This window comes from Bubalus kerabau, chromosome 2 (genome assembly GCF_029407905.1).
Source record: "Bubalus kerabau isolate K-KA32 ecotype Philippines breed swamp buffalo chromosome 2, PCC_UOA_SB_1v2, whole genome shotgun sequence".
In the NCBI taxonomy this organism is placed as follows: domain Eukaryota; kingdom Metazoa; phylum Chordata; class Mammalia; order Artiodactyla; family Bovidae; genus Bubalus; species Bubalus kerabau.
Genome location: NC_073625.1, coordinates 58,296,154 through 58,584,511, shown reverse-complemented (window position 1 = coordinate 58,584,511; position 288,358 = coordinate 58,296,154). Strand labels below are relative to the sequence as shown.

Genomic DNA, 288,358 nt, shown 5'->3' with positions numbered 1-288,358 from the left:
TTTATATGTATTTGTTCTAGGGCTTTGTGTTAGAAATATCACTGAATATGCTTTTCATATTTTTCCAATCAAAGTGACATTTTCACAATATAATTTTGAGGTGTTTTACAATTTAAAAATTTTTTTTTCTTTATAAATTTGGGTTTCTTTTTTGTTATCATCAATGTTTCTAATGTTAACTTTAGAACATTGCTATCTTCTCTCTTATTCATTTTTTTTGAAGCCCTTCCCCTTTCTTTCTTTTTTTTTTTTTTTTTTTTTTAGCCCTTCCCCTTTCTTGTCCTCAGAGTCTATCCTAACATTAACTAGCTTGAACCAGTCAATCACAGAGAACCTCATCTTATCTATAAAATGGAACTAAATGGGTTAATGGTTGTTAACTCTAGTATTCATTGGCACCTCGTTAAGGAGCTTTTAAAAATAATGTTTGCTTATTCATTTTTTAGGACTCCGATAGATTAGACTTTTCTTTATCATCTTTTCTTTTAGCATTTCATTCATCTTTTTCCTCTCTTTGCTTCTTTCTACCGAGTTCTAGATAATAATTTTAGCTTCTATCTCTTTGTTAACAAATGTATTTTTTAGTTCTATGTAATTTGCTTTTTACGCCATCCATTATTGCTAGGGAAATGAAAATGCAAAAGAGATCCATAAACACAACAGAAGCAAACCTAAAGAAAACACGACAAATTTACTTTGCGAGTTTGAACACATGTTGCTTGGACATCCAATGAAGATTTTCATCAAACATTTGGAAATATGGGACGATAGAAAACAAAGAAATATCAAAGGGTAATTTGGCTTCACATACTTTATGACTTTATTGACTCCTGGTTTGCGCTTGTTCTCCATGTACTAAAAGCTAGCTTAATAGTTTACAGTTATAGTAATTTAATAGCAATGATAATTTAAGATAATATAGGAAAAACTTTATCACAGTCAAGGATTGCAGACCATTTGAGAATAATTAACAAGCCTTGTTTAAAAAAAACTGGGCAGTTGTAAATAGTGAGGTCTCTATGATTAACTTTACAGGGGACACTCTCTATTAGAACACAATGTTATTCATCAGCTCTGGCCATGGACACCAATATCTGCTAGGTGGCATCTCAAAAATTATAATATCTGACTTGTGTTTTTTTTTTTTTTAATTTTATTTTATTTTTAAACTTTACATAACTGTATTAGTTTTGCCAAATATCAAAATGAATCTGCCACAGGTATACATGTGTTTTATTTTTATCCCCCAAATTTTACTATTTCATAAGTGTACATTATATTTAAAATTTATGCTGACTTTAACATTGGTCTCCATTTAGTACAGACATAGCTATTTGTTTTTCAAGCAATAATGGCTGAATCATGTTTTATTTAAGGAAGTCCTGGTGGCTCAGATGGTAAAGAATCTGCCTGCAATGCAGGAGACTCAGGTTTGACCACTGAGTCAGGAAGGTCCCCTGGGGAAGGAAATAGCCACCCACTCCAGTATTCTTGCCTGAACAATTCCACGGATAGAGAACCTGGTGGGATACAATACCTGGGGCCACTAAGAGTCAGACATGATGTGACTAACACTTTTAAGATTACTTTTCACTCCATGTTTTATTTAGTATTGCTTGGGATCTACAATGAGGCAACAACAAACCAAGAACTATTTAAGGAAAATGAGTTTGAGTCACACAAATTTCATCAGAGGAGTGAATGAAATTTTATCTAGGAAATTAAATGTTTCTCTGGTCTGCAGGGTTGACCAGACTAGTACAGAAACATATAAAGAAGGAACAGTCAATGAGAAATTTGGCAATTTTGCTGTCCAGCACAGAAAGAAAGAAGATTTAAATGTGCTAATGCTTTCAGAAGCCATCTGTGGTAGATTATATTATTGTTGAGCAAATGTCCACTGTCCTCTTTCTTTCTGCATGGAAGAAATATTCTTTCCTATGCCACTGATAGTAGGCTTACTTTCTCTGGTTCCTGCCTTCTGCCTTGAAAGGAGCATGCCTTTTGGCAACCTCTGTTCTGTCAGATTGAATCCCGAGTGAGAAGACTGGTAGGACAGAGCTGCTGCTGCTGCTGCTGCTGCTGCTGCTGCTAAATCACTTCAGTCGTGTCCGACTCTGTGCAACCCCACGGACTGCAGCCACCAGGCTCCTGCATCCATGGGATTTTCCAGGCAAGAGTACTGGAGTGGAGTGCCATTGCCTTCTCCGAGAACAGAGCTAAATCCACCCAAAGGCCTGAACCAAATTTTCTGGAGCCATCTGCATATTCAACACTGGGAAACATGTAAAATATCATGTATGAAATGAGTTGCCAGTCCAGGTTCGATGCATGATACTGGATGCTTGGGGCTGGTGCACTGGGACAACCCAGAGGGATGGAATGGGGAGGAAGGAGGGAGGAGGGTTCAGGATGGGGAACACATGTATACCTGTGGCGGATTCATTTTGATATTTGGCAAAACTAATACAGTTATGTAAAGTTTAAAAATAAAATAAAATTAAAAAAAAAAAAAAAAAAGAAGTATCCAAAAAAAAAAAAAAAAAACACTGGGAAAAATATTAAGTCTTATAAATCACTGATATTGTAGCTTATTTTTATGAGGGTTGTTGCAGGTAAGGATAATTAAAACAATAACCCAAATTATGGCTAATACAGCAAGAGAGATAACTTAGAGAATTGCAACAATAAATACATTAATATGATTAAACATTGAATGGTTGTATTTGTTTTAACTGAATAGTTTTTAAAGAATCTACTGAGATGACTAGATTACTCATGTGATTGGAGAAAAATTATGCATATTTTGTGTTAATATGAAAGTTATATAATTACATTTACTTTTTTTACTTTTTCATTTGAAATGAATAAAAATTTGGCAGTCTCATCTTCTTGGTAAACAGTTTTTCTTGCATTTCTATGTAGATTTATTCTATTTGAAAATCTTAACTGGTTTTGAGCTTGCAGGACAAGATTTGAGAAAGTAGGAAATTCTCTAAGATAACTAGTGATCAAGAGTAGATGCTTTTAATATTGGCTATTAGCCAAGGGGGAAATAGCTCATTTTTCTATGCCATGTAAATGTGAGCTATAAATAACAGCTCTGTAAACAAGGGAAAGCCTGATATCTCAGTCAAGTGTTAAGTACAATGTTTGTGTTATTACTAATATTTTCTATTTTCAAATATAGAAAACCTTTTTTATTGAGGTTTTAAGGATGATGGAGAGATTCTTGTGATTCACTAAGAAAATTCATGTATCTTAATCAGTGCCAGAAAGTGCATTAAAAACTGACAGTTTTGACAAATACTTGATTTAAAGGAAATATATCTACAGATAACAGTTTACTACCCTGTCAAGTTTAAGGTCTCTTTCCAAGACAATAGATATTATTTTGAAATCAGATAAAGTGCTCTATTTTTGTCTTTCTTTTTATGAGATATATGGAAAGCAAGGCTGTTCAGGAAACTAACAGGGCTATTAGTTAAGCAAATTATCTTTGAGTGAGGACTTTAAGATCTCTTTGCTCTATGTCAATCATCAAATTGCCCGAAGAAATTTGCAGATCTAAGAAAGAAAGCAGTTGGGAAGAATCATACAAAAGAGAGAGAGAAAAAGATTGAATGCAAGTGAAGGAAGAATGACAACTACAATAAGAATATGGGTTCAGAGGTGTGTTTAAGGTGAATTATGTGTGGACTTTTCAAAAACTGCATGGAAGGAGTTAATATTGTCACCACCCAAATTACAAATTAGCACAAAGTTAATAAACCCAAGCACTATTTAACTACTTTTCACGGACAGAGGAGCCTGGTAGGCTGCAGTCCATGGGGTCGCGGACTGAGCGACTTCAGTTTCACTTTTCACTTTGATGCATTGGAGAAGGAAATGGCAACCCACTCCAGTATTCTTGCCTGGAGAATCCCAGGGACGGGGGAGCCTGGTGGGCTGCCATCTATGGGGTCACACAGAGTCGGACATGACTGAAGTGACTTAGTAGCATAGACTGTTGCACTGAATCTCACACAAACCTGATGAAGATGATACTTTTTATCCATTGTACAAGAAAGGAAGCTCAAGCCCAGAGAGATGGATAACCGGGTGCAAACTGCATTGCCATCAAGTGTCAGAGCCCAGATTTAAAAGCAGTATGTCTAGTTGTGGAATCTGCAGTCCTAGATTATAACATGGAGGTGAAAAACATATGTAGACTTGCTAGCTCTGGAAGGCTGGACCCAACTGTAAAGGTTAGAATGTAGTGCACTGTGTCATAATCATAATCCAGATATATTTCAGAGACTATGGAAATGGACAGTTTTAATTTCCCTGTATGATTTTTTAAAAATAAAATTATTTATAAAAGTGATTCTAACATCAATGTAAACAGCATTCCAAGGTGGCACTAGTGGTAAAGAACCCATCTGCCAAGGCAGGAGACGTAAGAGACGCAGGTTTGATCCCTGGGTTGGAAAGATCCCCTAAAGAAGGAAATGACAACCTACCCCAGCATTCTTGCCTGGAGAATCCCATGGACAGAGGAGCCTGGTGGGCTAGAGTCCACGGGGCTACATAGAGTCAGACAAGACTGAAGCAACTTAGCACACATGCAAATAGCATTCTAAGGTTCTAAATGCAATAAGTTCATTATGTAGGATTCAGTTCAGTTCAGTTCAGTTCAGTCGCTCAGTTGTGTCTGAATCTTTGCGACCCCATGAATCGCAGCATGCCAGGCCTCCCTGTCCAGCACCAACTCCCGGAGTTCACTCAGACCCATGTCCATCGAGTCGGTGATGCCATCCAGCCATCTCATCTTCTGTCATCCCCTTCTCCTCCTGCCCCCAATCCCTCCCAGCATCAGAGTCTTTTCAAATGAGTCAACTCTTTGCATGAGTTGGCCAAAGTACTGGAGTTTCAGCTTTAGCATCAGTCCTTCCAAAGAACACCCAGGACTGATCTCCTTTAGAATGGACAGTTTGGATCCCCTTGCAATCCAAGGGAGACTCAAGTCTTCTTCAACACCACAGTTCAAAAGCATCAATTCTTTGGTGCTCAGCTTTCTTAACAGTCCAACTCTCACATTCCTACATGACTATTGGAAAAATCATAGCCTTTACTAGATGGACCTTTGTTGGCAAAGTAATGTCTCTGCTTTTGAATATACTATCTAGGTTGGTCATAACTTTCCTTCCAAGGAGTAAGCGTCTTAATTTCATGGCTGCAATCACCATCTGCAGTGATTTTGGAGACCAAAAAAACAAAGTCTGACACTGTTTCCACTGTTTTCCCATCTGTTTCCCATGAAGTGATGGGACCAGATTACTAACTTATTAAAACAATTGGGACATCTTTTCTCCTCATGGATTTGCTCTTATCCTAGGCTTCCCTGGTGGCTCAAATGGTAAACAATCTGCCTGCAATGCAGGAGACACAGGCTTGATCCCTGGGTCCAGAAGATCTAGCTAAAAAATAAAAATTAAAAAAAAAAAAAGAAAAGAAATGACAATCTGCTCCAGTTCTTGTCTGGAGAATTCCATGGACAGAGGAGCCTGTCAGGCTACAGTCCATGGGGTCAAGAAGAGTCAGACACTGACTAAGCAGCTAACACCTTCACTTTCATACTTTGCAAGCTAAAGAAAAAAAAAATCACACCAAGACATTTTAGGCATGACCACATTATAACTTAATTCATTTAATATATTTCATATTTTCCCAGAAGCTCTCAGAGTTCCCCAGGAGTAGTTCATAATTAAGTTGCTATTTTTTTGTTTGTTTGTTTGCTTCCAAATAAGGATGTTAAGTCAATACTTAATTCTCCATAATGGTAACACTGAGCCAGGTGATCAATCATACAAAAGAAGAGCAACATTGATTATCAGTTCTGTTGTTGCTTCTATCACTTACTCCCCAGCTGAGCTTATTACAGAAAAAACCACAGCAATGATTTTGCTGTTGTTTTAGGAAGAGCTTCTTTGTGGTTCAAATAATTTGCAGAATATAATAAAGGACACTAAACATACTAAAAAATGGGTTAACACTATCATATTTGGTTTTCCAAATTCATCTTTGAAAGGCTTTTTGGCCTGTGGTGTGTTAGACATGCATAGTACGTATACAACCTGACTTCATCTAGCTTGAGACATGTGAGCAATTAGAGTAACATGGCATATAATCTTTGACTGTTTTGTTCTTCAAGGTAAAACTAAACCATTGTTCTTTATTAAAACTGAACCATAAGTTACATTGGAAATCACAGTGACTTCCATCCACGTGTGTGTGAAACTGTACGGTGTTTGTCTTTCTGACTTATTTCACTTAGCAAAATGAGCTAAAGTTCCGTCCATGCAGTTGCAAATGGCAAGATTTATTATTATTTTTTTTAATGGCTGACCAATATTTTGTTGTATTTATGTACATTTTCTTTACCCCTCATCCCTTCATAGACACTTTGGCTATGTCCACATCTTTGTTATTGTTAATAATACTGCAATTAACATGGGGGTACATATATATTTTTCCAGTTAGTGTTTTTGTTTCCTTTAGATAAATGCACAGATGTGGAATTGTGGGCGCAGATAATATGATAGTTCTATTTTTAATTTTTTGAGGAATTTCCATACTGTTTTCCATGGTACCTGCACCAATTCACATTCCCATCAACAGAGCACAAATATGCCCTTTTCTCCACATCCCCTCTAATGCTAGCTAGTTCTCATCAATTGATAACCATTCTAACTGGTGAGAGGTAATGCCCCATTGGGCTTTTCTGGTGGCTCAGATGATAAAGAATCTTCCTACAATTCAGGAGACTGGGGTTCAATTCCTGGGTTGGGAAGATCCCCTGGAGAAGGGCATGGCAACCCACTCTAGTATTCTTGCTTGGAGAATTCCATGGATAGAGGAGCCTGGCAGACTATAGCCCATAAAGTCATAAAGAGTCAGACAAGACTGAAGCGACTTGGCATGTACACACTACTCTTGACTTCCTTCTTTCCATCCTTCTCCTTCCTTCCTCTTCCTGTTTCTTTTTTTTCTTCTTAATCTCTGTCTTCTTTTCTTCTCCCTCTCTCTTCCTCCCCTTACCTCTCTTTGTCTTTCCTCTAGAGTGAGGTTAACTTTCATAAAGCTTTCTAGCAGATATCTCTAATTCTCTTCTTGGTTAAAACATATTTGCAAGTCCATGACTAACTCAATTACTGGAAACATAAATGAACTGTAATAACTGCTTTAAATTTATCAGATTTGATAACTGCCATTGAGGTAAGGGTGACTTTGTCTAAGTCCTGTGGTGAAGGGTTGAACACCAGGACCACATTTGAGTTCTGTCAGAAGAAAAGGGAAATAAATAGCTCATGGATGTATCATGAGCTAGTATTTATTATGCATTTTACCAAGCATTTTATATGGTTACATGCTCTTTTCTTGTGTGAAGCATTAGAATAGGATAGCTGTATAAAGTTAACTATAACCATAATATCATATGATTCCCTCCTCTTATATCAATAGGTAGTTAGCATGCATACTCAGTCATGTCTAATTCTTTGAAACTGCATGAACTGTAGCCCTCCAGGCTCCTCTGTCTGTGGAATTTTCCAGGCAAGAATATCGGAGCCAATTGCCATTTCTGCTCTAGAGGAAATCCCTGGCCCAGGGATCAAACCCAAGTCTCTTGGCATCTCCTGCAATGGGAGGTGACTTCTTTACCACTGTGCCACCTTGGAAGCCCCTTCTAATATCAATAAATATTTCTTATTTAAAGCCCCCTCCCTTCAAAAAGAATAGTTTAATTTGTTTTCTGTTGTTGTTGTTGAATGGTTAATACAAATATACTCAGAATATGAGTTGGACGTTAAACATGTTTCCTATTCCTTCTGTTCATTTGATAATATAGAAAATAAACATTTACTAAATATGAGCTGAAGAATTGATGCTTTTGAACTGTGATGTTGGAGAAGACTCTTGAGAGTCCTTTGGACTGCAAGGAGATCCAACCAGTCAATCCTAAAGGAAATCAGTTCTGAATATTCATTGGAAGGACTGATGCTGAAGCTGAAGCTCCAATGCTTTGGCCACCTGATGAGAAGAACTGACTCACTGGAAAAGACCCTGACGCTGGGCAAGATTGAAGCCAGGAGAAGAAGGGGATGACAGAGGATGAGATGGTTGGATGGCATCACCAAATCGATGGACATGAGTTTCAACAAGCCCTGGGAGTTGGTGATGCACAGGGAAGCCTGGCGTGCTGCAGTCCATGGGGTTACAAAGAGACAGACACACTGAACAAATGAACTGAACTGAACTGATATATGAAAAATATTATTTTCTTTTCATTGATCAAATTAAATAATTTTCATTAGTTTGGGAGTTTTAGAGTGCCCTCAATATTTAAATTTGTATTTTTTTCTTTTTAAAATTTTAATAGAGCAAATTCAGGGTTTTAAAACATCATTTGATTACTGCACAAAGGAGACAAGGAAAAATGGCAAAACAGTCAAGATAAAGTAATCAGTTTTTATGGTTTTAATGTTTTTCCATGCCTCCAGTTCTCCAGAGTGTCACTATATTGTATATGCGCTCTACCTCAAAGGAAACTTTTACCTTTCCGTAGTGTATCTGCATGCATTTCACATTGTACCAAATAAGCATATTAGGAATATGCAATAAAAAAACATCAGAGTGTGATGCCTTTTCAGTTGATATCTGTGATTGCTGGAATATTTACTTTGATGATATTTACTAACCATATAAAATGCTTGGTAAAACACATAATAAATACTAGCTCATGATACATGCATGAGCTATTTATTCCCCTTTTCTTCTGACAGATCTCTGACAGAACTCAATATCACAAAAATATTTTGTGATTGGTTTTCAGTCATAAAAAATAAGGTGATTGAAATAGGAAACAGTAGTTATTTAAAAATAATAAACAGTCCTGTCATTCAAAAAGTACCCTTAAAAATCTTGTCCAGTTTAATTTATGTTGTTAAGCCATTTCAATTATGGGTCTTAACATGAGATGCTTAGATTTTTCTCTTAAAACTTATACATCTTTCATGGTAACGACAAGTAAATCCACATACTCATATCATGACAGTTTTGGCACAGGGAATCACTGAGTTCATTTAATCCTTTTGTATCCAGCTAGGAACAAGAAGAGGCTGCAAAATGGTGCCTTTAAGTTATAACTGTAGTGTTTTCTCACATACAGGAAACTCAGAGTGGGGAGTTCAGGATTAAAGCACAGTATCAGGATGCCATCTAGCAGCCATCACAACAGTGTCTCAGGCATAAAGAAAGGAAAGGACAAAAGGGAAGTGTGACCCTGAGGCTTGGGAAGTTCCCTTGGGACTTCCATTTTATCTCATTGGCCAAAATGTGTTACATGACAAGAAGGGGGAAAATAATTTTATTATCAATTTTTTAAAGCTGGACTCAGTGACACTACAAATAATGTCAGACTTTAGTTGGCTCAGATGGTAAAGAATCTTCCCCCAGTGCAGAAGACTGGGGTTTGATCCAAGGATCAGGAAAATCCCCTTGAGAAGGGAATGGCTCTGCAATCCAGTATTCTTGCCTCGTGAATTTCATGGACAGAGAGGCCTGGCAGGCTACAGTCCATGGGGTTGCAAGAGTCAGACATGACTGAGCAACTAACACTTTCACCTTAGTGGTAAGAAAAAGAAGAAGCTATAAGGTGGGCACTTAGTCTATAACCAGTTTAGTTCTTATAAGGAAAGAATAATAAACTGGACAAGATGAAGTTCAAAAGTAAAGGTATTTTTAAAGTAAAAGATGGCCTGAATAGGGCTGAAAAGGTTAAGTATGTGGAATCTTCCTTTTAGGTTTCACCAAATCATACCCATTTTCATACGTTTCAATATTTTTATTCTGAAAACACTCAAGGTGCATAATTGCAACCCTCTCTTTTTCATGCATTGTTCAGAGGACACAGGTGTCTGGTGCCCAAATACCATCTGTGTAATATATCACATGTCCCAACTCGACATCTGCATTTGTCCCCAACTTCCCTATTCCTACAAATTGCAGAAATATTATCTGTCACTTAGGACTCCACAGTTAATGCTGGTTCAATATTCTTTTTTGTCTCTTATATCCCATTATTTTCCAACTCCTGTGGTTTTTACCTCTAAAATTCCTACTGTACTTCATATTTCCATTCTTATGTCATTATCCTCCTGATTGAAGTTCCTCAACGATCATTACTCAACTGATTACTTTCCAAATTTGTTTACAAACATTTCACTTTCTTAACAAAAACCTGTAAATAATTACAATTCCTACAGAAATGAAAAGATCTCTCACTAACCTTTAAGGCTTCCAATAGCATCAGTCTTTTCCAATCTAGATGTGCATCATTCCTCTAGCCTGAACTTTATTCCAGCAAAACTTGATTATTTTTCATACAATGTTTATTTTTTCCAAAATCTGAACTTTTGTTCACACTATACTTCTCTGCTTAATGAAGTCTAACTACTGCTTCCATCTGCTGGCATTTTAGTCATTCGTCAAGTTCAAACTCAACGCTGCTTTCTCTGACAAAGATCTTCATGATTTATCCAAGCAACTACAGTTTCTCTCTTCTTTTGTCCTCTATGCATCTTATTGTTATTATTTTAATAGATTCAGTGTACTTAGTTTTAATAGAAGTGATTAGATATTCTTATATTCCCTGAACGAGATAGCATTTAGCAAAGTATAAGAATAATTAAATAGTTTTCTTCTGTTCAACAGAATATACAAATGAGGTCTGCCTATATACCTAGAATTGCAGATATTTTGGTGTTGTTTTGTATTGTGTATCAGAACCAAGTGTTGTAAATATTAATATCCCCCAGGTTCCTTACCAGAGTCTGACTTCCGGTTACCACTCAGTAGCAGCCAACGTGAAGAGGGACTTATTCAAATAAGATCAGACAGAAAAGATGGCATTCAGAATTGGTCCCAGGCCTCAAAAGCTGAAAGTAGTACCAAAATGATGTTAAACTTATTCCAAGAATTAAACTGGAGGCTTCTCTGATGGCTCAGCAATAAAGAATCCACGGACCAATGCATGAGATGTAGATTCTATCCCTGGGTCCCGAATATCTCCTGAAGCAGGAAATGGCAACCCACTCCAGTATTCTTGCCTGAGAAACCCTATGAACAGAGGAGCCTGGTGGGCTGCAGTCCATGGGATCACAAAGAGCCAGACACAAATTAGCAACTAAACAACAAATATTAAATTAGATAACACCTCTGAAATTACTATTAGAATATTAATGTGCTTTTAAAACTATTTTCTAGTTGTGAAAAACAGGCACAATTTTGCTTTTAGGACCTGAAAATAGCATTTGCTGTTAAACATAAACACAGAAAATTTTTTTTTTTAAATCCATATATACATATATATATATATATGCACACACATGTATATATATAGTAATCATTACAACATATTTTTGTTTCTATTTCAGCCTATAACTGGGTGGAGAAACCAACATATTAATTTTTTTTTTAATTCTCCTTTGAAGACAGTGAGGGAATAGATTGAATGTGTCATTAGAAAGCACAGAATTGGCTTGAGTTACTGTAACATTAACCAGTCACTGAGGAAGAAAAGCTGAAAGACTACATTTGAAACAAAAAAAGAAGACATTTCTATACATCTCACCAACATCACTAACTTAGAACTGTCTACACCCCCACAAAGCCAGAATAGTTATACCTATGTATGCACATGGGTGATCATTTAAATACTTCCTACTTAATGCAAGGCACGGCTTGTCTTATCTACCTAGTAATTGAATTACTATTAAGCCTTTGTTATTAAAGTCATTTGGGAGTAAAGTCTTCCATTATAGTTAGTTATTCAAGCACTTAAACTCCAGACTCATATGTTCCACCCCTACTCATCGTTTCTACAAGTACAATAGCCACTTTAACTTAGAATGTTCCAAAGTTAACCTGACATCATCATGTTCTACCCATTGCCACCCCATCTCAGTTGACAGCTTCACCTTTCTAGAAACTCAAGGTCAAAATCATTGACTCCTTTCTTACTCTCACACTCCACATTTATTTTTTTAGTAAATTGTATATGTATATACATACATATATATACATATATACAGGCTTCTCTGGTATCTCAGATTGTAAAGACTCCACCTCCAATGTAGGAGACATGGGTCTGATCCCTGGGTTGGGAAGATCCCTGAGAGATCCCATGGGAAGATCCCCTGGAGTGGCAACCCACTCTAGTATTCTTGCCTGGAGAATCCCTATGGACAGAGGAGCCTGATGGGCTATAGCCTATGGGGTCACAAAGAGTCAGACATGACTGAGTCACTAAGCACAGCACAACATATATATATATATATATATATATATATGGCTTCCCTGGTAATTTGGTCAGTAGAGAATCCACCTAATATGCAGGAGACCAGGGTTTAATTCCTGGGTTGGAGAGAACCCCTGGAGAAGAAAATCGCAACCCGCTCCAGTATCCTTGCCTGGAGAATCCAATGGACAGAGGAGCCTGGGAGGCGGTAGTCCATAGGGTCACAAGAGTTGGACAGGACTGAGAGACTAAACCAGAAGATATATATATTCAATCTTCAAAAAGTATTCTGAATCTTTCCTGGACTACTGAAATATCCTCCTAATTGATTTTATTAATTTTTCATTTACTATAATACAAATTATTCTCAAAATAAGTCATAATGACAATTTTAAAATAACAGATCAAGTTCCTTCTCTGCTAAAATCCCCCTAGATACTCCCCAGACAGGCAGAGTAACAGCAAAACTCTCCATATAAGTCTAGCCCCCTACATGTGCAAGTGCCCATGTACCTCTTTTACTTTTCCTATTCTTCCTATCTACCCATTCCTACCCAAGGACTGGTCTTGATTTCCTGGATCAAGTGGTATTGTAGAACTGCATTTGAGTATTGACTATTAAATTTTAAGACAGGCAGTTCTCTGGTGGCCTAGTGGTTCAGATTCAGGGCTTTCACTACTGTGACCCAGGTTCAGTCCTGGTCAAGGAACTGGGACCCTGCAAGTCACATTGAAAAAAGGAAAAAAAAAAAAACAAAAAAACTACTTAGAAAGTCAGAAATTCAGTCATTGCTAAAAATTAAATTAAATACTAAAATTTAATTATATTAAAATTAGGTAAAATATACTTGAAACTCATCACTTACTAAGTATTTTGCTGCATTTTACTATAATCTATATATAATATATATCATGTTATATATATTATATAATCTATATATATATTTCGGAGAAGGCAATGGCTCCCCACTCCAGTACTCTTGCCTGGAAAATCCCATGGACGGAGGGGCCTGGTAGGCTGCAGTCCATGGGGTCGCTAAGAGTCGGATACAACTGAGCAACTTCACTTTCCCTTTTCACTTTCATGTATTGGAGAAGGAAATGGCAACCCACTCCAGTGTTCTTGCCTGGAGAATCCCAGGACGGGGAAGCCTGGTGGGCTGCTGTCTGTGGGGTCACACAGAGTCGGAAACGACTGAAGCGACTTTGCAGCAGCATATATATATTTAATATAGTCTATGTACTGAAGGTCATTTATGTCTATCATAATTCTATCCATATCTATGAAACATATATAGTAGAGATATTATACCATGGTGTCTGAATTCAATGACTGCATGTTGGTAAGTTGAAAATGACCATAGCTATATTTATACCATAGGAAATCAGGAAATCTATAAGTCAGGAATCTCCTCTAAAGCTGGCTTCAAATCTTCATCATTGCCTAGAATACACTATTAATTTGCCTTTATCTCTGTCTGAAAAGTATTTCCCTTGGATATTTTCAAGGATGGCTTCCTCATACACTTCAGTTTTCTTTTCAAATATACTTGGACAGTAAGACATTCTCCAAGTACCTTAAGTCACACCTCATCTCTGATTTTTTCATTTTATTGATTTCATGATATTCTTATATTCAACGTAATTTACGATAAAATATTACTATGAAGATTTTATGTGAGTCATTCATTCTGAACTTTTCTTTAGTGCTATAGCTCCAGCATTTAGAACAAAGCTTAATATACATATGTTCAAAAGATACTTAATTTTAAAAGTATATTATTTTCTGACAGTCTGCCTTCTGATCTGTCCATTTTTCCTATAGATGATCATATTTTCTGAAAATAATTCCTATTTTAGGCAACAAAAAGCTTCAATGAATTCTGATGAAAGAATATGCGATGTTCTTTTAGCTCTAAATAAAAAATAATAGAAATTAATGACAAAATCTTGTATATTTGGAAATGAAATTTCTTGTTATTAAATATTTTTGTGTAAAACAAATTCTATTATGGATACAACATGTCAAAATCTAGAACATATGTAAAGCAATACACATCAGGAAAATCTATGCCATTCAATATTGATTTTAAAATTACATAAATAGAAACTAAATAATATTAGCTTTTATTACAAAGATTTGAGACTAAAATAAAGAAAATAGCAAAGTTAAGGGCAAAATAATAGAAAAGCAAAGACAAATTTAGAAAAGAATAAAACAAAATTTGGATCCTTGAAAAATATATGAACAAAAATTTGGCATAAATTAATAAGAAAATAACAGATAAGATGTAACAAGTAAAATGTAGAATGATAAAGATAACTTAATACCACAAAAATAATATTGAATAAAATTAATAAGCATATATTAATAAAACAAAAGATATACATATAACTATTTAAATCTGATATTTTAAAATTTTGTGACTTTTATCCAACTACTTAAAGCATTCAGCATGTTCACACTTAAGTATAATTTATATACAGTGTTCTGATTGTTGAGGTGATCAGATAAAATAGTTATAAATTGGTTCAGATCATATATCCTTTCAGAGACAAAATATGCAGAAAAATGGCCAGACTACATATTGCAATAAAACTTCAAGCCACAGCTTCTATAATAACCAGTCCAAGAAGCCAGAACAGTCTCTGAAGCAATCATCACAGGAGGCTCAGAACTGATCAATGACTGCCACTTTCTCTGTTTTTGATCCCACATCCAACTTTGGGCAGCTTCCCTAGTGGCTCAGCTGGTAAAGAATCTGCCTACAATGTGGGAGACCTGGGTTCAATCCCTGGGTTGGGAAGATTCCCTGGAGAAGGGAAAGGCTACCCACTCCAGTATTCTGGCCTGGAGAATTCCATGGATTGTATAGTCCTTGGGGTCGCAAAGAGTCAGACATGACTGAGTGACTTTCACTCTATTCACTCCAACTCAGGGTTAAATGGAAAAAGCCAAACATGTTCCCCAAACCAATCACTTAGGATTTGTTCTTATTTCTGTTTTAGTCAGTAAGTCATGTCTGACTTTTTTACAACCCCATAGACTATAGGTCACCAGGTTCCTTTGTCCATGGAATTCTCTGGCAAGAATACTGGAATGGGTAGCCATTATCTTATCCAAGGGATCTTCCTGACCCAGGGATAGAATCAGACACTCCTGCATTGAAGACAGATTCTTTTCCATATGAGCCACCAGGGGACTCCTTTTTATACATGGTATATGATAATCATATTTTTTTTAATTCAATACTTGCAAAAAATCAGTATTTAGGTAAGGTTGTACTGACTGAAAACTTCTAAATTATCATGAGTTTTACATGTAGATTGTCAATCAAGAAAGACATGTGCCTCAGAGGTGATTTTTTAGAGTACCGAATTTAACTATTTCAGTTTTCTTCCCTCTATGAATTAGCTAACAGTGACCAGGTTTCATAGTTGTGAGTTGTAAAAGTAAGCAAAGCCCAACCACATAAGAACAAACAACAGGTATACATGTGCTCCCTATCCTGAACCCTCCTCCCTCCTCCCTCCCCATACCTGTGGCGGATTCGTTTTGATGTTTGGCAAAACTAATACAGTGTTTGAGGTTTAAAAATAAAATTAAATTAAAATTAAAAAAAAAAGAACAAACAACAGGTATTTATCCAAAGCTTACAGTAGCAAGGAAGTTGGCCAGTGTCACCTCCATCTGACTGAGATTCAGGGACAGGCAGGGGACTGGGAAAGCTTTATAGAGAGAAATGGCAAGGTTTCAGATATGGTCTGATTGGAGGTTGTTGGAAGAAGGAAACTGCAAGCTGACTAGTTAGAAGCAGGCTATCTTAAGTGATTATCTGGGTCATAAATATATTTTTTGCATAGCTCTTCCAAATATTCTGTTTCTGTTAGGCCCATAACATTTATGCCCTTTATTGTGCCCATCAGAAGCTTTATGTGTGCTTAACAGAAGCAGAAGATACTAAGAATATGTGGCAAGAATACACAGTATTACTATACAAAAAAGACCTTCATGACCTAGATAATCATGATGGTGTGATCACTCACCTAGAGCCAGACACCCTGGAATGTGAAGTCAAGTGGGCCTTAGGAAGGATCACTATGAACAAAGATAGTGGAGGTGATGGAATTCCAGTGGAGCTATTTCAAATCTTAAAAGATGATGCTGTGAAAGTGCTACACTCATTATGCCAGCAAATTTGGAAAATTTAGCAGTGGCCACAGGACTGGAAAGGGTCAGTTTTCATTTCAATCCCAAAGAAAGGCAATGCCAAAGAATGCTCAAACTACCACACAATTGCATTCATCTCACAGGCTAGTAAAGTAATATTCAAAATACTCCAAGCCAGGCTTCAACAGTACATGAACCGTGAACTTCCAGATGTTCAAGCTGGGTTTAAAAAAGGCAGAGGAGCCAGAGATCAAATTGCCAACATCCATGGATCTTCAAAAAAGCAAGAGAGTTCCAGAAAAACATCTATTTCTGCTTTATTGACTATGCCGAAGCCTTTGTGTGGATCAAAATAAACTGTGGGAAATTCTGAAAGAGATGGGAATACCAGAACACCTGACCTGCCTCTTGAGAAACCTGGATGTAGATCAGGAAGCAACAGTTAGAACTGGACATGGAACAACATACTGGTTCCAAACAGGGAAAGGAGTACATCAAGGCTGTATATTGTCACCCAGCTTATTTAACTTATATACTTAGTAGATCCTGAGAAACTCTGGGCTGGATGAAGCACAAGCTGGTATCAAGATTGCTGGGAGAAATATCAATAACCTCAGATATGCAGATGACACCACCCTTATGGCAGAAACTGAAGAAGAATTAAAGAGCCTTCTGATGAAAGTAAAAGAGGAAAGGGAAAAAGTTGGCTTAAAACCCAAAATTCAGAAAACTAAGATCATGGCTTCTGGTCCCATCACTTCACGGCAAATAGGTGGGGAAACAGTGGAAACAGTAACTGACTTTATTTTCTTGGATTCCAAAATCACTGCATATGATGACTTCAGCCATGAAATTAAAAGATGCTTCCTCCTTGGAAGAAAAGCTATGACCTACCTAGACAGCATATTCAAAAGCAGAGACATTACTTGGCCAACAAAGGTCTATCTAGTCAAAGCTATGGTTTTTCTAGTAGTCATGTATGGATTTGAGAGCTGAGCTGTAAAAATCTGAGTGTCAAAGTACTGATGCTTTTGAACTGTGGTGTTGGAGAAGACTCTTGAGAGTCCCTTGGGCTGCAAGAAGATCCAACCATTCCATTGTAAAGGAAATCAGCCCTGAAGATTCATTGGAAGGACTGATGCTGAAGCTGAAGCTCCAATACTTTGGCCACCTGATGGGAAGAACTGATTCATTGGAAAAGATCCTGATGCTGGGAAAGATTGAAGGCAGGAGGAGAAGGGGATGACAGAGGATGAGATTGTTGGATGGCATCACTGACACAATGAACATGAGTTTGAATAAACTCTTGGAGTTGGTGATGAACAGGGAAGCCTGGTGTGCTGCAGTCCATGGGGTTGCAAAGAGTGGGACACTACTGAGTGACTGAACTGAACTATCTTAAGTAATTAAGGGCTTCCCAGGTTGCTCAGCAAGATTCCCAGGTGGAACTAATAGTAAAAATACCTGCCTGCCAATGCAGCAGGCTTAAGAGACATGGATTCAGTCTCTGGTTTGGGAAGATCACCTGGAGGAGGCATGTCAACTCACTCCAGTATTCTTGCCTGGAGAATCCTATGGGCAGAGGAGACTGGCTACAGTCCATAGGGTCACAAAGAGTTGGACACGACCGTAGCGACTTAACACACAGCATGCAGGTGGCTCTGTGGGAAAGAATTCAGATACAATTTAAGAGACACGGGTTTAGTCCTTGGGTTGGGAAGATCCTCTGGAGAAAGAATTGGCAACCCACTACAGTATTTTTTTACTGGAAAATTCAGTGGACAGAGGAGTTTAGGGGTCTACAGTCCATGGAGTCGCAAAAAGAGTTGATCAAGACTTAACAGCTAAAACAACAAGAAATCCTATGTGGCTTTTTTGGGGAACATATTTGGCTTTCTCCATTTGATTCTGAGTTGGAAGTGGGGTCATAAAATAAGGTAAATGGCAGTCATTGATCAATTCTGAGCCTCCTGGGATGATTGCATCAAAGATTGTGTTTTGGCTTCTTGGACTGGTTACTATAGAGGTTGTGGGTTGAAGTTTTGTTGCAATATGTATTCTGGCCATTTCTCTGTGTATTTTGTCTCTGAAAGAATACCTGACCTGAACTGATTTACATCTATTTTAACCAATCACCTCAACAATCAGAACACTGTATGCATATATATATATATATATATATATATATATATATATATACAACTTAAAAGTGAACATGCTGAGTGCTTTAACTAGCTGGATAAAAGTCAGAAAATTACTATCTCAGTGTTAACAACAAAAAAGCCTCTTATAGAAAAAAAAAAAAAAATCTCACACACACCCAGCATTCTGTGAAAACTACTCATCGCCTAGAGGATAGCCCACTCCAGGTCACATGACTGCAGTCCCTCCTAGTCTTTGACCTACTTTACACATATGCATTGTTTATATCCAGCACACCCTGCTGGGTTATATGATTTAAAACTTTGTATTGTCTTTGAGCTATATTACAATTCTGCACACCTATGACTGCTTTTCTTATTCTTTTCTGGCCAAGTTATAATAATATTTTTCTGTTTCCCTCACTGAATGAAGTAAATAAAATATTTTATGGTTTATTCATTGTTATAGCTATATGAAAGTCATAGTTTTATCTTTTTTCTCACCCGAGAAGCCTCTTGTAACACAATCCTTGACCTTCTATGAAGATTTACTGAGACTGAGTTAGAAACATGTAATAGAAAGTGAGTTTTTTTTTTGTTCACAGTGTCTCTAACCAGCCAGGCCATTTAGAATTAGGATCTATGGTTTTGAAATGCTAAGGCAAGTAGTACTCAATTCTACTAATGAAACTTAGTCTCCCTAAAACCAAGTTCCATTACTGTTTGCTATTAAGCTCTCTGTCCAAAATTTTATTCTCTTTTTTGTCCCCTATGACCTCATCCTTGTGCTAATTGAGCACTAATTAACCAGAGATGACTAAAACTGCTGTTGATAACCAAAATTGCTACTATAGATATCATAATTAAAGTACCAGCTCAGCTAGTTTCTCCAGGGCAAGGTGATACAACATGGTCCTGGCACCATGGACCACGTGGCCTGCCTAAGAATCATAAATCATAGATATCCTGACTTCTGAAATTATGATTAAGAAATATCACAGAACTGTCACAAGACAATGATTAATCCCAGCCTCTTTGCTTTTCACCTTTATAAAAAATCCCAAACTCAAAGAGCAAGCTGAAATGGGTCCAAGACTTCAGGGGATCTTCCTGACCCAGGGATCGAATGTGGGTCTCCTGCATTGCAGACTGCTTCTTTACCATCTGAGCCACCAGGGAAGCACAACATCTCTCTTATTTAGTGCCCTAAAATAAACACTGTATTTTCCTTTACCACACCTGGTGATCAGTAGATTTTCTTTGCTGGGTAGGACAAGTTGGGATCTATTACAGTTGGATTCAGTACATTGAAAGCATTGGGGTAAAGTTTAGTCATAGATGAGGTTCTCTGAGCTTTAACCATTAATTTATTTCCTAAATTTAAGTCTTGAAACCTAATTTTTAAAAGCTGCCCATAATCACAAACCACACATCACATCATGACAATGACTATCCATAAATTATTCAAATGATGATTTAATATGCTTCTAAATATTTTGGCATGAATACTAGAAAGAGATTTCTTTAGCTCAATTTACTTTTATTATTTTGCTGCTGTACTTCCAGAAATGTAGAAGCCATTTCCACAACTAAAAGACCAAAAGATTTTCAGTGTATAACATTTCATCATGATGTCTAACTTGAACCAAAGCAGTCACTGTATTTAAAAAGTTATTTCAGAAAATCTTGTACAACAGTGCAATAAAGTTTGCAGCTGTTGTTGGTAATAATTTGTTATTCTTTACTACTAAATTGAAGGTTTCCTTGCTACCCATTTACTGGCTTTATGCCTTTTTTCATGTTAATAAGAGCTAATTAGTGTTCCTTGCAATTTTTCTTTGATAAAATGGATGCATTGAATTGAATTCATCTGTAAAAGTAAGACTTTATTTTATTTTATTTTTAAACTTTACAAAATTGTATTAGTTTTGCCAAATATAGTTCTAAAGAAGTATGGCATTACATACTGTGAAAAAAATGGACTCCCCTAAAATATATGTTTTTTTTTAATTTATTTTAACTAAAAGAATGTTATATGCATCATGAGGGTCTTTTCTTTAGTTTTCTAGGGGTTTATTTTATTAGTAATTCAATAAATAATCAGAAAAAATAAACATTTTAACTCTGGCTGGTCTTGTTAAATGGGAAGTTTGACATGAGCAACAAGGGGTGGCATAGCTGAAAATAATTCAAGTTGATCTCTAAACCCCACCCTAGACATGCCCCTGTGTAGCCCAGGAAAAATCACCAATATGCTACAAAATAACCACAGAGTCTTTTCCAACTCAGGTGTGCCTGTGTCCTAGGTTCACAGTGGGTACAAACTAACCATTGGCACTTCACCGATTCTGTCACGGGCATCCTTGATGCACAGCTATGTCCTCAACTGACTTAGGCAGCCGAGAGCCCATTAGTAGTGTTAGTTGCTCAGTAGTGTCTCTTTGCAATCCCAAGGACTAGACTCCTCTGTCCATGGAATTCTCCAGGTAAGAATACTGGAGTGCATAGCCATTCCCTTCTCCAGGGGATTTTTGTGATCCAGGGATTGAACCCATGTCTTCCACATTGCAGGAAGGTTCTTTACCATCTGAGCCACCAGCGAAGCCCCAAGAGCCAATTAAGTGTTCATAAATATTCTATACATACATACATCTGACCCTAACAGACTGAATTATGGGAAAGTCATGCACAATAGAGACTGTTGTTATGTAGCTTGCAACTGTCAGTCAAAACTGTCAGTTCATGACAACCCTGTATGCAAGACAGCAAAGGAGACATAGGTGTATAGAACAGTCTTTTGGACTCTGTGGGAGAGTGAGGGGGGGATGATTTGGGAGAATGGTATTAAAACATGTATAATATCATATAAGAAACGAATCGCCAGTCCAGGTTCAATGCAGGATACAGGAAGCTTGGGGCTGGTGCACTGGGATGACCCAGAGGGATGGTATGGGGAGGGAGATGGGAGCGGGGTTCAGAATTGGGAACATGTGTACACCAGTGGCAGATTCAGGTTGATGTATGGCAAAACCAATACAATATTGTAAAGTAAATAATAAAAATAAAATAAATATTAAGGCTCTTTTCCCTAAAAAAACAAAACAAAACAAAACAAAAAAAACCTGTCAGTTCACAGTCATCTAGCTCACCTAGATGAATATGTAAAAGTCCTGTCTTAAAAAATCCTACACCTCATCATTCCAGTGTGAGTGCCTCTCCTGGCTTGGTCCACTTTTTCCTTGAGATGTTCTTTCTGTTTTTTCTTCAAAAAACTTGTTTTTGCCATGGGTAAGACAGCAGATTCTTCTTTGTGTCCTTACCAAGAACCAAAGCCCATGAGGAAATATCCTCTTCAATTCTTCCTACCTGCTGTCCCAAGAATAAGTGTGAATGGATATTTGAAATGTATCCCAAATTAGTAAAAATTTTATAAAATAGTTTTTTAGTTTGTATACTTTTACTATCCTAAGGGTATGTGATTTATTATGTAATTTTACAGGTGACTCAACTGGTAAAGAATCTACTTGCAATGTGGGAGACCTGAGTTTGAAATCTGGGTTGGGAAGATCCCCTGGAGAAGGGAAAAGTTACCCACTCCAGTATTCTGGCCTAGATAATTCCATGGACTGTATAGTTCATGGGGCTCACAGAGTTGGACATGACTGAGTGACTTTCACTTTCACAGATAAACAAAAACAGCTCAGTCATCCTTTCCTAAATCTATTCATCATTTTATGCAAAATTACAAAGATATATGATAAAGCAGTTTAATTGAGGGTGTTAGTAGAAAAATATATCAGGTGCTCATCTTACATGCTAGTAAAGTAATGCTCAAAATTCTCCAAGCCAGACTTCAGCAATACATGAACTGTGAACTTCCAGTACTTCAAGCTGGTTTTAGAAAAGGCAGAGGAACCAGAGATCAAATTGCCAACATCTGTTGGATCATCAAAAAAGCAAGAGAGTTCCAGAAAAACATCTATTTCTGCTTTATTGACTATGCCAAAGCCTTTGACTGTGTGGATCACAATACACTGTGGAAAATTCTGAAAGAGATGGGAATACCAGACTGCCTGACCTGCCTCTTGAGGAACCTGGATGCAGGTCACGAAGCAACCGTTAGAACATGGAACGTGTTCTGGACATGGAACAACAGACTGGTTCCAAATAGGAAAAGGAGTACATCCAGGCTGTATATTGTCACCCTACTTATTTAACTTATATGCAGAGTACATCATGAGAAACGCTGGGCTGGAGGAAGCACAGGCTGGAATCAAGATTGCCAGGAGAAATATCAATAACCTTAGAAATGCAGATGACACCACCCTTATGGCAGAGAGTGAAAAAGAACTAAAGAGCCTCTTGATGAAAATGAAAGAGGAGAGTGAAAAAGTTGGCTTAAAGCTCAACATTCAGAAAACTAAGATCATGGCATCTGGTCCCATCACTTCATGGCAAATAGATGGGGAAACAGTGGAAACAGTGGCTGACTTTATTTTTCTGGGCTCCAAAATCACTGCAGATGGTGATTGCAGCCATGAAATTAAGATGCTTGCTCCTTGGAAATAAAATTATGATCAACCTAGACAACATATTAAAAAGCAGAGACATTACTTTGTCAACAAAGGTCCATCTAGTCGAGGCTATGGTTTTCCAGTGATCATGTATGGATGTGAGAGTTGGACTATAAAGAAAGCTGAGTGCCGAAGAATTGATGCTTTTAAACTGTGGTGTTGGAGAAAAGTCTTGACTGCAAGGAGGTCCAACCAGTCCATCCTAAAGGAGATCAGTCCTGGGTGTTCATTGGAAAGACTGATGTTGAAGCTGAAACTCCAATACTTTGGCCACCTGATGCGAAGAGCTGACTCATTTGAAAATACCCTGATGCTGGGAAAGATTGAGGGCAGGAGGAGAAGGGGACGACAGAGGACGAGATGGTTGGATGGCATCACCAACACAACGGACATGGGTTTGGGTGGACTCTGGGAGGTTGGTGATGGAAAAGAAGGACTGGCATACGGCAGTTCATGGGGTCGCAAAGAGTCAGACACAACTGAGCAACTGAACTGACTGAATAGAATTCATTAAGTAAATTAATACAATAAAATTAAAATAATATCAATTAATTATATTATTAACTTACACCTGTAATTGTGCTTCCCTGGTGGTTCAGATGGTAAAGAATCTACCTGTAACAAGGAGACTCCAGGTTCAATCCCTACTTTGGAAAATGCCCTGGACAAGGGGATTCTTGCCTGGAGAATTCCATGGACAGAGGAGCCTGGTGGGCTCCTGGAGGAGCCCATGGGGTTGCAAAGAGTTGGATACAACATTACTTATCTTATACCTAGAATTATATCAAAGTATATATTTAAAAAATGATCATAATTTCATGCTATGTGATTTTGACAATTTTAGAAATATATTCTTGGTGTATGTCCCAAACATATCAGAGACTGAGTATACAAAAGGACAAGGGCCAGGTCATATACAAAATAAGAACTCTTGATTCTCAACACGTAGCAATCAGGCTTGGAAAATAACTCACCTACAGGAAACCAGCCTTCTGTCTATAAGTCAGATGTGTAGTAAGTAAGATCACTATCTCTAGTAATAATCTGAGAATCCAAATAAAATATCAGTAACAAGAGGCCTCAAATTGCCAGGATATTAATACCTGACAGCTTCCCTATTTTTTGTACCTCTTTCCAATGTAGGACTAACCAATAAATCCAATGTGCACCCCTAAACAATTTGGAGAAGACTCTTGCAAGTCCCTTGGACTGGAAGGAGATCCAACTCTTCCTAAAGGAGACTAGTGCTGGATGTTCATTGGAAGGACTGATGCTGAGGCTGAAACTCCAATACTTTGGCCACCTCATGCGAACTGTTGACTCATTGGAAAAGACCCTGATGCTGGGAGGGATTGGAGGCAAGAGGAGAAGGGGACGACAGAGGATGAGATGGCTGGATGGCATCACCAACTCGATGGACAAGAGTTTGGGTAAACTCTGGGAGTTGGTGATGGACAGGGAGGCCTGGCATACTTCGATTCATGGGGTCGCAAAAAGTCGGACATGACTGAGCGACTGAACTGAATCAATTACATAGGAGGTCTCTTTTTAGTCAGCCCATCTCCAGCTTCTCCATGCCAACAACCTCCAATCAGTGACACCTGCAGCCTTCTCTTTTTTCACCATAAACTCCTCTGTCTGCTTTTGCTTCTCTGCCAAAACCTTCATGGTCATGGCTGACTCATTTTCTACAGCAAACTCTGAATAAGTAGCCTTTGCTAGGTCTTCATTTATTTCCACATGTATTTTAATCTTTTCTCAAAATTTTCTCTATAGGTAAACTATAAGCCTATATATAGGAACAGTGAGACAGAGATCCAGTCTACTCTTAAAGAATCTAATGGGAGACACTGATGTATAGAACAGTCTTATGGACTCTGTGGGAGAGGGAGAGGGTGGGAAGAATTGGGAGAATGGCATTGAAACATGTAAAATATCATGTATGAAACGAGTCACCAGTCCAGGTTCGATGCACGATGCTGGATGCTTGGGGCTGGTGCACTGGGACGACCCAGAGGGAGGGTATGGGGAGGGAGGAGGGAAGAGGGTTCAGGATGGGGAACACATGTATACCTGTGGCGGACTCATTTTGATATTTGGCAAAACTAATACAATTATGTAAAGTTTAAAAAAAAAAAAAAGAATCTAATGGAATTGAGTTTACTGGGCAGTAGGAGAAGGGGACGACAGAGGATGAGATGGCTGGATGGCATCACTGAGTCGATGGACCTGAGTCTGAGTGAACTCCGGGAGTTGGTGATGGACAGGGAGGCCTGGCGTGCTGCGATTCATGGGGTCGCAAAGAGTCAGACACGACTGAGCAACTGAACTGAAATGAACTGAACTGAAACATCTTAAAGTACATTCACGTAGAAACATGAGTTAAAAGGTAAAAAAAAAAAAAAGGATCATACTTATCAGATTATTACCATGTACGAACCACAATTCTAAGTGCTTTACATTATTTTATCCACAAATAATACTTTGAGAAAGTGCCTATTATTCCCATTTTAAAGAGGAAAGAGTTGAGATATTTAAGAGATTAAATTACTCAACTAACCTCTGAAATATATCATTGTCTTAAAGTTATCAGGTAACAGAGGAAAAATTTTAACCTTGGTAATCCAATGATGTATACTTAACTAATGCATTATACTGAATCTAAATGACTCAAACTTCTGTATCCTATGAGTTTTTAAACACTCACAGAATGCACAAGCTACCATGAGCTACATTGCAGCTATAATGTAAGCTATATGATTGCTTATTTGAATAGCTGTAGTTCCTATTGCTCAGAAATACTAAATTACTATTATAAAAGTAGTTTTGAATTAATCATTAACTTTCTGTTTATAGAAATTAAAAACCAATACAATATTGTAAAGTTAAATATTAAAATAAAATAAAAAAAGAAATTAATAGAAATATGGAACTTTTAGAAAGTCATACGCTAGGTTATAGTTTATATTTTCAAACACTTGTTATGAAACATAATTTATACCATAAACTTCATAATTCTTGCTTATCAATTAAATACTGCATAATAAGCTTTATCACTCTATAATTTCAAACATCACAACAAAACTATTTTCTATATATTTATATATGGTGATGCATACCTCCAACTATCAAAAATTAACTTAAAATAGCTTTTTATTTCTTATATCACTCTTCAATCTTGAAGACCCTGAAATATTTGATGAGAGACCAGTTTTTCCCCCATTATTAAAACTAATATGGAGATCACTCAAGTCTTTGAACCAGACTTTGAATGATCTTGAATTGCTATAAATACCATAAACTGGTGGCTTAGCCAACAGAAACTTATTTCCTCATAGTTCTGGAATCTGGAAGTTGGAGATCAAGTTTCCAGCATGCTTGGTTCTGGTGAGAGCTCTCTTCCTGGCATGCAGACTGCCACCTTCTTCCTGTGTTCTCATGTGATAGAGAGCCAATTCTGGTATTTCTTCTTATAAGAGCACAGATCCTATGATAGTGGTTCCATTCTCATTACTCTATCTTACCCTAACTACATCCCAAGGGCTCCATCTCCAGATATCATCATATTGTGAGTTAGGACTTCAACAGATGAATTTGGGCTCGGGGGACAAATATTCAGTCCAAAGCAGACCTCTAAATCTTCAGGTTCTTTTTCTGTATTCAAATGCATCTTAAAATAGGGACTTAGGGATGAGCCTTAAGTTTCAGGAATTTTCCTTCTTCAGAGATATTCTCAATCATGTGTATGTGTGCATGCTTAGTCATGTCCAACTCTTTGCAACCCCATGGATGGTAGCCCTCCAGGCTCCTCTGTCCATAAGATTTTCTAGGCAAGAATACTGGGATGGGCTGTCATTTCTTCCTCTAGGAGATCTCCCTGATTCAGGGATCAAACTGGCTTCTTTTGCATCTCCTGTATTAAGCAGGAAGATTGTTTACCAAGTGTGTCACCTGGAAATAGACCCAAGACCTTGCTTGTCATTGTCAACTTTCCTCCTTTTCCCCTGAATATTCGCTCTCATACTAAAAAATCTCATCCTAAATTATTTTTTCAATTTTTCTTGATGATTTTTATTCTTTCTTCTCACAACAGCATATGTATTTTCACTATTAAAGCCAATAACCTTGTATTTTCCCTTTATACTTTCCAAAGAGACACAAAATGTTTTCTAAATTAAAAAATATAATGTCATCAGTTGTAACTATTGCATTTTGAATATCAGAAATGGATATGCATTTCTTCATTAAAACAAACATTGATTAATGAAAGCAAAATATTGCTGAAATTGATTTTGGTTGAAGAAAAAAATAGGCCCCTATTTTTTCCCAAATAAGGCCAATCCATTTTCATTTTTTTTTTTTTTTTTTAGAAATGGGCTTGCAAAATGACAATGAAATGAGAGATTGAAGCAATTATCCACACCATTCAGATCAAATAGACTTTCATTAAATAAGAGCAGATGGTATGGGTAGAAATTGTAGCTTGAAGGCTATGTTCCTCACATACCATGTATGGAAATAGATTGTTTCTTCAGTGCATTTATTTCAAAACAGTCTACACCTCATCTAATAGATGAGTTTATTTGAAATGTTAAATGGTAACTTATAGTCATAAATTACACTTCCCTAGCCATTTAAAATAATAAAAAGCTATCTACACTTATCAAGTTCACCAAATTGTAGTAAATTAGCTACTTAATGTAAATGTTTTATCTGCGGGCCTGGCATTCCAAATGGACATCCTGCAGGCTTCCACACAACCTCCACAAAGATATATCAGGAAAAATGACACACAGGCACCAAAGGATGCAAAATAAATGTATTACTCACAGAGTAAACAACAAAACAATTCCTCAAAAAAGAACCCATTGGGTTAAATCCTGAGTAAAACAAGAGTTAGGAATCGGGGGCAAGTAGCTCTGGTCTTTATTGTGGTTAGATGTTGGAGCCATCGTGAAGGTTTGAACAATTTTAATTCCCTAAAAACACCAACGGTGTTTTTAGGAGAAGACCCTTGAGAGTCCTTGGACAGCAAGGAGATCAAAACAGCCAATCTCAAAGGAAATCAACCCTAAATATTCATTGGAAGGACTGATGCTGAAGCTGAAGCTCCAGTACTTTGGTCACCTGATGCAAAGAGTTAACTCATTGGAAATGACCCTGATATTAAAAGAATCAGGGCAGGAGAAGGGGGTGACAGAGGATGAGATAGTTGAATGGCATTATCAAGTCAATGGACATGAGTTTGAGCAAACTCCGGGAGATAGTGAAGGACAGGGAAGTGTGGTATGCTGCAGTTCATGGGGTCACAAAAAGTCATACACAACTTAGTGACTGAACAACAACAAGTAACAACAAGGGCTTGCAAACAGCTAGCTTATGCAGGTGTGAGGGAAAAGAGAGGGAAGAGGGAAGGAGTTTGAAAGCTGCCAGCAATTGAGCATCAAAAAATAACGTCAGACCCTTTATTATAATTGACATGCAGCTATGGAAGTTTTCTGGAGGACATGTTGATAAATGTATAAATTATATTGATTTAAATATTTAGCAAATTCAAATGCTTTTATAATGTTCATACATTTATCTATACCAATTTGGAAATGATTCTAGCAAAATAGTTATAGACATTCACAAATATTTTTCATATTAGAGTTTATTGCAGTGTTGTAATATTGCATGACTAATGAACACGGATTAGATATCACAAGATCCGCAATAATTAACAACTTTATATTCTATAAACTATTTATCCCCAGAAATATCACATAGTGTTGTTAATCAAAAAGCCTTAATGTAAAGGTGTTAGAAAGGATCTTAGAGTAAACTACATTTGTTATTTCAGCAGATGTTTCTTGACATATCCCAATGCTCAGGTGAGCTGTGCAATAAGGGAATAGTTACAGAAACTAAGATCCAGATCCATGAATGTTTGATTTTTAAGTTCATGCTTTATTTGGTACTTCGACAGAGAAAAGTTCTGTACATTAAAAAAACAAACAAACAATGGTTGGAGAATTCACTTCAAGAGACGAAGGAAAAACATAACATTGATCACAAATTTCTACTGCAAAAAACGGGAAGTTTATGTATTAGAAGAGAATTCAATTTTATCCAATACAATATGAACTTCCCAGGGACAAAGGTTTAAGTAACAGGATTTCACTTTTTTTTTAGTTTTATATTTTTTGAATTGATTTTACAATTATAAAATTTCAAGAATAAAAAAATATACAGCATATAATACAGCTGTGAATAAGGATTTAGACATCAGCATGTATTTATGTATAAATTGTGAAAGCCACCAAAACAGATATGTCCAAAATGTAACCAAAAAATGATAAATTCAAGAAGTGCTAGTATTGCATAATATTGTTTTCTTTCTCAAAGTAAATACAGTGTCTTGTAAGTAAAGCCTTTGACTGTGTGGATCACAATAAACTGTGGAAAATTCTGAAAGAGAGGGGAATACCAGACCACCTGATTTGCCTCTTGAGAAATGTGTATGCAGGTCAGGAAGCAACAGTTATAATTGGACATGGAACAACAGACTGGTTCCAAATAGGGAAAGGAGTACATCAAGGCTGTATATTGTCACCCTGCTTATTCAATTTATATGCAGAGTACATCATGAGAAATGCTGGACTGGAAGAAACACAAGCTGGAATCAAGATTGCCAGGAGAAATATCAATAACCTCAGATATGCAAATGACACCACCCTTAGGGTATAAAGTGAAGAGGAACTAAAAAGCCTCTTGGTGAAAGTGAAAGTGAAGAGTGAAAAAGTTGGCTCAAAGTTCAACATTCAGAAAACGAAGATCATGGCATCCGGTCACATCACTTTGTGGGAAATAGATGGGGAGAGAGTGGAAACAGTGTCAGACTTCATTTTTGGGGCTCCAACATCACTGCAGATGGTGACTGCAGCCATGAAATTAAAAGACTCTTACTCCTTGGAAGGAAAGTTATGACCAACCTAGATAGCATATTCAAAAGCAGAGACATTATTTTGCCAACAAAGGTCTGTCTAGTCAAGGCTATGGTTTTTCCTGTGGTCATGTATGGATGTGAGAGTTGGACTGTGAAGAAGGCTGAGTGCCGAAGGATTGATGCTTTTGAACGGTGGTGTTGGAGAAGACTCTTGAGAGTCCCTTGGACTGCAAGGAGATCCAACCAGTCCATTCTGAAGGAGATCAGCCCTGGGATTTCTTTGGAAGGAATGATGCTAAAGCTGAAACTCCAGTACTTTGGCCACCTTATGTGAAGAGTTGACTCATTGGAAAAGACTCTGATGCTGGGAGGGATTGGGGGCAGGAGCAGGGGACGACAGAGGATGAGATGGCTGGATGGCATCACTGACTCGATGGACATGAGTTTGGGTGAACTCTGGGAGTTGGTGACGGACAGGGAGGCCTGGCGTGCTTCGATTCATGGGGTCACAAAGAGTCGGACACGACTGAGCGACTGAACTGAACTGAACTAAACTGAAGCTTTCTTTAGAAAGATATTTGACACACACACACACACACACACACACACACACACATATATATGTGCCATTTCCTTCTTTTAGGGAGTCTTCTCAACCTAGGGATTGAGCCCTGGTCCTCTGCATTGTAGGTGGATTCTTTACCATCTGAGCCACTGGGAAACATAAATACATATGTTATATAAACAACATATGTATCAGATCAGATCACATAAGTATATATATATATATATATATATATATTCCTGAATTTCATATAAATGAAAATAATAGAATACCCATTGTGTGATTTGAAATATTTGCTCAATATTATATTTTAAAGATAAATCCAAATTCAATTATTATTCTCTCATTTTCATAACTATATTAATATCCCATTGTGTGAATATAACACAATTTATGTCATCATTCTAGGATGTATGAACATAATACATAATACATTTGCAAGAGTTCTTGAGTGAATAGAAGAAACATATCTGGGCTGTAGAATATTGACATGTGTAAGTTTACCATTAATAGTAATTTATTAATTTGGTGTTCATAAAGACTTTACAGAACTTTGTTACCACAAATAATAAGAAGAAAGCATATATATATATATATATATATATATATATATATGACTTCTTTAGTTGTCCAGATGCCCTATATTTCACATACTTGTATTAATTTTATGGCATAACGGTGAGCAGAAACACATTAATCAGTAAGATCAGTTTCAGAATTCTGTAACACTGAATTTTTTTTCTATGCCTAAGCATGGATATACATCCCCCCTATCCCATTAACAGTTATAATAGGACAATTCCTAATTTATTCTATGAAATATATTTAGCATTACATTTAAAGTACATAAACTATGACTGATATTACAACTAAAAAAAACCAAACAAACAAACCCAAAAGTAATCACTTCCTAAAATATGGTACATGAAAACTACTCACTATAAATTCTATTTCTTTCCATTTATCAACATTTTGTCTTTTCTTAGACAGAAGCAGCTGGCAGTACTGTTTTCCCTGGGGTAGACAAGCAGAACACTCTCTGAAGCCACATGAAAGAAAGGTAAATGTACTTTTCCAAGTGGAAAATATGGCAAACACATATGTTATTCATGACAGCGATTAGTTCTTGAATCAACAAATATGATGAAATGTTTTCAAAGGTAGACATCTATAGAGATCAGCATACACATATAAATCCAAAAGAAAATCTTATGAGATTGAGCTGGTTAATTCAATCTAAAAGTTATCTTATCTGAAATATCTATGAATAAAGTTTGCAGAAACTAGAGTAGCTTTGTTTTCTTCTGTGTCATAGATCTTTCTCTTTGTGTGAGTAAACCAAATATACATTCAATGAAGAAATCCTTGTTTGAGAATTCAAAAGCTTTTTTTTTTTTTGTATTTTATTCTAATGAAAAGTATACAATTAGATATCTACATGAGAGAACTTATCCTTAGAGAATTTAAGAAATTTTATCAAATCACTGAAAGGAAAGTTTCAGTTAGCACTGAAACTCATGATCATTGCTGTCACAATAAAAATAAAAAATCTGCATTCATCTCACTAAGGCGGGTTACCTCAGAATTCATTGAAATGCAAGGTCTGCAGTAGATTACTTAGCTTTCATTATAAAGCATAGGGCTCTCAAATTGAATTATGTTTGATGAACTACTGCAAATAATTCCTTCTTGTGGCACATTAATTTTCCTAGCATATCTTCAGTCTAAAGAGTATTAGCATAAGATTTAACATTGTTATGCTACATATTTAAATTTTCCCACTTAATCAGATATATTTAATCAACTTTTATTTAAATATTTAATTGGAATTATTTTGGTTAGCATTTTGGATGAGCCAGAAAGGGGTTGAATTGCTACCTACTGAATTTATGCATTCACTAAATGATTATGTTCATATCCAGGGTGGCTGTTAGTCATTCACTTTCAAAAATCATTTTTACAGTGAGAATAACTTTTAAAAGTCTAAAACTGAGTGATTGAAAAAATATAGTGGTTTGTTATTCCATACAGGATATGCAGTCATAAAATTAAACTCAAGAAGAATAATCAATACATGGGAATTTTATATTTAATATAAATTCAGCATGAGCAGTGGTGAGATTAGAGAGAACACAGAATAGGTAAATAAATAGGTGAGAAAATATCCAAAAGTTTATCTCTACTTAGAAATGTTTGTGATTTTTTTTCTTCATTTGTATCTTCAGTTTCAAAAATCTCACATAGCATGAATTACATTTATGCAAAAATGTTTAAATATTTACAACTTTTACCTGTGTGATGAGTAATAACAAACTCTTCTTACGTTACACACACTCATAAGCACAGAATGATATGGAAAAAGCTAAAGTCCTCTTATAAAGGCACATGGTGTTTCTTGACTGGACAGCTGTGTATTTTTCATGGGCAGGTTCATATTTCTATGGGGTAAGGCTATAGCTGGCACTTTGGCAATAAGCTCAGACCTGAACAATATTGTTCACAATCAATGGTTACTCATTCAGAACAGGAAGTAAAAGCTCTTTTGATGAGGTGAAGAGGAGAGTGAAAAACTGGCTTAAAATTCAACATTCAAAAATCTAAGTCTCATCACATCATGGCAAATAGATGGGGAAACAATGGTAACAGTGGCCAACTTTATTTTCTTGGGCTCCAAAATCACTGCAAATGGTTACTGCAGCCATGAAATTAAGAAGTTTGCTCCTTGAAAGAAAATCCATGAAAAATATAGACAGAGAACTAAAAAGCAGAGACATCACTTTGCTGACAAAGTCCAAGTCAAAGTTTTGGTTTTCCCATTAGCCATGTACAGATGTGCGAGTTGGCCCATTAAGAAGGCTGAGTGCTAAAGAATTGATGATTTCAAAGTATGGTGCAGAAGACTCTTGAGAGTTCCTTGGACAGCAAAGAAATCAAACCAGTCAATCCTAAAGGAAATCAACCCTGAATATTCATTGGAAGGACTAATGCTGAAACTGAAGCCCCAATACTATGGCCACCTGATGCGAAGAGCTGACTCATTGGAAAAGACCCTGATGCTTGGAAAGATTGAAGATAGGAGAAGGGGAATGACAGATAATGAGATAGTAGGATGGCATCACCAACCCAATGGACATGAGTTTGAGCACGCCCCAGACAATAGTGAAGGTCAGGAAAACCTGGGGCACTTCAGTCCAAAGGGTCCCAAAGAGTCAATCACAACTTAGCTACTGAACAATGCAGTAGGTGACCTAGCTGCTTGTGAAGAGACCAAACTTTTTTTTTTTTTTTGATATTTTTCTAGATATATTAATGGAAAGATTGAACTTTCTGACAATTATTTTAGAGTTAGTAACATTTTTTATGTCACACATAACTGAGAAAGACAATTATGTATTCAATGAAAGGATCTGTAAATGTTGGATTCCAGTCCTGTTCATGTTATCTGTTCTAATGTGGACACACAGTTAAGAGAAAGAAAAATCCAGTGACAAAAGTACAGGGTTACTTGGGAAAATGACAACACAAAAGAGGAAGAGAAGTGAGGCTGGATGGCTGGCAAAGATGTAAGTTGGCAAGCCCTCCTGGGCTGATGTTTTTGTCTCAAAAGAAGCATCTGGGAATGCTCCTGAGAATTCTGCTTTACAATTTATCTTCCTGATGCAGCGCAGAAGGTAATGTTTTCTCCAGGTCTTGTCTGCCAGAACAGATGCTTCTCTATGAACAGCTGTTTTATATGCTTTCTTTTTACACAATATCAGAATGAGTTTACTTCTTCAGGTCATCTTGAGCATCATTTTTCTTTCTTTATTTTTTTAATTTTATTTTATTTTTAAACTTTACAAAACTGTATTAGTTTTAAAGTGACAATTAGGAAAACCTAATATATGTGACTTGACTACTCAGCAAGATGGGAAAATCAAATGTAGTGTCTCTAAAGCCTTCTAGATTATAGCAGGACTATACATTCTGCTGTCAAGAAAATTAACCCCTAAGAAAATTTTCTACATCAGTGGAATAACAAGTTAAATATAGCCTGGTTGTACCTAAAATTTTGATATTGATAGAAAGTTTATATTCTAAGACAAAATATGTTAAAAATTCATTGGCATTAATTTTCAGTAAAATATAATATATATATGTATAAATTTTAAATGTAATATGCAATATAGTATATACATAAATGTAGGATACTGGGATATCAGCTCAGAAGATGGACAGTTAGTTTGTATATGTAGAACTCTTCTTTTTTACTGTACCTAAATTAATAAAATTACCAAAGAAAGAGATCAAATTCTCATCTAGAGCAAAATTAGAAAAAGCTCACCAACATCCTACATATTTTGAAATATCAATGTGACATAAGGAAATTTAGGAGAAACTTATAGAGAATAAAAGTAGCCAGCAAACAATTCTCTCAGCATTAGAGCACCATGTTCTTGTTATCACACAGAAGGCATTTTGAAGAATTCAGTTATCTAAATTATTATTATTTTTTACTTTGCATTGAAGAAAAAAAAAAACCACGAATGGTATGGAATCAAGCTTAGGTGATGTCGGGACCAGATATGGTAACATGCATAAGAGTGTGCCCCTCTACTGTCAGAGAAAGGTCACTCTGTGACACCTCACAGATTCAAAGGCTGTAAGTGGTGTGGCATTAACTCTACTTCACGTAGTTCCTCAGCAAGGCAGTTGTTTAGCATGGAAGAGGAAAAGAATGGATACATGTGGACATCCCATAATGAACAAGGTTAAGTCCTACAAAATGGTGATGGAACCCACAGAGATGGGATGCTACACAGTTAGAAAGTAAGCATGTGTATTCCTGTGACGTGAATTATATTTAAGAATTATCTTTGATTAATTATTCTCCTCTTTTTTTTTTTTTTTTTTTTCCAGGCAAGTGAGAAGTTGGTTTCATATTGGACTGTGTCACCATCCAGTCTCCAACTCTGTTTCTCAGGGGTGAAGAAAATAGAACAGTGATCTAAACAATTCTACCTGCATTGCTGCTAAGTCACTTCAGTCGTGTCTGACTCTGTGCGATCCCATAGACGGCAGCCTACCAGGCTCCCCCATCCCTGGGATTCTCCAGGCAAGAACACTGGAGTGGGTTGCCATTTCCTTCTCCAATGCATGAAAGTGAAAAAATAAAGTGAAGCCACTCAGTCATGTCCAACTCCTAGCGACCCCATGGACTGCAGCCCACCAGGCCCCTCTGTCCATGGGATTTTCCAGGCAAGAGTGCTGGAGTGGGGTGCCATTGCCTTCTCCCTACCTGCATTACATTACATTTTAGCAAAGTGAAAACCTTTTTAAATTGGTTCTTTTAAAAATATGTTTATTTTTAATTGAAAGATAATTACTTTACAATATTGTGTTGGTTTCAGCCATACATCAACATGCATCAGCCATAAGTATACACATGTTCCCTCACTCTGGAAACTTCCTCCCACATCCCACCCCATCACACCCCTCATTAAAGTGCAAAACTTGATAGACTTGTTTACCTAAAAATCTTGATTTTTTTTTTTTTGTCAAAGTAAGTGGTAATTCTAAGCATATCAGTAAAAAGAAAATGGTTTGTTGTGTAAAGACTTAAAATAACATGGTGTCTAATAGTTCCAATCATATCTGAGTTTTCATTCCACTTTCAGTTTTATAGTAATAAGTTTTATGTAGTAAATAAATACTACAAATTTGCAAGATCAAAGAGCATTTGGAAGAGGATGATCAAGGATACTGTCCAGTGGTGGATCCAGAATATCCCAGAAGTCCAACAGAATCACCAAGTAGAATGCTAAGTAGAGTGCTAAGCAGAATGATACATAGAGGGAGATGAGGTGAAATAGAGAGAGAAAGAGAGATAAGAAAGGGAACCACATTCACACAATATGAGGACAGAAAAAAGTGATCAGTCTGAACAAATAAGTTCCGAAGAATAAGTAGGCAAGAGTACAGGAGGTTTCTTGTGCTGTTCCATCATGTTTATGGGAGGTCTTTATTAACGAAGCAGCTCTGCCTAGCATAAAAGGACTGTTCTAGATTTTAAGACTTGCTCTTGAACTGCAGTGTGTTCCAGTGGCCCAAGTGTATCACCAGTGAGATCCTTCTCCATCCCTTAATGTAGGTGACCAGTGCAACTTTCTTTTCAATGCTGGGAAAATAAGGTTTCAAGAACTGCATGGACCACCCAATTTCCCTTCTTTCCAGTTCAGGTAATTGAGGTATTTTTAGTAAAAATAATTTTCAGTGAATTTCTACAATGTTTGCAGTGTGCATTTGAATGAATGACAGTATTCTCTAAATGGGTAGGTAGTAAAGCCATAAAAAACCGAGTGCAGCATTTATAAGGCACTCATCCTGGGGAAAACACACGCACTAACTGGTCAGGAAATGATTGCTTCTGACCAGATAACTAAATGGGTTACATGCACCCAAACCTTGCTTTTTACAACAAAATCATAAAAATAAATAAATAAGCTTCAGAGGAGATAAATGACTTGCCAGAGAGAGGGCAGAGGAGGTTCTTCTCTAATGAGCTCTTAAGTATTCATTATAAAAGGGAGAGAGTCTTATCTCTGTAATTCCTGGAGAAGGAAAGTAGAGAAAGCAAGGCACAACATAAAGTCAGGGAACAGTTTCATTTCAGTGAGCATATTGCAGACAAGCAGTAAATTCAGTGATGAATGGCATGCAGATTTCTTTTCTTCTAGGAATCATGGTGTGTGTACATGGCCCCTCCTGGCATAATGGTCTTATTCAAACTAAGCATGTGTGTGTGCATGCTTAGTCACTCAGTTGTGTCTGACTCCTTTTGACTCTCTGGACTGTAGCCACAAGGCTTTTCTGTCCATGGGATTTTCCAGGCCAGAATAACAGAGTGGGTTGCTATTTTGTGGATTTAAAACTTCATAAGAGAAATTAAAGGTGAAGAAAACCATGACAGTACTGAAAAAAAATGTGTTTCTAATAAATTTATTTTCTTTACAGGCAACTCATTTTTTTTCTGATTTCATAATGTCATATGAAATAGTTTTTAATATTCTAAAATATCTTACTATGTATGAAGGCTCACATGATCTTTTTTCATTCTATCACTTTCATTGTTGATCTTTTACTATGATGGAGATAATTCACACATGTACTATAATTTTCAAAATAGAGAGAATGGAAGAGCTTAGTAGGCAATAAAGACAACAATAAAACCACTTTGTTAAGGACTAGATGGGCAAGATACTCTTAGTAATACATGAGCATATTTGTTTCAATGAGTATGTGGTGATAAAAGGTAATTTGACATAATAGATTTAGTTAGACAACTTCTAAGAGAATTTTAATACTATTTTTTTTATTTTTATTGTTTGCTATTCAAACAACAATTTGTTGTTATTTGCTGCTTATTTGACTGTTGCCAAGTCATGTCTGATTCTTTGTGACCCCATGGATATGGCATGAGAAGTACCATGTCCTTCACTATCTCTCAGTTTGTTCAGACTAATATCCATTGACTCAGTGATGCCATCCAACCATCTCATCCTCTGTTGCCCCCTTCTCCTCCTGCCCTCAATGTTTCCCAGCATCAAGGACTTAGGTATACATACATCCCCCTGTTCTTAATCAATGCATTATACTTGCTCCTCATGCCTAACAGAAACAGGAGCTCTTCAAAATATTTTAACTCTAGATTTAATACATGTAGTAATTAAATTTTTGCATCTAAGAGGCCCATAAAGTAATCTAACTATAATAGTGAAGTTCAGTTAAGTTCAGTTCAGTCAGTCAGTTGTGTCCAACTCTTTGCAACCCCATGAACCACAGCACGCCAGGCCTCCCTATCCATCAACAACTCCCAGAGTTTACCCAAACTCATGTCCATTGAGTCAGTGATGCCATCCAACCATCTCATCCTCTGTCATCCCTTTCTCCCCCTGCCCTCAATCATTCCCAGCATCAAGGTGTTTTCAAATGAGTCAGCTCTTTGCATCAGGTGGCCAAAGTATTGGAGTTTCAGCTTCAACATCAGTCCTTCCAATGAATACCCAGGACTGATCTCCTTTAGGATGGACTGGTTGGATCTTCTTGCAGTCCAAGGGACTCTCAAGAGTCTTCTCCAACACCACTGTTCAAAAGAATCAATTCTTTGGCATTCAGCTTTATGATCCAACTCTCACACCCACACAAGACTATTGGACAAACCATTGCTTTGACTACATAGACCTTTGTTAGTAAGGTAATGTCTCTGCTTTTTAAGATGTTGTCTAGATTGGTCATTATTTTCTTCCAAGGAGCAAACTTTTAATTTCATGGATGCACTCACCATCTGCAGTAATTTTGGAGCCCAAGAAAATATAAGTCTCTCAGTGTTTCCATTGTTTCCCCATCTATTTGCCATGAAGTGATGGGACCAGATGCCACAATCTTAGTTTTTGAATGCTGAGTTTTAAGCCAACTTTTTCACTCTCTTCTTTCATTTCATCAAGAGGCTCTTTAGTTCTTCTTCACTTTCTGCCATAAGGGTGGTGTCATCTGCATATCTGAGGTTATTGATATTTCTCCCGGCAATCTTGATTCCAGCTTATGCTTCATCCAGTCCAGCATTTCTCATGATGTACTCTGCATCTAAGTTAAATAAGCAGGGTGACAATATACAACCTTGATGTACTCCTTTTCATATTTGGAACAAGTGTGTTGTTCCATGTCCAGTTCTACTTGTTGCTTCCTGACCTGCATACAGATTTCTCAGGAGGCAGCTTAGTTGGTCTGGTATTCCCATCTCTTTAAGAATTTCCACAGTTTGTTGTGATCCACAGAGTCAAAGGATTTAGCATAGTCTATGAAGCAGAAGTAGATTTTTTTTTTTCCTGGAATTCTCTTGCTTTTTCTATGATCCAACTGATGCTGACAATTTGGTCTCTGTTAGGACTGTTATAACAAACTACCAGGATTGGATGGCTTAAACAAGAATTCTTTTTTTATTTCATTGCTCTGAAGGCTGGGAAGTTCAAAATCAAGATACAGTCAGAATTGGTATATTTTGAGAGTTTGCTACCTGGTTCATGCATGGTCATTTTCTCAGTAACTTCATGAGGTAGAAGGGACAAGGAGTCTTATGTCTTTTTTTTTTTTTTTTTTAATAAGGGCACTGATCCCAGTCTTGAGGGCCTCAACCTTATGACTTAATCTCTTCACCAAAGCCCCACCTTCTATTAATATAATAATGATATTATCATTATCATATATGACATTATAATTTCAATATAATTATTTTAAAATCCACAGAACATACACTATAGATTGTATCTTTATGTAAACTATTGACTTTATTTTATAATACTGTATCAATATTGATCAGTTTTACCAAACACATCACACTAATGTAAAATGTTAATAATAAGGAAAACTGTATGTGATAAGTGGATGTGTGGTATATAGGAACTCTGTCCTTTTCCTTCAAATTCTCTATGTGTTAAAGAAAATACAATATGAGTTGAACCTTGAGGATATAGAGAATTAGACATAATCTCTCTCCTTCCCTTAAAAAATGACAACATAATGAGGGGAATCTGCATATTCATCAGATCAGATCAGATCAGTTGCTCAGTCATGTCCAACTCTTTGAGACCCTATGAATCGCAGCACGCCAGGCCTCCCTGTCAAGCACCAACTCCCAGAGTTCACTCAGACACATGTCCATCGAGTCAGTGATGCCATCCAGCCATCTCATCCTCTGTCATTCCCCTCTCCTCCTGCCCCCAATCCCTCCCAGCATCAGATTCTTTTCCAGTGAGTCAACTCTTCTCATGAGGTGGCCAAAGTACTGGAGTTTCAGCTTTAGCATCATTCCTTCCAAAGAAATCCCAGGGCTGATCTCCTTCAGAATGGACTGGTTGGATCTCCTTGCAGTCCAAGGGACTCTCAAGAGTCTTCTCCAACACCACAGTTCAAAAGCATCAATTCTTCAGTGCTCAGTCTTCTTCACAGTCCAACTCTCACATCCATACATGACCACAGGAAAAGCCATAGCCTTGACTAGACGAACCTTTGTTGGCAAAATAATGTCTCTGCTTTTTAATATGCTATCTAGGTTGGTCATAACTTTCCTTCCAAGGAGTAAGCGTCTTCATAACTGCTCTCAAATCCATCAGAAATCTGAACCTGCAGGGCAGACAATTAACCATAAATGTAAAGAAAGACAAATGACTCTAAATTAAGACAAAAGACTCTAAAATAAATAAGAAACAAACACTTGCTTACATGAGAAAGATGCCACTGAGCATTGGCAAAAAGAATTTAGCTGTATTTTAAATAAATTGCTAAATATAATTGTGGACTGGCAAGAATATATGAAGTTCTGGAGGCTGGATACGCAAGAGGAGTTTGCACTTATGTGCAGGTTTACAAACTTCATCTTTATTAGCACTTTCAGGAAAGATTAGGGTCAGGGCAAGAGGCGGTGCTGGCTTAGGGAAGAAGTGGCAGCAAAGGAAGACAGAAAGTCAACCCTGGATTACCTTCTAACTCTCCTATGAAGGACATTCTTAGAATGCTCGGTGAAGGGCAAGTACCACAGTCACCTTTTAGGTTACTGGTGAAAATCTATTGCAACTGGATGATTAGCACTTTCAGGAAAGATTAGGGTCAGGGCAAGAGGCGGTGCTGGCTTAGGGAAGAAGCGGCAGCAAAGGAAGACAGAAAGTCAACCCTGGATTACCTTCTAACTCTCCTATGAAGGACATTCTTAGAATGCTCGGTGAAGGGCAAGTACCACAGTCACCTTTTAGGTTACTGGTGAAAATCTATTGCAACTGGATGAAAGGACCAGAAGACAAAACCCTTCTACATGCATAGGAAAGCAGGAGTAAGTCCTGGACCTTGACCTAGAGAGGGGAGAGAGCAGGATCATTGGTAATGCTCTACACCCAAGACTCTGGAAAAAAGTGCCTGCTTAAGACTGAGATTTAATCAGAATAACAGGGAAGGCTCCACTGTGCCCTTGACATCAGGCTGATGAATATTGATCATCAAGTAACCCTAGTCCTACTCTTCTTATACTCTGATGGGGCTTCCCTGGTGGCTCAGATGGTAAAGAATCTGCCTGCAATGCAGGAGACCTGGATTCAGTCTCTGAGTTGGGAAGATCCCTTGGAGAAGGGAATGGCAATGCACTCCAGTATTCTTGCCTGGAGAATTCCATGGACAGAGGAGCCTGATAGGATAGAGTCCATGAGTTTGCAAAGTTGGACATGACCTAATGACTAACACTTTCACTTTATATTCCAATAGTCATCAGAGTATGTAAAAATGAGAAAATTATGAAGGCAAAAATGAAAATAGATAATTTTCCCAAGCTGGATAATGTGAGGTGTTTTTGTTTTCAGGTGGAAATAACTTGGAGAGGCATAGGGAGCTATCATGAACTGAATTGTATTCCCACAAAATTTTATGTTGAAGTCTTCACTTCTAGTACCTCAGAATGTAACTGTATTTGGAGATAGGTACTTTACCTGTGGCGGATTCATTTTGATATTTGGCAAAACTAATGCAGTTATGTAAAGTTTAAAAATAAAATAAAATTTTAAAAAATAAAATAAAATAAAGAGGATATTAAGGAAAATGATGCTACTGGGCAGAGAGGCTTAATCCAGGCTGACTGCTATCCTTGTAAAAAGGGGAAATTAAAAGAAGGGAAAAGGGGAGAGGGATAAATTAGGAGATTGAGATTAACAAATACACACTACTTTATATAAAATAAACAGCAAGTTCCTACTATATAATATAGGGAACTGTATTCAATATCTTATAATAATCCACATTAAAGAAGAATTTGAATATATATATATATATATATATATATATATATATATATATATATATTCTAGGTAGCAAAAGGAGGCAAACAGCAAGACAAGGACAGAGGCATCAGAGGAAATCAACTGTACTGGTACTTGATTTTGGACTTCCTGCCACCAGATACATGAGAAAATAACTTTCTGTGATCTCAGTCTCCCAGTCTGTCGTATTTCATTATGGCAGGCTTTGCAAACAAATGCAAGGTCTTCTGTGACTCGTCTTTCCCTTCCATTACCAGAGTCACACGAGGCAGTGTCTGAACAGGAAGGAGCCCTGATGCTTCTCCCACAAAGTCTTCCAATAACCCCTCAGGGACGCGTTTTAGATAAAGTGGCCTGAAGAGTAGATAGGCCATAAGCCTGTACAGAGAGACAAATGAGAAATCAGTGAGTGTATTCACTCCAGCACATGAATTGATGGCATTTAAATACACGCTGTGGCATGTGGTAAGTAACATTTGCTCTGTGGCAAGCAGCCATTTTACTAACAAAAGATAAGGCCAGATTCTAAGGACAATGACCAAAAACACTGGTGCATTCCACCTCACAGAGAAATTTGCTACCTTGGTTTCCACAGATCTTATTAGCAGTCCATCTCCCTTCAGCATAGAAGTTCTGGCCTTCCAATGTCCACCCCCCCGCCCCCGCCCTGCCCCGGCCCCCAGTGTTTTTATATGGCAAGATTAAGTAAGCTTTAAGAGAAAGCTGTGACATATAAGAAGAGTTTTTGTGGGGAGGAAAATGTTATGGCCGTATGAAGTTTCTATTGCAAGCAGCGAAAAAATAGATGTGCTTTTACGATACCTAGTCACAGTTGTGAAAAAGACAAATCCTCCAAGAACCAAGGGATTATTGTCAGAGTGACAGATGGGCAAAGTTTGATTGTTGGAAAAAACTCACAGGCTCCAACATGTCAGTGCTTACTTGTCTATGGTTTCATGCTATGTGTGTGGGCAGATATTTTGTATAAAACGGTATAGTTGAGAAAAGCATATAACAAATATTATGATATTCAAACAAAATTTATTTTAAAATAGGTACATGGGACAGGTTTTTTAAGCAGATAGATCTGTTGAAAGGTTGGAAAACCATCAGATTTATTTAAAGAGATGGTATATGTTAGATCTAATTTTTTTTAAAAAGAAAATAAGTTCTCTTACATTAGTAGACATAAAAAATCCTAAGCAAGTTAAACAATAAAGACAAAGATTAATTTGGCACTGCTGCTGCTAAGTAGGTTTAATTAATTACATGTTTAATATTAAACAAGTATTAATAAAATAATGTACAGATAAGTGAAAACTTAAATAATATTACAAATTATATTGACATATAACATAAGAACTTAATGTCCAAATATCAACATAAAATCTGACCATAGATAAAAATAGACATGTGTTTAGATAAAGACCAGATTAAGAGAATGATGAAACATTTATTTTCTTATGATAGAGGTTTTAATTTCTTCATTGCTGATCATTTGTTATTTCTACAATAATTGTGTAAAAATTGTTAAGACAGTAATAAGAATTTGTTCAGAGATAAATCTTGCATGAACCTAGAAGCAAAATAATCTAATTTTCACTACAACTCTGGATTCATTGTACATTTGGCTGGTAAATTTCTCTTTGCCACTAAGACATATGGGTAGGATGAGATAAAAACAACAAGGAGCTCAAGTCTCTTACTGCAAACCACAAAATACTAATAAGTAGAGTTCTGGGACTCTGGTTGGACAGTTGATGTTGAAAGATAATTGGCAGCCAGCATTGTTTTGCTTCTGTTGATCCTTTTTCTAGAGTGAATAATTGCACTTGATTGCATGCAATGTAATTTTCATTAATATAACTGATGTTGCCTGAGATAGCGGTGCTCTAATATCACTGAGATTTCACAAAGCAAGAGTTTTGGAAAAAGACATTTTTTTTCCTGCCTCCCTTCAACCTAGTGATCTTGGTAATATGACCTGCTGAAAAGAGAAAAATGAAATAGTGGGAGTGTTAGTCACTCAGTGTGTCTGATTCTTTGCAACCCCGTGGACTGTATTCCACCAGGCTCCTTTGTCTATGGAATTCTATAGGCAAGAATAATGCAGTGGGTGGCCATTCTCTTTTCCAGGGTATCTTTCTAACCCAGGGATTGAACCTGGATCTCATGCATTGTAGGCAGATGGTTTACCATCTGAGCCACCAGGAAAGACTTAAGACTTATATATACTTTTTTTTTTTTTTTTTTTGCTATTTTTCAAATGTTCTTGTTTTCCTCTTAATCCAATTCACAATGAACATCACGATAAAAAAAAAATCTTAAAAAAGACAAGTTAAGCTTTTTTACTATAAGTACAGATTTCAGTTTTATTTTCTTTATGGTTAAAGTAAGATAAAAAACGATAAGCTATTTGATGCAATTAATATGCTTAATGCTACTGTCTTTTCTTGAGAAAATCACCATGCAGATTTTATAGGGGAAATTTCTTGGATACTATTCTTTAACAATTTATTGTCCCAACTAATCTCTAGATAAAACTGAATGAATAAATATATACATAAAATTAAATAAATAAAGTATTGTGAATGAAAGATGTTGCCTTCTGTGTCTGTAAAGAAAGGATGCTGCAGCCATCAAGCCACTGTATCTCCTGAAGGTGAGCCCTGAGGGAACTCAGGATGGAAGGAAACCAGTTGCTGATGGCCAAGCCCTCAGACATTGCAACCACTCACAACAGTGCACCCTGAGGGGTTCCAGGCTGGAAGAACACAGGACACTGGCTCTGCATAGTTAAGGTGCACGTCAAAGGAATGATTTCAGTTAGCACAGACTTTTGAATCTTCCCATACATAGAAAAGCACTGAATGCATTAACTTGAGATGTCTGTTTTTCTTTAGTTGACAGCAATTTTTCAAAGTTCTGACTACTGGGTCTTTGTGACAAAAACTTATATATATCCAGGCTTCTCCCTAACCTCTTCAAAGCTGTCTCTCGGAGTTTTCTGAGGCTACATCCTGGGCTTAATTCCTTAGGTTTTTCAGCCAACTAAAATATAAATCTGAACATTCAGGTTTTGCATTTTTTTCAGTTGACAGTATAAAAGTAAACAAGGCATATTTTGAGACTTGTAAAAATTAAATAAAATTGTAATGTCTATGATCTTGGAAATTATACTTGTTTTCTATTATGAAGACACTATTTGCTGAATTTCACTCCCCCAAAATTCATACATTGAGTCCCTAACTTCCAATATGACTATATTTGGAGATCAGGCTTCTAAGAGGTAATTCGAGTTGTGATGTCACAAACCTCTTCTGATAAGATTGGTGATTTTATAAGAAGAGGAAAAGAGATATCTTTTTCTTTCCTCAAGTAAGCATCAAGAAAGCAGCCACCAGCAATTCAGAAGAGTATTCTTACCAGAACCCAATCATTCTGGAACCATGATTTCAGATTATTAGCATTCGACATTGTGAAAAAATAAATTTCTGTAGTTTAAGCTACCTACTCCATGGAATTTTTTTATGGGAGCCAGAACAGATTAAGATGAAAGATATATATATATATTTAATTACTTTTGTCAACTATGGCACAGAGACATGTAAAATTGAGAGCCCTATTTCTGAAAAAGAGCTAGTTTAGATTCCAATAAAAATAGAATATATTAAATAGCAAGTGATGCTATAGTTTCTCAGAAATATGTGATGGTAACAATAAGTCGCTGTTTTGAAACCTACTGACTCATGTTCCTAGAACTTATTTGGGGACAAATTAATCCATTCCTTCAAAATTATATGTGTGCATGTGTGCTAAGTCGCTTCAGATTTGTCCAGCTCTTTGTCACCCCATGGACTGTAGCCTGCCAGGCTCCTCTGTCCATGGGATTCTCCAGGCTAGAATACCGAAGTGTGTTGCCATACGCTCCTACAGGGGTCTTCCCAACCTAGAGATTGAAACTGCATCTCTTATTTCTCTTGCATTGGCAGGTGGGTTCTTTATCACTAGTGCAACCTGGGAAGCCCGCAAAATTATGTGCTGGGGACAAAAAGTAACAAAGCAAACTCACAACTTGCAAAGCATTGAAAGTATATGTGAGATATTGTCTATGCTAAATTATGTACAAATGTGCATGGTGATATGTAAGAGTAGAACGAAGTCTAAGCTGTCCAGTTGTTGGAAGGATTAGCTTGTTATGTTGCTGGACATAGTTTATAGTTTCTTCATAAAAAATGGAAATTAAAATTTAAATACGTATGGATTCCACAGGGGCTCTCTATAGTGTATGATGCTTTTTTTCTTCCCCCACAATATCAAAACATCGGTAATACAGGTGATGACATTTTATCTCCTTCAGGTCTTGACCCAGGATTAACACAGAGGTTGGGAGAAACATAATTAAATGCAAGACTGAAATGTCAGTTTAGACTGAACTGTCTTTCACATTTTGGTCATAACTTTTCTTTCAAGGAGTAAGAATCTTTTAATTTTATAGCTGCAGTCACCATCTGCAGTGACTTTGGAGCCCAAAACAATAAAGTTTGTCACTGTTTCCATTGTTTCCTCATCCATTTGCCATGAAGAGATGGGACCAGAAGTCATGCTCTTAGATTTCTGAATGTTGAGTTTTAAGCCAAATTTTTCACTCTCCCCTTTCAGTTTCATCAAGAGGATCTTTAGTTCTTCTGCACTTTCTGCCATAGATTGATGTCATCTGCATATCTGAGGTTACTGATATTTCTCCCAGCAGTCTTTATCCCAGCTTGTGTTTCATTCAACCCAGAATATCTCATGATGTACTCTGCATATAAGTTAAGTAAGCAGGGTGACAGTACACAGCCTTGATGTACTCCTTTTCCTATTTGGAACCAGTCTGTTGTTCCATGTCCGGTGCTGTTGCTTCCTGACCTGTATACAGATTTCTAAAGAGGCAGATCAGGTGGTCTGGTATTCCCATCTCTTTCAGAATTTTCTACAGGTTGTGGTGATCCACACAGTGAAAGGATTTGGCATAGTCAATAAAACAGAAATAGATGTTTTTCTGGCATTATCTTGCCTTTTTGATGATCCAACAGATGTTGGCAATTTGATCTCTGGTTCCTCTGCTTTTTTCTGAAACCAGCTTGAACTTCAGGAAGTTCACAGTTCACATACTGTTTAAGCCTGAAATGGAGAATTTTGAACATTACTTTACTAGCATGTGAGATGAGTGCAATTGTGCAGTAGTTTGAGCATTCTTTGACATTGCCTTTCTTTGGGATTGGAATGAAAACTGACCTTTTCCAGTCCTGTGGCCGCTGCTGAGTTTTCCAAATTTGCAGGCATATTGAATGCAGCTCATTCACAGCATCATCTTTCAGGATTTGAAATAGCTCAACTGGAATTCCATCACCTCCACTAGCTTTGTATGTAGTGATGCTTCCTATGACCCACTTGACTTCACATTCCAGGATATCTGGCTCTAGGTGAGTGATCACAAGATCATGATTATCTGGGTCATGAAGATCTTTTTTGTACAGTTCTGCATATTCTTGCCACCTCTTTTTAATATCTTCTGCTTCTGTTAGGCCCATACCATTTCTGTCCTTTATTGAGCCAATCTTTGCATGAAATGTTCCTTTGGTATTTCTAATTTTCTTGAAGAGATCTCTAGTCTTTCCCATTCTGTTGTTTTCCTCTATTTCTTTACAATGATCACTGAGGAAAACTTTCTTATCTCTTCTTGCTATTCTTTGGAACTCTGCATTCAGATGCTTATATCTTTCTTTTTTTCCTTTGCTTTTTGCTCCTCTTGTTTACATAGCTGTTTGTAAGGACTCCTCAGACAGCCATCTTGCTTTTTTGCATTTCTTTTTCTTGGGGATGGGCTTGATACCTGTCTCCCATACAATGTCATGAACTTCCATCCATAGTTCATCAGGCACTCTGTCTATCAGATCTAGTCCTTAAAATCTATTTCTCACTTCCACTGTATAATTATAAGGGATTTGATTTAGGTCATACCTGAATGGTCTAGTGGTTTTCCTCACTTTTTTCAATTTAAGTCTGAATTTGGCAATAAAGAGTTCATGATCTAAGCCACAGTCAGCTCCCAGTCTTGTTCTTGCTGACTGTATAGAGTTTATCCATCTTTGGCTGCAAAGAATATAATCAGTCTGATTTCTATAATGACCATCTGGTGATGTCAATGTGTAGAGATTTCTCTTGTGTTGTAAGAGGGTGTTTGCTATGACCAGTGCATTCTCCTGGCAAAATTTTATTAGTTTTGCCCTGCTTCATTCTGTATTCTAAGGCCAAATTTGCCTGTTACTCCTGGTGATTTTGAATTCCTACCTTTGTATTCCAGTCCCCTATAATGAAAAAGACATCTCTTTTTGTGTTTTGATTCTAGAAGATCTTGTAAGTCTTCACAGAACCTTTCAATTTCAGCTTCTTCAGCATTACTGGTTGGGGCATAGACTTGGATCACTGTGATACTGAATGATTTGCCTTGGAAACGAACAGAGATCATTCTGTCATTTTTGAGATTGCATCCAAGTACTGCATTCCTGGGAGAATGCAATGGCACCCCACTCCAGTACTCTTGCCTGGAAAATCCCATGGATGGAGGAGCCTGGTGGTCTGCAGTCTATGGGGTCACTCAGAGTTGGACACGACTGAACGACTTCACTTTCACTTTTCACTTTCATGCATTGGGGAAGGAAATGGCAACTCACTCCAGTATTCTTGCCTGGAGAATCCCAGGGATGGGGGAGCCTGGTGGGCTGCCGTCTCAGGGGTCGCACAGAGTCGCACATGACTGAAGCGACTTAGCAGCAGCAGCACTGCATTTCTGACTCTTTTGTTGACCATGATGGCTACTGTATTTCTTCTAAGGGATTTCTGCCCACAATAGTAGATATAATGGTCATCTGAGTAAAATTCACCCATTCCAGTCCATTTTAGTTTGCTAATTCCTAGAATGTCAATGGTCACTCTTGCCATCTCCTGTTTGTCCACTTCCAATTTGCCTTGATTCATGGATCTAACATTCCATGTTGCTATGCAATATTGCTCTTTACAGCATCAGACTTTGCTTCTATCACAGTCACATCCACAAATGGGTGTTGTTTTTGCCTGGCTCCGTCTCTTCATTCTTCTGGAAAATCACTTCAGATGGTGACTGCAGCCATGAAATTAAAAGATGCTTCCTCCTTGGAAGAAAAGTCATGACCAACATAGAGATCATTTTAAAAATCATATACATTACTTTGCCAACAAAGGTCTGACTCGTCAAGGCTATGGTTTTTCCAGTAGTCCTGTATGGATGTGAGAATTTGACTCTAAAGAAAGCTGAACACCAAAGAATTGATGCTTTTGAACTGTGGTGTTGGAGAAGACTCTTGAGAGTCCCTTGGACTGCAAGGAGATCCAACCAGCCCATCCTAAAGGAAATCTGTCCTGAATATTCATTCGAAGGACAGATGTTGAAGCTGAAGGTCCAATACTTTGGCCCCCTTTGTGAAGAACTGACTCAGTTGAAAAGACCCTGATGCTGGGAAAGATTGAAGGTGGGAGGGGAAGGGGATGACAGAGGAAATGGTTGGACTCAATGGACATGAGTTTGAGTAAGCTCAAGCAGTTGATGATGGACAAGGAGGCCTGGCATACTGCAGTCCATGGGGTCACAAAGAGACAGAACAATTGAGTGGCTGAACTGAATTGAGTATCTTCTCATACCTGAAGGTAACATTGAACTTTGGCTAAAACTATTAGAAAATTATAAAACCATGTAACTTGTGAGATCTACAGGCAAGAGTTGGGAAAGGGAATTTTGATAAAATATGTGTAAAGATCCTGGTGGGAGACAAGTGATTAAGGATATAATTTTCAGATTGTCTGTTATCATATTCCACACCTTCATTAAACAGGCTCTGTTAGAAATTATATTTCAGGAAACTCTTGCATTCAGCATATAGTGAAGCAAGGATTTAATAATAGTCCCTTGTTGAACTTTGTCCCCCAATTATTTACTCATAATTTTTCCTTGTTGTCAATAATTAAATAATCAAATATAGCTTGGGGAAATATTTTATAAAAGGGCCTGACATAGACACAAATATAGATAAGTATACTACTATTATGATGATCTAGACCTTGAGTATTACCTACATAAAGTACTCTGAAAATACCAGATTCATATAAACTTTCACACTGAGGAATGGAATATTTCCTGCCATATCATTAAACTAGCATGTCACAATCATCAGCAATTCTGGCCCTTCAAATGTGAATTCCTGAGCCCCAAGGGCACTCAGGAAGGAGAAGAATACCTGTGAGATCTGGTAGCCATCAGTCTGCAGTCATTCCCTACAGTGAGAACTGAGGAACTCAAGATGTGAACAGTGACAGATACTGGCCCCATATAGCTGAGATGCCTAAGGAAGGAATGATTTCAGTGAGCTCAGACTCTTGCATCTTCCTATACATAAAAAAGTACTCTATTCCTTAACTTGAGATATCTGATTTTCTTTAATTAACAATAATCTTTTGATGTTCAGACTATGTGCCCTTTGTTTTAAATATAACCTGCTCCTCTCCTTGTCTCCTTTGAGCAGTTCTCTCAGGGTTACTTGAGATGTTGGCTCTAGGCTTAAGACCTAAAATTTTCTTTCAAATAAGACATATTGCAACTGTTAGATGCAACTATTTTCTGTGACACTGTCACAGAATTTCTTGAAAAATAAGTGCTAGAAGTATAAATAATCAAAAACTATTATCATTACATCAAGGAAATTGAATAAAGTAACTTACTTAATAATAAGTTAACAGAAGAAGGCTCATTGCTCCCAAGAAATTGGAAAGTCTTAAAAATTTTGTAGTTGTTCATGAACTATAAAGAGTTATCAATGTCTAATGGAAAATTATCATCATTGAATTTTGAATTATTATTCATCTACTTATCACATATTAACTTAAATACCTACAAATTAAAAATTAAATTATTTTCATATGACTCAGTAAAAAATAATTTAATGGAATACAAAAGGTTTGTATTCCCATTTTGTTTAATACAGGTTACAAATTTTATATACTATAAAATTATGACTGAATGCCATTAGTGTATTCTGGGTTTAGTATCTTCAAGACTTAGATTTAAAGTCAGAGTTCATAGGTAAATACTTGCTGTGTTAAATAATTTCTATGCCTCTCTGTTTCCCAACCCATAAAAGGAAGATAATAAAAACCTTTGTAAGAGGTTTGCTATAAGGAATAAAAGATAATAAAAGTGAAAATGATTTTCACAGTGTCTAACTTACATGAGGCATTCAATAATTTTTTGACATGATTTAAGAATGCACTTACAATAAGAAAATATTTTAAATATATATGTGTGCTTCACTGCTCCCTAATGAAACAACATAGCAATAGTTCCTGCTTCGTGAACACTTACATAAATCTAGACTATTAATTAAGTGACCACAGATTTAGGGACAATCAGGAGGAGCAAAGAGATGAATTTGGTCAGACAGGAATCAGTGAACATTCAGGGACCAAAACCATCAGAATGAATCTTCCTACAGTTCTCAGGAACACAAAATTTTGGATAGCGGTGGATAGGGTGATAAAAGATCTGCTGCTAATTATGATGAAAACTTAATTCAAATTGCAATTCTACTACTTATCCTAACTCTATCCCATGTCATCTCTGATTCATGTTTGAACACACTACTCATGTAACCAAACAGGGCACTCTGAGGCCTTTCTTTCCTCATATCCTCTGCCTTAGCTCCTCTCTGATGTACCTAGATAATGGTATATGAGGCACATTTCCTGAGATTTTCAGTTTACCACCAAATGGAAGAAATCAACTACTTGATGCTCATGAACACATAGCCCCTAGACCTTCTGAAACCTAAGGATTGATAATGCTAACTACCCTGTTACCTCACCACCAACCAATCAGAGAATTGAGCATGAAATGATCACATACCCTGTAAACCCCTCCTTCACCTGGCCTTTCAAAATGCTTCGCTCAAACCCTTCAGGGACTTTGAGGTTTGTTTTGAAGTTTTTTTTTTGTTGTTGTTGTTGTTGTTTTTTAGCACAAGCCACCGACTGGTGTCTTCTTGCATAGCCCTACAATAAATCTTTCTCTGCTCCAAATTCTAATATTTCAGTATTATTTGTTCCTTTTGTGCCAAACTTGTGTTAGGTAACTCTCCTACCCTTAAGAAATTTTGTATGTATATCTTTTTTACATCTGTTTGTTTCTTCTGTATGATTTCTAGAACAGATTAAGACCTCAAGCAGAAAATAATGGACATTCCAAATCTAGCTAGAGCAGAGGTCGTATCTGATGGAAATAGGTAAAAAGTTGCTCCAGAAGAAAGTTCTGGTGATCAAACACATCGAGGTCCTTGGAGTCAAGCTACAGTGAGAAATAACAGCAGTACTGACCACACCATGTAGATGTTTAGCACTGCTTCTAAGTAGATGATCTTGCTAGTTGTAGCTTGATCTTGATATGTTTAAAATTAAAAATCAATAATTTTTGAGGGACCTTGGGAATTATTCCATGGAATAAGGCCTTCAGAGATGCTGCCTCATATTGCTCTTTGATTCATGATCCTCAGGTCTATTTTGCCATAGGAAAGTGGGCATTGCTTAGAGAGAAGGGAGTTTCTTTGGAGCTTTCTTTTGTAACTTTTTTTTAGCTTAAATCCTTTCTAAAAATCATTTCTATCCATGAACTTCAGCCACAATTTCCAAACAGGTTTTCATAAATATCTTAAAGAAATACAGCAAGGAAGGTGTTGAAGGAGGTCATCAGGGAGTGTGTGACCATGACTGAATGTTGACCTGGGAGTCAGAGACCATTCATTCACTTCCCTGTTCTTGGGGTGTATGTTTGCCTGTCTCCCTGTAGCTGACATGGTTCCAAGGATGTGGCCTTGAGAGTCAGGGGTTGTTGAGACCATCTTGGCTATGTAGTGACTCATCCTCATAAAGGCCTCTCTAAGATTCTGCTGGCAGGGTCAGAGATCTACTCTCTTGCAGTCACCTAAGATAAGTCTTATGTGGAGATGTCTTGTTTATCAAAACTGTCATCCACCAATCTGGGGTGGTCTGCCTCCTTTTGTGTCTTTTTGCAGACTTCTTATGTGCACAGCTTCAGATTTCACCTGGGGATCTCCCAGGGTTATGAACCAACAGAGGTTTTACAAGGAAAAATAAATAATCTGCAAAAGACAAAATTATAGGTATTATGGAAATATCTGTATTCCTTCTCTTTCTCATTCACTCCATTCATCCACCCTTCCATCTCTATCTATAGCTTTCTATTTATCCTACCATTTACTTGGATAATGCTAAAACATCTTATAGGGGGCTTCCCACGTGGCTCAGTGGCAAAGAATCCATCTGTCAAGCAGATGAAGGTTTGATTCCTGGGTGGAGAAGATCCCCGGAGAAGGAAATGACAACCTACTTCAGTATTCATGCCTGGAAAACTCTGTGGACAGAGGATCCTGGTGGACTATAGTACATGGGGTCGCAAAAGAGTCAGACATGACTTCCCGACTAAACAATAACAAAAACACATTAAAGAGTCAGTTTTCAGTTCTGTTATTAACAAGGAACAGGAAGAAACCATACTCATTTAGAATAACACATAGAAATTAATTGTAGGTAAGAGGACAAAAATAATAAAAGTTTAAATCTGAAAGAAATAATATGGTACTTACCTTCAGAAAGTTGCTAATATCATTCTAAGAAACTTCCTTGGAGAATTTGTTAAGATCCTTACAAATTGCTTCAGATTAGTTCTCAGTGTTTTAAGAGAGACTACTGATAAACCAGATACAAAGGGAAATTCAGCCTAATGCATCTAGAAAAGAAATTTAGTTATATATATATATATATATATATATATATATAATTCAGCCACTTCTTTCATCACTTCTTTTTGTGTACAATATGAGTTTTGTTTTGTTTTGTTTATTTTTTGGTAGAGGGACATCATAGTATTAAATCCTGGAACCGGCCTCTGAAAATTGACCTCTAGATATCCTATTACTACCTTTTAACTAAAAGATAACTTTACATATTTTATATATTAATAATGCTATTTTTCAGGATTTTCAATAAGTTGAATATACATTGCAATCTATGTACACATTATATTAGAATTGGTTCATGTATCTGTAATTGATAATAATAAAGGAAGTATTGGTGATCATTTCAGATCTTGACATACCAAGTATATATTTTATTAAGTACAGATTTTTATTTCTTTGTATCAAAATTTAATTCATCAAACATAGCCTGAAGCATTTAAAAAGTTATTTCCAAAAGCATCAAATTTAACAAAAAATACAGGATTAGGGTGATGTCATTGGATCATTCAAAATTAAGGCTTTAATAACTGATTAGTTAGTAGTACCATTAAAGTCCATAATCATGGCTGATTCTAGCAGATATCTTCACTCTGCTCACCTAGAGAATTGGCTCAGACCACCAGAAAAGAATATTCAAGTAGTATGAAAAAAGGAATGGTCATGCTAAAATTATTCACAACTTATCATAACTAAATCAAATCTATCATCATCATTGGTGACAAAGAGTTATCAGCCCTGTTCTCTCTTAGCACTCTCCCAATTAGCATAATATTTATGAATCAGTTTAATTCTTAAAAGACTTAAGTATGATGAACAGATAATCAAGAGATGATTATTTCTCTCTGCCATATGTGAATAAATGAATCATGCATGGATATTTTAAATAATAATTGACTGAAATGCCTTGGCAAATGTTTCCGTCCTATTAATTTTGTCATTAAATGCGTGAAACTTGTTTGTTTGGGCCTGTTTCTTCATGATTTGCTATTTTGTGAAAATTTTTATGTTTGACAAATAGGAAAGACCTACTCTGCCCTTTATGAAATAACAGAGAAATGTTTTTATTGCCCAACCTGAAAAAAACAACTTGAAATTAATGACATTTGCACCAAGAAGCTCAATACATCATAAGTCACAGAAGTTAATTGATTCCGACAGTTTATTGTGACTGAGACTAATAATGTTTCCCAACTCCTTTTTCTCACTCAATATCTTTTTCCCCACCCCAAGATTATATGGTTATTTTCAAATTAAAATTCCTTATCTAAGCTTTGCTTGGCATTGATGCAAGACAGTATCTTTTTTCTAAGGATCAGATCTTATAGTGTAACATACTTTTTGGTTTGTTTGCCTTAATTGGAGGATAATTGCTTTCCAATATTGTGTTGGCCTCTCCCATACATCAACACAAATCAGCCACAGGTATACATATGTCTGTTTCCTCCTGAAACCCCACTCCCTGCCCCCCGTCATCTTACAGCCCACCCCATCCTTCCAGGTTGTCACAGAACACTGGCTTCAGCTCCCTGTGTCACACAGCAAATTCGCGCTTCTGATCTATTTTACATATGATAATGTATCTGTTTCCATGCTGTTTTCCCAGTTCATCCCACCCTCTCCTTCCTCCACTGTGTCCACAAGTCTGTTTTCTATGTCTGCATCTCCTTTGAAAGACATGATGTACTACTCAATATGTGAGACTATATAAGAATCATATATTCTTGGGATATTTACTTGGACTAATAGTATCTACTTCCTACTGAGTTTATTTTAAATTAATTTTTCCTCCACATAATATAGAATTGGTGGTTAAATGATTTTTCTGCTAAAAAAATATACCCAGCAGATTAGTTATTTTATTTGTATAAATGGAATAACATATGTGAAAAAGGCTGGGAGCTTGAAAACACTCTAAAATATCAATTGTTATTATTTTTGTTACACTTTCATATTGTAGGAAGAAGTCAGACTAGTTGATCTTAGTACCAATTAGTGTGAAACTTCATTTATTTTCTCAGTTGTGTTTCTAAAAAACACAATTCATTGACTTCATATCATGGGACTGTTATAAAAATAACAAGAATAAATTTTAGTCACAGTTATATGGAAGTATTTGGAAAATTGGGTTTTCCTGGTAGCTCAGCAATAAAGAACCCACATGCAATGCAGGAGACATCGCAGGAGTCACAAGTTCCATTCCTCTATCAGGAAGATCTCCTAGAGAAAGGCAGCCTACTCCAGTATTTTTGCCTGGAAAATTCCATGGACAGAGGAGCCTGGTGGGCTACAGTCCATGGGGTTCCAAACGAGTCAGACACAACTTAGCGACTAAATAACAATTTAGAAAGCATATAGCTTAACTTCTGCCAAAAAGTATGAGCCTCCAGATAAGAACTCAGGCAGGCTGACATCATACCTTCAGCCTTTAGACATGAGTAAAGGGCCCAGCTGTACCATTTCAGACTTTTTATCTACAGAACAGTCTGAGCTAATGAATAGATAATGTTTCAAGCCAATAAATGGAAATGAACATGGTAACCCACTCTAGTATTCTTGCCTGGAGAATCTCCACGGACAGAGAAGCCTGGCAGGGCTACAGTCCATAGGGTCACAGAGAGTTGGACATAACTGAGCATGCACATCACACATCAAAAGCCATTAAATGTGTGGTAATTTGTTGTGAAGCAATTGAAACCATCACAGAAGACTTATGCTTTCCCATAGTAAACTGATAACAAAAAAGTAGTTGCTCAGTTGTGTCGAACTCTCCGACCCCATAAACTGTAGCATGCCAGGTCCCTAAGTCCATGGAATTTCCCAGGCAAGAATACTGGAGTGGGTAGCCATTCACTTCTCCAGGAGATCTTCTCCACCTAGGGATTAAACCCAGGTCTCCTACACTGCAGCAGATTCTTTATTGTTTTGAGGCACTGAAGAAGAACCGGGGGCTGACGGAAGGGAACCCAATTAGTTAAAACCAATTAGCAATGCCACAGAAGAGCAGCTGGCTTGCAGTTTTGTCATTATTCTCTCAGGACACAGTTCCGCAGGGACGCTCAACCAGACTTCTAAGTGTTCACCATGTCTCTCCTCTTGGCAGCTCCAAAATCCTAATCTTTATCTTTCCAGTAGAATGCAGCTGCCCCAACCTCCTCATTGCTTGAATAACTAGCCTCCTGCCTTGTGCAGGTTCAGAGTCCAACAGGTATCTTAAGGAGAACCAACTGAGCTTTGGTATCTTTTACTAGTTTCTCATTATTCTCTCATTGTCCTGATCTTCAGACTCTTATCCTGGGTCTAGAAGTCAGCCAAAGCCCTGAAGAAAATAAAGGTTAAAGCATAAGCTTTTTGTTGTTGGATTTGTCCCTTTTTTGAATTTATCTCCTTAAATCTTCTTGGCCTTAGTAGTTCTAAGTTGCCTTGATACAAAGATTACTGTGCTTTTATCTCTTTTGTAGTGTTATTCTCAGAAGAAACATTTGTTGTGCTATCAGTGGTATAGTGGTGTAGTTTGGGATACACAAACTACATCACAACATAATGTATAATACTGTATATAAAATATATCATTTTAATAAAAATGTTAGTTTTATTGTATATTTTAAGGAGGACAATATATTTATGTCAAAATGTATATTGACTGAGTCTGAAGGAACATGATGTAGTTAATGTATAGCATTGAAAATATTTCTCTGCTTAAACAACTACCATTTTGGAGGCTGCCATTTTACAATTCAACTCAGAAGTTCAAGTTATTTTAATAGAATAACAAATTCCCTGGTGGATCAGACAATAAAGAATCCACCTGCAATGTGAGAGACCTGGTTTCAATCCTTGGGTTGGAAAGATCTCCTGGAGAAGGAAATGGCTACCCACTCCAGTTTTCTTTCCTGGATAATTCCCTTGGACAGAGGAGCCTGGTTGGCTATAGTCCATGGAGTTGCAGAGAGTCTCAGACATGACTGAAATGACTTAGCACAGCACGGTGATGAAGAAGACCCTCATGACCTCACCTCAATTCTTCATCACTTGGCAACAGAACTCTAACTTAGGACCCCCTGGTACCCCATCACAGACTGAATTTTGATTTCTTTCTTTATTTCCCTCCCTCTTTCTTTCTCCCCCTCTTTCTTTCTTTCATCTCTTTCTCTCACATGGCATTCATATAAAATATCTTTACTACAGTAAAATCATATTAGAATTAAAAAAGAAAACACAATTAAAATTGTGTTTTCATCCATCCTTTTCATTCAATGACAGACATTTGAATGCTATTCCTGATTAAATCAAGAAATGACATCACATCTTGCTTTGTAATTGTGGGTGTCAGAAACCTCACTATTTCATAAAATCCCATTATGCTATCCTTAAATTTATTAGGTGCTATGTTGCTCTTTTATACATTTATTAAAGATTTTCTTCATATTGTACACTAGTAAATTTTGCTGTCATGTTATGATCTAACTGTTATATAAAAACTACAATATCACAGAAAGTATTAGAAAATTTTAATTCATAATGAATTACAAATGCTCTTTTCAATTTTCTTATATGCAAGAGATAAATCAAAGTATGTCAAGAGGTCAGTGTATGTGTTTTATTGTTGTTATTCTTCCATCACTAAGTCATGTGTGACTCTCAGGCTTCTGTGTCCTCCACTGTCTCCTGGAATTTGCTCAAATTCATGTCCATTAAGTCAGTTATTCTATCTAACCATCTCATCCTCTGCTGCCCTCTTCTCCTGTTCCCTTCAGTCTTTCCCAGCATCAGGTTCTTTTTCAATGAGTAGGCTTTTCACAACAAGTGGCCAAAGTATTAGAGCTTCAGCTTCAGCGTCAGTCCTTCCGATGAGTATTCAGGGTTCATTTCCTTTAGGATTGATTGGCTTGATCTTATGATCCAAGGAATTCTCAGGAGTCTTCTCCAATACCACAATTCCAAAGTATCAATTTTTCAGTGCTCAACCTTCTTTGTGGTCCAACTCTCAAGTTTGTACGTGACTACTGGAAAAAACTCAGCTTTGACTATGTGGACATTTTTCAGCAAAATGATGTCTCTGCTTTTTAATATGCTGTCTAGTTTTGTCATTATTTCCATTCCAACTTGCAAGGATCTTTTATCTATTTTTTTTTAAATGATTCCTTTTTTTTAACATTTTATTTTATTTTTTTAACTTTACAATATTGTATTGGTTTTGCCATATATCAAAATGAATCCTCCACAGGTACACACGTGTTCCCCATCCTGAACCCTCTTCCCTCCTCCCTCCCCGTACCATCCCTCTGGGTCGTCCTGGTGCACCAGCCCCAAGCATCCAGTATCGTGCATCGAACCTGGACTGGAGACTCGTTTCATATATGATATTATACATGTTTTAATGCCATTCTCCCAAATCATCCCACCCTCTCCCTCTCCCACAGAGTCCAAAAGACTGTTCTATACAAAGTATTACAATAAAGAAACCTATTTAACTCTAACACAGTGTCACCCATACTTCTTTTCTACATAATCTACTTTTCACATAACTTTTACTTCACTGGCCTTTCTCCACCAGGCTGGGAGACTGTGATGTTTTAATTTCATGCCTGCAGTCACCATCCACTGTGATTTTGGAGCCCAAGAAAATAAAATCTGTCACCTGCCACTCCTTTTGCTTTTTCTCCTTCTATTTGCCATGAAGTGATGGGGCTGGATGCCATGATCTTAGTTCTTTGAATGTTGCTATATATATATATATATATATATATATATTTTTTTTTTTTTCTTTCAGAGTCTATGAGAGGTTCGAAGCCTGTCAGTATCAAGAAAATCTTTACATAGAGAGGAGGAAAGGAGGAACCAGAATGAGGGAGGAAATGCTTCTAGAAAGAAAAAGTAGAGATATTTGCTCTAAATCCAGTTATCAAAAAGAATACCACCAACCTGCAACATCTGCTTTTGCCACTTATAATTAGAAGTGTGAGGACAGGACATTACTTAGCTATTTCCTTAATGGAGAATAAAATGTTAACTTCACATTATCACCAAGGAACAGTCTTATTTAAATTTTATTTCAAAATAAGGAATAAATTATCAAAACAATAAGTGGAATAATAATAGCAATGAATACAGAATGTTAGGTGTTTATTAATTTTATGGCACTTTGCTAAACTTTGCTTGCATCAACTTAGAGAACTAACACTAAGAATTTAAAATCATTTTATAATTTATCTGATTGAAGCTTAGAAAAATTAAAGACTTGTCTAAGACCATTCAAGTTGCATTGTAGAGTTTTCGTGACTTCTGACCCCAAGAACACTAACACCCCAAGTATCTAACATGTAGTGAAGCTTCACCACAATTACCAATATTGAAACTTACTAGGATGCCCATTGAAATGTGAATATTTTGCAAGAAAATTTTAACATTGAAACACAAATGGCTTTAGAAGAATTTTAGATACTGCTTGGGTAAAAAAAAAAAAAAACAAACAACTATATAGTCTTTTAAAGTTAGTTGAAAATGCATATAGTGAGTACAAAATCAAAATAATGATCTTCCCGATGGAAGCCAATATACTGTTAAATATGTCTTTGTGTCTGGGATATTTTTACCACATTAAAGAGAGAATACCTCATCAATAATACATTGGGCTTTTTTTAAAGAAAGTATAAAACTTGCAAATTCCAAAGAGACAAAGAGAAAATAAATGAGTAGTGAAATTGGGAAGTGCTCACAGTTAACAATATCAAAGTTAGAAGCCTGCAGATGTTTCCAAAATTGAGTAAACTGAAGAGAATAAATGGTACTAGACACTGTTAACTTTGATTTTTTTCCTTTCCATTTTTTTCTTTTTCATTTAATAAAAAGTTCCCCTCAGTGATTTTCCTGCTTTCTAAGCATCACAAAAAGAAAAAACAGCAGGCTGAATCCTGATGTGACCTTGACCCTGTGGATAGAGCACCTGTTGTTCTTAAGAGCTTGTCTGTTTGAATGAGTGATTGATTATCCTACCCAGAGTCAAGGAGAGACACTTCAATGTTGGCTGAAAACATCCATGGGTCTATAGCTAGATTTGCTCACACTGGGTTGAATTCCTAATGTCAGGTTAAAATAGGCATGACATTTCTAACAGATTAGTTTGATATTTGACTACATTGATATTCATACTCTATTAAAATCAATGCAGGTTGTGTTGTTTTGTTGTTCATTGCAAATATGTAAAAGTGATTCATGATTAAAACTCCAGTAAAGTAGATTACCTATTTTTTTTCTTTAAAATCTTTAAACAGTCTTACTGAGGTATAAGTGATATATTAAAAACTGCATGTATAATTTTCATCATTTGATGACTTTAGACATATGCATACACCCATAAAACCATTACTATAAAGTGCTAGGTGTAGCCAACACCTCTAAATTTTCCTTATGACCCTTTGATGTTATTTATTTACTTTTTCATTACAGTGGTAAGAACACAACACAAGATCTACCCTCAAAACAAATTATTTAGGTACACAATACACTATTATTATAACCACAGGCACTACTTTGTTCAGTTGATCTTATTCATCTTGCATTACAGAAATTTTATAGCCATTGAACAACAACATCTCCTATCCCTCTTTCCTCCATGTCTTGGAAAACACCTTTCTGCATTCTATTTTCAGGATTCTGACTATTTTAGATCCCTCATCTAGGTGGAAATAGAAGTGTTTGTTCTTCTGTGGCTGGCATATTTCATTTACAGTAATGTCCTCCAGGTTCATCTGTTTGTCACATATGACAGGATTCCCCTCTTTTAAAAATAAAATACTGAATAACAGTGGATTTTATATATAAACCACCTTTTCTCTATCCATTTATCTGTGGGTGGTCATTTCAACTGTTTTCATGTCTTGGTTATTGTGTACAGTGCCGCAATGAACATGTGGCTGCAGATGTCTCTTCAAGATCCTGACTTTAGTTCTTTTGGATAAATATGCATAAGTTGGTAGAATGCTTTTTTTTTTTTAACTTTCTATTTTATACTGGAGTATAGATGATTAACACTGTTGTGTTAGTTTCAGGTGTACAGCAAAGTGATTCAGTTATGCATATATGTTTCTATTCTTCAAATTCTTTTCCCCTTTAGATTTCTACATAACATCGAACAGAGTTCTCTGTGCTATGGAACAAAGAACTGGCTAAAAATTTGGAAAGGAGTAGGTCAAACAGTATATTGTCACCCTACTTATTTGAATTCTATGCAGAGTACATCAAGAAAAATACTGAGTTAGATGAACCATAAGCTGGAATCAAGATTTCCAGGAGAAATATAAAAAAACCCAGATATGCAGATGACACAACCCTAATGGCAGAAAGCAAAGAGAAACTAAAGAGTCTCTTAATGAAGGTGAAGGAGGAGAGTGAAAAAGATGCTTTCAATCTCAACATTCAAAAAAGTAAGATCATGGCAACCGGTCCCATCACTTCATGGTTAATAGATGGGGAGAAAAATGGGAACAGTGACACACTTTATTTTCTTGGGTTTCAAAATCACTGGGGACTGTTTACTGAAGTCATGAAATTAAGATATGGTTGCTCCTTGGAAGAAAAGCTATGACAAAACTAGACAGCATATTAAAAAGCAGAGACATCACTTTGCTGACAAAAGTCCATATAGTCAAAGTTATGGTTTTTCCAGTAGTCATGTATGTATGTGAGGGTTGGACCATAAAGAAAGCTGAGAGCTAAAAAATTGATGCTTTTGAATTGTGGTGTTGGAGAAGACTCTTGATGATCCCTTGGTCTGTAAGGAGATCAAACCAGTCGATGCTAAAGGAAATAAACCTTGAATATTATTGGTAGGGCTAATGCTGAAGCTGAAGCTCCAGTACTGTGGCCAACTGATTTGAAAACCTGACTCATTGGAAAAGACCCTAATGCTGGGAAAGACTGAGGGTAGGAGGAAAAGGGGGCAACTGAGAAGGAGATGATTGGATGTCATCATGGACTCATTGGAAATGAGTTTGAATAAACTCTAGGAGATAATGAAAGCGAGGGAAGCTTGGTGTGCACAGTCCATGGAGTTGCAAAGAGCAGATATGCAGTAATGACTGAAAAGCAACTGTGTGCTATACAATAGGTCCATGTTTTTCATTTTAAATATAGCAGTGTAAACATGTCAATGCCAAACCCCATAACTATCCCTCCCTCTACCCTTGCACCAAGTAACCATATGCTTGTTCTCTATGTGTCTGTTTCTGTTTTGTAAATTAGTTCATTTGTATCATTTTTTTGGTTTGTTTTTAGATTTCACATATAAGCCATAGCATATGGTATTTCTCTTTAACTTACTTCATTCAGTATAGCACTTTCTAGGTATTAGCAGATTGCTTTTTATTTTTAATCATTACAAAACTATTTTAAGAATACTTAATAAGACTGGCAATACTTACAGGGAAACAAATTTTAAAAACTTCAGAAAAACATTTATAGTCAAGTTTAATCCTAAAGGTAATCTTTTTTGTTTGTTGTCATCTACAAGCCATCTTATTTTAAAGACGGTAGGTAGTTTGTTGCATATATTTGTGTTGGACAAGTATTCACTTCATGTGTTTCATGAATTTGTGGAATAATTAAATTTCAAAAATGCTGAATTTGTATCTTAGAATATTTGGCTGATTGTCGTTTTGGCTTGACCACTGAGGCAAACCTGATTTTATTACAAAATACAAAGCATATAAATAAACAGACATATATATATATATATGCATATTATAAATGTACATATTAAATTTAACATATTGTACATATATATAGAATAATATAGTATATTATAAATATAATACATTGTATAAATATTACATATACATCTATTCTAAATCAATTCAGTTCAGTCACTCAGTCGTGTCCAACTCTTTGGGGCCTCATAGACTGCAGCACACCAGGCTTCCCTGTCCCTCAAACTCATGTCCGTTGAGTGGGTGATGCCATCCAACCATTGTATCCTTTGTCATCCCCTTCTCCTGCCTTCAATCTTTCCCAGCATCAGGGTCTTTCCCAATGAGTAAGTTGTTCACATTAGGTGAGCAAAGTATTGGAGTTTCAGCTTCAGCATTAGTCCTTACAATGAATATTCAGGACTGATTTCCTTTTGTTTGACAGGTTTGATCTCCTTGCTGTCCAAGGGACTCCCAAGAGTCTTCTCCAACATCACAGTTCAAAAGCATCAATTCTTCGGTGCTTAGCTTTCTTTATAGTCCAACTCACACATCCATACATGACCACTGGAAAAACCATAGCCTTGACTAGATGGACCTTTGTTGGCAAAGTAATGTCTCTTCTTTTTAATATGCTATCTAGGTTGGTCATGGCTTTTCTTCCAAGGAGCAAGCATCTTTTAATTTCATGGCTGCAGTCACCATCTGCAGTAATTTTGGAGACCCCAAAAATAAAGTCTATCACTGTTTCCACTGTTTCCCCATCTATTTGCTATTGAGTGATAGGACCGGATGCCATGATCTTGGTTTTCTGAATGTTGAGCTTTAAGCTGGCTTTCTCACTCTCCTCTTTCGCTTTCATCAAGAGTCTCTTTAGTTCTTCTCTTTCCACCATAAGGGTGGTGTCATATGTGTATCTGAATTTATTGATATTTCTCCTGGCAATCTTGATTCCAGCTTATGCTTTTTCAAGTCCGGCATTTCTCATGATGTACTTTGCATATAAGTTAAATAAGTAGGGTGACAATATACAGCCTTGACGTACTCCTTTCCCTAGTTGGAACCAGTCTGTTGTTCCATGTCCGGTTCTAACTGTTGCTTCTTGACCTGCATACAGATTTCTCAACAGGCAGGTCAGGTGGTCTGGTATTACCAGCTCTTGATGAATTTTCCAAGTTTGTTGTGATCTATACAGTCAAAGGCTTTGGTGTAAGCAATAAGGTAGAAGTAGATGCTTTTATGGAATTATCTTGCTTTTTATATGATCCAATAGATGTTGGTAATTTGATCTCTGGTTCCTCTGCCTTTTATAAAATCAGCTTGAACATCTGAAATTTTCACAGTTCACATACTGTTGAAACTTGGCTTGGAGAATTTTGAGCATTTCTTTGCTAGTGTATGAAATGAGTCCAATTATGCAGTATTTGAACATTTTTTTGACATTGTCCTTTCTTTGGGATTGGAATGAAAACTGACCTTTTCCAGTCCTGTGGCTACTGCAGAGTTTTCCAAATTTGCTGACATATTGAATGCAGCACTTTCACAGCATCATCTTTTAGGATTTGAAATAGCTCAACAGGAATTCCATCACTCCACTATCTTTGTTTGTAGTGATGCTTCCTAAAGCCCACTTGATTTAACATTCTATGATGTTTGGCTCTAGTTTAGTGATCACAGCATCATGGTTATCTCAGTCAGAAAGATCTTTTTTGTATAGTTCTTCTGTGTATTCTTGCCACCTCTTCTTAATATCTTCTGCTTCTGTTAGGTCCACACCATTTCTGTCCTTTATTGTGCCCGTGTTTGCATGAAATGTTTCCTTGGTATCTCTAATTTTCTTGAAGAACCTCTAGTCTTTCCCATTCTATTGTTTGCCTCTGTTTCTTTGTACTGATCACTGAGGAAGTCTTTCTTATCTTTCTGTGCTAGTCTTTTCTAGTATATATTATTCCATATAATATAATACATATTTTATTACATATACACTGAAACATATTCATATATGTCACATGCAATTAATAATTCATGTTAATTTGGTGATATGTGCTTCTCATTGAAATAATGAAAATTGATTGTTTAACTGAAGCAATAAGAATTTAAATTAAAGGAAGGGTGGAAAAACGAACAAGTTAATCTTGCAAATTGGAACTTTCCCATGAATTTTTTTTTTTTTTTATTTTACTCTGTAGCTATTTCTCACACCTGCCCCTATTCAGATCACTTCCAATTCAGATGATTGAACTGAGAAAACAAGATTTAACTCTGCAGGAGAAAGTAATGTGTCTCCTCTGTTCATTCCTGCATGCTTGGCTCCCGGACAGTGCCTATTACAAGACAGGTGATCAAAAGCATATTTGTTGAATAAATTAAGTCCTATATACTTTAGATACTTATCAAAGTTACTTTTAGTTTTTTGTCTGAGGTGAAGTAGTTGAATCCTTGGGTAGATATTGCTTAGAGATAAGTTGGAAGTGGAAATGTGCCCCATAAAAATGAGTAACTGAACTGAAAATAAAGTTATTTTTCATCAGGGCACTTCTGTGTACTTTTGAAAGCATTCTTGAGGCTTTTGGTGAAAACATATGTAAAGAGATAGCAAAAGGAAGCTAAGTTGGACAGTACTATTAATATTAAGGCATTTGAAAAATCAGTTTCTGTTGAATTCTGAGGTCAGAATACATATAGACCTTGAATCTTCTGTTACAGTGAATTGAAGGTTCCCATTTTGACTTTTCAATTTGAACTAGTCATTCTATCATGCTGGCACAGCATTTCAAAGGAAGTATTACATCAATTAACTTAAGCAATCTGTGCAATTTTTATTAATATTTCCAACAAGGCTACATAAATTCTATTGCTAATGAGATAAAAGCATGCTTCAAACTTGATGCAAGACTGCTGTCTTCAAACACAAGAGAACAATACCATGCCATCACACTGCAAATCAATTCATCGACTGGGTCTTTACAAATGTGAGAGCAAGGTAGGGAATTGAAAAAGTACAGGGTGAAGTTTGGATAAAAATTTGAGCTTCTTTCTCTAAATTATTAGCTTCATAATCAATAAAATATCTTCTCTCTTCTCATATGCTGTTAATAGATTTTCTAAAATCCATATTCATTACTCTGTCATGAAGGAATAATGTTTTGAAAAAACTCTATTAATGAGAAAATAGATTTATCTCTCAGATTTAGCAACACAGCAAGCTGTCCCAGATAGAAGGGTTATCTAGGAAAAAATTTGTTGTTGTTGTTGTTTAGTTGCTAAGTCATGTCAGACTCTTGTGACCCCATGGACTGTAGCCTGCCAAGCTCCTTTCTCTATGGGATTTCCCAGCAAGAATGCAGGAGTGGGTTGCCATTTTCTTCACCAGGGGATCTTCCTGATACAGGGAAGCCCTCAACTCCTGCATTGGTAGGTGGATTCTTTACCACTCCCAGAGGTTGGCTAAAAGATATCAGGCCTGGCTGTAAGCTGATTCACACTTTAACTCCCTCTATTCACTTTCTTCCCCAGCTGAGTTTTATATTTAGTTCAAATAAAATAAGACATTCTATATCATCTAGGCCTACACTAACATATTCTTCTAATTAAAGTTAAATTATGGTTGCATATTTGCCTTTTAGAATTTCTCTTTCAAGGTCCTCCTTTGCCTATTCCATGAGAAATTTTTATCCACAAGTAACATTATTTTCAATATATTTTAAATAACTTGTTCTTTAATGTTCTGGAAATAAAAGTAATGATGTTGAACTCAGACTTAATTTAATGCTTGTTATGCTGACTGCTACCAATAATCAAATGAAGGGTTTAACCTTCTAGAATGGTCTCTGAATTTGCTTATATTAATGGAGAATCTTTTCTGAACTAGTAAATCAGAAAGTTCTTATATCAAAGAGATTGTGAAAAAGTAAAATCTCCTTTACTATTTGATTCTTGAGTTAATTAAGAAAACTGATCATTAACACAAATCACCTTAATTGGCAGGGGTGTATTCCAAGGTGATGCTAATGCTAAAGAACCTGCCTGTCTCTAGGAGACTAAGAGACTGGTATTTGACCCCTGGGTCAGGAAGATCCCCTAAGAAAGGCCCGGCAACCCACTCCAGATGCTTGCCTGGAGAATCCTATGGACAAACGAGCCTAATGGGCTACCAGTCTATAGGGTCTCAAAGAGCTGGATACGACTGAAATAACTTAACACACACATTTAATTGGGAATTTGTTGGTCTTTCATATTCCCTGGGGACTGGCTTCAGGACACTCCTCCAATATAAAAGTTTCAGGATGCTCAAGTCCCATCGTTGGCCCTTCCTATCTAGAGTTCCACACCGGTGGATCAACCAGATGTGAATCATGTAGTGCTGTACCATTTATTGAAAAAAAAAAAATGTATAAGTGAACCTGTGTAGTTTAAACTTATGTTGTTCAAGGATCAACTGCACTTAAATATACATTAAATATATATGACAAGCATTGTGTGATTTCAAACAAAATTCTCCTGAATTAATTCAATATGTATGCAATAGGCACCAATAGGCACCATGCCAGTCATGGTGCCCAGGCCTAGAACATAATGAAGAATGAGAGATTTGACTTTTACATGTAAAAAAACTAACATTCTGAGATCCTTTTAATTTTCTTGTTGATTTAACCTCTGTAAAATATCAAAATGATTTTAAAGCTAAATAGAAAAAGATGTGGATTAATATTGAAGCTCTAATATTTAGTTAGTGTTACTAAGTGAATAATACTAACTAAATATTGGTGATATTTTCAGAAATATATTAGTAAGTATTAAGTCCCAATACTGTTTTATTACTATTCTTATCATTATTATTTTAAAATAGAAGTAAAATGTGCATTTGAGTGTGTGTGCTCAGTCACTCAATCATGTCTGACTCTGCAATGCTATGGACTGTAGACCACCAGGCTCCTCTGTCCAGGGGATTTTTCCAGGCAATGGTATTGGAGTGGGTTGCCACTTCCTACTCCAATATCTGGGACAATTTAGTGATTATATGCTTCAGTTAGTTCAGTTCAGTTCATTCATGTCTGATGCTTTGCAACTGCATGAATCACAGCACAACAGGCTTCCCTGTCCATCACCAACACCCAGAGTTCACTCAAACTCATGCCTATCAAGTAGGTGATGCCATCCAGCCATCTCGTTCTCTGTCATCCCCTTCTCCTCCTTCCCCTAATCCCTTCCAGCATCAGAGTCTTTCTCAATGAGTCAACTCTTGATATGAGGTGACCAAAGTATTGGAGTTTCAGCTTTAGCATCAGTCCTTCCAAAGAACACTGAGGATTGATCTCCTTTAGAATGGACTGGCTGGATCTCCTTACACTCCAAGGGACTCTCAAGAGTCTTCTCCAATACCACAGTTCAAAAGCATCAATTCTTCAGCGCTCAGCTTTCTTCACAGTCCAACTCATCCATACATGACTACTGGAAAAACCATAGTCAAATATGATATTTGTTTATATGGATGTATAACAGCCTTAGATATTTTAAATAAATGGTAGTAATGGAAAACCAGTCAATTGATTTTCTATTTTCACTGTTGGTGGCAAATATAGTGAAGTGCAAGTAAAAATCACAAATTATTTTTTAATTACATTTTTTAAGTAGATGTATATTCACGATTAGTTATATTCTTTGTAGCCAAAGATGGAGAAGCTCTATACAGTCAGCAAAAACAAGACCAGGAGCTGACTGTGGCTCAGACCATGAACTCCTTATTGCCAAATTCAGACTTAAATTGAAGAAAGTAGGGAAAACCACTAGACCATTCATGTATGACCTAAATCAAATCCCTTCTGATTATACAGTGGAAGTGAGAAATAGATTTAAGGGACTAGATGTGATAGATAGGGTGCCTGATGAACTATGGAATGAGGTTCATGACATTGTAAAGGAGACAGGGATCAAGGCCATCCCCATGGAAAAGAAATGCAAAAAAGCAAAATGGCTGTCTGGGGAGGCCTTACAAATAGCTGTGAAAAGAAGAGAAGCAAAAAGCAAAGGAGAAAAGGAAAGATATAAACATCTGAATGCAGAGTTCCAAAGAATAGCAAGAAGGTGTAAGAAAGTCTTCTTCAGCGATCAATGCAAAGAAATAGAGGAAAACAACAGAATGGTAAAGACTAGAGATCTCTTCAAGAAAATCAGAGATACCAAAGGAACATTTCATGCAAAGATGAGCTCGATAAAGGACAGAAATGTTATGGACCTAACAGAAGCAGAAGATATTAAGAAGAGATGGCAAGAATACACAGAAGAACTGTACAAAAAAGATCTTCATGACCCAGATAATCATGATGGTGTGATCACTGACCTAGAGCCAGACATCATGGATTGTGAAGTCAAGTCGGCCTTAGAAAGCCACTTGACTAACTTTGTTCATTTGACTACGAAGAAAGCGGTGGAGGTGATGGCATTCCAGCTGAGCTATTCCAAATCCTGAAAGATGATGCTGTGCAAGTGCTACACTCAATATGCCAGCAAATTTGAAAAACTCAGCAGTGGCCACAGGACTGGAAAAGGTCAGTTTTCATTCCAATCCCAAAGAAAGGCAATGCCAAAGAATGCTCAAACTACCGTACAATTGCACTCATCTCACACGCTAGTAAAATAATGCTCAAAATTCTCCAAGCCAGGCTTCAGCAATATGTGAACTGTGAACTTCCTGATGTTCAAGCTGGTTTTCGAAAAGGCAGAGGAACCAGGGATCAAATTGCCAACATCCGCTGGATCATGGGAAAAGCAAGAGAGTTCCAGAAAAACATCTATTTCTGCTTTATTGACTATGCTAAAGCCTTTGACTGTGTGGATCAAAATCAACTGTGGAAAATTCTGAAAGAGATGGGAATACCAGACCACCTGACCTGCCTCTTGAGAAACCTATATGCAGGTCAGGAAGCAACAGTTAGAACTGAACATGGAACAGCAGACTGGTTCCAAATAGGAAAAGGAGTACATCAAGGCTGTATATTGTCACCCTGTTTATTTAACTTATATGCAGAGTACATCATGAGAAACGCTGGGCTGGAAGAAGCACAAGCTGGAATCAAGATTGCTGGGAGAAATATCAATAACCTCAGATATGCAGATGACACCACCCTTATGGCAGAAAGTGAAGAGGAACTCAAAAGCCTCTTGATGAAAGTGAAAGTGGAGAGTGAAAAAGTTGGCTTAAAGCTCAATATTCAAAAAACCAAGATCATGGCATCCGGTCCCATCACTTCATGGGAAATTGATGGGGAAACAGTGGAAACAGTGTCAGACTTTCTTTTTCTGTGCTCCAAAATCACTGCAGATGGTGATTGCAGCCATGAAATTACAAGATGCTTACTCCTTGGAAGAAAGTTATGACCAACCTAGATAGCATATTCAAAAGCAGAGACATTATTTTGCCAACAAAGGTCTGTCTAGTCAAGGCTATGGTTTTTCCTGTGGTCATATATGGATGTGAGAGTTGGACTGTGAAGAAGGCTGAGCACTTAAGAATTGATGCTTTTGAACTGTGGTATTGGAAGTCTCTTGAGAGTCCCTTGGACTGCAAGGAGATTCAACCAGTCCATTCTGAAGGAGATCAGCCCTGGGATTTCTTTGGAAGGAATGATGCTAAAGCTGAAACTCCAGTACTTTGGCCACCTGATGTGAAGAGTTGACTCATTGGAAAAGACTCTGATGCTGGGAGGGATTGGGACCAGGAGGAGAAGGGGACGGCAGAGGATGAGATGGCTGGATGGCATCACTGACTCGATGGTAGTGAGTCTCAGTGAACTCCGGGAGTTGGTGTTGGACAGGGAGATGGACTGCGATTCATGAGGTCGCAGAGAGTCGGACAAGACTGAGAGACTGATCTGATCTGATCTGATATTCAAGATTTTAATAGAAAATATATTTCCTAAAAGGTGATGCTACAAAAAGTTGCTGCTAACTTTTAACAAATGATCAGTTATTGATGTGCCAGCTAAAATATTCAGGAAAAAAAGAATGAGATACATATAGGGTAATCTCAGTCAACAGATCTTAGGACTTGCTATGAATTTTTACAACATATATTAAGAGAATTCCCCAAATGATAAATATGGTGTTCCATATGAGTAAGGGAATCTACATTGTTAAAATGTGGTGAAGGCACTTTTGTCTTCCATATATAGCTGCTTCTGTTAAGCATTTATTCTTTTTTAGATGAGATGTTGGCTTTTTTGAAGTATAGTTGACTTACATATTAAGTTAGTTTCAGGTGTACAGCACAGTGATTCAGATATATATACATATATATATGTATATGTCAGATTCTTTTCCCTTATAGGTTACTACACAATATTTGAATAGTTTCCTCTGTTATACAGTAGATCCTTGTTATCTATTTTACATATAGTAGTGTATACATGGAGAAGGCAATGGCAACCCATGTTTATCTCAACCTCCTAATTTATCCTTCCTCCTACTTTCCCCTGCGATAACCATAAATTTGTTTCCTATGTCCATACTAAGCCTGTTTCTGTTTTGTAAATAAGTTAATTTTTATCTATTTTTTTTTTTTTGGTTCTATGTATAAGTGATATCATGTGATATTTGCATTTCTCTGTCTGGCTTACTTCACTTAGTATGATTATCTCTGGAATCATTCATGTTGCTGCAAATGGCATTTTTTTTTTTTTAATCAGGGAAATATAAAGGCAATTGATCCTATATGATTACATAAGCCATTGTATGGATTGTGGTTTTTACCCTGATTAAATAGGCCTGAAGTCATTTTGAGCAGAGGAGTGACTTAATATGACAGATGTTTTAAAAAATAGTCTGACTGCTCTGAATTTCACTCTGTCTGACTCATGGGGCTCACTTCCAGGTTTAGCTCTGTGATGAGTTTAGGTCAGGGATAGAGGAGCATATGAATCTTCCACAGTCAGTGTATTTGGGAGAAGCTGTGTCAAAATCCTGCACACATACACATTACAAACACATACATTTTTAAGAGAGAGCTATGATATTAAGGTTTTTAATATATTTATAATTAACAATTTTGGTTTGGTGGGTTACTTAAATGATGCTAAAGCTGAAACTCCAGTACTTTGGCCACCTCATGCGAAGAGTTGACTCATTGGAAAAGACTCTGATGCTGGGAAGGATTGGGGGCAGGAAGAGAAGGGGACAACAGAAGATGAGATGGCTGGATGGCATCACTGACTCGATGGACGTGAGTCTCAATGAATTCTGGGAGTTGGTGATGGATAGGGAGTCCTGGCGTGCTGCGATTCATGGGGTCGCAAAAAGTCAGACACGACTGAGCGACTGATCTGATCTGAAGATAGATTTTAAAATTGAGAAGCATAAGATAAATTATTTGTTGATAAAAATAAATTCAATGCCATAAACCAATATATATAAAATCATTTATATGTATTATTTTCTCAACATTTACTTTCTCATGTCCAAGACATCTATCTTTTACATTAGAAAAAAATTCTGAAAGCATATACAGTGAAAACATTTACTTATCTCTATTTATCTACTAAATAGGAAAAAGTTTTCTCAGGTGGCTCAGTGGTAAAGAACCCAACTGCGAATGCAGGAGATGTAGGAGATGCTGGTTTGATACCTGGGTTAGGAAGATATCCTGGAGGAGGAAATGACAACCAACTCCAGTATTCTTGCCTGGAAAATCCATGGACAGAGGAGCCCAATGGGCTAAAATACATGGGGTTACAATGAGTTGAACATGACTGACTGAGCACACACAAAAAAAAGGAAAAAAAAAAAAAAAACCTTAGAGATTGCCTGGAAAATCTCATGGACTGAGGAGCCTGGTGGGCTGCAGTCCATGGGGTCGTGAAGAGTCAGACATGACTGAGCGACTTACCTTTCACTTTTCACTTTCATGCATTAGAGAAGGAAATGGCAACCCACTCCAGTATTCTTGCCTGGACAATCCCAGGGACAGGGGAGTCTGGTGGACTGCCATCTATGGGGTCACACAGAGTCAGACATGACTGAAGTGACTTAGCAGCAGCAGCAGCAGCAGTGCCAATGTGTTTAACCCTATCAAATGTGAACTGTTAGATGAAAAGTTTGACACATTGAAGATGAAGTACTTTTCAGTCATTAACAATCTCTTTCCTGTTCTTGTTCTGTAAGTGACTGTTAATTCATTGGTGAAAGAATACCAAGGTGTTGGCAGGTGATAGAGGTAATACAAAATGTCTCCTTCTTAAAAAGAAAAGTACTTTGCAAATACTAGATTGCTTCTTTCTATCACAAGATACTTAATTCTTCAAGTCTCTAATTAATTGTATTTTTGGTTTCTGAGGCAACAAAAATTGCTTTAAATTACATAAAAAGAAAATTTTATGAACTAATTATTAGAAAACTTTGTTAGTAAAAATCATGCTGTAAAACACAAAAATATCGAGGTTTCTTGAAAATACTTACAAATAGTCCTTTACTAGAATGATTAATTCATGCTGGGAAAAATTGAAAGCAGGAGAAGAGGATGAGATGACTGGATGATATCTTTGATACAATGGACATGAACTTGGGCAAATTCCAGGAGATGGTGAGGGACAGGGAAGCCTGGTGTGCTGCAGTCCATAAGGTTGCAAAGAGTTGGACATGACTAAGTGACTGATCAACAACAACAAAAGAATGACTAACCAGGCATGTCTTGCCTTCTGTAAGTCGTTGTGTCTGTCTGAAAAGAAATTGGCAATGACAAAGGTATATTGACACAATAGAATAAGGGCCATGGTATATTAAAGCTCTATAATATGGACACTGAACTGCCTTTTATTCTCATTTATGTCCTGAGACCTTTTCTATGGACAGGAACAATTTTCACTTTTTTTGGCCTGATATTTTATTTTTATTTAATTTTTACTACTTAATTTGAAAACTTTAGATTTTGATTTTAAAAGTTCAGATTTTGCTAATCAAACAAGTATCTTTGTTTATTTTTAATTTTAACTGAAGTATAATTGCGTTACAATGTTGTGTTGGTTTCTGCGGTACAACATGTTGGCTATAAGTATACATATGTCCTCTTCTTAACTTTAACTTCCCTTGCACCCCTCCACTCTACCCCTCTAGGTCATCACAGAGCACCGAGATGAATTCCCTGTGTTATGCAGCAGCTTTCCACTAAATATCTATCTTACACATGACAGTGTATATATGTCAATGCTACTCCTTTAATTTGTCCCTCCCTCTACTATGTCCACAAGTGACTCTTTAGCTCTGTGTCTTTATTCCTGCCCTGAAAATAGGTTCATCACAGTTAGGATTTGACTTTAAAATCTAAAACACAGGAGAAGATACTGAACAAAAGGGGAAAAAGATAGTGAAATGAGCAGTATCTTGTAAATACATAGAGGTGAAATGACTAAGCTTTCCATAATAAGCAAATAGAAGATAAGCATCAACTTCAGCTGATGCTGATCAGCTTCAGTTTATTTGAATATTTTAGATCATTTGCACTAGTGGAAATATTCTACTGATCATCCATATACAATGCAGCTGTAAATATATATTTTCCCCCTCAAAATGAAATGATATGAAGAACTTTGGGAAAGAATAAAATGTATGAAGCTGACCCCAAATCATCTTAAACACATATGAAAATTTTAAGTCTAAAATTTTAATGTGGATGTTCCAATATTTTGTGGGAGTAATCACATATTTGTCCTTGAACTAATTATTGTTGTGGGGTTATAAAAGACTCAGAAGTTATACTGTGATGATACTTTGTACTACTCAATATGTGATGATATTTTGGAACCTAGACATGTGTCTAAAGATATTTTTGTAGAAGTGTCATGGTTTAGTTATTTAGTTTTTTATCAAAGGTTCTTCAGTTCAGTTCACTTCGGTTGCTCAGTAGTGTTCGACTCTTTGCGACCCTATGGACTGCAGCACGCCAGGCCTCCCAACACCCAGGGCTTGCTCAAACTCATGTCCATCAAGTCAGTGATGCCATCCAAACATCTTATCCTCTGTCATCCCTGTCTCCTCTTGCCTTCATTCTTTCTCAGCATTAGGGCCTTTTCCAGTGTCAGTTCTTCGCATCAGAAGCCAAAGTATTGGAGTTTCAGCCTCAGCATCAGTCCTTCCAATGAATATCCAGGACAGATTGCCTTTAGGACTGCCTGGTTTGATCTCCTGGAGATCAAAGAGTCTTTTCCAGAACCACAGTTCAAAAGCATGAATTTTTTGGCGCTCAGGTTTCTTTATTGTCCAACTCTCACATCCATACATGACTACTGGAAAAACCATAGCTTTGACAAGATGGACCTTTGTTGGCAAACTAATGTCTCTGCTTTTTAATATGCTGTCTAGGTTGGTCATAGCTTTTCTTTCAAAGAGCAAGCATCTTTTAATCTCATGGCTGCACTTACCATCTACAGTGATTTTGGAGCCCAGGAAAATAAGGTCTGTCACTGTTTCCATTGTTGTTCCATTTATTTGCCATGGAGTGATGGGACTGGATGCAATGATCTTAGTCTTTTGAATGTTGAGTTTTAAGCCAGCTTTTTCACTCTCCTCTTTCACTTTCATCAAGAGGTTCTTTAGTTCCTCTTCACTTTCTGCCATAAGGGTAAAAAAGTTAGGGTTAAAGTTATAAGCTTAAAGGTAAAAGCTACAGGTCTCAACTCAAAAAAAAAAAAAAAAGTTTCATGTAAGTTTATATATGATGTACTCAATAACGTTTAAAATGAGTTTTATAAATGTAACATGCTAATGTTTTTAGACTTCTCTTTGCACATGTATTTTTTTTGTGCTTAGTAGTATCCAACTCTTTGCAATGCCATGGACTGTAGCCTGCCAGGCTCTTCTGTCACTGGGGACTCTCCAGGCAAGTATACTAGAGTGGGTTGCCATGCCTTCCTCCAGGGGATCTTCCTGACCCAGGGATCAAACCCAGGTCTCCTACATTGCAGGCAGATTCTTTACTAACTGAGCCATGAGGGAATCCCCAAAATACTGTAGGTAGTCTATCCCTTTGCCAGGGGATCTTCCTGACCCAGGAATTTACTGGGATCTCTTGCATTGCTGGCAGATTCTTTACAAGCTGAGCCACTAGGAAAGCCCACTAACTTACATGTATCCAAGTAATTAAAATATATGTTTACATTATGGTCTAATCTAAAATTTACTGTTTCTAGTAAAATCTTATCAAACACCTATTCAAATATTTATCTAAAGTTTTCATAGGATTTTATAATTATACAAGATGAAATAATGCTTTGCTAAATGCTATATTTCTGTTTTTGACTCAGTTTTAAAATTTTAATATGCATTATGTGACCAGTATTTTAAAAGATTATCATGTAACATACTAACTGCTCAGTTCTCATTTTACTCAATTAAAAATTAATCTGAAATAGTTTTCCTAAGATTTATAGATCAATGATTCCAGAGTAATGGATGTTAGATTTCAGTTGAATTTATCAGAGAACAATGAAAATTTTCAGCCAAAAGATTGTCTGTCTCACCTTTTTCATCCACCATTATCACAGATGAGTGCTTTTTTTCCTTTTTTTGCAGATTCTCAGTTATGTTATGTGGCTAATAGTTGAGAGAAAGTGAATAGTGTTGAGAATCTCATGTATGTGCTCAGTCACTCAGTCATGTCTGACTCTCTGCAACCCAATGGATTGTATGTAGTCCACCAGGCTCCTCTGTCCATGGGATTCTCCAGGCAAGAACATTGGAGTGGGTTGCCATTTTCTCCTCCAGGGAATCTTCCTGACCCAGGGATCAAACCCATGTCTCTTGTGTCTCCTACATTGGCAGGCAGATTCTTTACCGCTGATCCACCTGGGAAGCCCAATTCATGTATATTGGGCTTATAATCCCAGTAGCCCTGGCTATTAATATTCCCGTCACCCATGTGCTTATGGGTGAAACTCCATAAAACTGCAGAAGAAAAAGGTACACATTCACCCTGGTGTCCCTGGCAATCATCCCATGTGTAGAAATGGAAAGCACTCAATTTTTTATGTGGATGAATAAATAAATGAATAACTATGAATCTAATTAGTACTGTTAGTTTCATGAAATTCACATATATATAAGTCCATGGCTATTCCTAGAATAGTAAATTTTAAATTTAGACTGAAGTTAATAAAAGGGTTCCTTGGTGGTTCAGTGATAAAGAATCTGCCTACAATGCAGGAGGCACAGGAGATGCAGGTTTGCTTCCTAGGTCAGAAATATGCACTGGTGAAGGGCACAGCATCCCACTCCAGTATCCTTGACAGGAAAAGCCTATGAACAGAACGAAGTCCATACCGTTGCAAAAAGTCGAACAGGACTATAGTACCTGAGCATGACAGTTAATAACAATTACCTTTTTGGTTATGTTGATTTAATATAAGCAATCTTTGTGTTACTTTGTGTTACTTAATTGAGAGTAAATTTGAAATTCAGATTTAAATTCAAGAAATATTGCTGCATTAATTATACTGACGAAGCACAAGTCTAGTATTTATGAATGAGGTGTTGTAAAATGTTACTTATTACATTTAACTTATGCAAGCTTCTGCTGCTGCTGTTTATAACAGGGCCAAATAATACATGCTTGAAACTTCATATGCAAATAACTAATGCAATATTTTGGACGACATATAAGGGCAAATAAAAACTAAACAATTACAAGAAAAAAAAAAAAAAAAAGATGAAGCCTGTTTTATCCAACCATGTGAACAATGGCTATATCTGTAGTTTTTGCCTGGTAACACAATATAAATGAGACTAATGTATTCTCTACCCAAGAAATAACCAAGAGAATGGAAATAACACTGATTGTGTAAATATAGTATTTTAAATGATTAATGATTTAATTCAAATTACGGAAAAACACAGATTCTTCTGGGATTAATTAAACATGAGTCTATTTCCTGCAAAGAAAATGTTTAGCAAAAAATAATTTTAAATTTCTCAGGTTTACTATTCAACTAATTATCAGTGTTCTACATCTCCCAGGTATTCAAGTTGTTGTTGTCTAGTTGCTAAGTCATGTCCAACTCTTTTTGACCCCATGGAGTATAGCATGCCAAGCTTCCCTATCCCATCTCCTGGAGTTTGCTCAAACTCTTGTCCATTGAGGCAGTGTTGTAATTCAACCCCCTCATCCTCTATCCTACTAGTAACTCTCAGACAAATACTGGGACAGAATTAACATGAGTTATTCATTTTTTTTTTCTATCTCTCCTACTGGATTGCAGCGCATGCAGGTGAATACTAATAAGTTGCTAACTGAAAAGTTCATTTTATACAAATGGAGATGATTTCCAGTCCATGCTTTCCAAGGCTTTCAACTTCCTTCACTTACATCACACACAATTACAGTATAAAAGCTTAATCTTTGGATAAACCTGCAGCTATCGGTGTTTCACTCTTACTTCAGTTGTCAATTGTTTCAGAATAAGCTACTCCAAAATCCAGGGGCTTAGAACAGCACTACATTATCATGTCTTACAATTCTGTGGGTCTAGTAGTGACATCTCATCTGTCCTCTACATAATGTCTCCTTGGCTACAACATTCAATATGACTTTTCTCATGTGCCTAGGGTCTTAGATAGTGTAGCTGGAAGGCCATGGGGAAAGATGGACTGTTTTGATTTAGGCCATATGCTTGGAAACTTTCTCACTCACCTCTTGGCTCTTCTTTCAGTAGTTTTTCCTAGCAGCTCACACCGGGTGACAACTGGATTCCACAAAACAGGAAGTGAAGCTTGCTGTATTTTCAAATGCTTGAGCTCAGAAATCCAAATTACCACTTGTAACACATTCTTTTGGTCAAAGTTGGCCATGAGGATAATCCATAATCAACATGAGGAAAACCCAAGCTTTAGCTCTTGGAACTAGATATAGAGCATGTACACAGTCTGGGGATGTGTTGCTGGGCAAATTCTTTGGGGACTAATTTGCAAAACCCAAAACAAAAATTTTGTCTACTATTTTCTTGATGTTATGAAAATTTGAAAGTTACTTGGCTTAATTTCATTGAAAAATATTTAATAGTATCTTATTTGTGTTGTGTAGCTATGTTACCTTTTGAGAGTTTAGCATAGAATGCATATTTTTTGGATAAAATATATAAAAATAAATCATGTGTTATAATTACAGTTGTTTCTCAATATTACTTTGAATGTTTTTAAAATTAACTTTCAAATACAATCATAAAGCTTAAGAGTTATGAAGTTAATAATTTAATTTATAAAAAATCTACAAAATAAAAAGCAAAATTAAACAATTAAGAATATCTCAGTTACTTCAGTTGGTCAGAAGCATTTAAATTCCCCCATTCTTCATGTCTACTTATTCATTTTGCCTTATATTTTTATAAAGCTGTTTAAAAATAGTGTTCTTTATGATCTTATAAGCATATAAAAACACATTCACATAGCTGTCTTTGCCCATCAAACATTTTCTTTCATAATGAAATCATTTTACTAGGCTCTAATTAAATCAATGAACCATAAATATTAGGGCAACTGACCAACTGAAGAATTCTTGCTGTGTTCAGTAGAAGTAGTTCACTCCATTTTACTGGTTCATAAACCATGAAAACATCAATTTTATTCAATATTTTTCTTGGCACACTGACTGAATAAATTTCCAAGGAATGAGGCATATGGTTGAGTTATATCTGCTCTATGAGTATTCTTTCTCACATGAACATAATTTCATAAAATTGCCAAGTTTTTATTTCTAGACAAATACAAATATATGCCTATTATACATACTATCAAAGCTCTTAAATCATCATTTCTCTCAAAATAAAATCAATGGCAAAGGGAATATTAGCAAATCTCTTCTGTCTTTTGCAAATATAAGTATGTTTAGATGAATTTTTAAATAATGGTTCATAGGAGATTTAATTGTGAGTAAATTCTTGCCCCTTAGATTAGAGAGTATAACAGATACAAACCCTCAGTTCATACCTTTGAAAAAGTTGGTTCCTTCATTATATTTCCTAACCTGTCTTCCTTTAAATTCCAACACCTTTAGGTCAGGGGTGTGTGCCTTTGTTTTTGCATAATCTTTGATGATAATATTGGTTGAAGTATGATTAAGTATGGAAGGACAGCCAGTGTAAAGGTGATCAGTAGGGCAATCACTGGAATATCAATAGCTGATTATGGTTGGAATTCAGAAGGAGGGATCCTAGATTTATCTGCAGGGAAAAAAATTGTTAATTATTCTGAAATTAAAAGTACACATCTATTAAATGAAGATAGGCAGCAAATTATACAGTTTCCTTGATGGCTCAGTGGTAAAGAATCTGCCTGCCAATGCAAGAGACATGGGTTTGATCCCTGGGTCAGGAAAATCCCCTGGAGAAGGAAATGTTCCATATCCTGGCCTGGACATAGAAATCCCATGGACAGAGGAGCCTGGCAGGCTACAGTCCATGGGGTCACATAATAGTCGGACATGACTTAGTGACTAAACAATAAAAACAGAAATCCATCATGCATTTTAGATTTCTCACTTTACTCTGTATAAATATGTTTCCTGGTGAAGTTGCTTAGATTTTTAAGTTTGCCTTGCTCTGGGTGTGATATTTTTGCTAAAATTTCTCTTTAAATATCATCAGCATGAAGCTATATCCTTTATCCAATCTCTAAGAAAAATGCATGTAACATATTTTCAAAATATTTTCTGACACCTAGCAACTATGCTAACTGCTATGGAATCCATTGTGAACTTTCATCAGCCATGCTACTCCAGGCATTAAGATTTTGCACATCATCCCTGCTGCTCACCATCTTCAATGTTATTCTTTTCCTTCAAGATGTTATCTTCTCTTACTGGGATATTGTAATAGAGGCCAAGCTGATCTTCCTGTTTCCAATTCCAGAAATGTTAACTTTGCCATAAGAAAGGATTTATATATTTTAGTTAATACATTTTTTAAAGTAACCTTCTCTATTCCCAATAGTATTGCTGAAACTGAAGATAATCCCTGCATACAATTAGGGTGCTCAGCCTGGTGCTCTGTGACAACCTAGAGGGATGAAAGGGTCGGCAGGAGTGGGAGGAAGATTGAGAGGAAAGGAACATATGTACTCATAGCTGATTCACATTGTAGAGAAGAAACCAACACAACATTATAAAACAATTTTTCCTCAATTAAAAAAAAATACTTTTTAAAGAAGGAACCCAGTAGATATAAAACCATGATTTAAAGTTTTTAAAAGTATGCCTCAGACAGCAAGAGGAAGAGAGCATCAAAGTATGTTTTCTCAAAGCACATAATACTTAGGTTGGATGTAAGGGGAAAAAGAATGAATCAAAAGAACAGATTTTGAGTAGGAGCAGTGCAAATTATGAAAGGTTTTGCCTGTTCCATTAGGGATGTTCTATTCTGAAGTAGTTACGAGTTATATAGGATTATGCTTCCCTGATGCTGGGAAAGATTGAGGGCAGAAGGAGAAGAAGGCGTCAGAGTGTGAGATGCCTGGATGGCATTACCAATGCAATGGACACTAACGTGGGCCAAAGCTGGGAGGTGGTGAGGGACAGGGAAGCCTGACATGCTGCAGTCCATGGGGTCACAAAAAATCAGACATGACTGGGCGACTGAACAACAGCAACACATTCCAAATGGTAACCAAGATTAGTTTTTTGAATTAGAAACATAGTGGCGACAGCATAAAGTAGGTAGCCTTAAGTTATAAGACATAGGAAGACTAGTTAAGAGATTAACAAAATACACCAAAATAAATAATCAAAACTATGAATTCAAAAATTTTCAAGAATTACAAGAATGGCGAGATACCCGTCTGGAATATTTAGGAGTTATCAATAGACTATGATATATGATTTAAAAACAAGGATAAGTCAAAGATGAAATATTGATTTGGAACAATAAGAATTAGCATTTTTGTGGAAAATACTGGAAGCAGGAATATAAGAGAGACATTCCGTAAAGGTTGGAGAGCAAGGCAAAAACTTCAGGTTTAGATATTTTATGTTTGATATTGAAATCATCAACATGAGGAAGACAGCTGAAGCCATATGAATAAATATATTTTTCTAAAGGAAGACTTTATATTCAAAGATGACTTAAAATTTCAGGGAAAACCACTGAGATGTAATTATCAAAACGTGAGATGGAGAACAAAAAAATAGAGGAGTACTGTACATGAGGCCAAATCAGTTTCAGGATGAAGCCTGTTTTACCAACATGTCAAATATGGATGTCAGAATAGAAAAGAATCAACCACTGGAAAAATATAAAATTGTGTACTAAATTTTATATATAAAAGTCAGTATATTTTAAAGGACTAATTTGGGAAAATTTTTCAAGATAGAAGTCATTTTGTAACATTAAAAAAGTAAATGAGAATGGTTCATATTTGGTTTGAGATTAGGTAAGTAGAGCAATAATGATACTAAATATTTTCCTTGAAGTATATTTGATTTACAACATACTGTTAATTTCAGGTGTATAGCACAGAGATTCAGTTTATATATACATACATAAATATATATATGCATATATGATTCCTTAGTAATTAAATATGAATATCATTTGCTGTTAAATGAAATTATATAATGCAAATGCCATCTGAAGCTAAAAAATAGTTTTTATCTATATGAAGGAATAATATAAATATTTAAGATAACATTGTATTCAAACAGGTTTATGTAAAATGGAATCAGATCAGATCAGATCAGTCGCTCAGTCATGTCCGACTCTTTGCGACCCCATGAATCGCAGCAGGCCAGGCCTCCCTGTCCATCACCAACTCCCGGAGTTCACTCAGACTCACGTCCATCGAGTCAGTGATGCCATCCAGCCATCTCATCCTCTGTCTTCCCCTTCTCCTCCTGCCCCCGATCCCTCCCAGCATCAGAGTCTTTTCCAATGAGTCAACTCTTTGCATGAGGTGGCCAAAGTATTGGAGTTTCAGCTTTAGCATCATTCCTTCCAAAGAAATCCCAGGGCTGATCTCCTTTAGAATGGACTGGTTGGATCTCCTTGCAGTCCAAGGCACACTCAAGAGTCTTGTCCAGCACCACAGTTCAAAAGCATCAATTCTTTGGCGCTCAGCCTTCTTCACAGTCCAACTCTCACATCCATACATGACCACAGGAAAAACCATAGCCTTGACTAGATGAACCTTTGTTGGCAAAGTAATGTCTCTGCTTTTGAATATGCTATCTAGGTTGGTCATAACTTTCCTTCCAAGGAGTAAGCGTTTTTTAATTTCCCGGCTGCAGTCACCATCTGCAGTGATTTTGGAGCCCAGAAAAATAAAGTCTGACATTGTTTTCACTGTTTCCCCATCTATTTCCCATGAAGTGATGGGACCGGATGCCATGATCTTCGTTTTCCGAATGTTGAGCTTTAAGCCAACTTTTTGACTTTCCACTTTCACTTTCATCAAGAGGCTTTTGAGTTCCTCTTCACTTTCTGCCATAAGGGTGGTGTCATCTGCATACCTGAGGTTATTGATATTTCTCCTGGCAATCTTGATTCCAGTTTGTGTTTCTTCCAGGCCAGCGTTTCTCATGATGTACTCTGCATATAAGTTAAATAAACAGGGTGACAATATACAGCCTTGACATACTCCTTTTCCTATTTGGAACCAGTCTGTTGTTCCCTGTCCAGTTCTAACTGTTGCTTCCTGACCTGCATACAAATTTCTCAAGAGGCAGGTCAGGTGGTATGGTATTCCCATCTCTTTCAGAATTTTCCACAGTTTATTGTGATCCACACAGTCAAAGGCTTTGCATAGTCAATAAAGCAGAAATAGATGTTTTTCTGCAACTCTCTTGCTTTTTCTATGATCCAGTGGATGTTGGCAATTTGATCTCTGGCTCCTCTGCCTTTTCTAAAACCAGCTTGAACATCAGGAAGTTCACAGGTCACATATTGCTGAAGCCTGGCTTGGAGAATTTTGAGCATTACTTTACTAGCGTGTGAGATGAGTGCAATTGTGCGGTAGTTTGAGCATTCTTTGGCATTGCCTTTCTTTGGGATTGGAATGAAAACTGACCTTTTCCAGTCCTGTGGCCACTGCTGAGTTTTTCAAATTTGCTGGCATATTGAGTGCAGGACTTTCACAGCATCATCTTTCAGGATTTGGAATATCTCAACTGGAATTCCATCACCTACACTCGCTTTGTTCGTAGTGATGCTTTCTAAGGCCCACTTGACTTCACATTCCATGATGTCTGGCTCTAGGTCGGTGATCACACCATCGTGATTATCTGGGTCATGATGATCTTTTTTGTACAGTTCTTCTGTGTATTCTTGCCATCTCTTCTTAATATCTTCTGCTTCTGTTAGGTCCGTACCATTTCTGTCCTTTATCCAGCTCATCTTTGCATGAAATGTTCCTTTGGTATCTCTGATTTTCTTGAAGAGATCCCTAGTCTTTCCCATTCTGTTGTTTTCCTCTATTTCTTTGCATTGATCGCTGAAGAAGGCTTTCTTATCTCTTCTTGCTATTCTTTGGAACTCTGCATTCAGATGTTTATATCTTTCCTTTTCTCCTTTGCTTTTTGCTTCTCTTCTTTTCACAGCTATTTGTAAGGCCTCCCCAGACAGCCATTTTGCTTTTTTGCATTTCTTTTCTATGTTGTCAATACCTGTATTAGGAAAAAAATACTCTGGAAATTTTATACAACATACATAAGTTTTATAAAGAAAAATTTTGAAGTCTATGGCATTATTTGAATTTCTTCCAAAAAATGGTTACTTTATTCAATGATGTTATATTTCTTTTACCTTGTCTTTCTTTCACATATTCCACTAATATTTACTGACCATGCACTTTAAAATAGTCCATGTGCTATTCCATTGGGATACATTTGTAAATATGAGAGAATCTTTGCCTCACAGAGGTGGAAACTAAGAGAGCAAGTGGTGAACCCTTGTTCAGCTTAAAGGAGAGGGATTGCACTTAGCCAATTCATTTAGATTTTGTACCCATTTCAATGATCATACCTCATTATCAGAAGAATGAATTTAAAAGGACAAAGTAAAATAATAAACTGCTTCCTTTTGCTAATTAACATATTTAACATATATTAGGGAGAATATCTGAAGACTGTTTACAAATAGTGAAACCCATGGCCCAAACCAACCTGTAGCAATGCTCTCAATCTTTAATATGCATAGGTTGAAATGAAGATTCTGATTTGATGGATATATGGTGAGAACCCAAACATGAATTCCTAACTAATTCTCAGATTATCTTGAGGCTGCTGCATCACTATTTAACTGATTGACAAACTTAAGCACTTCTAAAAGTGCTGAGTCACTATTCATGTGTTATCCTAACAGAGTTACTTTTCCTTAAGACCTACTTGCTCTTGCCATGTACTTAAAAAATCTGTTTCTGAATGTCTCTGTCCAGTGACTGTGTGAGTATCTGTGATTAAGGCTTTTGTGTGTGGCTTTTAAAGTGCTCATTTACCCAGATCTCTTATAAAAGTAGGATGAATGTTCTTTGTAAACTTTCCTCACCAGAAAACTGCTATATCACCCCCTGACGTGGTTACTGTGTGAGCAAGTGCATGCAATCACTGCATTGGAATAAAAAGTCAGATCAAGAAAGTGAAATCCAGATATCGATATCTGGCAAAACTAATACAATACTGTAAAGTTTAAAAATAAAATTAAAAAAAAAAAGAAATACAAAAAAAAAAGTAATTGAAATAAATTGCTGCATAAGTTTAAAAAAAAAAAAAAAGAAAGTGAAATCCAAATTCTTTATCTTTTACATTTTGTTACTGAAACACCTGACACAGTTTTAAAGAGCACAAAGGAAATATCAAGCACACTGACATTTTACTTAAGAATTATTTCTTTCTATAAGAACCACATGTCTCTTGAAAAGATAAAGAGCAGCTAAAATTTTTACAAGCAAAGCACACTGAAATAGAGCATTATAGTGTTGATGAAATATCCCTTATCAGAACAGACTCAGAGTTCTGTAGATAGGCTGTATTGTTATAGGTAAAGCAAGTATTTTTACCTTAGGCAGCCAGAATGCCTGACTGCTTGAAATACATTGTGTGTGTGTGTGTGTGTGTGTGTGTGTGTGTGTAGGGAAATGAAAGTGTTAGTCGCTCAGTACTGTCAGACTCTTTGTGACCTCAGGGACTGCAGCACAACAGGCTTCCCTGTCATTCACTATCTCCCTGAGTTTGCTCAAGCTCATGTCCTTTGAGTCAGTGATGCCATCTTAACCATCTCATCTTAAGTCTCCCCTTTCTCCTCCTGCCCTCAATCTTCCCCAGAATCAGGGTCTCTTCTAAGGAGTCGACTCCTCAAATTGTTAAAAATCCATCCACTACTAAGATCTTTGGCAATTTTAGCTGAGATGGCAGAGGCTATCCTCCCAACAGAATACAAAACTATATATTTAGTTCTTTAAAGAACCTCCATACTGTTCTCCATAATGGTTGTATCAATTTACAATCCTGCCAACAATGTAGGTATGCTGTGCTCTGCTTACTCACTAAGTCATGTCTGACTCTTTGAGACCCGTGGACTGTGGCCTGCCAGGCTTCTCTGTCCATGGGGATTCTCCAGGCATGAATACTGGAGTGGATTGCCATGCCCTCCTCCAGGGGATCTCCCTAAACCAGGGATCAAATCCAGGTCTCCTGCACTGCAGGTGGATTCTTTTCAATCTGAGTCACCAGGGAAGCCCAATTCTGAATTAACTCCTGGTAAAAAGTTCCTAGCAGGAATGCCAAGGTTTGGGTGTGATTTTCTGCCCCAGTCCAATACAGTCCATAGTTTCCAGAATACCATTCTGGATCAGAAATGCAGTGAATCAGCTGAAACAGCAGCAGGGTCCTACCTTTCTGGGGAAGCTCATAAAGCACTTCTGGGGTCCCTGAAGCCATGTGTGTAGAAAGGTTCCCTTTTCTCCACAGGCTTTACAGCATTTTTTGTGTGTAAAATTTTTTTTTTGATGATGACCATTCCGAAGGATGTGAGATGATACCTCATTGTAGTTTTGATTTTCATTTCTCTAAATAATTTGTGATGCTGAACACCTTTTCATCTACCTTTTGCCCATTTGTATGGTTAGGGATTGGGAACTGACTTAGCGACAGATTTTCATTTATTTTTACCTTTCTTTTTTTCTTTCACTGTATAGCACAGGGAACTCTACTCAGTGCTCTGCAATGGCCTATATGGAAAAAGAATCCAAAACAAGGTGGATATATATATATCTGATTTACTTTGCCTTACAACTGAAACTAACACAGCATTGTAAATCAACTAAACTCTAATAATTTTTTTAATGGTATATAAACTTCTAGGTCTAACTCCATCTTCGGTTTTCTTTTCTTTTCTGTATAGCTTTTATCATATAAAATTAAAATAATTAACAAAGAAATTTTCTATGTATATAGCATCATATCATCTGCAAATAGTGACAGTTTTGCTTCTTTTCCAGTTTGAATTTATTTCATTTTTGTCTGATTATAAAACCTTGTATTATACCTAATCTTACAGGAAATGTCTTCAGATTTTCACCAATGAGTTTGATGTTCACTGTAGGTTTGTCATATATGGCCTTTATTATATTCAGGTATGTTCCCTCTATGTCCACTTTCTGAAGTGCTTTTATCATAAATGGATATTGAATTTTATTGAAAGTTCTTTCTGAATCTATTGAAATGATCATGTTTTAATTTTTCAATTGATTAATGTGTGTATCACATTGATCAATTTGCAGTTATTAAAAAAAATCCTTGAACTCCTGGAGTAAATCCCACTTGATCATGGTATATGATCCTTATAATGTATTGTTGGGGATTTAATATGCTAGTATTTTGTTGTATTTTTTAATCTATCAAGTAGATTTCAGTGCCTTGCCTCTGATTGCTCTTTTAAATGAAAATAAGATGTGTTTCAAATCATTGCTTCACTTCAGACCTATGATTCCAAGCACTCTTAATCATTGTCCTGAGATTATAAATGATCCAGTTTAAAACTCTTATAGTTGAGAGAAATGATGCTAAATAGAGAAAGATCTTGTATGGAAGTTCACAAGACATAGATATGTGCTTGATTTGAAGCTGTAGTTTCTGCTACAAGACTCAGTTTCCCTTTATATTTTCTTTTGGGCATAATGATATGCCCCCATAATTCCATCAGACATCCTTCTTTATCCTGTCAGGACAGAATCCACCACCCAGATAATTCCTGCTGCTGCTGCTGCTGCTGCTGTTAAATCGCTTCAGTCGCGTCCGACTCTGTGCGACCCCATGGACTGCAGCCCACCAGGCTTCTCCGTCCATGGGATTCTCCAGGCAAGAACACTGGAGTGGGCTGCCATTTCCTTCTCCAATGCATGAAAGTGGAAAGTGAAAGTGAAGTCGCTCAGTCATATCCGACTCTTAGCGACCCCAATGGACTGCAGCTCACCAGGCTCCTCCATCCATGGGATTCTCCAGGCAACAGTATTGGAGTGCATGATAATTCTAAGAATGTCTAATAACCCTTATCATCTCTGAATATTTATTGAAATAAGGAATAAATAGGGCTTCCCTGATAGCTCAGTTGGTAAAAAAAAAATCTGCCTATAATGCAGGGGAAGACCTGGGTTCAATCCCTGGGTTGGAAGATCCCCTGAAGAAGGGAAAGGCTACACATTTCAGTATTCTGGCCTGGAGAATTCCACTGACTGTATAGCCCTAGGGGTCACAAAGAGTCAGACACAACTGAGCGACTTTCACTTTCACTTCCAATGAATGAACACATCTAAATTACCAAATAGATTTGACTTTCTGCTAAATATTAGTTTAGAAAAAGATCTTTTAAAACATCAGGTAATGACTCTATTAGAACTGATGAAGAATAAAATATATCAACACACATTTGAATTGAATTTAAAAGCTTTACAATTTTAGGCTAATTATGATGTACTTCTTTAAAATAGCTTCTATAGATGTTTTAATATGCTCAAAAATTATCTTAGATGCTATACTTTTCACTTAAAATGACCTCAAGATGTTGAATATATATTCCATACAGACATATGCATCTTTTCTAATTTATACAATATTTTATAAAATAAGTTCTATTCATATTTACCCATTTGAAGCTACTTAATTTTGCTATATTTTTAGTGTGCTATAATTAACTTTATTTATTTATACCTTCAGCCCCTGCCTTAAGAGTTTTCTGCATATTGTAAGCAGAATTACATTATACACTGAATAGCAATAACTGTAATATTCAAACAAAATTTTCTAAGCCAGGGTTCAGCAATATGTGAACCGTGAAATTCCAGATATTCCAGTTGGTTTTAGAAAAGGCAGAGGAGCCAGAGATCAAATTGCCAACATCCGCTGGATCATCAAAACAGCAAGAGAGTTCCAGAAAAAAACATCTGTTTCTGCTTTATTGACTATGCCAAAGCCTTTGACTGTGTGGATCACAACAAACTGTGGGAAATTCTGAAAGAGATGGGAATACCAGACCACCTGACCTGCCACTTGAGAAATCTGTATGCAGGTCAGGAAGCAACAGTTAGAATTGGACATGGAACAACAGACTGGTTCCAAATAGGGAAAGGAATATGTCAAGGTTGTATATTGTCACCCTGCTTATTTAACTGATATGCAGGGTACACCATGAGAAACGCTGGGCTGAATGAAGTACAACCTGGAATCAAGGTTTCCGGGAGAAATATCAATAACCTCAGATATGCAGATGACACTACCCTTATGGAAGAAAGCAAAGAAGAATTAATGAGCCTCTTGATGAAAGTGAAAGAGGAGAGTGAAAAAGTTGGCTTAAAATTCAACATTCAGAAAACTAAGATCATGACATCTGGACCCATCACTTCATGGCAAATAGATGGGAAAACAGCGGAAATAGTAACAGATTTTATTTTGGCAGGGCTCCAAAATCACTGCAGATGGTGACTGCAGCCCCCAAATTAAAAGACGCTTACTCCTTGGAAGGAAAGTTATGATCAACCTAGACAGCATATTAAAAAGCAAAAACATTACCTTGCTAACAAAGGTCCGTCTAGTCAAAGCTATGGTTTTTCCAGTAGTCATGTATCAATGTGAGAGCTGGACTGTGAAGAAAGCTGAGTGCTGAAGAATTGATGTTTTTGAACTGTGGTGTTGGAGAAGACTCTCGAGAGGCCCTTAGACTGCAAGGAGATCCAACTAGTCTATCCAATCCATCCTGAATATTCATTAGAAGGATTGATGCTGAAGCTGAAACTCCAATACTTTGGCCACCTGATGAAGTGAAGAACTGACTCATTGGAAAAGACCTTGATGCTGGGAAGATTGAAGGCAGAAGGAGAAGGGGACGACAGAAGATGAGATGGTTGGATGGCATCACCGACTCAATGGACATGAGTTTAAGCAAGCTCCTGAAGGGAGGCCTGTCCAACAGGGAGGCCTGAGGTGCTGCAGTCCATGGGGTCACAAAGAGTCATACACGACTGAGTGACTGAATTGGACTGAACTGATTCAAACAGGTGAGTTCCTTTCTTGTAAATTAGAAATGGTAAAACTTGGTAAGTTTACTCTAGGCTTCATAGTCTTCCTGAAATTTTCTGAAAGCTAGTATCTAAAAAATAGTCTTTGAAAAAAGTTAGCCTCCAAAATAAGATACCTTTTACCACTTACAAATGTGTGTATTGTAAGAGAATTCAAGCACAAGATATGGAAATTTTCAAGTTAGTTATTTACATGATATTCTCATTTTTCATAGATTATGGGTCTCTGTGCATCAAATGAGACAATTCATGTGAAAATATGTAAAAATATATATTATCTCATCTATATTAATTATTGTTGCTATTATTCTTATTATGTTATTATTTTTCACCTTTACAAAATAGCAGTGATCCTATATAATAAAAATTATGTGCATTATTATTCAGTGTTTGAAGCAGTGACATGCTCAAATCATGTTTTTTATATAAGAAGCTATCACATTTCAAACTCAGTGTAACACCATGTCACTAATAGTTTATCTATTCACTGAGATCTGAAATGAAGGCTATGTGTGGCATCAACTTTTAAATCACCTCCTATTTCTTATCTTTTTAAGACAGCCAAGTAAAACAAAACAGACTTCAGAGAACAGGGATAATATTCTATTTTTCTTTAATATGTAATAAATGGCCTAAAAATAGAAGTCTTTATGAATTTAGAAAAGCTAGTGTAGTCTTGGTATGATACAAGTTACCCAGAGTAATAAAAGGATATTATGAGCAAGGTTATGACAACAAATTTAATGACTTAGATGAAATAGATCAATTTCTTGAGGAACACAAAAACTCAAGCAATAGGAAATATATTACTGAAATAGTCATAAATCTATTAAAGATTTGAATTAATAGTTAATAACTTTCCAAAAAGAAATCATTAAGCACTAAAGATTTCACTAGTAAATTGTACCAAATATTTAAGAAAAAAAATGATATTTTATATTCTTCACAACCTCTTCCATAACGGAGGGGAATAAACACAACATATTACATTTTTTTGATGCAAGAACTACTCTATACAAAAATCAGATACAAACATTACAGGAAAGGAAAAACTATACACCATCATCTCTCATAAACATAGAAACAATAATGTTAAGCTGAAAATTAGCAAATCAAATCAGGCAATACAATAACAGAATTTTATACCATGACCAAATGGGACATATTCCAGCATGCAAGGCTGGTTCAACATTCGAAAATTTGCCAAGATAACTCACCCTATCAACAAGATAAAAAATAAATCTCATAGGATCATATGAATTGATGTGGAAAAAAAAAAAAAAAGAAACACTCTTGACAAAATATAGCACCCAGTCATGTTGAATTTCTATTCAACCTAAGAACAGAGGGAGACTTTCTTAACCTCATAAAATACATCTACGAACAATCTACAGCTAACATTAAACTGAACGGTGAGAAAATTGATAGTTTTCCTCATAAGATGGGGAACAGAACTATGTTCACTCATCACTCCTGTGTATCATCGTGTTAGAAGTCCTACCTAGTGCAACAGGACAAGAAAAAGGAAGTAAAGCGTATATCTACCAAGAAGAGGTGGGAAAAAGGAAGTAAAGTGTGTATCTACCAAGAAAAGGTGGGAAAAGCTATGACTGTTTGCATATGACATAAGTATCTATGCATAAAGTCTCAAAGGATCAACCAGAAAATTCCTGGAACTGACTAGTTAGAAGAACACTGTCACAGAGTACGTAGTGCTATGGGTTGATGTGTATCTCCCAAAAGATGTACTGTAGACTTCCCTGGTGGCTCAGAGGTTAAAGCGTCTGCCTACAATGCGGGAGACCTGGGTTCAATCCCTGGGTCAGGAAGATCCTCTGGAGAAGGAAATGGCAACCCACTCCAGTACCCTTGCCTGGAAAATCCAATGGACGGAGGAGTGTGGTAGACTACAGTCCATGGGGTCGCAAAGAGTCGGGCATGACTGAGTGACTTCACTTAGACCTAACTCACATACCTATGAGAGTGACTTTGCTTGAAAAGAATTTCTGTGCAGATAATATCAAGCAAAAATGAAGCCATTAGTGTGCATTAATCCAATATGACTGGTAGCCTTTTAAAAAGGGGGGAATTTAGACAGAGACAAGTAGGAAGAGCATAATATGACAACAGAGACAGAGATTGGAGCAATGTTACTGCCGCCCAAGGAAGAGGAAGCATGGAAAGATAAAAACTGCAGTTAGGAATAAGCAACAAACAATTCTTACCAGAGGCTTATACATAGAGCATAACTCTGCTCACACTTTAAATCTGGATTTCTAGTTCCCAGAAGTGTGAGAACACGAATGTTGGTTATTTTAAACCACCAGTTTGTAGTTACTTTTCTATGCTAGCCATAGGAAATTAATACACATGGTTAAGATACAAAAGTCAATTATGTCCATTTTTTTTGTTTTGTTTTTAAATTTTATTTTATTTTTAAACTTTACATAACTGTATTAGTTTTGCCAAATATCAAAATGAATCCACTAGTACAATAAACAATTGGAATTTAGGAAACAGGTAAAATCAAAACAACTTATGATAGCACCAAAATTAAAATATTTAGGTATAAAGCAAAATAAGTACAGCATCTGAAAGTAAAAATCTATAAAATTCAGATGAAAGAAATCAATTCAGTTCAGTTCAGTCACTCAGCTGTGTCTGACTCTTTGCGACCCCATGAACAGCAGCAGGCCAGGCCAACCTGTCCATCACCAACTCCCAGAGTCCACTCAAACTCATGTCCATCAAGTCGGTGATGTCATCCAGCCATCTCATTCTCTGTCGTCCCCTTCTCCTGCCCCCAATTCCTCCCAGCATCAGAGTTTTTTCCAATGAGTCAACTCTGCGCACGAGGTGGCCAAAGTATTGGAGTATCAGCTTTAGCATCAGTACTTCCAATGAAAACCCAGGACTGATCACCTTTAGGATGGACTGGTTGGACCTCCTTGCAGTCCAAGGGACTCTCAGGAGTCTTCTCCAACACCACAGTTCAAAAGCATCCATTCTTCGGCGCTCAGCTTTCTTCACAGTTAAACTTTCACATCCATACATAACTACTGGAAAAACCATAGCCTTGACTAGACGGACCTTTGTTTGCAAAGCAATGTCTCTGCTTTTGAATATACTATCTAAGTTGGTTATAACTTTCCTTCCAAGGAGTAAGCGCCTTTTAATTTCGTGGAAATAAATCAAAGAGAACATAAACAAATAGTATAATAGTTTATGTATATAGATAAGACTAAAAATTATTAAGATGCAAGTTATTCCCAACCAAATCTCTAGATTCAGTGCTACCTCAACCAATACCATGAGGTGTCTTATTTTTAAAAAGTTTATGTGGAAAAGCAGAAAACCCAGTATAGCAAACATAATATTAATACTGCAGAAGAACAATGTCAGAGGGATGATGCTACTTGATACATGATCTTCTACAAAGGTACAGTAATCAAGGCAGAATGAGATTGGCAGAAGAAGATACACATAAATCAATTGATCAGAATAGTGAGTCAAAAATATAACCATGCAAATATAGTCAACTTATTTTTGATAAAGGCACAAAAACATCTGAATGAAAAATCTTTTCAACATACTACAATACTGAAACACTTAGGCATCCATGTATAAAAAATAATCTAGACATATACCTTACACATTTCAGATAACACAAAATACATTAGATACCTAAATGTAAAACACAAACCTAAAAGAAAATTTTATAAGGAATCATGATGGAAAATCTAGCTGGCCATGTTTTTGGTAATGAAATTTTAGATACAACACCTAAGAATGATTCAAAAAAGAAAAAATCAAATTAAGTTGGGCTTTCGTAGAGCTAAAGTTGTATTCTATGAAAGACGTTCTGATTAGAATGAAATGATGTGCCATGACTCAAAATATTTTCAAATACATGTGAAAAGGACTTTTATCCAAACAATCCTTAAAATCCGACAATGGAAAAAAAAATTAAAAACAGGCAATGGGTTACAATCAGATACATCTGTATAAACTGATGTTTAACTCAGTATAGATATAGATGTTTACATATAAGGATACTTACAGATGTTTGTATATTCATTAGGGCTTCCCTGGTGGCTCAGACGGTAAAGCGTCTGCCTGCAATGTGGGAGACTCAGGTTCGATTCCTGGGTCGGGAAGATCCCCTGGAGAAGGAAATGGCAATCCACTCCAGCACTCTTGCCTGGAAAATCTCATGGACGGAGGAACCTGATAGGCTACAGTCCATGGGGTCACAAAGGGTTGGACACGACTGAGCGACGTTAGTGTATACGCATGAAGGGCTTTCCAGGTGGTGCTAGTGGTAAAGAACACACTTGCCAATGCATAAGTCAGTTCAGTTGTTCAGTCATGTCTGACTCTTTGCGACCCCCATTGATTGCAGCACACAAGGCCTCCCTGTGCATCAACAGTTTCTGGAGCTTATTCAATCTCATGTCCGTCGAGTAGGTGATGCCATCCAACCATCTCATCCTCTGTCATTCCCTTTTCCTTATGCCTTCAATCTATCCTAGCATCAGAGTCTTTTCCAGAGTCAGTTCTTCCCATCAGGTGGACAAAGTATCAGAGTTTCAGTTTCAGCATTAGTCCTTCCAATGAATATTCAGGACTGATTTCCTTTAGGATGGACCGGTTGGATCTCCTTGCAGTCAAAGGGACTCTCAAGAGTCTTCTCCAACATCACAATTAAAAAGCATCAATTCTTTGGCGCTCAGCCTTCTATATAGTCCAACTCTCACACCCATACATGACTACGGGTAAAAACCATAGCCTTGACTAGACAGACCTTTGCTGTCAAAGTAATGTCTCTGTTTTTTAATATACTGTCTAAGTTGGGCATAACTTTCCTTCCAAGGAGTCTTTTAAATTGGGGGATGGGGGGCCCTAGAATCACCATCTGCCATGATTTTGGAGCCCAGAAAAATAGTCTGTCACTGTTTCTACATCTATTTGCCATGAAGTGATGGGACCAGATGCTACGATTTTAGTTTTCTGAACGTTGAGGTCTAAGCCAACTTTTTCATTCTCCTCTTTCACTTTCATCAAGAGGCTCTTTAGTTTCTCTTCACTTTCTGCCATAAGGGTGGTGTCATCTGCATATCTGAGGCTATTGTTATTTATCCCAGCAAACTTGATTCCAGCTTGTGCTTCATCCAGGCCAGCATTTCTCATGATGTACTCTGCATATAAGATAAACTAACAGGGTGACAATATACAGCCTTAAAGTACTCACTTTCCTATTTGGAACCAGTCTGTTGCTCCATGTCCAGTTCTAACTGTTGCTTCCTGACCTGCATACAGGTTTCTCAAGAGGCAGGTGGGGTGGTCTGGTATTCTCATCTCTTTCAGAATTCTCCAGTTTATTGGGGTCCACACAGTCAAAGGCTTTGGCATAGTCAATAAAGCAGAAATAAATGTTTTCTGGAACTCTCTTACTTTCTCAAAGATCCAGAGGATGTTGGCAATTTGATCCCTGGTTCCTCTGCCTTTTCTAAAGTCAGCTTGAACATCTGCAAGTTCACGGTTCACATATTGCTGAAGCCTGGCTTGGAAAATTTTGAGCATTACTTTACTAGCGTGTGAGATGAGTGCAATTGTGCGGTAGTTTGAGCATTCTTTGGCGTTGCCTTTCTTTGGGATTGGAATGAAAACTGACCTTTTCCAGTCCTGTGGCCACTGCTGAGTTTTCCAAATCTGCTGGCATATTGACTGCAGCACTTTCACTGCATCATCTTTCAGGATTTGAAATAGCTCAACTGGAATTCCATCACCTCCACTAGCTTTGTTCATAGTGATGCTTTCTAAGGCCCACTTGACTTCACATTCCAGGATATCTGGCTCTAGGTGAGTGATCACACCATCGTGATTATCTGGGTCATGAAGATCTTTTTTGTACAGTTCTGTGTATTTTTGCCATCTCTTCTTAATATCTTCTGCTTCTGTTAGGTCCATACCATTTCCGTCCTTTATTGAACCCATTTTGTATGAAATATTCCCTGGTATCTCTAATTTTCTTGAAAAGATCTCCAGTCTTTCCCATTCTGTTGTTTTCCTCTATTTCTTTGCAGTGATCACTGAGAAACGCTTCCTTATCTCTCCTTGCTATTCTGTGGAACTCTGCATTCAGACGTTTATATCTTTCATTTTCTCATTTGCCTTTCACGTCTCTGCTTTTCACAGCTATTTGTAAGGCCTCCTCAGACAGCCATTTTGCTTTCTTGCATTTCTTTCCCATGGGGATGGTCTTGATCCCTGTATACTCTACAATGTCATGAACCTCCGTCCATAGTTCATCAGGTACTCTGTCTATCAGAACTAGTCCATTAAATCTATTTCTCACTTCCACTGTATAGTCATAAGGGATTTGATTTAGGTCATACCTGAATGGTCTAGTGGTTTTCCCCACTTTCTTCCATTTCAGTCTGAATTTGGCCATAAGGATTTCATGATCTAAGCCACAGTCAGCTCCCAGTCTTGTTTTTGCTGACTGTATAGAGCTTCTCCATATTTGGCTGCAAAGAATATAATCAATCCGATTTTGGTGTTGGCCATCTAGTAATGTCCATGTGTAGAGTCTTCTCTATTGTTGTTGGAAGAGGGTGTTTGCTGACCAGTGCATTCTCCTGGGAAAACTCTATTAGCCTTTGCCCTGCTTCATTCTGTACTCCAAGGCCAAATTTGCCTGTTTCTCCAGGTGTTTCTTGATTTCCTACTTTTGCATTCCAGTCCCCTATAACGAAAAGGACATCTTTTTGGTTCTTAGTTCTAAAAGATTGTGTAGGTCTTCATAGAACCAATCAACTCCAGCCTCTTCAGCTTTACTGGTCAGGACACAGATTTGGATTACCATGATATTGAATGACTTGCCTTGGAAACAAACTGAGATCATTCTGCCATTTTTGAGACTGCATCCAAGCACTGGATTGGAGACTCTTTTTTGACTCTGATGGCTACTCCATTTCTTCTAATGGATTCCTGCCCACAGTAGTAGATATAATGGTCATCTGCATTAAAATCACTGATTCCAGTCCATTGTAGTTCGCTGATTCCTAGAATGTTGACATTCACTCTTGCCATCTCCTGTTTGACCACTTCCAATTTGCCTTGATTCATGGACCTAATATCCCAGGTTCCTATGCAATATTGCTCTTTACAGCATCGGGCCTTGCTTCTATCACCAGTCACATCCACAACTGGGTATTGTTTTTGCTTTGGCTCCATCCCTTCATTCTTTCTGGAGTTATTTCTCCACCGATCTCCAGTAGCATATTGGGCACCTACTGACCTGGGGAGGGATTTTCCAAGCAAGTTTGGCCATGCTCTCCTCTAGGTCATCTTTTTGACCCAGGGATCAAACCCATATCTCTTGAGTCTCCTGCATGGGCAGGATTCTTTACCACTGAACCACTTAATTAATTTTTATAAATTGGGATCCAGAAATTGTCCACAATCCATAAAACTTTAATTGAACATATACAAATATTCTCTACTTGCAGATAAATGCATTTTGTTAAAATATTGATTTTTTTAATAGACTCTTACATAATATGCACTTAGAAGAAAAATCCTTGAGTGTGCATATGTTTGTGTGTGTGTGTGTTTGGGGGATATATTTCTTAGGGAACTTTCTTGAGTATTTTGAATGGATGAGAACAATCATTTGGATATTGAGAAAATGTTTTCATTTTTCCAAATGAAAAGTGACATAGTCACTCAGCCTTGAGATGATTGACAGGTTTCACTATAAACTTTAATGAAATAGATTTGTGGAAGCTTTTTCCAATTTTCCTTAATTAAGTCACAAATTGAACCTATTATATGGCTTAATATTTCAAATATTTTCTAATTTGTTTCATATTATATCATTTGTGTCTAATTTCTCATATTTGAAATATGTAATATGGTTAAAATTTCAATTAGATTGAAATATAAAATGTGATATAAAACTGAGAATATATATGCTTATTTTTCATATTATATATTTTATTTGCAATAATTTATAAAGCATATTCATTTATGAAATGTTGACATTGCATATTGATATATTAGTATGTATCTGAGGTTATAATCTTACCTTAGTGAGAGTAAAAATTACTTTATTTTTCTCACCTTTATATTTTTAAATTCTTAATGAAAGAGGGCAGTTTTGGGTGCCTAATAGCAACTCATTTTTATTTTTAAAAGTTTAGGTTACTCTTCTAGGTTGTTAAATTTTAATAAATTATTATGTTCAGTTCTCCAATACAATATGGTATAGTCAACAATAAGTTTCAACTCATGGATTTACCAGTGAACTTTTCATTAAGAAATTGCTTGATAGAATTTACTGATATATTGTATGCTGCTGCTGCTGCTAAGTCGCTTCAGTCGTGTCCGACTCTATGAGACCCCATAGACAGCAGCCCACCAGGCTCCCCCGTCCCTGGGATTCTCCAGGCAAGAACACTGGAGTGGGTTGCCATTTCCTTCTCCAATACATGAAAGTGAAAAGTGAAACGGAAGTCACTCAGTCGTGTCCAACTCTCAGCGACCCCATGGACTACAGCCCACCAGGCTCCTCCATCCATGAGATTCTCCAGGCAAGAGTACTGGAGTGCGGTGCCAGGGCCCTCTCCAGATATATTGTACAGATGCATTAAAAAAAAAAATCTGTGAATTAAAATTAAAATCACTGACTGCAGCTCTGAGGACCACAGGTGTCACAGTATGGCTTGATTGAGAAATCTAGAAACCTTAAAACATTTGTTTGCAGAGACATGGGTCAGCAGATGATTTTCAGAATTTTAAAAAATATTTTATATGACTTTTCCTGACTGTGAATACTGGAAATAAAGCTATTTCATATTGCATTTGTTGGGAAAATATTCATATTTGAGGTGTGTGTGTGTGTATATATACATATATACATATATTAATATCATCAATAGAATTATTGAACATTGCAATGCTCAAGACTCAGGCTTAAACATTATTGCTCTGCCTCCCAAAAGTATCTCAACAGTCATCTCTAAGATAGTTAGGGAGACAGCTCATAAGACGTAAGAGTAAACTGAGTATTAGTAATAGTTTCTGTTTCTTAATTTAATGTCAATTTTTTATTAAAACAAGATGCCTGTTATTTGCTGTTTTATCTTCTTAAGATTTAAATTTACTTGCTGTAACATAATTATTTTCAGTTTTTGCATGTCAAATATTTTTTAGAAAAAAATATTACCCAACTGATTTTAATGTTTAGTTTTCCTAGAGATTAAAGATAATTTCATAAAAAAAAAAAAAAAGATAATTTCATGGATATTTTCTTCAGTAAAAATGCTTCCCAATGAAACTTTCTCATTTGATGTTTCTCAGATATCATAGTCTTACATGTTTCCATGACTGTTCTAACCACATTGTATAATGTGTCCTACTGTTCTCCACCAACATAGATATAAAGGCAAACACTGGTGAATGTTCAGCACTGGGGCACGTGGAGAGGGGTATTATTGAAACACTTTCTAGAACACAGAAAATTTTGAATCTCTTCAAATCTTACAACTCGCATGAAATTGTTTTAACTTATCATTTTTCACTCTTTGTCTTAACATAGAAATAGCAACTCCAATTTTCATCCAAACTTGATACTTAAATTGCTGTTGTTCAGTTGCTCAGTTCTGTCTGACTCTTTGTAACCCCATGGACTGCACCATGCCAAGCTTCCCTGTCCTTCACCATTTTCCAGAGCTTGCTCAACTTCCTGTCCATTGAGTTGGTGATGCCATCCAGCTATCTTGTCCTCTGTTGTCCCCTTTGCCTCCAGCCTTAAGAGTTTCCCAGCATCAGGGTCTTTTCTAATGAGTCAGATCTTCACATCATGTGGCCAAATTATTGGAGCTTCAGCTTGAGCATCAGTTTTTCCACTGAATATTCAGAATTAATTTCCTTTAGAATTGATTAGTTTGATCTTGAAGTCCAAGGGACTCTCAAGAGTCTTCTCCAACACCAGAGTTTAAAAGAATCACTCCTTTGGTGCTTAGCCTTCTTTATGGCCCAACTCTCACATCCATATAGGACTAATGGAAAAACTATAGATCTGACTATATGGACCTTTTTCTTGGCAGATACTTAAATAAGAGGCAACAATTTGATTTTGTGCCTTTCAGTATCTCTTATTAGGAATTGTATGCCATGATGTTATGTAAAGTCCACTTTCAGAAGCAAAACCTAGAGGACAAGATTACCTGCTTCCTGTCAATTATCACAAGTAAAAACAGGAAACTCTGTTGGAAAAAAGGAAGCAGATTTTGGGAGGCAGATTATGAGGAGGGTTCCAAATACCTCCCCCTCCTTGAATGTGAGCAGAATCCTTGAGTATCAAGGGTTATCATTCCTATGACTAATTTATTGCCTGATAAAATAATTTTGCAAGTATAATTAAGGTTCTTAATCAACCTAATCAGCTGAGCCTTTTACAACAGGATCTCAAGATGAGACACTGAACTAGCAGAAACTCTTCCAACACTTTTTCCCATTCTTCTCTCTCTCACTCATCTGCTTGTTTCATAGCTTGAAGAAGCAGAGTGCTGTAAGTTCTACCACTGCAAGGAAATACATTTTTCCAACAGCCACGTAACTTGGGAAGAGTACCCCAAACCTCAGATGAGACAGTACCAATTGATGCCCTAATTGCAGCCTTGTGAAACCCTTGGCAGAGGGTCTAGCCAAGCCCTTGCAAATTCTGACCTGGGCAAATTTTGGCAGTATAAATATATCTTTTTTTAAGCTGCCAATTTTGTGCTAAATTGTGAGGAAGCAATGAAAACCTAATATGCAAGTGTCTAGCACACTGAATGGAGAAGGCAATGGCACCCCACCCCAGTACTCTTGCCTGGAAAATCCCATGGATGGAGGAGCCTGGTAGGCTGCAGTCCATGGGGTCGCTAAGAGTCAGACACGAGTGAGCGACTTCACTTTCACTTTTCACTTTCCTGCATTAGAGAAGGAAATGGCAACCCACTCCAGTGTTCTTGCCTGGAGAATCCCAGGGACAGGGGAGCCAAGTGGGCTGCTGTCTATGGGGTTGAACAGAGTCGGACACAACTGAAGTGACTTAGCAGTAGTAGCAGCACACTGAGTATCTTGAAAAATATAAATTCTACTCACCTTTGTATATTTCTCTTGTTCCTCACTCTTTCCCAAAATCTATGAATAAGAGTATATTTTATAATACACTATGTTTAAAAATTCTACAGAATATATGGAAGAAGCATGAATGAAGGAATGTTTTAAATTTCAAATGAGTGGCTCAACATTGGGAGGTTTTGCTCTGTCTCCTTTATTTCAAAAGTGAAAGGTCTCCAGTTTCATCCACCTCATTAGAACTGATTCAAATGTATTCTTTTTTTTTTTTTTTTTAGTGTTTTTTTTCTTTTTTTTTTAAATTTTATTTTATTTTTAAACTTTACATAACTGTATTAGTTTTGCCAAATATCAAAATGAATCCGCCACTGGTATACATGTGTTCTTTTTAATGGCTGAATAATACTCCATTGTGTATATGTACCACAGCTAGCCTATTATACAGAGTGAAGTAAGCCAGAAAGAAAAACACCAATACAGTATACTAATGCATATATATGGAATTTAGAAAGATGGTAACAATAACCCTGTGTACAAGACAGCAAAACAGACACTGATGTATAGAACAGTCTTATGGACTCTGTGGGAGAGGGAGAAGGTGGGAAAATTTGGGAGAATGGCATTGAAACATGTAAAATATCATGTATGAAATGAGTTGCCAGTCCAGGTTCGATGCACGATACTGGATGCTTGGGGCTGGTGCACTGGGATGACCCAGAGGGATGGAAAACACATGTATACCTGTGGCGGATTCATTTTGACATTTGGCAAAACTAATACAGTTATGTAAAGTTTAAAAATAAAATAAAATTTAAAAAAAAGTGAAAGGTCTATGGTTATCTCTATATCACCTATTATTTCATAAATATTTTTGATAAATCAGTTCAACTACTAATCATTAACTAACACTCTACTATAGGTGCATTTAATATAAAAGAATATTTTTCTGGCTGGCATAATAATTGGTTGAGATATCCTTGCCTGTCTGGTATGCCTGGGCTTTCATGATCCTCTCCATGTTGCCAGACCACCGGTACTGGCTGGCTACCAGAGCACACGGAGACTCTGTCAGGCACTGAGACACCACAGCCTTCTCGATCTTGTCCTTGAGGGCTTTATCTTTCATCCAGTTTAACAGAGGTTCAAATTCTTTCTCAACTGCTTCACGACTCTCCTTACTTTTCTCACTTTCATCAAACTTCACTCCTTCTTTGGCAACATTCTGGAACCTCTTCCCGTCGAACTCGGGAAGAGCCTGAATGCAGTATTCGTCCACAGGTTCTGTGAGATAAATCACTTCATAGCCCTTTTTCAGAAGTCGCTCAACAAAGGAGGAGATTCGGCCTCTTTCCTGCTGGCCCCTGCCATGAAGTAGATTTTGTCCTGCTTCTCCTTCATTCTTTCCACATACTGGTCTAGACTAGTCATGTCACTTGGATGATGAGAAGACTGGAATTGAAGAAGTTTGGCAAGACGTGTTCGATTTGAGTGATCTTCTATCACACCAAGCTTGATGTTGGTACCAAATTCTTTCCAAAAAGTATCATTGTATTTCTCATCAGCAATCTTCTTGATCATGTCCAGAGTTTTACGGACAAGCTTCTTTCTAATCACCTTAAGCAGTTTATGTTGCTGAAGTGTCTCATGGGAAACATTCAAGGGGAGATCATCCGAGTCCACAACACCCTTGACAAAATTCAGGTACTTGGGCATCATATCATGGAAGTCGTCTGTGATGAATACTCGGCGCACATACAGCTTAATGTAATCGCTCTTCTTGGATCCATATTCATCAAACAGACCACGTGGGGCAGATGTGGGTACAAATAAAATTGACTTGAAGGTAACTTCCCCTTCAGCAGTAAAGTGGATATATGCCATGGGGTCATCGCTTTCCTTTGAAAATGATTTGTAGAAAGCTTTGTATTCATCCTCCTCTACTTTTGATGGTCTCTGCCATATGGGTTTGATATCGTTCATCAGTTCCCAATCCCAGACAGTTTTTTCAACTTTTTTAGTTTTTGGTTTCTTTTCGTCTTCCTCTTCTTCTACTGCAGCTTCATCATCAGTTTCTTCTTTATCTTCTTTTGCTGCTTCTTCTTCTTTGGCAGGTTCCTCAACCGTTTCAGTCTTGCTGTTCCATACATAAATAGGAAAGTTTATGAACTGTGAATAACCCCATTTGAAATTAACCCCAGACACCCACTGATCAGAGACATGCTTCGAAGAGTTAAGGAAGATGAAGATGACAAAACTGTTTCGGATCTTTCTGTGGTTTTGTTTGAAGCAGCAACACTGCGGTCAGGATATCTTTTACCAGACACTAAAGCATATGGAGACAGAATAGAAAGAATGCTTTGCCTCAGCTTAAACATCGACCCTGATGCAAAGGTTGAAGAAGAACCTGAGGAAACAACAGAGGACACCGCAGAAGACACAGAGCAAGATGAAGAGGAAGAGATGGATGCAGGAACAGATGAGGAAGAACAAGAAACAGCAGAGAAATCTACAGCTGAAAAAGATGAACTGTAAATTAAACTCTTCCCATTTGGATCCTGTGTGGAGAGGGAATGTGAAGTTTATTTCTTTTGGGAGAGACTTGTTTTGCATGTGTCCCCCACCCCCAAGCCCTCAGCCCCCTTCTCCTCTGCACTGTAAAATGTTGGGATTGTGGTCACAGGAAGAATTGGGTTTTTTAGTTGATTTTTTTTTTTTAACATTCCTCATGAATGTAAATTTGTACTATTTAACTGACTATTCTTGGTGTAAAATACTGTCATGTATAAAAATAAAAAAGGTCCCCCCCCAAAAAAGAGAATATTTTTATGTTAATATTCCCATGTTCTATCAACCCATTTTCTATTTTACTACAATGTCATTTTTCAACTCAGTACGCAGAACATATTCTTAATCATGCTTAAATTGAATCTAATGGTAAGAGAACAAGATGGTAAAGAATCTGCCTGCAATACAGAAGACCTGGTTCAATCCCTGGGTCAGGAAGATCCCCTGGAGAAGGGAATGGCAACCCACTCCAGTATTCCTGCATGGAAAATTCTATGGAAAAAGGAGCCCCAAGAGCCTGACCCATGGTGTCACAAAGACTTGGACATGACTGAACAAATAACACTTTCAAGATTTAGATTGCCATGAAGTATTTCAGGGACACTGTTAACATCTAATGTATCTAATACTGGGCTGGACAAAAAGTTCACTCAGGTTTTCTATAAGAGGGTACATAAAACTCAAATGAACTTTTTGTTCAGCACATCAGTTCAGTTCAGTTCAGTCACTCAGTCATGTCTGACTCTTTGCAACCCCATGAATCGCAGCACGCCAGGCCTCCCTGTCCATCACCAACTCCTGGAGTTCACTCAGACTAACATCCATTGAGTCAGTGACGCCATCCAGCCATCTCATCCTCTGTTGTTCCCTTCTCCTCCTGCCCCCAATCCTTCCCAGAATCAGAGTCTTTTCCAATGAGTCAACTCTTCACATGAGGTGGCCAAAGTACTGGAGTTTCAGCTTTAGCATCATTCCCTCCAAACAACCCAGGACTGATCTTCTTTAGAATGGACTGGTTGGTTCTCCTTGCAGTCCAAGGGACACTCAAGAGTCTTCTCCAACACCACAGTTCAAAAGCATCAATTCTTCGGCGCTCAGCCTTCTTCACAGTCCAACTCTCACATCCATACGTGACCACAGGAAAAACCATAGCCTTGACTAGATGAACCTTTGTTGGCAAAGTAATGTCTCTGCTTTTGAATATGCTGCTAGGTTGGTCATAACTTTCCTTCCAAGGAGTAAGAGTCTTTTAATTTCATGGCTGCAGTCACCATCTACAGTGATTTTGGAGCCCAGAAAAATAAAGTCTGACACTGTTTCCCCATCTATTTCCCATGAAGTGATGGGGCCAGATGCCATGATCTTCATTTCTGAATGTTGAGCTTCAAGCCAACTTTTTCACTCTCCACTTTCACTTTCATCAAGAGGCTTTTCAGTTCCTCTTCACTTTCTGCCATGAGGGTGGTGTCATCCGCATATCTGAGGTTATTGATATTTCTCCCAGCAATCTTGATTCCAGCTTGTGCTTTCTCCAGTCCAGCATTTCTCGTGATGTACTCTGCATATAAGTTAAAAAAGCAGGGTGATAAAATACAGCCTTGATGTACTCCTTTTCCTATTTGGAACCAGTCTGTTGTTCCATGTCCAGTTCTAACTGTTGCTTCCTGACCTGCATATAGGTTTCTCAAGAGGCAGGTCAGGTGGTCTGGTATTCCCATCTCTTTCAGAATTTTCCACAGTTTATTGTGATCCACACAGTCAAAGGCTTTGGCATAGTCAATAAAGCAGAAATAGATGTTTTTCTGGAACTCTCTTGCTTTTTCCATGATCCAGCAGATGTTGGCAATTTGATCCCTGGTTCCTCTGCCTTTTCTAAAACCAGCTAGAACATCAGGCAGTTCACGGTTCACATATTGCTGAAGCCTGGCTTGGAGAATTTTGAACATTACTTTACTAGCGTTTGAGATGAGTGCAATTGTGTGGTAGTTTGAGCATTCTTTGGCATTGCCTTTCTTTGGGATTGGAATGAAAACTGACCTTTTCCAGTCCTGTGGCCACTGCTGAGTTATCTAAATTTGCTGGCATATTGAGTGCAGCACTTTCACAGTATCGTCTTTCAGGATTTGAAATAGCTCAACTGGAATTCCATCACCTTCACTAGCTTTGTTCATAGTGATGCTTTCTAAGGCCCACTTGACTTCATTTTCCAGGATGTCTGGCTCTAGGTCAGTGATCACACCATCGTGATTATCTGGGTCGTGAAGCCCATACTTAGTTACAAATAAACATATTTCTTTCTTTGTAAATTAGGGGCCTCCCTGATGTCTTGGTTGTAAAGAATCTGCCTGCAATGCATGAGATGTGGGTTTGATTTCTGATTTGGAAAGATTCCCTGGAGAAGGAAATGACAACCCACTCTAGTATTTTTGCCCAGGAAATCCCATGGACAGAGGAACCTGGTGGGCTACAGTCCATAAGAGTCAGACACAACTGAAGCAACTTAGCACATGCCACAAGGTGAGCATTTTAATTTAACATAAATTAAAATGATTTAAATAAGCTAAACATAGCTACATCACCACATTATTATAGAAATGGTAAATAGTGTGTTGTATAAGCATGGTACAAACAATGGAGGTTGTTAAGTCATAGTCTAAGGTTCATCTCCTAAATTTACTTTAGTATTCAAGAGTATTATATTTTTCCTGCAATTGAATGAAAATTCCAGAAGGCTCAAGATATTTCTGATAGTTGGTAGGAAAGACAATCTCTCAGTTTCTTTCAATTTTCAAACAAAACTGAGTTGAGAAATTAGAATGCTCATCCAATTAAATTTTTCAGAACTTAATTCCTCATTATAAAGTGAGACATCCCTCACCCTGCCATTGACCAGCAAGGGCCTGGCAGTAGATGACTGTCAAGCCCTTGTTCAGTCTTTCGTCCTTGACTTTTTTCTCTCCCATAGCTATGCTGTCAGAACTCACTGTATTTATAGTAAGTTCCTCTTTGACATCTGCATTAACAAGAGGCAACTATCTGCCTGAAGGTATTTTCATGGCTTCTTCACATCCTTCCAGTTGGGCCCTTTCGTGTATGACTCCTATTCATGAGCCGTCCCTTACCCTCTCACATGGTGCTTCCTACCCTCCTTTCAACTTCAAAGTTTCAGACATTGTCACCCATTGTAAACTCCCATTTTATACTTGTAAACTCCCATTGATCTAGTTTCATCTAGCAGATCTTTTTAGGAAATGCCCAGTTTAAATTACCCAGACTAACATCACTGCCTTGGGTCTACTATGGTCCCTGGATATTGTGCCTCTTTTATAGGATATGGAGAAATTTGAATTTATTTACAGGGGCAGTACTGATTCTCTCTCAGACTGTCTCCATCTTGGAAGCCATCTTTTTCATTTGCTCCATCTGACAAATAATCAGCTTCTAACTTACATATGCTCTCAGCATTTTAATAGAAACTCCCAATTTAGCAGCATGTCACTCAGCTCAATTCTTCTGTTTCACACAGAAAGAAAAAGTGAACACAGGAGAGTTGAATGTCATTTGCACATAAGCTTAAGCCACAATAGCTGAGTTTTGTCCATGTTCAGTAACTCTAGATAAAACTGAAAGAAATATATAATGGATTTATGGATTAATGTTGTATTTTCCTTATATTATCAGTATATTATTCAAGCTATGTATAATGATTATGTACTGTGCTTAACTCAGAAACCAAAACAACATGATATTTACTTCTTCAAAGACAAGCAATTTTAAAGTGAAGGAGATTTCTGATTATAGCTTTCTTCAGTTTGGGGCTGGGTTCTCACCTCAATCTTACAAACACTACCCTCCCATGACCGAGAAGTGAGACTGGGTCATAGGAGATAGGCTTCTGACCCTCAGTTCCTTTTTAAGATTATTCATCCAAATATGAACTCAGAGGGACACGTGCTGGTGTCATGCTCTACGCTTTTGAAATAACACTAAAGTGAGAGTGCTCCCAGGCTTCAGAGGGAAGTCTTCTTCTAACTCTTCTTTTCATTTTCTGAACATGACAAATACATTTGTTAAGGATGATATTTTAAAATGCCATCAAACCTGCAGAATATAAAGGATCTTCTTCCACAGTATACAAAAAATATACAAAGAGAATGGATTTGTTTCTGTGAATTATCTCACAAAGCAGAGGGTCCCTTCAAGGCAGTGTTTGTCTGTTAAAAAAGTCACTTGTGATAACAATAAAATGCTAGAATTATTTTAATTTCTTTTTTTTATTTTTTCTCTTAATTTTATTTTATTTAACTTTACAATATTGTATTGGTTTTGCCATATATTTCTGAAACATATATTTATCATGTGACAAACATACATCCCTATAAATCTGCTTAATAAGGAAAATAAAATTTGGCATTAAATTAGCCTCATAAGTACATATCCAAGACTGAAAAACATCTTGAAATTTTTGATGAAAATCTTTTAGTTTCATGTAAAACAACAACAAAAAAAACTCTTACAGAGTGGAAATTTAGTATAAGTTAGTAGCTACTTCACTGAATGATCAGTATGAGAATAGCTTATAAGTATACCACTTGCAGTAATTTTACAAATGGAAATGTAAAAAAGATGATTTCTCTAATTTCTTATTCTACTTTTTTCTCAACAAATATGTTTTCATTGAACATCAAATTTCAACATTAGTCTAAACCACTTATACTTAGATGATTTAAAATAATTTTTAATCACTATTCTCACAGTTGTAACCTCTCCTTATAACACTGTACCAGCTCCTTGTATTGTTGTTCAGTCACTAAATTGTGTCCAGCTTTTTGTGACCCCATGGATTGCAGCATTCCAGGCTTCCTTTTCTTTCACTATCTCTCGGAGTTTGCTCAAACTTATGTCCATTGAATCAGTGATGCCATCCAACCATCTCATCCTTTACTGCACTCTTTCTCCTTGTTTCCTTCAATCTTTCCCAGCATTAACGGCTTTTCCAATGAATTGGCTCTTTGCATCAGGCGGTCAGAGTAATGGAGGTTTGGCTTCAGTGTCAGCCCTTCCAATAAGTATTCAGCATTTATTTCCTTTAAGATTGACTGATTTGATTATCTAGCTGTCCAAGGGACTCTCAAAATCTTCTTCAGCACCACAATTCAAAAGCATCAATTCTTCAGTGCTCAGATTTTTATGGTCCAACTCTCACATACATACATGACTACTGGAAAAACCATAGTTTTGACTACACCTTTGTCGGAAAAGGAATGTCGCTGGTTTTTAATAAACTGTCTAGGTTTGTCTTAGTTTTTCTTCCAAGAAACTAGCATCTTTTAATTTCATGGCTGCAGTCATCAACTGCTGTGATTTCCTAAATTCTGCTACCCAGGAGCTAATATTCCAGTGCAAGAGATAACACAGATACACAGTTAGCAAATACAATTATATGTATATTTGTAAAGATTTCTATGTGTATGCAACTACATGTAACATGATTTAGGTGTTGTTTATGACTATATCACACAGATATAGCCATGGTGCTTTGTCATTAATAATTTTTTTTGCAAAGTGCAATTCTATTGTGTATGCACTAAGAATAATACAGGTACAACAGAAACAAAAACTGAATAAGATGATGCAATGCTTGTTGTGTAAGTTTCTTGGGTTGTGCTTTTTGAACTCTAGTATTTCAGTAACAGCAATTTGCAATTAGAAGAAAATATTATTCTGTAAAGTTTTATTTTATTCCTACATTTCAGCTTATGAAAACACAGGAATTTTGGTAATTGCAGAATAAGTGTGAGAGTGGTGAGAAAGTACAACATAAAAACAATCCTTTTTTTTTTTTTGCATTAAAGTTACTTACCAATTCAGAACTAGAAAGGAAAATGGTTTACATACAGATGGTTTACATCTGTATCATAATTAAGCTTCCCAAGTCTTATCCAACACTTTAATAACAGTGCCTGAGCCAGGGTAGCTTTTTTTCAATAAATAGTTGTTGAACAAGGAATCCAAAGACTGCTAAACAAAGGAGATAGAATTCACATCTCTTTGTTAAATAGCTCAGAAATGCAGGCTGATGCTTTATGATTTTAGCTTTATGTACCTTGGGTTCTCTGTCAGCTTCTGACAATGGATGGAACATAAAAAATACTGACTTACAATAACATGTACTGGAACTCTAGGTACACTCATTCTTGGTATAAAACCACATTTTGTGCTTTTCCATGTGTAGTCTTCAAAAGACAAATGAGTTGGATGAACCTTTTAATAATTTACTCATTCAGAAAAATATTTACTTTCTATCAAATATCAGCCATATTACAAAACTATTAAGTGTATAAAGAAGGGCTTCTAAGGGTTTGATCGAGTTCGATGGCCAGGATGTCTGCCTAATGTAAGGGAGACTGAACTGGAAACTGAAGAATGAGAGGCAGCATTTAATTTTGGAAGGTATGTGAATGGGTATATGTTGGAGAAGTTATGAAAGTTTGTACAGCGAGGGTGCAAGTGTGCGTGTTCAGTCACATTGGACTCTTGCGACCCCATGAACTGTAGACTGCCAGGCTCCTCTAGGGGATTTCCCAAGCAAGAATACTAGAGTGGGTTGCCATTTCCAGGGTAAAAAGCACTGCTAACATGATACATCCAGGGAACTGAGAGGAGCTGGTTTGTTTGGAAGGAAGAATATGGCTTCAGGCAAGTATAAAGTCGAGGAAGTGCATAGTAACCAGATATGAAAGTCTTTTCAGTTTGTAGTAAAAATTATTAATCTTAAAGAAGAGAAAACCATTACATACCACAACACTTTCCTCAAGGAATGAAATATTATGTATATTCTCTGTTATAAGTCCCTCTGTCTCATGCGAATGTTGCAAAATACTTCCTTTTTCTTTTTTCTAAGGGTGATTTTTGGACAGGTGCCTTATATAAAACTATGTATAAAAGTCCTTAAGTTCTATATGTTAAGCAACTTTGATGTCATACCATGCCATGCTATTAGACTTCTTATTTTTTATGCACACAGAATTTTCTTTAAAAAGATTTTACCTTTTAATAAAAAAAAAGGTAGTGTGATAAAAAATACAATAGGAGAAAAAAGGGACACTGATGTAAAAAGAATTCTTTCAGTGAGTAATTGAAAATATACATAGGTTGCCTATTAGATGAGAATTTAATGGGATCAACAAATATTGACAAATTCTGTTTCTTCTAAAGAGTAGAGTGTGATGATTTGGGGCCCATTCTTGGGATTCTGAATTCTTGATTCCAGGTGACTTTCTTATGCCAACTTTTCAGATATAGTTTCCTTCTGAGTTTTATTCTCAAAGCCTGGAAAGGAGTGTGTTAGAAAGGACTCCCCATTGGCCCTTGAGGAACATTGATTCCTACTTGAATCCCTTTGTTACAGAAGACTTGCTAAGCATTCTGTGGGTGTCAGGGGTATCAGAAGTTGCTATTGACTCAAAACTCTTATATCTGAGTTTAGATTTGAGCTGGAGCATTTCCTTATTTTCTATAATAATTTGTTCCCTTTCAAAGTCAGAGCCACTTGAAAAACCATATGTTTGTAGCAGGTTTAAGTGCATTCCTTTCTAACACTCTCAAAAAAGCATTCTTAATTCAGTGGACAGGATCATCTAGGAAAACTGAATAAACTGATCCTCCAATTACCTATGTCATGTGACAAAGAAGGAAGTATGTTTCAGTTAGATTCCTAAGATGGGTTGCAAATACTGTTAAAGAAATAAAAACACTCTGAACTTAAATTGCCAGTATCAGGCTACACAGCCTCATACTGATTAGTTGTCATCATTCAGGCAATTATTGCTATCATGAACTAAACATACTCAAAATATCCTTTCTTTATGCATTTGCTGTATCTCTGGCTTTATAAACAAATTTCAGGGATTTTTTCTTTTCCAGTGGCAAATCTACAAATCTATGCACGCTATCTAAACAGTTGTTCAACTTTTGTGTGTGTGGTGTGTAGAGGGCCAGATAATATTTTAGAATTTGCAAGCTGAATGGTCTCTTGGAAACTATTCAAGCCTGCTGTTGTAGTGCAAGCAACCCAAGATAATTGATAAATGACTAGGCAAGGCCATTTTCCAATTAAGCTTCATTTGCAAAAATAGGCAGAAAACCAGACTTTTCCTGCAGGTTTTACTTACACTCCAAGGCATTATAACCTTGCAAAATATGATTTCAGAATTATTTCATTTAGTCTACCTCAGAAATGCATCAGTGCTATATTTGGGGCATTTGTTCATTTCACAGTTTAAAATTATGCTTAGATGTTTTTCAGTTCAGTTCAGTCATTCAGTCCTGTCTGACTCTTTGCGACCCCAAAAATCGCAGCACGCCAGGCCTACCTGTCCACCACCAACTCCCGGAGTTCACTCAGACTCAAGTCCATCCAGTCAATGATGCCATCCAGCCATCTCATCCTCTGTCTTCCCCTTCTCCTCCTGCCCCCGATGCCTCCCAGCATCAGAGTCTTTTCCAATGAGTCAACTCTTCCCATCAGGTGGCCAAAGTACTGGAGTTTCAGCTTTAGCATCATTCCTTCCAAAGAAATCCCAGGGCTGATCTCCTTCAGAATGGACTGGTTGGATCTCCTTGCAGTCCAAGGGACTCACAAGAGTCTTCTCCAACACCACACTTCAAAAGCATCAATTCTTTGGCGCTCAGCCTTCTTCACAGTCCAACTCTCACATCCATACATGACCACAGGAAAAACCATAGCCTTGACTAGACGGACCTTTGTTGGCAAAGTAGTGTCTCTGCTTTTCAATATGCTATCTAGGTTGGTCATAACTGTCCTTCCAAGGAGTAACCATCTTTTAATTTCATGGCTGCAGTCACCATCTACAGTGATTTTCGAGCCCAAAAAAATAAAGTATGATACTGTTTCCACTGTTTCCCCATCTATTTCCCATGAAGTGGTGGGACCAGATGCCATGATCTTCGTTTTCTGAATACTGAGCTTTAAGCCAACTTTTTCACTCTCCACTTTCACTTTCATCAAGAGGCTTTTTAGTTCCTCTTCACTTTCTGCCGTAAGGGTGGTGTCATCTGCATATCTGAGGTTATTGATATTTCTCCTGGCAATCTTGATTCCAGCTTGTGCTTCTTCAAGTCCAGCGTTTCTCATGATGTACTCTGCATATACGTTAAATAAGCAGGGTGATATTATACAGCCTTGACTTACTCCTTTTCCTATTTGGAACCAGTCTGTCGTTCCAAGTCCAGTTCTAACCGTTGCTTCCTGACCTGCATGCAGATTTCGCAAGAGGCAGGTCAGGTGGTCTGGCATTCTCATCTCTTTCAGAATTTTCCACAGTTTATTGTGATCCACACAGTCAAAGGCTTTGGCATAGTCAATAAAGCAGAAATGGATGTTTTTCTGGAACTGTCTTGCTTTTTCCATGATCCAGCGCATGTTGGCAATTTGATCTCTGGTTCCTCTGCCTTTTCTAAAACCAGCTTGAACATCAGGAAGTTCACAGGTCACATATTGCTGGAGCCTGGCTTTGAGAATTTTGAGCATTACTTTACTAGCATGTGAGATGAATGCAATTGTGCGGTAGTTTGAGCAATCTTTGGCACTGCCTTTCTTTGGGATTGGAATGAAAACTGACCTTTTCCAGTCCTGTGGCCACTGCTGAGTTTTCCAAATTTGCTGGCATATTGAGTGCAGCACTTTCATGCATCATCTTTCAGGATTTGAAAGAGCTCCACTGGATTTCCATCACCTCCACTAGCTTTGTTCGTAGTGATGCTTTCTAAGGCCCACTTGACTTCACATTCCAGAATGTCTGGCTCTAGATGCGTGATCACACCATCTTTATTATCTGGTTCGTGAAGATCATTCTTGTATAGTTCTTCTGTGTATTCTTGCCACCTCTTCTTAATATTTTCTGCTTCTGTTAGGTCCATACCATTTCTGTCCTTTATCGAGCCCATCTTTGCATGAAATATTCCCTTGGTATCTCTAATTTTCTTGAAGAGATCTCTAGTCTTTCCCATTCTGTTGTTTCCCTCTATTTCTTTGCATTGATATCTGAGGAAGTCTTTCTTATCTGTTCTTGCTATTCTTTGGAACTCTGCATTCAGATGCTTATACCTTTCCTTTTCTCCTTTGTTTTTCACTTCTCTTCTTTTCACGACTATTTGTAAGGCCTCCTTAGACAGCCATTTTGCTTTTTTTGCATTTCTTTTCCATGGGAATGGTCTTGATCCCTGTATACTCTACAATGTCGTGAACCTCCGTCCATAGTTCATCAGGCACTCTATCAGATCTAGGCCCTTAAATCTATTTCTCAGTTCCAGTGTATAATCGTAATGGATTTGATTTAGGTCATACCTGAATGGTCTAATAGTTTTCCCTACTTTCTTCAATTTAAGTCTGAATTTGGCAATAAGGAGTTCATGATCTGAGCCACAGTCAGTTCCTGGTCTTGTTTTTGTTGACTCTATAGAGTTTCTCCATCTTTGGCTGCAAAGAATATAATCAATCTGATTTCAGTGTTGACCATCTGGTGATGTCCATGTGTAGAGTCTTCTCTTGTGTTGTTGGAAGAGGGTGTTTGCTATGACCAGTGCTTTTTCTTGGCAAAACTCTATTCGTCTTTGCCTTGCTTCATTTCGTATTCCAAGGCCAAATTTGCCTGTTACTCCAGGTGTTTCTTGATTTCCTACTTTTGTATTCCAGTCCCCTATAATGAAAAGGACATCTTTTTTGGGTGTTAGTTCTAAAAAGTCTTGTAGGTCTTCACAGAACCATTCAACTTCAGCTTCTTCAGCATTCCTGGTTGGGGCATAGACTTGGATTACTGTGATATTGAATGGTTTGCCTTGGAAACGAACAGAGATCATTCTGTCGTTTTTGAGATCGCATCCAAGTACTGCATTTCGGACTCTTTTGTTGACCATGATGGCTACTCCATTTCTTCTGAGGGATTCCTGCTCGCAGTAGTAGATATAATGGTCATCTGAGTTAAATTCACCCATTCCAGTCCATTTTCGTTTACTTATTCCTAGAATGTCGACATTCACTCTTGCCATCTCTTGTTTGACCACTTCCTATTTGCCTTGATTCAGGGACCTGACATTCCAGGTTCCTATGCAATATTGCTCTTTACAGCATTGGACCTTGCTTCTGTCACCAGTCACATCCACAACTGGGTATTGTTTTTGCTTTGGCTCCATCCCTTCACTCTTTCTGGAATTATTTCTCCACTGGTGTTTTTACCCCACATTAAAAGAAAAAAAAAGTCTGTTTTGGAGCAAAATGTAGCCTCTATCAGGAGCTATTTGGAAAATACTGGAGTTAGGATTTCTCCAAGCATATGTCAACTTCTTCCATGGTTCATGTTTAGCTAGGGTGCTCCTATGTCTCCAAGGTTCCAACAGTCAGATGTACCCACATGAGACTGGATGAGAGAAGTGAGTTGTAAGAGAAAACAGTGGCAACTAAGGAAACCATATTACAGAGAACTTAGCAAGGCAACTGCATTTCTTAAGAGTAGTTATGACAGAGGTTTTGAAATCTATTTGGAAGCCAAATCGGTTCTTACTACAAATAGAGTCAAAACTGTGCTTCACAGGAACAATCCTCTGAGATACTTCCTCTGAAACAGGTGGAGATAAGTACAAATGAGTATTTTAAAATCTCTTGATTTCATGATAATTAGAGATCTGATATTTGTCTGAATCTAAGCAAACTATGACTATTGGAAGCACCAATAACATTCTTTGGATTTTTCCTCTGGGTTGTCAAGGTAGTGAAAGTCAAGTGGCTCAGTTGTGTCCCACTCTTTGTGACCCCATGGAATGTAGCCGACCAGGCTCCTCAGTCCATGGGATTTTCCAGGCAAGAATACTGGAGTGGGTTGCCATTTCCTTCTCCAGGGGATCTTCACAACCCAGGGATCGAACCCAGGTCTCCTGCATTGTAGGCAGACGCTTTATCATCTGAGCTACCATATGTTTAATGATAATATTGTGTAATTTTATTAGACTATTTTATGATTGTACATAGAAAAAATCTGAAATAATCCAGAAGTTTTAAGAATTAAAGGAGAGTCTATCAATGTTGCAGGATACAAAATCACTATATAAATATAAATATAATCTCTATTCTCTTGCCAAAAAAGAAAAAAAAAATAGCTCAAGACACAAGAACAAAATGTTCCATGGAAAAAGCAACTGATACATTTAGTTAGCTAGTTAGTTCAGTCGCTCAGTCGTGTCCAACTCTTTGAGACCCCATAAATCCCAGCATGCCAGGCCTCCCAGTCCATCACCAACTCCCTAGGGTTTATTCAAACTCATGTCCATTGAGTCGGTGATGCCATCCAGCCATCTCATCCTCTGTCGTCCCCTTCTCCTCCTGCCCCCGATGCCTCCCAGCATCAGAGTCTTTTCCAATGAGTCAACTCTTCGCATGAGGTGGCCAAAGTACTGGAGTTTCAGCTTTAGCATCATTCCTTCCAAAGAAATCCCAGGGCTGATCTCCTTCAGAATGGACTGGTTGGATCTCCTTGCAGTCCAAGGGACTCACAAGAGTCTTCTCCAACACCACAGTTCAAAAGCATCAATTCTTCGGCGCTCAGCTTTCTTCACAGTCCAACTCTCACATCCAACATTAAACCACATTAAATTGTAGAACTGCTCATCAAAACATAAAAGAGGTGAAGTCATATATTTTATTATGTTGCAAACATAACTTTTTCCAATTTCAAATTACTTTCATATTCTGTCAAACTAAAAAATTGTGGACAATAAGTAGGGAGAAAAACAGAGGATGTTCTTTTTACACAGAACAATTGATACTTATATGTGTGTGTGTGCATGTGAATCTAAGTTTTTAATATTTAAAATTATTTTAACAGATAAATCATTATATTGTATATTTTACTGGAAAGTTAGACACAGTTTAATCCATACAACATGTAGTATGTATTTATACATGAGAAAATTATAGTTACATTAAATGCATTATACTTAAAAGTATTTTGTGTGCTGTCATTCAGTCATGCCCCACCTTTTGCAACCCCATGGACTGTAGCCTACAAGGCTTCTCTGTCCATGGAATTTTTCAGGCAAGAGTTGCCGGGAGCCAGCATATTGCATATTGAGTGCATATTGCATATTGAGTGCAGCACTTTCCAGAGCATCATCTTTCAGGATCTGGAATAGCTCAACTGGAAGTCTGTCACTGCCGGGAGCCAGCGTGAGGAGCTCCACCCATGACAAAGGTCATGAGGAAGGCGGCTCAGCATACGCAAAGGCGGGATCGAGCCTCAGGAGTCCCCCTGGAAATTCTCAAGCATCTACCCCCCAAAATCAGAGTCTGCCTACTTTCTGCTTTGTGCTTTCACCTACACCTCTGACTTTATGGGGGGCTGTCCCCCACTACCTCTCCCTGAAAAAAGAGTTAACTTACAGCTCCAGTTAATAATTCCTGGGTGTGACAGTGTTTCAACCTACAAACTCCTTTGGAAGTCCTCTAGCCTGCCTGAATAGGATTTTCAGGCCACATGTGATTGCTCAGAGCCTCCCAACTGTGAGAGGCATGAGATGTTCTAAACTGTCTAAATACAGATTCCTTTGAGCAGTTAAAAGATTGATTAGGAATTGTATTGGTGAAGGGATTTTCACTTGTTGGGCCAATGTTTGCTGCTAAGTTTCCATATCCCTTACCTGCTGTGTCCCTGGCAGTGTATTGATTAATATAATTGGTGTAAGTAGTAGCTTTAATGTTTGTAACCTGGGACCCTTGAGTTAATTCTTTTTCTTGTTATAGCCCACCACACCTTTGCTCTGTAGGAATGCAACTTTATCTAATGCTTTTGGAGGGTGGTTCCTGACCAATCACCTTTAGAGAAAAATAAGTTTTCTGAAGAAAGGGTCTTAAAAAGTTAACAGGCCTCTAGGCCAGAAGATGATGCAGATCACCTAAGCTTTTGCATATGATAAGTTTGCAGGAAGAAAGCCTGGCTTGCTGCATGACTCTACCCCTTCCCCCATTATCCTCTATGCATAACTTAAGGTATAAAAACTACTTTGGAAAATAAAGTGTGGGCCTTGTTCACCGAAACTTGGTCTCCCCATGTCTTTCGTTCTCTCACCTTCTGGCTGAATTATTCAGCCTCTTTTCTCCACTGAATTTCCTCACTGAGCTATCCTTATTTCAGCCTCTTTTCTCCACTGAATTTCCTCACTGAGCTATCCTTATTCTATTACTCTTTATATTCTTAATTAACGTTTAATTAAGCAGTTGTTTCCTGATCCTCGCCGACGCCGTCCCCGCTTCGAATTCCCTGGATCCACCGGGGCTGGACCCCGGCAAAGAGTACTGAAGCAAGTTGCCATTTCCTACTCCAGGGGATTTTTCCAACTCATGAATTGAACTTTCATGTCTAGTGTTTCCTGCATTAGCAGGTGGATTCTTTACCACTGAGCCACCAAGGAAGTCTCCATGCTTTATTGATCTTAGCTAAAAGGATTTTTTTTAAAAGATGTTTCTTCTCTTGTTTTATTGTGATGATATGATAAATGTGATGATATATGATAAAAATCATATTTATATGATTGTGATCATTTTAAAATAAAATATTATTTTCACTATTTAACATAACTTCTAGGTTGTTTTACTTTTTATATATTTATTTTTTATAAATTTATTTATTTTAATTGGAGGCTAATTACTTTACAATACTGTATTGGTTTTGCCATACATCAACATGAATCCACCACAGGTATACACGTATTTCCCAAACTGAACCCCGCTTCCTCCCCCCTCCCTGTACCATCCCTTTGAGTCATCCCAGTGCACCAGCCCCAAGCATCCAGTATTTAACATAATTTCTAGGTTTTTTAAACATGTTTTAAAAGCAGATGAGCTATAAGAATTCAATCAGTACATTTGTATTTCTTAATATTTAATTCAGGATCATCACCATTATTTAACCCTTGATGATAATTCCTGATGAAAGAATAACTCAGTTAAGCCATAAATATTTACATTAAGTTATACGAAGACATAACAGATATTTTAGGGATTAGATCAGTTCAGTTCAGTCACTCAGTCGTGTCCGACTCTGCGACCCCATGAACCGCAGGACGCTGGGCCTCCCTGTCCATCACCAACTCCCGCTTATTGTAATAAAAGAAAAAAATGACCAATAACAAGAGAGAATTTGTTATATATGATGCATTTCTATAAAAATTTAAATATTAAATTTTAGCAAGCTTCAATATGCTTTCTTAATATTAAATTACATTTACTGCTTCTAGTGTTGTATTTAGAGTGAAGCTAGTAAGGTAACGATAACTGTAATGAAAAATCAGAACCAAAACCCAGTAATCAAGATATATAGTATTTTAATAAAATACCTTAAAAACCCCTATTAATAAAAATGTCTACAATTAACAAAATATCAACATTTTCAACAGTGTAATGATTTAAACTGCACTTATGGAATATTTCTCACTTGTTTGACCCAAATTAGGTCTTGATTTCAACAATATTGTATACACAAAGTTAGGCACCCAGTATTTAGGGCATAGTTTGACAATATGTTTAATATTACATTAAAATATCTTGATTACTGAGTTTTTCAACCACTGTGTAACTATTACATAGGGTACCTGAGCTAACTGCCTCACTAATTTCACCCAAATCTTGACTCTGAGTAATCCATTTGACCTTAAGAAATTAAATATATTTGATGCTAATAATGTGTAGCTTTTAGAATAATTTATATTTATTCTAAATCATTGTAATTTTTTTAATCTCAATCAGTTTATTGAGTTGGACACTCTCTTCCACCTGTCATTGTTTTGAATTTAATAATGAACTTATACAATATTTTAGGTGGTCATATTGTGGCAATAAAATGCTATGTTTTCATAAAATATGTATTATCTGATTCTTTGCAGAAAGTATTTGTAGAGAAAAATGAAAATCACTTATGTATATATATTTTTTTATTTTCTTTGCATAAATCCTTAAACGTAAGATTTTTTGCTCTGCAACTGAAAATTGTATAAGGCAGTTTTGGTACATATATTTAACTTTTTTACTATTTTTTTAAAAAACTAAATTTTGTTTTATATAGTGTGTTTTTGTTACTCTCTTATCCCTTATTTTTTTTCTTTGCATTAATTATTTTCTAATAAGTAGCTGAGTTGGATTTGGTCCCCCCGGCCCCAAGTGAGAATTGTGATACTAATATTTCACATAAGATGGTTTGGAAGGTATGCTTGTTAAATTAACTTTTAAGATATGCAAAAAAGACTTCCAAAACCTTTTTCTTTGTTTTTTTGTAGTCATACTTAAGGGATGAAAATATATCTATAGATTTCACCAATGCTGCTGCTGCTGCTAAGTCGCTTCAGCAGTGTCTGACTCTGTGCGACCCCATAAACGGCAGGCCACCAGGCTCCCCCGTCCTTGGGATTCTCAAGGCAAGAACACTGGAGTGGGTTGCCATTTCCTTCTCCAGTGTATGAAAGTGAAAAGTGAAAGTGAAGTGGCTCAGTCGTGTCCGACCCTCAGCGACCCCATGGACTGCAGCATGCCCTGCTTCCCTGTCCTTCATCTATTGCTAGAGTTTGCTCAAACTCAGGTCCATTGGATTGGTGACGCCATCCAACCATCTCATCCTCTGAGATCCCCTTCTGCACCTGCCTTCAATCTTTCCCAACATCAGGCTCTTTTCTAATGAGTCAACTCTTCATTTCAGGTGGCCAATGTATTGAAATTTCAGCTTCGGCATCAGTCCTTCCAATGAATATTTAGGGTTTATTTCATTTAGGTTTGATTTCCTAACTTCCCAGCACCACAGTTCAAAAGCATCAATTCTTCAGCTCTCAGCCTTCTTTATGGTCCAAATCTCACATCCATACATGATGACTTTAAAAATTTGAGCTTTGACTATACATAGCTTTGTAGGCAAAGTAATGTCTATCCTTTATAATTCACTGTCTAGTTTTGTCCTAGTTTTTCTTCCAAGGAGCAAAAGTCTTTTAATTTTATGGCTGTAGTCACTATCTGCAGTGATTTTCACACCCAAGAAAATAAAGTCTACCCTGTATTCTTTCAGCATTGTGGGATAGAGCAGTGTATGTAACACAAGAGATCACTGCTCACATGGACATAATATTGCTGTGGAAAAAGGACAATAAACAAAGGAGAACTTTAGTGAGCAAGTAAATATGATAAGTGCTGTAAGAAATAAAGATTAATTGTGTGGAGGTTATTGGTAATCTGGAGAGAATCCTGATAAGATCAAGGGCCAATAAACACACACACACGCACACACACACACACACACAACACTACTGTGACTGAAAAGTCATCAATTAGAAAGAAAATGGTAGGAGGTGGTGTGAGAGACAGAAACCTGTGCCAAACCTCATTAGCCTTTTTAGATCAGGGTCTGGTGTTTGAATTTTATTATAAATGGATTCGAAACACATTGGATGATTTTAATGTGGCTACTTTCTTTATGTTTTTTTTGAATGTTATATGAAAAGTCCTGTTTGGTGTAGTGGGTGGGTCTTCAAAAATAGGAGCCAGGGAGGATACTTTTCAATGGTTGGTGCTTGGCTTGCTGATAGATAATGGAAGCTTAAGCCATTATCTTAAGGTGGTTGAAACAGAAATAAAGAACATCCTTATCAAGGCTATATTTGTAGGAAGAAGCAAATGGAATGCATGGTAGTTAATTTTATGTATCAATTTGACTGGGTCACAAGTTGCTCAGATATGTGGTTAAACTTTATTTCTGAGCAGGTGTGTGAGTGTTTCTGATGAGTTTAGCATTTGGATCTGTAGAATGAGTAACGTGGATTCCTCTTTCCCATGTAGATGGGCATCATCAAGTTTCTTGAGGGCTTAGATAGAACCAAATATGATGTATGGGAGGATTCACTCTCTCTTTGTGTGAGTGCATGAAACGGGACAATGTTTTTCCATCTTCTTGCCACAACAATGCTGGTCCTCAGACCTTCAGTGAAGGCCTGAAACTGGAATCCTCATCGTTTGGCTTTCCAGGGCTCAGGCCTTCAAACTATGCCATTAGCTTGCCTGGATCTGCAGCTTGCATAGGGCAGATCCTGGGACTTCTCAGTCTCCATAATTGCATGAGCTAATACTTCATAAAAAATCTCTTTGCATCTGTATTATAAATGTGTCATATTCATACATATGGCATATTCATTTTCATATATGAAAGTGAATGAAAGTGTTAGTTTCTCATTCAAGTCTGACTCTTTGGGATCCCATGGACTATAGCCCCCTAGGCTCCTCTATCCATGGAATTATCCAGGCAAGAATAGTGAAGTGGGTTGCCATTCCCATCTCCAGGGAATCTTCCCAATCCAGGGATCAAATCCAGGTATCCTACATTGCAGGTAGAGTCTTTACTGCCTGAGCCAGCAGGAGAGCAAATGTATGTATGTATATATATGTATATATATGTGTGTGTGTATATATATATATATATATATATATAATTGACTCTGTTTCTATGAAGAACTCTGATAAATAAAGTATTATATATATTAGATAGATAGTTAAAAGACAGAAGAATAAAGAATACATAGAGTTTATTGGAAAATAGTAGCATCTTACTATGAGAACATATGTTTTGTGATATTTATCAAACATTCATGTGGAGATGCTCTGTAAGGTATGAAATTCTGGGCTCAGAGAAGAAGAGTCAAAGATATACATGTGTGTCATTGACAAGCAGAACGTCATATCTGTATATGACTATAAAGGACTAAGGCATGAGCCCTCAGCACGTAATATATAAGAATTGCAAAGAGAAGAGTCCAGTGAAGAGGATTTTGGATATTTGAACAGTGATGTGGAGGGAAAGCTGAGACTGTGATGGCCTGGTGTGCAAGTGAGGAAATTAAACCAAGACAGTTTGGTCACAGGTGATTAAGAGTGTTGTTGGGGTGAGTAACTTGAGCACAACAAAGTATGCGTTGAAATGTCGAAGTCATGGGTGGCGTTAACCAGCAATCATTCTTGTATAGATAACATCACTGATTCAAAGGACATGAGTTTGAGCAAACTCCAGGAACTGGTGAAGGACAGGAAAGTCTCCGTGTTGCAGTCCATGGCGTCACAAACAGTCGGACATGATTTAGCCACCAAACAACAAAGTATGAAGTTCCAGTGGATTGTGGTTTAAAAGAAGAATATGAGAATAAGAAAACTGAAGCAGTGATTATGGATATTTCTTTATAAAATACAGGAATTTCTCCTTTCCTGTGAAAATGAGAAAATATATAGAATATTGGGGTTTAGAAGTTTTAATTGTTTATATCTCTATTTTTTCTACTTGATAAACCATCACTTATTTTTAGCTGGTTGGAAAAACCTAAGAGAAAGAGATAATGAATTAGGACTTTTGTCCTTAATAAGGAATGTAAGGGATGACATTCAAAACTGAGAATTTAGAGAATATCAAGAAATGTAGATAAATAGATAGCTCATTCATAATAACAAGAAAGAGATAGAGAGTAAGGTCCTGACTGAGGGTGGTCAGTAGATCCAGTGGTAATTAAAACTGAAGTTTCTGTATCACAGTGTGCTCTTCAGACCAGTAGCAACGTAGCAGCAATGGCCAGCTCCATTCTCAGGACCACCAGCTGCAAGAAGGTTATCCCTACTTTGTTCACATAACCATCTTTATTCCAAATCCCTACTACTCTACAATAAGTTCATGTCAAATCTTGGGTGCTAACATTTTCTAACTTTTTTTTTTTTTTCTATTTTTTCTCATACCTATTTAATTCAGTAAAAGGTCAAGGGCTAAAGTTTAAGATAGACATTTTAGTATTAATAACACTTTAAAATAAAAGTTTCAACTTGTTTTTATCACAAATACTATGGTTGAATTTGATAGATTTTAAGGCAGAAGATGATATTTCAGATGTAATGGTAGAGAATGATGCTTTATCTCTTTTTTGTATCCTCCACAGGGCTTCCCTGATGGCACAGCAGGTAAAGAATTCACCTTGCCAATGTAGGAGATGCAGGAGACATGGGTTCATTCCCTAGGTCAGAAAGATCCCCTGGAGGAGAAAATGACAACCCATTCCAGTATTCTTTTCTAAAAAATCCCATGGACAGAGGAACCTGGTGGGTTATAGTCCAAAGGACTGCAAATAGTTAGACACGACTTAGCACACATGCCACAGGGCAAAATATTTATGTTTCTTACTACTTTAACACTGGTGAAAATGTATTTATTAAAAGTGAACTATTTTATGTTTGTGCCTTCAATATAATTTCTTACCTTCTGCAACACAAAAGCAACATCTATATCTTTAGAAATATACTGTTACAGAGCATGCACATAAATAGATCATTATCATTTTGTGGAGCAAGAAGTCAATGATCACTCCAAACACCTCACAGGTGAGATTATTTACCTCTTGAGGTTTTGGGGATTAGAGAACTAGCCTGCTGTGTTATCTATCCCTGTGATTGAAAAGAGATAATGAAAGAGACTTTGTAGTAGATATGCACTTTAACATAGAGATAATCTCTCAAATCATGTTTCCTCTGTGAAAACTAAAGATACTTGCTCCTAGAGACATTGTTCCAAAGAACTGTATTAAAGTCACATTTTATGTGTTCTTTATTCTAAATTAAACACTTGCAATGTGGCCTCCAAAGGAAGCAAAAGTCTCAGAATGGTTTATTGATAACAAATATAATTAATTCTGGTTAATAAATTTCAGAATTGAAGCTATTTATTTCTCCCAAGGTGAAATTTGACTTAATTCTATTGTCAGCAAGGCTTATGTGACCAGGGCAAAATCGTCAGAAGAATCTAATACAAATATATTTTTTTAAGTGAAGAATTATATATGCATCATTTTGTATTTTCAAAAATGTTAAACTTTATTCACCACCAGTGTCCCAGTGGCAAATTTAATCATGTGTCCTGTTATATGATTACATTTCACACAGATATTTTCCTGATGTCATATCAATAGTATAAATGTGATAGTAGTTTAATCATAAATTATTTTACAAACCAAAAATATAAATTTTCTTTGAGAGATAAATTTAAACTTTAGACAGAGTCTTTGAAATCTTCTGAAGTATATGGATTTAATATACAAAAATATGACTTTTTCAGTGTTAGGAGGAAGACTTTAAATTAAACCACAAAATGATTTTTGCTTAGAGGAAACACAAAAGTCATTATATATATATATATATATATATATATATATATATTTTTTTTTTTTTTTTTTTTACTTTTTCTTTCATTTATTTTAAATTTTTCCTACTTTTATTCTATATCCAAAAACACATCCTGACAACTAGAACTACAACTCAAATTAAGAAAAATGCACACAATAGCAAAATTTGTCTCTTTTGGAACATAACATCCTTTGTTCTGACTACTAACAAATTTATTAGCATTTTCTCTCCCTCTTCCTGCTGTTCTGTCATTCCACACTAACATCACAAGTTTAAAACAGGTCATGAAAGATCAGTTCCCAGGCCAGTTCACACAAAGAGAATATGTAATCTCCTTACTCTTCAGATTAACTTGAAAAAATATTGAAATAACATTTACTGACATTCAAAGTATCCACAAATCTTTTAAAAGTCACCTTGTAAATGGTGACCTCATAAAAGGTAAAGACGGAAGATGCTCTATTTTTGTCCAGGACATAACTCCAAGGCCCTGGTAAATATTGTTACAGTTTGTGGGCTATGCAGGAAGGTGAGAGGAGACAGATATTTGTTTATTTCTCCGCTAAAGTTTTGTCATAATAACTGATACTTGCAGTCCTAACAGCAATGAAATTTCAGGTCATCAGCTTCAAATGCCATAACAAACAATAGCTACAATCTGGTTTACAAAAAGGACTTTTTTCCTCCCAGGTGCATTGATAATTTGGATATCTGTACTGGTTTCTTTTGTCATAATATTCATGAAGGAAATATTATAGAAATAATCATATGTATTACATTTAGTAGCATAGTCTCATTTACTATAATAATACTAGTGGTGTTCCTTAAAATATTAAACTGTCCAGAAACATGTTGTAAAAGAAATTTGAGGGGGACAGTTTAGAAGCTAGTGAGATTCACATACACAGAGCAAGACACTTGCCCTATAACCAAAGACAAAGACTGTTTTTTTTTTTTTTTTAAATTTTATTTTATTTTTAAACTTTACATAACTGTATTAGATTTGCCAAATATCAAAATGAATCCGCCACAGGTATACATGTGTTCCCCATCCTGAACCCTCCTCCCTCCTCCCTCCCCATTCCATCCCTCTGGGTCGTCCCAGTGCACCAGCCCCAAGCATCCAGTATCGTGCATCGAACCTGGACTGGCAACTCGTTTCATACATGATATTTTACATGTTTCAATGCCATTCTCCCAAATCTTCCCACCCTCTCCCTCTCCCACAGAGTCCATAAGACTGTTCTATACATCAGTGTCTCTTCTGCTGTCTCGTACACAGGGTTATTGTTACCATCTTTCTAAATTCCATATATATGCGTTAGTATACTGTATTGGTGTTTTTCTTTCTGGCTTACTTCACTCTGTATAATAGGCTCCAGTTTCATCCACCTCATTAGAACGGATTCAAATGTATTCTTTTTAATGGCTGAATAATACTCCATTGTGTATATGTACCACTGCTTTCTTATCCATTCATCTGCTGATGGACATCTAGGTTGCTTCCATGTCCTGGCTATTATAAACAGTGCTGCGATGAACATTGGGGTACACGTGTCTCTTTCCCTTCTGGTTTCCTCAGTGTGTATGCCCAGCAGTGGGATTGCTGGATCATAAGGCAGTTCTATTTCCAGTTTTTTAAGGCATCTCCACACTGTTTTTAATGGCTATGTTGTGATTTTATGAGAGCAAAATATTGGATTTAATTACTGCAAACGCTAATATTACTGAGTTGTTCCTCTTTTTCTTTTTGTACTTATTTTTAATTGGAGTATAATTGCTTTACAGTGGTGTGTTGGTTTCTGCCATACAACAACCTGAACCAGGCATAGGTATACGTATGTCTCCTCCCTCTTGAGCCTCCCTCGAACTCCTCTAGGCTGTCACAGAGCACTGGGTTGAGCTTCTATGTTATATATCAACTTCCCACGGGTTATCTATTTTACATAAGATATATAAAACAGACTTGGGGACACAGCTGGGGAGGGAGAGCGTGGGACTAATTGAGACAGTAGCACTGAGGCGTTTTCTTAAACCTCAGTTAACATGAGGACCTCTTCCCCTTCTCTTCCCTTTCCGGCAAGGTGCAGTGATGCTACTTACAACAGTGTCAAAGTTTTACACCTAAAAATATTTCAAAATACAGCAAACTCATGATGTATTCCAAGGCTTTTACCTCAAAATCTATTTTTCTATTCCTGAGGCTTTTATCAGAATCCAGTTAAATTCTGTAATAACAGGAGACACTGCAAATTTCTGACTGTTTGACAGGTCACTTAAATCCAACTTTAAAACTTGTGCTTATAGGTTATTATGTAAAGTACATTTCTTTGCCATTGGCTGGCCAATGCACTTAGCTTTGACTTAAACCAATGTGTCAATGAACAGAATATATTATTATATCAGAGAAACTTCTCTCAAAGAATTCTATTTTCTTCTATAGTGATTTAATGAACAAAAATATTAATAACATTCTTACGAGCTTTCTGAATAGTCCTATATACTTACCTGCCACCAGGCTTCAAATTTTTCTGTTTATAGAACTTTACAAAACTCTCTCCTTTTCTATGGTTGCTGCAACAAATTATCAGAAATTCAATGACTTAAAATAATACAAATATATTGCCTTATAGTTCTATAAGGGTCTCACTATGCTAAAAGCATTTCTTTCTGGAAGCTCTGAAAGTGAATCAATTTATTTGTGTTTCCAACTTCTAGAAAACCCACATACTTCTGTGGTTACCTATTCCACCTGAAACCTAGCAATCAATGTTGCTTATCCCTGATTATTCTTCTGTAATCATGTCTTCAACCAAGTCTCTTCTTTTGCTTCCTGCTTCCACTTTTACAGACTTTTGGGATTACATTGCACCCATCTAGATAATGGGTGGAGGCCTTTTCTATTTAAGGTCAGCTGATTGATAACCTTCATTCCATCTGCAAACTTAACTTCCTTTTGCCATATAACCTGACATATTCAAGGTGTCTGTGGATTAGACTTGATATATTGGGGAATGATTATTGTTCCTATTGCTGCTTGCAAAATGATGAAATCCTTAATTGCATTTGTAGCTAGCTAAAATTAAAGCAATCAAAAGTATATCTAGAAATGTTCCTCCCTGACAAATCCTAGCAATGAATTGATGAAGAGAAAAAACAATAATAATTCATGTACATGTTCTGTCACAATCAATGGAAAAAAATCGGGAAACCAATACTCTGAATATGTCTCTCATTAAGCAGATTGAACCTCCTTATATTGTTACTTATATCTTTTAGACATGGTTAAAGAAAATGTTCCTTGATATATTGATATTAATTTGATTAAGATTGGACCTTACACATATGTTGAATAAATCTTACCAAATTTTAATATAGTCAGTTGCACAATACTTCTTTCTATGCTGTGTTTCATATTTGAGTTCCTTGAAATAAGAGCTATAACTTATCCATCTCCATGTTTATCATGGGCTATATTATGTAGCACACTACAGATGTCTATCAAATGGATGAGTGGATGAATGATCGCCAACCAATAAAGCTATTTCCATATCATTTGATCCAATAACAAGTTTTTAAAAGCTTCAATCAAGATTTATCTTATCATCAGATACAATTTCCATTTTATTCCCCCATCTTTTTCAAATAACAATTCAAATCATTGACTTTAGAGTAATTTAAGAAACATTAAGTCAGTCATCTTTAATTTTTATTCCAAGTTTTACTTTAAGTGGAGAAAGAAAAAACTAAAAATGAGGAAAAAAAAAAAAGCTATTGCTGATTTTGAGGGCAATTGCTAAGTAATCACTTCATGTTCTCAATCATTTAGCATATAATTTTAAAATCAAAAGGCCAGAGTCACATCTAGGATTACAAAAGATGAGTGGGGGCTGATATATTCTAAAACAGAACTGAGATGTGTCTAGGGCCAAGCCAGCTGCATTCTTCATTATACCATATCCTACTGACAAGGGAGACATTAATAAACTTCTTTGTTATAGAGTCTGAAATTTATAGGTCAGGCTGGAGAAGTGTCACTGGGTTGGGCATTAGATTTCAGCAAGAACTCATTACCAAGGCAATAACTTATTTTTGGAAAGGGATGTGTCCAGTAACTTTTTCAAATTCAAAAACAAACCTCCAAACGGGGAGTTATCTCTAGCTGCCACTCTTAGCAGGCTTCTTCCCTTTTTTTTTTTTTTTTTTTTTAAATGGTGAAAAAAAGAAAGTGTTAGAGGCTCAGTCATGTCTGATTCTTTGTGATTCCATGGACTGGAGCCCACCAGGCCCTTCCGTCCATGGGATTTTCCAGGCAACAATACTGGAGTGGGTAGCTATTCCCTTCTCTGGAGGATCTTCCCCACCCATGCATTGAACCCAGGTCTCCTGCTTTGCAGGCAAATTCTTTACTGTCTGATCCACCAGGGAAGCCTGGGACAAAATGGGAAGAGGGACAAAATGAAGAAACTTTTTCTTAGCAGACAGACCTCAGAGATTAGAGGCCTTTGTGTTAAATCCTAATTCATCTACTGGTTGCAAACATCTGCTTGTCCTACTAAAGTGCTTCTCTAATTACAGTTTTTCCTTATTGAGATGTTGGGGTGCTCTTCTCTGGCAGTTAGAAGATAGGAAATTAACATAACATAGGCAAATAACATAACCCATAAATTCCTAACATGCATTCAGATAAAAGTGCAATAATATATAAAGTGTTTTAACTTTTTTCCTTCATTATAAGCTTTGTTCAAAGCCCTAGCAGTTAAATTCACTGTGTTCCAAAGACTCAGTTACAGTTGCCAGGAGATCGTTTTATCTCCTGGATAGAGGATTGAGAAAGCAAAGCTGTAATTGAACTGGCAAATTCTAAGCAAGGAATGTCTAAAGCAGGCAGAGCCTTTCCTCTTCCTTTCTTCTCTCTCTTTCTCCTTTATATTTTTTTAGTGTAATTACTTTACAATGTTGTGTTAGTTTCTGCTGTACAGCTAAGTGACTCAACTCTATGTATGCATGTATCACCTCCCTCTTGAGCCTCCCACCCACTCCCTCATTCCACCCAATCCCCCATTCCAACCCTCTAGGTCACCACAGACCACCGAGCTGAGCTCCCTGTGTTATACAGCAACTTCCCATATGGAAGTTTATATATGTTAATGTTAACATATAGTATATGGTATTAAATGTAAAATAAAATTGGAGAAAGTGTCATGAAGACTGAACTCCTTCTAAAAATGATACTAAAATTTTATATATGGAAAGTAGCACATGGCACAACTACAGTAAGATTCCCCATACACAAACTTTCAATTGCTAACTTTCAAAGATGTGAACATGTATCTGGTTCCAGAAAGATCCTGTGCCATCAAGGTCAGGCCTGAATGAAATCGCAGCTTACCCTCTGTCTCCTATTGCTAATGACCCTTCAGCTCTACCATCTCGCACCTCCTATCCCTCCTCCAGTCAGTAATTCTTCTTGCCTGTTCACATGATGCCAGCCCCTGTATGCCAGCTATCATACTGTATGTTTCAAGGTACTATACCGTAAGTTTGAAAATGTTTTCTTTATTTTTTGTGTTTGTTTTTTATGTATTACTTGTGTGAAAAGTATTACAAACCTATTACCTTATGGTACTAAATAGTTTATTGTGTTAGTTGGGTATCTAGGCTAACTTTATCGGACTTAAAAGCAAATTGAACTTAGGAACTTGCCCTCAGAACAGAACTTGTTTGTACTAGAGGACTTACTGTACCAGTTTACAGTATGCCATAAAAATTTAAGGAAGACGTACTAAAAAAATATATATTTCAAAGAATTTTCAAAAAGATGGGAAAGTAGTTTTCCAGTAACATCAGATTATAGTATTTAGTCTGACATACATAGTCTGGATATACATGATTTAACTTCATTAAAATATTTATGACTTCCCTGGTGGCTCAGACGGTAAACTGTCTGCCTACATTGTGGGAAACTCAGGTTTGATCCCTGGGTCGGGAAGATCCTCTAGGGAAGGAAATGTCAACCCTTCTAGTACTCTTGCCTGGAAAATTCCATGGACAGAGGAGCATGGTAGGTTACAGTCCATGGGATCGCAAAGAGTCGGACACGACTTTACTTTCACTTTCACATGGTTTGGACATACATGGTTTAACTTCATCAAAATATTTGTTGAAACAATAGGTTTCATTGGTTTTATTTATAATAAAAATTGATTTTTAATATGAAGTTAATTTAAAGTTTTATGATTTTACAATTTGAGAGCTTTTTTATATTTGTATATGTATAATCAAGTTATTCTTTTTGAAATTTTTAAAAATCTTTTATTAAAATAATATTCTATTGATGTGATACCCTGAAAACTTCATGCACAGAACAATGTTTTATATATATTTATCACAGGGTGAGTGACCATGCACAATTACATGTATGTATAGTCATTCTCATTGTGGCAAATTTATCATTGTTCCAGGGTAACATATAAACCTGTACACATAGTTATAAATGATATTTCCTACTGTATCTATATTATTATAAAATATATGTTTTTTTTTTTTTTTTTTTTTTAATTTTTAATTTTATTTTATTTTTAAATTTTACATAACTGTATTAGATTTGCCAAATATCAAAATGAATCCGCCACAGGTTTACATGTGTTCCCCATCCTGAACCCTCCTCCCTCCTCCCTCCCCATTCCATCCCTCTGGGTCGTCCCAGTGCACCAGCCCCAAGCATCCAGTATCGTGCATCGAACCTGGACTGGCAACTCATTTCATACATGATATTTTACATGTTTCAATGCCATTCTCCCAAATCTTCCCACCCTCTCCCTCTCCCACAGAGTCCATAAGACTGTTCTATACATCAGTGTCTCTTTTGCTGTCTCGTACACAGGGTTATTGTTACAAAAAATATATGTTTTGATTACAGTGATAGCATAATAAAATTGTTAGAGAGCTAATGTAAAATATAGCTTATTTTAAGTATACTGATGATTGTCATTAATATATTTGGAAATGGGTATAACCTGACCAAGACAAAATCATTACAAATAATGCTACAAGACTTGTGTTAAAATATGCAATGGCATCAGGCCCCATCACTTCATGGCAAATAAATGGGGAAACAATGGAAACAGTGACCGACTTTATTTTGGGGGGCTCCAAAATCACTAAAGGTGGTGACTGCAGCTGTGAAATTAAAAGACGCTTGCTCCTTGGAAGAAAAGATATGACCAACTTAGACAGCATATTAGAAAGCAGAGACATTGCTTCACCAACAAAGGTCCATCTACTCAAAGCTTTGGTTTTTACAGTAGTCATGTGACAGTTGCACACAAAGAGAGCTGAGCACCAAAGAATTGCTGGTTTTGAGCTGTGGTTTTGGAGAAGACTCTTGAGAGTCCCTTGGACTGCTAAGAGATCCAACCAGTCCATCCTAAAGGAAATCGATCCTGAATGCTCATTGGCAGGATGGATGTTGAAGCTGAAACTCCAAAACTTTGGCCACCTGATGCAGAGAACTGACTCATTTGCAAAGACCTTGATGCTGGGAATGATTGAAGGCAGGAGGAGAAGGGAATGACAGAGGGTGAGATGGTTGGATGGCATCACCAATTCAATGGACATGAGTTTGAGTAAGTTTTGGGAATTGGTGATGGACAGGGAGGCCTGGCATGCTGCAGTCAATGGGGTCACAAAGAGTCAGATATGACTGAACTGAATGCAGTTAAAAAAATGTATATGCCTATGAACTGGTTTGTCTTTTTGGTATGTATTTATAGCTTCTGTTCAGACAGATGAATAGCCTACAAAAATAGTAATTACATGATCTCCTTATGGCTTTAGTGTACTACAGCCCCATTCTCCATTCTCTGCACAACAGCCAGTGTGAAAACACTGAGGGGAAAACAATGTTCGTTTCATACAAACTTGACATGACAGGACCAGCCAGAAGCAGACAACATAGATTCTTTAAATGCCGAATTTAAGTATGAATGTGAATTTCTCCTAGATCTTATGTTCTAATCAGATATAAGATTACATATCTTAGTGTGTCTTTGCTATTCTATGTAAACACAGAATCAGAGTCAAGAGTGGTTAAAGCTCAGAAATATGAGTAGGATGACTTGTGAGAAATATGGTTGAGCAAAAGGAAGAATCAAGGCTTGGAATTGGTGCCAATCATCTGGAGTTAGCCTTCAGTTAGCAGATCATTAGAAGTGCTTTAAACCAGAATATGACATGGTGAAGATCAGTGTATCAGCAGTGAAGGAGACGAATGCGAAGAGACTGAATGATAGCAGAAACTGACCCATAGTGGTTGACCAGAGATGGAGAGGAGGTGGTGGATGTCAGAACAATTTAAGAAGCAGAATGTGTCCACTTATACAAACATAGTGTATTGGAGGAAATAGGAAGGGAGGGTCTACAGAAACCAGCAATTCCTGTCCTTGGCAAAGTGATGGTTTGTGCAACCCACACCTTATGGGGAATGTTTAAGAGGAGAAAAATATTTCCTCACTCATTCATTATTCAAAATCATTTTACCCTGAGCATTTTCAAAAGTGATTCCATGTTCATAATCTAAGTCGTAGTAGAGATAAATGGGAGGTGCTATTATGTATCACCTGGTACAAGAGCTCATCCAGTTATTGTTCTAATTACATGAATGAGCAGTTTAATGTACCATAAAATCCCAGCACAGAGAGAGAAACATCACCAATCTGTGATTCAAATAGGATTTTTAGAATGGCTTTACCTATGGCTTTTAAATTAAAAACCTAATGTGCTTTCATCTTCAATTAAGCACAATTGCCAAGTATAATTGACCATAGTAATGTAACTAGTAATTGGAGGACATTCCAACACACACATGCTGTACACATTTTGAAGTAGGTTCATATTACTTCATGCAGCTTTAGGCCTAGGAAGAGCTTCATGAAAGATTTAGTTCAATTCTCTTTCTGAGAGCAGGAGAGAGAACTGTAAAATACAGTTAGATGATAAGGAAGTATAAGGTAAAAGTAAGGGGGAAGGTCAAGACTGATATTACATGTATCAAGGTCGGGTTAAGCATTGTCCATTGACTTTGTTTCTGGAATTCACACTAATTGACAAGCATTCCCATTTAATTTTTCCCCCTCAATTCCAAGAAATCAATTAATAATTTTTCATTCTGTTGTCTAGCTGGGAGCCATTAGTATCTAACTACAAGCTAAATTTAGAAAAGGCAAAAGGAACCAGAGATCAAATTGTTAACACCCGCTGGATCATAGAAAAAGCAAGGTAATTCCAGAAAAACATGTACGTCTGCTTCATTGACTACAATAAAGCCTTTGACTGTGTGGATCACAAAAAACTATAGAAAATTCTTAAAGAGGTTGGAATATAAGATCACCTTACCTGCCTCCTAATAAACTGGTATGCAGGCAACAAAGCAGCAGTTAGAACTGGACATGGAGCAATGGATGGGTTCAAAGTTGGGAAAATAGTATGCAAGGCTGTATTTGTCACCCTGCTTATTTAACTTATATGCAGAGAATATCAGGCAAAATGCTGGGTAGGATGAAACCCAAGATGGAATCAAGAGTGTCAGGAGAAATATCAATAACCTCAAGTATGCAGATGACACCACCTTAATGACAGAAAGTGAAGAGGAACTAAGGTGAAAGAGGAGACTGAAAAAGCTGGCTTAAAATACCATTCACAAAGCAAAGATCATGGCATCCAATCCGATCACGTTATGGCAAATTCATGGAAGAAAAATGAAAACAGTAAAAAATTTTATTTTCTTGGGCTCCAAAGTCACTATGGATGGTGACTTTTAGCCACAAAATTAAAAGATGTTTGCTTCTTGGAAGAAAAGCCATGACAAACCTGGACAGCGTATTAAAAAAATCAGAGACATCACTTTGCCAGCAAAAATTATGGTTTTTCCAGCAGTCATGTATTGATATTAGAGTTGGACCTTAAGAAGGATGAGTGCTAAAGAACTGATGATTTGGAACTGTGATGATGGAGAAGACTTTTGAGAGTCCCTTGGACAGCAAGGAGATCAAACCAGTCAATCCTAAAGGAAATAAATCTTGAATATTCATTGGAAAGTCTATTTCTGAAGCTGAAGCTCCAATACTTTGACCACGTGATGGGAAGAGCTGACTCATTAGAAAAGACCCTGATGCTGGGAAAGATTGAAGGAAAGAGGAGAAAAGGATGGCAGAGGATGAGATGGTTGGACTGGATCACTGTCTCAATGGAAATGAGTCTGAACAAACTCCAGGAAACAGTGAGGGACAGGCAAGCCTGGCAGGCCACAGTTCATGGGGTCGCAAAGTTTTGGACATGATTTAGGGACAGAACAACAACAAAAACAGCAACAGGATATGTCGCCATCCCATTATTAAAATGTGAAGGTTCAGACACAAAAGAGTAAATGTGATATATAAACTTTGAAAGTTCAGGTGAGAGAGATTCTTGTCACTATACTAAATTGTATGGAAGGTAAAGCTGAAAACCAAGGTGTACCCTTTAGACAGGAGGAACGTGGGAGGTAAAAATATGGCTAAATTTTACCATACCCAATTACTATCAATTTTAAAGGCTATTTTTGATAATTAGTGTTAGTCGCTCAGTTGTGTCTGACTCTGCAATTCCATGGACTGTAGCCACCCAGGCTCCTCTGTCTACAGGATTCTCCAGGCAAGAATACTGGAGTGGATTGCCAATCTTGTCTCTAGAGGATCTTCCAGACCTAGGGATCCAACCCAGGTCTCCTATGTTGCACACAGATTCTTTACTCTTTGAGCTATAGGGAAGACTATTATTTATGTTTAAGGCTGCTTTTATTTTTACACTGCTTTAGGTCATCCCACATGTCATCACTTGTCCTATGTTGGCATAACTCATCTACATATGTTTTCCAATTTCACTATGGGTTTATGATTTATGGATTATTCTAGTATTTCATTTTTTAATTTCTAAACTTACAGTAACAGTAAAAGTAAATGTTGCTCAGTCGTTTCCAACTCTTTATGACCCCATGGACTGTAGCCTACCAGGTTCCTCCGTCCATGGGATTTTCCAGGTAAGAATACTGGAGCAGGTTACCATTTTCTTCTCCAGGAGATCTTCCCAAGCCAGGGATCAAACCCAGGTCTCCCGCATTATAGGAAGACGCTTTACCGTCTGAGCCACCAGGGAAGTCAGACTTACAGAGATAGTCTATTATTCTCTTAGTTATTTCTCAGTTTATGGACAAAGAATATATATCAGCATTTTGAAACTGCTTTTTTATATGAATGTTTTATTAGTTACTGAGAAATGGCTGTTATTGTCGATTTGTCTCTTTTCCATGTTACTCTGTAAATTATTCAGTTATACATATTAAATTGTATTAAATTCTGACAGACTTGCTATATCATCTTGACAATTGATTTTATTATCAACATGAAATATTTCATTTATCTTGTAATGCATTTTGGCTTACTTTTTTTATCTGGTATTAATATAGCAATAGATTAATGTTTGCATGGAATATTCCTCTTCTTTGTTTGCCTTGCAAGCATTCTCTAAGTTTATGTTTTGATGCTTCTCTTGTAATTAATTTAGTAATTTTTTTTTATTCTGAGAGTCTTTTTTATTGGTACATGCAGTCTTTTCCAATTAATTATTGACATGAGTAGATTTAAATCTGTTATTTTAATATGTGCGATTTTTATCTTGTGATATATATTTCTATTTTTGCTTGCTTATCTTGTATTGTTTCCTGTGTTTCTGATTTATTCCCTCTATTTGTTTGTATCTTACACCCTTTATTTTGCAATGCTTTTATAGTAATGGTTTCATTAGAGATTACAACATATTAAAGTATCTCAGAGTCGCATTGATTGCAACCTTTTACTCTCTTTGCAAGCAGTGCACTGACCCTTCATTTCCGCCTCCACAAGAATATTCTATTGCTTCTGAGTTTTAATTAAGTCTATATTTTAAATCCCACATGGGTCCCTATTATTTTATAAAGTCAACATTTGTTTAAATTAGACACATTTACCTTTCATTTTCCTCCTGCATAAAAACATATTTCAATATTTCCTTCAGGGTAGTTACAAACTCTCTGTCTTTCTGTCTATCTTTTTACTCCTCTTTCTCTTAGCTACCTTCTTTTTCCTCTCTCTTTTGCTTTCACATACAATTCTTTTTCTACCATAACAAAAAGAGATTGTTACTGTCAGTATGTTTTTCCAGTATATAGAAGATTTATATCATTATCTTCCTGTCTTTATTTATATCCCACCTTTAGAATTATCTTTTTCCCCCCCTGTTTCTGACTTCTACAATATATCTTTGTGGCTTTTATTTTCTGCAGAAATAACAATAATACATTAATTTTTAAAATACACTCTACACATTCTATGGCTTTCTTGCATATTTTGTTTTTATATCTTTTAACTTCAATACCTCCAATCTTTGATTTCTTCTTCTTCCTCAGTCATATTCTCATAGGCATTTTGTTTCAACCGTGATATTATTCAAACTATATTCCCGAGGTCTCAGCCATTTTTGACCTTGGTTCTGCTTACCATAGAGATACTCATAGTGACACATAAACTCAACACCAAAGTAATCCATCATGCTTGCATCTTTCAGCCTTCTTATATTTACTTTACCAACCAAAAGTAAGTCAAATGAGTATAAGTCAAAATTTATCTTACATGTCTTTTCATGGGATTATTCACTGAACTCCTAAGGATTGTTGTTCAGTCACTAAGTCTCATCTGACTCTTTGACTCCCATGGACTACACCCTGCTGGGCTTTCCTGCCCTTCACCATCATCTCCTGGAGTTTGCTCAGACTCATGTCCATTGAGTGATGTCATGCAACCACCATGTTTCCTTTTGCCTTCAATCTTTCCCAGATCAGGGTTTTTTACCAATGAGTGTGCTCTTCACATCAGGTGGCAAAGTATTAGAGCTACAGCTTCAACATTCATCCTTGTAGTGGTTATTCAGGGCTGATTTCCTTTAGGATAGGATGGTGTGATCTTCTTGCTGTCCAAGGGACTCTCAAGAGTCTTCTCCAACACCACAGTTCAAAAGCATCAATTCTTTGGTACTCAGCCTTATTTATGATCAACTTTCACATCCATCCATGACTACTGGAAGAATCATAGCTTTGACTACATTGACCTTTGTCAGCAAAGTGATGTCAGCTTTTTAAGACGCTGTCTAGGTTTGTCAAAGTTTGTGTTCCAAGGAGCAAGCATCTTTTAATTTTATTGCTGGAGGTACAATCTGCAGTGGTTTTTGAGCACAAGAAAATAAAATCTGTCACTGTTTCCACTTTTTCCTCATCTTTTTGCCAGAAAATGATGGGACCAGATGTCATGATCTTAGTTTTTTGAATGTGGAGTTTTAAGCCAGCTTTTTCACTCTCCTGTTTCACCTTCTGCAAGAGGCTCTTTAGTTCTTAACTTTCTGCCATAAGGTATCACTTGCACATCTGAAATTGTTGATATTTCTCCTGACAATCTTGATCCCAGTATGTGAGTCATCCAGTCCTGCATATTGCACAATACACTCTGCATATAAGTTAAATAAGCAAAGTGACAATATACAGCCTTGACATACTCCTTTTTCAATTTTGAACCAGTCCATTGTTTCATGTCTGGTTCTGTTGGTTCTTGACCTGCATACAGGTTTCTCAGGAGGCAGATAAAGTGGTCTGGTATTCCCATCTCTTTAATAATTTTCCACAGCTTGTTATAATCCACACAGTCAAAGGTTCTAGCATGGTCAATGGCGCCAAGGTAGATTTCTTTTTCTGGAATTCTCTGGCTTTTTCTGTAATCCAACCAATGTTGGCAATTTGATCTCTGGTGCCTCTGCCTTTTCTAAATCCAGCTTGCACATCTGGAATGTCACAGTTCACATACTGCTGAAACCCAGCTTGAAGGATTTTGAGCATTACCCTGCTAGCATGTGAAGAGGATGAGTAACTACTGGTGTTCAGTCGCTAATTTGTGTCTAACTTTTTTTTACTAACCCATGGACTCTAGCCCGCCAGCCTCCTCTGTCCATGGGATTTCCCAGACAAGAATAGTGACATGGGTTGCCATTTCCTTAATTCCTTCCAGATTCCTTGCAGCTAGAATAATTTCATTTTAAGCTCATATGGTTTTGTCTGTATGTACCTGGTTCATTGGAAGGACTGATGTTGAAGCTCCAATACTTGGAACACCTGATGTGAAGAGCCAACTCATTGGAAAAGACACTGATGATGGGAAAGACTGAGGCCAAGAGAGAAGGGGCATCAGAGGATGAGATGATTGGATGGTATCATGGACTCAGTGGACATGAGTTTGAGCAAGCTCTGGGAGACTGTGAAGGACAGGAAGCCTAGCATGCAGCAGTCCATGTAGTAGTAAAGAGTTTGACAGGACTTAATGACTGAACGAGGAAAACCCTGAACACATACACAGGGGAATAAAACATCTCAGTGTTTTAACACAAGAAATGTTATCGTTTCACTCATTTGTAGTACATTTCACTGCAGATTGTATATCTCATACAGTAGCATGTCTCCAAGTAATAACCTCATTTTAACCATCTTCAAGATTTCAATGCCTTCCCTGTTGCCTCATTTCTTCTACTTTCATCTTATGACTCATCTCCTTTACTTGCTGGAGAAAAATTTTTCTACCTTTAAAGACCTATGTAGTTATATTAGACACTCCTGGAAAATTCAAGATACTCTCCTTATTTCAAGTGAGACATTAAATATTTTAATTTTTATCTGCAAAGTCTCTTGATAGCAGTACTTAGTGTTTGATTGAATAACTTGTAAACAGATATCTTTAAATTTCTACCTACCATAATCAATAACACTAACATGAACCAGAAACACATACTTCATTCATCTATATGTATATTACCCTAAGCATTCCTAATGAAAACATAGAGATGCTTTGGTTTAAAGGTAAACAGAAGCTTAAATTATAAGCATAAACACATCTATTTAAGGAGTAAATTTAAACGTTAATGTGAAAGCTGTTTATGAGATTTTATAGTTGTGAACTCTATGATGGAAAAGTTAGGACATTGCTTTTCTTTTTAAATCAGTATTTAGGTTTAATCTTTGATTTATTTTCCAGTGGAAGCCAAGGATCTGTGAATTTGAGTTCCACTGGAAGACATTGCTACAAGACAGGCTTAATGAGTCCAGACAAACCTTAGTGATAGTGCTAGTTCCTGATCTTAGAAAATAGAGCATGCAGGTAGGCCAATGGAGAAATCCTTTAGGTTATCATTGACAGTTGCTCCTCAGTAATGTGCAAATTTTCCATCTTCCCTGATATGCTGCTTTTCAGATCAAGGAGGCTTGTAGACTACTTGAATACAATTGGGGTGCAGGCACATAAGCAGGCTTTTTCAGGTAAGACCAATTATTGAGTAAGATGTGATATTGAGTTAGTAGATGAAGACAGCATTTTATGGGAAAAGAAGTCAGAGAAGATGCAGGCATTAGTGTCAAGCCAAGAGATAGCCTGACATTGTCAGTGAGCTGAAGGAAAAAAAGTAAAATTAGAGCACATCCCATAAACTAGGAAGTTTTGAAATCTAAGGCTACAAAAGGAAGCAGGAGTCATGTAATAAATTGCCTTGTTTGGACAAGTTTTAAACAGTCGAGTAGTGAATAACTTGATTAGATTTATGTTGTGGAGGCAGCAAATCAATAAAAAGGTACTTGTAGTAATCGAAAAAAAAAATGATGGTTGTCTGAGCTAGAAAACTGGAAGAAGGAATGGAAACTGAAGATTCCAAGATTTAAGAGCTTCTAAAGACAACATTATATACTGGAGAACAACAGAGACTAAATTCAGGAAGAGCAGGTTTCAAACATCATCTTTATCATTTAATGGTTTATGTACTTTGGCCAAAATGTTTCATCTCTGTAGCTGTCAATTTGCATTGGTAAACTGAAGACAATAGCAATACTTATTTCTCAAATTCTTGCAAAAATTCATTGTAATACTATATGCAAAATTCTTGCACAGTGCCTGATATAAATCAAAGTTAGTTTTTACTAGAATTCACTGAACATGGCCATTGATTAGATGTTGCTATTTTAAAAAGAAGAACGAAGCACTCTTAACTAGTATTTGATGAAAATTCTAATTATATTTCATCATCAATTGTTCTATTGAAATGTTTCTTTATAAGATTTTGTTTGTGTTTTAATTGAGTATTGTACGTCAGTTCATTTCAGTCACTCAGTAGTGTCCAAATTTTGTGACCCCATGCATTGAATCACGCCAGGCTTCTCTGTCCATTACAAACTCCCAAAGCTCGAGTCAGTGATGACATCCAACTACCTCATCCTCTGTCATCCCCTTCTCCTCCTGCCTTCAATCTTTCCCAGCATCAGGGTCTTTTGCAATGAGTCAGTTCTTTGCAACAGGTGGCCAAAGTATTGGAGTTTCAGCTTCAGCATCAGTCCTTCCAATGAATATTCAGGACTGATTTCCTTTAGGATGGACAAGTTGGATCTCCTTGCAGCCCAACAGACTCTCAAGAGTCTTCTCCAACACCACAGTTCAAAAGCATCAATTGTTCAGCTCTCAGCTTTCTTTATAGCCCAAATGATAGCTTACAGGGAACAATGTCAGATGCATGATCTCCAAAGTAGAAGACTAAGCTTTGAGACCAGGGACCAGGCTTGATTTCTCAAGAGCTTTTTTGTAACACAGTTTTACTAAAGTATTAAAAGGGACATAGAAAGCTTCTGACATATACATCAGAAGGGGGACAGAGAGTGCCCACCTCAGTGGTTTAAGCAAGAGAGTTATATACTTTTTTAATTGATTATTGCAATAAGTCAAAAGAATTTCTCAAGGTTGTAAAGATCTTACTAGACCCAATCCCACAATTTATATTTTAAGATGAGAGGATTACAACTACAATAGAAAGATCTTACCAGACCCACTTCCATAATATACATTTTAAAATAGCAGGATTAGTCAGAAGGTTTTCAAGAAGGAAAAACTGTCCTCAAGCAGGATACACAGTTGTTGTATAATCCTTACTAAGACTAAACAATGTAGAAAAAAAAAAAGTTTGTTCTTCCCTTCTTGAAAATTCCAGACCTCTATCTCCTCTTCCAGAATCCCAGACATCACTTTCTCCTCCTCAGGGACCCTAGACTTCTTATCAACCTGCCTAAGAATTGACTCTCTCACATCCGTACATGACTACTGGAAAAACTACAGCTTTGTCTAAGTGAAACTTTTCGGAAAAGTAATGTCTCAGATTTTTAATATGCTGTCTAGGTTGGACATGGAAGAACTATACAAAAAAAGGTCTTCAAGACCCAGATAATCACGATGGTGTGTGATCACTCACATAGAGCCAGACATCTGGAATGTGAAATGATGTGGGCCTTAGGAAGCATCAATATGAGTAAAGCTAGTGCAGGTGATGGAATTCGAGTTGAGCTATTTCAAATCCTAAAAGATGATGCTGTGAAAGTGCTGCACTCAATATGTCAGCAAATTTGGAAAACTCAGTAGTGGCCACAGGACTGGAAAAGGTCAGTTTTCATTGCAATCTCAAAGAAAGTCCATGCAAAGAATGCTGAAACTGCTGCACAATTGTACTCATCTCACACACTAGCAAAGTAATGCTCAAAATTGTCCAAGCCAGAGTTCAACAATACCTGAACCATGAACTTCCAGATATTCAAGCTGAATTTAGAAAAGGCAGAGGAACCAAATATCAAATTGCCAACATCCGCTGGATCATCAAATAAGCAAGAGAGTTCCAGAAAAGCATCTGTTTCTGCTTTATTGACCATGCCAAAGCTTTTGACTGTGTGGATCACAACAAACTGTGGAAAATTCTTAAAGAAATGGGAATACCAGAATACCTGAAATGCCTCTTGAGAAATCTGTATGCAGGTCAAGAAGCAAGAGTTAGAACTGGACATGGAACAATAGTCTGGTTCCAAATCAGAAACGGAGTAGGTCAAGGATACATATTGTCACCCTGCTTAATTAACTTATATGCAGAGTACATCATGAGAAATGCTGGGCTTGACGAAGCACAAGCTGTAATCAAGATTGCTGGCAGAAATATAATAGCATCAGATATGCAGATGACACCACACTTATGGCAGAAAGTGAAGAAGAACTAAAGAGACTCTTGATGAAACTGAAAGAGAAATGTGAAAATAGTTGTCTTAAAACTCAACATTCAGAAAACTAAGATCATGGCATCTGGTCCCATCATTTCATGGCAAATAGATAGGGAAACAATGGCAACAATGACAGACTTTATTTTCTTGGCTCCAAAATCACTCCAGATGGTGAATGCAGCCATGAAATTAAAAGATGCTTGCTCCTTGGAAGAAAAGTTATGACCAACCTAGAGAACATATTAAAAAGCACAGACATTACTTTGCCAACAAAGGTCTACCTAGTCAAAGCTATGGTTTTTCCAGTAGTCATGTATGGATGTGAGATTTGGACTATAATTAAAGCTGAGTACCAAAGAATTGCTGCTTTTGAACTATGGTGTTGGAGAAGACTCTTGAGAGTCCCTTGGACTGCAAGGAGATCCAACTAGTCCATCCTAAAGGAAATCAGTCTTGACTGTTCATTGGAAGGACTGATGCTGAAGCTGAAACTCCAAAACTTTGGCCACCTGATGCGAAGAACTGACTCATCTGATAAGACCCTGATGCTGGAAAAGATTGAAGGTGGGAGGAGAAGGAAACGACAGAGGATGAGATGCTTGGATGGCATCACGGACACCAACTCAATGGGCATGAGTTTGAGTAAGCTTTGGGAGTTTGTGATGGACAGGGAGGCCTGGTGTGCTGCAGGCCATGGGGTTGCAACGAGTCATACACGACTGAGGGACTGCACTGAACTGAAGTTTGGTTATAGCTTTTCTTCCAAGAAGCAAGCGTCTTTTAATTTCATGGCTGCAAGGGCCATCTGCAATGATTCTGAAGCCGAAAAGAATAAAGTCTCTATTGTTTCCCCATTTATTTAATTAAGAGATGGGACCAGAAGCCACGATCTTAGTTGTCTATGTTGAGATTTAAGCTAGCTTTTTCACTCTCTTTAGATCGTCGTACTTTCACTTATGGCATAAGTGTAGTGTCATCTGCATATCTGAGGTTATTGATTTTTCCCCTGGAAATCTTGATTCCAGATTGTGCTTCATCCAGCCCAGCATTTCACATGATGTACTCTCCACATAAGTTAAATTAACAGGGTGACACTAAACAGCCTTGACGTACTCCTTTCTAAATTCGGAACCAGTCTGTTTTTCCATGTGCAGTTCTAACTGTTGCTTTTGACCATACAGATTTCTCAGGAGGCAGATAGGTGTCTGGTATTCCCATCTCTTTAAGAACTCTCCACAGCTTATTGTGATATACACAGTCAAAGGCTTTGGCATAGTCAATAAAGCAGAAGCACATGCTTTTCTGGAACTCTCTTGCTTTTTCGATTCTCCAACAAATGTTGGCAATTTGACCTCTGGTTCCTCTACCTTTTCAGAATCCAGCTTGAACATCTGGACGTCCATGATTCACCTAGTGTTGAAGCCTGGTTTGGAGAATTTGGGTCATTGCTTTGCTAGTATGTGAAATGTGTGCATTGTGTGGTGGTTTGATCATTCTTTGGCATGGCCTTTCTTCGGGGTTGGAATGAAAACTCCCCCTTTCCAGTCCTGTGGCCACTGCTGAGTTTTCCAAATTTGCTGACATATTGAGTGCAGCCTTTTCACAGCATCATCTTTCAGGATTTGAAATAACTCAACCGGAATTACTCACCTCCACTAGCTCATAGTGATGCTTCCTAAGGCCCCCTTGACTTTGCCTTTCAGATGTCTGGCTCTTTATGAGTGATCACACCATCGTGGTTGTCTGGGTCATGAAAATCTTTTTTGCATAGTTCTTCTGTGCATTCTTGCCACCTCTTCTTAATATCTTCTGCTTCTGTTAGGTCCATACCATTTCTGTTCTATATAGTGCCCATCTTTGCATGAAATATTCCTTTGGTATCTAATTTTCTTGAAGAAATCTCTAGTCTTTCCCATTCTGTTGTTTTCCCCTATTTCTTTACATTGATCACTGAGAAGGCTTTGTTATCTCTTCTTGCTATTCTTTGGAACTCTGCATTCAAATGGGTATATCTTTCCTTTTTCCTTTCCCTTTTGTTCCTCTTCTTTTTTTCAGGTATTTGTAAGGTCTCCTCAGACAACCATTTTGCCTTTTTCCATTTCTTTTTCTTTTGTGATGGTCTTTATCACTGCCTTCTGTACAATATCATGAACATCTGTCCATAGTTCTTCAGGCACTCTGTTTATCAGACCTGATCCCTTGAATCTATTTGTCACTTCCACTGTATAATTGTAAGGAATTTGATTTAGGTCATACCTTAATGGACAAGTGGTTTTCTCTACTTTCTTCAATTAAAGTCTGAATTTGGCAATAAGGAGTTCATGATCTGAGCCACAGAAACTCCTGGTCTTATTGTCCCTGACATTATATAGCTTCTCCATCTTTGGGTGTAAAGAATATAATCAATCTGATTTTGGTGTTGACCATCTGGTGATGTCCATGTGTAGAGTCTTCTCTTGCATTGTTGGAAAAGGGTGTTTGCTATGACAAGCGTGTTCTCTTGGCAAAACTCTATTAGCCTTTGCCCTGCTTCATTCTGTACTCCAAAGGCAAATTTGCCTGTTACCCCAGGTATCTCTTGACTTTCTACTTTTGCATTCCAGTACCCTATAATGATAGAGAAGGCAAGGCACCCCACTTCAGTACTCTTGCCTGGAAACTCCCACGAATGGAGGAGTCTGGTAGGCTGCAGTCCATGGGGTTGCAAAGAGTCAGACACGACTGAGTGACTTCACTTTCACTTTTCACTTTCTCGCATTGGAGAAGGAAATGACTACCCATTCCAGTGTTCTTGCCTGGAGAATCCCAGGGACGGGGGAGCCGGATGGGCTACCGTCTATGGGGTCGCACAGAGTCAGACATGGCCTATGCGACTTAGCAGCAGTAGCAGCACCCTATAATGAAAAGGACATCTTTCAGGGTGTTTGTTCTAGAAGGTCTTGTAGGTCTTCATAGAACCGTTCCACTTCAGCTTCTTTACATTGCTGGTCAGGGCATAGACTTGGATTACTGTGTTATTGAAGGTTTGCCTTGGAAACAAACAGAGATCATTCTTTTGTTTTTATGATTGCATCCAAGTACTCTATTTCAGACTCTTATTTATCATGATGGCCATTCAATTTCTTCTAAGGGATTGTTGCCCACAGTAGTAGATATAATGGTATCTGAGTTCAATTCACCCATTCCAGTCCATTTTAGTTCACTGTTTCCTAAAGTGCTGATGTTCACTCTTAGGGATAGATAATGTTTTCCTAAATAAAACAAATATGCATTTACTCCCAAATTGCTCAGAAATACTTAATTTCATATAATATAGAGTGTTAATTTTATTTTGAGGTTTAAGTGTCTATGTATGTCACAGATTCATGGGTCATGCTTAGGATGGTTGATGGTTACAAAACCTATTCCTTAATCTAGAAATAAATATGTTACTGACACAAATTTTGAAAGTACCAGTAATGGACCATGTTAAGTGTTTAAATGGTAATCTTTAAATATTGTTTCTATTAATAGCAATTAATATTTTATTGTTATTTATTAATTAATATTAATGAATGTTAGGCCTGGCCTGCTGCAATTCATGGGGTCGCAAAGAGTCAGACATGACTGAGTGACTGAACTGAACTGAACTGAACAGGATCATATTATTTTTACAATATTCCCTTGAACCCTTATTTTGAGGACACTGGGTAAAGAGATAAGTATTATTTTTGACATAACTGGCAAAATAAATCTTTGTATCTTTTTGTAAAGCTTTGTATCTTTTAATCTGGGGTTAAAATTTTAAATCTGATTTTTAATATATGTTTTTGAAGTTCTCCAATTTCACATCTGTTGATATCTCTCAAGCAAATCCAGAAACGTCATTTACTTGCATTTTGTGCAGGAGAGGCCTCTTGCTGTTATACAGATTAGTTTATGAAACCAGTTATCTCAGTTTGTGGCTGAATATTCACTTCTTCTATGGCTAATCCAGAGCTGTTTGTTTTTGCTCCTGCTGTGTATACTCCATAGATCAACTGTGTTTTTTGTTTTGTTTTGTTTTATGCTGTATCTTCCTTCCAGAATTCAAGTTAAAGGAGCAGCCAATAAGAGGACCCTTGTTAGTCTTCATAGGAAAATACAATTATGTAAAGTTTAAAAATAAAATAAAATTAAAAAAATAAATAAATTAGTTAAAAAAAAAAAAAAAGAAAAGAGAAAGCATGATGGTTCTTTTACTGAAAGTGACACGTTTTACTTCCTCTCTCAGGACATCAGAACAAACAAGTCCTGCAGAGATGCACTGTGTGCTTAATCATTCAGTCATGTTGAACTTTTTGCAATCCCATGGAGTGTAGTCCATCAGACTCCTCTGTCCATGGGGATTCTTCGGGCAAGACCACTTCAGTATTGGTCCCCCACTCCAGCACTGAAGTGGGTTGCCATGCCTTCCGCCAGGGGATCTTCCCAACCCAGGGCTCAAACCCAGGTCTCCCTCATTTCAGGTGGATTCTTAACCATCTGAGCCACCAAGGAAGCCTTGTAGTTGAGTGTAATTTTATTGGGTAGGGGGTTAAAATGTTCTCCCAGAGGGAGCAGCAGACACCTGCTGAATAGTAATGCAGCCTACCACAGATAGCAAAAGTAGGTGGTGAGTGTTTAAGTTGTTTAGTTGACTAGAATTGTGCTTTTGTAATTTTTTTTTTTTTAGTATGCTCTTTCCTGGTTGTATTTTTTCATTTATAAATGTCCATGTCATCTACAGCCTGTCAGGCTCCTATTATGTCCTGAGTAGAGCATGGCGATGTGAATTTTCCAAAGCACCATTCAGGGCCCCTCAGGAATCTCAGGATACATTTTAGGAACTGTCTGAGAGGCAGAATTAACTAGCATGCTGATTTCATTCAGCTGTTTGGCTGCAGACATAATAGGTCCTCACTTCAGTCTCATCCTAACACCCATGTGAATAGTTGCAGATTTCAGAGAACTTCTGAATGAATCCAGGTGAAAACAAAAAACATACCTCCATGTACACTACCTGATCACATGCAAGTGATACCAATAAATAAATAAAACCTAATGCAGAATGAAAACCAGACACAGAATGTAGAAGACCACTATTCTGAACTTTATTATTTCAATCCACTTCTTACTGAGATGGAAAATATTGAAGTGTCCCAAGGTATTTGCAACATCACCAAAGAATTTGCTAAGAAGAAAAGTTTTCTGTGTCTTAGTTTTAACAACTGTGTCATAATCTAAATGTTCAAATTAAAATTTGTCTACATCCTAATGTGTTACATTATTTCAAGCTTAAGGATAAATATTTCAGTTTTATAAATTTTCAGATTATTGATAATGGTGGAGATCATAAAATTTCATGCTTTTTGAAAACATTAGGAAATATCAGTAAGTTCAGTAATTCATATTCAATTACAGATGTTTTTTTTATTTTCCCAGATGAAAATATAATAATCTTATTTTAGAAAATAAAACTTTAAAGCACTAAATGGGAATTTGTAGTTGTTTAGTTGCTAAGTCATGTCCAAATCTTGCAATCCCATGGACTGTAGTCTGTCAGGATCCTCTCTCTCTGGAATGCTCCAGGTAAGAAAACTGGAGTGGGTTGCCATTTCCTTCTCCAGGGGATCTTCCTGACCCAGGGACTGAACCCAGGTCTCCTGCATTGCTGGCGGATTCTTTACCCACTGAGCAATGAGGGAAGTCCTGTAATTTGTAGTAGGAATCAGAATATAATATCTAAGGTGCCATTTGTTAAAACGGATTGTTTTATGATGATAATAAAACATAGTTTTGCTAAAATCAATACACTTATTTGGAAGCATGCATTTGAAATTGTTATATCATCTTAGTTTTACTGAGACTTTTTTTTAGAAGTAATCATATGGTTTTCACTTAACACTGGTTTCATTCCACATCTGAAAATATGTTCTCCATGTAAGCATAACACCTAAAGCATGAAAACAAATGGTAAATAAATGAACACATAAAGCTGCAATATATCTATTAGTGGTAAGCCTTGAAAAACAAAAAGCATAATGACAGAAAACTGAGGGTTACTGTTCTTATAGTTAGTGAGCATTTGTTTTTTGGATAGATATTTTAGCAGAGATATAAATGGATATATCCTTTACAAATGGATTTTCATCAATTGAATTACACTATAGATGCAGTTTGGATCAGTGATGATGGTGAAAGTAGAAATGATCTAGCATCACACTATCAAGGAGATATTTGTTTAAGCAGAGGATGTGCAGCCTTCCTGGTCCAGAATTTTAGACATATCACTTTTTTCTCATTTTCCTGACATGAATAAGAATTTTCTAGGTTATACTTTTTAAGAATTTCATGTACTTAATGTCATAATGCAAAGGTGATATTTTCATTTTTGCATCCAGGTGAAATATCTAACTCTTGAAAATAAAATAAGATAAAAATTCAAAACAAATCTCCTCAATTGATGATGAATGTAATTTGAATTTCAGAACCAGAGTTGACCAGGCTAAAACACAGGATTCCTACCAAGGGAAAGTACAGCAGGTGAACACTGTGAAGAATATGTTTTGAAAGAAAGAATTGCTGACCATGTCATGGGCATTCATTACCAACCAAATGAAGATTTCAAGTGAAGATTTGAGTAAAGGAAGAATATCAGATAAAATGAAGGACAAAAAATGTGAACAAGAAAAAAGAACCAAGAGTTCTGCATTGGGATGCAAGGATCTTAAAGGGGGGATCTTCTGGTAAGAGTATCTATAACTCTTTTCAGCTGACTTTCAAAAAGTCATTGGCCTTTTATTTAGATAAGTAAATATTGTTTCATAAATTATTTCTATTAATATAAGTAAGTGCTTCTTCACCTTTTTTTCCATTGTCTTCTTCCTCTATCTTTTGTTTTTTTAAGAACTCCCTTGAATCTTTAGTAACACAAACATGCTCGCCATCTGTTTGTGTACTGGTTATCTTTGCTGTATAAAAATAGTTGTTTTTTTTTTTAGCACCACCAAGACCATTCTTTACCCACCTGAAGAAAATATGTTTCCCATTGATAATTAATGCTGGAAATCAATAGAAGAACTTTTTTTTTATAGTAGTACTTTGTGCATTTTATGAATATTGTGAAGGAAATAATAATTCTCAGAAAAAAAATCAAAGTTATATCAAGTATTTGTTAGATTTGTTAAAGATTATACAAAAATGCAAGCTTCCTAGGTGGTTCTTTAGATAAGGAAGAGGAGAGATAGAGATGTGGGTGCAATCGCTGGGTCAAGAGCATCCCCTGGAGGAGAGCATGACAACCTACTCCAGTATTCTCGCCTGGGGAATCCCATGGACAGAGGAACCCGGCAGGCTATGGTCCATAGGGTCGCAAAGAGTCGGACATGACTGAAACAACTTAGCACATAAAAAATGCACTAAGGATTACAGCTAAGTGGAAACTAAAGAGAATGTTTTTATTTCCAGAGCTACTTGCTGAACTTAATGATGAATGAAATGCACATGACTTAAAGTTTTATTATAAAGTGATAAAATGCTTTGAGACTCAAGACTCCTTCAAGCATAAATTGCAAGACTCCTCCAACCTTACTGAAGACTCATTTGCAAGAAAGATCTCTGAACTTACTGACACTATTAACTTAATTAACTAGTGTCTGAAACTTCTTTTTTCCATATTAACTCAATTAACTATCTGTGTAATGGTGGCCAAGTCATCTAGCCGTAGGGGACAATAATTTTGTTTGTTTGTTTAAAGCTAAATACTCTTAAAAGTGAAAAGGGATTTTCTCTATTGTTGGCAGTTTCAGTTTATTGTGAGGCTGAGCAACATAATTCTGTTTGTATACTGCCATCAGAGAACTAAATTATACAAATCACTCCCTATATCCGAGCTATATTTGTATTTATCAACTTTAATTTGTATCCTCATATATCCTAACCCCAGATAGAATTCATTGGCCAAAAGGCACCAGAGTAAACAGATATTAACAGTTATAAAGTTCATTTTAAATGAATAAAGTACATTATATTTTTATATTAATCTCCACTGTTCCTGGTTGCCAGACAGTCATCATCTAGTGTTCTTTTCACCTTATATGAGCTGCTAAATCATGTGGCTAGGAAACATGTTGGGGGCCGGTGTGAGGCACTCCGCCCATGGCAAAGGTCATGAGGAAGGAGGCTTGACATACGCAAAGGCGGGATCGAGCCTCAGGAGTCCCCCTGGAAATTCTCAAGTATCTACCCCCATAACCAGAGCCTGCCTACTTTACTACTTTGTGCTCTCACCTACACCTCTGATTTTACGGGGGGCTGTCCCCCACCACCTCTTTCGGAGAAGGAGTTAACTTAGAGCTCCAGTTAATAATAATTCCTGGGCATGATAGGAGTGTTTTAACCTACAAACTCCTCTGAAGGTTCTCTAGCCTGCCTGACAGGCTTGTCCGGCCACATGTGATTGCTCACAGCCTCCCAACCGTGAGAGGCACGAGATGCTTTAAACCTTCTAAAAACAGGTTCTTTAGAGAAGTTAGAAAACCATTAGTATAAGTATAGTGGGCTGATTAGAAATTGTATTGGTGAAGGGTTTTTCATTTGTTGAGCCAATGTTTGTTGCTAAGTCTCCATATCCCCTGCCCTTACACACATAAATGAATATATAGAAGAAATAAGTATTAACCTTTGATATTAATCACGTTAGACCTTAGGCTAAGTAAATTCTTTCCTTAACTAAAACCCACTATACCCTCACCCTATCGGAATGTAACTTTATTTGGGTGGCGTCTGTTTTAAGAATAATCACCCCTGGAGAAATAAGTGTCCTGGTTGACTGACCGCTGTCACAAGGAGAGGGTCGTAAATTGTCAGCAGGCCCCCTGGCCAGAAGATGATGTAACACCCCTAAGACCTCTGTATACATTTGTATGAAGCACCTGACTTTGATAAAAGTCAGGACTGCTGACCCCGCGTGACTTTTGCATAACATCTCAGTGTATAAAAGTAGACCATGGAAAATAAAGAATTGGGATCAGTTCCTCGAAAGACTGGTCTCCCCATGTCTCTCTCTCTCTCACTCTGGTTGAGTCTCCATCTGGAGTGCGGAACCCACCATGCTTACTAATTATGCCTGGGCTTCTAAGATCCGACCGGGGAGGCCTCAGTGTCTCCTCTCCTTCGGGAGAACAGAAGGACGCCTGCGGCCTACGTAAGTGGTGCAAGCTTCTTGTCTTGAAGTTTTATTGGTCCCCCGCGTAAACCAAGCTACTCAGCCTCTTTTCTCCACTGAATTTTCCTACTGAGCTATCCTCATTCTATTACTCTTTATATCCTTAATTAACGTTTAATTAAGCAGTTGTTTCCTGACCCTCGCCTATGCCGTCTCTCCTTCGAATACCCTGGATCAGCTGGGGCTGGACCCCGGCAGAAACAGGGTATGAATTGTATTGATTTGTCCAATTCACCATCCGATGGTTAATAGCAGCCTATTTTGGTGCCTCTAATTGAAATGTCCAAGACTTGACTTGTGATTATTTCTAAATATTACATCTTCTAGTTCTCTTTTTATTATTACTAATATAAGCCCATGCATACTATCAGAACATCACTTCTTATGAATACAAGCCATCATCCTAACCAATACAAGGAATAAACTATTCAACATTCTAACATCACTCACAGACATAAACAGAAGTTAAAGTAAAAAAAAAAAAAAAAAAAAAAACTTCTTTCAAATAAGACAAAAAGAGAAAAGAAATGGAAAGACTGCATTTTGTAAATCTCAGAGATTATTGTAAATATCACTAGAAGCATAGATTCATTGAATTTTATAGTTCACCAAGTTTCTTTTATAACATAGCTGAGAAGTGGAGAGCTATACTCTAAAACGTCACCAGAAAAAACTACTCTGGTGTGCCCTAAAAGAGTCTGTAAACATTGGCTGCTACTAGTCAAGTGGCTAGTTTAGAATATGATAAAGTGAGCTTCAGTGTAAACAAAGGTCTTTAGCATGCTGCTGCTAAGTCACTTCAGTCGTGTCCAACTCTGTGCGATCCCATAGATGGCAGCCCACCAGGCTCCCCCGTCCCTGGGATTCTCCAGGCAAGAACACTGGAGTGGGTTGCCATTTCCTTCTCCAATGCATGAAAGTGAAAAGTGAAAGTGAAGTCACTCAGTCTATCCAACTCTTAGCGACCCCATGGACTGCAGCCTACCAGGCTCCTCTGTCCATGGGATTTTCCAGGCAAGAGTACTGGAGTGGGGTTCCATAGCCTTCTCTGGTCTTTAGCATAGAACAGTATAAATGTCTATTTCATTTCTCAACTTTTAAAACTTTATCAGGACCAGATAAGTATTTCTTACATTGGACAGGAATTTTTTTACTTTAAAATCTATTTGAATCTGATTCTCACCACTTTCGTTATGTCAGTAAAGGTCCCATTATATTCCAAATAATATTACAAATATTATGTGTTCAAACATTTGAGTCAGTCCAATTGCACATCATCAAGCTATTTCAAATGAGTATTTATGCACCATTCTTATTTGCATTATGTTAATGATAGGTTCATAATATATTGTGAAGAAATGAACAACATAATTAAACTGTAGAAAGATCAGACTAAAATGGAATAACGAAATGTGTCTTAGATGACATTGTCATTCTATTATTTCCTCTGCTATTTTACTTATCTTTAGTGAAGATAAAAAATGTTTTCCATATTTTACTAAATTAACACATTTTGACATCAAAGATTTCTGCCTTTTTTCTGTATCATATTAATACATTCTGATTGGATTTACTACTTAAATCAAAGGAGGTATTTTTGAAAATTTGATTTTACTTTTAGGGTATTTCTATTTCATCTCATTTGTAAGTTTTAAAACTAAGACAATTGTGAATTCATATATCAGATATGATTTAAATCAATTGTTTTAGTTTATATTCTTTTCTTAATATTACGTAGATATCTAATACCAGAAAAATACACCAAAAGCTCCCATCTCTCAACTCACTTTTACCTATTTTAACACAATAAGCAGTGGGCAATATGCTAGATATTTAAAATAATTAGAGTTGTATAGTTTATTGATTAACCATTTACTAGCCAGGTGTAATCAAAATGACATTTATACTCTGAAATTTTGCAGTTTTTTAGCAATTATTTTTGATGTTTTAAGTACTTGTTACAGGTTGAATTGTGTTCTCCCAGAAGTCTTCATCCACAGTACCTGTGAATGTGATCTTATTTTTGAACAAGATCTTTGTAGAGTCAGCCCCAATTCAATATGACTGGTATCCTTTATAAAAATGGAACATTTTGAACACAGACACAAGTGGAAGACAATGTGAGGATACTGAGAGAACATCCTCTACAAGTCCAGGAACTCTTATAGCTGTGCATTGCAAGTGGAATCTTTTACCAGCTTAGCCACAAGGGAAGTCCAAGTAGTGGAGTGGGTAGCCTTTCCCTTCTCCAGTGGATCTTCCTGACCCAGGAATCAAATCAGGGTCTCCTGTATTGCAAGCAGATTTTTAATGAACTGAGCTATCAGGAAAGCCCCTTGCAACTATCAGAGGTTGGAAAAGGCATGATGCAGAATTCTCTCTAACAGCTCACAGGAGGAACCAATCCTGCCCACACTTTTATTCAAGACTTCTAAGTCTAGCCTTAAGAACTGTTAAACCATATATTTCTCTTATAAAGATCACCCAGTTTATACTACTGTTATGCCAACCTGTTTCCATAGAGTTCATGGGGTTCTTAAGGCAAGAATGCTGAAGTGGTTTGTCATTCCCTTCTCCAGTGGACCACGTTTTGTCAGAACTCTTCACCATGACCCATCGGTCTTGGGTGGCCCTACACAGCATGGCTCATAGTTTCATTGAGTTCGACAAGGCTGAAACCATAATCACAAAAAAATAGTCAATCTAGTGACAATGACCACAGCCTTGTCCAACTCTTTGAAACTAAGACATTGTGTGTGGGGCCACCCAAGATGGGCGGGTCATGGTAGAGAGGTCTGACAGAATGTGGTCCACTGGAGAAGGGAATGGCAAACCACTTCAGTATTCTTGCCTTGAGACTGCCATGAACCATATATAAAGGCAAAATGATAGGCAACTGAGAGATGAACTCCCCAGGTCAGTAGTTGTCCAAATTGCTATTGAGGATCAGTGGAGAAATAACTCCAGAAAGAATGAAAGGATGGAGCCAAAGCAAAAAAAATACCCAGTTGTGGATGTTACTGGTGATAAAAGCAAGGTCTGATGCTGTAAAGAGCAATATTGCATAGGAACCCGGAATGTTAGGTGCATGAATCAAGGCAAATTGGAAGTGGTCAAACAGGAGATGGCAAGAGTGAATGTCAACATTCTAGGAATCAGTGAACTAAAATGGACTGGAATGGGTGAATTTAACTCAGATGACCATTATATCTACTACTGTGGGCAGGAATCCCTCAGAAGAAATGGAGTAGCCATCATGGTCAACAAAAGAGTTGAAAATGCAGTACTTGGATGCAATCTCAAAAATGACAGAATGATCTCTGTTCATTTCCAAAGCAAATCATTCAATATCACGGTATTCTAAGCCTATGCCCCAGCCAGTATTGCTGAAGAAGCTGAATTTGAACGGTTCTATGAAGACCTACAAGACCTTTTAGAACAAGCACCCAAAAAAGATGTCCTTTTCATTATCGGGGACTGGAATGCAAAAGTAGGAAGTCAAGAAACACCTGGGGGTTCGGGTGCCACCTCCAAAAAAGCATTGGACAAAGCTGTATTTTACATTTCTATACACCCATTATATCAATCAATACACTGCCAAGGACACAGTAGGTAAGAAGTATGGAGACTTAGCAGCAAACATTGGCTCAATAAGTGAAAAACCCTTCACCAATACAACTTCTAATCAATCTTTTAACTACTCAAAAGAATCTATGTTTAGACAGTTTAGAACATCTCCTGCCTCTCACAGTTGGGAGGCTCTGAACAATCATATGTGGCCGGAAAAACCAATTCAGGCAGGCTAGAGGATTTCCAAAGGAGTTTGTAGGTTAAACACTGTCACACCCAGGAATTATTAACTGGAGCTGTAAGCTAATTTTTTTTTTTTTTCAGAAAGAGGTCGTGGGGGACAGCCCCCCGTAAAGTCAGAGGTGTAGGTGAAAGAACAAAGCAAAAAGTAGGCAGACTCTGGTTTTGGGGGTAGATGCTCGAGAATTTCCAGGGGGACTCCTGAGGCCCGATCCCGCCTTTGCATATGCCTAGCCTCCTTCCTCATGACCTTTGCCATCGGCGGAGCGCCTCACGCTGGCCCCCGGCAGTGATAGAATTCTAGTTGAGCTATTCCAGATCCTCACTCAATATGCAATATGCCGGCTCCCGGCACTGGGGTAACAGGCAAATTTGGCCTTGGAATACGGAATGAAGCAGGGCAATAGCTAACAGAGTTTTGCCAAGAGAATGCACTGGTCATAGCAAACACCCTCTTCCAACAACACAAGAAAAGACTCTACACATGGACATCACCAGATGATCAACACCGAAATCAGACTCATAATATTCTTTACAGCCAAAGACAGAGAAGCTCTATATGGTCAGCAAAAACAAGACCGGGAGCTGACTGTGGCTCAGACCATGAACTCCTTATTGCCAAATTCAGACTTATATTGAAGAAAGTAGGGAAAACCACTAGACCATTCAGGTATGACCTAAATCAAATCCCTTATGATTATACAGTGGAAGTGAGAAATAGATTTAAGGGACTAAATCTGATAGACAAAGTGCCTGATTAACTGTGGACGGAGGTTCGAGACATTGTACAGGAGACAGGGATCAAGACCATCCCCATAGAAAAGAAATGCAAAAAAGCAAAATGGCTGTCTGAGGAGGCCTTATAAATAGCTGTGAAAAGAAGACAAGTGAAAAGTAAATTAGAAAACAAAAGATATAAGCATCTGAATGCAGAATTCCAAAGAATAGCAAGAAGAGATAAGAAAGCCTTCCTCAGTGATGAATACAAAGAAATAGAGGAAAACAAGAGAATGGGAAAGAATAGAGATCTCTTCAAGAAAATTAGAGATACCAAGGAAACTTTTCACACAAAATGGACTCGATAAAGGACAGAAATGGTATGGATCTAACAGAAGCAGAAGATATTAAGAAGAGGTGGCAAGAATACACAGAAAAACTGTACAAAAAAAGATCTTCACGACAAAGATAATCATGATGGTGTGATCACTGACCTAGAGCCAGATATCCTGGAATGTGAAGTCAAGTGGGCCTTAGAAAGCATCACTATGAACAAAGCTAGTGGAGGTGATGGAATTCCAGTTGAGCTATTCCAAATCCTGAAAGATGATGCTGTGAAAGTGCTGCACTCAATATACCAGCAAATTTGGAAAACTCAGCAGTGGCCACAGGACTGGAAAAGATCAGTTTTTCATTCCAATCCCCAAGAAAGGCAATGCCAAAGAATGCTCAAACTACCACACAATTTCACTCATCTCACACACTAGTGAAGTAATGCTCAAAATTCTCCAAGTCAGGCTTCAGCAATATGTGAACAGTGAACTTCCTGATGTTCAAGCTGGTTTTAGAAAAGGCAGAGGAACCAGAGATCAAATGGCTAACATCTGCTGGATCATGGAAAAAGGAAGAGAGTTCCAGAAAAACATATATTTCTGCTTTATTGACTATGCCAAAGCCTTTGACTGTGTGGATCACAATAAACTGTGGAAAATTCTGAAAGAGATGGGAATACCAGACCACCTGACCTGCCTCTTGAGAAACTTGTATGAAGGTCAGGAAGGAACAGTTAGAACTGGACATGGAACAGCAGACTGGTTCCAAATAGGAAAAGGAGTATGTCAAGGCTGTATATTGTCACCCTGCTTATTTAACTTATATGCCAAGTATATCATGAGAAACTCTGGGCTGGAAGAAGCACAAGCTGGAAACAAGTTTGCCAGGAGAAATATCAATAACCTCAGTTATGCAGATGACACCCCCCTTATGTCAGAAAGTGAAGAGGAACTGAAAAGCCTCTTGATGAAGGTGAAAGAGGAGAGTGAAAAAGTTGGCTTAAAGCTCAACATTCAGAAAACGAAGATCATGGCATCTGGTCCCATCACTTCATGGGAAATAGATGGGGAAACAGTGTCAGACTTTATTTTCTTGGTCTCCAAAATCACTGCATGATGATTACTGCCATGAAATTAAAAGACACTTACTACTTGGAAGGAAATTGTGAGCAACCTAGATAGCATATTCAAAAGCAAAGACATTACTTTGCCAACAAAGGTCCATCTAGTCAAGGCTATGGTTTTTCCAGTGGTCATGTATGATGTGAGAGTTGGACTGTGGAGAAAACTGAGCACCGAAGAACTGATGCTTTAGAACTGTGGTGTTGGAGAAGACTCTTGAGAGTCCCTTGGACTGCAAGGAGATCCAACCAGTCCATTCTGAAGATCAGCCCTGGGTGTTCTTTGGAAGGACTGATGCTAAAGCTGAAACTCCAATTCTTTGGCCACCTCATGTGAAGACTTGACTCATTGGAAAAGACTCTGATGCTGGGACATATTGGGGGCAGGAGAAAAAGGGGACGACAGAGGCTGAGATAGCTGGATGGCATCACTGACTCAATAGACGTGAGTTTGAGTGAACTCCAGGAGTTGGTGATGGACAGGGAGGCCTGGCATGCTACAGTTCATGGGTTCACAAAGAGTTGGACACGACTGAGCAATTGAACTGAACTCTGGTCCATGTGATCAATTGGTTAGTTTTCTGTGATTGTGGTTTTCATTCTATCTGCCCTATGATTGTAAGGATAAGAGCCTTATAGAAGCTTCCTGATGGGAGAGACTGACTGAGAGGGAACACTGGGTTTTTTTGATAGGCGGGGTCATGCTCAGTAAATCTTTTATCCAATTTTCTATTGCTGTGCTGGGCTGTGTTCCCTCCATGTTGTTTTATCTGAGGCCAAACTATGGTGGAAGTAATGAAGATAATGGCATTCAGTTCAGTCAGTTCAGTGGCTCAGTCCTGTCTGACTCTTTGTGACCCCATGGACTGCAACATGCCAGACTTCCTTGTCCATCACCAACTCCCAGAGCTTGCTCGAGCTCATGTCCATTGAGTGAGTGATGCCATCCAACCATCTCCTCCTCTGTTGTCCCCTGACCTTGGCTGAAAAGTGAAAGTAACTCAGTCGTGTCCAGCTCTTTGCAACCCAAGGACTATACAGTCCACAAAATTCCCCAGGTCAGAATACTGGAATGGGTAGCCTTTCCCTTCTCCAGGTGATCTTCCCAACCAAGAGAGTGAACCCAGGTCTCCCACATTGCAGACAGATTATTTACCAGCTGACCCACCAGGGAAGCCCAAGAATATTAGAGAGGGTAGTCTATACCTTCTTGAAGGGATCTTCCTAACCCAGGAATCGAACTGGTTTCTCCTGCATTGCAGGCAGATTCTTTACCAACTGAGTTATCAGGGAAGCCCTGGAAAATTGCCACCCCCTTCAAAAGGTCCAGTGCCACACTCAGGGCCCCTGACTCTGAAGCAGGCCACCACTGACCCACACCTCCGCTGGATTCTCCTGGACACTCATGGGCAAGTCTGGGTCAGCCTCTTGTGAGGTCACTGCTCCTTTCTCCTGGGTCCTGCTGTGCATCACCAACTCAATGAACATAGTTTGAGCAAGCCCCACAAGTCGATAATGGACAGGGAAGCCTAGCATGCTACAGTTCATGGGGTTGCAAAAAAGTTGGACACGACTGAATGACTGAACTGAACTGATGCCAACCTGAGAACACTATTAAATCATCCTTTTAATATTCTAGATGTGTTTCTCTTTAGAGCATATAGATTTAATGTAGTTGATCATATTCATTGTATAATGATATTGTGTTAAGCTCTATGCTTTCTATTTTCTTCCACCCATTTATTTTTTATTGAAAAGTTTATGGCTCATGGCTACTTCAGAATGGGCAGACATTCTGAATTCTCTTTTCTTGTTAAAACATTAGGACAAACACAGGGTTTTAAAGTTCAAAGTTTCTACCATCCTTTGGAATCCAGCAGATTTATTTATTTATTTTATTGTCATCAGTTTTATTGCATGAACATACTTTGTCAATACTTTTAAAAATTTTAATACCATTTTAAATTCAGAGTATGCTCAATTTAATTTCAGTTTCATAAGTATTTTAGTTGGCCAAAAAGTTTGTTCAGATTTTGCCATAACATCTTAAAGAAAAATTTGAATGAAGTTTTTGACCAACCCCAATAATATTTCTAAGAATAGGAAACATTTCTCTTTTCTTTTTTGTTTTGGCCACTGTGGCAAATAATTTATTTTTGACCATGTAGTAAGTATCCAAAAGATACTTTGGGAATAGTCAAAGTATAAGAACAGGAAAACAGTTGTTGTGTAATATTTTATCAAATAAAATTACAAATAATAGACAACACTACAGTCACTTTATTTTAAAAACATAAATGATACCAATGTCTACATGCAAGAAGTTAGCAAATATTCTTATTTTCTTGATAAAGCTTCTAAGACCTTTGGAACACTGAGGAATAGACAATTTAAATTAATTTCTTTCCTACTTAAGTGTGCAATATTGCTTTTATAAGGAACTTTTCCAAGAACTTTTAAAATTTATATTAGTCTTTTATTCCCTAATGATACTTAAAAAGCAGTGCAGAATTTTCAGTTCAGTTCAGTTCAGTCATTCAGTTGTGTCTGACTCTTTGTAACCCTATGGACTGCAGCACGCCAGGCCTCCCTGTCCATCACCAACTCCCAGAGAATGCTCAAACTCATGTCCATCCAGTCAGTGATGCCATCCAACCATCTTCTGTCATCCCCTTCTCCTCACACCTTCAATCTTTCCTAGCATCAGGATCTTTTCCAACGAGTCAGTTCTTTGCATCAGGCGGCCAAACTGTTGGAGCTTAAGCTTCAGCATCAGTCCCTCCAATGAATATTCAGGACTTATTTCCTTCATGGTTGATTGGTTTGATCTCGTTGCAGCTCAAGGCACTCTCAAGAGTCTTCTCCAACACCACAGTTCAAAAGCAGTATTTTTGTATTTCCTAAGTCATTTTAGTGTTTAAGCACTCTTTGGGATCTAAATAAAGCTTGCAGTTCTACTGATTCTTGCTAAGTGCTACTGCATCTCCTGGAAGACCAATCAAACACATATATGAATCATGATAAAATAATACTATGACTGGACATTTACAAGTAGTCCCCTTACTAGTTCAATTTAGCTTATTTATCATATTAAGGATGGGTTTCCCTGAAAGCTCAGTTGGTAAAGAATCCACCTGCATTGCAGGAGACCTGGGTTTGATCCCTGGGTTAGGACAATCCCCTGGAAAAAGGGAAAGGCTACCCACTCCAGTATTCTGGCCTGGAGAATTCCTTGGACTATATAGCCCATGGGGTAAGATTTTTAGTCATAATTTTTACTGATTTCTCACTGATTATATTGAGACATGTTTTATGTACCATAAACTTGATCCACTTCAACTGTATAGTTCAATGATTTGTGACAATGTTATAAATCTCTGCAATTACCATAATGATCAAAATCTAGTATATTCTACCCCCAGCCTTTGGAACACACAATTTCTCAGGTGTTTTGGTAATATACTCCTTCTTCCACACCTGGAGTCAGCAATGGCATGCTTCTTATCTCTATACACTAATTTGCATTTATCTGCACAATTTTGTACCTGGTATCCTTCATTGAGCATGATTTTGAGATGAGGTTGTGCTCATCAGTAATTTTTGGTTTCTGCTTGTGGCTAAGAAGTATCCCATTGAAATACACAACACATTTTATTCATCCACGTATATACTGATGGAAAATCAGATTGTTTCACTTTTGACTATTGTGAATTTTGCTGCTATAATATTCAGGTACCTGTTTTTTTGTGTGTGTGGATATATATTTTCATTTCTTCTGTGTAAATATGTAGGAGTGGAAAGCTGGATCATATAGGAGGATTATGTTTAAATTATTTAAGAAAGAGAAAAAAATGTTTTCCAAAGTAGATGTTCATTTTTATACTTCTAGTCATCTATAAGTGTTTCAGTTGCTCCAAAGCCTCACCAAACTTTTGGTCATTTTAGCATTAGTCATTCTAGAAAATATGTATTTAGTGGCTCTCATTTTTTTGTTTTAATTTGCATTTACTTTATTTCTGCTTCTATTGAGGATAGTTTTATTGCTTAATGGTTTTTAGGTTTATTTTCTCTACTACTTGTTCAAATATTTTGATTTTTTTAGTGAGTTTTTCCCCATATCATGATTGAGTTGTAAAAGTCTTTCATGTATTCTGCCTGTAAATCCTTTCTCAGATATGCACATTAAAACATTTCTCTCATTCTATAATTTGCATTTTTATTTTTTTAGGTTTTTTGTTCTGATCAAGTCCAATTTATCATTTTTACTTTATTTAGTATGCCAGATTATTTTGTCTGAAAACATATTTTCTTATTCTAATATCACAAATTTTTTTTTCTCTATTTTTGTCTAGAAGATATTAATATAGCTTTTTTATTAAGGGCTTCCTTCATAGCTCAGTTGGTAAAGGGTCCACCTGCCATGTAGGAGACCCCAGTTGGATTCCTGGGTCGGGAAGATCCCCTGGAGAAGGGATAGGCTATCAACTCCAGTATTCTGGCCTAGAGAATTCCGTGGACCGTGTAGTCCTTGGGGTCGCAAAGAGTCAGACACAACTGAGCAACTTTCACTTACTTACTTATGTTATGCTGCTGCTGCTGCTAAGTCACTTCAGTCGTGTCCAACTCTGTGCGACCCCATGGACTGCAGCCCACCAGGCTCCTCTGTCCATGCGATTTTCCAGGCAAGAGTGCTGGAGTGGGGTGCCATTGCCTTCTCCACTTATTTATGTTATATTTTATGTCAATTTTGTTGTAGTATGAAGGAAAGTCAATGTTCTTAATATCTCACATAGATAATATTTCATAACATACTGACTTGCTCCAGCACTGTTAGCCAAATTATTTTTTCCCCTTTAACTGACTCAGCATCTTTGTTGAAAATCAATTGCCCATTTATGTGTAAGTCTATTCCTATAATTCTCCACTACATTCTATATACTTATATGAAGCTCATAGAGAAACTATCATAAGTAGTTTAAACCTTCCAATGTTTTTCTTCATTTTAGAAGTTGTTCAAAGAATGATAACTATATAAAATGAAGGATATGCTAATTATCTTGATTGTGTATATGTTTTATACATCCCGATGTACACATATATCAAAACATCAGGTTGTACACCCTATATATATGTGTGTGTGTGTGTGTGTATTTGTGTGTCTGTGTGCATGCTAAGTCACTTTAGTCATGCCCAACTCTTTTGACCCTATGGACTGTAGCCAGCCAGTTTCCTCTGTCCATGAGAATTATCCAGGTAAGAATACTAGAGTGCTCTTCCATGCCCTCCTCCAGGGGATCTTCCTGACATAGGGATCGAGCCCACATTTCATGTTTCCTGTATTGGCAGACAAATTCTTTACCACTAGCAACACCTGGGAAGCCTATATATATATATATATATATATATATATATATATATATATATAATTTGCACTTATATCCAGTAAATTATTATATTAAGTCTATCATACTTCAATAAAGCTAGAAAAGCATTGCTTATTTTTTTGGCATATTCAATCTTCCAAACTACTGATATGGTTTATCCCACTATTTATTTAGGTCTTTTAAAATTCGTATCAGTAATGTTTTGTTTTCAGTTTAAAAATCTTTCATGTCATCTGTTAAATGTGTTTCTAAGTATTATATGTCGGTGCTTTTGTAAATAGAATTTAAAAAATCCTATGACATATCATAGAATGCTATGTGCTTCCATTTATATAACTCACTGGCATTTAGAGTCTGTGTTAGGTAGAAAAGAATACAGGCTTTGTAGTCTGACATATTTAAATTTAATTCTGACAGTTATTAAGCATATATTTTATTTAGCTGTAGAATGATTATAGATGATTACAATGATGATACCTATTTACTTAATTTTGAAAATATAAGAGATTTCATGGCATATAGAGAATGCTGCTATATTTAAATCCTTCATTGCAAATGGAGTGGAGAGGGAAAAACAAAAATTTTCCTGTATCACTTCCAAAGAAAATAAAAATGCACTTTCTTTTTCTATTTCATGAAACAATTCCCATGTCTGCCAACACAACACTCTCCTTTCCATATCCTGTACAAATTCTCTTACCACTGTTGGAAAAAATCAGATAGCTATCCAAATAATTACAAACACTGTATTTTACTCACATGTAAACCATTTTCCCAGCTTACACTCTTTATACTATGCACATTCTAAACAAGTACTTTACAATAACCTTAAAAAAAATGATCTTAATGCCTACTGTTTATAAAACAAAAGAGTAAACAAAACAAATCATAGTAAACATTATAGAGACTGCATCTAGCCCTTTACATCAATTATTGATGAAAAAATAACAAAACAGTCTCACTTCTTTTATAGATTGTGTCCTTTGAAGCAACAATAAATTGAACCATTAAAACGTACAACACTCCATTGAACTGAAAGACAAACAGTGAATGTGAAATCCAATACCTAAGGGAAAAACTGTTTTCTAATCTCTGCTTTTATGCCTCCTTTTGCTTTTGATACATGATAAAAAACTGGATTCCAAATAAAAATGCCAGAGAAACTGCCACACTAATATTTCAACCAGTTCTGCATAACAATGAAAGTTACTGAAAAATATAATAAATAAAATATATGAGATGCCACCCAAATTAAAGTGGGAGGATAGTAAGATAAACAATTCTATCAAATCTATCATTAAGCAGCTCTTTTTCTATTGGCAAATATGATATTTATTTCATAGTTATTCAAAATATTTGTGAACAATGTGCTAAAATATATTGTGATGCTGTTCAAATTTTATGATTAAAATTTCTAAGTCTTTAGATCCTTCTTCCGCTTCTTCAAATCTCGAGTCTCACATGTGTACCTTTGTGTGTGCTGGATCCATGATGAGAGGCCTTGATTTCTTTGGGACCCTTACTCTACTAAGATCAGAGTTAATGAAAATTGACAGGAGTTTTAGTCTATCTTTATGGGCTGCAGCTTATTCTTGAAGGTGCTAGCTTACTCTTGATCTTGCCAGCATTGTGTCTATTTGCCTATCCCAACTACTTTCACTGTGCTATTCAGGCTTTGGTATCAGTTAGAAAGGAAGACTACCTCCTTAGAAAGACTGCCTAACTTGTTCCCATAGGAACCAGTTTCCTTAGGTCAGTTCCTTCCAGAAAATCTCTCACTAAATTTTGATTGACCCTATTCCTAATACAAAGGATTTAGATCTTTGAGGATTTTTTTTTTTTTTTTTAAGGATAAGTTTGTAAGGTCTGACCACATATGTAGTCATTTCAAAATTATCTATATTTTTCTCTTTTCACTTTCTCAGAATGCTTACTAGGTGAAAATATATGCTACACAAGAAACTGAGTAATACTTTGCAAGTGTATAGCATTTTTCTGCAACATTACTGAGTTTGAAATAATTGACTGCTTTTGCTTAATCATTTACTAATATGTAGAAGAAAATAGAAGCATGTTTTGTTTGGTTTTGTTAGGTAGATATTTTATAAAAATGATGTAAGTATAGTCGTGCCCTGTAATTTAATTCAAAGGGTTAATAGATTTATTCAACACATACGCTATAGTTTATTGACTCAGACTTCTAAGAAAAGTTTGAATGGTCACAGAAAAGATATCACTTCTTTCTCCTTTAATATTTTTCACAGAATATGTTATCACATAGTGTCATTCCTTTTCCCTGGAGGAGATACACTGCTTTGACTTCCAATTGAAAATGAAAGCGGCACACTAGAAAACAAAATGAATTTTGACATGTTTTACTCTTGAGAAGAATTTTGGACTTTGAAGGCACTGAATCTTATCAGAACAATTCACAGTGGAAGGCTAAACTCTGAAATTGAGGCAGAATTTCAAAACTCTATAGATATAGGGAAGAAATAATATAAAGAAGCTTCTCTCTTTGATAAACTGTGTTTCTTCTACTGTATTTGTCTGGCTAGTTTTGATTTGGAAAGAAAATAGTGAGCAGTCCTAAAGAGAGATCTTAGCTTCCTGAACAGGAATTTAACCTGGGTAACCTGCAGGAGGAAATGGCAATCACGCTAGTATTCTTGCCTGGAAAATTCCATGGACAGAGGTGCCTGGTGGACTACAGTCAATGGGATCACGAAGAGTCAGACACGACTGAGCACACACAAACACACAGTCTGAATGAAAACCAGGCATCTTGGCCACTAGACCACCAGGGATCTAGACCAGTGGCCCTGGATCTTTCCCTCATTTGAAAGCAAGAATGCTTTAAGGAGGCAAAATTTGTAAAATAGGTATGTGAATGTTTGGTCTCCCAGTCATGTACAACTCTTTGTTACCCCACAGACTGTAACCTGCCAGGATCCTCTGTTCATGGGATTTTCCAGGAAAGAACACTGGAGTAATGCAAAGTTTATTATTAGAGATGCAGCATAGAATGTGGGAGAGCACACAGAAATAGAGTTTATTTAAAACTGGAGCAAGGCAGAAATACACACCAGGAGATAAAGGTTATGGGCTTCCTTCCTAAGGAAGAGGACTGCAAGCATCCTGAGTGAGGACCACAGTAAAGAGGTGATTCTAATCACTTACACAGATCAGTCCTTCTGGGTCTTTGTTTGCCGTTGGCCAATTATCGTATTTCTTTCTTCTCTCCTGACAGGTCTTAGGACCCTCTGCAACTCTCCCACGTGCTAAGCTATGTCTCTAATAATGAAGTCAACCCTCCATGAAAATTCTGCATCTGTGAATTAAACCAACTTCAACTAAAAAAAAAAACAAACAAACAAACAAAAAAAAAAAAACTAACAAACTAATTTTTAAAAATGTTCAGAAAAGTCGCTCAGCCCTGTCCGACTCTTTGCAACTCCATGGACAGTCCATGGAGTTCTCCAGGACAGAATACTGGAGTGGGTAGCTTTTTCCCTTCTCCAGCGGATCTTCCTAACCCAGTAATTGAACTGGGGCCTCCTACATTGCAGACAGATTCTTTACCAACTGAGCTATCAGAGAAGCCCAAAAATTCAATACTATGGCATTTAAAAAATAATTTTAGCATCCATAAATTTTGGTATTTTGCAAGGATCTTCCAGATGGGAGAACACACAGGATATGAGTGTTGGATCCCTGGGTTGGGAAGATCCCCTGGAGGAGACAATGGCAACCCACTCCAGTATTCTTGCCTGGAGAATTCCATGGACAGAGGATCCTGGTGGACTACAGTCCATGGGGTTGCAAAGAGTCAGACACAACTGGCATGTATGTGGCATGACTCATGATATGGATCCAATCTATCTCAGCTACTGAAAAACACTTGTACTTTTATACCATACTCTGGTCTGAACTACAAGTTCAAATTATTTTCTAAAATAGACTCAAAAAAAGGAGGTTAAGAGAATGCTACCAGATTATTAAGGATATTTTATTATTGATATATTGATTATGGAGAGGAATCTATCAAAAAAATCTATCATGAGGGAAGAAAGGTATTGAATTAAATGAAGAGTTCAGTTAGTAAATTAAAGAAGGACATAGTTCAGTTAAACATGACCTTGACAAGTGGTGCTGGGAAAACTGGTCAACCACTTGTAAAAGAATGAAACTAGAGCACTTTCTAACACCATACACAAAAATAAACTCAAAATGGATTAAAGATCTCAACGTAAGACCAGAAACTATAAAACTCCTAGAGGAGAACATAGGCAAAACACTCTCCAACATACATCACAGCAGGATCCTCTATGACCCACCTCCCAGAATATTGGAAATAAAAGCAAAAATAAACAAATGGGACCTAATTAAACTTAAAAGCTTCTGCACAACAAAGAAAACTATAAGCAAGGTGAAAAGACAGCCTTCAGAATGGGAGAAAATAATAGCAAATGAAGCGAATGACAAACAACTAATCTCAAAAATATACAAGCAACTCCTACACCTCAATTCCAGAAAAATAAATGACCCAATCAAAAACTGGGCCAAAGAACTAAATAGACATTTCTCCAAAGAAGACATACAGATGGCTAACAAACACATGAAAAGATGCTCAACCTCACTCATTATCAGAGAAATGCAAATCAAAACCACTATGAGGTACCATTTCACGCCAGTCAGAATGGCTGCGATCCAAAAGTCTACAACAATAAATGCTGGAGAGGGTGTGGAGAAAAGGGAACCCTCTTACACTGTTGGTGGGAATGCAAACTAGTACAGCCACTATGGAGAACAGTGTGGAGATTCCTTAAAAAATTGGAAATAGAACTGCCTTATGATCCAGCAATCCCACTGCTGGGCATACACACGGAGGAAACCAGAAGGGAAAGAGACACATGTACCCCAATGTTCATCGCAGCACTGTTTATAATAGCCAGGACATGGAAGCAACCTAGATGTCCATCAGCAGATGAATGGCTAAGAAAGCTGTGGTACATATACACAATGGAGTATTACTGAGCCATTAAAAAGAATACATTTGAATCTGTTCTAATGAGGTGGATGAAACTGGAGCCTATTATACAGAGTGAAGTAAGCCAGAAAGAAAAACACCAATACAGTATACTAACGCATATATATGGAATTTAGAAAGATGGTAACAATAACCCTGTATACGAGACAGCAAAAGAGACACTGATATATAGAACAGTCTTTTGGACTCTGTGGGAGAGGGAGAGGGTGGGATGCTTTGGGAGAATGGCCTTGAAACATGTATAATATCATATATGAAACGAGTCTCCAGTCCAGGTTCAATGCACGATACTGGATGCTTGGGGCTGGTGCACTGGGACAACCCAGAGGGATGGTACGGGGTGGGAGGAGGGAGGAGGGTTCAGGATGGGGAACATGTGTATACCTGTGGCAGATTCATGTTGATATATGGCAAAACCAATACAATATTGTAAAGTTAAAAAATAAGATAAAATTTTAAAAAAAGAAAGTAAAAATAAAAACAAACAAGAAATTAGTCCTGTGGAGTGGCTTTTATTTTTCTAATTGCAAGAAAAGATAGGCAGGGACAGGTTACTATTAAGACCAATTAAAGTGAAGTGTCCTACTCAGAGTGCTACTGAACATACTTCATTCCCAATTGTCCTAGGAGTCAGGTCTCTCAACCTAAGCTGTTAGCATTGCAGTGACAAAATGCATGTGACTTAGACAAACACAATTTGGGATCAGAAACTCAGGCAATTTACTTATTAAAAATACCTGAATATTTTAGAGTTGTACATAAAAATCTATCCAGTTAAGTCAAAGAACACACTGTTTATGAAAGAACTCTTAATAGCAAAATAGTAATTGTCTAGGAATAAATATGCAAATCCTATCATACCTATAATGATATCTGTCAAACTGAATTAAGTATATTTGAAAGATTAAATATTTTTGAATGATTAAAGCTCAAGTAATACTTATGGTAATTCTTTTTTAAAAAAGAAAATGAACAATGTATTGCAAACTAGCAATTGTAATGGAGTAAGAGATCAATGGATCAAAATAGAAATGGACCAAAGCCTATGAGAATTTGCAATTGGACAAAAGTTTTTGTATCAGCTGATAAAAGTGTATTCTTTAAAAATTGGTATTGCTAAAGTTTTTTTCTATATTAAAAATAAACAACTTATAAATATAATAATTTAGATAGTAATATGCTTGTTTAAATATTTAACTCTTAGATTTTTAGGGATGTGGAGAATGCTGGTGTGTACTATTTTCCAGTTTCTAAGATGTAAATATTACCACCATGACCAATATCAAGCTATCAATGTAATGTCAATAGGTTCACAAAATTTCTGAAAATTGAAAAATTGGCCTTTGCAGATAGGTGGCAAAGCTGCCAGCCCTCAACATATCATTGCATAGAGCTGTTGTGAGAATTAAATTATTCAACTATGTAAAGCAAAGTTTTTGCTGCACAGGAAACAATTTGTGTTAGCTCTTACTGAGTTTCTTTTTTGGTGAAATATAGGATGATTTTCTTATTTGTTTAAATATCTGGGTGAAGATATAGAATAATGCATTTTATTAATAGCAATATATGTACACATAAAAACACATTAAAAAAGAAAGCTAATCTTGGGCTAGAGAACTCCTTAGCATTCCTGTGCTTGTACAGCACTGACCTGGTCAATGGTGTAACGAATATGTACAGTAAAGGAGTATTCAGCAGATCTGGGTTGTCCAGTGCCTGCACATTCCAAAGAATAGTTTGACTCTTTACCAGCTTTTAGGAGATAACCTCTAAGTCCTTGGAATACCTTGTCTGTCTTCATTTACCTGGGACCTTGGGCCATGCCAAACTATGATATCATGCAATTTATAATGGGGATCTTGGGCCATTATGTGGTATTAGTTGACCTAGAGTGGGATTGGAAACTGAGCAACTAAAGTCAGTTATGTAAACATTCATTTCATACACAGCAACCCCTGAGAAAAACTCTGGACATCAAGACCCTTTTGAATTTCTCTGATTGTGACACAATCAATGCTGGCAGACAGTACTTTCCTTAAGATTCCACTGGGACTGGATGATTGAAACTTGCCTCTCTTTTCTCCTGAATTTTGATCTGTATCCTTTTGCTACAGCGAACTGTAGCACTGATTACAACAGTGATTATAACTTTGATAATAATAGATTAAAATAGTGAGGTTAGTTTAAATTTTAATCTGAGGACTTCTTATTTCACTTTTCCCAACTTTCCCCCACAATTTGTTTTCTGATTTCCCTGGTCCTATATCACATTCTATTGTTTATTTATTCCATACTATCTTGTTACAAAGCCTTGTGATCTATTAATCTTCACTAAGGAATTAGCAGGGCTTCCCAGGTGGTCCTAGTGGTAAAGAACCAGCCTGCCCATGCAAGAGGCATAAGAGATTCAGGTTTGATCCCTGGGTCAGGAAGATCCCCTAGAGGAGTCATAGCAGCCCACTCCAGTATTCTTGCCTGGAGAATCCCATGGGCAGAGGAGCCTGGTGGGCTACAGTCCATAGGGTTGCAAAGAGTCGAACATGACTGAGGCTACTTGGCACACATGCACACAAGGAATTAGCACCCTAGTTTTGCCTGTTTCAATCATGCTTGCATTTTAAGACCTTTTTCTCAGATTAAAAAAAAATTAATTGGAAGATAATTTTTTTTTCAATGTTGTGTTGGTTTCTGCTGTAGAACATGAATCAGCCATAACTATATATATATATATATATATATATATATATATATATATATATATATATGTATACGTATATATATATATCTCCCCTTCATCTTGGACATCCTCCCATCTCTCCCCTCATCTCACCCCTTTAGGTGACAGAGCACCAGGCTTAACTCGTGTGTTATACAGCAACTTCCCACTAGCTATCTATTTTACCCATCAGATCAGATCAGTTGCTCAGTCGTGTCTGACTCTTTGCGACCCCATGAATCGCAGCACTCCAGGCCTCCCTGTCCATCACCAACTCCAGAGTTCACTAAGACTCACATCCATCGAGTCAGTGATGCCATCCAGCCATCTCATCCTCTGTCATCCCCTTCTCCTCTTGCCCCCAATCCCTCACAGCATCAGAGTCTTTTCCAATGAGTCAACTCTTCGCATGAGGTGGCCAAACTACTGGAGTTTCAGCTTTAGCATCATTCCTTCCAAAGAAATCCCAGGGCTGATCTCCTTCAGAATGGACTGGTTGGATCTCCTTGCAGTCCAAGGGACTCTCAAGAGTCTTCTCAAACACCACAGTTCAAAAGCATCAATTCTTCAGTGCTCAGCCTTCTTCACAGTCCAACTCTCATATCCATACATGACCACAGGAAAAACCATAGCCTTGACTAGACGAATCTTTGTTGGCAAGGTAATGTCTCTGCTTTTGAATATGCTATCTAGCTTGGTTATAACTTTCCTTCCAAGGAGTAAGCGTCTTTTAATTTCATGGCTGCAGTCACCATCTGCAGTGATTTTGGAGCCCAGAAAAATAAAGTCTGACACTGTTTCCACTGTTTTCCCATCTATTTCCCATGAAGTGATGGGACCGGATGCCATGATCTTCGTTTTCTGAATGTTGAGATTTAAGCCAACTCTTTCACTCTCCACTTTCACTTTCATCAAGAGGCTTTTGAGTTCCTCTTCACTTTCTGCCATAAGGGTGGTATCATCTGCATATCTGAGGTTATTGATATTTCTCCCGGCAATCTTGATTCCAGCTTGTGTTTCTTCCAGCCCAGCATTTCTCATGATGTACTCTGCATAGAAGTTAAATAAGTAGGGTGACAATATACAGCCTTGACGTACTCCTTTTCCTATTTGGAACCAGTCTGTTGTTCCAAGTCCAGTTCTAACTGCTGCTTCCTGACCTGCATACAAATTTCTCAAGAGGCAGATCAGGTGGTCTGGTATTAACATATATATTTCTCATGCTTTAAGGTTGAAAAATCCTTTGGCTAATTACTGAAAATGTAATTCCATCCAAGATGGACAATGAGGACAATGTTAGAAATTAATTCCTTGATAGCAATAGAGCATTTAGCAATGTCTGGAAAAATTTCTCAGAGAAGGCAATGGCACCCCACTCCAGTACTCTTGCCTAGAAACTCCCATGGATGGAGGAGCCTTGTAGGCTGCAGCCCATGGGGTCGCTAAGAGTTAGACTCGTCTGAGTGACTTCACTTTCACTTTTCACCTTCATGCATTGGAGAAGGAAATGGCAACCCACTCCAGTATTCTTGCCTGGAGAAACCCAGGGATGGAGGAGCCTGGTGGGCTGCCATCTATGAGGCTGCACAGAGTCAGACACGACTGAAGTGACTTAGCAGCAGCATCAGCAGCAGCAGCAGAGAAATTTCTAGTTGTCAGAATTGGGGTGGGAATACTACTTGTAGCTAGTGGGTAGAGGCCAAGGATTCTGTTAGATATCCTATAATGCACTAGACAGGCCCCACAATGAGTTATTAGCTCAAAATGTCAATAGTGCCAACTTGAGAAGATACCTGCACTAAAGTTATCTATCATTCTATCTGAAGATATTGAATTCCATATTATTTCAGGGAACAGAAGAGCAGTAAAATATTTCTTATCAAAGGCAGAACTTGGCCTATGAGGTTCACAGTTTCTAATGAATAAACACAAACTTATAACACAGAGAGCTAAAGATATTAAACCTACATGAAGTTTAATCCTGGGTATAATCAGCTAACAGGACTTGGTTACTAGCTTAAATACATGTGATACTTAATTTGTTTAATGTTGTAATTACAGTGACAGATTTTTTTTTTCCTGTTTACTAGGTGAACATGTCTTCCTTATTGATACTCTAATGAGAAAATGATGCAATATATGTTTGTATGCATATGAATTATGATATTAACAATATAGTGTTTTGTATAGAAATATCTCAGTTAAAAATTTTACACTATATTAAGTCCCATCAAATTTTATGATGTTTCAGTTAATTTTGCTATGACCTACAAATTACAAATAAAACTTCCTTTTAAGTTTTTAAATTTTGAAATTAAACTAATATTGTCCCCATATGTAAACAGCTGGTGAGCTTTTGACACTACGTGTCCTTGCAGATTATAAAGTCAGTACAGTGAATTTCAATTTTTTTGTCATCAAGCATATTGTCGATCATATAAACGGTTATCCTTTGCCCTCAACCCATGCACATAAAATTCTGATTGACGTCAATGGGAGCAGTGCAAGGTTTCTGAGGGCACTGAAGTTTGAAACTTTATGGTGTTTTCAGAGTATCTTTGAAGTCCAGTTCCTGAGGAGAAATACAACGGTTAAAAAAAAATAGTTCTTCCAGACTTATTCTTATCCACTGGGAACAAGTTTAGATTGCCGATTTTAAATGCAGTGTTAGGCTGGAATTGTAAAACACAATGTGGGTAGTGAGTAGTTGATTTCTAATGGATTGTTTCAGTTGATTTCCATTCCAGATTTATAGCCTTGGGGATCCATTGTGGTACATTGTCCACCGTTCTATTTGGGCTATTAATATTCATGAGTTCCTTGCATTCAGTTGCAATAGGGGTAGGTATTTATTTTATTCATAGTATAGCTATAATTTACATTCATTAATTTCATTAACATAGTATTCTAAATTCATTATCAGAACAAGTGAGAACATCTTTGTGTCAACAGGTTCATTAGTGAATTTTGCTTTTACCTTGTAACCAAGCATGTTTTTATAAAAATGTCTTCATTTTTATTGGTGCTTATCTTGATAAATATATTTAAGTACTCAACAAATAAAATTCTTTGAATTTATTCTTACAGCAAGAAATGGGACTTTAGGGTAATTATAAGCAGTCACCAAAATGATAACAAGTGGTGACTTGTCTCAAGAGATATTAAGTGCATAAATATACTATGTAGCATATAACATTTATCCTTTTAATCAAAATTAAATACATAAGTTGTTTCAATATGAAACAGAATTTTTGAATAATGTAGACTTCTTATGTAACAGGACAAAAATAACTAAGCATGCAATTACTAAATGAAATACATCATTAGAAACAATTGTTTCATTCCATCCATCAAAATATTTAGTTGGATTTACAGATATTTTTAGGAAAAGGCATATCATATATAGAAATAACTATATTTTAAAAAAAGAAACATATTTTAGGTTATCTGATTCCTCCATATTTCTCCATTTGAAGATCTAAATGCCATTTGTTGTTGCTCAGTCAATAAGCAGTCTGACTCTGTGACCTCATGGACTGTAGTACACCAGGCTCTTCTGTCCTCCACAATCTCCTGAAGTTTTCTTAAATTTAACCCTAAATTCCATAACCCAAGTTAAATAAAATTTGTCTTCTTTGCTACCTCTGATTTCCATTTTGGAAAATATTGATACATTCTGCTTAGAGCTCCTGAATCTGTGAAGCTTCTCAGAATATCTGTCATTTTTCTAACTCAATGCTCTTGACAGCTCATCCTACATGATCTTGATAATACATTTCAATCATAACTGAAGGAAAGTGCTGAGGCAGCAATCAAGAGAAGGGATGTTTCACAGAAGATAAAGAAATAACCGGCAACCTTTCTCCTAGGAGCTAAGCTTTACATTCCGGAAGATTTCTGGGTGAGTATGCAGAAGTCAGGATTCAAACAACCTAAGGTCAGAAGACAGGAAATAGAATGTAGAAATGAGGCCAAGAGATGGAAGCAAAAAGAGAGCAGAGATACAATTTAATAACTTTTAATTTTTTTCTTGATAAAATAAAAAAAAAAAAATATAAGGGTATTAAGTAGGCAAATGATTCATTCAGTTCAGTTGCTCAGTTGTGTCTGACTCTTTGCAACCCCATGAATCACAGCATGCCAGGCCTCCCTGTCCATCACCAACTCCCCGAGTTCACTCAAACTCATGTTCATCGAGTCGATGATGCCATCCAGCCATCTCATCCTCTGTCATCCCCTTCTCCTCCTGCCCCCAATCCCTCCCAGCATCAGAATCTTTTCCAATGAGTCAACCGTTCACATGAGGTGGCCAAAGTACTGGAGTTTCAGTTTTAGCACCATTTCTTCCAAAGAACACCCAGGACTGATCTCCTTTAGAATGGACTGGTTGGATCTCCTTGCAGTCCAAGGGACTCTCAAGAGTCTTCTCCAACACCACAGTTCAAAAGCATCAATTCTTCGGCACTCAGCTTTCTTCACAGCCCAACTCTTGCATCCATACATGACCACTGGAAAAACCATACCCTTGACTAAATGGACCTTTGTTGGCAAAGTAATGTCTCTGCTTTTCAATATACTATCTGGTTTTAAGGAGATAGCACAATGAAATGAAGACAGAAGTCTCTGAGACAAGTTAGACTCTTCAAACTGAGAGATGATAATGTCCTGGGGTCATACAGAAGATGAAATTAACATCCCTAAGAGAAATAGAGTGTAGTGAATATCCAGGTTGTAGAACTACTTATATTCATTAATTAATTGGATGAGGAAAAATGAATAAAAGAGTCAAAGATAATCTTAAATCTTTGGCCTGGGCCATTTTGCAGTCAGAAATTTCATTCAATGAGAAATACAATACAATAAGAAATACAATACAGATGATAAACTAGCATTTTGGAACATAAGATAAACTTAGTTTTATGTATAAAGTTTTGGAGATTCTATAGACATTCAAGTGTGAAAGTTTGGTAGTCACTTTTTAAGTTAATGTGACACAGAAAATCACCTCTTCTGCTGCATAAACCATGCCTTCCATTAGATTCCTCATGACTGAGTATTGCACCAGTGAATATAGAACTACAAAACTCATTTTCCTTGGGTAATGGCTTGTCTCTGAGGCTGTGCTAGAGCAGTCTCATGTCTTCCAACAGATCTACTCTACTCTTTGCCATCCTACTCTGTGCAGCTGGCTGCATGAATGGATCCCTTGTTCTCTGGCTTCTGATCAATTTCGGCTAAGAGTAAGAGATCAAAATGGGAGAAGAGAGTGAGGATACCCCTCTGTGTGGAGCTGATATTGCTGGTTGCACTGGGGTGAATATTTGTGTCCCCCCTCCACCCCCTCAAACTCATATGCAGAAACCATAATCCTCAAGTAATGATGTTTTAAAGTGTGGCCTTTGAGAAGTAATTGGGTCTTTAGAGCAGAGGTCTCAGGACGCTGATGGTGTTATTTTGAAAACAGGAAGAGATAGGATGCCTCCCTCTCTCTCTAGGTGAATGTACTAAGGAATGCCCATTTGAAGACCTCACTAGGAATAAAATCCTTACCAAGAGCCTGAACCTGTTAGCACCTGACCCCTCCAGAAAACAAAGGTTGGTGTGTAAGCTGTTCAGTCTATTGTATCTTTCTGATAGCAGCCTGAATCAACTAAGGCACTGGTTACTGAAAGGTCAACCCCTTCATCAGACCCTCTTTTTCCAGGGTTTGATAGCCAACTCTTCCTCGTCTTGTCTTATCAAATCTAAATGTTGTAAGCCACCAACCAGTACCCCACTTCTTGACCTGTGTACAGTACCAGCCCCATCACTAATTGCATTTTCTCAGAAAAATCTTAATTTACTTCATTTTATTCATGTATAATACATGGCTTTGGATGGTATTCTGAAGTTTTAAGAGTCCATATTCTAAAACCTTGAAAGTATATTTTTCTAGAAATCTTTAAAACAAAAGGCAGAATCTTATAGTTATGCACACCATAGAAGAAATGTGCCTACCCATGAATACTGCCTCAATCCAATGTTTCATTATAATGTGCTTAATTTCTAGCCACACAGAACATGTATACACCACTGAAGCACTTTTTTCTATTTGCTGTGTTTTGCCTTCAGCAGCCATTACTGAGATGAGCTTGCTGCTCATAATACTGTCAGGAATGATCTTGAAACTAAAGCTAGTAGCTGAATTCTCTCCGAGTTTTTGGTAACTTTGGGTCTTAGTGGTATATCAGTTAAGTCATAAGCAGACAAGGGACATGGAGAAGTAGTAAATCTCAAAAAGTGTCATAAAAATGAAACACACAATAAACCAAGGGGTGTTACATGGGAATTTCCAAGATCAAAGCACAAACTGTAAGTTCTTAGAACTGAAAGGGGAGAGAAAAATCATATTTGTTGTGTTTCTAGATAAAACAAAACATTACTGGAGAGTAGCCAGCCATACACCTTGAAAGAAAATATTTTAGATTCTAAGAAGTAAGAAAAGGGTGAAGGTAAGACATTACTAATCTTTCTTTTCAAGGCAAATATTTATTATGCCCCTTAAAAATGTTTGAAAGTATAGTATAGTAATTTTAACTGACAACTGGATTTTCTATCTCCCAAAAAAAGCTCTCCATAGTTTGATCACCATTCTGCTCAAACTTTCTGTGATACCAGATACAGTCTATTGGCTTTAGATGGTCAAAGATATTTCACTTCCCCTGGAAATCACCAATGTTTTCAGTTTTCTGCCACATACCCACCCTCAAAACTGTCATTCATCATTCCTTGCAGTAGGATTCCACTCAGTTGATGCCACTGTACATAGGATTCATTGGAGTAAGTTTTCTTAACCAGTACCCCCGAGACAAGAAGATTTGACTCAATTTGAAAGCAACTAGGGACCCTAGGGTCTACCAACCAAGTTGCCATTTTGGATTTAGTATGGACTTTTGCCACCGCCCCCCCAAACTGATGTAGATTCCACTTGAGGAGTCCACACAATTCTAAATGTTTTGTTTACTCAGGGGCACTGTTCTTGGTAGAAGCCAGGCAGTAGCTGATCTCCTTCCAAAAACACTAACGTGCTCCTTAGGGACAGTCTTAAGAAATCTAAATGTGCTTAAGGAAGAACTAGCCCTCAGAGGAATGAGAGAGTTTTTTCCCAATCAGGCTACCCCAGGTTATGTGGAGTTTCCCAAGGGATTATTGTTGTTCTTTAGTCACTAAGTCACTTTTTGACTTTTTTGCAACCCCATGGACTGTAGCCCTCCAGGCTCCTCTGTCCATAGAATTTCCCAGGCAAGAATACTGGAGTGGGTTGTGGTTTCCTTCATCCAGGGCATCTTCCCTACCCAGCAATCGAACTCACTTCTCCTGCATTGCAGGTGGATTCCTTATCACTGAGCCACCAGGAAGCCCATCACACCCAATTTTATGTTCCCCTGTCTGATCTGTGTTTTGTCTCTTTTACCTATGTCTTTCTCATGGACTCCTTTTTCTTACTCTGTGAAACTGGAAATATCTTTACAATTTAAAAAGTGTCTTAATAAGGAAGAATTGATGCTTTTGAACTATGGTGTTGGAGAAGACTCTTGAGAGTCCCTTGAGCTGCAAAGAGATCCAACCAGTCCATCCTAAAGGAAATCAGTCCTGGGTGTTCATTGGAAGGACTGATGTTGAAGCTGAAACTCCAGTACTTTGGCCACCTCATGTGAAGAGCTGACTCATTTGAAAAGACCCTGATGCTGGGAAGGATTGGGGACAGGAGGAGAAGGGGACAACAGAGGATGAGATGGCTGGATGGCATCACTGACTTGATGGACATGAGTTTGAGTGAACTCCAGGAGTTGGTGATGGACAGGGAGTCCTGGCCTGGTGCAGTTCATGGGGTCACAAAGAATCAGACATGACTGGGCGACTGAACTGAACTGAATGAGGATTACAAGTAAGTTTGATTTAAAAGGGCTTCCCTGGTGGCTCAGTGGGTAAATAATGTGCCTCAATGCAGAGACCTTGGTTCAATCCCTGGGTTGGGAAGGTTCCCCTGGAGGAGCTGATGGCTACCCACTTAAGTATTCTTCCCTGGAGAATCCCCGTGGAGAGAGGAGCCTAATGGGCTACAGTCAATGGGGTTGCAAAGAGTCAGACATGACTGAGCAACTAAGCACACACAGCATGTGATTTAAAAATAAGTTAATTCTTTATAAATATAATAAAATATATAAGAATTAAGAAAAAATTAAATTTGCCTCATAAAAAATTTTTTTAAATTTCACCAAGCTCTTATAACACTTGATTCTCAGCTCCTATATTAGCTTTTTGCAAGAAATGGTTTTTCTGGGAGCACTGTTTGGAAGTCCTTTTTCCTTTTTGTTTGATAGTCCTTATGGCAACAGTCTAAGATAATTTCATTTACTCAGCTTATGGAGGTGAAAGTTTATACCTTAAAACCCTACTTGATAGTTCATTTTATATATCCAGAATCAAAATCTATTTGAACTTGAAGTTAAATATTGTCATTGTTCTTAATTTAATCAGGTCAAAGGAAAAAGAAAGTATCCTAGGTTTTTTCTGTTTTTAGACAGGTTTTTCCATGATTATGCAATCAATTATACATAGTATTAATAAACACAAGTAAAAGATTTTTTGCCATGTTCACACACTAAATATTTGTATACATTTATTTACTGTCTTCAATTAAATAGCAAGCTATTTGGGAGCAGCAGAATTGGCTTCTCTTTTATTGATATAAAATATCTACTCAAAAAAACATATTTTTGACCCACTGCTTTCTGTTTACATTACATGATTTTAAATAAACATTTATATCAAATGAGCTACAAATTTATAAACATCATGGGGTAAAAATAAAATAAAATGTTCATTAACATTAGAGATGATCTTATGTCCTGGTTCAATTATTCTTTGTAAGACATCATCATGTTTTTTAATCTAACAATCACAGAGGGGAGACTCATGACTTTTCAGTTTTCTCAAGCTCATCTATGAAACAGCAATTTCAGAAACATTTTTATCCGTGACACTGTGCAGTGCAATAAAATGTAAAATTCAGAAATTATATCTTATGATAAATTCTCAAAGAAGTTCCTTTATCACATTCATTGACATTTCTGCAGTTCAGAGATGAATTTATAACAGAACTTTTTCCAATAAAACTGAACTAGATTAATGGAAGAGAAAAGGAATCCTTTGTAGACATATTTTGTGAATCTATTTCAACTCAACTTCTTTTTGATAGCAGGAGTTCTTTTATTTAATGTCATGCTAAAAAGTAAAGCAATTAGACTTTGCAGACCTATTTTCTGGTAAAGAATCTGCCTACAATGAGAAAGACCTGGGTTCAATCCCTGGAGAAGGGAAAGGCTACCCACTCCAGGGTTCTGGCCTGGAGAATTCCATGGACTGTATAGTCCATGGGGTTGCAAAGAGTCAGACACAATGGAGTGACTTTCACTTTCACTTTCATATCTATTTAGGGGTACAAGAGGTCTTTTATCCATTTGGAATGAAATTTAATGTTTAATTGTATTACAATTACTTATGTTATTCTGATGTATTTTAAGATTGATTTTAGGCAAACAACTGGAGAAGGCAATGGCACCCCACTCCAGAACTCTTGCCTGGAAAATCCCATGGATGGAGGAGCCTGGTAGGCTGCAGACCATGGGGTCGCGAAGAGTCGGATAGACTGAACAACTTCACTTTCACTTTTATTTTCATGCATTGGAGAAGGAAATGGCAACCCACTCCAATGTTCTTGCCTGGAGAATCCCAGGGACAGGGGAACCTGCGGGCCGCCATCTATGGGGTCGCACAGAGTCGGACACGACTGAATCAACTTAGCAGCAGCAGCAGCAGGCAAACAATCATTTTAATTTTTGTTACCAGATATAAAAATGAAGTGTTTCATCCTAGCTATGTGGTCTTTCATCATAGAATATTTGAAAATATGAAATGGAAAAGGATATTATTCAGTATAGATTTATTTTCCTATGTATATGAAGAACATTTTGGGTGCTATGGAACCATCAAACTTCCTTGATTGTACAAAAGAAGAATGAGATTTTGTTATATAGTTTACCTAGTGACCCCTGGGAATTATGGCAGAACTAATAATGGGCTGGTGATTAGAGAGATCATTTTTTACCATAATCTCGGTGCTTACTTAGGAAGAAATAATTGCTCACCTCTATCTCTAGTGTAGTTTAAAATAGTAAGAGAAAACTGAACAAGAAATTTTCTAAGTAACTTTCTTAGCCTAACAAGCATATTTCTCACTAGTCTTCATTTTATTTTGAAGTTTATCTAGGCAATGCAGAAGATGTGACAGGAGCCTTGGGTTCAATTTCTGGGTTGGGAAGATTGCCTGGAGGAGGGAATGGCAATGGACTCCACTATTTTTACCTGGAAAATCCCATGGACAGAAGAGCCTGACAGGCTACAGTCCATGGAGTCGCAATGAGTCAGACATGACTTAGAGACTACAAAATATTTTATTTTTAAAATCTTAAATATTTCTAAGGGTACAAGCACATGCACTCTAAAATGAAGGAACAATGAAAAGTATTTTAAGCAGTTACAAAAGCTAAATCAGTCACTCAAAAATACACATGCTAAAGTCTGTAGATACTTTCATTGCAGAATACACTCAATCATTAAACAAATAAAAAAGCTTCTAAGGCATATATTTCAAAAGCCATATCTGAAAGCAAAGCAGCGAGCCCAGTTTAGGCCATTTCTTTCTTTCTTTCTTTCTTTTTTTTTTTTTTTTAAACTATTTAGCTTAATTTGGAGTCTTCTATTTGAAAATGCAAGGTAAAAATATTTGCAGCTTAAATTTGCATTTTAATTCTCTAGAGCATAACTGTGATTATTTCTTATATTTAAACAGGGAATGATTGTAAAGTGTTCACCAAGGTCAGCATTATTTTCAAGTATTGTATTTTCTCTGATGCATCAGATGCAATTTAAACCTAAGAAGAAATGTCCCTGAAAGAATATGTGTGTGACTTCTAGTTTCCTGTTCTGCACATAAGAAGTTTTCACTTCCTATGAAGAAGTAAAAAACTAAAATGCCTAAAACATCAACATCTCTTCTTGGATGTGTAAGAGAGGGGAGGACAGAGGGCAAACCATTGTCCCAAGGGTGAGGAGACAGGTGGAGAATACAGGGAGTCTAGGCTTACCTGAGATGAAATCATGGGGGAGGCAGAGCAGTTGGGTCAGGAACGACTGTGATGGAGGATGGAAGTGGAAATGATGAATTGCTGGAGGCTCAGCACAGTCAAAATAGGGGCACCTTGTCACAGAGGAGACCAAAGCAATCAATTAATGTTTCAAAAATTCTCATAGTTCTCTACTCAACTTTTATTTTAAATGGCAGTTAAAATTTCTATATTTGGACTAAGGAAATATGAAAGATAAAAATGAGAATTGTGGAATGTTTTACAAAATCACTTTTAGCCTAAAAGACCAAACCAGGAGCAGTAGATACTCAAAAATCTTGATTTTTGTCATGTGAACATACTTTATTCCTCTAAAAATAAGTATCAAAAGTAAGAACTCTAAGACTTCAGTAGTGCTACTTATAACATATAATGTCTGTAAATAAAAATTAAAAGTGAAACAATAAATATTGGTGAGCATGTGGAGCAAAAGGAATTTCATTCATTGCTGATAGGAACACAAAATGGCACATCTCCTATGAAGATAATTTGGTAAATTCTTATAAAACTAAACATATTCTTCATCATATGATTTTGCAGTTTTACTCCTTGGTATTTACCAATGTGAGCCAAATATTCACATTACACAAAACTTTTCATGTACATAAATATTTATAGTATCTTAATCTGTAATTTCCAAAGTCACCAAGATGTCCTGTCATAGGTCAATTGATAAACAAACCTTGGTATAACCATACTATGGATTACTATTCATAATTTAAAAGAAATAGTCAGTTAGAGACTTTATTTTGGGGGGCTCCAAAATCACTGCAGATGGTGACAGTATCCATGAAATTAAAAGATGCTTGTTCCTTGGAAGGAAAGTTATGACCAACCTAGACAGCATATTAAAAAGCAGAGACATTACTTTGTCAACAAAGGTCTGTCTAGTCAAAGCTATGTTTTTTCCAGTAGATATGTATGGATGTAAGAGTTGGACTATAAAGAAAGTTGAGTGCTGAAGAATTGATACTTTTGAACTGTGGTGTTGGAGAAGACTCTTGAGAGTCCCTTGGACTGCAAAGAGTTCCAACCATTCTATCTTAAAGGAAATCGGTCCTGAATATTCATTGTAAGGACTGAATTGGAAGCTGAAACTCCAATACTTTGTCCACCTGATGTGAAGAACTGACTCATTTGAAAAGACCCTGATGCTGGGAAAGATTGAAGGTGGGAGGAGAAGGGGATGACAAAGGTTGAGATGGTTGGATGGCATCACTGTCTCGATGGATATGAGTTTGAGTAAGCTCTGGGTGTTGGTGATGGACAGGGAGGCCTTGGGGTGCTACAGTCCATGGGGTCACAAAGAGTCAGACACGGCTGAGCATCTGAACTGAACTGAAAAGAAATAGCGGTGCTATTAAGCTACAGAAAAACATAAAGGAAACTTAAATACATGTGTGTGTTGTGTGCTAAGTTGCTTTAGTTGTGTCTGACTCTTTGCTCCCTATGGACTGTAGCCCACCAGGTTCCTCTGTCCATGGGATTCTCCAGGAAAGAATACTAGAGTAGATTTCCATGCCCTCCTCCAGGGGGATCTTCCTAACCTAGGGATCAAAACTATGTCTCTTAATGTCTCTTGTATTGCCAGGTGGGTTCTTTACCACTAGCACCATCATATAGTTAAGTGAAAAAGGACAATTTTAAAAGGCAGCATGCTACATGATTCCAACTATATGACATTCCAGGAAAGAAAAAAATATAGAAAAAGCAGAGAGTAGTTGTTAAGGGAGGGGAATGGGGTGGGGAAGAAGAACAAATAGATGGAACTCAGGAGATCTTTAGAACAGTGAAACTATTATGTAAAATGTTATAGTTGTGAATATCTATCATTACCAACCTGCCAAAATCCAAGAACTGGGTAAACTTGAAATAAATTAGAAATAAATGAAGTCAAGAGAAATTCATATGATGCCTGCTAGCATGGAAAACCATAGCAACTTCAGATTTTCTATGATTTACAAAATACACTCATCAAATTCTTGGTCTCAGAAAACAGTGATCCTGTAGGTCCAGGTAGAGATGCCAGAGACATCTTGATTCCAGCATAGTTTCTGGTGTGGGATTGAACTTTGTGTTTCTACTAATGTATCTATCTTGCATTGTTTTGAGAAGCATTTATGGTAATTCATCCTAGAATATGCCCCTTTATCCATCTCAGTGATTTTGATACCACTCAGTCCCATACTCCTAAATATATCCTTTGACAGTGCAACATGTTGGAAGTTTGCAGAAAGCAGAGAAGATGTTAAATACTTATTTTTGAGATAATGGGAGGTTGACCAGTGTACGGAAATATCATAGAAATCTCTATAGCATTAAGACCTTAAGCAGAGGTTCAGTTCAGTTCAGTTCAGTCACTCAGTCATGTCCAACTCTTTGTGACCCCATGAATCACAGCACACCAGGCCTCCCTGTCCATCACCAACTCCCGGAGTTTACCCAAACCCATGTCCATTGAGTCGATGATGCCATCCAACCATCTCATCCTCTATTGTCCCCTTCTCCTCCAGCCCTCAATCTTTCCCAGCATCAGAGTCTTTTCAAATGAGTCAGCTCTTCATATCAGGTGGCCAAAGTATTGGAGTTTCAGCTTCAACATCAATCCTTCCAATGAACAACCAGGACTGATCTACTTTAGGATGGACTGATTGGATCTCCTTGCAGTTCAATGGGCTCTCAATCAAGAGTCTTCTCCAACACCACCATTCAAAAGTATCAATTCTTTTGCACCCAGTTTTATCTATAGTCCAACATTCACATCCATACATGACCACTGGAAAACCATAGCCTTGACTAGATGGACCTTTGTTGACAAAGTAATGTCTCTGCTTTTTAATATGCTGTCTAGGTTGGTCATAGCTTTCCTTCCAAGGAGTAAGTGTCTTTTAATTTCATGGCTGCAATCAAAATCTGCAGTGATTTTGGAGCCCAGAAAAATAAAGTCAGCCACTGTTTCCACTGTTTCCCCATCTATTTGCCATGAAGTGATGGACCAAATGCCATGATCTTAGTTTTCTGAATGTTAGAGATTAGAATGTAGAGGTTAGTGGTCATGAAATTAAAATTAGACTATACATGATGATAATTTTTCACCATTCCTCAGTGTCTCATGCCTGCAAAATGAGAAGATACGAACAAGCAAAGAATTAATTTTAACCTGCATTTTCCTGCTTTGATAAAATGAGAATGTTCACTAAGCTGGGTAAGATATAAAGTTAAGGGTGTTTAGTGGTGACAGAGAGTAAAAAAAATAGTAGGAACTATGCATTGATCAAGGCCATTATGTAGGATATTGTTAAGAGAGGCCAGTGTAATGAAAGATCATAAAATAGGAGACTAACACTGTAAAATTTTTAATAAGATAGTTTGGAAATGCAATTTAGTTGTTCTTTTGCATTCCTGGACCCAATTTCCAAAGTGCGTGTGTGTGTGTTGGGGTATGGGAGCTTCCAACAAAACTTTGAGTAATTCTCAGGAACCAGGTGGTTAATTCAATTCAGTTCTGACACTATCTACCCAGATATAGCATCAAATTCCATAGGCTAATGGCTAAGCCCTCGAGGACTATCCCCTCCCACTTCAGATGTCAACTACAAGTCCAGATTGGCAACTGCATTTCTGATACATAAGTTGTAAACCAGAGGTTTTCAGAACCTCCTCCTCAGGTTCAAATAGAGAAGTTCACAGAATTCAAGAAACCACTTTACTCACCTAAATTACCAGTCTATCATAAAAGGATGTAACTCAGAAAGAGCCAGTTGGAAGAAATGCATAGGGTGGGATGTGGGGAAAGGAAGACCTTTCATGCTCTGTCCAGATGCACCACTTTCCCTAAATCTCCATGTGTTCACCATCCTATAAGCTCCTTGAGCCCCATCATTTTGGGCCTTTTGTGGAGGTGTTATTACTTAGGCAAGATTGATTAAATTATCAAACTTTGGCAACTGAACTCAGTCTCCAGTCCCTCTCCCTTTCTAGCACGTTTGAGGGGCAGATGTTGAGGGGGTGAGGGGATGGGATTGAAAATTCCAACCCTCTAATCACATGATTAGCTCTATTGGCCACCAGCTCCAATATTAAATGAATTCCATAGGTCACCCCATTAACATCAAAAACCTCTTTGTGGCTCTCATCCCTTAGGAAATTACAGAGGTTTTAGGAGCTCTGTGCCAGAAATGAAGACAAAGACCAAATACATATTTATTTTTATAAATCATAGTATCAGTGTTTCTATTCCTATTAACTGATTTCATCTGATTATTTTTAGATTAAAATTTTGTGCTTAGAAAATTGGTGTTATGCTCCTGTTTTTATAGTCAGTAATAACAATAGCAAGAATTATTGTTATGTGTTATGCCTGTTCTAACTGATTTTACTTATTTAATATCTAAAACAAATCTATGTGTAGGAATATTATTAATATTATATAATGAAAATTGTATTGCTTGTGTGCTAAGTTACTTCAGTCGTGTCCAACTCGGTGTGACCCCATTGACTATAGTCCACCAGGCTTCTCTGCCATGGAATTTTCCAGGCAAGAATGCTGGAGTAGATTGCCATGCCCTTCTCCAGGGGATCTTCCTGACCCAGAGATTGAAATTCCATCTCTTACATCTCTTGCATTGGCAGGGAAGTTCTTTATGACTAGTGCCAACATAGAGAAAATTATATTATGTAGAGTTAAATGTTATTTTGTTGACATTTAATAAATGAAGAAAAACAGGGACAGAGATGCACAAGTTCTTAGGCCCAGTAAATTGCAGAGTTAAGATTAGAACCTGGCAGTCTGACTCTGAAGCCAATGTGCTCACCTAGCATATTATCATGTATTAATCTAGATCTCCTGATTCCCAGTTGTCTTTTCCCTCTGCCACATAGACATTTTAATTGACCAAATATTTTATTTACATATAAGTTGATTATATTCTTGATTGTGTCCTTAATTCACCATGCAGCCTTCTCCAAACTAGCCTATATAAATTAACTGGTATTAAGTTTGGAATAATGTATAATATCTGTAATCTTATTATTTTTTCATATGTATAACTAAATTAGAACAAGCATGCAGTGTTCTGATTAGAAATATACTGATCAATATGCACACATTCAACACAATTGTCAAAAAAATTCACAGAGGGAAAATGTTCCAACTAGTTTTAAGCTATACACAGTGGCCCTAGTTGTTCATCAGGTTGCATATAAAATATTCATTGAATTCATATTCGCTGTAAGAAATTCTAAATTTAGTATATTTATGTTATCACAGATTTAGTCCAGATAATAGATGCAAAATGAATATAAAAAACCTGCAAACTATAAAAAGAATGAAATGATACGAAGACTTAAGTTTTACATTTTTTTATATTTTAATCTTGACCATTACTGAGTTGAACATTAATTTCAGCACTGACTCAAAAATTGTAAGATAAAATTAATTTCCAGATTTTTATTTTTTTTTCTTTTTTTTTTTTATTTATTATTTTTTTTTTAAATTTTATTTTATTTTTAAACTTTACATAACTGTATTAGATTTGCCAAATATCAAAATGAATCCACCACAGGTTTACATGTGTTCCCCATCCTGAACCCTCCTCCCTCCTCCCTCCCCATTCCATCCCTCTGGGTCATCCCAGTGCACCAGCCCCAAGCATCCAGTATCGTAAAATAGTTCTTAATTAGAACTTTCTTTCTAGAAGCATTCAAAACATTTCTGTGTGCAAAGCAATTAATTAATGTAATTCTTGTTACTCTTGAAACTGGGAGATGGAAACATCAGAAATTTAATTGGATAAAAAATATCACAATAAGGAAACAACATTATCTGAAACGTGCTTCTGGCTTGATTCCCAGAATCCAGTAAACTAATGGAGTTTTATAAATATAAAAAACAATGCACACTTTTCATGTTCAATAATCTTTTTATTCAGTTCTGCACAGGAAGCACTTATTTTATTTTTGAAATACCACTAATAGTTTTGCCATAGTCTGAAATTCTGTAGGAATTGCCAGGAATGATAAAGTAGCAGAATATGTATTTTTCATTTTCTCCAATATAGTATATATCAGTTCATTTCAGTCACTCAATCATGTTCTAGTCTTTGCGATCCCATGGACTAGAGCACACCAGGCCTCCCTGTCCATCACCAACTCCTGGAGCTTGCTCAAACTCATGTCCATCGAGTCAGTGATGCCATCCAACCATCTCATCCTCTGTCGTCCCCTTCTCCTCCCGCCTTCAATCTTTCCCAGCATCAAGGTCCTTTTCCAGTGAGTCACTTCTTTGCATCAGGTGGCCAAAGTATTGGAGTTTCAGCGTCAGCATCTGTCCTTCCAATGAATATTCAGGACTGATTTCCTTTAGGATGGACTGGTTGGATCTCCTTGCAGACCAGGTTACTCTCAAGAATCTTCTCCAATACCACAGTTCAAAAGCATCAATTCTTTGGTGCTCAGCTTTCTTTATGGTCCACCTCTCACATCCATATATGATTACTGGACAAACCATAGCCTTGACTAGATGAACCTTTGTTGGCAAAGTAATGTCTCTGCTTTTTAATATGCTGTCTAGGTTGGTCATAGCTTTCCTTCCAAGGAGTAAGCTACTTTTAATTTCATGGCTGCAGTCACGATCTGCAGTGATTTTGGAGCCCAGAAAAATAAAGTCTCTCACTGTTTCTACTGTTTACTCATCTATTTGCCATGCAGTGATGGGACTGGATGCCATGATCTTAGTTTTCTGAATGTTGAATTTTGAGCTAACATTTTCACTGTCCTCTTTCACTTTCATCAAGAAGCTCTTTAGTTCTTTGTTTTCTGCCATAAGGGTGGTGTCATCTGCATATCTGTTTCTCCCAAGAATCTTGATTCCAGCTTCAGCTTCATCCAGCCTGGCATTTTGGATGATGTACTCTGCATATAAGTTAAATAAGTAGGTATATATGGTCCCATCTATAAAACATCATACAAATATTTTAGCATTGGTTCCAATTTTTTGACAACCCATGCTCACAGTTATTCACACTAACTTGTTGTCACATATTGAAAGGGAAAGAATCAGGCCGAATAAATAGTACATTTTTAATCTTGCCCATTTGAAAAAATTCTCCATCAATAATGTAAGAAGAGGCTTACTTATTTAGTTTCTAGGTACAGTCTCGTTTTGGAGATTACACTTATGAGAAATATACACTGGAAAAGGAAAGTATGGGCCCTAAATAAAATTGTGAAGATACTATTGATCAATATGAGGAGCATATTAACAGGACACAAGAAAGTAATTACATTGAAGACCTTCTTCATTCAGGTGTTTCATGGAAGGAGAGGCCATTGCACTTTTATCTATGGGCTTCCTTCCACTATTGCAGTTGTAAATTTATGCTTCTGCTCACCTCTGAGGACTGATCTGGTGTAATTTTTGCAATCCCTCACTGGTGCAAACAGCACCCTTGGGAACAGAAAATATTTCCTTCCTTCAATACTGACATATCCACTTTTTATCCTCTTTCCTCTGTGGTATTCACTCAACCTTAATTACTCTGTGCAGTGTTCCCAGTAAAAGATCATTCTGATTAAGGCTTATCTCTTAATGTAAGAGATGCAAGACTTACATCTCAATCACATGCATTTTTTTTTCTCCCAGAATACATTTATTGACCACTACCCAGTCACATCCACTTTGATCAAATGGGTTAAATGTCACTAATGCACACGTTCATGGTAATTATTAGTTGTCATAATTTTAGAATTCTTCAAATTTTATTGAACTAGTTTTTGTTTGTTTCTTTAACCCTCAAAATTTTAAGTTTGGTAGGATTTAGAAGGTCTTCTGGAGAAGGAAATTGCAACCCACTCCAGTATTCATGCTTGGAAAATCCCATGCACAGATAAGCCTGGCAGTCTTTAGTCCATGGTGTCCCAAAAGGGTTGAACATGACTTAATAACTAAACACAACAGCACAGGGAATAAGGAATCAAGTGTCTAACATATGTCCATGGCATAAGTTCTCAATAAATATTAGCATGAATTGTTTATTTATAATATTCCTCTCATTTTTCCTTTGAAAAATTCACTTTTTAAGTTTTCATATATAGCAAAGTGTCTTACAAGTAGAATTTCTGTTATGTGGTTTCTAAAGTACTTCGACTTAGTTTTATTTAACCCAATAAAACATTAAAATGTGTTTATGCTTATAGTTGCTCAGGTATTAAAAGTCAACATTTACTGACATTGCAAAAATATTTAAAAATCATATTTTAACTGTACATACCATTTTCATGTTTCATGTAGGTACTATAACTTCTAATACATTAATCTTATGAAAATGAGAAAAACTTTAATAAATTCATTCAAATAAGTGTAAAATACAGATTTTTAGCAGTGCTGTGTCTCTTAAGGATCTATGAGACTCAACTGTTTGTCAAAACAATAGCAACTAGCTGACAACTAAAATGTACCTGGGTCAATGTGAAAATTAAACCTGAGAGAAATCAGTAAACAAAGCCTCTCAAAATTCAGGACCAACCAGGAAAATTTGCATTTCATAAAACTACAAGTTCTCAAGTTAGAGTAATCATTCAACATGTTAGCAAGGTATATTTATGTGAGGCTTCATGATAGTAAAAAAAAAACATAAAATACAGCAGGAAAAAGAACACTGACAAACATCAAAGATGCGTGAGATATTTAAGCAGTTTCCAGGGTTTGTTTTCAATCACCTCAGGTATGGTGTATCTCTAGATTATAAACCACCAATATTCAGGTTCAATATATTGATTTCAGGAAAGACCCAGTCTCACTCAAGGAGGTTTTTTGTTTTTGTTTTTATATAACCTTCTGGCTGTGTGACCAAACTTTAATGCAGAAATCCAGAGGCCAAAACAGAAATCAGGTACAAACTACTATTCTGGATATTTTCTATACAAACTTTATTGACAGGAATACATTCTTTGTGAAAGATGCAGAAGATAACTATTTCCTTGATTTTCAAGCTTCTAGAGACTGCCTTTATTCCTTGATTTCTGTTTCCACAACCCTCTAACCTCTTACATCTTCATATCTTTTTCTCTGACTCTGACCCTCTGACTTCAGTTTTATACAAGCCTTCATAATTACATTGGGTCCATCCAAGCAGTGCTAGTGGTAAAGATTCTGCCTGCCAATACAGACATAAGACATAAGAGATGCGATTCCATCCCTGAGTCAGGAAGCTCCCCTGGCAGAAAGCATGGCAGACCACTCCAGTGTTCTTGCCTGGAGAATCCCATGGACAGAGGAGTCTGGTTGGCTATAATCCATAGGGTTGCAAAAAGTTGGACACGATTGAAGTGACTTAGCATGCATGCATGTCCAGATAATCTCACCATCAAAGCATCCTTAATTTAATAACATTTGCAAAATTTCATATACAATGTAAGATAATATATTCACAGGTTCTAGATATTAATGGGTGAACATCTTTGGGAAGCTTCCACAGTGGTTTTTACTTGGTTCATTGAGCATGGGACATTAAAGAGCTCACATGAAAATTATATTCTCCAGTTTTAATTTCCACTGAGGTGAGACCACAATTATCATATCCATTTATTTATTTTGCTTTTTACTGCCAAGATCCCAAACCATAGTCCTTGACCTAGGCCAACTTTCACCTATAGTGTGTGTGCATAGTCAGTTGCTCAATTGTGCCTGACTCTGTGATCCATAGACTGTAGTCAGCCAGGCTCCTCTGTCTATTGATTTTTCCAGCAATAATACTGGAATGAGTTGCCATTTCCTTCACCAGGGGATCTTCTTGACCCAGAGACCAAACATGCATCTTCTGTGAAAGCCATAACCTGTAAAACATGAACCAAAAGACAAAGAAACTATCACATTTATTCAAGTGCTCACCCACAAGATTCTATGAGTCATTATAATACATCATTTAGGTGAATATAGATTAACTGCTCCTAATATCCACCAGAACACAGCTAAGATCTTCATTTTCATAATAGAAAATTTCACCTTATGGTCATCTGCAGTACACTTAAAAAACAATATATTTTCTTGTCCTCCACCTCTCAGGAAGCACCAAGACAAAGTAATATTTTTGCTTTGTGTTAACTATTTATTGGCTCCCTGTCAATCAACATTCAATATTCTTTCTTGTCATTTGTCATTAATCTTCACCCACACCCTCACTTCTGGGGTGTAACATACAAGGAAACCAAAGGACAGACCTGTAGAGACAGCAGTAACATGAGTCTGATCAATGGTTTCAGTTGTACGTAGAAATACTGGATAATTACATGAATAAGGGGCCATTTCACCCACTGATGGAAAGAGGTAGATTAGACACAAGAACAGTTATTCCTCAGAAGAATAATCATTCCCCTAAGTATTTAAACAAAGAGTCCTGATGCCATGTTTAGCAATCACATTTTCCTTCAGAAAATTCATGAAGTCAACACATCTAGCACTACAACTTGAGGCAGGGAAAAAAAAAAAAAAAAAGTAGAGTGAAATGTACAAAAATTTCTATGTTATTCCCCTTTTCTGTCTTCCCACAATATCTTAACCACTGGTCCACCAGTGATCTCTTACACACATATGCATTCAATCATGTGAACTCTCTCTTGAGTTTCCTATGAACTGTCAGTTTAGCAAGAAAGTGTTTCAATCATCTGTTATAATTTAAAATTATCTAGTTTTTTGTGTGTACATTTAAAGCAAATGATGTTTAATCTTAATTCAGTTTTATGATACATCTACAGTTAAGTGGATCACTTTATCAGTTTATCAGGAGATCCATATTGATATACTATTTTCAAATGTTTTCTGTCAAGTATCAAATATGAAAATCCAACCAGAGTCAATGTATACACCAAGTAAATTGGTGCTAAGACTACTGTTTTTAATATTGCTCAATATGACTCTGTCATATTAATTGCTGATACTAACATAAAACCCTTACAGAGAATTTCTTGCTAAATATTTAAATATATTTTCAAATTAATCTGGTGAAATACGGTTATTAACAAACTCTAAAACAGTTTCAGGAAATGAAAAGTAAAAAGAAACTTAAATATGGGCATAGAATTGTTCTAACAAATATAGCTTACGTAAACAAATGTAAATCTCTACTTTCTGTAATGGCAACTTGGAGAATGTTAATCATTTTCACTTCAGAGACTTAATTTGTAAATTAAAAGCAATTACTTAAAAAAAAAAAAAACCCTTAAAAAATAGCTATCCCAACAAATTTGAAAACTCTCAAAAGAAATCAGCAACATTAACGTCATACATTAAAAATTGCTACTTTTATGAGGTAAACTTGGCAAGTTTGTTGCCAAGGGATGGGAACAGGGATACTTTTAAAGCCAGAGACATTTAGAAGGGCTAAGATAATAAATTATGCACACATTCTGAAGTGAAATTCAGGAATTCAGTGAAAACTGAAAGCCTGAGAGACCAGACAACTTGCTGTGGATGTGAATGTATTCTTTAAACCACATGCATCTCAACTGCTGAAAAACTAATTGTCTTGAAGAGTCTAAACAGTCTCTGAAAATCCTTGCCTGACCCCTGAACCATACCTGTGCAGTAGACAACATTATGGAGACAATCTAGAGAGAAGTCAAGTGATACAAGCTTACAAATCTGAGTCCAGACACATTAACTGCATAAGCAAATTAGAATTGTATTGGTTTCAAAGAGCAAAGCAGACTCTAAAGACCCCTATATATGTTGTCTACAAGAGACCTACCTCAAAACAAGGGACACATAAAGATTGAAAGGGAAAGGCTGGAAAAAAATGTTTCATGCAAATGGAAACCAAAGGAAAGCAAGAGTAGCAATACTCATATCACATAAAATAGACTTTGAAATAAAGATCATAAAAAGAGACAAAGAAAGACACAACATAATGATCAAAGCATCAATCCAAGAAGAAGATATAACAATCATACATATATATGTACCCAATATGTAAGGCAAATGCTAACAAGTATGAAAGGGGAAATTAACAGTAACACAATAATAGTGGGAGACTTTAATACCCCACATGCCTATGGATAGATCAACCAAACAAAATATTAGCAAGGAAGCATGAACTTTAAATGATACAATGGACCAGTTACACCTAATTGATATCTATAGGACATTTCACCCTAAAACAATTAATTTCACCTTTTTCTCAAGTGCACATGAAACATTCTCTAGGATAGATCACATCCTGGGCCATAAATTTAGCTTTGTTAAATTCAAGAAAATTGAAATTATTTCAAGCATCTCTTCTGATCACAATGTGGTAAGATAAGATGTCAACTACGGGGGTGGGGGGGGAAACTATAAAAATGCAAACAAATGGAGGCTAAAAAACACGTTTTGGAATAACCAACAGATTACAGAAAAAAAATCAAAGAAAATATAAAAATATGCATAGAAACAAATGAAAATGAAAACACGACAACCCAAAACCTAAGGGATTCAGTAAAAGCAGTATTAAGGGGAAGGTTCATAGCAATACAAGCTTACCTCAAGAAACAAGGGAAAAATCAAATAAATAACCTAACTTTACACATAAAGCAACTAGAAAAAGAAGAAATGAAGAACCCCAGGGTTAGTAGAAGGAAAGAAATCACAAAAATTAAGGCATAGATAACTGAAAAAGAAACAAAGGAGCCTACAGCAAAAATCAACAATACTAAAAGCTGGGTATTTGAGAAGACAAATGAAATAGACAAACCATTAGCCAGGCTCATCAAGAAAAAAAAGGAAGAAGAATCAAATCAACAAAATTAGAAATGAAAATGGAGAAATCACAACAGACAACACAGAAATACAAAGGATCATAAGAGACTACTATCACCAGCTATATGACAATAAAATGGACAACTTGGAAGAAATTGATGAATTCTTAGAAAAATACAACCTGCCAAAACTAAACAAGGAAGAAATAGAAAATGTTAACAGACCCATTACAGGCACAGAAATCAAAACTGTAATAAAAAATCATCCAGAAAACAAAAGCCCAAGACCAGATGACTTCACAGATGAATTCTACCAAAAATTTAGAGAAGAGCTAACACCTATCCTACTCAAACTTTTCCAGAAAGTTGCAGAGGAAGATAAACTGTCAAACTCATTCTATGAGGCCACCATCACCCTAATACCAAAGCCTGACAAAAATTCCACAAAAAAAGAAAACTACAGACCAATATCACCCAATGAACATAGATGCAAAAATCCTCAACAAAATTCTAGCAAACATAATCCCACAATGTATTTAAAAGATCATACATCATGACCAAGTGGGCTTTATCCCAGGGATGAAAAGATTCTTCAATATTCACAAATTAATCAATGTGATGCATTACTTTGACAAATTGAAAAATAAAAGCCATATGATTATCTCAATAGATCCAGAGAAAGCCTTTGACAAAATTCAATACCCATTTATGATAAAAAAAAAAAAAAACCTCCAGAAAGCAGGCATAGAAGGAACATACCTCAACATAATAAGAACCATATATGATAAACCCACAGTAAACATTGGCCTCAGTGGTGAAAAATTGAAAGCATTTCCCCTAAAGTCAGGAATAAGACAAGGGTGCTTGCTCTCACCACTACTATTCAGCATAGTTTTTGAAGTTTTAGGCACAGCAATCAGAGCAGAAAAAGAAATAAAAGGAATCCAGATTGAAAAAGAAGTAAAACGCTCACTGATTGCAGATAACATGATCCTTGTCATAGAAAACCCTAAAGACACAACCAGAAAATTACTAGAGCTACTCAATGAATATAGTAAAGTTGCAGGATATAAAATTAACACAGAGAAATCCCTTGCATTCCTATACACTAAAAATGAGAAAACAGAAAGTGAAATTAAGGAAGCAATTCCATTGACCATTGTGATGAAAAGAATAAAATACTTAGGAATAAATCTACCTAAAGAAACTAAAGAACTATATATAGAAAACTATAAAACACTGATGAAAGAAATAAAAGATGACACAAATAGATGGAGAAACATTCCATGCTCATGGATCGAAAGAATCAATATAGTGAAAATGAGTATACTATCCAAAGCAATCTATAGAATCAATGCAATCCCTATTAAGTTACCAATGGTATTTTTCACAGAATTAGAACAAATAATTTCACAATTTGTATGGGAAAAAAAAAAAAAAACTCAAATAGCCAAAGCAATCTTGAGATAAGAGAATGGAACTGGAGGAGTCAGCCTGTTGGACTTCAGACTATACTACAAAGCTGCAGTCATCAAGACAGTATGGTACTGGTATAAAGACAGAAATATAAATCAATGGAACAAAATAGAAAGCCCAGAGATAAATCCACTCACCTATGTACACCTTATCTTTGACAAAGAAGACAAGAACGTACGATGGAGAAAAGACAACCTGCTTAAAAAGTGGTGCAGGGAAAACTGGTCAACCACCTGTAAAAGAATGAAACTAGAACACTTTCTAACACTATACACAAAAATAAACTAAAAATGGATTAAAGATCTAAATGTAATACCAGAAACTATAAAGGTCTTAGAGCAAAACATAGGCATACGATGTAAATCACAGGATAGGCATATGACATAAATCACAGCACAACTATCTGACATAAATCACAGCATGATACTCTATGACCCACCTCCCAGAGTAATGGAAATAAAAGCAAAAATAAACTAATAGGACCTAATTAAACTTAAAAGCTTTTGCACTACAAAGGAAACTCTAAGCAAAGTGAAAAGACAACCTTCAGAATGGGAGAAAATAATAGCAAACAAAGTAACTGACAAAGAATTAAACTCAAAAGTATACAAGCAGCTCATGTAGCTCAATACCAGAAAAATAAACGACCCAATCCAAAAATGGGCCAAAGAACTAAACAGACATTTCTCCAAAGAAGACATACAGATGACTAACAAACACATAAAATGATGCTCACTATTACTCATTATTAGGGAAATGAAAATCAAAACCACAATGAGGTACCATCTCATACCAGTCAGAATGGCTGCTATGAAAAAGTCTATAAACAATAAATGCTGGAGAGGGTGTGGAGTAAAGGGAACCCTCTTACACTGCTGGTGGGAATGCAAACTATTACAGTCGCTATGGAGAACAGTGTGGAGATTCCTTAAGAAATGGGAAATAGAACTGCCATACAACCCAGCAAACCACTGCTGGACATACACACTGAGGAAACCAGAATTGAAAGAGACACATGTACCCCAATATTCATTGCAGCACTGTTTACAATAACTAGGACATGGAAGCAACCTTGATGTCCATTGGCAGACGAATGGATAAGAAAGCTGTAGTACATATACACAATGGAATATTACTCAGCTATTTAAAAAAAATGCGTTTGAATCACTGGAGCCTATTATACAGAGTCAAGTAAGTCAGAAACAAAAACACCAGTACAGTATATTAACACATATATATGGAATTTAGAAAGACGGTAACAGTGACCCTGTATGTGAGACAGCAAAAGAGACACAGATATAAAGAACAGACTCTGTGGGAGGAGGTGAGGGTGGGATGATTTTAGAACATAGCATTGAAACATGTATATTACCATATGTGAAATAGATCACCAGTCCAAGTTTGATGTGTGAAACAGGGCACTCAAAGCCAGGGCACTGGGACTACCCAGAGGAATGGGATGGGGAGGGAGGTGGGAAGAGGGTTCAGGTTGGGACACATGTACACCCATGGCTGATTCATGTCAATGTATGGTAAAAACCACTATAATATTGTAAAGTAATTAGCCTCCAATTAAAAAAAAATAATTAAAAAATAAAGTCACTACAATCTTTTAAAAAAGGTATCCAATCTTTAGCAAAACATTGCCAGATATATAAATTGATAAGAGTAACTATTATTCTGAAAATAAAGTCAACATAAATTAACTTATCATGCTTGACTACTAAGTTGCTTTACTCCTGTTTGACATTTTGTAACCTTATGTAATGTAACTCTCTAGGCTCCTCTGTCTATGGGATTCTCCAAGCAAGAATAGTGGAGTGGGTTGCCATGCCCTCCTCAAGGGGATCTTCCTGACCCATTGATTAAACCTGTGTCTCTTTTGTTTCCTGTCTCCATCTGGGTTCTTTAGTAGCACCACCTGTGAAGCCCCCAAACTAGCTCTGCTGCTGCTGCTGCTGCTGCTAAGTCGCTTCAGTCGTGTCTGACTCTGTGAGACCACATAGACGGCAGCCCACCAGGCTCCCGAATCCCTGGGATTCTCCAGGCAAGAACACTGGAATGGGTTGCCATTTCCTTCTCCAATGCATGAAAGTGAAAAGTGAAAGTGAAGTTGCTCAGTCTCTTCGGGACCCCATGGACTGCAGGCTATCAGGCTCCTCTATCCATGGGATTTTCCAGGGAAGAGTACTGGAGTGGGTTGCCATTGCCTTCTCCAAAAACTAGCTCAAGTTAGACCCAAATGCTTAATTTAGCAAACACTTCAGTGTTTCTGTTATTATGCTAAAACAATTAAAATAAGATATCCTAAAAATTAATGCATAAGTAGGAAATATCAATTTTTAAAATAGGGAATTATTGAAAATTTTAAGATGAAAAATATAATACACTGACTTGAATGAAAAAAACAATATTGATGTATTCATTAATTGGATCTAATAAAGATTTACAATGGCACAATAAAAAAGACATTCTTCCCAGGAATATAAGATCCTCTGTTACATGCTGTTGCTGCTAAGTCGCTTCAGTCCTGTCCGACTCTGTGCGACCCCATAGATGGCAGCCCACCAGGCTCCACCGTCCCTGGAATTCTCCAAGCAATAACACTGGAGTGGGTGGCCATTTCTTTCTCCCCTCTGTTACATAGTAAGGTCTTAAAAAGTGTATTTTTTAAGACCTTACTATTCATGGTGGGTTAGACAAGGCTGTAATCCATGTGATCAGTTCTGTTAGTTTTCTGTTTCAGGTTTTCATTCTGTCTTCTCCCTGATGAATAAGGATAAGAGTTCTGTGGAAGCTTCCTGATGGGTGGGATTGACTGTGGGGGAATATGGGTTTTATTCTGATGGGCGAGGGCATGCTCAATTCAGCTCAGTTTGGTTCAGTCCTTCAACTGTGTCTGACTCTTTGCGACCCGGTGGACCACAATGCGCCATGCCTCCCTGTCCATTACAAACTCCTAGAGTTAACTCAAACTCATGTCCATTGAGTTGGTGATGCCATCCAACCATCTCATCCTCTGTCATCCCCTTCCCTTCCCGCCCTCAATCTTTTCCAGCATCAGGGTATTTTCAAATAAGTCAGCTTTTCGCATCAGGTGGCCAAAGTATTGGAGTTTCAGCTTCAACATCAGTCCTTCCAATGAATATTCAGGACTGATTTCCTTTAGGATGGACTGGTTGGATCTCCTTGCAGTCCAAGGGACTCTCAAGAGTCTTCTCAAACACCACAGTTCAAAAGCATCAATTCTTCAGTGCTCAGCTTTTTTTTATAGTCCAACTCTCACATCCATACATTACCACTGGAAAAACCATAGCCTTGACTAGACGGATCTTTGTTGGCAAAGTAATATCTCTGCTTTTCAATATGCTATCTAGGTTGGTCATAACTTTTCTTCCAAGGAGTAAGCATCTTTTAATTTCATGCCTGCAGTCACCATCTGCAGTGATTTTGGAGCCCAAAAAAGTAAAGTCTGACACTGTTTCCACTGTTTCCCCATCTATTTGCCATGAAGTGATGGGACCAGATGCCATGATCTTCGTTTTCTGAATGTTGAGATTTAAACCAACTTTTTTTCACTCTCCTCTTTCACTTTCATCAAGAGGCTTTTTAGTTCCTCTTCACTTTCTCATAAGGGTGGTGTCATCTGCATATCTGAGGTTATTGATATTTTTCCCAACAATCTTGATTCTAGCTTGTGCTTCATACAACCAGGTGTTTCTCATGATGTACTCTGCATAGAAGTTAAAAGCAGGGTGACAATATACAGCCTTGATGTACTCCTTTTTCCTATTTGGAACCAGTCTGTTGTTCCATGTCCAGTTCTAACTGTTGCTTCCTGACCTGCATATAGGTTTCTCAAGAGGCAGGTCAGGTGGTCTGGTATTCCCATCTCTTTCAGAATTTTCCACAGTTTATTGTGATCCACACAGTCAAAGGCTTTGGCATAGTCAATAAAGCAGAAGTAGATGTTTTTTTTTTCTGGAACTCTCTTGCTTTTATGATGGTCCAATGAATGTTTGCAATTTGATCTCTGGTTCCTCTGCCTTTTCTAAAACCAGCTTGAACATCTGCAAGTTCACGGTTCACATATTGCTGAAGCCTGGCTTGGAGAATTTTGAGCATTACTTTGCTGGCATCATAGAGCTTCCAGAATTTACATAGGACTGGGAAATAGACTCTTTGAGGGCCCAACAGAACCTTGTGCACAAGGACCCAGGAGAAAGGAACAGTGACCACACTGGAGACTTGCCTATGGGTTTCCAGAAGTCTCAGGAGAAGGCCTAGGTTGGTGGTGGCCTGCTGCAGGGTTGGAGGCATGGACTGTAGCAGTACATGCATGGGATCTTTTGAGGGAAGTCACCATTATCTTCATTACCTCCACCATAGTTTGAAAAGTAAAAAAGTGAAAGTCACACAGTCATGTCTGACTCTTTGAGATCCCATGGACCGTGGCCCACCAGACTTCTCTGTCCATAGAATTCTCCAGGCAAGAGTACTGGAGTGGGTTGTCATTTCCTTCTCCAGGGGATCTTCCTGACCAGGGATCAAACCTGGATCTCCTGCATTGCAGGCTGATCTTTACCATCTAAGCTACTAGGAAAGCCCCACTATAGTTTGAAAGTGAAAGTGAAGTCACTCAGTCATGTCCTACTCTTAGCGACCTCATGGACTGTAGCCTACCAGGCTTCTCTGTCCTTGCGATTTTCCAGGCAATAGTACTGGAGTGGATTGCCATTTCCTTCTGCAGGGGATCTTCCCAACCCAGGGACTGAACCCAGGTCTCCCGCATTGTAGACAGATGCTTTACCCCCTGAGCCACCAGGGAAGTCCATAGTTAGGCCCCAGGTAAATAGCAGGGAGGGAACACAGCTCCACCCATTAGGAGAAAATTGGATTAAAGTTTTACTGAACATAGCCCCACCCATCAGAACAAGACCCAATATCCCCCTTAGTCAGTCTCTCCCATCAGAAAGCTTTCATAAGCCTCTTATCCTTCTCCATCAGAGGGCAGATAGAATGAAAACCACAATCACAGAAAACTAACCAAAATAATCACATGGACCACAGCCTTGTCTAACACTATAAAACTATGAACCATGTGTTGTAGGGCCACTCAAAACTAATGGGTCATAGAGGAGGGTTCTGACAAAATGTGGTCCCCTGGATAAGGGAATGGCAAGCCACTTCATTATTCCTGCTTTGAGAACCTTTCATACTGTTCATGGGGTATGAAACAGTATGCAAAGGAGCCATGCCCAATAAATCTTTAACCCAATTTTCTGTTGACAGGTGGTTGATAGGGGTTAAACCTTGTGGTTTAGCCTGAGGGCAAACTATGGTAGGGGTAATGATGTCAATGGAGAACTCCTTCAGAATGACTGTCTTCTACACTGTTGTATTCAGTGCTCCTGACCCCTCAGCAGGCTGCTGTCAACCCACATCTCTGCTGGAGACTTCTGGACTCTCACAGGCAAGTCTGGTTCAATTTCCTGTGGAGACACTGCTCCTTTCTCCTGCCTCTTAGTGTGCACAAGGTTTGTTTGTGCCCTCCAAGAGTTTGTTTCCCCAGTCATGTGGAAGTTCTGTAATCAAATCCCACTAGCCTCTGAAGTCAATATGCCACTGAATTTGGAAAGTAAAGCAGTGGCCACAGGCCTAGGAAAGGCCAGTTTTCATTCCAATCCCAAAGAAAGCCGAAGAATACTTTGAACATTCTTTGCACATACTACTGCACAATTACACTCATCTCACATGCTAGCAAAGTAATGCTGAAAATTCTCCAAACCAGGCTTCAATAGTATGTGAACTGAGAACTTCCAGATGTTCAAGGTGGATTTAGAAAAAGGCAGAGGAACCAGAGATCAAATCGCCAACATCTGTTGGATCATCAAAAAAGCAAGAGAATTCCAGAAAAATGTCTACTTCTGTTTTATTGACTATGCCAAAGATTTTGACTGTGTGATCATGCCAAAGCTTTCAATCATGTGGATCACAACAAATTGTGGAAAATTCTTCAAGAGATAGGAATACCAGACCACCTTACCTGCCTTCTGAAAAATCTGTATGAAGGTCAAGAAGCAACAGCTAGAACTGGACATGGAACAAGGGACTGGTTAAAAATTGGGAAATAAGTAGGTCAAGGCTGGATATTGTCACCCTGCTTATTTAACTTATATGCAGAGTACATCATGGGAAATGCCAGAATGGATGAAGCATGGAATCCGGAATAGATTGGAGAAATGTCAGAAACCTCAGATATGCAGGTGACACCACCCTTATGGCAGAAAGCAAAGAGGAACTAAACAACCTCTTGATGAAAGTGAAAGAGAAGAGTGAAAATGCTGGCTTAAAACTCAACATTCAAAAAAGTAAGATAATGACATCTAATCCAAGCACGTCATCACAGATAGGTGGGGAAACAGTGGAAATAGTGACAGCCTTTATTTTCTTGGGCTCCAGAATCACTGCAGATGGTGATTGCAGCTATGAAATTAAAAGATTCTTGCTCCTTGGAAGAAAAGTTATGACCCATCTAGACAATATATTGAAAAGCAAAGACATTACTTTGGTGACAAAGGCCCATTTAGTCAAAGCTATGGTTTTTCCATTGGTGGTGTATGGATGTGAGAGTTGGACCATAAAGAAAGCTGAGCACTGAAGAATTGATGGTTTTGAACTGTGACTCTTGAGAGTCTTGAGAGTCTGTTGGACTGCAAGGAGATCCAACCAGTCCATCCTAAAGGAAATCAGTCCTGAATATTCATTGGAAGGACTGATGTTGAAGCTGAAGCTTCAATACTTTGGCCACCTGATACAATGAACTGATTCATTTGAAAAGACCCTGATGCTTGGAAAGATTGAAGGCAGGAGGAGAAGGGGACAGCAGAGGATGAGATGGTAGGGTGACATCACTGACTCAGTGGACATGAGTTTGAGTAAGCTCTGGGAGCTGTTGATGGACAGGGAAGCCTGGCATGCTGCAGTCCATAGGGTCACAAAGAGTCGGACACAACTGAGCAACTGAATTGAACTGATGCATGGTGAATGATAATCAAGGTCTAAGGGATTTTGTTGCGGTGGTACTTACTTAGTATGTACACTTTTCTTACTTGGATTGTATACACATTTACACACATTGTATGAAATTTGTGGAGATGAGAGTATAACTAGTGGTATTTGAGCACTACCACCATAATCTCCTTTGCCCTGTCATTTGTGTACAAAAGAAAGAATGCTTTGGCTTATTTTTAATTTATTCTACTATTTTTTTCTTTAAACACAACAAACAGTAGTATCAGTTTCATAAGTATGTTTCAAGATAATTCAATGCATGATATTGCACTAAAAAGTTCATTTCTTTCAGTTTTGTTATAGCAAATTTACATAAAATAAAATTCATTCATGTAAAGCATTCCATCTGATAAAGTTTGATACATGTTAAAGAACTGTAACCAGAACCACTATCTAGTTTTAGAATACTGCCACACACCCTAGATGCTCCTTCACACTCTTCTGGAGTAAATTCATCTTCAGATCCTTAGTGCCTGGCAGTGACTATTATGCCTCATATAATTTCATGAGTTCCCTAGTGACTCAGTTGGTTTAAAAAAAAAAATTTGCCTGAAATGCAGGAGACCCAGATTTGATCCCTGGGTGGGGAAGATCCCCTGGAGAATGAAATGGCAACCCACTCCAGTATTCTTGCCTGGAGAATCCTATGGACCGAGGAGCCTGGTGGGCTGAACATACCTTCAGTTCCATTCAGTCACTCAGCTGTGTCAGACTCTCTGCAACCCCATGGACTGCATCACTCCAGGATTCCCTGTCCATCACCAGCTCCCTGAGCTTTCTAAAACTCATGTCCATTGAATCGTTGATGCCATCCAACCAACTCATCCTTTGTCACCCCCTTCTCCTCTTTGCTTCAATCTTTCCAAGCATCAGGGTCTGTTCCAAAGAGTCAGTTCTTTTTTTCCTATTAGTATTTCACATCATTGAATGTCTTCTGGTCAAGGGACATTGATCATTTTATTCCAGACTATATTTTCTAAGAATATTTTTTATCACAAACCCTGGAAGATAGAGATAAAGGATCCCTCAAAAACAGGCAGATTTGTTTCCTGACCAGAATAATAAAAATAATATCTCTGTCCAGGGCAAATTTTGAGCAAGTTTTTCAGTAGAATATTGTAAGATTAGATGTTAAGCAACTCAGGGTTCCTCACCTGTGACATAAAACCCACTGTGTGTTAGGCATCAATCTACACCACTTTATGTCACCCCCAAGACTTAGACACAAGGAGAATAGATGCAAACATGCAGGCTGGGCTGCTTACTCTGCTGTGAGTAAAAATGTCTTTGTCTCTGACCTAAGAGTCTATGTCTTATGCCACCATCTATAGATCTGTAGCATTTTAATTTAGCAGCCTACAAGTAAAGAAAATTCCCAAACTCTTCCCAGTTCTTGACATCTTGATCTCACAGAGCTTACCTTCTAGTATGAGAAGACAGACATGAATACAATAAAAAATTGGGTGTTAGTACTGTAGATCATGGAGCATGATGAAAAATAATGGGTATAAATGGGATAGAATGGTGGCAGTGGATGCTGTTTTATATGAGGTGATCCAACATTGAGCAGACACTTAAAAGAATTAGGAGACTGAGATATGCAAATATTTCAAACAGATGGCTACTTCTTTATGTAAATCCCCAAATTGCTTTAGTAGAAAATATTTTTGTACAGCTTGAATTTGTTTAACAAGATGCATGTATTCAGTTCAGTTCAGTTCAGTCACTCAGTCATGTCTGACTCTGCAACCCCATGAACCACAGCATGCCAGGCCTCCCTGTCCATCACCAACTCCTGGAGTTTACCCAAACCCATGCCCATCAAGTCAGTGATGCCATCCAACCATCTCATTTTTTGTCATCCCCCTCTCCTCCTGCCCTCAATCTTTCCCAGCATCAGGGTGTTTTCCAATGAGTCAGCTCTTCGCATCAGGTTGCCAAAGTATTGGAGTTTCAGCTTCAACATCAGTCCTTCCAATGAACACCCAGGACTGATCTCCTTTAGGATGGACTGGTTGGATATCCTTGCAGTCCAAGGGACTCTCAAGAGCCTTCTCCAACACCACAGTTCTAAAGCATCAATTCTTCAGGGCTCAGCTTTCTTTATAGTCCAACTCTCACATCCATACATGACCACTGGAAAAACCATAGCCTTGACTAGATGGACCTTTGTCGGCAAAGTAATGTGTCTGCTTTTTAATATTTTGTCTAGGTTGGTCATAACTTTCTTTCCAAGGAGTAGGCATCTTTTAATTTCATGCCCGCAATCACCATCTGAAGTGATTTTGGAGCCCAGAAAAATAAAGTCAGCCACTGTTTCCACTATTTTCCCATCTATTTGCCATGCATGTATTAACTTTATTGAAAAAAAAAATTAACTTAGACTTAGTGGGCAAAAAATGAGCCAAAAAATAAATAAACAAACAAACAAACCAAGAAAAAAGAATCTAAAAGGGTTTAATTGAGGTACAGCTAAGATATATACATTCTAGATGGGGAGAAATCTAAGCAAGTAAATCTTGAAATTGATTTTGCTATTGTTAACAATAAGATAATTTTCTTAGGCTTTTTTCATATCCTAATGTATACCCCTATATTTTTATTTACATTTAGTTTATAAATTTATGTCTTCAAGACGATGCCAATTAAAATGTGTAGTGTTACTCTGAGTAGATAAAGAGGCTACATGTATACAAGATATACTATCCTCCTACTTATTCTTAATAAGTAAAATTGTACATTTTTAAATAAACCACAATGAAAATACTGTTTCTGTGTTTTGTTTGAAAAAAGAGTGAACAGATGTACAAAACCTGTGATTCTAGGGCTACAGCAGAAATTGGATTACAGGTGTAAATTTCAATACATTGCCAGCATTTCAATGTACATAAGGTATTACCAGACATTTTTCCTGTGTTTAGCAAATTGGTTTTCACAGGGTTAATGATATTTTGTATCACATATGCTATTTGTTGCAACTTTTTCTGCATTGTTTTAAAGAAGTAGATGTACCAGATATTTTATAGTCTTAGGTTAAGATTCTTTCTCATCTTTTCATATTCACAATACATTTATTCACTAATTTTACATTATTTTTGTAAAAACTTGCAACTCTATTGACTTATTTATTTTCCACTGCAAAGCTTTTAGATATTTAAAATTATCCTTGCTTAGGTTCCTAAAATTGAAGACCATTTTTCAAGTAAAATATGAGATGATAAGACAATAATGAGAATTTTCAGAAAAAAGCAACTTTTATGTAAGAGGAAATGCTTTATGATTTGCACTGAATCTATTACCCTAAAGTATATACTTTTGGCTGAAGTGAACATAGATGAAGAATAAGAAATCTCATTCACTGTGGATCATTTACATAGTCAATCCTAGGCGATCTTCATTGTTACAAAAATCTATTTAAATTTATTTGGCTTTTTCAGGGCGTCCTTTTATAGATGCTACAGAATGTGCAAGTTTTAATACTTTGGTAAAACACATAAACCTGTTTCCTCCAACTCACACATACAAACACATTTAAGTTCTTTGATAACATTAAGGGAAAAAAAATGGTGAATTGGTATTTTATTAATGCAAACAAGCAGAGCTCAAGTGCTTATGATGCTACCTAACTGATTTGTCTGGGAAGAAGGCTAGCCTTAATACATTGTTTTCTACCCCTTACTGGTGAGGAAGCAGGGTATTCAGGGCAATCTGATGGAAAAGGAAGTGAACAAAAGCTCATTTGGAAATAGGGAAACTCTTGCCAAGATTCTCTGATCTGTACAGCTGACATGCTTTAGCTCTTGGTATATTTTCATCTCTACTTTCCATACATCTAGTGATGGTTGAACATCCTTTGCATTTTGGGGGGTACTTTCATGATTTTATTAAATTTCGATATCCATCTCTACTCTGTGGGAAGTACTCTGGGTTTTTGTGGTTGTAAAGGCATGTCACTCTCAATAACTAATGAAGCTAGATGCCTGATTCTACCTCATCTTGAGTAGGTAGTAAGCCTCTAAGAGACAGTCTGATCCCAGAACTCTCTGAAACTGGCTCCTTTTTGGAGTCATTAACTAGAAAAAATCTTAAATGAAATAAAATTCCATAGAAACATAGAGAAAAGGAAAATGCATGAACTATACTCTAGATAAAAGGAGAAAAAAGTTAGTGTGTTGAAGTTCAATAATTAAAAGCTACAAAGGAGAACCACTAAAACAGAAAATCAAATTGGTGTTTTTTTCTGAAGAGAGTAGTAAGATGAAAAGTTTGTGTTATATCCTGAAGGTTATTCCAGTTTCTGTATAATGACACTATGTGCAATATAAGAATGTATAAGAATGCAGTGTTTTGCAAACACTTTGTTGTTGTTGTTGTTTGTTGTTTTTAACTGCTCTCTATGTGTTATTTAGATGGTTTAGTAAAACTGAATTTTTTTTTTTTTAATTTCTGGCAATGGAAAAGCCTAACGAACATAAAGTTGTATGAATTTGGGAGAGCAGGATAATTTTAAAAAGTTAAACAGTGTAAAAAGATAAATATATATCTAGGAAAATGCAATGAAGCATACTAAAACAAATATTGTTTATTCAAAATTCCAAAGTTGTAACTTATTACATATTTCCTTTTTTTTAATTTTATTTTTTTTTAATTTTATTTTATTTTTAAACTTTACATAATTGTATTAGTTTTGCCAAATATCAAAATGAATCCACCACAGGTATACATGTGTTCCCCATCCTGAACCCTTCTCCCTCCTCCCTCCCCATTCCATCCCTCTGGGTCGTCCCAGTGCACCAGCCCCAAGCATCCAGTATCGTGCATCGAACCTGGACTGGCAACTCGTTTCATACATGATATTTTACATGTTTCAATGCCATTCTCCCAAATCTTCCCACCCTCTCCCTCTCCCGCAGAGTCCATAAGACTGTTCCTAATTCTGTTGTTGTTCAGCAGTTAACTCATGTCTGACTCCTTGTGACCCCATGAATCACAGCACATGAGGCTTCACTATCACCCAGAGTTTGCTCAAATTCATGTCCATGGAGTCGGTGGTGCTATCTAACCATCTCATCCTCTGTAACCCTCTTCTTTTCTTGCCTTTAATCTTTCCAAGCATTGGAGTCTTTTCCAATAAATTGGCTCTTCACATCAGATGGTCAAAGTATTGGAGCTTAAGTTCCAGTATCAGTCCTTCCAATGACTGTTCAGTGCCTAATTCTATAAAGACACAAATAGCCACTTTTTAATTCTATAAAGACACAAATAGATGGTAGCTGTGATTAATTAATCAAATCTAAAATTAAGCAATCAAACCTCTATGTGTGTGTGTGTGTGTGTTTAAGTGTATATATACCTGTATATGCACATTATTCTGGAAGCAGAATATTGACGTAAATTTGGCACAATCCTAGAACTATAAAGACCAAGTGAGAGAGAGAAGAACTAATGTATTCTTTTATAATTTTATCAATGCTAATTCTGGTTGATAATTTTGATTGAAAAATGAAGATTCTTAGGATTAGATGATTTAGGGTTCAGGTAAAACTGAAATGTAATTAATTTGTTAAAATATCAAGTTGTCCAATTACTTGTTTTGGCTCCATTCTTTCTTCTGTTACCTCATCCTGTTGGTTCTCTATGCTACAGTGCTTGTCAACCAAGCTCTCTCGCCACTCCACACACTTCCAAGTTCAAAAATAGCTTCTTGGTGTTTTTTTTTTTTTTTTTCCTCTTAACTTCATAGAAGTTATCAAATTTAGTTGTTATTAGCCATAGAGAACTGCAGTAATCCTTTTGGTTAAATAAATCCTTCACTTTGATATATTGAACTGTCCTCAAATAACCCAATTGATTCATGCCATCTGTTTCTTGCCAGGACTGATATAGAGTAATGGATTGTGATATCATGCATCTGTTGAGAACTAAGTAATTTGGCCAATTGGGACAAAAAATAATTTTGAAGGAAAGTGAAATGTTTTTGGAAGTGGTTCTGAGAGAAAATATAAAAGAAATAACAGAATGAAATATTTTCAAAACTATAATTTCAGGAAAAATATTGTGGCTTTTGTTGTGTTATAAAGTGCCAAGACAAATATAACACTGTAGAAGTACACCATTCATTTAGGAGCATAATATCATCCTTTTTTGTTTCCATGACTACCTGCTTAAAAAAGTGAGAGTCTCTTCAAATAAGATATATTCCCTCTACTTCAGAAGTAATGTTATGTTTTATAACCACTGCCCTCTTATCTTATAGGTATCACTTTCAGAAAACCAGTGGTGCACATATTGACATATGTTTTACTCTTTACCTATATGTATGTTGAAAGTAAAAATAAATAATTTGACTACAATCAATAAAGTGAAAATACATGGTTTAAATTCTTCCCTTCATACTATTTCAAAAATTGCCCAAAGTTTTTTTATAGATATGTCATTAAATTATTAGTCAAATGACCAAAAAGAGTGTAAGAGGATCCTGAATGTCAGAAAGAAAATGAAAATGAAAACCAAAATGAGATACCAGTACATACTTAGCAGAATTGCTAAAAATAGTCAAAAATATCAAGTGAAGGCTAAGATGTGAAGTTTACTTTTATTCTGATCTACTATTTTTATTCTCTAACTAAAGAAGAGTAATTTTGCCATCCGTTCTTTGTTTTAACCTTTACTTTAACAGCATTGTCAAGAGCACCCTGGAGTTACAGAGGACACTCAACTATCTCTTAAATGACTAACAGACCTATTTGCTTGTGACATCCATTCATTTATCATGCAAACACACATACATACATGGAGGCACTTCTGCAAATTTTGCTGCTCTGGGTGTGAGTGTATTTAATCGTTAATCCAAAAAAAAAAGTGAAAGTGTTAGTCACTCAGTCATGTGTGACTGTTTGCAATCCTATGGACTGTGGCCTGCCAGGCTCCTCTGTCCATGGAATTTTCCAGGCAAGAATACTGGAATACTGGAGTGGATAGCCATTCCACTCTCCAGGGGATCTTCCCAACCCAGGGACTGAATGCAGATCTCCTGCGTTGCAGGTGTATCCTCTACTGTCTGAGCCACCCAAACCATAAGTAAAGTAAGAGAGCAACTGTAAGGTACTTGGAAACTCTATATAATATCCTAGAGGTGAGATAGGTCAACTTATGTCCCTAACATGCTCTTTCTATATACATCTTTTTCAAACCTTATCATAGATGATCACAGCTAAACATGATGTAGCAAGTACAGATGAAGTCTGCTGCCAGCCTCAGCTTACTAGTTCAGACCCTTAAGGAAAGGATAGAGTAGGGAATGGCTAGACTGCTGTCCAGAGCAGGAAAAAAATAGTGGGGCTGGAGACTGTCCGGGTCCTTGATTGCTGGTTGTTTTGGACCTGTTTGTAGATTGTTTTTGTTGTTATTTTCTGAGGAGCTTGGATCTCTGCACCAGATACAGCATCTCCATCCTCTACCCTTCCCCCTGTCCACCTCTCCCTAGGGGAAATAGAACCTTAGGGTCTTTGGCTTTGGACTGTTGGGAGACCTGGTTCTCCATGACCTGAAGTTACTATCTGAGCAATGGGTTAGCAATGGTTATTCAGCAAAGAGCCTCTTGGGTACAGTCAGTGTGAAGAGGGAGGGGATGAGGGGTGGTGGGAGCAACTAGAGGAGAAACTGAACACTGGTGGATAGCAGGCAGATGGGATGTATGAATGGAGAGGATTAGCAGGAAAACCAATATTCCTGCTGGGTCAGGAATGGTGAGATGAACTTGCAAATGGAAAAAAAAATAGCAGTCCAGTGTCCAGCCCTGGGTTCCTTTGGGGCATCTAAGACCTTGGCTAGGTGGTGAGCTTGGGGGACCTGGGCTTTATTTTCTATTTCTTCCAACTTGCTTCCAAACTCCTCATCCCATCCAAGTCCAGGAATAAGGCTTAAAATGTCTATAAATAATGCCATATATATATTTTTAAAATCATATCTCATTTTTGGAGTAATCTTGATATATTCACTTTATACCCATTTTCTCCCTATTATGCCCAGATAAGTAAGAAAATACTGGTTGTCTTACTCATGTTTTTTATCATCAGCATACCTGACATATAATCAGAATTTTAAGACAAAATACCTTGATGCGTTAATAAATATTATCATCAAGCATATATTAGGAGTAGAGCATTAATAAGAAAAGCAGGATATACAAATAAAGTACAAATTAAATCACATTTGAAATAACTTTTTTCTACTTTGAAAAAAGCAATCATAAACACAATCAAAAGAATCAAGGTGCATGGCCACAAATCTGATATCAGACTAACAGTACAGAAGCCTTTCAGGTACAGAGGTAATCAGATCTAAAGAGCATGTAAAACTAGAAAACAATGGGACCATTTTGCTTTCATGCAGAGGTTCTTATAGATTTGCATAGAATCTAAGGGCACAATTTGAAAAAATACAAAACAAACAAACAAAACCACACCTCGCTGGTAAATTTCAGAGAATGTAGGAAAAATAAATTTTATATTCATTCCACAGCCTACTTTACTGTCTATTGGGCTAAGGGTTCTCTTTCCCAACACCCAGAAGTTGGCTTTTTCCTTTTTAAGTGCTACAGCAGCCCTGTATCTCTGCCTAATACAATCTGGCATTACGGAATAGAGATCTGAATTATCCCTTATGGTGTCAGTGTTACTAAAAGATATGTATGTAGGGTCTGGCTGCTTGCCACTCAAAAGCCAGTAAACAGGCTGGGTTGATGGAAAGGAAAGTTTGCTTTGTTCCTGACGCCAGCAACTGTGGGGGAGGATGGTGGACATCTGTCTAAAGGCCTATCCCCCACCCCAGGCGAGCAGGGGGTGAGAGTTTTTATAGACAAAGTGGGGGGCGGTTACATGCAGAAACAGTACAGTCATCTTCAAATTGGTCATCAGTGGTCTGACTAGCATCATCTTGGTTGCTTTAGGTACAGTAGATCTTCAGTTCCTTCTTTACAGTCAATTCTGGGAATTGTGACAGCTCAGTTGTGGCAGTCTGGCCATCATGTAGTTAACTTCTCCACCTGGTGTTTTGGTATCTTTAAGACAGCTCACAGGATATGGCTCAGAATATTACCTATAGCCCGTGAAAAAGAACTAAAGGTCCTTGACTATGCTTAATGACTATATTATTATTACTTAGTCTCCTTAGACTGTTTTCCTTTGTTTCAGCATTTCTTCTCTGATAAAACTTTCTCTTTGACTAAAGTTTTCCACATGCGAAAGGCAAGCGAAGACATGGAGCGGGGTGGGCGGGCAGGGATCATAGAGTCCTGCTCGTTTCATCAGGTCTTGAGGATACAGGGAAATGGAAACATTTGTTCATCACACAAGGAATAAACACATGATACAGCTCACATTTCCACTTATAATGTACTGTATTTGATTTTATTTGCTTTACCACATTATCAGCCTAAGTAGCACCTTGGAGCTTAAAGATGTGCTTTTTCCACGCTTTGTATTTATTTGGCTTATTTAAATTTATTTTCTTTGTTATGTTCTATTTATTTATTTAGTTTTTATTTATTTAGTTTGATGCTTGGCTTGCAGGATCTTAGTTCCCCAGCCAGGGACTGAACCCTGGCCCATGGCAGGAGCCTTAACCGCTGATGTGTATGCATGCTAAGTCGCTTGAGTCATGTCTGACTCTTTATGACCTTATGGGCTGTACCCCGCCAGACTCCTCTCTCCGTAGGATTCTCCAGAGAAGAATACTGGAGTGGGTTGCCATGCTCTCCTTCAGAGGATCTTCCTGACTCAGGGACTGAACCCAAGTCTCTTGAGACTCCTGTATTGGCAGGCAGATTCTTTACCATTAGTGCCACCTGGAAAGCTATATCTTTGTATATATAACTATATATGTATCATTGAATATGTATGTGCCTAAATTGTGTATTTAAAATATGAATATTTTATATACATTTTATACCTTTGTTTGTGTGTATATTTCTTATATGAATTGTCACAAGTGAAATTTATTGTTGATTTTTTCATTCTCATATGTAACAGATAATAAGCCAGTGCTTTAAAATTTATGGAAGAAAAATGATATAAATATGTTCCATTTTTTAACTTTGGAAGATACTAAGAGATATTATGTTTGGGTGCTGCCATACATTATTAAACAAAACTTGTTGATCTGATACATAATCTTTCCTTCTTTCTTTCGATGACTCCATTTATTTTGAAGAATAAGTGAAGAAGGCTGCTGTTTCAGCCAACAGGTCAATTTATAAACTCACAGGGAAAATTTCACATCCATATTATATACAACATCACAAAATGAGATTCACTATAAGCCTTATTTTTACAATAATCTTAAATGGGACAAATGGCAGTTTATTTCTGTTACTTTAAGTTGGGTATATAGAATGGCTTACTTTTTATATCAATCTTCCTACTTAAGGTAAAATCTGCTAAATTATTGATATAATTCTCATAATTTACTTCTTTAAGTCCTGTCTTTGCAATTATAAATTTTGTGTTTGAAATATAAAACATATTTTATAATTGTGAATGTTTGTTATTCTGATACATTATCTATTCAATTTTATATGCAAAACTCAAGTTCTTTATCCACTGAGATAAACAAGAAAACTTATTCTTCCAATGAATCATAATTAATTATAATGTAATCTAGTGAGTCATAATAAAAGATTGCTTGTATTAATTCACTAATACAAATAGTAAAATGGCAATCTAAATATTCCATAAAACATATTCTTTTGGGTATACATTCACTTCCCCAAAGCTCTAACATATTATTTTTATGTACAGTCATCATTTACTTTGGATGTTGTTGAAAAAGATAAATGCCAAGCAAAACTGCTGTTAAAAGTAATCAAAATGGCAATTTATTGCAATATTGGATAAACTAAGTTACTTAAAGTTTTCCCAAAGGAGACTGTGAACAGGGTCACTGAACTGTAAGAAGTATGCCGAATGAGAGATGCTTCCCCTCCCCGGGATCCAGTTGTCATTTTCTATTTCATTTTTGTTGTTATTGTTGTTGAGTCATTAAGTAGTGTCCAACCTTTGCAAACCCATGGGCTGCAGCATGCCAGCCTTCTTTGTCCTCCAATACCTCCTGGAGTTTGCTCAAATTCATATTCATTGAGTCAGTGATGCTATCTAATCATCTCATTCTCTGTCACCCCCTTCTCCACCTGCCATCCATCTTTCCCAACACCAGGGTCTTTTCCAACTTGCTGGCTCTTCATATCAAGTGGCCAAAGTATTGGAGCTACAGCTTCAGCATTAGTCCTTCCAATGAATATTCAAGGTTGATTTCCTTTAGGACTGACTGGTTTGATCTCCTTGCAGTCCAAGGGACTCACAAGAGTCTTCTGCAGCACCACAATTCAAAATCATCAATTCTTTGGCACTCAGATTTCTTTATGGTCCAACTCTCACATCCATACATGACTACTTGGAAAACCATAGCTTTGACTATAAGGACCTTTGTTGGCAAAGTGATATCTCTGATATTTAATATACTGTTTGTCATTTCATTTTAATCCCTAATATATCACATAACTCTAACACCATTACTTGTCTAATGGAAATATTTGAATCCACATAAATTTAAGTTATTTGAACTCTATTCAAATATGAATTCATCTCTTTAATCATCCTTCCCTTTATTTTAGAAATAAAAACAAATATTTGGGGAAAATTAATGTATATATCTTTAAAATTAGGAGAAATTCCAGGTCTTTATTACATGACTGAGAAGCAGAATATTCTGTTTGTGTTTCTTTCCAAATGTATTCAGCTTCCAAATGCTTCTGGCCACATGCATTACTATCATTTGAATCTGAGCCACATCCATTTTTGCTGGTATTATTGCAAAAGGCTCTCAGATTTTCCTGCCTTTTCAATTGCTCCCCTGTAAGTAATTCTTACCACAATAATAAGACAGAGTCTTTTTAAATGAAGGTCTAATTATGCTGGGCTCAAAATTGTAAACAGTTCTTCATTTATTCAAAGAAAAGACAGTCCTTAAGCAATCCCACCTTCTGTGATTCAGCCACTACTCACTCCCCCAATGAGCTTATCTCTTTTTAGAATTTCATTTTGTGATTTCCTCTATAGCCACACTGATCCTCTCTGGGTCCTAATGAACCAAACAATGCCCCCATCTTATAGCCTTTACACTGGCTCTTACCAGCATTAATCCACATCTCCTTGAAATCTACTCAAACCATTGCCTTCACAATAAGGTCTCTTACATTGAACTCCATTATAATCTATAAGTTCCTGTTTCTAGCTGGCCTCCCCATTATTCTTTCCCAACTCTGTTTTATTTACCTGAGTAACAATAATGCTTGGTATTCTAGATAACTTATTCTTATATTTAATGTTTATTTTGTGTTCATCCAGCCAGAATCATTGATGGATCCTAAGTGCCTCAAAGAGTTTCTGGCATATACAAATATGTGTATACCTCAAAATTATTGTATGTTAAAATAATATTATATAAAATACTTTTAAAATATGTTTTGAGGAATTGCATTTTCACTTTTAGAGTAATTTAACTAGTACTGTGTATATATGCTCAGTCATTCAGTCATGTCCAACTCTGCAATGCCATGGACTGCGACCCACCAGATTTCTCTGTCCATGAGATTTTGTAGGCAAGAATACTAGAGTCAGTTACCATTTCCTACCCCAGGGGGAGGTCCCCACCCAGGAATCAAACCCATATCTCCTGCATTGGTAGGTGGATTCTTTACCGCTGAACCACCTGGAAAGCCAACTAGTACTATAAACAAATACAAATCTTTAATATGGTGGTAATTTGATATAGTAGCAGTTTAATGGTGTTGGTCGCTCAATCCTTGTAACCCCATTGACTACAGCCGGCCAGGCTCCTCTGTCCATGGATTTCTCCAGGCAAGAATACTGGAGTGGGTTGTCATTTTCTTCTCCCTTAGAAGAAGCTTAATAAAGGTTATTTAATATACAGAAATGCAAAGTTGTTACAATAGTTTTGTTAAAAAGGAAAAGAGATGAGCCTTTTTTTTTTTTTTTTTGAGAAGAAATGGAGGAACCAAAGGAATATTGTGTTAATCTCAGTGATTAGAAGCAGCCAATACCCCCAGGGTGGAAGTTTCAAACCTACACCAGCTGCTGCATTTTGTATAGAGATGCAGAAGAGTTTCAATGTCAACTGAAGCTAGAATTGCCAAAATGTGCTTGCTGGGTGGCTAGATTCCAGAATTACCCAACTGCTATTCCTCCTTCAGCAATTTAAAGCATCTTCTATCAACTGTTTGATGTTCAGGCCAGTATTAGAAACATACTGTTTCTGTCCATGTCCTTACGTCCTATTGACATAATTGAACAGAATTCTCTGGAAGGGGACTCTAAAAAGTATGATTTGTAGATTTCCTTATACATCAGAGAAGAGTTGATATGAGAATGAGAAACAATGGAAAATAGCCAATCCAGCAACCAACTACTAACAAATTAAGGAAACAATTCCATTCACCATTGCAACGGAAAGAATAAAATACTTAGGAATATATCTACCTAAAGAAACTAAAGACCTATATATAGAAAACTATAAAACACTGGTGAAATAAATCAAAGAGGACACTAATAGATGGAGAAATATACCGTGTTCATGGATCAGAAGAATCAATATAGTGAAAATGAGTATACTACCCAAAGCAATCTATAGATTCAATGCAATGCCTATCAAACTGCCAATGGTATTTTTCACAGAACTAGAACAAATAATTTCACAATTTGTATGGAAATACAAAAAATCTCGAATAGCCAAAGCAATCTTGAGAAAGAAGAATGGAACTGGAAGAATCAACCTGCCTGACTTCAGGCTCCACTACAAAGCCACAGTCATTAAGAAAGTATGGTACTGACACAAAGACAGAAATATAGATCAATGGAACAAAATAGAAAGCCCAGAGATAAATCCACATACCTATGGACACATTATCTTTGACAAAGGAGGCAAAAACATACAATGGAGAAAAGACAATCTCTTTAACAAGTGGTGCAGGGAAAACTGGTCAACCACTTGTAAAAGAATGAAACTAGAACACTTTCTAACACCATACACAAAAATAAACTCAAAATGGATTAAAGATCTAAATGTAAGACCAGAAACTATAAAACTCCTAGAGGAGAACATAGGCAAAACTCTCTGACATAAATCACAGCTGGATCCTCTATGACCCACCTCCAAGAATATTGGAAATAAAAGCAAAAATAAACAAATTGGACCTAATTAAAATTAAAAGCATCTTAAAAACAAAGGAAACTATAAGCAAGGTGAAAAGACAGCCTTCAGAATGGGAGAAAATAATAGCAAATGAAGCAGCTGACAAAGAATTAATCTCAAAAATATACAAGCAACTCCTGCAGCACAATTACAGAAAAATAAATGACCTAATCCAAAAGTGGGCCAAAGAACTAACCAATGGGCCAAAGAAACAGACATTTCTCCAAAGAAGACATACAGATGGCTAACAAACACAAAAAGATGCTCAACATCACTCATTATCAGAGAAATGCAAATCAAAACCACAATGAGGTACCATTTCATGCCAGTCAGAATGGCTGCTATCCAAAAGTCTACAAGCAATAAATGCTGGAGAGGGTGTGGAGAAAAGGGAACCCTCTTACACTGTTGATGGGAATGCAAACTAGTACAGCCACTATGGAGAACAGTATGGAGATTCCTTAAAACCTGGAAATAGAACTGCCATACGACCTAGCAATCCCACTGCTGGACATACACACTGAGGAAACCAGAATTGAAAGAGACACGTGTACCCCAATGTTCATCGCAGCACTGTTTATAATAGCCAGGACATGGAAGCAACCTAGATGTCCATCAGCAGATGGATGGATAAGAAAGCTGTGGTACATATACACAATGGAGTATTACTCAGCCATTAAAAATAATACATTTGAATCAGTTCTAGTGAGGTGGATGAAACTGGAGCCTATTATACAGAGTGAAGTAAGCGAGAAAGAAAAACACCAATACAGTATACTAACGCATATATATGGAATTTAGAAAGATGTTAACTATAAACCTGTATGTGAGACAGGAAAAGAGACATAGATGTATAGAAGTCTTTTGTACTCTGTGGGAGAGGGTGAGGGTGGGATGATTTGGGAAAGTAGCATTGAAACATGTATAATATCATATGTGAAACGAATCGCCAGTCCAGGTTTGATGCATGATACAGGGTGCTCGGGGCTGGTGCACTGGGATGACCCAGAGGGATGGTATGGGGAGAGGGGTGGGAGGGCATTTCAGGATGAGGAACACATGTACACCTGTGGGGTATTCATGTTGATGTATGGCAAAACCAATACAATATTGTAAAGTAATTAGCCTCCAATTAAAATAAATAAATTTATATTAAAAAAACTATATATATATATATATATATTTGGCATATACTCTGTCAATGAGCTATGGGGAAATTGTTAATTATACTTTTGTTCTGTTGTGTTTTTTTTTCTATTACATAAATATAAGTTGAGAAATGAGCAGGTCACAGAAACACATTCGAGTATTCTTGCCTGGAGAACCCAAGGGACAGTGGAACTTGGTAGGCAATAGTCCAAAGGGTTGCCAAGAATCAGACACAACTGAAGTGACTTAGCATGCATGCATGCAAGTTAAGAAATAAGTAACATTAAAAACATACAGTGTTTTTGCCATGTGAAATCTCCAGCATCATTTCACTGGTAGCAAACAATGACTTTCATTTGCATTTCCTTCAATTGGTTGCAAAATATGGTAGCTTTAATGACTCTCATCATTGCTACTTTTTCAATTTTCTAATGCTCAATTAACATTAAATAACATGTTCTAGGCCACCAGATTTGACAACTTTTTAAAAAGAGATTAAATATGCTTGATCACTAGACTGGCTTCCTGAGATTTCAGTTTTGGTGGACACGTTTTCCTTCACCAATTACATTGTAAATTGCACTTTCTAGAATAGTAAACATAGTTGGATATTTCCTGAAATGTGTAAAAACAAGATTATTTTTTCACTAAGCAGAAGTAATATCCACATGGAAATACTAACATGCCAAGCATGCATACTAGAAAACAGATTTATGCATGCTGAATATTTATAAACATTATTATATGCAGTTTTCTTGCCAATCTTCCAAACCTCTCTATACAAATCAAAAAATTTACATAATCTTCCCTTGAAAGAAATATAAAATCAAAAGTAAGAGATGAAGAATTCATGAGGAAACGGTATCACCTTTAAAACAAAGAGATTAATCAAACAATAATTCACAAGCACTTATACATTTCCAACTTGAGCTAAACCAGGACACTTTAAATAAGCAAATGTTTCAATGAAGACTCTTATCTTTCTCTCAGAAAATACAAGTTTGTAAAACAGGAATCAAAACTAAGTATTAAGATAACAAAAGAACTTATCAACTGCTATGAATTCTGGGTATGATTCATTCAATACATCATTGTTTATCTTTAAAAGAAGTTTGTTTTAACTCAAAATTTAACGTTAAAAAAAATGGGTACATTGATTTGATCACATTTAAAATCAATCAGTGTAAGTCTTCATGAAAAAAGCAGAGAAGAAAAATAAAATAAAAATAAAAGCAAAAAAAGCCGAGGAATATTGTCTTGATAAGAAAGAAAAATTTCCCTAACATTCCAAGAGACAAGCCTGCTGAAGTTATACTAACCCCAGCCTTGTCAGTCCATTTCTGCAACTCCCAAGAACCTCACCTTCCTCCTGCCTCAGGCATAAATCAAGAGTTGGCTCAATCTGAATTCTTGTGACAGTTTAGTAGCCAACAAAATTCCATCATGGACAGAGGAACCTGGTGGGCTACAGTCCAAAGGGTTGTCTAGAATCAGACACGACTGAAGTGACCTAGCATGCATGCACGCAAGATGAGAAATAAATAACATTAAAAACATGGAGTGTTTTTGCCATGTGAAACCTCCAGCATCATTTCAATGGTACCAAACAATGACTTTCACTTGCATTTTCTTCAATTGGTTGCAAAATATGGTAGCTTTAATAAATCTCATCATTGCTACTAATAAGATCATATCATTGCTCATCACCCAATCTGTTTCCTCTCTGGCTATCCATCTCCTATACTTTACCCTGTGCTGTTCTGAGTACTTTTCCCTGACCCAGATTGAACCTCTCTATGCTTCTTTTTGGAACACTTGATTTTCTGTGTTTGTTTTTTCTTATTGTTATTGAGTTGCTAAGTCGTGACAGACTCTTTGCAACCCCATGGACTGCAGCATGCCAGGCTTTCCTGTACTTCACTATATCCCAGAATTTGCTCAAACTCATGTCCATTGGTCCATTGAGTCAATGATGTCATCAAACATCTTATCTTTTGTTATCCCCTTCTCCTCCTGCCCTCAGTCTTTTCCAGAATCAGGGTCTTTTCCAATGAGTCAGCTCTTCGCATCAAGTGGACCAAGTATTGGAGCTTCAGCATCAGTCCTTCCAATGAATATTCAGGGTTGATTTCCTTTAGGATTGACTGGTTGGATCTCCTTGCTGTCCAAGGGACTCTCAAGATTCTTCTCCAGCACCACAATTCAAAAGCACCAACAGTCTATAATCTAGACTATTTTTGAAGGCTTTCACCTTTAACTAAAAGTTGATTGTCTTTTCATTATAACATCTTCCTGATCTTAGAATATGTCCATTACCCCATATGCTACATTGCTTATGTAGGGGAGGAAAAATTTTCCTCTACCTTTCTGAGTTCTTTAGCTAGTTAATAATTAAATTTACACAAAACAAATTAGGGAGCTTCCCAGATGGCTCAGTGATAAAGTATCCAACTGCCAATGCAGGAGGCGTGGGTTCAGTCCTTGCGTCAGAAAGTTCCCCTAGAGGAGGAAATGGCAACCCACTCCAGTATTCTTGCCTGGAAAACTGCATAGGCAGAAGATTCTGACAGACTTTAGTCCACAAAGTGAGTGGCCATGACTGAATGACTGAGCATGCACAAAGTAAAAGTTTAACAAAAGAAAAAAACGAATATAGCTACTTGTGAACAGGAGCCTCAAAGATGTGGAGTCCAAGGAAAAGTGAGGGAGTAGTGTGGGGGATTGTGTTTCTACACAATCTTTAGTTAAGGAATGTCTTAAGGATCCAGGTTTTTAAAAGGCAAGAGAGTAATTCATAGAACAACAGGAAGAGCAAATATTTGATAATTATGTTTGTCTTTCCGTAGATATATGTCTTACAGATAAAAGTTGTCTCAGGTAACTGCACTCTCTCTAAGCTCCCTGCTCAGTTCAGTTCAGTCATTCAGTTGTGTCCAAATATTTGCAACCTCATGGACTGCTACTCGCCAGTCTTTCCTGTCCATCACCAACTCTCAGAGCTTGCTCAAACTCATGTCCATAGAGTTGGTGATGCCATCCAACCATCTTATACTCTGCCATCCCCTTCTCCTTCCTTAAATCTTTCTAAGCATCAGGGTCTTTTACAAAGAGTCAGCTCTTCTCATCAGGTGGCCAAAGTACTGGAGTTTCAGCTTCTACATCAGTCCTTCCAATGAACACCCAGGACTGATCTCCTTTAGGATGGACTGGTTTGATCTCCTTGCAGTCCAAGGAATCTCAAGAGTCTTCTCCAACACCACAGTTCAAAAACATCAATTCTAGAACACTCATCTTTCTTTATGGCCCAACTATCAAATCCATACATGACTACTGGAAAAACTATAGCTTTGACAAGATGGACCTTTGTCTGCAAAACTCTGACCTTTGTCACCAAGAGCTCTGTGCTACACAAATTCTTGTAAATAGTTAAGAATAAAATAAAAATTTCTTCCTGTGTCTCAGATCAAAATAATTCACATTTCAAAATATATCACTGGGGGACAGTTTATTATAAATCCCTTCACTTAGCTCTTGCAAAAATACTTACTCTTTCGAGAATTGTGGCTTTATGACTTCTAATCCCTTTATCGTCTAAGTTTTCTACTGACTTTTTAATGCCCCTGTTAGGAGTTAACTGGGTAGTTACTGTTAGTTTCTACTTCAAGTTATTTCAACCATCTTGATTATCATAATTTACCAATTTACCATGTTGATAATCCAGGTTTGTGTTTAGATTAATGTTATTGAAATTGTATGATTTCCAGTCAAAACATTGTAATAGGTCCACAATGAGATAAGCACTGAAATTAAAAGTTAAGATGCTAGAATTCACAGCATCCATGCATATAATTATTTTTATAATTTCACTTGCTGAGGAATTTTTGTGAAACCACCTCTCTGCCACAAATTTTAAATTAAAAAGAAAAAAGTTCCTCTTCTTTCATGGCCTTTGAAAACCACTGTTCTAGATTAATTCTTTACCTCCTCAGTTTCAGAGACTTTAATTTCAACCATATATCAAACTTTGAAGTCTGGGCAATTTACAGGTTCAGCAATGTATAGCTTCAGCTTTTCAAAATATTATATTGAGATACCTTATTAATTGATTATAATCTACATTTTTATTTTTTCATTATTATTCTCTCACTATACCTGCAATTTATGTAAAGATATCTACCTAGTCCCTGAATCCTTTTATTTAAGCTGAGTGTCTTTCCTTACTTTCAGTTATTTAGCTCAAGTTTCCCATTCTTAATTTCAACAATTTTCTTGGAAATTCACTCTTTGGCAAATTTTTCCATACATGCATTGCATGTACAAATGAAAAAGTTCAGCACTATCAAGAAAATAAGAACATTTACTAAATGATACTGCTTATAATATCTTGTTTTTTAATCTGATCCAAAAAGATGTTTTGTTTTTCCTTTTCTAGTCATTACTCTCTTTACTCTTCTCAACTTCTAATTCAGTGAATATCTTTACTTCCTACTTCACAAATGAAATATAAAGAAATAATTCTGACTTTAGAAAATGAACTGATTGTGTTCAGGGTCCAACACTGGACTTCTGTCTAATACTTGGAAATCCATTGCACAAGGAGACATATGTACTGACAAAGCAAAGGACTCTGTCAGAAAGGGGCACAAAGGTGGAGAGCAGCAGGGTAAGGGAACTCTGAGGAACTGCTCTGTGATGTGGCTACAGTCTCAGGTTTTAGGGTAATGGGATTTGTTTCCCAGCATTCTCTGGCCAGTTATCTTGGTCCATATTTGGCCTGACTTGGGATTCTTTCTGATGGCATGTGCATCTCTCAGCTAATACAGATTCACAAAAATGAAAGTCAAATGTTCAGTCATATTACTTATCAAAACAGTATAAACTTAAACACTAGATGAAGACTCACCCAAGCTACAAGTTTCCTAGCACCTCATTAGAGAGTATCAAAGAGGGTGATTCATTTTAATCAGAATTTTCCAATAGTTAAACAACATTCATTTTCACGAAATGAGATGGAGTAATAGAAGGTGGCTGCTGCTGCTGCTAAGTTGCCTCAGTCGTGTCTGACTCTGTGCGACCCCATAGACGGCAGCCCTCCAGGCTCCCCAGTCCCTGGGATTCTCCAGGCAAGAACACTGGAGTGGGTTGCTATTTCCTTCTCCAATGCATGAAAGTGAAAAGTGAAAGTGAAGTCGCTCAGTCGTGTCCTACTCCTAGCGACCCCATGGACTGCAGCCCACCAGGCTCCTCTGTCCATGGGATTTTCCAGCCAAGAGTACTGGAGAGGGGTGCCATTGCCTTCTCCGAATAGAAGGTGGAGAGAGGTTTAACTATCTTACACTTCCAAAAACTAATTCACTTGTTCATTATAATAGAGATACATTAGGGTCTGCTAATAATATATATATATATATATATATATATATATATATATATTTATATTTATATTTAGCTTTATGAAAAACTGGCTTGTTAAATACTTTGCACACTTGATTCATTCCAAAAGATGGTGGCTTGAATATTCTGTCCACTTATGAGGGTCTGAATCTAGACTAAGTCCATATATAGCTGGAAGAGAGACTACAGATATTGTCTTCAGTTACTGAGCAGGGGTCCATTAAAACTTCCATTTATAGATGTATTTAGAATCCAAATTGGGAGATAAATGGTGATTTCTGCCATGGTAATCATTGTTGTGTCTTACATTTTAAAAATACATTATTTTGTAATTACTACTTAAATTAGGTTTTATTAATACTTAAAGAAGTAGATCCTATCACTTTTTCTTTTTTATTTCCTAGTTTTATTATATGTTGTCAGTATATTATTTTCCTTTTTTAGAATTTATTCAGAATTTCCATATGACTTAATATGTAATAAATATATTTGTATGGGTCCTTTGTATCCTATTGGGGCTTTCATAGAAAATGTATGTATTATCTTTTCTATAAGAAACTTTAGCTATTTTATATGATACTCAAAATTCTGTAAATGTTTTCTTTTGAATTATCTATATAAATTAAAAAAATTATTATTATTATTTTCATTATTTCTTTCACTATGATAGTAATCCTTGGACTCCCTTGGTGATACAGTAAATAAGAATCTACCTACCAATGTGAAGTGAAGTGAAGTCACTCAGTTGTGTCTGACTCTTTGTGATCCATGGACTGTAGCCTACCAGGCTCCTCTGTCCATGGAATTCTCCAGGCAAGAATACTGGAGTGGGTGGCTCTTCCCGACCCAGTGATAGGACCCAGGTCTCCTGCATTGCAGGTAGATGCTTTACTGTCTGAGCTACTAGGGAAGCCCCAATGTAGGGTATATGGTTTCAGTCCCTGGTACAGGAAAATCCCATATGCTGTGCAGCAACTAAACCTATGTGCCACAACTATTAAAGCCTGTGTGCCCTAGTGTCTGCACATCACAACTACTGAGCCCACATGTTGCAACTACTGAAGTCTGTGCACCTAAGTTCATACTCCACAAGAGAAGCTTCTGGATGAGAAGCCTGTGTACCTCAACTAGAGAGTAATTCCAGCTCTCTGCAACTACAGAAAGCTCAGGCACAGCAGTGAAGACCCAGTATAGCCAAAAATAAATAAATAAATAATTTTTTAAAAGCAATAATCCTTAACCAAGAGACTAATAATATCTGGAATATGTACATAAAATTGATAGGTAAGTTTTAGTAAATATTGATGTTTTAGCAGATAAATTAATTCTGCTTCAAGAACATAACACTTAAGCTTGCATATGCATATTATATTCTGAAACATATTTTCTTGTTATATAAGAGGAAGAAACTATTATTTTAACTTTATATTTTGCATAATAAAAGAGAAGCTAAATATTAAATATAATACATATATAGAGAAACAGTTAAAAAGCTTTAGTTCAAGACATTTACAAAGAGATCATTTATTTAGACATACTAGTGAGTTCTTAAAAAGAAAATCTTTTGTGTTCTAGTTAAAGTAGCAAACTTCACCACTTGAGTTACTCAGCTCATTTGTTTCCTGACTTTTTTATTTCAAGTTAAATACTTGTAAGTTAGGTCATATAATTCAGTGACCTTTAAAGCAAAATTGAAATACTTGATTTTACTGCTTTTCTTTATCTCTTTTTCTTTCACCACATGCAGCCTATAAATGCCAGTACAATTAATTGCCTAATTAAGGGGAATAAAAACATTGCCTTTTGAAAGGTTTCAAATTTGTATATTCTGCTGGGGAGATTTTGCTTGACTACCTGACCTATATAGTCTGCACTTCTCAAAGGGGGGAAAAAAATAAGAGGTCTAGTTTGGAATGCATTTTTAACTTGATAATGAGTGCAACAAGACTGCTCTATAATTTTACCTTATTTTAAGTGTTTAATCTGAACCCCCTTTACTGTTTAATCTTTTACCATAACTATTATATACACTCTTTAATAAAATACATTATGTGTTTTATTTTTTTTCTGGATACAATTTAATAATATGGCACAAAGATAGGATTAAAGCAAATACTAATTGCTGTTATATTATAATACAATGGCATGCATTTCCAAGCAAGATATTTGGGGGAGTTTAATTTATAGGTTATACAAGGAAGCTGCATATCTAACAAACATACATAATTTCTTTTACCATATCACTTGAGGAAAGTCAATATATATTTAGTCATATGTGCTTCATATTTATTTTACATTTTGGATAATCTTTTTTCTCTGAGTATCATGGCTTCCAGGTGTATGGTACAGTCACGTCATGTTAATTTTATAAGGTCCTACTTTAATCCTTATATACATGGCCTGGATGGGGGCCTAGAACCTTCAAAACAGTGTGAGAATTTCTTTGATATTATTGTTCTCTAGTTTGTGAATCACCCACCTGGTGGGTATGGGATTCAATTTTATTATGATTGGGCCCCTCCTACCATCTCCTTGCGGCTTCTTCTTTGTCCTTGGTTGCATGGTAAATTTTTGTGCATACAAGGGCAAGATTTCTAGGTTAAAAAGAGGTATTATGTGATATTATAGAAAGACAGAAGTGAGAGATTTTGTGATCAACCTGTGAGGGAAGAATAACTTGTGACCTAAAACTTAGTTCAGATATCTAAATATCTGAACTAATATTTTAGGAATCAGTGAACTAAAATTGACTGGAATGGGCAAATTTAATTCAGGTGACCATTATACCTAATACTGTGAGCAAGAATCCCTTAGAGGAGAAAGGAGTAGCCATCATAGTCAACAAAAGTGTCCAAAATGCAGTACTTGAGTATAATTGCAAAAATGACAGAAAGGTCTCTGTTCTTCATTAAGGCATGCCATTCAATACCACAGTAATCCAAGTCTATGCACAAGCAGTAATGCTGAAGAAGCTGAAACTGGACAGTTCTATGAAGACCTACAAGACCTTCTAGAACTAACATTAAAAAAGACATCCCTTTAATCATAGGGGACTGGAATACAAAAGAAGGAAGTCAAGAGATACCTGGAGTAAAAGGCAAATTTGACCTTGTAGTACAGAATGAAGCAGGGAAAAGGCTAACAGAGTTTTGCCAAGTGAATGCACAGGTCATAGCAAGCACCCTCCTCCGACAACACAAGAGAAGACTCTATACATGGACATCACCAGATGCTCAATACCAAAATCAGATTTATTATCTTCTTTGCAGCCAAAGATGGAGAAGTTCTATACAGTCAGCAAAAACAAGACTGGGAACTGACTGTGTCTCAGATCATGAACTCTTTATTGCCAAATTCAGATTTAAATTGAAGAAAGTAGGGAAAACCACTAGATTATTTAGGTATGACCTAAATCAAATCCCTTAGATTATACAGTGGAATTGACAAACAGATTCAAGGGATTAGATTTGATAGACAGAGTGCCTGAAGAACTATGGACAGAGGTTCGTGACATTGTACCAGAGGCAGTGATCAAGACCATCCCCAAGAAAAAGAAGTGTAAAAAGGCAAAATAGTTGTCTAAGGAGGCTTTACAAAGAGCTGTGAAAAGAAGAGAAGTGGAAAGCAAAGGAGAAAAGGAAAGATACACCCATTTGAATGCAGCGTTCTAAAGAATAGCAAGGAGAGGTAAGAAAGCCTTCCTCAGTGATCAGTGCAGAGAGAAAAAAGGAAAATAACAGAATGGGAAAGACTAGAGATCTCTTCAAGAAAATTAGAGATACCAAGGGAACATTTCATGCAAAGATGGGCTCAATAAAGGACATAAATGGTATGGATCTAACAGAAGCATAAGAAATTAAGAAGAGGTGGCAAGAATACACAGAAGAACTGTACAAAAAGATCTTCATAACCCAGATAATCATGATGATGTGGTTACTCACCTAGAGCCAGACATCCTGTAATGAAAAGTCAAGTGGGCCTTAGGAAGCATCACTATGAACAAAGCTAGTGGTGGCGATGGAATTCCAATTGAGCTACACCAAATCCTAAAAGATGATCCTGTGAAAGTGCTGCACTCAATATGCCAGGAAATTTGGAAAACTCAGCAGTGGCCTCAGGACTGGAAAAAGTCAGTTTTTATTTCATTCCCCAAGAAAGGCAATGCCAAAGAATATTCAAACTACTGCACAATTGCACTCATCTCACATGCTAGCAAAGTAATGCTCAAATTCTCCAAGCCAGGCTTCAACACTATGTGAACCAAGAACTTCCAGATGTCCAAGCTGGATTTAGAAAAGGCAGAGGAACCAGAAATCAAATTACCAACATGCTTTGGATCATAGAAAAAGCAAGAGAATTCCAGAAAAAAAAAATCTACTTCTTTTTTATCAATTACACCAAAGCCTTTGACTGTATAGATTGCCTCAAACTGTGGAAAATTCTTCAAGAGATGGAAATACGTGACCACCTTACCTGCCTCCTGAGAAATCTGTATCCAGGTCAAGAAGCAACAGTTAGAACTGGGCATTGAACAAAAGACTGGTTCTAAATTGGGGAAGAAGTAGGTCAAGGCTGTATATTGTCACCCTGCTTATTTAACTCATATGCAGAGTACATCATGGGAAATGCCAGGGTGGATGAAGCCCAAGCTGGAATCAAGATTGCTGGGAAAAAAATCAATAACCTCATATATGCAGGTGACACTACCCTTGTTGCAGAAAGTGAAGAAGAACCAAAGAGCCTTATGATGAAAGTAAAAGAGGAGAGTAAAAAAGCTGGCTGAAAACTCCACATTCAAAAAACTAAGGTCATGGAATTTGGCCCCATTGCTCCATGGCAAATAGATGCAGGGAAAATGGAAACAGTGACAGACTTTATTTTTTGGGGCTCCAAAATCACTGCAGATGGTAGGTGCTGTCATGAAATTAAAAGATGCTTGCTCCTAGAGAGAAAAGTTATGACCCGTCTAGACAGCATATTAAAAACCAGAGACATTATTTTGCCAACAAAATTCCATCCAATCAAAGCTCTGGCTTTTCCAGTACTCATGTATAGATGTGAGAGTTGGACTATAAAGAAACCCTAGCGCTGAAGACTTGATGCTTTTAAACTGTGGTGTTGGAGAAGACTTTTGAGAGTCCGTTGGACTGCAAAGAAATGAATCCAGTCGATCCTAAAGGAAATCAGTCCTGAATATTCATTGGAAGGACTGATGCTGAAGCTGAAATGCCAATACTTTGGCCACCATATGCGAACAACCGACTCATTTGAAAGACCCTGATGCTTGGAAAGATTGAAGGCAGGAGGAGAAGAGGACAAAAGAGGATGAGTTGGTTGGATGGCATCGCCAACTCGATGGACATGAGTTTGAGCAAGATCAGTGAATTTATGATGGAAAGGGAAGCCTGGCATGCTGCAGTCCATGGCTCGCAAATTTCCGACACAACTGAGTGACTGAAATGAACTGATCTGATCTAAACTGATGATTTCACACATTCATCAAAGAAATATCAAGTCATATTTCTCATCTGATAATATTTTCTGTAAAGAGTATCACAGGTTTCCAGCAGGTCTGAAAATGGCTTGTGAAAACATCGAGAGATTATTACCTTACCTTTTATTGTAATTACTGTTGGGGAGAGGTTGATGGCTCCTGTGTATTTAGTATGTGGTTCACGTGATTTGAGCTTCCTACTGGCACCAGGGTATGGAGCCAGGTTGTATTATTGGCTTGACAAGGTGTGGGATAGAAGAGAAAGAGGGAGTTTGGGGCATGAAAATTGGTAACAATTAAGCAAAAATGAATTCAGACTCAATTACAACTTATCCCAATGTTTGATTAAATTAAAATATCCCGTGATTTATTTTATTGTATTTTACTTGCTAAAGTAAGCCATTATGACATTTTTTTTTAATTTTATTTTATTTTTAAACTTTACATAACTGTATTAGATTTGCCAAATATCAAAATGAATCGAAGATCAGAAAAACCTTGTGTGCTGCAGTCCATGGGGTCACAAAGAGTTGGACATGACTGAGTGACTAAACTGAATGAGACCAGTAAGGAAGAATTTTGACTTAATCCTTTGGTTGTTGGCTGTGATGGTGAATTGTAAGTGCCAACTTGAGTGGGTCATGAAGTGCTTACATATTTGTTTAAACATTATTCTGAGTGTTTCTAAGGGGGTGTTTGTGAATCAGATTAACATTTAAATTGGTAGACTGAGTAAAACTGATTGTCCTGCATGTTGTGGGTGGGCCTCATCCAATTAGTCACAGGTATGAATAGAACAAAACAACAAACTCTTCCAAATACAAGGGGAAAATCTCCTGCTTGAAGGCCTTCAGACTTGGAGATTGACTTTTTGCCTGCCTTTCTCAGTTCAGTTCAGTCGCTCAGTCGCTCAGTCGTGTCCAACTCTTTGTGACCCCATGAATTGCAGCACACCAGGCCTCCCTGCAGAGAAGGCAACAGCACCCCACTCCAGTACTCTTGCCTGGAAAATCCCATGGACAGTGGAGCGTGGTGGACTACAGTACATGGGGTCGCTAAGAGTCGGACACGACTGAGCAACTTCACTTTCACTCTTCACTTTCATGCATTGGAGAAGGAAATGGCAACCCACTCCAGTGTTCTTGTCTGGAGAATCCCAGGAGCAGGGGAGCCTGGTGGGCTGCTGTCTATGGAGCCGCACAGAGTCGGACACGACTGAAGTAACTTAGCAGCAGCAGCAGCAGGCCTCCCTGTCCATCACCAACTCCCAGAGTTCACCCAAACTCATGTGCATCAAGTCGGTGATGCCATCCAGCCATCTCATCCTCTGTCGTCCCCTTCTCCTCTTGCCCCTCATCCCTCCCAGCATCAGAGTCTTTTCCAATGAGTCAACTCTTCACATGAGGTGGCCAAAGTATTGGAGTTTCAGCCTCAACATCAATCCTTCCAATGAACACCCAAGACTGGTCTCCTTTAGGCTGGACTGGTTGGATCTCCTTGTAGTCCAAGGGTCTCGCAAGAGTCTTCTCCAGCACCACAGTTCAAAAGCATCAATTCTTCGGTGCTCAGCTTTCTTCACAGTCCCCCTGCCTTTCTCACTCAAACTGAAATAGTTTTTCCTGGGTCTTGAACCTGCTGACCACAAATTGAAATTATACCATCAGCTTTTCTGATACTTGAACTTTTTTTTTTTTTTTTACAATGGAGAAAACACAGTCTTTATTTTTTTTTTTAATTTTAAATTTTATTTTTTTTAAACTTTACATAATTGTATTAGTTTTGCCAAATATCAAAATGAATCCGCCACAGGTATACATGATACTTGAACTTTTGAACTCAGACTAGAACTATATCTTTGACTCTGCAGGATCTTTATGTTGCTGACTCACTCTGCAGATCTGTAGATTTGCCAAACTCCATAATCACCACTTATAATGTCATATACACACACACATACACACACACACACACACACATTATTATTGTATTTTTTTCTGTTTCTCTGGAGAACCCTGACAAATACATGTGTCCAGCATTGTGTATTTTGTGAAGTGAAATGAGAATCTTGATCACTATCAATGATGTCTAGGACTCTAAAGAAGGTAGGGAATGTCTTAATAAGAACTCTTACATGACTTAACCACTGAACAACAATAAGAACTCTTAGTGTGGCTTCATTATGTGAAAAGACATGTGAGAATTTGATTTATATTACAGACATTTGTGATGCACAAAAATTCCAGATTTCTTTCCCTCAATGGGGAAAACTTACATATGGAAATTCTGTTGCTGCCATTTGTCTGGCTAGATGTCCAGGTCATTGTCAGTGAGCTAAGATTCTGCAAAAACATGCAGATGAATCCAGTTACTAGCCAAGATATTTGATGTTAAGATAAATGCATGAAATCTGACTACTGTAACTTGAATTCAATATCTATCAGGGACATTGGTCTGAAGTTTTTTTGAATAGTTTTATCTGGCTTTGCTATCAGGATGAATATCAGTTGCATCTGATATCAGTTGGTCTTTGTATCAGCTGGTCTCCTACAGTATGTTTGGAAGTGTCTCATTCTCCTTAACTTTTTGGAAGAGTTTTTCTTTAAATTCTAGGTAGAATTCACCAGTAAACCACCTGGTCCTGGGATTTACTGGGGGCGGGGTGAGGGGAGGGAGGGTGGAAGACTGATTTCAAATCTTTACTAGCTGTAGGTCTGTAAAAATCTGTATAAAATCTGTATAAAGTCTATTTCTTTATATTCAGCCTTGGTAGAGTGTATGTTTTTGAGAATTTATTCATTTCTTCTAGACTATTTAGTTGTCATATATTTGTTCACAGTAGTCTCTTGTAAATGTTTTAATTTGAATTTATTTGCCATTTGTATATGTCCTCTTTTATTTTTTTTATTATTTTATTTTATTTTTAAACTTTACAAAATTGTATTTGTTTTGCCAAATATCAAAATGAATCCGCCACAGGTATTTGTTTGAGTCGTGTCTTTTTTCTTCATTAACTTTTCTAAATGTATGCCAATTTTTTAATCTTTTATAAAAAAATTTCATTCCTTTTTTAAATTTCTTTTACATTCATTTATTTCTACTATACTGTTTTTTTTCCTTCCTTTTCCTAAGTTTGGGCTTATTTTGGTCTTCTTTTCCTACTTCTGTAAGGTTGTAGTTATTTATTTGAGGTTTTTTTTGTTTGTTTGTTTGTTTTTTTGCTTTTTAATGATGGCATTTATTACTATAAACTTTGCTGCATCTCACAAGTTTTGGTAAGTTGCAATTTCATTGTCTTAAGATATTTCCTAATTTCCTTTGGATTTCTTCTTTGGCTCACTGGTTTTTAAAGACAGTATGTTAAATTTCTATATATTTGTGATTTTTTCAGAAACATTTATTTAGCATGATTTCAGTCATCTTAAATTTGTAAATATATGTTGTGAGGTAACATTTGATTTATTCTGAATAAATGCCCCAAATATGCTTGAAAAGAATGTATACATGCGTACCTCGAAGATTTTGTAGGTTTGGTTCCAAATCACTGCAGTAACATGAAAATCACAATAAAGCAAGTCACACAATATTTTGCTACTGTTCCCCAGTGCATATAAGGGTTTCATTTATACTATACTGTAGTTTTAACAAAATTACAAAACCAGAATTCCATGAGGGCAAATAAGGCAATCACTTAACCTAGACTTAAACGACAAGAGCGTACAGCCAAAAAGGCTTCCTAGAGGAGATGAAACCTGCTGCTGCTGCTGCTGCTAAGCCACGTCAGTCATGTCTGACTCTGTGCGACCCTATAGATGGCAGTCCATCAGGCTCCCCTGTCCCTGGGATCCTCCAGGCAAGAACACTGGAGTGGGTTGCCATTTCCTTCTCCGATGCGTGAAAGCAAAGTCGCTCAGTCATGTCCGACTGTTAGTGACCCCATGGACTGCAGCCTACCAAGCTCCTCTGTCCACGGGATTTTTCCAGGCAAGAGTACTAGAGTGGGGTGCCATTGCCTTCTCCTGAAGATGATAACTTCAGGTCCGAGATGAGACCTGAAGTTAGAGTAAAGTAACCAATCTAAGGGATGGAAGCATTCTGTATGGCAAAAGTCCACAGATGAGAATCTGACCTGACCAAGGAACTGTATGCTGTGTGACTGAGCTTGTAGTGGGACGGCAGACACAACACAGGTTTGACTTTAGTAATAAGAGGTGGCCAGATCAAATGGATGTAAAGATACATTAGGCAAGAGGACTTCCCTGGTGGTACAATAGATATGAATAGCTTCTCAAGTTGTGTAGTGGTAAGGAATCCACCTGCAAATGCAGGAGACACAAGAGATGAGTGTTCAATACTAAGATTGGGAAGATCTGCTGGAGAAAGAAATGACAACCCACTCCAGTATTCTTGCCTGGGAAATCTCATGGACAAAGGAGCCTGGTAGGCTACAGTCCATAGTGCTGCAAGGAGTTGGACACAAATGAGCATGCACACACACACACACACACACATTTAGTATGAAATAGCATTATATCTAAAAGATGTACATATGTAATTAAAAAAATACTTCTTTGCTAAACAATTCTAACAATCATCTGAGCATTCAGTGAGTCATAGTCCTTTGGCTGGTGGAGGGTCATATCTCAATGTTGATGGCTGCTGACTGGTCAGGATGGTGGTTGCTGAAGGCCAAGCTGGCTGTGACAAGTTCATGAAATAAGACAAAAATAAAGTTTGCCACATCAACTGACTCTTTCACAAATAATTTCTCTGTAGCATGGAGTGCTGGTAGATAGCATTTTATCCACAGCAGAACTTCTTTCAAAATTGGAATCAGTCTTCTCAGACTGTGCTCCTGCTTTATGAATTAAGTTTATGTAATATTTTGAATCCTTTGTTGCCACTTCAACAATTTTCACAGCACCTTCACCAGTGATATATTTCATCTCAAGAAGCCATTTTCTTTGCTCATTCATAAGAAGCAGCTCTTCATCATCAAAATTTTATTATGAGATTGCATCAATTCAGTCACATCTTCAGATTACCCTTCTAAATCTAGTTTTCTTACTCTTTTCACCACATCTGAAGTTACTTCCTCTACCAGTCTTGAACTCTTCAAAGTCATCGATGTGGCCTGGAATTAACTTCTTACACATTTCTGCTAATGGTGAGATTTTAACTTCTTCCTATGAATTATGAATGCTCTTGATGACATCTAGAATGGTGAACCCTTTCTAGAGGCTTTCAATTTACTTTGCCAGATCCATCAGTAAGTAGAACCATAATCTAAGGCTTCCCTGGTGGTCCAATGGTTAAGATTCTTCCCTGCAATGCAGGGACACCAGCTTGATCCTTGGTCTAGGAAGATCCCATGTGCTACAGAGTAACTAAGCCCTTGTGTCACAACTACTAAGCCCACACTCTAGAGCCCATAAAGCACAAATATGGAGGCTATGTTTAGAGCCTGAGCTCTGCAACCAGAAAAGCCACTGCAATGAGAACCTTGTATACCACAAGAGTAGCCCCTGCTTGCCATAATTAGAGAAAGCCTGCACCCAGCAACAAAGACCACGTGCAGCCAAAAACAGCTAAATAAATACATAAAATTATACTTTAAAAAGTATAATCTAGAGTAGCTTACAACCTTATGAAATGTATGTATTAATTCTTAAGATTTGAAAGTCAAAATTACTTCTTGATCCATGGACTGCGGAATGGATGTTGTGTTATCAACTATGGTAGAGCTTTAGTCACTCAGTCGTGTCTGATTCTTGCGACCCCATGGACTGTAGCCTGCCAGCCTCCTCTGTCAAAGGGGATTCTCTAGGCAAGAATACTGGAGTGGGTTGCCAGTTCCTTCTCCAGAGGATCTTCACGTCCTAGGAATCAAACCTGGGTCTTCTGCATTGCAGACAGATTCTTTATCAACTGAGCTATAGGGGAAGCCCACTGTTATCAATTATGAGAACAACATTAATTTCATTGCACATTTCCATCAGAACTCTTAGGGTTCCAGGCACATTGTCAATCAAGCAGTAATTTTTTTGAAAGATTTTCTTTTTTTATTTTTTCTGAGCAGTAGCTATTACCAATAGGCTTAAAATGTTTGGTAAGCCATGTTTTAAACAGATGTGCTGTCATATAGGCTTTGTTTTTCCCATTAGAAGCAGATACTCAGTAGATTTAGCATGGTGGTGGTGGTGGTTTAGTCACTAAGTTGTGTCCAACTCCTGTGACTGCATGGACTGTAGCCCTCCAGGTTCCTCTGTCCATGGGATTCTCCAGGCAAGGATACGAGATGGGTTGCCATTTCCTTCTCCAGGGGTATCTTCCCGACCCAAGAATCAAACCTGGGTCTCCTGCAAGGCAGGCAGATTCTTTACTGACTCAGCTACAAGGGAAGCCACCATAGGATTCCTGAAATCATAGATGAACATTGGCTTCAACTTAAAGTTACCAGATTCATCAGCTCTTAACAAAAGAGTTAGCCTGTCCTATTGTAGCTTGAAGCCAAGCATTGAATTATCTAGAAATTCCATTTCTAGATATGGAAGTCCTAGATGGCAGCTTCTTCTAATATGACTTTTATCTACATTGAAAATCTGTTATTTCGTGTAAACATCCTCATTAATTATCTCACTTAAATGTTCTGGACAACTTGCTGCAGCCTCTGCATCCACACTTGCTGCTTTACCTTGCAGTTTTATGTAACAAAGATGGTTTCTTTCCTTAAACTTCATGGACAAACCTCTGCCTACTCCAAAATTTTCTTCAGCAACTGCCTTACCTCTCTCAGCCTTTACAGAATTGAAGAGTGTTATCGCCTTGCTCTGGATTAGGTGTTAACAGTCTTATGGACTCTGTGGGAGATGGAGAGGGTGGGAAGATTTGGGAGAATGACATTGAAACATGTATAATATCATGTATGAAACGGGGAAAAAAAAAAAAAAAGAAATATTTGGCTGGTTTTAGACCACTAAACTTTTCTCCATTTCATCAATAAGGCTGTTTTGCTTTCTTATCGTTTCTGAGTCCACTGTAGCACTGCTTTTAATTCTCTTCAAGGGCTTTTCCTTTATGTTCATTACTTAGGTAACTATTTGGCATAAGAGATGGCTTACCCTGCTTTCTTCCTTCCTTCCTCACCAAACTTACTCACTTCTAGCTTTTGATTAAAAGAAGGAGAGGTGATTTTTTTCTTTCACTTGAACACTTGTGCAATTTATTAATTTGCCTAGTTTCAATATTCTTGTGTCTCATGAAATAACAGGCCAGAGGAGGATGAGATGGGGAGTCAGTCAGTGGAACGGTCAAAACACCCACAACAATTAAGCTCACCTATCTCATACAGATGCTGTTGGTGGTACTCCAAAACAATCACACTAGCAACAACGAAGATCCCTACTCACAGATCACCATAACAAAAATAGTTGTAAGGAGACAGTTTGAAATACTGTGAGAAAACCAAAATGTCACACCGGAGCACAAAGTGAGCCCAAGCTTTTGGAAAAATGGTGCTCATAGAATTGTTCAATGTACAAACCTTCAGTTTGTAAAAATTGCAATATATGTGAACCACAGTAAAGCAAAACACAACAACATGCTTTATGCCTGTGTTCTTATGCTATTGAGTGGAATATTGTATACATTGACTATTAGGTTCATTTGGTCTATAGTTTATTCAAATTCTTTATTTCCTTATTGACTTTCTTTCTGTCTATTATTGAAGGTGGGATATGAAGCTCCCTACTAAGAGTGTATTGCTACTTATTCTCCATTAAGTTCTGTCAATGTTTCCTTCATATATTTCAGTGTTCTAATATTAGCACATATATTTATAATTGCTATACTTTCCTGATGTGTTTACACTTTTATCATTATAATGTTCTTTGTCTCTTTTGATTATTTTTGACTCCAAGTCTATTTCATCTACTATAAGTATGATCACTTCTGTTCTCTTTTAGTCACCATTTGTATGAAATATCTTTTCTCTTTTTGATTGTTTCATATTCACCATATGTGTATTGTTAAATCTAATGAGTCATATAAACAAAATCTAGTTGGATCTTTTTTTTAATCCATTTAGCCTATATCTTTTGATTTTGAAATTTAATACATTTATATTTAAAACAACTATAAGTGATTTACATACAAAAACATTACAGTGCTACAGTTTTCTGTTTTGTTTAAATAGTTATCTTTACCAGTAAACTTCATATTTTCATAAGCTTTAGCACTGCTGTTTTGAAACTTTTGGTTCAATTTGAAAATTCCCTTTAACATTTCTTATAAACACATCATGGTGATAAACTCAACTTCTGCTTATCAAGAAAAGTCTTTATATTTCCTTCATTTTTGAAAAATAATTTTGCCAAATATAGTATGCTTAGTTGGCAGGTTTTTTCTAATATATTATACTTGTAAATTAATATGAAGCCTAAGTAAAAGGCAACGTGAAGACTTAATATAATGACTGACTTCTACATGGTCAAATTCTTCTTTTGTTAAAAGTGGATGGTTATATAACCATGAAGATTAATGTCATGATGTAATAAAACATTTAGAGAACTGAAATTAAGATGTATGATTGTTGGAGCAAATAGAAATCAACCATCATTTTATGAATTGATGATACATGTAAAAAAGGACATATTATGCTTGTCAAACTGGTACTCATATGAAGTGAATTAAGGAAATTAATGTAAAAATATACAAAAAAGTTTAGGCTCCTTATATAGGATTTCCTGTTTAGAGAATTATGTAGTTAGAAATCAGAATTGAAAAATATTCTTCTGGAAGTACTGGTAAAAATCAGTATTTTCTTGTTAGCTTCTCCTTTCATTTCCCTCTGTCTCTGAAGATGATCAAATAAAGTTTTGCCTTGCCTTGAAACTTTTCCCATATCTTCTGGAGATGATGAAATTCACTGTACAATTTGAGACACTTGTATTGTAAGACACAGTAGATTGTTAGCATGTTCGCTGTTCTATTCAGAAGACTTTAGTACGTGTTTGCTTGTGGTATTATCAAAAGGAAATGAGCTAATTAGTTTATAAAAATCAACTTTTAAATGGATATTGCCTACTTTATTAGACGGAGAAGGCAATGACACCCCACTCCAGTACTTTTGCCTAGAAAATACCATGGGCAGAGGAGCCTGGTAGGCTGCAGTCCATGGCATCACTAGAGTTGGACACGACTGAACAACTTCACTTTCACTTTTCACTTTACTGCATTGGAGAAGGAAATGGCAACCCACTCCAGTGTTCTTGCCTGGAGAATCCCAGGGACGGGGGAGCCTGGTGGGCTGCCGTCTATGGGGTCTCACAGAGTCGGACACGACTGAAGCGCCTTAACAGCAGCAGCAGCAGCAGTTTATTAGAGGGACTTCTCTGGTGGCTCAGTGGTAAAGAATCTGCCTGCAGGGCAGGAGACCTGACCTAGATCTATGGATTGATAAGATCCCCTGGAGGAGGGCATGGCAACCCACTCTTGTATTCATGCCTGGAGAAATCCATGGACAGAGGCACCTGGCAGGCTACAGTCCATAGGGTCGCACAGAGTCAGACATGACTGAAGCAACTAAGCAGAAGCAGTAGCAGTTTATTAGAGACATTATTCAAAATGATTATATAAATGTCCTATTTCTATTTTGTATTTTGCTGTATTAACTATCCATGGTTTAAGACTTTGATAATTTATTCTAAGGGTAATATGATACAGTATATGCTCCCTTATTCTATGATCAGACTATATCCTGTGATTAAAGTGTTTTGGATATGTAATTATTTCTAAAAAATGGGGAGGGAGGAGGGAGGAGGGTTCAGGATGGGGAATACATGTATACCTGTGGTGGATTCATTTCGATATTTGGCAAAACCAATACAATATTGTAAAGTTTAAAAATAAAATAAAATTTAAAAAAAAATAGACTGTCTGAATGACTGGGTTTAGTTAGGTATTTTATCATATAATACAATATGAAGGCCAAATTTTTTTCAAAAATGCCAAGTCAGATATCACATTTGTATTATGCATCAGGTTCTATAAGAATTATCATATCAAAATAACTTTTTATTGTATTAAAATAACTTTGTAATTTAATCTATATCTTTCTTGTTTATTTTTGCATAATAAATAACATAAGCATATGTATAAATAAACATTACTTTTAAAACATTATTTATCCTTTTTCCTAATTGTGTACTGTGTTTTTAAGTTGGATTTTTAAATTCAGATGAATTACATATAAGTTTTCTGTAGTATCCTCATTATCCAGAAACATTCACCACTGAGCTTAGATCTCAATCTTTTATATTTATAAGGTACACAGAGAAGTGTAAAGGTGTAATGTTATATCCATGGGTATGGATATATGCATAGGTATAATTACAAAATATGTTTTTACAAAAATAATATTTTTAATATTTCGAGAGCTGTTTTTGTTTATTGAACATATTAATTTTTCATGTTGGCAAGTATTTTTACTTGGTTTCAATAATTATTTAATTTCCCAGTATAAGACTTATCATAACAATTTTATAAGTTCATGATATTGGATGTTTAGATTATATTAAATATTTATATCAAATATTTCATTTAAATAATACTGGACATCTTTATAACTAATATGGTCACAGTTTCTCATTATTTACTTAGAAATATATTTGCAGTGCTCATTTATCTTATCAAAATGCAAACATTGCTTAAATCACTCTAGATAATTTATTCTTATGTACACAAATTTAGTAATCTTATAATTTACCAATATTTCTTATTAAGAGTGTTTTCTTTAATGTAATAAATAAGTATGTAAAATAATATTTTCAAAGATATTGCATAAAATTTATGTTGATAAGTATTGAAAATAACATGGCATTGGTATTTTCTGGACCCTACAACCAATGTAAACACTATTGTATGCAAAAAGACTGATACAAATATTCTTGCAAAATTCCTTGTTATTCTTAAGTGAAACATGGAGTCTATTACACTGTATTTCCTTCTACTGAAATATTGATAGCTATTCATCACGGATGGAGAAGGCAATGGCACCCCACTCCAGCAGTCTTGCCTGGAAAATCCCATGGATGGAGGAGCCTGGTAGGCTGTAGTCCATGGGGTCGCTAAAAGTTGGACACGACTGAGCGACTTCCCTTTCACTTTTCACTTTCATGCATTGGAGAAGGAAATGGCAACCCACTCCAGTATTCTTGCCCAGAGAATCCCAAGAACGGGGGAGCCTGGTGGGCTTCCGTCTCTGGGGTCGCACAGAGTCGGACATGACTGAAGCGACTTAGTAGTAGTAGTAGTATTCACCACGGAGAACATCTAAAGAAGAGTAATTATTTTTGGAGTAGAGGTGAGGTAAGATGTCAGTGAGTTATAACTTAAGTATAAAGATAATCTTATGTTACAATGTGGATGTTTTTCAATCTGTAGCAGTAAAAATGTCTAAACATCTTTCAAGCAGTTAAAAAAATCATTGAGTGACATCTTCATTATCTAAATAATAACAAACTTGAACAGTAATAAACATTATAAATGTATCTAGCTATCTTTTATAGTTTCAAGTAAATATTTACAAAATTGTCTTATAAAATATTATTAATATAAAAAATTTTTTAAACTGCAACTACAAACAATGTGATTTATTTGAGTCACCACAATTTAAATGAATAAATTGAAATTATAGCCTGAAATGCTGAGGGCTAGTTGCAAGAAGATTAAAGGACATACTACCACCAGGTGGTAAAAAGTGTTTATCTAGGGGAAATATTTTCAATATTTCTTACAAGTAACTACCGATCTCATTGCATTATGGTTAAATGAGATGTGTAGTCATTAACAAAATTATACATATGTTAATTTATTTACTGCAGCACACTTTATTTATTTTAGCATTTCAAGCACTTTCACAGTGCTTGAAAAGGAGATAGCGATTGTTGTAGACGAGGCTCTCCCGGGGGGAAATAGGTTAGTTTCTCCTGTCTCTTACCTCTGAATCTGTTATTATATCTCTTCTCTGACCCTGGTGCTCCTGTCTTTCTAAGGATTCTTGAGATTTCATTGGGCAAACCTGGATAATGCAGGAGAATCTCTCCATTTCATTTTGACATATGATGCAACATATTCACTAGCTGTGAAAATTAAGACGGCATTCTTTTAAGGAGCACTCTGCTATAATTCTCTTGACTTTGAATCTGTTATGTTCTTCCTACTTATCACATCTTTCGTTTTTAATTTTTTTCAGCCTTCTTTAGTTTGAACATTATTTCTGAGTTCATTTCACCTCCTTTCCTATACACTAGGAATAAAGTTGTTATTACTTCTATGATTACAGTCCATGGCGTTGCAAAAGAGTTGGATATGACTTAGCCCTTAGCCACTAAACAGCAACATACATCTCTAGGTTGTCACAAAACAAGTGTTTTTTGTTTGTTTGTTTGTTTGTTTGTTTTAAACAGCAATATACTTCCATTTCTTCCTACAAATCTTTGGTGATATTCTTGCCATATATACTATAAGCTTCAAAAATATAAATTTTACTCTAAATTTTCAATTGAGCATAAGAAATTAAAGATTTTACAGTTATATCCATGCAGTTATCATTTATAGTATTATTTATCCTCTGTCATAGATCTGGGTTTCTATCTGGAGATATCCTATTTTCTTCTGTTTGAAGAACTCCTTTGAAATTTTTGTAGTTCATGTATGTTGATAGTCAATTTTTTAAGATTTTATAAGCTGTCTTTATTTCATTTTCCTTTTTAAATATATGTCACTTGGAAAGTAAATGTATGTTCAAAGGTTTGTTGTTTTGGTTTGGTTTGGTTTTTCAATTATGCTGGTCTAATAAGATGAAAGACTGCTTTGCTTTGTTTGGTCAATTTGATTTTGAAAGTATTTTAAGACTTTTAGTTTGCATCAATCATTTCTTCATCAATTTAGTGTGCATTTTTCTTAACTGTAGAATGTTTTCTCTGCATCTTTGAATGCTTGTTAATTTTGATTTCATGACAAATAAGGTAAATACCTTGTTATGTGCTGATTAATTGCATTCTTTAAAAATATTCTTGAGGTTTGTTTCGTTATTTTTTTAGACGCAATTAAGTTACTTGAAATCAATTGATCCTCTTAGGTCTAGATTTTAAGATTTCTTAGTATGATGTTTAATCTCTGGCTAATTTTTCAAGACTACCAAGGTAAATTCTAAATTTTCTATTCTATTAAACTTCCCTATTAAACCTTATTGAACCATAAGGTTTTCTGCTTTCCCCACATGTGTTTTGCACAGTTCCTTCTATTATTTAGATGTTAACTAGGCCTTTCTCTGGTCTCAGGTGGATTCCTCATTGTGTGCCCTAATCTGTACTCACGTCTGTACAGTGTGATGAAGAATTTGCAGATCTTCCAAGTTCCTTTCTAGGCAGCTCATTCTTCCCTGGCTTTCTCATACTCTGCCCTACAAACTTGGATTGCTATCTCAACTTCCTCAACTCAGGGTGGCTATGGATACTTTCTGGGTTCTCCTCCTTGTATTATAACCTATAAACTTTCTGGTTAGTAAGCTGGGAAAATGTTAGGGCTCAATTAATTTTTTCTCCCAACTCTTAAAGATCATCGGCTTCCCTTGCCTGTTAAGCATTGTTTTCTAAAGTGTTGTTTTATATATTTAGATTAGTCTTTCAGCTGTTCCAGTTGGGAAAATGTTCCCTGTTATTCCAATAGAAGTACTTTCACATTTTTTTTTCAAATTTTAAGTTTGAACAATTTTTAAATAATAGTAAAATTTCTAAAATACAAACAACATCCCTCTACCTTCTATTTAATTCATTAGAGCATTTTAATATTTTGCAATATTTTTCCCTCCCAATATTTAAAAACTTTTGTGCCACTTGAAAGAAGTTGTAGAAAGTATATGGTCAGAACTCAATTTTGTAAATTTAAAATGATTCCCTACTTCATATTTCCTTACAATCATCTGATTATAGACATCACCAGTTCTTTGAACCTGCATACTACTATAAATAAATATCCTATGGTTTCTGTATGTTTTTAAATTGTCTTTAATCTTTTCTTCACATTCAAATTTTAAATTAATGACTATTTCTGTAGTAGCAGCACAGAAACAAAATGACTTCTAAGTTTAATTTGCTAAAAGATGTACTATCTTCCCTAAAGAATAGTGATAAATGTTTAAGATACTCATTCATGTTGGTTTACATTCTAGTACTCACTGACCATCCACCAGTACATTTGAAAATTAACAGCAGTGTGCAGCAGTGAATTGATATAAGTGGTTCATGGTATTTCTCTGAAATGTATCACTTCCAGTAAAGTCTGTTGAAATCCTCTTTAAGTTCAATCCATGTTGCTTAAAATAGTATTCACATCGCTTTCTCAGCAATCTTGATGTTTGTAAAATAAATAAAAATGGACTATGCTGTACATGTAAAGTGAATATGATATCGTAAGTCAACTATACTTCAAGAAAACAAGGAAATAATGTACTAGAATTCTAAAGGCAAACTATGTCCTTGAAATTTTAATCAACATGGTTTACTGCAGGAATGAGATATCTTGTCTCACAAATAGTTATAAAAGTTCCTACTACCCCTAAGGAGTTATTTTTTATCCCCCCAAAAGTTATTTTTAATAACAAAAATTTCTCAAATTGCGACTATATTTGCAATATTTTTCTGTGGAATTATTTTAAAAGTTTCTGTTTTAGTATTTAGTCATTACTCAAATGTTACACTTTAGAATTTTTTTTTAATATAAATCTGCAAGAGTGCTTTAGTAACTTATTCCTAGCCATTGTGCAACATTATTAAGTAGTATTGAAGTGGTTGTTTACATATTCAAAGGTATGCATATGCAAAATATTGGAAAATTATACATAATCTTAGAGAAACATCCTATTACGGCTTAGAAAAATAACTAACAGCTTCAATAACTGATAAAACTTAGAGTTGAATATAATTTTCCAACTATAATCAAGAGTATAATCAAGCTTTAGTATGAGTAAATAACTTGAATTTTGTAAAACCCCATCTTTATGTACACTGTGGTGCTATCTGCTTCATTATCATTATGAAGATTGACTTGTAAAGCTGTCAAGGATTCAGAATGGTAATGAAATGATAATTACAGATCAATTGCAATCAATCAACAGTTCCTATAACTTCCCAGACTTTTCCTCCTCAGATTATTAAGTTGGATGTTATAATGTTGTCACTTAATTAATTCAGATCTGGTGAGCCATTTTCCTAGCATAATTTATATCATGACAGGAATTTAAAGTGAAATTAATCAATCTGTTGCTATTTCAAAGGAATCATTGAATTCAGTCTTTTAATAAACTGAAAATAATATTGCATTTTAATAAATTTAGATGGTAATATGTAAAGGAACAAATTGTTCATCTATATGTACTGTATCACTATATTAAAGAACATACCAATGAGCATGAACAACATATCATGTACAAAAATTATGTATATGTATGGAGAAGGCAATGGCACCCCACTCCAATACTCTTGCCTGGAAAATTTCATGGACGGAGCGGCCTGGTAGGCTGCAGTCCATGGGGTCGCGAAGAGTCAAACACGACTGAGCGACTTCCCTTTCACTTTTCACTTTCATGCATTGGAGAAGGAAATGGCAACCCACACCAGTGCTCTTGCCTGTAGAATCCCAGGGACGGGGGAGCATGGTGCGCTGCTGTTTATGGGGTTGCACAGAGTTGGACATGACTGAAGCGACTTAGCAGCAGTAGCAGCAGCAGCAGCATGCTAGTAAGATCATTTTATTTTTAAGTCTCATCTTTGTTGTTTAGTCATTAAGTCGTGTTCAACACTGTTTGTGACCCCAAGGACTATAACACGCCAGGCCCCTCTGTCCATGGGATTTCCCAGACAATAAAACTGGAATGGGTTGCCATTTCCTTCTCCAGGAAATCATCCTGATCCAGGAATGGAACCCACATCTCCTGCATTGACAGGCAGGTTTGGTACCACTGAGCCACTAGTGATGCCCTCTAGAACCATTTAGTCTCATCTATTTCTCCCTCATTTCACCTCCATTCACCTTGATTTCCTTTGTCACTATGAAATTAATTAGATGACTTAGTTTATGACATTTGACCAGTATGGTTTTGTGAGTAAATGTATACACCCAGTATATATTTATATGTGTATGTGTATATATATATATATATATATATATATATATATGTGTGTGTATGTATATACACATGTATACACACAGTGTATATATGTGGAAAACTCAGCTTTGGCCACAGGACTGAAAAAGGTCAGTTTTCATTCCAATTCCAAAGAAAGGCAATGTCAAAGAATACTCAAACTAACACACAATTGCTCTCATCTCACACACTAGTAAAGTAATGCTCAAAATTCTCCAAGCCAGGCTTCAGCGATACGTGAACTGTGAACTTCCAGATGTTCAAGCTGGTTTTAGAAAAGGCAGAGGAACAAGAGATAAAATTGCCAACATTTGCTGGATCATGGAAAAAGCAAGAGTTCCAGAAAAACATCTATTTCTGCTTTATTGACTATGTCAAAGCCTTTGACTGTGTGGATGACAATAAACTGTGGAAAATACTGAAAGAAATGGAAATACAAGACCACCTGACCTGCCTCTTGTGAAACCTATATGCAGGTCAGGAAGCAACAGTTAGAACTGGACATGGAACAACAGACTGGTTCCAAATAGGAAAAGGAGTATGTCAAGGCTGTATATTGTCACCTTGCTTATTTAACTTCTATGCAGAGTACATCATGAGAAACGCTGGACTGGAAGAAGCACAAGCTGGAATCAAGATTGCCGGAAAAAATATCAATAATCTCAGATATGCAGATGACAACACCCTTATGGCAGAAAGTGAAGAGGAACTAAAAAACCTCTTGATGAAAGTGAAAGTGGAGAGTGAAAAAGTTGGCTTAAAGCTCAACATTCAGAAAACGAAGATCATGGCATCTGGTCCCATCACTTCATGGGAAATTGATGGGGAAACAGTGGAAACAGTGTCAGACTTTATTTTTTTGGGCTCCAAAATCACTACAGATGGTGATTGCAACCATGAAATTAAAAGACACTTACTCCTTGGAAGAAAAGTTATACCAACCTAGATGGCATATTGAAAAGCAGAAGGTTTTAATTTTAATTAGATCCCATTTGTTTATTCTTGCTTTTATTTCCAATATTCTGGGAGGTGGGTCATAGAGGATCCTGCTGTGATGTATAAGCAAGGTGAAAAGACAGCCTTCAGAATGGGAGAAAATAATAGCAAATGAAGCAACCGACAAACAACTAATCTCAAAAATATACAAGCAACTCCTGCAGCTCAATTCCAGAAAAATAAATGACCCGATCAAAAAACGGGCCAAAGAACTAAATAGATATTTCTCCAAAGAAGACATACAGATGGCTAACAAATACATGAAAAGATGCTCAACATCACTCATTATCAGATAAATGTAAATCAAAACCACAATGAGGTACCAATTCACGCCAGTCAGAATGGCTGCGATCCAAAAGTCTACAGGCAATAAATGCTGGAGAGGATGTAGAGAAAAGGGAACCCTCTTACACTGTTGGTGAGAATGCAAACTACTACAGCCACTATGGAGAACAGTGTGGAGATTCCTTAAAAAACTGGAAATAGAACTGCCTTATGATCCAGCAATCCCACTGCTGGACATACACACTGAGGAAACCAGAATTGAAAGAGACACATGTAGCCCAATGTTCATCACATCACTGTTTATAATAGCCAGGACATGGAAGCAACCTAGATGTCCATCAGCAGATGAATGGATAAGAAAGCTGTGGTACATATACACAATGGAGTATTACTCAGCCATTAAAAAGAATACATTTGAATCAGTTCTAATGAGGTGGATGAAACTGGAGCCTATTATATAGAGTGAAGTAAGCCAGAAAGAAAAACACCAATACAGTATCCTAATGCATATATATGGAATTTATAAAGATGGTAATGACAACCTTGTATGCAAGACAGCAAAAGAGACACAGATGTATAGAACAGTCTTTTGGACTCTGTGTGAGAGGGGCAGGGGATGATTTGGGAGAATGGCATTAAAACATGTATAATATCATATAAGAAATGAATCGCCAGTCCAGGTTTGATGCAGGATGCAGGAAGCTTGGGGCTGGTGCATTGGGATGATCCAGATGGATGGTATGTGGAGGGAGGTGGGAGGGGAGTTCAGGATGAGGAACATGTGTACACCCGTGGAAGATGCATGTTGATGTATGCCAAAACCAATACAATATTGTAAAGCAAAAAATAATAATAATAATAATAAAAATAAAAGCAGAGACATTACTTTGCCAACAAAGGTCCGTCTAGTCAAAGCTATGGTCTTTCCAGTGGTCATGTATGGATGTGAGAGTTGGACTGTGAAGAAGGCTGAGCGCCAAAGAATTGATGCTTTGGAACTGTGGTGTTGGAGAAGACTCTTGAGAGTCCCTTGGACTGCAAGGAGATCCAACCAGTCCATTCTGAAGGAGATCAGTCCTGGGATTTCTTTGGAAGGAATGATGCTAAAGCTGAAACTCCAGTACTTTGGCCACCTCATGCGAAGAGTTGACTCACTGGAAAAGACTCTGATGCTGGGAGGGATTGGGGGCAGGAGGAAAAGGGCACGACAGAGGACGAGATGTCTAGATGGCATCACTGACTCAGTGGACATGAGTTTGAGTGAACTCCGGGAGTTGGTGATGGACAGGGAGGCCTGGTGTGCTGCGATTTATGGGGTCGCAAAGAGTTGGACACGACTGAGCAACTGAACTGAACTGACATACACACATATTTGTGTGTATACTTTTGTGTGTAAGTGTATAATAAAATATTCAATACTTAAAACTGGAAAGTAATGAATAGATTTTTAAGTCAATTCCTTGTTTTGTTTTGTCTCAAGTTGAAGCAATTGAATGAGAAGATAAATTAACTTTTAATTGTTGGCAGGATATCCCCACATTGGCATTTATTTTTCATTTATAAAATTCCTTAAAGAATAAATTATTGAAAATAAAATTTTCTATTTCTATATTTGAGTATCTACATATGAATATAGTATAATGTTGCATTCAATTAAGAAATCACAAGGTATGATAAAATATTCTAACTAATATAGAGAAAATCAATGGGGTTGTATTGTCCAAAGTAATCTCTGGTAGCAAGTGAATCAGTAGAATACAGGAAATACATTTCTCACATGAATATCTGACATTAAAGAACCAATGTTTGAAAATGAAAGAGGAATGGGTCTGAGTAATTCATGAAAAAATAGGACAATTATCTTATGTAGTAGTGATGCAGCTTGCAATTTAAGCAACCCTTCTTTCTCTCACAGTTGAAGAGAATTGGAAAGATGCCATTTCTACATTTAAAAGGCTTTATTTTTTTTTTTCATGTTGCCTGGCAGCCTATGGTAGATTAGTAAGGTCTGTGCCTATCCAGATGCACAGAAAGTAATTGGCATGTTCATTTCGTTTGTTTCTCTCTGGCCTTCAACTGCTACATTCATCCATTTTCTGGCTGTCCTTTTAATATTTGACACCAATACCAGAAAGTGATAATTTACTCTTTGGTAAATAGGATAATGGCATAAAAATCTTGAAAAAAAAACATCAAAATAGGCATATCAATATCAAAACAGCTCTAATCCCCAGACAATATTTATTCTCTCCTAGATGAACAGCTGCTAGTTTAACAGAACTATTTTTAAAAGTCAATTTTCACAATGTAAAACATCAGTAAACATTGACCAAGATAATTCTCTCAAGATTCACTATTAATTCTATATAAACATATATCATGGTTGTGGACACATTCATTGGGAAAAAGGGGAAGGCAAATGGCAGAAAGTTGAAAAGATCAAGTTGGCTTTTTCTACAAAGCATGGATTCAAGTGTACTTCATAAAAATTGGATTGGTGTCAGGATCAGAACAGGAGGCTAACTGACTGGGTCCAAGTGTATGCTGAAACTGGTCCTTACTGGCTCATGAAAGCAAATTTTAGGGAATTGCACAAGTCAGTTGTTGAATATATCCATCCTTAAAAAGTGAATTTTAGCAAATTAGAATAAAATAAATATATTGAAATCAAAAGTACTAAGCATGTGAGCTTTTTGTCTCAACATTCAATAAGTTTAATTTTATAGTTTAAAATTATTATCCATCAGTTCAGTTCAGTTCAATCGATCAGTCGTGTCTGACTCTTTGTAACCCCATGGACAGCAGCAAGCCAAGCTTCCCTGTCCATCACCAGCATGGTTATAATATTTACACCATGGAAAAAAAGCAAAAGTACAGATTGGTAATAATATATATCAGCTTGATCCTTGACCTGAGACTTAGAGCCTAGAACTTAGATGTGACTATGGCTCAGTGAGTAAAGAATCTGACTGCAATACAGGAGATATGGAGACTTGGGTTCAATCCGTGGGTTGGGAAGATCCCCTGGAGGAGGAAATGGCAACCCACTCCAGTATTCTTGCCTGGAGAATCCCATGGATGGAGAAGCCTGGCGGGCTACAGTCCATAGAGTCACAAAGAGGTGGACAAAACTGAGCGACTAAACAAACACATATACCCATTACTGGAAATATCTTCTAAGCTAGAACAGTAGAATCTCTGTGACAAAAGAAAGCAATTAATGACTAAAGACATTTTACTAATGGGACTTGACAGTGGAATTATCAATATAAATAAATATTTAAGCATTTAAGAATAGTAAGTTAATACTCATAGAGATAAAAAAATGCAAGGCATCTTACAAAGGCTGACAATCAATACATCTTTTATCACTGAGCTAGCCTTCTTCAGAGACAGACCTGTGACTTCAATATATTCATTCATTTAGAAATAAATAAATAAATACACAAATAAGGCTGATCTATGTTCTGGTCATTATATGTTTTTATATTAAGCAAATCTTTTATGGCCTTTGATCTTCTGAACTGATTATACTCTGAAGTAGAAATAAAACAACAAGCAAGTAAATAAATACATGACAAACTGTGGAAAGAAAAATGAGTTAAAGAGTAGAGAGTGATATAAATAAGAAGGGGTTCAAAATGGGAAACACGTGTACACCCGTGGCAGATTCATGTTGATGTATGGCAAAACCAATACAATATTATAAAGTAATTAGCTTCAGATTAAAATAAATAAATTTACATTAAAAAATAAAAAAATAAATAAAAAGAAAAGAATAATTATGATGGGGCTGTAAAGTGAATTAAATAAAGCAGTAATTGAAAACTTCTGATAGAAAAGGATATGAATGGATGTTCTAATCACATTTTTCTTCTTGCTAAAAATTAGTATGTCACCTGAATATTTTGCTCTAAGTGAAAATTTCTCAAGTAGAGGCTATCTTTCTATCATACGTGATTACCCTAAACACTTGATCCCAGGGTCGAAGAGGTCCCCTGGAGAAGGAGATGGGAATGCACTCCAGTATTCTTGACTAAGAAATCCCATGACAGAGAATCTTGCTGGGATACAGTCCGTGGGGTCGCAAAAAAGTCAAACATGACTTGGCATCTCAACAACTAACTCTGTCTCTGAACATCAAGGAAAATGTCCTCACAAACACTCTTATTTACAAATCAAGCCTTTTTCCTTCTCTAGAATTCTTGCCTTGAAGTTTTACCTTCAAGTCCCATTCCTTTGGATTTCCTAGGTGGTGCTAGTTGTGGGGGAAAAAGACAAAAAAAACAAACAAAAGAAACCTGCCAATGCAGGAGATGAAAGAGACCAGGTTCCATTATCTGGTCAGAAAGATCCCCTAGAGAAGGGCATGGCAACCCACTCCAGTATTCTTGCGTGGAGAATACCATGGACAAAGAGGACAGGCAGTCTTCAGTTCATAGGGTCTCAAAGAGTTGGACAAAACTGAAGCAACTTAGCATGCACCAACTGGTTTTGCTGCCATCTGCAGCAAAAACAATGATGCATATTATTATAAAACAACCAGTCATATAGGGAGCCATATCATTTTCATCTTAAAATGTAAAAAAATTGTTAAAGTGCATTCATATGGTGGAAAAAGGAAAACATGCACACATGATATGTGTACATGTATACTTAATTATATTTATATAATATCAGTTCAGTTCAGTCACTTAGTCATGTCCAACTCTTTGCAACCGGATGAACTGCAGCATGCCAGGCTTCCCTGTCCATCACCAGCACCCAGGGCTTGCTCAAATTTACGTGCATCACATCCATGATATCATCCAACCATTTCATCCTCTGTCATCCTTTCCTCCTCCTGCCTCCCAGCATCACGGTCTTTTCCAATGAGTCAGTTCTTTCCATAAGGTGGCCAAGGAATTGGGGTTTCAGCTTCAGCATCAATCCTTCCAATGAATATTCAAGAATGATTTCCTTTAGGATTGACTGATTTGATCTCCTTGCTGTCCAAGGGACTCTCAAGAGTCTTCTCCAACACCACAGTTCAAAAACATCAATTCTTCAGCACTCTGCTTTCTTTACAGTCCAACTCTCACATCCATACATGACTACTGGAAAAACCATAGCTTTGACTAGATGGATCTTTGTTGGTAAAGTAATGTCTCCGCTTTTTAATATGCTGTCTAGTTTTGTCATAGCTTTTCTTCCAAAGAGCAAGCGTCTTTTAATTTCATGGCTGAAATCACCATCTGCAGTGATTTTGAAGCTCAAAAAAATAGTCTGTCACAGTTTCCACTGTTTCCCCATCTATTTCCCATGAAGTAATGGGACCAGATGCCATGATCTTAGTTTTCTGAATGTTGAGTTTTAAGCCAATTTTTTCACTCTCCTCTTTCACTTTCATCGAGAGGCTTTCTAGTTCTTCACTTTCTGCCATAAGTGTGGTATCATCTGCATATCTGAGGTTGTCTGGTATCCCCATCTCTTGAAGAATTTTCCACAGCTTGTTGTGATTTACACAATAAAATGTTTTAAAAGTGAAGTGAAAGTTGCTCAGTTCTGACTGACTCTTTGAGACCCCATTGGTATAGTCCATGGAATTCTCTAGACCAGAATACTGGAGTGGGTAGCCTTTCCTTTCTCCAGGGGATCTTCCCAACCCAGGGATCGAACCCATGTCTGCAACCCATATTGCAGATGGATTCCTAACCAGCTGAGCCACAAGAGAAGCTCAAGAATACTGGAGTGGGTAGCCTATGCCTTCTCCAGCAGATATTCTTTGGTGTAATCAATAAAGCAGAGTAGATGATTTTAGGGAATCCTCTTGCTTTTTATATGACCCAACAGAATCTGACAATTTGATCTCTGGTTCCTGTACTTTGTCTAAATCCAGCTTGAACATCTGGAAGTTCATGGATCACATACTGTTGAAGCCTGGCTTGGAGAATTTCGAACATTACTTTGCTAACCTGTCAGATGAGTGCAATCTGGCAGTAGTTTGAATTTCTTTGACATTGTCCTTCTTTGGGATCTGTAAGAAAACCGACTTTTTCCAGTCCTGTGGCCACTGCTGAGTTTTCCATATTTGCTGGCATATTGAGTGCAGCACTTTAACAGGAACATCTTTTAGGATTTTAAATAGCTAAACTGGAATTCTGTCACCTCCACTAGCTTTGTTCATCATGATGCTGCCTAAGGCCCTCTTGAATTTGCATTCCAGGATGTCTGGCTCTGGGTGAGGAATCAGACCCTCATGGTTACCTGGGTCATGAAGATTTTTTTTGGTATAGTCCTTCTGTGCATTCTTGCCACCTCTTCTTAATATATACATACATATACATATATATATATATATGCAGATATATGTATATATAACCATATATATTTCAAAAGATTGTATAACCTTTTAAATACATATACAAAAACAATAAAATAACTTCATTGTTGAATTATGGGGCTAGAAATCCAAATGCTGAAGCTTCTTTGAACTGGTTACTATTATTTACAAAATTAATTATTTTATAGAGATTCTCATGGACTAAGTTTTCCTCTAATTGTTGTACATATATTTATTCATCAATTTTTTATAATAAGCACTATAGGGCACATTTATAAATTAAAAATCACTGAGAAGGCAATTGCCTAAATAACAAACCACAGGGATTTTGACTAGCAGATCTGGAATTTAAATCTTCACTCTCTGACTTTTCACTAACTACTACTCTATACTCCTCTCTTAAGTGAGTCATCTAGTAAATAAGCATTTATCAATTTTTATGTGTCATTTAATAAATACCATAGAACTAACCTTGACGAGTCAAGTGGGAACTTTTTAAGCTCCAGAAGAAAATTAAAATTGGAAAGTTATGTTAATGTTTCAAGGAAATCCTCAGGATTATTAAAGTGCAAAGAAAATAATCTGAGAATGAATTCTAAGACAATCTAATTATGCATTTGATAAGAAGCAAATTCTGAAGTTAGATTTAAATTTAAAAAACGCCACTATGAGAAAAATAGTTACTGGTTCATCTACAGTTCAGTTCAGTTCAGTCGCTCAGTCGTGTCCGACTATTTGTGACCCCATGGACTGCAACACGCCAGGCCTCCCTGTCCATCACCAGCTCCCGGAGTTTACTCAAACTCATGTCCTTTGTGTTGATGATGCCATCCAGCCGTCTCATCCTCTGTCGTCCCCTTCTCCTGCCTTTAATCTTTCCCAGCAACAGGGCCTTTTCCAGTGAGCCAGTTCTTCGCATCAGGTGGCCAAATTATTGGAATTTCAGCTTCAACATCAGTCCTTCCAATCAACATTCAGGACTGATTTCCTTTAGGATGGACTGGTTGGATCTCCTTGTTTCCAAGGGACTCTTAAGAGTCTTCTCCAACACCAAAGTTCAAAAGCATCAATTCTTTGGCACTCAGCTTTTTTTATAGTTCAACTCTCACATCCATACATGACTACTGGAAAAACCATAGCCTTGACTAGACGGACCTTTGTTGGCAAATAATGTCTCTGCTTCTCAACATGCTGTCTAGGTTGATCATAACTTTCCTTCCAAGGAGCAAGCGTCTTTTAACTTGATAGCTGCAATCACCATCTGCAGGGATTTTGGAGCTCAGAAAAATAAAGTCAGCCACTGTTTCCACTGTTTCCCCATTTATTTGCCATGAAGTGATTGGACAAGATGCCATGATCTTCGTTTTCTGAATCTTGAGCTTTAAGCCAACTTTTTCACTCTCCTCTTTCATTTTCATCCAGAGGCTCTTTAGTTTTTCTTCACTTTCTGCCATGAGGATGGTGTCATTTGCATATCTGAAGTTACTGATATTTCACCCAGCTATCTTGATTCCAGCTTGTGCAGCATTTCTCATGATGTACTCTGCATAGAAGTTAAATAAGCAGGATGGCAATATGTAACTTTGATGTACTCATTTTCAGGTCACTGAAAAAGAAAATGTGACTTTGAAGAGCATATAACATAACAAAACTGAATTACACAAATTTATCCTATACTAGATTATCTCTGTGATTAAATTCCTCAATAAGTACATGTTTAATACCATAGTAAGCTATAAGGTATTTTTCAAATATTTCAAGTCCATAGGACATCTTTTAACGAATCCAGCTTTCACAGAACTCAATAGTCTAACTTTAATTGAAAATTGCAAGTTAGTTTTCAAAAATGCTTAAATAGCTCCCTGGGACTACCTTAAGTGGTTAAAAAACTTGGCTCATTAGAGTATTTGTTTAAATATTTCAATTATGCTAAACACATAAACCTCAAAATGCAATCAATTTACAGAAGTTTTATTTAAAGATTCTCATTTTCCTTGTTATCTATTTACATAATCAGGGGAAGTATAAATATAATTTTTCTAGCCAAGAATCTATAATAATTTTGTGAATTTCTAGTGGTTAATTAGAAACAGATGTAAAGAAATAAGGACTTTACATTTAACAATGAGTACTATCATTCAATTCCCTTTTTAGCTTAATATCTTCTCTAAAATTAAAAGTAGTCAGAAACATTCATATAAGATATATAAAATAGTACAATGAATTGCTTTTCATTTAAAATGAAATTTGGTAGGTTTTCAAAGATCTAAAAGATGATTAGTTTTCAATGAACACTATTTTGTGTAGACTAAGACATTAGGGCTTCCCTGGTACTCAGATGGTTTAAAAAAAAAAAAAAATGCGTGCAATGCTGGAGACCCTGGTTTGATCCCTGGGTCAGGAAGATATCCCTGGAGAAGGGAATGGCTACCCGCTCCAATATTCTTTTCCAAAGACAGACCATGGGGTCACAAAAGTTGAGCATGACTGAGCAACTAACACTTTCACTAAGACATTAGAGTTTCCATGACTGCATAAACTTGGAGAGCATTCTGCTCAAAAAGAAAATTAGGTCTTCTTCTTGATTTAAAACACAAGTTTTCAACCAGAAACATTAATCAGACTCTATTTATAAACTAAATTATCTTAAAATTATCAATCATTATATGAATAAGGATGTTTATTTTCATTCATTTTTTTTTCTTGGAGAATGGGTAAATTTTAAGTAATATATTCAAAACATATATAATTAGGATTCTTCATCAATTTAAAAAATTATTATAGCAAAATGATAACTTTGTGATAATCTGCATATGATTTATTTTGTGGATTGTATTTCTACTTCATATCTTGATAATATCTGGTAATATGAACATGGAGAAAACCTTAATGACCTTCTAAAGAAGATGCACTTATCTGTCACAGAGAATGTTGCACATATTCCAATACACGTTGAACATCTGAAAAGCATACTTTGTGCATCAAAAAGTAAAAAGAACCCACTGAGTGAAAGAAAATATCTGCCTATCAAATTTTAGTGAAGGTTTAATATGTAACATATAAAGAATCCTTATACTAAACAATAAACATAAGCAAACCAATTAAAATTGCACAAAGGACCTGTATAGTAATTTCACTAAAAGATATATACAAATGGACAATAAACACATAAAAAAATTCTAAGCCTCATTAATCATTCAGTTCAGTTCAGTCACTCAGTGGTGTCAGACTCTGCGACCCCATGAATCGCAGCATGCCAGGCCTCCCTGTCCATCACCAACTCTCGGAGTTCACTCAGACTCACGTCCATCGAGTCAGTGATGCCATCCAGCCATATCTTCCTCTGTCGTCCCCTTCTCCTCCTGCCCCCAATCCCTTCCAGCATCAGAGTCTTTTCCAATGAGTCAACTCTTTGCATGAGATGGCCAAAGTACTGGAGTTTCAACTTTAGCATCATTCTTTCTGAAGAAACCCCAGAGCTGATCTCCTTCAGAATGGACTGGTTGGATCTCCTTGCAGTCCAAGGGATTCTCAAGAGTCTTCTCCAACACCACAGTTTAAAAGCATCAATTCTTCGGCACTCAGCTTTCTTCACAGTCCAACTCTCACATCCGTACATGACTACTGGAAAAACCATAGCCTTGACTAGACAGACATTGTTGGCAAAGTAATGTCTCTGCTTTTGAATATGCTATCTAGGTTGGTCATAACCTTCCTTCCAAGGAGTAAGCGTCTTTTAATTTCATGTCTGCAGTCACCATCTGCAGTGATTTTGGAGCCCCCCAAAAATAAAGTCTGACACTGTTTCCACTGTTTCCCCATCTATTTCCCATGAAGTGATGGGACCAGATGCCATGATCTTCGTTTTCTGAATGTTGAGCTTTAAGCCAACTTTTTCATTCTCCTCTTTCACTTTCATCAAGAGGCTTTTGAGTTCCTCTTCACTTTCTGCCATAAAGGTGGTGTCATCTGCATATCTGAGGTTACTCATATTTCTCCAGGCAATCTTGATTCCAACTTGGGCTTCATCCAGCCCAGCACTACTCATGATGTACTCTGCATATAAGGTAAATAAGCAGGGTGACAATATACAGCCTTGACCATGAACTCCTTACTGCCAAATTCATATATAAATTGACGAAAGTAGGGAAAACCACTAGCCCATTCAGGTATGACCTAAATCAATTCCCTTACGATTATACAGTGAAAGTGACAAATAGATTTAAGACACTAGATCTGATAGAGTGCCTGATGAACTATGCAGGGAGGTTTGTGACACTGTTCAGGACACAGGCATCAAGACAATCCCCATGGAAAAGAAAAGCAAAAGAAAATGGCTGTCTGAGAAGACCTTACAAATATCTGTAAAAAGAAGTGAATTGAACAGCAAAGGAGTTAAGGAAAGATATACCCGTTTGAATGCAGAGTTCCAAGGAATAGCAAGGGGAATAAGAAAGCCTTCCTCCACAATCAATGCAAAGAAATAGAGGAAAACGATAGAATGGGAAGGACTAGCGATATCTTCAAGAAAATTAGAGATACCATGGGAACATTTCATGCAACCATTTAATAAAGGATAGAAATGGTATGGACGCAACAAAAGCAGAAGATATTAAGAAGAGGTGGGAAGAATATACAGAAGATCTATACAAAAGGGATCTTCATGACCCAGATAATCACAATGATGTGATCACTCACCTAGAGCCAGACATCCTGGAATATGAAATTAAGTGGGCCTTAGGAAGCATCACTACGAATAAAAAAGTGATTGTGATGGAATTCCAGTTGAGCTATTTCTATCTTAAAAGATTGTGCTGTAAAAGTGTTGCATTCCATATGCCAGCAAATTTGGAAAACTCAGCAGTGGCCACAGGACTGGAAAAGGTCAGTTTTCATTCCAATCCCAAAGAAAGGCAATGCCAAAAATGCTCAAACTACTGCACAATTGCACTTATCTCACACACTAGTAAAGTAATGCTCAAAATTCTTCAAGCCAGGCTTCAGCAATACATGAACCATGACATTGCAGATGTTTAAGCTGGATTTAGAAAAGGCAGAAGAACCAGAGATCAAATTGCCAACATCTGCTGGATCCTCAAAAAAGCAAGAGAATTCCAGAAAAACAACTATGTCTGCTTTACTATGTCAAAGCCTTTGACTGTGTAGATCACAGTAAACTGTGCAAAATTCTGAAAGAGATGGGAATACCAGACCACCTGACCTGCCTCCTGAGATATCTGTATGCAGGTCAGGAAACAACAGTTAGAATGGGACATAGAACAGCAGACTGGTTCCAAATAGGGAAAGGAGTTCATCAATGCTGTATGTTGTCACCCTGCTTATTTAACTTGCATGCAGAGTACATGATGAGAAACACTGGGCTGGATGGAGCATAAGCTCCTATCAAGATTGCTGGGAGAAATATCAATAAACTCAGATATGCAGATGGCTATCACCCTTATGGCCGAAAGCAAAGAATAACTAAAGAACCTCTTGACAAAAATTAAAGAGGAGAGTGAAAAAAATGGGTCAAAATTCTACATTCAGAAAACTAAGATCATGGCATCTGGGCCCATCTCTTCATGGAAAATAGATGGAGAAACAGTGGAAACAGTGACAGACTTTATTTTTTTTTGGGGGGGGTCCAAAATCATTGTATATGGTGACTGCAGCCATGAAATTAGAAGACGCTTTCTCCTTGTAAGAAAAGCTATGACTATACCTAGACAGCATATTCAAAAGAAGAGACATTACTTTGCCAACAAAGGTCCGTCTAGTCAAACCCATGATTTTTCCAGTAGTCATGTAGGGATGTGAGAGTTAGACTATAAAAAAAGCTGAGCACTGAAGAAGTGGTGCTTTTGAACTGTTGTGTTGGAGAAGACTCTTGAGAGTCCCTTGAAGTGCAAGGACATCCAACCAGTCAATCTTAAAACAGATCAGTCCTGAATATTCATTGGATGGACGGATGTTGAAGCTTAAATTCCAATTCTTTGGCCATCTGATGTGAAGAGCTGACTCATTTGACAAGACCCTGATGCCTGGAAAGATTGAAGGCAGGAGGAGAAGGGGACAACAGATGATGAGATGGTTGGATGGCATCAGTGACTCAATGGACATGAGTTTGGGTAAACTCTTGGAGCTGGTGATGGACAGGGAGGCATGGCGTGTTTCAGTCCATGGGATCACAAAGAATTGGACATGAGTGAGAGACTGAATTCAACTGAACTGATTAGTTGTTCACTGTTTCAGCTACATTGAATATTATTAATTTATTTAATAATGTTTATCTTAAAAATTGTGATGTAAGTACTCTCTTAGTCTTTGGTCACTTAGCTCTAAGTCCCAGAGGAACCTGGTAAATTGTTTCAAGACTGTCTATTCTTCCCTATGTTAAGTGAAAGTGTTAGTTGCTCAGTCGTGTCCAGCTCTTTGCATCCCAGTGGACTGTAGTCTGTCAGGGTCCTCTGACCATGATATTTCCTAAGCAAGAATACTGGCATGGGTTACCATTTCTTTCTTCAGAGGATCTTTCTCAACCAGAGATCAAACCCAGGTCTCCTGCATTGCAGGCAATTTCTTTACCATTTGACCCACCAAGGAAGCCCTTACATATGAAGTAAGTCCTATTAGAAATTTTGAAGTAAATTTGGCATTTATTTTAATTGTACTCTCTTTATAATTAGATTATTTGAAAACTATTATTCTGAGCCAACTTATTTTACACTTAGCTAAATGTTTCTGTCGCTCTGGTTGACTCTCTAGGGAAAATTAGTATGAATAGTAGTGGGATGGTGAAGAAGTCCTCTGGATCTCATTATACCAAAGAAAAGGCAGAATACATATGCAGAGAGTTTTAAAGTAGACAAATATCTCAAGATCCATCCTAAAAGTGAAAGTATGAGAAATTGTTAGCTTATCAGTATATCCTACTCTTTGTGACCTCATGAACTCTAGCCCGCCAGTTTCCTCTGTCTATGGAATTCTCCAGGCAAGAATACTGGAGTGGGTAGTCATTCCTTCTCCAGGGGATATTCCCAAACCAGGGATTGAACCCAGGTCTTCTGCATTGCGGGCAGATTCCTTAACATCTGAGCCACTGGGTTACATTTTATTAACCCCCCCGAATAACTCTGAATTTGTTTCTTTTTATTACGTATAAAAAGGAATATTTTGACATTAGATTATTTCACAGCGTTTCTTCTTTTTCCCTTATATGAATCAAAATTTTGTGTATGACATTATATGGGAAAATTACTCCTGAAAAGAAAGTCAATTAATAAATAAACTCTTTGCAGATAATCTCAGCTGAAAACATATTTCACATATAAATGTAATATTGTTATTTCAGAACTTGAGTTAGAATACACTACTTTCCTTTAAAATATGGACTGTGTTTTAAGACAAGGAAATGATAAGGGAGCATTAATAGTGAGATGGCATTATCAGTAGCTTTTCAAACAAATCTGTAACGCACACTTCAACTCTATGTATTTAATACATTCCAGTGCTCACATTATGTTTGAATGATGAAGCCAAATGGCATATTTCTACTGATTTATTTATCTTTTGAAAGGAATAAATTTGAAAGATGACTTTGATTTGTAATGCATATAATTTTATGCAAATATAACATTTAATCATATCATATAGAATTCTTGTTAGCTGGAACAAAAATAGTTCAATATCAAGCATCAAAATACATGCCACCTTAGAAAATTATTCAAGTAAAAGTGAAATGTGAGATTTTTGTGCTTTGGTAATTTATCAGAACAACAAACATATTTAAACTATACATGAATATACTTTGCACACACATTTCACCTAAACTGTTAAGTTTTAACACACAGGCCAATTAATTTAAGTAGTTTTCAAAGAAATCTTATATTGCTAGTATTAATAAGTCAACTTCTTCTCAGAATGACCAGTTTTTTAAGTTGTGATCACACAGCGGAAAAAACGCGAAGTGAATAACCTGATAAATGAAGATAAAACATATTTATACAGAGTGAAGTAAGCCAGAAAGAAAAACACCAATACAGTATACTAACGCATATATATGGAATTTAGAAAGATGGTAACAATAACCCTGTGTACGAGACAGCAAAAGAGACACTGATGTATAGAACAGTCTTATGGACTCTGTGGGAGAGGGAGAGGGTGGGAAGATTTGGGAGAATGGCATTGAAACATGTAAAATATCATGTATGAAATGAGATGCCAGTCCAGGTTCGATGCACGATACTGGATGCTTGGGGCTGGTGCACTGGGACGACCCAGAGGGATGGAATGGGGAGGGAGGAGGGAGGAGGGTTCAGGATGGGGAACACATGTATACCTGTGGCGGATTCATTTTGATATTTGGCAAATCTAATACAGTTATGTAAAGTTTAAAAATAAAATAAAATTAAAAAAAAAAAAAAAACAAAAAAAAAACAAAAAGACAAGGAACTGGCAAAAAAAAAAAAAAAAAAAAAAAACATATTTAAAACACAAAGATAAAATCCAAACATTAATAGCTCATTTTATTGATTTTTAATGTACAATACTGCATTAAATATTCAGTTGGACACAACTGAGTGATTGAACTGAACTGCACTAATGTACAATATACTTTTTATTGATATTATGTCATCACTTAGTATGAAATGTCTTTATATAGTGAATTCACTGATAAATGTCCAGGTATCTTAGAATTTTGCTGCAATATTTTTTTTTTCTTTGAAACCTTATAATGAATGTTGATACTAGCTCCTACTGGGAAATACTAAACTTTATCTGATTATCAAATTAATTGCTGTGATTATACTTTCTCTATGATTCAGTTCAGTTCAGTCCCTCAGTTATGTACAACTCTTTGCGACGCAATGAATTGCAGCACACCAGGCCTCCCTGTCCATCACCAACTCCCAGAGTTCACTCAAACTCACGTCCATCGAGTCAGTGATGCCATCCAGCCATCTCATCCTCTGTTTTCCCCCTCTCCTCCTGCCCCCAATCCCTCCCAGCATCAGAGTCTTTTCCAATGAGTCAGCTCTTCACATCAGGTGGCCAAAGTATTGGAGTTTCAGCTTTAGCATCAGTCCTTCCAATGAACACCCAGGACTGATCTTTAGAATGGACTGGTTGGATCTCCTTGCAGTCCAAGGGACTCTCAAGAGTCTTCACCAACACCACAGTTCAAAAGCATCAATTCTTCGGCACTCAGCTTTCTTCACAGTCCAACTCTCACATCCATACATGACCACAGGAAAAACAATAGCCTTGACTAGACAGACTTTTGCTGGCAAAGTAATGCCTCTGCTTTTGAATATGCTATCTAGGTTGGTCATAACTTTCCTTCCAAGGAGCAAGCGTCTTTTAATTTCATGTCTGCAGTCACCATCTGCAGTGATTTTGGAGCCCCCCAAAAATAAAGTCTGACACTGTTTCCCCATCTATTTCCCATGAAGTGGTGGTACCGGATGCCATGATCTTCATTTTCTGACTGTTGAGCTTTAGGCCAAGTTTTTCACTGTCCTCTTTCACTTTCATCAAGAGGCTTTTTAGTTCCTCTTTACTTTCTACCATAAGGGTGGTGTCATCTGCATATCTGAGGTTATTGATATTCCTCCCAGAATCTTGATTCCAGCTTTTGCTTCTTCCAGCCCAGCATTTCTCATGATGTACTCTGCATATAAGTTAAATAAGCAGGGTGACAATATACAGCCTTGACACACTCCTTTTCCTATTTGGAGCCAGTCTGTTGTTCCATATCCAGTTCTGTTGCTTCCTGACCTGCTATTCAAATTCATATTGGAGAGGCCAATTTTCCTCATTCTTTTATTCACTCATCATTCATTTGTCCAGAAATATTTACTGGATGTTCTCTATATGTAAGCATTGTTCTGCATCCAGTTTCTGGTGGAGAGACAAACACAGAGTTGCCCTTTGCCACTTATGTTAATAGGAATCGGCAGATATTAAATAAAATAAATATTTTAACCACACAAAACTTTACAAATACTATAGATCTAAGGGATGGATGGGGAATAGTTTTTCCATAAGTCAGACAGTTTATTGTGATATTATACAGAGTAATAAAAGAACACCTTCTAAGAAAATATTTTATCAAAGTATGGGGGGAAATGATAGTGTTTTCTAGAGGAAGAGCATTCAAAGCATGTGAAAAAGAAAGTCTGTGAGGGGGGAGCAACCTCTCTATTAATAAAGGATTCCAAGGAGTGGGTGAGAGGGAGGGAGTAGTATATAAAGTAAAAAGAAATAATGCAGGAACCTAGGCATTGCAGGCCATCATACAGATTTTGGTGTTTACTTTCAGTAAGAAGGGAAACTACTGGAAGATTTTAAACACAGTGGGACTTCTTTTTTGACAGAATAACTTTTGTTGTGGTTCAGTCACTCAGTCATGTCCAACTCTTTGTGATCCTATGGACTGCAGCATGCCAGACTTCCCTGTCCTTCACCATCTCCCAGAATTTGCTCAGGCTCATGTCCATTGAGTCAGTGATGCCATCCATTTCATCCTCTGTCATCCCCTTCTCCTCCTGCCAACCATCTTTCCCAGCATCAGGGAGAAATATTTAAGCTTCAGCATTAGTCCTTCCAATGATTTAAACAATACTTTAAAAACATGATGTGACTTCTCTTTTAACAGACTTTGTTGAGAATAGACTATAAGAGAACAAAGTGGCCAGTTATTATGTTCTCTTGGATGCTGTAAATATCAGGCAGTTTCTCCATCAGCATTGAAGCTCATTTTCCCAGTTCCTGAGCATGTTGGCTGATGACCACTTCCAAATGGGTCAGTGCCAGAAATCTCCCTTGGCTAAAGGAAGATTCATCACCTGATGCTATACCTGGCACCTGAAATTCAATTCAGTAGGTCTGATGGGTTATCCAAATTCAGGACTTCCCAAAGGATTGTTAGAGACCTCTTGCCACTGAACCACACAGTTAATTTTTTCTCCCTCTACCTGATCACATTTCTAATTATTTTTCATGAGTGTTGTTCTAGAGAGTAATCCTTAATAATTGCGTGTTTAAATCTTCATTGCAGAGTCTATTTTTACGATAGCTCTGTCTACAACAGATGTTATTGTAATAATCCAGGAAAGTAACGATGGTGTTGCTAATGATCTTTTTATTGCTAAATCCTGTGGTTAATGTTTGCCCATGGGCATAATTTGACACCTCTGGTTTCTCTTTTTTTTTTTCCCTTGAGTCAATTTAATCATTTGATCTTCAAATACAAAATTCACTTTATTTTCCACTTGCATATGTGGTCACATCAAGTTACTTTCTTGGTTGATTCACTTTACATTCTGGATACTAAAATTCAGTGTCTCAAGGTTCATCCTTCATCCATGTCTCTTTTGTATCTGTTCTCACTGCATAGAAATTTATATGATTTCAAATTTCTCAGTTTTTTATAAGATACACCATATTTAATGTCTGTGAGAATTCAGAAAATAGAATCTTTGAAGGAAAACATAAGCCTGAAAAATATTCTCCAACACAATAGTCCAGAGATCTTTTGAGTTTTGAGATATATATATATATAGTTCTAGTGATCAATATTTGCTGTGACAGAACACCCATTATCAACCAATATCAAAAGAAATATATGGATTAAATTTTGTATTCTATCTGTATCTTTTTTAAAAAAAAGGACTTGAAGTCTAATATGTATTATTTTTTTCATAATTGATTGTCTGAGTGGCCTCTTCTAATGCTTTCTCAGGTTGATCTGTTGTATACCCACCACCATCTACTGTTGGAATCAGAGTAAGATTTTAGCTCAAATTAGGGTCACAGGGTAATATGTACTCTGTGCTGTGTGCTTCAGTCGTGTCCCACTCTGTGATCCTATGGACTTCAAACTGCCAGGCCCCTTTGTTCATGGGCTTCTTCAGGCAAGAATACTGAAGTGTGTTGTCGTGCTCTCGTCCAGGGGATCTTCCCGACCCAGGTATCAACCTGTGTCTCTTATGTCTCCTGCATTGGCAGGAAGGTTCTTTACCACTAGAACCACCTGGGAAGCTCCATGGCTAATAAGGATGTATATTTATAAATTAGCCCCAAATTTATAAATACTGTATTTTAATCAATAATTATAATATATATATATATATATATATATTTCTGTCAAAAAACTTTTACTATCTCTTGGCATTTTTTTTTTATTCAAGGATATTCAAGGATATTTTATGCAAGGAAATGAGTTGCTTCTTCATGCAGTTCAATTATTCCCCCTAAATACCCTCTGAAAAGTTAGAAAATGGGCCATCCTTCATTTTAAGATGATATTATTTGTGAAGATGTAAAACTCATTCAGTGAGCCATCTTCAAATGCATATTCCATGGTTTTTAATTTCCTTTTGAAAATATATCTATTCTCTTATTCTAGGAAAATGTCAATAAAGCAACTGTAACAAAACCCATGACTTGGTAAACAGGTGCCAACACAAACATAGACATACTTAGAAAATCTGTGTTTCAATGCTCCCAGAAACTCCTGTATTATTTATGCCCTCCTTTATTCTGAGCTCAGTTCTGGAACAAATGATTATACTTATATGTTTTCATTAAGAATACTGCTATCTCACCATTAAAATACTCCTTAAATTTTATAGAAGGTATGCAGATGCATTCAAGTGAAGTATGTACAAAATTGTATATTTTGGAATTGAATTGATCCATATTAGCTAAGTTGCATTCAATTTCCATTCTCTTTCATTCTTAGAGAAGCAGTGACAGAAGGAGAAGTGTTTTTTGTTTGTTTGTTTGTTTGTTTTTGAGCACTTCACTAAACACTAGGTTCTTATATTATGGGTACCATGTCAGTCCTGGAGCTATTTTTCTGCTTGGAAATTGGCTTCCTACACATTCATAATGGCAGCAGGAAACCCAAGTATGGCTGCTGAGATGCTTGACTCTTCAGAGCAAAGAATAGTATACAACCTAAGATTCACCTTCTTGACAAAACAAGTGCTTCATACTGAAGTTTTTAAGATATGTATTTAATTCCCATAGGGAGAAGTTCTATCTACCTAAATAGTAGAATTCCAACCTGAAATAATGCAGAAATTCACCACAAGCCAAGATCTGAAACATGAAACATGCAGGTCCTATTTTGCTTTTAGTTAAAGATGAAAAGAACATACAAAGTTTCCCATAACTTAGGAAATTTGAATTCATGTTAATGTTACACTTTGGAACACCTGGGTATATGCTCAAGCTAAGCAAAAATTTCTATTTGTATTCCTTTAAAAAATGATCTTTGGATTATTCTAAATCTGTATTGTGTCTTAGGCCATTCAGTCCCTGAATAGTAGTTTTCAGAAAAGTTCTGTTTAAATAAGCTTCGCTAATTTCTGAGTGACTTTCTATTCTTTCCAATCAGGTATGTTGTTTTCTGCTGAAAAATAGATTTAGTTCATTATCAAAAAATTGAACTTCACTAAAAACTGACAAATAGGGGGGTAGTAAAATAAAATAGTTTTAGAAATGGTTTTAAAATTTAAAGGACGCAATTCTAGAGTATGTATGTAATGACAATATTATTGATTGGGAATTCACTACTTCTCTGCATGTAAATGTATCAGGTAAAGGTCACTCAGTCATGTCTGATTCTTTGCAACACCATGCACTATGGAATTCTCCAGACCAGAATACTGGAGTGCGTAGCCTTTCCCCTTCCCAAAGGATCTTCTCTACCCAGGGATAGAACCCAGGTCTCTTGCATGCAGATGCATTCTTTACCAGCTGAGCCACAAGGGAAGCTCAAGAACACTGGAGTGGGTAGCCTATCTTTGCTCCAGTGGATCTTCCCCACCCAGGAATCAAATCAGGGTCTCCTGCATTGCAGGCAAATTTTTACCAATTGAGCTATCAGGGAAGCCCCAATGTGTCAAAGCTAACTATGTATCCATCTGTAATGTTGTCTAACTATCTATCAAAACATGAAAAAAACATTGCTCATCAGTTCAGTTCAGTTGCTCAGTCATGTCCAACTCTTTGCGACCCTATGAACTGCAGCACACCAGGCCTCCCTGTCCATTACCAACTCCACGAGTTTACTCAAACTCACGTCCATCTAGTCAGTGATGCCATCCAACCATCTCATCCTCTGTCGTCCCTTCTTCTCCCACCTTCAGTCTTTCTCATCATCAGGGTCTTTTCCTGTGAGTTGGTTCTTCCCATCAGGTGGCCAAAGTATTGGAGTTTCAGCTTCAGCATCCGTGTTTCCAAAGAATATTCAGGACTGATCTCCTTAAGATTGACTGGTTTGATTTCCTTGAAGTCCAAGGGAGTCTCAAGAGTTTTCTCCAACACCACAGTTCAAAAGGATCAATTCTTCAGTGCTCAGCTTTATTTATAGTCCAGTTCTCACATCCATGCATGACTACTGGAAAACCATGGCTTTGACTAGACGGACCTTTGCTGGCAAAGTAATGTCTCTGCGTTTTAATATGCTATTGAGGTTGGTCATAACTTTTCTTCCAAGGAGCAAGTGTCTTTTAATTTCATGGCTGCAGTCACCGTCTACAGTGGTTTTGCTGCTGCTAAGTCACTTCAGTGTGTCCGACTCTGTGCGACCCCATAGATGGCAGCCCACCAGGCTCCTCCATCCCTGGGATTCTCCAGGCAAGAATACTGGAGTGGGTTGCCATTTCCTTCTCCAATGCATGAAAGTGAAAGTGAAATCGCTCAGTCGTGTCTGACTCCTAGCGACCCCATGGACTGCAGCCTACCAGGCTCCTCGGTCCATGGGATTTTCCAGGCAAGAGTACTGGAGTGGGTTGCCATTGCCTTCTCCAGTGGTTTTGGAGCCCCCACAGAAAATAAAGTCTGTCACTGTTTCCCCATCTACTGACCATGAAGTAATGAGATCAGATGCCATGATCTTAGGTTTCTGAATTTTGAGTTTTAAGCCAACATTTTAACTCTCCTCTTTCACTTTCATCAAGAGGCTCTTTAGTTCTTCTTTGCTATCTGCTATAAGGGTCGTGTCATCTGCATATCTAAGTTATTAATATTTCTCCCAGCAATCTTGATTCCATCTTGTGCTCCGTCCAGCTCAGTGTTTTTCATAATGTACTCTGCCTATTAGGTAAATAATCATGGTGACAATATACAGCCTTGACATACCACTTTTCCTATTTGGAACCAGTCTGTTGTTCCATGTCTAGTTCTAACTGTTGCTTCTTGACCTGCATACAGATATCTCAAGAAGCAGGTCAGGTGGCCTGGTATTCCCATCTCTTTAAGACTTTTCCAGAGTTTCTCATGGTCCACATATTCAAAGGTTTTGGCATAGTCAGTAAAGCAGAAATAGATGTTTTTCTGGAACTCTCTTGCTTTTTCAATGATCCAACAGATGTTGGCAGTTTGATATCTGGTTCCTCTGCTTTTTATAAAGCCTGCCTTGGAGAATTTTGAGCATTGCTTTACTAGCATGTGAGATGAGTGCAGTTGTGCAGTAGTTTGAACATTCTTTGGCATTGTCTTTTTTTGGGATTGGAATGAAAACTGGCTTTTTCCAGTCCTGTGGCCACTGCTGAGTTTTCCAAATTTGCTGGCATGTGGAATGCAGCACTTTCACAGCACCATCTTTTAGGATTTGAAATAGCTCAACTGGAATTCCATCACCTCCACTAGCTTTGTTCATAAAGATGTTTCCTAAGGCCCACTTGACTTCATATTCCAGGATGTCTGGCTCTTGGTGAATGATCACACCATTGTGATTATCTGGGTTGTGAAGATGTTTTTTGTATAGTTCTTCTGTTTATTCTTGCCACATCTTCTCAGTATCTTTTGCTTCTGTTAGGTCCATACTATTTCTGTCCTTTATTGTGCCCATCTTTGTGCAAAATATTCCCTTGGTATCTCTAATTTTCTTGAAGAGATCTCTAGTCTTTCCCATTCTATTATTTTCCTCTATCTCTTTGCACTGATCACTGAGGAAGTCTTTCTTATCTCCCCTTGCTATTCTTTGGAACTCTGCATTCAAATGGGTATATCTCTCCTTTCCTCCTCTGCCTTTAGCTTCTGTTCTTTTCACAGCTATTTGTAAGGCCCCCTCAGACAACCATTTTGCTTTTTTGCATTTCTATCCTTGGGGATGGTCTTGATGCCTGTCTTCTGTCCAATGTCACGAACCTCCATCCATAATTCTTCAGGCACTCTGTCTATCAGATCTATTTGTCACTTCCACTGTATAATTGTAAGGAATTTGATTTATGTCATCCCTAGATGGTCTAGTTGTTTTCCCTAATTTCTTAAATTTAAGTCTGAATTTGGCAATAAGGAATTCATTGTCTGAGCCACAGTCAGCTCCCAGTCTTGTTTTTGCTGACTGTATAGAGCTTCTCCATCTTTGGCTGCAAAGAATATAATAAATCTAATTTCGGTGTTGACCATCTGGTGATGTCCATGTGTCAAGTCTTCTCTTGTGCTGTTGTTAGAGGCTGTTTGCTATGACGTGTGTTCTCTTGGCAAAAACTCTATGAGCTTTGCCCTGCTCATATAATTAGTGAAAAAAAACAGAATTGTTGATTCAGTTAAATTTTGTAAATTAATATTTCAAATATTTGATAGTAAAACATTTCTCAAAAGCATGTTGATATATCCTTTTGATGAAAGCGTATATATTTAAGAATTCTATCCCTGGGTTAGAGAGATCCATGGAGAATGGATTGACAACCCACTCCAGTATTCTTGCCTGGAGAATTCCATGGAAAGAGGAGACTGGCAAACTATGGTCCATGAGGTTGCAAAGAGTCAGACACAGCTGAGTGAATAATACAACACCGTATGAAAGAAAAATCTAGATACATAAACAGTATTAGTTTCCTAAGTCTCAAAAGCTGTCCTGATGAAATATAATATATATATATATATATATATATGGCATGGGTTTATTTTTATTTATTGAATTATAGAATAATTGTAAAAAGTCCCCAAATTACAGAATAAAGACGTGTTTGTGTGTAACATATTTTGCAATATTCATGTACTACACTTTAACAAAGAAGACAATTTCATTTTCATCTTTGATACTTTATAAAATATGAAATGAAATAAGAAATATCAAAGATAAATGGAGAATTTTTATATTGATCTTGTGTATTGTATAAAATCTTTTCTCCTTGATATGCATTCTTCCACATTTAAAAAGGTTCAGGTTTATGAACTTATCAAAAATGTGATTGCCAGAAAGATAAAAATCTGACCAGTGAAACAAAGGCAGATCTAAAAACACATGAGCAAATTCAAAATTAATTAGCAGTGTGCTTAAAAGACAAAACAAAATATTTTTCAGAAGTAAGCAGAAATTAATGGCATTGTCTAAGACATGCCTAAATTTTCAAAGGAGTGACAAATATAGCATGTGGATTACCCAAGTGATACACAAAATATGTAACCATTAGTCAAAAGCTGTTCAAGGGAAAATAATTTGGAGTCTACTCTGATATAAAAACACTGGCTGTTTTTAGTAGCCTACAGGTTAACCTGTAAACAAAGAAAGATGATGACCATAGTCTCATGCAAAGGTTTCAGTTTTTTTTTCATTCATTTATTCATCCACTCATTGAATAAATATTTACTGAGATTTCATCACTCATCCATTCTTGATTTATCAAGAAACAAAAAACAAATAATGAATTACCATCAAGATTAATTGTGAGTGAAAAAAGTAAACATTAAAACCCTTGTGTTTTAGGAGCTAAAGATAAATAAAGAGAAAGAAAGCTGTGAACAATATGTCATAGAAATTTTCTTATGGGATTTAATTCAATTTTGAAAACTAAAAGTATGACATGCGTGGTTCATCAAGGATATAAAGATTAAAATTTAGCACATATAAGTGAACACTTAGAAGACATTTTTTATATCTCAATGTTAAAAAATCATCATGAAAGGTAAAATTTAATTTTGCTTAAAATCTAAACAGCTTTTATCTGATGGGTAGACACCTTTTCCATATGTCTCAAGGCATGGATGCCAACAAATAGTTGCTTTAGTTTTTGTATAATAAAGTCATTTTTATTGTATGCTACAGAATTATACACCAAATACACACACACACACACACACAAAGACAGATGCAAAAATAAAAACGCTGCAAAAATTGACAATTGGTAATCTAATTATTTTTTGTATTAGCTTATTTTTATAGTATTTTCATACAGCAGAAAGTAAAAGTTTATTTGAAATTAATATAACTTTATTTATCAAAAAATAAAGGAGTTAGAAAAAATGTAAGAAGTTATTTGAAAATAATAAATATTGAAACTAAAAGCAACTACATTAAGCATATACAATTTAGAAATGTGGTATTTAAATATGATTTTCTTTTTAAATTATATTAACCATGGAAAGAAGATTAGAAGTTTTATCCAAAAAAAGACATTATCTAAGATCTCTAAAAAATGACAAATGGCTTACATGGAAGAAAGTTTAACTGTTCTAACATTACAGTGCATATGCTCAGTCTGTCCATTGTGTCAGACTTTTTGCAACATTATGGACTATAGTCCACCAAGCTTCTCTGTCCATGGGATTTTATAAGCAAGACCACTGGAGCAGGTTGTCATTTCCTCCTCCAGGGGATCTTCCCTACCCATGGATCGAACCAAGGTCTCCTGTTTCTGCTATACTGCCAGGCAGACTTTTTACCACTTAGCCAATTGGGAAGTCCAAAACATTAAAACCCTTGTCAAATGCAAACCCAATTCATGAGAGAACTGGAGAATTCCAGAATTTCACAAGCATGTGAAAGTGTTTCAGAATCAAATTAAAGAACCAATTCATATACTGTACAGTTAATGGGATCATGAAGGGCAGATTGCAATGCCTGTGCTCTCAAATTATATAAAATAATCTGGCATCAACAGTATCTCTTAAAGATCAACATCCAGTCGTTCAGTGTTGAGTGTATTAGGAAAAAATAATGAATATGCAAACCATTAGAGACTTTCCTCTTCCCAAATAAATATGGTCAACTATTGTTAGAGTTTAGTGATATAAAACATCTCCCCCATTGACCTTGATATCAACAATGTCACAGTTATAGTGAGTTACCCTTTTCTAATCAAGATTTAGATTTTGGAAAGGAGTCCTCAATATAATGGTAGTTAGTCATATGTTGCTGTTGTTGTTGTTTTGGTCTCTTGGCTTGGTAATAAAAGACTGTTAATTACACCATCTTCTGCTTTTTCTCTCTGGGGGTGTGACTACCCTGGAGAAGATGAGTATTTTGAGAAGGCTTAGCTTCTTGATGTCAGGCTTTAGCTCTGGCCAGAGCTGAGGACTGGGCTTCCCTGATGGAGCAGATAGTAAAGAATTTGCCTGCAATGCAGGAGACATGAGTTTGATCCCTGGGTCAAGAAGATGCCCTGAAGAAGGGAATAGCTACCCTTGTTCTTTCCTGGAGAATTCCATGGAGTCTCAAAGAGTTGGACATGACTGAGTGACTAACACTTTCACTTTTTTTTTTTTTTTCATAGCTCAGGATTTCATCTACTAGAAGAATTTCAGTTTATAACCCATACTATAATAATTAATTTGTCATTCATTATGTGCAATATGTGTGGTTTTAGTTGCTATATTTGAAATCTTTGAAAACAGATATGATTCAGTTCCATAAACATGTGTTTACAGGAGGTCTTTAACCAGCACATATAATCCTATTGTTAGGTAGGTAGAATAGGGAAAAGCAGTCCAAAATGGCGGTGGCTAAAAGACAAGGAAGGGAAAAGCCCACAAAAATAGAACAAAGGAAGGTCAAATAAAGGTCCAAGGACCGGAGTGAGGACTTCAGGTAGAACAGCACTCCTGGATGAGCCCAATTTGCATAGGGCAGGCCCAGGGGGAAGAAAACATATAAAAGGAGGAGCAAAGTGCTCTCTCGCTCTCTCTCTCTCTCTCTCCCCTCCACCCCCCCACCTCGCCCCCCCCACCCCCACCCCCCCCAACTCGCCCCTCCCCGCCCCCAACCCCCCCCCACCCCACCGCCCCACGCATGTTGGCATGCTCCTCCACTCTCTTCTCTTCTTCGAGGATGGATTCTCCTGCTATCTTCTCAATAAAATAGAGCTGTAACACTGATTTGTCTAAGAGCTATGAAACGGTTTGTTCAAGACCCGAGAGCTGTGACGCGCTGAGGGCTTTAATGTCCATCGCTCCAAACCATTGTTGTGATGAGACAAGAACCAAGAAGCATACACTCGCCTGACACTATTATATAAATCTGTTAACAAAAATACAAAAACAAAAGTAAAGTTCAATACTATGATTTGAACTTACGGATTAATGAGAATTTTACAGGAAGGTTAGCATGATTAAGCCATTAATTAGTTTTAAAGTACTTTTCAAATGCACTGTTCATTTTTGAGCTTGCATTCCTAGAAGAACAGTGCTAGTGTCTCCAGCTCTATTTGTCCACTCCACAGTAACTAGACCACTAGAGCTCATTATTGGATGCATGGAGCCTCTGAAAACCTCACCCCTAACCTTGAACCTGCTATTTTATAGGCTAATATGGCAAAACAAGGTAGAGGTCTAATATTTCATGTCCAAGTTTATCATCAACAGGTTTAATGGCCTTCCCCAGGATAAAATTTAAGAACCCTTTCATAACCTTCAACCTAGATATCCAGTTTACTGGAAACAAGAGCAATGTAAGAGTGCCTTTGAGCCCCACTAAAGAGCCATTAGAGTTAACCACAAACATGTCAGCAAGAATCCAGTGAATTTTTGCATCTTGGTTAAAAAGACATTCATCATCTCCCATATTTCTATTCTGATGATAGATCTAAAACAAATTTCTCCAAGAGTTCCAGCAGTAGAATTCACCATACAGGAAACAACCCTATCAAGAACTAAGATATTAGAAGTTTATTACATATGGACATCTTCTACCCAAAATTTCCCTGACTGCCACACTTTAAGCTCCTGTTAGGTTTCTTTTCATGCTTATTTTTTTCAACTTTCTGTTGGTTTCAAGAGTTTGATTAAAAAATATTCTTAGAATTTTTTTTTCTTTTTTTACTGAAGTGTAGTTGACTTACAATATTGTGTTAGTTTAAGGTGTGTACAGCAAAATGATTCCATTGTTACATGTATATATGTATCTATATTTTTTATTTTGATTTTTTCCATTATGGTTTATTACATGGGAAATAGATGGGGAAACAACGGAAACAGTGTCAGACTTTATTTTTGGGGGCTCCAAAATCACTGCAGATGGTGACTGCAGCCATGAAATTAAAAGAAGCTTACTCCTTGGAAGAAAAGTTATGACCAACCTAGATAGCATATTGCAAAGCAGAGACATTACTTTGCCAACAAAGGTCCGTCTAGTCAAGGCTATGGTTTTTCCAGTGGTCATGTATGGATGTGAGAGTTGGACTGTGAAGAAAGCTGAGCACCAAAGAATTGATGCTTTTGAACTGTGGTGTTGGAGAAGACTCTTGAGAGTCCCTTGGACTGCAAGGAGATCCAACCAGTCCATTCTGAAGGAGATCAGCCCTGGGATTTCTTTGGAAGGAATGATGCTAAAGCTGAAACTCCAGTACTTTGGCCACCTCGTGTGAAGAGTTGACTCATTGGAAGACTCTGATGGTGGGAGGGATTGGGGGCAGGAGGAGAAGGGGACAACAGAGGATGAGATGGCTGGATGGCATCACTGACCTGAGGGACGTGAGTCCTAGTGAACTCCGGGAGTTGGTGATGGACAGGGAGGCCTGGCGTGCTGCGATTCATGGGGTCACAAACAGTCGGACGCAACTGAGCGACTGAACTGAACTGAACTGAACTATAATTCCCTGTGCTACACAGTAAATCCTTATTGTTGGTCTAATTTATATATGGTAGTATGCATCTGTTATTCCCATAATCCCGATTTATCTCTCCACCTACTTCTCCTTCGGTAACCATAATTTTGTTATCTATGCTTGTGAGTCGGTTTCAGTTTTGTAAATACATTCATTTGTACTACTTTTTAGATTCTAAGTGTTAAGTGATATCATATAATATTTGTCTTTCTCTGTTGGATTTACTTTAAAAGGCTTTCTTCTTAACCTTGTTTCTTTGTGTACCTGCATTATATTATACTCAAGCCTAATGGTAATCAAACCTCACTTCCTTACAGACATGGGCGTGAGATGGCCTATGTTCCCCTCAAGGATTTCAGGTTGGGAGAATCTTAGCTTAAAATTATTGCTCAAGTCTTTCTAATAATTCTAATTTGCATATATCCTTGATGTATTCCAAGGTTTCTTTCTTTTTTTTTTTTTTTCCCTGTACTTTCTTTCTCCAGAATCTTGAAATATACTAAACGGCAACTCATTTAATAAATAATTGAAATTCAACTCCAAGGAGTAATAGTCATGAGAAGCCCCGAAGTCAGCCATCATCAAAGGGTCAGGGAGTTTTGTTGCTACAAGTGGTATGGGTTTGAAGGAATTAAAAAATGTCAAGTTATGAGAGTCAGCCTCTCCTTTAACTTTGAAGAAGAAACTGTAAGAGACCCTGAGAACTGAAAAATATCCATTTAATCTCATCATGATTTTTCCCTTAAAATTTTTCTTGCTGACCTCTGATATTTGCATGGCCTAAATCACTAAACAGTTCCTCTTCAACCCTCTTACTAAGACCTTACCACAGCAACAAACAGCTGTTAAATCCAAGGGGAAATTCTTCCATCTTCTGAGATGCATATTTGACCCACTATTCCCTTAAATTAGCTGAATCTTTTGTTAAAGACCCAAAGAAAACCTTATGCATCTCAATGTAGCTAGCTAGAACACACCTTTGAAACCATGTTTTAAGCTGTTACATTAAAATAAAGGACTATAACTAATAGCACATCATTTTTTTTTTTCCTTCCACTAATCTTAAAACTTGTATAGCCCTAAGGAGCACAACCTAGCTATGATCAACCTAGAAGGCATATTAAAAAGCAGAGACATTACTTTGCTGACAAATGTCCATCTAGTCAAATCTATGGCTTTTCCAGTAGCCATGTATGGATGTGAGAGTTGGACTATAAAGCAAGTTGAATGCCAAAGAATTGATGCTTTGAACTGTGGTGTTGGAGAAGACTCTTGGGAGTCCCTTGGACTGCAAGGAGATCCAACCAGTCCATTCTGAAGGAGATCAGCCCTGGGATTTCTTTGGAGGGAATGATGCTGAAGCTGAAACTCCAGTACTTTGGCCACCTCATGTGAAGAGTTGACTCATTGGAAAAGACTCTGATGCTGGGAGGGATTGGGGGCAAGAGGAAATGGCTGGATGGCATCACTGACTCGATGGACGTGAGTCTGAGTGAACTCCGGGAGTTGGTGATGGACAGGGAGGCCTGGCGTGCTGCCTTACATAGGGTCGCAAAAAGTCGGACATGACGGAGCGACTGAACTGAACTGAACTGAACTAGCTCATAGGAAATGCTTGGTTAAAATAGAACCTGCTATTGTTACTAGTACCCTGGGTAGTCTTGTGCTTACTCTAACATGTTTCTAAGAAATGTACATTTATCAAATATTGTTAGTTATTAAACTTTAAATTGAAAAATGGGTAGAGGAAGTAAATAAACATTTTTTTTCTTCCCAAAGAAAGACATATATATGGCCAACAGGTACCTGAAGATGTGCTCAGCACCACTAATCATCAGAGAAGTGTAATCCAAAACCACCATGAGCTATCACCTCACACCAAAGGGTTATCACCAAGAAAACAAGAAATGACAAGTGTGGACAAGGATGAGGAGAAAAGGAAACCTGTGCACTGTTGGTGGGAGTGTAAAATGGAGGAGCCGTTATGGCAAACCGTATCGAGGTTCACTAGAAACGACCTGTGTCAGCCGCTCCGTTTTTGTGACCCCATGAACTGTAGCCTGCCAGGCATCTCTGTCCATGGAACTTTACAGGCAAGAATACTGGAGTGGGTTGTCATTTCCTCCTCCAAGGGGTCTTACTCACCCAGGGATCGAACCCAGATCTCCTGCATTGCAGGCAGAGTTTTTACCCATCTGAACGACCAGGGAAGCGGAATCATATTTCCTAGAGTTTTTTAAGTGGCCAATCATATTTCATTTTTGGCGTTTCTTCCCTTTTTCATTAATAGCTATAATGAAATAAATCAAAATAAATCAATGGTAAATTGCATGTCCTTAGATGCCTCTGCAAACTGACCACTTTCTAATTCTTAGAACATTTTGCAGAATAGCCAGACCTATTTCTTTTCTCCCAACCCTCTATAACACTAACGGCTTTCTCAAATGTATATGCCTATCATTTAGCCAAAGTAGCAGTGGCAAACAGCAAAGCATTAATTTGTTTTGCTGTCACTTGGAATTATACATGATTTAAAATTAAGCATTTTAAGCACCTCATTGTGCTTCCTTTTCTTGTCTACTGCTTTGAAGAAACATACTGGGCTTTAATTTTTTCTTAAGACTCAAGAATAAACAATTCTTTAAGAAAATAAAATAGGTTCATTTTTTTTTTCCTTTCTACGAGCTCATAAAACCTATCCTAGTCTGAAAGAGCAGTACAAGGTATCACTTGCCCATTTAAGTTAGTGAGTTCATTGATTTAACACAGTAGACAAATCTTTAAAACATCATTTTTTTCTTTTTTCCTATGATAAAGACAAACTCAGAATATTATTGGATGGTTAAAGACTCTTACTTGTGAAGAATATTTATATATTATACTATGATCAGTGATGTCTCAAGGGACCTGATTATTCTAAGTAAAAATAATTTAATTGTTGAATTTGAAATATGTGTTTGGAAAATGAAAAGGTAAAGCCACTGAGGAGCCAAAAAGAGGTGGGCAGAGGATAGCCAAGAGCTTTTATGCCCTGATCTTAGACTTCAAAATTTGTCTTAAAAGAGCAGCTATCAAACAGAAGATATTTGCTGAATGAACAATATTTCATGTGTAAAATTAAAATTAAATTTATAGAAAGGTTATCTCTGCATTTTCCATGTGCTACCATGCCTTCTAGTTGAAAAGGTCACCTCAATGAGACAATTTATATCAATAGGATGAAAATAGGTTTTTTGTGCACTTGTATTGCCATTAAGGAATACTGCTTTCCCATTAGGACATGAAGGGTAATGCAGTAATGAATTCCCCAAGTACAAATGAATTGGATATAATGCAAGCAGAATCACTGCATTCATTATAAGCCATAGTGAAGTAAGAACTATTGTCCCTTCTTCTCTTGCCCCAGCTCTGTCTAGACTTCACTTTTCTTTCTGGTTGTGATTGTGACTTTTGCAAACAACTCATGCTTGAAACTTTTCCCTGTGGACCAAAGGAGTGACTATAAAGGATAACTAAGCAGAGTGGTTCAAAGGCCCAGCACATGCTGTGTGGCCCAAGGACATCACAATTGTTTGGAAAAGGAAGAAAGAAAGAAAATGAAGTCTCTCAGTCATGTCTTACTCTTTGCAACCAGGTGAATTGTAGCCTGCTAGGCTCTTCTGTCCATCTTTCTCCAGGGGATCCTCCCAACCCGGGGACCGGTCGAATCTGGGTTTGCTAAATTATAGGCAGACGCCTCACTGTCTGAGTCACCAGGGAAGTCCAAGTAAACAAGTCTGAATGCCATGCCTCATGAAAGGCTATTAAAAAGTATATATCTTTTTCATAAAATGAAAACAGTAAAATCAGGTATAAGTAGAGTGTATTCATGTTTTTACTTGATGCTTGGTGTCAAGTCAATGGGGGCAGAGTGTTAAACACAAAATAAAAATAATATCCTTATTTAGTAGTGTTCTCTTGTACTCCTTCAGTTCAGTCACTCAGTCCTGTCCAACTCTTTTTGACCCCATGGACTGCAGCACGCCAGGGTTCCTTGTCCATCACCAACTCCCAGAGCTTGCCCAATCTCATGTTGATTGAGTTGGTGTTGTCATCCAATCATCTCATCCTCTGCCATCCCCTTCTCCTGCCTTCAATCTTTCTCAGTGTCAGGGTCTTTTCCAATTAGTCAGTTCTTCGCATCAGGTGGCCAAAGCATTGGAACTTCAACATCAGTCCTTCCAATGAACACCCAGGACTGATCTTCTTTAGATCTTCTCTAACACCACAGTTCAAAAGCATCAATTCTTCGATGCTCAGCTTTCTTCACAATCCAACTCTCGCATCCATACATGACCACAGGAAAAACCATAGCCTTGACTAGATGGACTTTTGTTGGCAAAGTAATGTCTCTGCTTTTCAGTATGCTATCTAGGTTGGTCATAACTTTTATTCCAAGGAGTATGCTATGCTATGCTATGCTAAGTCACTTCAGTCGTGTCCGACTCTGTGTGACCCCATAGACAGCAGCCCACCAGGCTCCCCTGTCTCTGGGATTCTCCAGGCAAGAACACTGGAGTGGGTTGCCATTTCCTTCTCCAATGCATGAAAGTGAAAAGTGAAAAGTGAAAGTGAAGTCGCTCAGTCGTGTCCGACTCTTAACGACCCCATGGATTGCAACCTAACAGGCTCCTCCGTCCATGGGCTTTTCCAAGCAAGAGTACTGGAGTGGGGTGCCATTGCCTTCTCTGTCCAAGGAGTAAGTGTCTTTTAATTTCATGGCTGCAGTCACCATCTGCAGTGATTTTGGAGCCCCAAAAAAGTAAAGTCTGACACTGTTTCCACTGTTTCCCCATCTATTTCCCATGAAGTGATGGGACCAGATGCCATGATCTTCGTTTTCTGAACGTTGAGCTTTAAGCCAACTTTTTCACTCTCCACTTTCACTTTAATCAAGAGGCTTTTTAGTTCCTCTTCACTTTCTGCCATATGCACTAATAGTTTGAACATGTAATTTCTCATTTATTTCCTCAACGGGAAGTGTCACAGGCTCATTTGTTTAAAAAAAAAAATATATATATATATATATATACACACACACATACATACATATATTAAGGGGCACAATAATTAACATTTAGTCAAATATTGTACTCTTAAATAATTTCTAAATTATTAAAACATCATGCTTCATTTAAGCAGATGTCTATATGTCTATACCTATCTATAGATACAGCTTGTGAAATTTTAGTTGCAAAAAATTCTGTATGTCCAAAGTGTGTATATTTTTTAAAGAATTAAGCACTGTTGCTAAATAATGTAATGAGTTCAGTAATCTGAATCTTAGTGCAAGGTATTAGAAATTATATAAAAAAGTATTTTTAACCTTTAAAAAAGTACGAATGCATTTATTAACATTTTGTTGTGAAAGAAATATTACAAGTTTTAAGAAAATGATCTGCTAAATTAACACCGTTATAATCACACCTCCTAGGACCACATGTGAGACAGCATTTCTAGTTATTATAAGCATGAACATGTTTGTATAACAGGATTAATCCAGGAGGATAGAGTGGTAAATTGTAGCATCACTGAAACATGAATGCAGCCTAATTAACAAAACTGAAAGTGCTGCTCTCATTTCACTTATCTTCTTTTCCTCACATAATTGATCTATGCTGCTGCATTCAGTGGAATGTTGTTTCTTGCTGGCTTACTGCAGTATTTCCTGTCCACCTGCTCCATCTTGACTGTCATCTCAGGATGCTTTAAGTGCAATTATCTTTTTCTCAGTAGCACTCTAATTAAAGTCTACTGTATAACAGAACTTCTACTGAAAGTAATCAGAAATATATCACCTCTGGAAGCACTTCTGAAAACATATTTCTTAATTTCTTCTGAGTGATACATATGGATTTAATTTATTTCAATAAAACCTCAGCTAAATTCATATCATATTTAATATCTGTGCATGCTATGTCGCTTCAGTCATGTCTGACTCTTTGTTACTCTATGGACTGTAGCCCACCAGGCTCCTCTGTCCATGGGATCCTCCAGGAAAAAATACTGGAGGGCATGTGTTAACATGCCCTCCTCTAGGGGATCTTCTTGACTCAAGGCTATAAACCATGTCTCTTATTTCTCTTGCTTTGGCAGGTGAGTCCTTTACCACTAGTGTAACCTGGGAAGCCCCATATTTAATACATATGCATGTTAAGTTTTATTAAAGAGTGCCACATAAAGAAGAAAACAAGGGGAATTTAGACTCTGACCACAACAAAGCTGTTCTGTTTCTATCAGTTTCTCTGTTGTCTTCAACACAATCATTGATCTCTTATTACCCTCTATTCAGTGAAATAATCAACTGTTTTGTATAGCTCCAATATTGTAAACTCTATAAATAATATTTTATGTATGACATAGAGAACATCAGTTGATATACATCACTTGATATACATCACTTCATAGAACATCTTAAACCCCATATTTTAATTATTGATGCCATAACTGTGTAATAACAGCAAAATATTTAATGTTTCTATGGCATAGCTTTCTGTACGAATGATGAGAGTGTGATTTGATGACTTTTAGAATTTGATTGTTTTCTAAATTTATTTGCTTTATTTATCTTACTCCTTTTCAAATACAACTTTACAGGTAGGAACAAACTAGAAGCAGACTATATTTATTTGTATTAATACCATAAAGTCAAAGCAAAGCATTATTAACCAGTTGTCCCAGTGGCATTGTCACTTGTTTTGAACACATTGTCACATTGCCCTGAACGTCAATAATGTTAGAGAGTGTTGGATCTTACACAACAGTGTCAGGCTTGTAGACAGTCGATCTGTCAAGACAAAATAATGGCAAGGAATTTTTCACTATGAACTTCTTACTTACAACTTATAATGATGAGCAAAATTGAATATAATCACATAGACACACACATACATGTACATACGAATGTTTAATATAATGTGCACATTTTATACATTTATTTTATATATATTCATTTTTCTTAATAGATGTTTAAATTAGGGCTTCCCAGGTGTCTCAGTGGGTAGAGGACATACTTGCAAAGCAGGAGATTCTGGAGATATGGGTTTGATTTCTGTGTCAGGAAGATCCCCTGGAGGAAGGCATGGCAACCCACTCCAGTATTCTTGCCCAAAGAATCCCATGGACAGAGGAGCCTGACGGGATACAATCCATAGATCGCAAAGAGTCGGACATGACTGAAGAAACATACCATGCACACATATTAAATACCATAAAAATTTAGCTGACTGAAGCAGCTGAGCACAGCACAGCACATTAAAGTATTATGAATGTACAATAAAATGAATAATTTTGACATATGCATATGTCTGTAAAATTATTATCACATTGAAAGTAATAAATGCAGCATTACCCTCAAAAGTTTTCTGTGGTTTTTAAAGTCCTTTCAAGTCCTTTTCAAGGTTGTGGTTTAATATAATTTATTAAAAAAAAATAGAACATTTAGTATAGATTATTGAATGATTATTTAAATTATTGAAATGCATTTTGAAGAATTATTGAAATATATTTCCACTGGAAGCCATAGTTGGTTGTTTTCTTCCTCTACCACGCATTCCAATGCTTCTTCTATTCTAGGCTGCTTGGATGATTAAGTAGCTAAGAGTTTAATCCCTGAGGGGCATGAAGCATTGATTTCCTTGCTTGGTTAAGATTGTGGTTAATGTGATTGCAATTCATTGTTATAGAGAAGTAACACTGAAACTTCTGTTTTCTAGACATGCTCCAATTCATATCATGAAGTCTAACTATTCATATTAACTTTTTCTTTTGCCTGCAGTTTTACTGTTGACTTGGCACCAAGTAGCTAGATGGGCTCATCAAGAGGTTTTTCTCTTTAGAGTGCATCATAAGTTTCTACAGTTAATAGATCAGGAATTCAGCAGAGGCAGTGGCCACAATGAGAAGGAAGCCATGCATCTGTGCTTGTACATCATGTTCACCCTTGACGTGGAAACTCTATTCATGGATCCATCACATAAATACTATGTGATCAAGAAGAGGTCAAGGGCATTGATGTGAACCTAGTTTCCCTTCAGTTCTGTTCAGTTCAGTTGCTCAGTCGTATCCAACGCTTTGCAATCCCATGGACTGCTGCACACCAGGCTTCCTTATCCATCACCAGCCCCCAGAGCTTGCTCAAACTCATGTCCATCGAGTCGATGATGCCATCCAACCATCTTATCCTCTTTTTGTCCCTTTCTCCTCTTGCTTTCGATATTTCCCAGCATCAGGGTCCTTTCCATTGAGTTAGTTCTTCATATCAGGTGGTCAGCGTATTGGAGCTTCAGCTTCAGCATCAGTACTTTCAATGAATATTCAGGATTGATTTCATTTAGGATGGACTGGTTGGATCTCCTTGCAGTCCAAGAGTCTTCTCCAGCACCACAGTTCAAAAGCATTCATTCTTCGGTGCTCAGGTTTCTTTATGGTCCAACTCTCACATCGATACATGCTACTGGATAAACCTTAGCTTTGACTAGATGGACCTTGGTCAGCAAAGTAATGTCTCTGCTTTTTAATGTGCTACCTAGGTTTTTGATTGGTAGCTAAGAATATTATTTTCCTTCTAAGTATGCCTTCATGTGACTTATTCATCAAGACAAAAATTTTTTTTTTTTTTTTGTAATGGATAGGAAGAAGAAGAGAAGGTGAAGGGGGAAGGAGGAAGAGAGTATGCTGATAAGGAGCACACAGGCCAACACTCAGCAGTGAGTTTTACTTATTTTTTTTTTTTTTAGTTTTTATTAGAATATAGTTGAATTACTATGTGGTTAGTTTCAAGTGCACAGCAAAATGATTCAGGTATACATAATCATATATCCATAGTTTTTAAGACTCTTTTCCCATACAGGTTTTTCATTAATATTTATTTTGGCATATAGTTGCTTTACAATGCTATGTTATCTTCTACTGTACAGCAAAATGAATCAGTCATACAAAATACATATTTTCCCTCTCTTTTGGATGTCCATCCCATTTAGGTCACCACAGTGCATTCAGTAGATTTCCCTGCATTATACAATATGTTCTCAATAGTTATCTATTTTATGCATAGTATCAATAGTGTATATGTATCAACCTCAATCTTCCAGTTCCTTCCAGTAAGATCTTGATTGAAGCCTTATGGCTGCTGCAGACTTGCTGGAGCAGAAATGGCTTCAAGTACTTGGTTCTCTGCTTACCCTACCATTCCCCATGTATTACTTTTTGGACCAATTATAATATCTCTTATGATTTTTCTTTTTCTTTCCAAACCACTAAACCTTGTGATTATGTATTTTCTTTGAACTTAATCCAAAATATGACTACTAGATACTTTTTAAAGCTATGGTTTTCCAGTAGTCATGTACAGATATGAGAGTTTAATCATAAAGAAGGTTGAGCACTGAGAAATTGATTCTTTCAAACTGTGGTGCTAGAGAAGACTCTTGAGGGTCTTTTGGACTACAAGGAAATCAAACCAGTCAATTCTAAAGGAAAGTACCTCCAAATATTCATTGGAAGTTCTGATGCTGAAGCTGGAGCTCTAATACTTTTGGCCACCTGATGCGAAGAGCTGACTCATTGGAAAAGACTCTGATGCTGGGAGGGATTGGGGGCAGGAGGAAAAGGGGATGACAGAGGATAAGATGGCTGGATGGCATCACGGACTCGATGGACGTGAGTCTGAGTGAACTCCAGGAGTTGGTGATGGACAGGGAGGCCTGGCGTGCTGCGATTCATGGGGTCGCAAAGAGTCGGACACAACTGAGCGACTGAACTGATCTGATCTGATTCAATAATATTTTTACTAATAAATTAAATTTATTTTTAATATTCAATAATTACTCCTGGAAGTAATTCCCATATTTCTTGGGAATTAATTGCCCCTCAGACTGAAAAGTTGGATTCAAATCTTATTATAAGTTAGGGATGATTTCTAAACCAAGGTTTGTAAATAGTCACTTTTATACAATTTCTTACTAGTAAGTAGAAATGCCTTCCCCTTCAATTTTCACAGAGAACTAATTCAGTTTATTTTTATTAGAATGTATTTTCCTTGAGAGCAACACACACACACACACACATACACACAAACTAAGGGTTTTGTATTTGCCTTAGTAGAGCATTTTAAAGTGTAAGTACTGAGTAAAAACAGAAACTCATTTAAAGATAACATTTACAATTACAACAAAGTCCAATGACCCCAAACATCTTAGATATAGAACAGATGCCAAATTATGATCTTGAGTACATAGTCAGGGGAGAAATTATGATTTGCTTTTCTATTTATTGGAGCACATTGATTAAAATAATAAACATTACATGGTAAATATTAAGATATGATTTATAAGTAACTTAAATTTAATTAGATGAAAATGACATTCAATGCACAGAATTATTTTACTCATAGTGAGATTTAAATGATAATATTTATTATGAAAGTAATATGTTAGATGTGTTTTTCAGCTAAATTATTTTTTTTAACTTTAAATACGTTCATAAAGATTAAAATAAGTGTGCAGGTGTGTGCATTCTCATTTGCTTCAGTCATCTGGAGCTCTTTGTGACCCTATGAACTGTAGCCTGCCAGGCTCCACTGTCCAAGAGATTCTCCAGGCAAGAATACTGGAGTGGATTGCCATGCCTTCCTTTAGGATCTTCCCCACCCAGGGATCAGACACATCTCCTGCACTGCAGGTGGGAGAAGGAAGTGGTGACCCACTCTCGTGTTCTTACCTGGAGAAGCA

The 288,358-nt window shown here is 37.0% G+C and overlaps 1 protein-coding gene across 1 annotated transcript; it reads right to left on the bottom strand.

Annotated features, from left to right (window-relative positions):
• Positions 1 to 103,701: 103,701 nt before the first annotated feature.
• On the bottom strand, positions 103,702 to 244,007 carry LOC129644425 (endoplasmin-like). Its single transcript, XM_055570070.1, is given in 3 exon segments — positions 103,702 to 104,105; positions 104,108 to 105,071; positions 243,936 to 244,007. Coding segments are annotated over 3 exon segments (1,440 nt in total).
• Between the last annotated feature and the right edge of the window lie 44,351 nt (positions 244,008 to 288,358).